The sequence below is a fragment of the Phalacrocorax carbo genome, chromosome 14 (genome assembly GCF_963921805.1).
Source record: "Phalacrocorax carbo chromosome 14, bPhaCar2.1, whole genome shotgun sequence".
NCBI classification, from domain to species: domain Eukaryota; kingdom Metazoa; phylum Chordata; class Aves; order Suliformes; family Phalacrocoracidae; genus Phalacrocorax; species Phalacrocorax carbo.
The window spans coordinates 3485415-3773772 of NC_087526.1; the positions used below are offsets into that span (position 1 = coordinate 3485415).

At 44.4% G+C, this 288358-nt stretch overlaps 5 protein-coding genes across 8 annotated transcripts in view; 3 read left to right on the top strand and 2 right to left on the bottom strand.

Moving 5' to 3' along the window:
* Positions 1 to 75606: 75606 nt before the first annotated feature.
* Positions 75607 to 124413, bottom strand: BMP7 (bone morphogenetic protein 7). Its single transcript, XM_064465285.1, has 7 exons — positions 123007 to 124413; positions 98483 to 98675; positions 87442 to 87590; positions 82428 to 82625; positions 80497 to 80573; positions 79770 to 79880; positions 75607 to 78464 (listed from the first exon to the last, which is right to left on the bottom strand). Exons 1-7 carry the CDS (start codon positions 123506 to 123508, stop codon positions 78315 to 78317), a joined length of 1380 nt encoding a protein of 459 aa, XP_064321355.1. The 5' UTR covers positions 123509 to 124413; the 3' UTR covers positions 75607 to 78314.
* Positions 124414 to 152440: 28027 nt separating this feature from the next.
* On the top strand, positions 152441 to 167172 carry SPO11 (SPO11 initiator of meiotic double strand breaks). Its single transcript, XM_064465132.1, has 13 exons — positions 152441 to 152546; positions 155060 to 155173; positions 158170 to 158258; positions 158866 to 158932; positions 159147 to 159255; positions 159864 to 159950; positions 161670 to 161706; positions 161929 to 162038; positions 162961 to 163060; positions 164354 to 164391; positions 165972 to 166048; positions 166240 to 166351; positions 167040 to 167172. The coding sequence occupies exons 1-13, from the start codon at positions 152449 to 152451 to the stop codon at positions 167157 to 167159; spliced, it is 1158 nt and encodes a 385-aa protein (XP_064321202.1). The 5' UTR covers positions 152441 to 152448; the 3' UTR covers positions 167160 to 167172.
* A 2567-nt stretch (positions 167173 to 169739) lies between these two features.
* Positions 169740 to 178987, top strand: RAE1 (ribonucleic acid export 1). Of its 3 annotated transcripts, XM_064465288.1 has the most exons (13): positions 169740 to 169846; positions 170414 to 170510; positions 170660 to 170764; positions 172086 to 172178; positions 172605 to 172691; positions 173661 to 173747; positions 174013 to 174084; positions 174656 to 174763; positions 175106 to 175212; positions 175304 to 175379; positions 175890 to 176084; positions 177640 to 177725; positions 178185 to 178987. In XM_064465288.1, coding segments are annotated over exons 2-13 (1107 nt in total). In that variant the 5' UTR covers positions 169740 to 169846; positions 170414 to 170420; the 3' UTR covers positions 178186 to 178987. The 3 variants fall into 3 exon arrangements, with proteins under 3 accessions (XP_064321358.1, XP_064321356.1, XP_064321357.1); XM_064465286.1 differs by having other exon boundaries at positions 177640 to 178987; XM_064465287.1 differs by having other exon boundaries at positions 169783 to 169868; positions 177640 to 178987.
* A 15475-nt stretch (positions 178988 to 194462) lies between these two features.
* Positions 194463 to 211919, top strand: RBM38 (RNA binding motif protein 38). 2 transcript variants are annotated; one of them, XR_010375193.1, is made up of 5 exons: positions 194463 to 194846; positions 195567 to 195690; positions 196294 to 196348; positions 210474 to 211013; positions 211093 to 211919. XR_010375193.1 is itself a non-coding variant. In XM_064465289.1 (4 exons), the coding sequence occupies exons 1-4, from the start codon at positions 194658 to 194660 to the stop codon at positions 210772 to 210774; spliced, it is 669 nt and encodes a 222-aa protein (XP_064321359.1). In that variant the 5' UTR covers positions 194463 to 194657; the 3' UTR covers positions 210775 to 211919. The 2 variants fall into 2 exon arrangements, 1 of the variants encoding a protein (XP_064321359.1); XM_064465289.1 differs by having other exon boundaries at positions 210474 to 211919.
* A 60599-nt stretch (positions 211920 to 272518) lies between these two features.
* Positions 272519 to 288358, bottom strand: part of CTCFL (CCCTC-binding factor like) — a 16489-nt gene continuing 649 nt past the window's right edge. The window contains exons 2-7 of the mRNA XM_064465290.1: positions 287296 to 287548; positions 285422 to 285592; positions 284808 to 284941; positions 282754 to 282874; positions 281315 to 281464; positions 272519 to 275378 (exon numbers count right to left, since the gene is read on the bottom strand). Of these exons, the coding sequence (XP_064321360.1) occupies positions 275335 to 275378; positions 281315 to 281464; positions 282754 to 282874; positions 284808 to 284941; positions 285422 to 285592; positions 287296 to 287548 (873 nt within the window). The 3' untranslated portion in view covers positions 272519 to 275334. The remainder of the gene's footprint in view (positions 275379 to 281314; positions 281465 to 282753; positions 282875 to 284807; positions 284942 to 285421; positions 285593 to 287295; positions 287549 to 288358) is intronic.

The window sequence follows — 288358 nt, forward strand, 5'->3', positions numbered from 1 at the left end:
AACAATGTCAAGGGAAGGATTTTGTGTTTCAATCTAAGTGAATCCATTTGTTTTCTTTTTAACGGGAACAGCACTGTGACTCTGCAAGAGTTAGAAATGAGCTCAGCAACTGGAAACTAAAAAGCAGAAATCCTATTGCTCCTCGGGCTGAGGTTGGTGCGTCGCTGGTGTAATGGTGGTTTTGGTGATCCGAGGGATGGCTCCGATTAGCCCTGCCTTGGCTTCACTGTATCTCTGCAGATCACTTTAAATCCATCATCTGTACATTGTCTATCCCTAAAGAAGGGCGTAATACTGCTTGCCTTCATGTTTGAGATTTCTTGAAAAAATAGGGCGTATAAAAATCTACACGTATTATTACTCAGAATGCAACGTAGAGACACTTCCATGCTACGTACGATAAACTTTCTAAAGGTGGCAACGTGAAGTAAGCTGAGAGGCAAGTGCCGAGAGAGCTGGAGGGAGGCACATCTTTGCTTAGTGCTCCCGTCACGGCCCCTGCAGCCAGCCAAAGCTGCGCTGGTTCATAGCTCTTACACCTCCCCTGGCAGGTGTTTGCAGGTTTGGTACCAACCGGAGCGTTAACAGCTACTCATTTCCACCTCCAAACTTTACAGCCGAACCTCACGGACGAAGGGGTCTCCACTGACGAAGGGGTCTCCAAAGCCCCAGGTTTAATCTGGAGGAATTCAAGGAGCCCTGATTTCACACGGTACTTTATACGCTATGATTATATTTTCCTCTTTTCCTCTGTACAAATTTCTGGAGTTTTGCATTTTAGAAAGAGTGATGCTCTTTTTATTCCAAGACATATACAGTTTCATTGTTTTCCTGTTCAGTCTCTGTATCCTGTGGTGGCAAAACTTGGAGAGCCAGCTCACCAAGCTGGGAGAGTTTTCCAGAGTACTGTCGAGTAGATTATTTATGTCCATTACAAAAATAACTGGTTTTCTAAGTATTCATCTTGTGGGGCACTCTGAGCTCAGTGTAACATTTTCATCATGAATAACCAATTAAAAAAACTCATCTTGCAAAGCTGTGTTAAAATGCCCGTTTGGGGAAACTGCAGGCACTAGCGCTGTAGCGGATCTGCTGGCAAAATACACCCAAAAAAGAACTTTACAGTACGTTTCAGAACGTCATATATTTTTACACATTCTGAAAGTTATATCATTTATTATCTGGACCCGTTTCAATGTTTGATTTGACTCCAGATTCCTAGCAGAGGTGCAAGTGCAAATGCTATTTCACGTTTGTCCTGGCTGTCTCAAAATAAAGCCGTCTGGAGTCGGGTCCGGGGCCCAGATCCGTCCGCACCGCTGCAGCTCTCCGACCACGTGAGGACGGAGGGAACGTGACCTTTCTCAAGTGCTTTGATGCGAATCTGTGGGACAGGAAAGTCCCTCCCTGTATAAGTGAAGGGATTGGATTCGACACCTGCCCACTGAAGTACAGGCTTTTGTGAACCGGCAGAGAGCATTTCCAGTTTGCTTTGAAGAGGCTAATGTACTTCAGCTGCTCAACGCCTGTAGAAGTCAGGATATTTGTTTCGGTGCTTGAATAGATGTAGGTTTTTAAGGTCAAAAACCAGCGTGGATTTCAGTAAGGAAGATTTTCCTTAAATACTATACGTCTATGAATGTATGATTTAATTCAAAACTTAAAGACTAGAAGTCCAAGACATTGGACCAGTTTCTCTTTTGACAGATGCTTGGCCTTTACTGATCCTTCTGGCCATCCTACCCGTGCTTTGGAGGCAAGAGGTGTACCGGCAGGAATTTTGGAAGCCTAGCACCGATCCCCCCGTGACAGCACGTGGGCTGGGGCTGTGGGGCAGGTTGGCCCCTTGCCCCAGCGCCTCGCTGGGACTCGCTCATGTGCCTCTCCGCACAGAGTCCTCTGGGCAAATTCCTGCTTCCAAAAAGCCCTGAAAAGCCTCTTTTCTACTTAAATGTTTAATTCCAGTTACTGAGAGACTCAGGAGTTTAAATAAAGTCCAGAATCACATGGAGTGTTCCAGTCAACACATTTTTGGTTTTCCCTTTTAAAACATTCTTAAAAACATTCTGCAGTCAGCTGCGTGGCAGCCAACAGCCATCGCTTCCTTCCACATCAGAACTTGTAGGAGCATCTATTTTAGTTAGGAGAAAACAAAAAATCACACTAACTTGATTTTCCCTTTGATCCCTCATATTTCCTACATGCTTTCCTCTCTGTTTATAGCATCTGACATAATTCCTTTGGTCAGATTTTATGCCTGAAGTCATTTAGGCCAATTTTAGCTTCTTCTTTCTTTCAGGGCTTTGACGTCTCAAGCAACTTAATCTAGGTCAGTAAAGTACCTGCTGTTGAAAGGAATTTTCTTGAGTAATGTTTTGATGTCAGAAGGGCCTTCCTCGGCATGTGCAGGTCAGAGGTCACCAAATGTGTACAGTACGGAAAGGGCAAGCCACTACTTGCTAAATATTGGTCAAAAAGCAGTCTGCAATGAGATATAGATATATATTTTTTAAATCCTTTTAAATGAAGGGCTTTGTGATTTTTAAATGGCTGAAGTGATGGAGTGTAAAAATTCCAGCAATGTTTTCTTTGGGGAAGAATGTGCATGTGAAACGCTTGGGTTCGGGATCACACCGCAGAAGCAGCAATTACAGCGGTTTCAAATAATTCCCAGACCAAATCTAAGCGCCGAGTTTACGACTGTGTGAGCCCAGTGAGCTCATCTGGGAGAACAACCGCAGGATTTGGCCCGTGGATTACAACGAACCATCGGTAGCTCATAGCAGGAACAAAAGTGATGTACTTAATACTGACACTGCTGACTTTTGCATTGAGTTCATAGTTTCCAGTTTCTACCCTTCTACGATGTGAAGGTGCTTTTCTGAGGACCTTTATCATAGCCCTCAAAAGCTAGGCTGCTCCTGGCCAGCAAGGGCTGCAGAGCCGTCCTCCGTCCTGGCTTTTCATGGCTGTGTCTCTTGCAAATGCGCAACGAAGGCACTGGGGTCGGGCAATTAGCTCCGTAGCTGAGGCAGAAATACCAGTTGCTGTGACTGGGAGAAAAACGCAAGAAAAATAGATGTTGCATGAGCATCAGAACTGACAGAGGTTTATTTTCTGGGTTCGTATTTCATGACTGATTTAATTTTGCATCTGAAAAGAGGAAGCTCCAGATGAAGCTTTTCCTGTTGTTGGGTTCAGGCATTCGCAGGGACCTCTCTCCTGGACCTACCCACCTATTTTCACAGAAACTGAAGGAATTTAAATGATTGTTTATCTGACCTTCTGTCAGATTCAATTAAGAAGGGTTCAAACATAACTGAGGTGGGCCACAGGTATAAGGCAAAAACTCAGCAAAAGGTATAATTGCTCTTTATTTCCAAATGACAAAAAAAAAGGGGGGGGGGGTGCCCAGACTTTCCCCTAAATTTTTAGAAACGATATTGTGAATTACATTTATCTGTTTCTTCAGTCATTTCAAAACAAGAAGTACAAGCCAATATTTCAGCACCGGTTTAGAACATCCCCTGAAAAATCTAATTTGAATGACATTACTGGAAACTAAAGTGATTGTGTGTGTGCTTATTTAGCTCATCACTGAGTAGTCCATCAGTAGTACACTAACAAGTAGTGATATTTTTGCCCTTTTAGATTGACTTGCCTTAATTTGTTACATTTGGTTAGCTGGTTTCTAGTGGATTAAAGTATGACACAATGGTTCTCAAATTATGCTCTGCAGAGCATTTTTTGGTGGGCTTGATCGAACCCATGGTCATAAGATGCTGTTTTCCCTCATTTCCAGTTGAGAAGTTGTATTATGAGACTCTAAAAATATATTCACATGTTTTCATTAAATTGCTTCTCCATGGTAGCAATTGTTATAGTTGCTGTGTTCATGTCTTTGATCGCTATTGGGTGGAATGGTGGCTTTTGTGATTGGAAATGGATGAAGAATGGAGCCAATCCAAATATGTGTTTGCATGAGGGATGTATTTTTTTGTGGGGGAGAGAGAAATCTGTTTGCATGGGTATTAAGGGTAACGTGCCTCACAAATTGTTTTTGCCTTTTCTTCCTGCTGTGAATTTTTAAAGTAGAAAGATTTACGTAATTCATTTATTTTTAAACTTATGAAAATGAAAGGTGTGGGATTTATCCCTGGGAAGGTCTTACACGTATGCATAAAATGTTTTGGCAGGCAAAGAATAACTTAAATTGTGACCATTGCATTTTAGTAAAGATCTCTTTTATTCAAACATTTCTTCAGGCATCTGAGTTATAAAGGAGGTTGCCAAAACAAAGCTTTGAACAACCAGAGTAAAACACCTTTCCTTCTGCTTGCTCAGCTTTCCTCTTTTGAGAAATGAGATTATGAAAGGTCACCGTTCAATGAGTTTCTCAGTTACCGTTGTCTTTCAAGCTAGACAGGATCAAAAATCTAATAAAAGAAACTAAGGAAAATGTACATTAAATAAATATATACATATATAAATACAGAAATGTTTGTATCACAATTTAAATAAATGAAAAAATTAATAAATGAAAAAGAATAAAATAGGTGATTTTTTTCTTCCCACTGCCTCTTTCAGGGTCCAATTTTAAGACATAAATTCGATCCTGAAGATGTCTCAGAAGTGCCTCTTTAACTAGGACTAGTCAAAAACTGATTTCCCTACCCTGAATGTTTTCTGAAGTATGTTAAAAAAATCCCACTCCAAATAGCCTGAAAAAGTTCAAGCTCTGTCCCCCAGAATGATTTATCTGAGAACAGAACATAAACTCATAAAATGGAAGTAAATTGAAATATCTTCATACATAAATAGTTTAAATCGAGTAATTTTTCATAGTAGAGTTCAATTAAATACATAGATGAGCAAGAATTTAATTTCAAATTTGAAAGAGATTTTTCATTTTACACTAAGTGCAAGAACTCCCCACTTATGGCATCACGGTGTATTTTTAATGTTAGTTGGTATTTCCTGGAGATGGTCACCTGAGCTGAACTCATTGCCAATCAAGGAAAAAGCAGGAATAGGAACTATTTCGTAGCCTTGTTCTTCTCTGGGGGTTAAAAGTGAACCTCCTTCCTCCTTACAGCTCTAAACATTATAGTCCACATGAAGAGAAATCTTTTGAAAGTGGCTGAATAAAGTCAAGAAGGTAAATTAGAATCATCTGCTTTCCAAAGCCTTTCTTGTCTCTGTAAAACAATGCCCTCTCCTGCCTCCCAGGCTGTGACTAATTCTCTAGCAGTCCTTTCGTTCCAAGTAAAATTCTCATGTAGGCTGACCATATTTTAATGAACAAATGCAGTGAAGATTGACTTTACAGGACTTTTTTCCCCTCTTTACTTCGGTGGCGGTTAAGCGCACAAGGGGCACAAAGTGGAGAATACTAGCCTCAGTGTAGATGTTGAAGGATGGACAGAGGTTTTGTTTTTTTACTGCCGTGTGATTTTGACATAACTGTGGGTCATGGCATGTGTACAGTTAATTGGGGTTCATAATGAGGAATGTTTAGTACCAGCGTATACGTCAGGGGCCTCTGTGAGGAAGGATATGCTGAGGGCTAAGGACGTTCCTTAGAAAACCATCATGTTCCTACTTTGGGGAGAAGCAAGATGATGGGATTAGCTCCAGAAGGCTGTAAATGAAGGGCTGAAGGTCTGTCACAGCCCTCCCTTTGGAGGCCACAGGGCCAGCAGTGCCCCAGATGGCTGCCCATCTGCCCTGGGAGGGACATAGAAAAGCAATAGTTTTTCTGAACTGCCTGCAGCTCAAAATCAGACGGATTTCTACCTGGTTGGAACATCCCAGTCAGAGGAAAGGGTTAAAAGGAGGACAGTGTGGTCAAACCTGCAAAGACCCTGTGTCATTTAAATTCTTGTCATGAAAAGTTTGATATCTTTGCCTAGTTTAACAGTGAGCTCCACTTTGATGTTTCGAAGCGCTAATCTCCCTTTGGAAGCGCACATCAGGCACTGTCAGACCTTCTCCCGGACAGTTTTTAGAGGGAAACCGGCTCTTATGACACTAGAACCGGTTGGTGAAAGGGAAGTAATGTTTATTTAAAAGAATTGAGGCATGTTGGCCACCTCAAATTCTCACAGATTTGACACCTTTTAAGAATGATTTAGCCCAGGGTAACTGAACCTGTTTTTCTAGTGACTCCACTTGCAGCCCCGAGACCTGTTCTTCCAATTTGCCTTTCTGAAAACTAGGGAATCCCTTGAATCATCGGTGGTCATGAAGACTGTGTCTTCCATATGACATCCTTTACCATTAAAGATCACAAGCCAATTGTAAATTGAGCTACAGGAATAAATCCAGAATAGCTGTTTTGATTTCAGCAGGTACCTAAAATTGTGTCAGAATGAGAAGGTCCAAAAAAGGCCACCTCCATCCGTCGGTCTTTTTTTTTAAACCTTCTTTTTGTTGATAGGAGATCTTGTTAATTTGAGACCCCTTTGGCCAAGCCAAGTGGCAGAGGGTCATGCAGTGCCTGGTAGCTTGATGGCAGGGGCATTTTACAAGGAACTAGAAGGAAAACCCTAGTTCTTTTCTTTTTTTTGGATGCCAGTGGCTGGTGCAAAAATGAGCAGACATAGTAAGGAATCTGTATTTGGCCAAGGTTTTGCTGGTTCCCTTGCTGCAGGGAGAGCTGGCTGGGGATCCACCATCCCAACCACTGCTGCAAGCAACAAACCCATCTGCATGGAGGTTGTCATGGCGAAGGATGGGGCTGGGAGGCTGTGCGCCGCCTGCCGGGTGACTAGGGGTGCGTGTGGCATGCTCCCTGCGCTCACAGCCTTTCAGCAATGGCGTGAAACAGTGGGAATCTGCTGACCTGATGTGTCAGTAATGCGAAATTCGTGTTGCTAAATGCTGCCTAATAGCTGGGGTAATAAAAACCAAAGTGCAGATCGCATGGGGAGTTCCCTGCCGACAGGCGCCTCTTGGAGCCGGCAGTGCCTCGAAGCGGGCGAAGCGAGCAGCCAGGCTGGGCGTTTGGTTTCCTCTCAGAGTTGGTTGTTTCCTGCTGTTGCTTGACCAGCAATCCTCTGACCAATATGTGAAGCTGTGTCCGCGTGCGTGGAGTCACTGTGGCAGGCCCAGACTTCCTTCTCCCACACCCTTTAAAAAAATCTGTGACTTTAACTGGTGGTTCCTGGGCTGTGAGACTCCACACACTTTCTTAAGGACAAAGAGCTGCTTCTGCAGCCACATCTGGTCTCTGAAACCAGGGCTCCTTCGCAGTGACTCCTGCATTGTTTCCCTGCTGGCCGCTGGGGACAGAGCTGGGAATAATGGGTGTGACGGAGCCGCATTTCAGGAAAACATAGGTCCTGTTTATGCGGGCAAAAAGGACAATGTTTCTGCCTGAAAAACTTAGGCGGTTGAAGCTGCAACCTGAATTCAAGTTATTTTAAAATATTATGGAAATTTAAAAGGGATTTGAATCAACTCGGGCTAATTCCTCTGATCTTCAATTGAAAGTGCCTAGTTTAGTTCCTGTGAACAGGATCCAAGATGTCTTTTATGAAGACAGGGTCTTGGGGGGGATGAAAGGGAAGCAACATCTGAAATTTTCATATCATCTTCTATCATTAGAAATCCCCGTGAGGACAATTATTCCAGTAGTAATGACATTTGCATGTAAGCAATGATCCTACAGTACTTTTTTCTCATAGTTGCTTCTTGGTTCTGCTTGGGCTGATTCTTGTTTGTTAGCTCAGGAATATTGAAGATGAGAGAAGAAACCTGCTTGTGTCTTCCACTCCCCAGACACATTGTTTTCTTGTTCGCTAGCAAACCTATCAAGCTTTGTTTTCATTTGTTTATTTTCATTAGCTATTTGTTCTTGTGTCTCTTAGTGCCTTAAAACTATGCAGGCTAAAGGTCTAAACACTCAGAATGGTTTAAGCATCCTTAATTTGCCGGTTGTTTCATTGCAGCTTCAGTTGTGAGAGCGTTACAGGAGTAAACATGTTGGCAGCCCATCGAACCTGTGAGGCAGTACCTTGTAATGTCAGTGCTGCTGTTGGCTGTGCAAACCCAAACAGCTTCTTCAATAACATTTCTGACAAGAAAAATCACTGGCACAAATGTAGTTGATACGCTTCGACTTTAACATCTTGTCCCTTGGACATAGTGCCTGAGGCTCAAATCACAAACAAATCAGCCCTTCATAAGGAGATGCTTATGTGCTAAATCCTTCTTTTCCTTGGCTTTGACAAACATCAACAAACATCTTGGCAATAAAGTGCAAGAGATTGCATGTTATATATGGGCGGCAAGCATATAATGCAGCGGAGGGAGGGACCATATCTGCTCCTGATGAAAGCAGAACGCTAAATATTATGCCATTAGTCATGCGAAATGCAACCAGCACCAGCCTAAGGGTCAAAACTAATGCTGATGCTCAGGAGTGTCTTGTCAGGGCTTGGAAAGCACAAACCTCAGTGGGTGCGTAAATTGGTGGGCAGATGTCATACCTTGACTGGGCCTTCTTCCAAGAGATGATCTGCTCATTTCAGTACTCCTCTGCTGCCCCCTTCCCTTGTTCACAGCCGTTCATGACTCAGGCAGATAAAATATTGGTTGAAAAGGGCAAACACTTAACTGAAAAATAATAGTTAATTGAAAATACTATAATATTTTTACATTCTGCAGTTGGCTCTGCAGGGACAGTGCTCTTTATTTTAGTGGCTGCTGTATAGGTTTAGAGTGATTTTTATTTTTTTTCCACATCACAAGTAGGACATCACTTACACATAAGTTGCTTGTCTTACTTTTCAGACCAATGAAACTCCCACAGATGAAAGCTTGTCTCATGTAAAAGGACTGTTAAAAAAGTGTTTCTGTGGACATAAAATCTGACACGATGATAATCTGAAACTGCTTACTCCCCAAGGATGACAAAACTCCAGCAACTTCAAAGCAAAGAAAGAATTGCCAGAGGGGAAATTGTAATTAAAATTAGATAACCTTTATGAAAAGCATCCAATTTGTAGTCTATAAAAGCGTTTTAGAACCACAGTTCTTCAGCCCCAGGACCGTAGCTGTAATAATTATCTCAAGACTTTCACAGTGGAATCAAAACATGTTAATTCTTAAATGAGTCAGTATGTAGCAGTAAGGAAAAGACCCTAATAAGGGAATACAAACATAAAGACTCTATTTCTATTTTCAAGCAAATGCACTGTTTAAGTCAAATAGAAGCTTTGGTTCCTGTGAAAGTGCCCTGTCCTTTCCTAAGAAGGTGGGTTCGAACCGAATGAATCGGCCTCTTCCACACTTGATCTTGGCCAAAAGGCCAAGAGGGTGTCACTGAGCCTTTCAGATGGCGTGGTTTCATCCCAAGCCATTTCTGCAGGAATAGGGGGCTTCTGTAGTACCTGTGCCTGGCTGGGAGCAGGGATCGCCCCACACCCCTCCCCTCCCAACTGGGACCCCTTGAGCCACCTCTGCGCCCCACCACCGCACAACTCGCAAGTGATAGAGTATGTGAAATGAGCAAAGTGACCTCTTTTGGCAGTTCTCCGAGGTGAGTAATGGCCTTGCTTGACTTAACTACCTGCCCAGGGTGGGGAGGCAGTCGCTGGACTAAGGATTATATTGAGCACTTCTGGCCTGAGAATCTGTGAGATCTCAAGAAGCAAAAGCAACCTTGAACCCAGCTGAGAAGGTAGATTTATTCTTGTTTGCCTACTTTTTCATCCACCCTCTGGTTTGCAGCAGCTAATCCATAAATCTGGCGCTTCTCCAAAGCGACTGCACTACTAGTGGCTGCTCTCCCAGCAGGGCAGAGATAGAGGCTTCCCTGTTACTGTGCCAGCACAGAGCAGGAAAAATATTATTTCCAGCTACTTATTGTATGCCTCCGATTAGGAGAGGATTAAGGACTTCTTTCAGAGTTTGGGTTGTTGGGGTTGGAGGGCAGAAGTGCAGTGGGGAGACATAGATAATGGAAGGAAAAGCTTGAAGAGAAATATGAAAAGGAAAGAGAAAGGGGGCAAGACAGATGGGAAGATGAAGAGGTGGAAGCGAGGAAAGGAAAAACTGCATATGAGGACGAAAAGTAAGGTAGTGGAGAAGCCAGAAAACCCATTGTACTTACATGGATTAGGACTTCTTAATACAAAAGAACTTCAGCCTCAGGTCAAATACATCTTATCTCTTTTTTCTTTATTGCACTACAGCAGTCACACCATGTGAGAAGAGTTTAAGGCCTGATGATATCAATGCTATCAAGTAGTGCAGAACTCAGGGAAATTTTTAAGGCCAAAATAGCCCTTTCCATCACTTGGCCATCAAGCGTACCATCGCTATATCCGGGAGAACCCTGCTAGAATTTCCAGAAGGAGAATGTCTCTTCAGCTGTCGTGTTACCTACAGCACCGGTAGCTCTAAGGAAACCCTGCAGTGTGATGCAGGATGGTGTGCCTGGAAAACAGGGAGTCTGGGAGAAGAAATTGATCTATCAATGCCCAAAAGCATCTCAGTCCCTTTCATACTATTTGTTGCCAAATCCTTTCTCTTTTCTATGGTGAGTCAAATTTGGGATCCAGAGGTGCACCCAAAACTACCTGCATCTCACTCATCTTTGCTCTTTCCAGGTCCATCCTTTAGATCAAATCCTGTTTGCTGCTCTGTCCTCATTCAGCAGCTTGTAATTTTGGTTTCTGAATGAGCCGCCGAGAAAAATATATACAGTGTTCGCACACAAAATGGTGCACTACATCATTGCAGGCGAAAGCAGTATAGATGCCTACCACAATCTCCTCCCTTCACTAAAGAGCTGACAGAGCAGAGAGGTTAAGAGAAGAAGGGCTGGAGGGAAAAGTAAGAATAGCGAGGGGTAAGTAGTGATCTTCTGGGTCTGAATCTCATAACTAGCCAGGGCAGAGTTCTCTTTGTCCTAGGATTATTAAAAAAAAAAAGCTAATGTACTAGGTTACTTCCAAAGTGAGCCGTTTTCATTACCTTCGGTAACTTCACAATATGATAACAATCAGGAGGATGAGATTTGATCTTTTCCAGTTAAGAAAACAGGGAGGAGATAAGCGTTTTGTCTGCCTTCCTCCACATGACAGGGTAATACAATGTGTTGTACCTGACAGCAGGGAAAAGCTGCACATCCTCCTAAACGCTCTTACGCATGGCCTATGCTTGCAAGCGTTTATAATGATAAAATATTCATTATATCATTTTTGCTTAAGGCAAAAATATTCTGGTGATCTGATTTAAATGCATGAAGTTATCTCACGCCGGTCTCTATATATGGGAGCAGTGACTCCAGGTGCTGCTATTATTAGCGCTGTTATGAATGCTATTTGTGCTTTGTTGCAACACTTTTCATTTAATTTAACATCCCAAGGCACTTTATGAAAAAATGTTCTTCCACATCAGTAGTGCCAGATGTAAGTAAATATTCTTCCAGCCAGGGATTTACCTTTACCTGGGAACTGCAGGCTGCTGGCTACTGCACGGGCCCAGATTTCAGCCAATCTGGATCTCATTTTTAGTTTTTGTAAAGGATTTTTGTCTTGGAAGAAAGGTTGTCCAAGGGTTAAACCTCTGGGAGAATAGAGAGGTGGTGAAGCAAAGGAGTCAGCTGCCCGGCTCTTCACCTTTCTGAATCTTTTTACTTAGGGAAGGCACTTCGTGCCTTCATGAGCTCCCCTCCATGTTGTCAGGCTGTGAGTGATTCAGGGGGCTCGGGTGGAGCAGAAGAGCTTTTTGAACCCACTGCTGGATACCCAGCCCCAGCACAGCGGCCGCTGGTTGTCAGGCGGCCCAAAGCAGGTCAGGAGAACTGCTGGAGGCCCGTGAGTCATTGGCATGGCATGGCGAGTTCCTCTCCTCTCTGGTCCACCGGGGACGCCCTGGGTGGCTGGATCCCAGCTCCACACCTGACCCGGACCTGAATGTCCGTGCATCCTGCTTTCCAAATAAAGGAAATACAGGCATTCCTCTAGATGGGAGGTCAGGGTGGGGGACCCGGCTCATTTTAAAAGGAAACAACAGAATCATATCTGTCTGCCTAGCTGTTATGGTTTTACTCGCACCGCAGGGTGGGAGACAGAAATAGGGACTTTTCACGTATTCTGCCTTCTGGAAGATTTTCATCTACCAAGTCTCATCTCAATGGCACACGGCAGCTGGCATGACTTTGATGCACAAGGAAAAGGCCACGCAGCACCACTGCCAGTGCAGAAATTGCTGAGGAACTATGAGAACAGAGGCCATCAAGCAAGTCTCCCACGCAGTAAATGCCATGGATAAATATCATCAATTATAACAGCGTGTGCCAGAAACGTAAATATCCTGGCAAAGACTTTCATTCATACCTGCTTGAAGAGGGTAATTTTAATTTTGCCTAACCAGGGACAAATATGTCTCCCCCATTTACTCTTTGTCGTTCCACTCTGGCCTGAAAAGAGGTATTCCACTGGGCTTTATTATCAGCCTTCCTGCTGCTCCACATAAAATGTGGAGGGTCGTACCAATCCCCTGAATCATTCACTCAGCAGCATTGTTTGGGTTTGGTTTAGGATGTTTCTCAAATTCAAGTTGAGGCTGGTTTGATGTTTCACTCTTCAAAGTTATTCACCACCCAGCCCTTTTGTGGCTCCATTAAGTTCAGAAGTTGGCGCTGGAGCCATGTGCTGTATCTGAGCTTTCACAATAGCAGCCAAACAAATTAATCTTTTCCAAAGATGCAACATGGAAGACTATTGCGCCTTCTATTTTTATGGCAGTGTTTTTGCTTTATTTCGCACTCAGACTTTATGCTGCATTCTGTGCCATTTCCTTGCCTTGAATACTGAATAACTCCTCACATGCTGAAGCTACGATACCTCCTAACTGTAGTCCTATAGATCAGGGCAATATGCCAGTCTAGGATTTTCTGTGAACAAATCTAAACTGACCTGCAGCCTTACTAGCATTCTCGTTTCATGGTACCTTTCGTTTGAAGGTCAGATTGTAGTTTCCTAACCTTTTAATTAAAAGAACAGAAACATGGAGCTGTCTTGTGTCCCAGACCACTGGTGTCAGCTGATCTGAGTTACACAGCATAAATGATAGGACTGTTGGAATTAGAGAGCAGCGATAAATAGCATTGAGGTCTTTTATGGTGTCCGTTTGAGAATGTTCATTAACCACATAAACTTTCCCAGATGAACAAAGAGGTAAAGGTATTTGTATACCTTCTTGACACCTAGTTATATAGCTGTACGACCTGCAAATACAAGGAATGCTTCCCCTGGGCTCTCCCCACTAAAATTGTAGCTGATGCTCCCTGTTATATCTAAGCACAAAACACAGACCCAGAGTTCATTCCTGCCTGACAGTAATGTTTTTTCCGTCACAAGCTGGAGTTAGCTCTGGCCCCAGACGATTGCTGCGCAAGTATTTACACAAGTACTTACATTTGTATTTGCAGTGGGTGAGCAAGAAAACTCGAGCGTTGGGTGAACCTCTCTCGTTCCTCTAAGCAAGAACAAAAATCTTTTCCCCTTTCCTTAGCCACGGCAGGAATCCAATTTAAAATTAGATGTTAGCCATATTTTGTAACTAACACACGATGCAGCTCAAGTCGGCTGCCAGCGGAAGGCAAGATACTGCTGCAGTGGACTCCAAAGACTCTTGCATTGCCTGTGAGCCACAGCGTTACCTCGGGAGGAGCTAAAATAAGAAAGTCACTTTAACAGTGAGTTTGCTTGTGGCCTGGACAGTGTGGAGCACCACCGGTGGGAAGTTTGGCTCCCTGCTCCACAGCGGGTCATCCCTGCAACAGGGATGTGAAAAAGGAGGCGGCAGCGCAATGCCAGAAAAAGTCTAGCGAGTACCAAGGGCTGCCGGCAGTCCTCGCAGCTCTCCGGGTGGGCATCCCCCCCAGGCAGCACCAGAGGCTACCTGAGCCCTTCCTCTCCAGCCCCGCCACCTCCCGACGGTCTCAAGGGGCAGCTGGAGTCACTCTTCCTGATGACTCGATCAGTACAAACAGCGAGGGAATCTCTCCCCTTGTGAATCACCGAAAATGGAAAATAATCGTCTTAAATTAAAGATATAATCAGTCTGCAACCAGCAAAACTTTGTCAGCACAAGAATAAGACATTCTCCTTAATCCTGTCCTTGCTGAAAGAAGTTTATTCAAGTATTTATCTAACCTTGTATTTAACCAGGAAATCCAGCTGAGCTAATCACTTTCTGCCAAAGAAATATTTGGGCGCTTATCTGCCACGACATTTTTGAGTGATTCTGTACACTGTGGCCATTCTTTTAATGGTTTAATCACACGCAGAAAGAGCCACACATTTTTCAATGATGTTTCCTTCAGAAAATCAAAGAACACTGTCATCAGAGAAGGCATAAGAAAACGTTGTGCATTATTTGTAGAGGTGACGCCTCAAAATGAGAAGCCAAGGGGTTCTGCCTCACGTGCTTTGTATGGACCTTTTGTTCTCCTGTCCGAGTTTTTGCACTTTACATCTTCAACCTGTGCTAATTTGCTCTTCTACTGAGATTTCAAACAAGAGGCTCCTTTTTTTGCCATAACACCTAAGAGTTTGATGGCTTGGTTGCCTCCAGCAATATCGCACCTCAGAAATAATACAGCAATGCGTTTTGCTGCAAATCCTCTCATAAACAGCAAGATATTCCCTGTACACAGACACACACACGCTTCCACACTCAGTTTGTGATGAGCTTATGGTTAGAGGTGCATAAGAGAGAATGAAGAAGTTATACTTTCCACAGAGAGGAAATTATATGGATAACAGCATTCCTGGGAACACTATGTTTGCGGTTATTCTGGGTAGAGTTGCACACAAAAAGCCTCAAGGACAGTTCCTTAGGGAACTGCCGCCCCCAGGTCTGCAACACCGGAGAGGGCATCGTGTGCCTCAGTTTCCCTGCAGATAAAACGGTGGTGACTGAACTAGTCCTGTGGATGAACAGTGCTATGTATGTCTGCTCCTGATGCTGGCGCACTCTCCTACCACAGCAGTTGTAATGGAAACGAAACCAACCCCAAGTGGCCCCTGGATTTCCCCACCTCATCCCACCTCCTTCGATGCAAGACTCACACGTCAAGATCATCAAAAAAGAGAGAAAAAGAAAAAGGCAGACAGCTGAGACTCATCCCCATCCCTGGCCCTTGGAAGGATTATTCAACAATAATAATTGTCAAATAATTAGCTGCCACCACCCCCTCCATTGTCCCCTTCAAATCACCGCCATGCTGAGTCACGCTGTGGCGAGGGCCTTGCGAGCTCCGGGCGTCCCCGGCATCCCAAGGCACCCTGCGGGCGGCCTCCGAGCGGCTCCGCGTGGAGCTCCCCGACCCACCCCGGAGCCACCCGCGCCCGCCCGCCCGCCCTGAGCGGCACGGAGCTGCCTCCGCCTGCCCTTGGACATCAGCGGGAACGGGCAGGTTGGCAGCGAGCCCTCTGCGCTCTCAGCACCTTGCGGGATCAGGCCTCGAGGTAGAAAGTCCTGCGGACGTGGCCGCAGTCAAATACGAAACAGCTGAATATGCTGCAACTGGGCACATTGTCTTCAGATCAGGCCCTGGAAGAATTAAAACCAAGTGTGTGATCCGAGCATGCTGAAATGAACTCCAAATGAAATTAGAGTTAGCTCTCTCCTTAGCAGGGAGCAGAGGATCAGATTGTTAGGTTTTAATAAAGTGTGGCCAGTATTTTAATAAAGTGTGGCTAGTATATTATCCAACATGCTTTTACAATTACTGCAGAAACAAGGACAGGAACTTCATTAACACTTTACAGGGGAAAGAAAGCTGTGCTACAGGCAAATGATATATTGCTATTGTGACTGTAGGTGTCCTGCATTTAAGAAAACAAGGAAAAATCCTGGGGAAGGGAGTAATTACACTGTCAGCAAACGTGTTTGTGTTAGCAATGAACTATTCCCGTCCAAGTCCCACAGCCGCCGGGAGCCTGCATCGCAACACGGCAAATTTCTAGGACAGAAGGTGACTCCATAAACACAGCAAGAGCTCTCTGTAAGAGAAAAACTCCCGAAGGGGGGGAAAAAAAAAAACCAAAACCCATGCAGAATCGTTTACAAAATGTGTTTTCCAGGCGGCTGTAACAACTATTGGCAGGATTACACTTACCGCTTTTAAAGCGGAGGTTAACTGCTTTGATAAAGCACAGGTGAGGTATATCTTGCCAGTTGCATGTCAGGCAGGATTAGCTCCTTGGCAAATTATCAAAGCCAACTGATAGCAAAACAAGTTGGGACTCTCCTACAGTGGCAGTTTAAAAACTAGGTGTAACTTCACCTAAAACAAATGAATACAGCGGGGGTGTGAGGGGACTACCTAACTAATTAACCCCTTCGTTAACTCCCAGGCAGATTACAGTGTTTTGTAGAAATCAAGGAGGTCTTGAGCCACTGAAGAAGGTGTTGGGTAAGTTAGAGTGAAATTCAGTTGCTGGGAGAATTCTTTCTGTGTAGTTTGGGGCTTCAGTTCAGGGTGCGAGGAGAAAGGGAGGAGGAGGAGGCCATGAAGCAAAATGCTTCGCTGGGTCTTGTGGCCGCGGCTGCGCAGCTCTGCACAGAGTCCCGCGTTGCAGGAGCAAGCTCCGTAAAGCACACACCGCGCTCCTCGGAGCAGGGAAAGGCTGCTCTGCGGGTTGGGAAGAGCAGTTCTAAGTATCTGCTGAGAATGTAAAACCACCTTTTGAATCACCGCACAGAGTTTTGAGACAGATTTTTACCCTGCTTTGAATCAGAACAGGAGAAATCCACATACAAGGAATTATTAATTCCTCTAAACAGTCACTACAGTAGATACCTATAATGCCTGCAATAGCATAGAGAATCACGCACAGGCTCAGAAATGCCGCCCTTTTGTGTTCTCTAAGAATTTTCTACTTTTGCGTTTTTGTCTCGCTGTAGCAGGGAATACAAACAACTGTATGCGCTCGCAGCGAGCACGTGTCTTCACCTGGCGTCCCCGCTGCCCCGGCAAGATCACGCAGTTTGTGGAAACTCGGAGAATAACCAGTTTTGTAGCACTGCATATGGAAAAACCAGGCATGCAAATCTGGATGTTGGGCTGAAAATGTGGCTTGTCAGGGATAATGAAAGAGACGGGAGGCAATTAAAAAGGAGAAAAGTGACAATCTGACAACATGCTCAATTAACGTAATCAGATTTCCCATTCACTTCATGGGTAGTAAATCAAAGCATAAGTAGGAACGATATGAACTTTTTAATATTAAAAACTATTCCCATAATATGCAAAGTCAGGGAATACTAGTAAATTCCTCTCCGTCTGTTGCCGATCATTAACTGATTTAGGATAGACCTTGTTGAGTAATTACAGTTAATAAGAGCTTGTCCATGCAAGCTGCTATCAGATGTCATTTTATACCGTTTCAAGCCAGATATAATGGGTTAGATGCTCATATTAATTTTCCGTAATACTGCACTGGCTTTTTATGGGAGAGGGGTGGGAAAATTCAAAACTGGTTATTGTGTGGCTTCCTTTCAGACAGTTGTATTTGATCTAATTTGATTTATTGCTGCACATTTTGAATGAGCAGAAATGTCTCAAGGGGAAAAAAGAGGCTTGTTACAGTAAATGTTCTCATTAATGTATTTTCACCTGCTTGCTTGGTGGGCTCCGCAGTTGGCTGTATTCATTGCTGTTTGGGAGTCTTCTGCATTAGAAAAGCTACTCTTTATCTTTTTGCTCTCCCTTGTAGGGATGTAACGAGCTTCCCACACCCTCTACGAGAGGTGATTGTGTAACTAATCCATTCTGGCATAACAGCGTCTTCACCTAGATTACTAATATTGCTAAACATAAATGCAGGACAAAGGCAGATGTCTGTTATTTTGAGTAAAGCACAGCTGTTAGTCATAGGCAATTTTTTCCAGGTGGTCCTAGAGGATAAATGTCTTGAACCTCAAAGAGGAGTATGGAGGTTAGAAGTTCCACCTGTTTTCTTTTTTTTTTTTTTGGAGAAGCGTATAAAAGTTTGGGTGCTGATATTACTTGGAGGCACAAAACCACAAGCAGTTTTCCTGATTGCTCAAGGGGTTCTGGGTCCCCGGTGTAACTCAGGGTCGTCTTTAATGTACTGACGCCGTTTTTATTCAACAGTGAGACATGGGCAGATGGACCAGGGCCTTTCCTATCCCACTCTAGGAAAGACATACATGCTTATAAAGGCATAAGAAAATGCGTAAACATCCATGAATCTGAACCACCTGCCCTGCAGTGTGAGGACTTAAGGTTCTTCTGCAGTTTAAGCACAGAATTGAAAAATTAGTATTATTTGGGCTGACTTTTGTCGCTGACTTTCTGCACGATGGTTGGAGAGGGGCCATGTCTTTGCAGTGAATTGTTACATAAATCCTTGCTCTGGGAACAGTTTCTTTTAGGAATTTTTTTAGCATCTGCACTTCACAGACTGCTGCATCCCGGAGGCCCGGCTAATATAGAGCAGCACCGCACTTTCAGGTGACTTGTCTCTGCAGCTGTGTGTTATGTGGCTGTAAGGCCATGTAATTTTTCTGATACCAGTTGGACAGTGGGTTGTGTGCACTAGCCCTCAAGTGATTCACACCATTTATTATGTTGGGTATTGATTGGCTCCTGCCCAATCTCCCCTTTAAGCAGCATTGCTGGTGGGCACTGGGGAGTCTCTGCACTGCCTGGGAAACAGGGCAAGTCACCTGAATTCCCCTGAAAGCATGGAGAGGGACAGGAGATAAATCACTGCGCCTGAAAACAGTAATCAAATACTTGGTACAAATCCATGCCCTTCTTAGGTGGGTTTTAAGTTCAAACGGAGGTTTTCCCACCTTATCTAACAAAGGTCAGTCTTATTCACTAGCATTGCAAAAACTTGTCATGGTTTTATTTGGCACTGTCTCCTCAGGCGTTTCTGTACGTGTGCTCTCTCACCGGTGCTGTGTGAGTGCAGTGGCATGTGTTTGCCTTGCTGAGGGAGATCTCGGCCATGAACGCTTCTGCTTTGTACTATGAATTTATCTTTGTCTACTAACGATTTCTGGGTTTGTTTTGACACTGACTGTCATCGGGTCAGCCCTGCTTTTGCTCCGGAGGTTACACGCGTGGGGCCGCTTCTCTCAAACAATGCTGCTGCGTCTGCGCGTACAACACGCAAATAACTCTGCTGTGTTCGGTGCTGATAGCCTGAAGAAATACCTCCTAAATTAGGTCTTGACATGGTAGGTGTTGGTCAGGGAGGTAATTTGTCCTGCTGATACTGGTTTGGATATTTTAGTTGTGTTTGCTATTGGCTATGAAATTTTTGAGGGGGAAAAAAGCGCAGAATTTATGTAAAACTAGAGGAATATTTTGACATAAAAGGAGGGGGGCTGAGTAAAGAAGATAATTCTCATATTGTCTTGACCTGTTTGGTAGGGTTTCTGTTGAAATTTCTCCTGTTACAGCACAAGTTCATGGTGTGTGTCAGTATAGCTTGGGTATGTCTCTAGAATCATCTAAATGAGAACACCTCTAAATCTGTGGGAACTTCAGATTTCAATCTCCATCTAGATGTGAAGTTTAATTTTCTCAACCATATTTGCATCCTGAGAGATACAGAATACAGAAAAAACAAACATTTGGTAGTCAGAGGAGTATAAATCGTTTGCATTCGCATCTCCAACGTCGGTGTGCCGCTGCCGTTGCGCACGCGGGCTCAGCTGCCCGCGTCGTTAGGGTGACAGCGCTCCCAAATCAAATATCCTGCAGAGCAACTGCCTTTTCTCACATGCATACTCGTTAGGGAATTTCTCTTATTACCTGGGCTATAATCCCTCCCGGGGGGGGGGATGCCTTGTGCACAAAATTAATTTCATTTGGCCACAGAAACTCCCTGTGCCGTTGGCATGTAAGTCTTTATACATAGAGGAAAAACCATCTAAGGCAAAGCTACTTCATTTATAAGACCTGGTAGAAAATATCTCGCACCAGGCTGGATTGGAGGTCATTTTTGAGCTAAACTCAGTCAACACTTGTTTTAGAAGAAAATTACTTTTGGTTTTTTCCCTCTCCTTTGAAAAGCCATTTGAGGCTTGATCTGCCTTTATTGACTGAGCCAACTATTGTGCAGGAGGGACGAGCTGAGTCTGCTCGGGTTTGGAGATGGACTAAAGGCAAGTCTAGACCTGGCATCTCCTCTGCAACATATTTTACAGCTCAAATGGGGTGAAAATTTCCCACATTTCCAATTTTTTTTTTTAAGTCTTTCTTTCCTTTTTTCTTCTTCCCTTTCCTTTTGGATGAGTAATTATATCTGTCATTTTCAGAGGTAAATGATGTTTCAGAAATGAAAATAATACTGCAGAAAGTGCCTGCTTTTTCAAAAAGTATTGGTTTTCATGGTAAAAGTGAAAATAAAAACAATTAAGCTGAAAATAAAAATAAAATCCAGTCCAAAAGCCTCTGAGCTTTCAGTGTAACTTAAAATGTTTAATGGTTGAAATTCCTGCAGAGGATGGAGGGGGGGAAAAAACAAACATGTTTTCACCATTTTTAGTGATTCCAGTATTTCACCTCAAGGGTAAGTTGGGTTTGATGAAGTTGGTTTTTCCACAGCAGTTGCTGTTTGAGTCCTCTCATTCCCTCTTTCTCTTTTTATTGCTTTTCCCACAGTTTAAACCAGATTCTAGTATTTCTTTTCTTCCTCCCCTCTTTCTCTCTCTGAAACACCCAAATCTTCCTGTCATTTTGCTATTCGTGAAAGGAAAGGTGGAGGGGAAAGGAGGCAGCTGAAAATGATCATTTTTATCAATGATAACAGAAGTTAAAAACATTATATTGATTTTTTTTTTTTATAACACTTTTTAAAATTTGTTTCCTTCTCTTCCAAAGCTTAATAGGCTCTACTTGAGCATTTCTTAGACGGCGTGTGGATTCAAGGGCTTCACATTTCATCATCATCCCTTGATGATAGGTGCCTCTATTAAATCTCAGCCCTTTTAATGAATTCTTTATAGCTCTTAACTGCTTCAGATAGAGATTAACGAGTGTAACCGGTAGCACAAAATCTTGGCATGCAATAAGACGAACAGCCCCATCCTTTCCCTCTGGCATCCCATCTGAATTTCTGCAGAGGAGATAACCAAGAATCTGTCACTGCTATGAAGTTTGTGAAATTTAATTAGGAAACTAATAAAACAGTTCTCAGAGAGTACTACAGTTACCTAGGAGATATTATTTATTTATTGTTTAAGAGCTTCTACCAATGGAACAGGCTTGCATGTGTTAGAGAGCTGTTATTTGAGCGAAGAGAGGTTGAGATTGACCACTTATCTTTTGTAAACCATTTTCTAATAGGGTTAATACTTTACTAAAAAGACACCTTTGCACTCCTTGAATGAGCCATTTATACACCATCGAGAAGCAGAGGCTGGGATATTAGATTTAAATGACGACTTTGGAGATTGTTTTGGGCCTTTTATTTTTTTCTTTTTTCTAATTTCCATTCTTGGTCACATTCTCAATCAACAAGGGCCCATTTCCAGTTCTAACTCCAATGTTCTGGAAATCATCCTAGCTTTTCTCTTTGGACTCATCAGAGCCAAAGGCTGGGACAGTTTGTCTCAGCTGTAGTGGAGGAGCCGTAGATTACTGTAAGAGTAGAATCAGATCAGATTCGTCATGGTGGAGCCCTCTACAAGACCTGCTCCTGAGCAAATGCAGGGCGTGGTATGTCCAGCCCTACTCTTTTAAACTAATGTTTTGGCACTAATTTCAATCAAGGAGTTTCACTTTTACGCAGTTACTTTCAGTACAACTCATAGTTAGTAGACCAGTTTTTATTCTGGTGGTATACTCTATAAAACATAGTCCTATCAGCTAACCTCTAAGTACATACAGTATACAGCTGGTCTTAAAAATCACCAGAAAATGGGTTAATAGTACCTTGAGAGCTTTTACTATTTCAATCTTTTTCCCATACCACATCAGAAAACCACTCATCTTTGTATTTGTGTTTAGAATTTTTTTTTGGTAATAAATCACCTTTTAATTGAAAATTAAAAGCTGCTTCAGATAAATAACATTTTTTTTTTTCAGTTCTGAAAACACCAGAGAAAGCTCCTTTGCCCATTTCAGAACCACTGTTTTTAGAAGTATAATTGAAATGAAAAAAAAAACATCTACTGAAGCTGTCCTGCCCCTCCTAACTATATCTGTTTGGGCAAAGCAACAAATTCCAGCAATAAAAAGAAACCACATTAAAAAGTATTGACCAAGTCTACTTAATATTTATTGCTCTTTGATAACTGAAGGGAATAGGAAAATATTCTGAGCAAGGCACCATGAGAAGGATTTTCTTGGAAATCTTGGAGATTTACTGAGAAAATCATGGCTCCATTATGACTTTCTCAACTGAAGACCTGGCCTTTTGGCCCCTCAGTAAATGAACATCGAGGACTTTTTTGCACTTCCTGGAAGCTCATGGTAAGGGGATTTTATTGTTCAAGGCTGTAGGTAGCATGCGAAGCTAAAAGGGAGGCAGTTTTTTCCCCAAAACCCTTGGATTGCAGTAGGCTGCTGAGAGGGTTGTATATGTGTTTGTGCAATAGCATGATTGTTGGAGCCTTTCAGTGGCAGATGTTGTTAAACTGATTTATTATCAACATAAAGGGTGTTCAATAATAAAACAATGATGAATCCTCACTTTCTGCTGAAAGGCAGCAGCTCATGGCCTGTGGCAGGCAGATGACTAAACTTGTAAGATGAATTCTACAGACTTCAGCTCAACAAAGTCAAAATGTTTGTCCTTTAAAAATAATGAGAGACCTTTAGCATACTTCCGGTCCTCCAGAATAAAATACTCCAAAAAGGACTGTATTCTCACAACAGCTCATGGCATTCTCCTAATGACTGCTAAGAGGTTTCTCAGCTGTGGTGTGTCTGTGGTGCAGAAAGTATTATCTGGTTGCGACGAGGGAGTCAGGAGTCAACTCTATTGTTAGATCTCTTGTCTTGCAGAAGTGTCAAGTGAGGCATTTTACCTTGATGAACAATAGTGACCTCATTAAGGTGCTGCGAGCAGCAACTGACTAATGAACTGAGCTCCTCCTGCGAGGTAGCGAGTACCCTTGAGCCACGAAGTTTATGAAATTATATCCGTGAGCATTTGACCTATCAGGCGAACCTTGTGATGAACCGATGAGGGTGTTTGACCAACACATCATTAAGATGTTCTCATGGTTAGGAAGGAATTGCATGGAATTAAATTATTTTCCTGCAGGCTGAAAGGCTCTTGGGAAGGTTATTTGATTATGGAGCTTCCTGCCTCTCAGTTATGGGTTCAAATCCAGCCTTATTAACCCTTACTGAAAAATTACTTCCCTGAGTTATACCTTGTCCCTGCTGAAGGGGCTCTGCTCCAAAGGGGATGTCCATAACACGACTTAAAGTCACATCTGTTGTAAGGAATATTGGGTGCTGCTGTAAAGAACCAAGAATGAATACAAATGTGCCACAGGCACATCGCCTACAAGTGGAACATCTCCGAGTACGGAGGGAGTTAAACTTCCGCCTCCATCGTGTAATTATGAGTGAAATGGGCTCTGTGTAATTATGGTGATATTAAACCTGATAAAATTTTTGAGCCAGATTCTCTCCTCATTTATACTAGTATGAATTAGGAGACTGTGAGAGGAGGTCTTGGCCAAAGAGAGTTCTTTAGATAAACCTCAGGCTAAACAAGATTGAAATCTTCCACGCCCATGACACCCCTCCAGACACCTCTTCTGTTTTTCTGTTAAAGGCCAGGTCTATTTACGGTGCAGACCATATTAAGATGATTCCTATTAATTAACTATGTTCTGAAGTTTTTAATCTCATCCTCTTCAGGAGCACTAAAATAATTTACATAACCAAACAACAGCGTTGAAAAAGTTCCCATCCGTTTTCCATCTTTTCCAAGAAATTTTTAGACATTGGCCTGTTTCCCAGGAGGCCATGTCCCTAAGGAAGCATATCCTGACCAGCATGCCTTTGAAACTACACTAATTAAGGTGTTTCTGTGTGAGTCACAGGGACTTTCCTCTTCTTTCCTAAGATATGGGTGATGCTCTTTGGAAAAAAAGATAAAATCCAGTGTTGTTAATGGGGAAGGAGTGTGATAGCCTATAAATTCACCTGGATTTAGCCGATACAGACAGAACCGTATAAGGGCTAGACTGTCAGATGATGTAAATAACTTGATTTGCTGACAAGCTGTCCTTATACATTGAATGTATAAAGCAAATATATGACATCAGTAAATCTGGTGCAGTAACGTGGCTCTGGATGCAAACTGCTTCAATCACTAAACAGATTCAAAAGTGAAATGAAAAGGTATTTGTGAAAAAAAACACCAGAAAAAAATCTAAATAAACAAAACCTTATTTATTTGCAATGCGTAATTTCAGCAGTTTTATTTATAACAAAGCCTCCGTTCTTTTAGAGAGAAAAGCTGTTATACAACGTTTTCTCAGTGACTATCTAGCAATCAGTCTTAATTTTATTTACTTAAACACTTGCAACTTTTCTTGGCACACACAAAGTGATGAGAAAATCCTGCTTGCTAAGTGTAATTTCTCCAAATCACTGCTCTCATAACAGGAGTTCTAAAGAAGAAATGAAAATAGGAAGCCCTCCTACAGCAGGCCTCTCCACTCCTAAACTCTTAACTAAAAATATGATGAATTCCCACTTTTGTACATTCTGTACACTTTGCACATGACCAGCAATGTTGCAAAAAGTTAGCAATGAAATTAGTGGTGTTGAAGCCGTAACAAAAACACAATGATGAAAAATTGGTCCGTGCCAAATCGAACGAAGTTTCTAAAAGTTGTCTATTACAAAGAAAGGGGAAAAAGCTGCTTGCGAAGAAAAGGGTATACTCTTTTGTGAAGAAGGCAATAGAAGGTGATATCGTAGCAAGAGATTATCAGAACTCCTATACCAACTCAAAGTTTCTGTGGTTTTCCCCAATTCAACTTGCCCATACAGCTGTGGTTCCAGTTCAGGTCAAAACTGGAAAGGAACTGTCTCCAAAGTCAAGCTTGGCGCCTGAGGGCACAGGAATATCACCAAAGTAGCTGATATTGCAATTTTTTAGTTATTTGAGACTACAAAAAGGCCCAGAAGCATGGGATTTTGCTATTCCTGCTGCAAACTCCACTGGTGGTGTTTTCATGCAGCCTCAAGGTAGAAAGCCCTCACTGCCTCGGAGGTACGGGCAGCAACTCTTCAGTCATTAAATATTTTTTTAATAAATGCTTTACCTATTCTCCAACCCCCTGAAGAATTACCTTATTGCTCCTTATCTCTAGACACTGCCGTTTTGAATCCTTTATTTTTTGTTTCCCAGGCTTGGCTAAGAAATGGATTGCGTTGTAGAGTCAGTGCATCAGCCTGAGGCACCAAGGTAGTTTGGAAGTTGTTTCATAAGTCTCGTTTGGACCCAAGTATGTGCTCATGCCAGGCGCAGACCCTGTGGGGAAGAGAAACAGGGCTGGGGGTGATGTGTCCCATGCCGTGGGATGCAGTCCCCCCTGCCCAAACCAAAGCTGCCCGTGCTCCGGCTCCAGCCTGGCGGGACAGCCCAGCTTTGTCCCTGGCAAGGTGCAGCTGAGGCCTTTCAGCGCCGTCACCACAAACTGCTAGCGAAAGGTTTCTCGGCAATTAGGAAGCAATTCCTGCCTGGGAAGCACCGCTAGTGCAGGAATGGCAGGAACAGGAGGGTCCTGAATGCACTTCAGACAGATTTCAGCCGAAACAGAATTGGGCGTGACAAGGCAGGAATTGGTTCTGCCAAGCGTAAGGATGGTTTGATTTTGTTTATTTTGGTGCCATCCAGGTTTATCTCTGGACTGTGCTAGACCAGGACACGATCTGAACCGGCCCTCTGGGCTAAAGAGGGAAAGCATGAGCAAAGCAGCGGCCAAACCTGCAGCTAAACCCCCTTGTCCTCCCTCCCCATCCCCAGCCCGGAGCTGAGGAGCGCAGGCTGAAAACCAGCACCTGTCTCCAACCCCAAGGGGAGCCCTTGGCCGAGGACAAAATTGCAGGCAGCGGGCACGGACGCCCTGGGAAGTGGGAATTTCTCCTTCCTCCACCTGAGCAGTTACATGACCCAGACGCAGACGAGGGCAGCGGCAGGAGGGAAAGGGCTTTGTTCCTCGCCTCCCTTTGAACGGCCAATTCGCATCGCCCTTCTATTTTCACACAAAAGCGTATTTGGTAATTTTGTAGTCTATAACAATGAGCCTGGAATTTCCGTAGTGATGCATATTGTTATAATCTCTCTCTGCTTTGTTTCCTCGACATATTTTTTTATTAAAAAGTCTTCCCAGCCTTAAATAAGTACAGAATAAGTGTGGTCATTCTGGGAACATGAGAGGCCTGATTATCTGACCATCAAAGCCTATGCTGTAAACAGGATACTAGTAAACAGGAACTGAACCCCATATGGAGAGTTTGTGGTTTTCTTCAGCCTCTGTTTGTTATGTCTTACATCCTGTTAATTATAGAAAAAGAGCTGGAAAGTTGGAAATAATCTTTTCTCTAGATTATTTCCAGCTTCCCTCAGATAGAAGAAAATGCAGTGTAGTACTGTCTTACCTTGCTTCCTTCAGATGCAAAGCATTAAGACAATTCATTCCAAGGGGATCGTTTTTCAAGAGGATTATAAGTAGACTTTATTTTTAATTACAAAATGAAAATTAAGATCTTAGCATCTCATTCAAGGAATCCTTTTTAATTTTAGCACAGCTTTTCACTGTATTTGGAGTTTGTTTGGGAAATTTTTGTAACTTTTTTAAGACCGTTTGTATGACTGGTGTAATTCACATCTCAGTGGGTGGGTTCTTAAAATGAAGATTTTGTTGCACAAAAAGAAATGACAGAATTTACTTTAGAGTCAGAGTTTTCAAGTTACCTATGTTTTTAGGAGGTCTTGCTAATAGTGTGTCTTTCCTAGCCTACTAGTGTCGCTTGCTTAGCCGCAGCAGATTGTCCATGCATCCACAGAGGTTTCTCCAGAGCTGGCCAAAGCAGTGGGCAGAGCAGACAGCTAAGCCTGCATTCCCACTGCTTGTTCTTCACCTTTCATTTCTATGAATGATTGCCCATCCTTCCGGCACGGTTCAGTCCAAGCTTCCAGTATCAGCAAATTGATTCAGAAGCAAAATACTGGAAAGTTTTACCTCTGAAGTTTTGCATTTTGAGGTACGTTCCCCCTTTTTCTTAAGAACCTGCTTTGGAGTTTTGGTGCCTGATGGAGCTACATCAGAGGAACGGTGTAAGGAGGTCTTGCTTTGTTTAGACCTACTCTTATCAGATTAAGCTTTGGTTTTGCAAATCAAAAAGCCAAAATCTATTTGGTTCGAGGTTCCATCTTATCTGGGACGAACTGAGAGTACCAACCACTGCTTATGTTTCTTAGGCTGCCCTGGACAAGAGACCACAAATAAATCTCCCGTTATATTATTTTTCAGCTTTCTACTCTCAACACTGTTTCTTTAAACAGTCCTCTGATGCTAACCATCTGCTCCAAATTGCTACATTACTCTGGAGCTCTGGAAGGCCAAGTCTCGTGCACTCTACCCCCAGCAGCAAGCTCAGCATCCAGGGCCAAGTCCTCCCTCCGCGATGCAGAGCCTCAGCTGCAATCGGGTCTCACCCCCCTGCGGGGGAAGACGGGAAGAGCTCTCCTGCCCCGTATCCCCCGGGCTCAAGGCCTTGCAGCACCTCCAGTCCTGGGACTGCCACCAGGACGGGAAAATAGTTTCAGGATTATGGGATCACCAGAAAGAACTAAAGAAATGTTAAGAGAATTGGCTGTTTATGAACAATAAGGTTTGGATGTTATAAAAAAAGGCTCAGTCTGCTCCTATTAAACTCAAGGAAAAAAATTCCTACCAACTTTACCAGGAGCAGAGTGTGGCTGGTGCTGAGAGCTTTTGAACATCCATCCCACTGTATAGCTGCACCCACTTTATGTATCCATTTTAATGACATGATTAATAAAATACCAATGGAGCTCCAAACAGTTCTGTGTTCATTTTCCAAAGCAGTTTGACTCACCCGTAATCATAACCAGACTTCCAATTACACTGGATTTTAATTGTTCTCCTTTAAGGATAATTACTAGCACTCTGAAAAAAATTACTATGAGTAGCTGGTGATGAGTAGGAAGAGGCATCCTAGCTTCTCTCAGCCTGTTCTGTCATTTGAGTTACGAGGAATGTAATCGGATATGCGACACCCAGACAGAGAGTGGTTTCCAGGATCTGAGAGTGCTCTGTTTCAGTTAATGTGTTAATTTGGGTTCCATCTTCTCATTTGTTCTGCTTTGATCTATCATTTCATAAAGCCAAAGCACCAGATTATTAAGAGTGTGTACTTGATTTATGTGCAAGACTGCATTTGCATACACATTAATATTTTTAAAGTTTTGGTCCAAATTTCTGCAAGCCATGGTATGGAGTAATACAAGCTGTTATTTCACACTGCGTGGCAGCAACCGGTGGGAATAAAATTGCGCTGCAATTTGGCCATATTCACAGACTAGAAGCTATTTTCCATTTGGAAATTTTGAATATTACCAACTGAAATCTATCTGTAAGCAAGCTGTAAAGTGAGGCATTACATGAGCTAAAGGGCACGGAGCAGTAGGCTGAATCTCATGCTCAGCATATCTAGATTTTCAAGAGCACGACATTAAAATCTCAGCAAGTGAGATGAATCCTTCTTTTTGCCTGAGAATAAACTTCACCTCCCGACTGGGAGATAAGTTAGGACTGAATTTTCTGAAGCGCTGCCTGAGAGGTTTGGTTTGCAATTGTTCGCAGCACAGGGATGGTTTTTGGCGCGGTTGCGTTTATACTCACCTAGTTAAAATGCCAGTGCCAGGATTCTGCTGCCATTTATCCGTAAGCGTGGGTTATACAAGGGTAAGGAGGGTGTCATTCTGACAGACTGGGTATTTAAACTTTCAGGGCTCCACAAAGTGAAGGATTTTTTTTTCCCTGACACCTAGCCCAAAGGGGTTAGCAGAGCTGCTAAGATCCGAAATGATTGTACGTCTGTAGTACTTTCTTTTTATAATTCATGTAGGATCCTCTGAGACATGAAGTAATACAACAATGCAAATATAATAGTATAATCCTTTAAGTTTTATTACAGTAATTATTTGTATTAGACAAGTATTGTTTTAATAATACTGTTTTTCTTCAAAGTACTCCACAAACTCCATGTTATAATTAATTTTATTTTTGAAAAGGTTTCCACTGGGAAATGCTGACCCTTAGAAATGTGTAGCTTTGCTGGTAAAATATCTGTTCGGGTGATACTTCCACCCATCATAGTGTAACTTAGGAACATTTCAGGAAAAAAAGTTTGGCATACGAGCCTCCAGCTCTGCCAAAGAGAGCCCAGCCAGCACGGCTGAGGGGTGGGGGTCTCTGGTTCAACCCCTGCGCCGCAGCCTTCAGCTGAGGAACTCTGTTGCCCCCTGAGCTGTCAGATAAGCTGGATCTCCGCGACTCTGGTTGGAAATGTTTGACTTTGTCCTTTGCTAGAATTAAAAGCTCTGCTTGGGTTAGTTTGATTTCTGGTTGACTGGTTGGCTTCAGAGATGCTGGTCTGTATTTTCGATGAAGTTTATCTGCCCCGTCACCACTGTGGCTTTGCATGTTATGGGGGAGAGATTGGTGGAGTTTGGTGACTTTGGCGTTTCCTAGAAGCGGTCAATGACTGGGTTTGCCTTCCAATGTCTAAGATCTTCTTCAGTGGAAAGACCATCTTAAACATGAACATGATGTCCCCTGCCCTCTAATGGTTAAAGATTTGAATCTGTGCGGAGGGATATGGCTGTCCTGCTGGGTCATGGCCTGGCTCACAGCTGACTCTGAAATTGTCAAGGTCCGCGGCTTGCTCAGAGCTACCAGCCATTACCAGGTCTGGATTCAAATCCACAAGGAGCTGGGTTTGAGAGCTACCCTCTCAGTTTGAAGATGTTGCTTTCCTTCCATTTCATTTCTGCTTCATAAATGTGTACCAAAATTTTGCCTCCTTTCAGCTTGTCAGAATAATCTAATCCAGACTTTCCTGATTTAAATTATAGCCTTTTCCAACTAAAAAACTTTCAGAACTGGCTTTTCTTTTAATCCCTTTTTATTTATTTATTTTTATATATCTTGTCTTAACAAATTATGTTGCTTCATGTCATCTTAAACGATGTGGTGTAAAATTAAAAGAAAAGCCACTTTGTAATGTACCAAACTGTTATTTAGAAAACCCCCAAAATGTTTGTCATTTATTTTGCTCACAAGTAATCCCAAGAGGCAGCGCGCTGTGAGGTTTTCTGTGAATGCATTTACAATAGGAGCCAACCACACATTTCACTGAATCAACAGGCTTGTCTCGAGATATTTATGACATGAATGTTGAGACTTCTGTTCAGTCAGCCGTCCCCAGGGAAGACAGCATTTTTGATAGCACCTAAAGAAATTAGGCACCTATTGTCAAAAGGGTCTTTGAAACACCCGAAAAAATCACTGAAGATACAACTTTGACAGCTAAATCGTTTAGCGTCTTGCAAATACTGTGCTGAATACTTAATTCCCACCGCTAAGAGAATGGAAAACGAATGTGCAACACTCCCGACAGCTGGAGCCAGCGGCAGCACAGCTATCTTCACCGTCACCAGCAGAGACAGAGCAGCAACAAAACCATTTTGTTGCAGGAACTGAGAAACTACCATTAGCTCTGGATGTGTCACCTATAAAGAAAAAAATAATAATCATTGTCCGTCTGCACCGCGTCCAGGCTGACTTTCTGGCACTCCCAGGGAGGGTGCTGCCCTTCGGTTCACCCAGGGAAGGCTGGTCGCCTCTGGGCTGGGACCCTGGCCCACTTCTGGTGGAGGACTGGGTGCTAGTTAACAAGTTTTTCGTTACATGTAATGTTTGCAGTGTGTCAGTTAACCCCAGAACAAATAGCAGGTTTTTTTCCTGTATCCGGGGCTCCATCCACAAGACCCCTAAGAAGCGTTAGCAGCAGACCCCATACCCTGGGGACGGAATCGGAGGCGTATTCTGTAGCAGCTGCATGGGTGCGAGGGCAAAGCTCGCTCGGAGCACGGCAGGGGAGGCCGATCCGCGAGGCTGGTGCCAACCTTGGTCCCAGTTCCCCAGCCGCCTCTCTTACCACAACGCCTTTGAGTGTCATCTGAACTATTTTTCCAACTAGAGCCAGACTACTTCATCATGTCCTCGGTATGAACAAACTTGCGAAGGGGGCAACCTTTGATCCCTAAAAGCTTTCAGAAGTGTTAATTCCATGTCTGGAATATTGTCACGAAGCGGCTGAATTCCAGCGCCTAGAAGAGCACAGGCGGCACCCGGGGGGTGAATGCAGCCTGCTCAAAGCTGTGCCATGTGGAGAAGGGCATTTCTTGCTAGGCTTTGTGTTCAGGCTTTTATAATGCTTTTAATATGAGAGACTCTTATCATGGTTCATTTACTTCCATGCTTGTGGTTTTGCCACTTGGGAGCAATTATAGGATCCTCTGATTCATGCTAAGGGAAGAGCTAACGTTTAGATGGTGAATTATGTGGCTACTTTTTGGTGGACTTTTGTTGGTATTGAGCTAGAAGATGTTAAAACGCTTTGGTCCAATTAAGCTGGCGATTATCTTGTGCGTGGCCACACAGGGTATTTTGTTAGCTACCCTCCTTGACTCTTTGAAAAGGAAATCTTGATAGAAGTTTGAACACAAGCTGTTAATGATTTGCTTTTGCTATAATAAAGGCAGGCTCTTAATTAAGATGCACTATGTTTTTTTTCCAGTGCGTTTTTTATTTATTTGCTTTGATTTTCCAGAACGTCTATGCTCTAACCATTTCATTTTGTTTCTTCTTTTGTCCCACCAGTATTGATGTCACTTGGAGATCTGATCGTCAACATCATAAAAACAGTGCTAGGAAAAGCCACAAAATATTGCATAAAGTCCAGAAGGACTGAAAGTTGAAGGATTGCTTTCGGGAGATACTTTTTTTTCACGGGTGAGTAGGTTGGAGCCATTTTGTTTTTCTTGATTACAGTCTAGAAAAACTCCAGTTGCCACGGCGGGTATTTTGATGCCACTGGTCATCTTGCCGAAACAATTTGACAGCAGCAGTGTTTCTCCCCAGTGCCCTTGTTGTACATTATATATATTTCATATTCCATTATTAATTAAAAACAGCTTTCTTCCATTTAAACAATGTAATTTCTTGAGGTGGGAAAAGGATTTCTTTGACTGATGATCCTTCATTAAATTGGGAGTAGAAATAGTTTGCATCTTCTGAAGCTGAATGTAAATGTGGCAAGATATTTATTGCAAAGTCTGCAATTGGGCAAAACTCTTCAGAGCCCTGAGGCTCAGATGAAGTCTCGAGTGGTGGTCAGAAGAGCCCTAAAACGAGCCAAAGGCAGGAATTTGAAGGAGAAAAAAAACCATATGCGACTGTTTGTTCTCCTCTCAAGCATTTGAGGGGATTAAAAATTGCACCCGAAGTGGAACGTTAAATTCAACCTCAATTATGGAGACTTCAGGCCAGAATTTGTAATCCCTTTGTAGTATTTCAGCGGTGGAAAGAGCGCGGAGAAGTCCTGCAGCTGGCCCTTGCAGGAGCAGATCACCCGCTGGGGTAGGTTGGTGTGCAGCTCCACTGCTGCAAAGGGCAAGGCGGCTGCGAAGCAGCGCTGGAGCGGCAAATCTGAGCCGTTGTCCTGGCTGCAACTGGCTCTGAAGATCAGGGAGTAAGAGTTACTTTCTCTGCGCTCCTTCCTCTTTCTCACCAATTTTCCAAGATTAAACACTGATCAGGTGTAGAACAGCTTCAACACGAGTTTTCTTTCCCCTGTCAATTATCTTTCTGTGAAAAAATAGGCTACCGACAGCCGGTCTACCTCTGTCCAGCATATTTACTGATTTCAGGTCATTAGCACTCCTGGAATCATTAATTCAATTAATTGAAAACCATATTTTCATCTGATATATTCAGATTTCCTAATGGAGCTTTTTGGGTTGTTAACCTTCTGCCATCTTGACCTCTTTAAAACATGAGAGAGCTGGACAGGGTGAAATACGTGCTCAAAAAAAGGGGGATTTTGTACCTGCTGGACATATGGTTGCAAACCATCACACAGGCAAGAGCATCTGTCTGTCAGTCAGTGATGGGTTTTGGACAGGACAGATTAACCCAAAACTAAGTTGTCCGTTCTGAATGGTGTACGTATTATGACTTACCCACTGTGTCTCCCTTTGATAATATTCTTCCCCAAAATTTACATGATTCTGGGAGAAAAGAAAACGAGGGCTGTTCCTCTTTTGGGTTTTCCAGAGCTGAAAAGCGGTCTGTCTCTTTTCCAAGAAATTCAACCTTACCCTTACACCTGCTCTAACTATATGCCACACAGTCATTGGTTTGAAATGCTACTCCTTGAAACAGCTCTGAAAGCTTACAAATAACAGGGAAATCTCCCTCTCACTTGGAAGACTGTTTCCAAAGCTCCCCCAGGACCGGACAGGCTGGGTGGCTGTGGTGTTCCTACAGTGTTGACCCGAACCGGGAAGCTGCAGGCCACGGGTGCGATTGGCAGCCCTGCCTCCTCGAGGTGTAAGCCCCCGGAGAAGCAGTGCGCCACGTTCTGGGGATGCGAAACAGGTACGGCATATGATGCCCTCAAACCCATTCTTCTGTTGGACTGTCCTTGCTTCATGGCCTATCTAAACGCACAGGAGATTAGAGGGCATGGGAGGCTGATCTGGCTCCTGTTTCTGTTTAATATAAATAACAGAATTAAAGGATAAACTGACCACAGCAAAACATGTTACAGAAATCCAGGCTTTAAGTAATGAAAAGCATGGAAAACTAGTTGAAGACTGGGGATGGGAGAGGAGCAGAAGGCAGTGTAGTGTTATCCCTTGGATAATAAAGGCCATCTTAAGACTGCACACTTTCTAAAGGACAAAGTGGAGTCCACCTTGGCTGCCTGATGTCCTACCACCAAAGCAGGGACATTTGATTTCCACCAAAGGAGCTCAGAAGTATTAGGAGGATTTCAGTCACTGTTTAAAAGCAAGAAGCTGGACTCATGCCCTGGCATCCTGAGGGGCAGAAGCAGGGAGGCTGGGCTCCTGGAGGGGCCAACCTGAGGTGGACCTTCGCCTCCTCCAGGCTCTCCCTCTCTTCACCAGCCTCGGCTTAGTCTTTCCCAGACTTAGCTTCATCCAGCTGTTTATGTCAGACAAGCTTTAAAAGAGCAAAGCAGAAAGTCTGTCGTTTCCCTTTAATACAGAAGAACCGTTTCACCAGGTATCATCTTTGCGCTTATCCTAAAACTGCATAAACCATTCTGTCAGTTACAGAATATATACGGATAACATACACTCATGGGGTTTCAGAGGATCCAGATGGAAGGCTGTTTCCTCGAGAGAACACATGGGCCAAACCCTGATGCGCTGCAGGCTGGCACGGCTGCCCGAGGACTGTGCCAGTTTGCTGTAGGAGAGCCCAGACGCATTTCCCTGCACAGGCTTCGCTCCTGCTGCCTGAGCTGCACCCACAACACACACCTCCTCTACAACTGCCGGCCACGGCTGCAGCGAGCCTGTAGAGTGATTTTTCATTCACCTGAGTGTGATTCCGGGGATGGGAGTTGGGGCAGCAGCATGAACATAACTTGTGTTTATCCCCTGGGCTGTGAGGCCAGCAGCTGCTCCTCTTAGGACGATTTGCATATGGCCTTGGCACAGTTTTAAGTGAATCGACTGTTCTTCATGGGTGGGGACAGCAAATCTGTCTCCTTTGGATTTGCAGCCATTGCTGTAACACTAAACTTGCATTTGAGGTGCAAGGTGAAAAGGGATTAAAGGAATAATGATCTTTTAAAATTAGAGTTTTTAAAGTAATTAAAAACAAAAAATAAGCGGTGTGAGAAGATGAGCAAAGAGTACCTGTGTATATTCATAGTCATCTAACTATAAACCTCTTTTATTTCTTAATGCTAATCTCTGCCTCTCCCCATCCTTCCATGTCACCTGCCAAGAGGACAGGGTAAACCAGGAGAAGCAACGTGTCCAGCAGTTGGTGTCAGTTGCATTAATTCACATCACACAGCCTGAACAGCTCCTTGCTTTGCTGTATAATACCTTATTTCTGTGCAGGTGTCTGTTGGTTGAAGCAGGAAGGGGGAGCCGGAACAAGTGCATTGCAGCATTGCGGGTGCTGGATTTTGGTTTCAGTGGTGGTTTGGCACCTATACAGCAATCGGGTATTTAAACGCCACCGTGTGCCTGGTCCTTCGGTTTTGAGAAGAAAGGATGGAAAAAGGATAGGTGTCTCCAAAGCCTGGGCAGCATAGGGAAGGTGAGCAGGGAATGTCTCTTCCAAGAAAGCAGCAAAGGGGTATCCAGTGAAATGAGCACGGCAGATTCTGGGTAAGAAAAAGGAGATTCTTCTTAACACGCTCTATATTTAAACTAGAATATTCACTGCTGGGAGACATAGTGAATGCTGAAAGTTTAGGTGGGCTCAAAATTCAGCAAAGAAAAATCCAGCCAGACCTGTTCCATCCCCTAATAGTAGCTGTGAGTGCCCTTACAGCACGCATCACGGGCGGCTGCGCGTCCTCCGGGGAAGCGCTGTGCGGCAGCGGCTGCACCCCGCACTCCCCACCGGGCAGGGCAGCCGTTACTGCCCGCCGCCGGCTCTGCTTCGGACAGACCTCAGGTCGGGATCGCTACCGCCCCTCCTAATGCTCTTAAGGAGCCTAAACAGATATTTCACAAGGCGGCTTTGAAACTTGATTAATGTGGACAAATCACTTTGAAATTTTTGGATGAAAGGGGCTGCATAAGTGCTAAGTTTAGTCCAAAACTTGCTTTGTGCGATGTGAAAATGATAAGCGAGTTGACAAAACTCATTAAATGCCGCACCTTTATCGTACGATATAATCTGTAAAATGTCGCAACTCAAAGTGTTGGAAAGTTACCAGCACATCATCATCCTATTTCAGTTACAGAACAGTGACATGGTGATAAGCTCCTACTTGTTCAGCATCGAGCCCTCCTGGGATGACGTATTGGGAAATTCCCCACCTGGTACCTAATGTCTTACTTCTGCCCCGATGAATCTGTGCCGGACCAGAGAGATGAGGGGCTGCCCCTACCAGTGACTGCGGCTGCCGTCGGCTCGGGGGGCAAAGGCTCCAGCAGCGCTCCAACAAAGAGCGTGGACGTGGGCAGCAGTTACAGAAAGCTGCTTTGACAAACGCTGTACAGATTTCACAATTAGGACACATGTCAGTCTTCTGAGGATTAAGACGAGCCTGGTCCTTCTCATCCAGCTGATCTCCCCTTGAAGGACATAAGAGCTGTTTTTCTGGTTTTGTTGTCACAAGCAGAGATGATTAAGGTTTGGATCATGAACATTTTGTCAGGGGGGAAGAGATTGAAGAGGCTTTTGGAGCGGTGATAGCATTTTGGAAACGCTTTGTGAGAATCCAGATTTCTTGCTGCCATCTGGAGCAGAGGAAAACTAGCTAGGTACCATGGGGGTGTTTTTCTAGATTTTCTTACAGTAAAATAAGTTTTAAGTAGAATAAACCCAGTGTTTTAGCAAAAGGGTCCGCATAGTCTATTATTGAGTTCGTAGGGAAATGTAACAAACAGTATTTTCAAGTGGTTTTGTATTCCAGTGAGACTATTTCACAAGCTTGTTCTTAGCACTTATGGAACCCTTTATATTTTCAGAGCTCCTGAAAACAACAAGCTTGCTAAAAAAATTACAAGCGCTATTTTTAGTGCTGTAATGTCTAAAATAATAGCACATTGACAGGAACTTCATCAATTCCAATAGGATGCCAGAGTGCTTGGTGGTTTACGGTCCCCCTCCAGTTCCCAACTGGCTCAGCTCAGACAGACGAGCTCACAGCGGCGGAGCCTGGGTGGGCACATCGTTCGGGCTGGCCAGCCCCTGCCGCCGAGCCGTAGCGATCTCTTCCCCCACCGCTGAAATGCAGCCACCTCTGAGATAAAACCTGGCCTCTTTTGAACAGCACCAGAACATCTTCGGCTCCAGCTTTCTAGTGTGAACCCCGAACTTGGGAAAAGTGGGTCTTCAACTGGAGCTCTTCTCCCTTCTTACTGATTTTTGACCCTCTCCTTGATTTCCCAGTGAAATCTCTCAGCCGTTATTTCTCCCATTCCTGAATTCCTTTTCCAGCACTTCATGCCAGATAGCAGAGGCTCCCTCCGAGCACTGAGCACCGACTTTGGCATAAAGACCTCTGCACGGGGAGCAGGGCCGACATGCTGTTCCGATCCCGTGGCTCTCGGAGCCGGCCATCCCAGCCGCCTCTGAGCAGCGTATCCATTCTCACTGTAACCCTGTTTTTTCTCCCAAAATGTAATATGAATCCAGGAGCAGCTTTGTTGAACTATAATCTGGGTCAACAGTGTTTGGTAGGTTGAAAGGTCACGCTGAAACCCCATCTGTTTTAGCTCTCCATTGGAACCATGAAAGTACTTTAAACTTGAGATGTTCTGTAGCATTCCTAAATTATCAGTAATGTGTAGTGACACCAAGAACTGTGGTCTAGAAATGCCATGTTTCTCTCTTTTTTCTTTTTTTTTTTTGATCTGACTGGGTGAAGCATCAGATTTAGGAAGTAAATTCAAATCAGCTGGACATAGGTCAGTGGCTCTATGTGGAAAGGGACGGTATGGTAGGTGCCTCTGGCCCATAAAAAGCCTGTCCTACTGAGATCTGGCTCCGGGGCTTATTAAATACCAGCCATTTTTTACTAGTAAAAGACCAAACAAAATGTGCTTTTTCTCCTTTGATGATTAAATTCAGCCTTGAAGTGAGGGGTATCATTTATATAAACACTTGCTTTTATGTGTGTGCTGTCCTAAGAGATTAGCACATTTGCATGCCTACTTTTAAGGCTTTTTTTTGCTTTCAGGTGATAGCAAATGTAACCTATAGGCTGAGGGAAGGGCCAAGGTGTCAGGGAGGGCAGAGCACATCTGCCTTTCTTCTGTCGCTTGGGATCCAGCCAAGTCTCTTCAGAATCTGCCCTGGAAGTGCTCAGCGCCGCTGGTTCCCACTGCTCCTCGGCCCAGGTCCAGAGCTCTCCTGACTCGTTTCCAATGTCATTCATTTCTGTGTACACCAGGGACCCCCTTTTCAGCACAGTTAATTCTGAAAAGTAAAGGAACAAATTCACATGGGAGGAAGGTCAGGAGTAGCGACACTTTTATTTCACTCTAGGGGCAAGTGCGGATTAGGTCTAAGTATCTCTGATCAGCTGATTTGTTTTATCCATTTTATTTCATGACGTTAGAGCAAGACGGGCTGATTGATGCAGGGCTGTGCTCGGTCGGTCTGTGCTCTGAAATATTAACAGGGGAGTGGCCGAGACTGCAGCTGCAGGAATTGGTTTTGCTGTTAACATGAGGGAATCAACAAGATTTAACTTCAGCAGCGTTTCATAGCTCTCTTAATGTCTCTGTTGTGCTGCGCAAGGCACAACTGAACCGAGGGCGATGGTGAAACGCGCCATGAGAGTGACTCTGGCCGTGCTCGAGGGAGAAGAGTGCGTCCCCCGGCTGCCTCCCGGTCAGAGAGCGCATCTTTCTAAGGGTGTTCAGACTGCCCCAACCGTGCCATCCAAAATCAGCCAAGGTACCTTGGAAGTACGTCTTTGCACACTCAGCTGGGTAGGGAAGGAGCAATGCGTGGCTGGCAGGGGGCTGGGACGGTACCTCCTGGCACAGGAGAGGACGCTGCAATTGCAAGACCGTCAATAAATTACTGTGATTTTTCCCACAGGGCTCTTTTCCTCCATTAGAGACCAAAAGACACTGACTGGCACTGGGAGCGCTTCAGGACCAGAAAGCCGGGGCAGCTTCGTCTTACTGCAACGTCCTTGAGATGTTTTCTCCTAAACCAGTAGCCCCTGTGCCGTTTGGGGCGGGTGCAGACCTGCCTTGGTGCAGGGCAGCTCTCTGCACACATATTCCCAGCACCTCACTGACAGCCCCCGATACTGCGGGGGCTTATAGCCGGACTCTAAATCAAAGACCACACTGGTTCCTATTATTTATGGCTAACACAGGGATGGTGACACCCTTGGCGACCTCCTCCTGCCACCTTTAACCTTTCGGCTCTGTCTGCCGTCTCCCCATCCCCAAGTAACACAAAGATGAGAACCAAACTCCTTGCTCTGGACTACAGTGTGATAATTGAGCGGAGTCACGCTAGCTACACAGAGACAAATCTGCAACTGATTATGAGGTTTTCTTCTCAATTAATTGTCAGAAGCAAAGGGACGTTTGATGTTTAATGTCTTTTTCTTCTTGTTAAATGCATTCCCTTTGCCACCCGTCCTCAGACACTGGGACTAGGCAGAATTGTATAATCCAGAGGCTGCAGAGCTGTCAGTGTATTCATGCGTAACCCGTCTCAAGCGTTCGTCTGCTGTTTTGATATTACACGCAGATCTGTAGGGGACTTTGGTTTTAGATCTGTTGACAAAGTGACATTTGGAGGCACCAAACGAATCCTAAAACTGAGTTCAGGGTGTGAGATTAGTTGCTGTGCCTATTCTCTGGGCCAGGAGAGGGAGGATGTGTCTCTTCTGTGCTCTGTGGACGTGGTATCTGATTGTGAATGTAAAAGTGTGCCTGGGCCGTCCTCCCAGGACAGTCTTTGGACAGAGGAAGACAATTCCTGTCTTTGAAAATCTTTGGAGCTGATGTTTCTTCATGTGGTCTGAGCCCAGGAACAGCCCTTTGGCTGTCAGGAGTATTTGCGGGGGGAGGGGGGGGGGAAATTGGGGAAAGAGCAATGGGAAGGAGGTTAGTGAGAGTTTTAGAAAAGAGAGGAAAGAAGATGTGCCCTGGGTGACTGAAAGGCAGAGCCTTCACTTAAAATGACAATTTGGGACCAAAAGAACAATTAGTTTGTAAAACCTTCTGCTTTTGTGCTTAATTATTTTTTATTGTAAAAAACGGTGAACATCAAGAGTTTGTGGATGTTTTGCATCTTCAGAAATGACAAACTCCTCCAGTATTTTCTAAATTCAGAGGCTTTGCAAAGGTTCAGGGGACTAGCCGTTCATTTTTGAGACAGAAAGATGAAGGTCAGCATCCCAGGGTATCTCAGTGCTGGTGAAGTCATTGCAGGGGCTGGCGGAGAGCATCCTTATTGTTCATAAAGCAGAACATCTCCGAGTTAGACCTGTGGGTGAAACCCTGATCCCAGTGAGGCCAGTGGCAAACTTTGTGCTTGTTCCTACGGGACTTGGTTTCAGCCTCAGCATCTTCCATAAGGCTCCTCAGTACCGTTGGGACTCAAAATGAAGCACAACTTGAAAGATTTGAACTAATTGTAATTCAGCAAATTACTGGCAGAGCTCTGATTAAGACCTTAAGAATTCCTGGCTCCCAGTCCTCTGCTCCAGCCACAGGCAGGGTTGAACCGATTACAGAAAATCTTTGGGAGGCTGAGTATTTTACATGTAATATTTTGAACTTTTAGGAAGATCTAACGTAGATCAGAAAGTAATAAATAGCTGTATGAAAAGCTAAAATAGTGACCGGGCTCTTGGAACTTGGAAATTGCCAGAGAAAACAAGCAAACCATTCTGCACTATACTAGAAGTTACCAATTGCACCAATTACTTAAGATAAACCTCTTAATTTGTTCTGTTCTAGAAACAACAGGGATGCCATATTTCACTCAAAAAAATATAATAAAAACCATATTTGAGGAACTATACATCCTTTTTCAGGTTTTTTTAGGAAATCTCATGCTATGTTAATGATGGCTTACATTCTGATTAACCACTTTATTACAGCTAGAGGGGAGGTTTATATATGTATGTTCATACATATATATGTATATAAAATGAATAATTGGCGAAGTTTGGCCATTTTTGTTGTGCTGAACGACTGATGTGCTGAATGGGATGCAGAGCAGGACAGATTCAGAGGAAAACTCAGCTCTGCCTATGAATCTGCCTCACTGATTTTTCTAGCGCAGTTAATAATTTCCCTCGAATGCGCTGCAGAAGCCGAGTCGATAATTATCTGTTCGGCCTAGATGCACAGCACACAGTCTGGCTGGCATTTCTCCGGACCGGTCTGTGCTTTTCAGGCATAGAGGTGCAGAGATCCCTGGCTATTAGAGGTGAAGGTCTGACTATCGTACAGCTAAACTTCAGCTCTCCCTGCTTTGGTCAGAGGTTTTGATTCTCCCTCAAGTTTCGGGAAAAGATGAGAATAATGTGGACTCTATTTTTGCCTTTTTTTTCCCCTTATAAATTAACTAAACGTTTAAACATGCTGTCAGCTTTGATTTCAGTTGCAATGAAAGTTCAAGTCACTTCTTGTCTTATCCAAAACAGCTCATCCTGTCTTTACCTTATGCACACACAGCCTCTTTCAGATGTGTCAGACTGAGCAGCCAAATTCATGAGTGACTTTTGAAAAAAAACAAAATGGGCAGCATGAAAGTCCCCTGCCCCATTCGGGTAACCTCCCTCTGCTTTGCTGAAATATCTCCCTGTATTTCAAGCAAGGAAAATGCCAGGCAGCAGCGGCAAAAAGCAGAGAAGCACTTCACATTAAAAAAAAATACCACTTCAAGAAGTATGTAGGCTGCTTCCCCCCAAAATGCTGGCTGAAATTATCTGTTCTTCTTCCAGGTTTATCAAAGAGACCCTCACTTTTCCGGATCCAAAGGGATATAAGGACAAGTTCAACTTGCATCGCCCTTCTCAGTTTCCTTAGCCGACATGTAAACTTCCAGTTGGGTGCCTCATGTAAGTAGGCACAAGACCTTGCAAGAGGCTTTGTACAAAGCCCTTTCTATGAGTTCCTGTGGGCATTATAATATATATGGCAATATTGCCCCCTGTTTGCAGGGCAGCCCTGGCTGCAGCAGGAGCCCTGCCCTCCTACGACATGGATCTCACATCTGAATATGCTACAAAAATTGGTGCATTTGAGGCAAAGGTCGCTGCGGTCAAGGGCAGAGGCAGCACTTTGCATGAAGCACACACAGAAAGGTTCCTTCTGTGATACATCAGCTAGGCTTTGTAACTCATTTTATTAAGGTTACGAGCAGCAATGAAAAACTGTGGGGAAAGGAGGGAGAAAGGAGGGAGAAAGGAGGGCTTTTCAGGTAAAACCAGAGTGAATAAGTTTATTTTCTCACTGGAACCAGAAAGTCAGTATTTCTGTTCTTGCTGAAAGTCGTTACCTGTTTGAGACAAGATTTTTCATGCAAAATCGTCTACAAGAAAAGAAATAACAAAAATACAGGCCTGGCATTGAGAACCACTGACCCGCAGGTGGAGGTGCCAATGTGTTCTTGTCTGCTCCGAAGTTCAAGGTAAGAGAGATGCAGGGAATCTGCGTTCAGTTCCTGTCTTTGCTGTTCTATTTTGAAAACAAATGGAAAAACAAACAAACAAACCCCCTGGACCTCAGAAATCATCTCTCTCAGAGGTATATTTGTGCCTTTTCCAGGAGTTCCAACAGGTCCTGTTGGAAATATTCCGCTAAATCACACCCTAAATGGTCACTGAATCTGGGGGAGATGATAAAAATGGGTTTCAACACCTCCTCCGGTACGCAGAGGCTGGATCTCCCCCATGCCACGTACCTGCTCTGACCACCGACCTACAGGGCAGGGGAAGCATCTCTCTGGATGTGGGATGCTCACCTTGGAATGGCTTCTTTTGTTTGAAATTGCAGGAACGGCATTTTTAGTGAATAAAAAGGTTTTGCCTGGATCCAGTTCTTAGTACACCAGATCAGCTGCCAGGCTTGATGTTGGGGTTGAAGTGAGGTCCTACCGTGTCTCCTGCATTGCACGTCGTGAAGAGTCCCGCCACCGCCAACAAGAGATGGTGAGGGTGGGACACGGTCTGCACACCTTCTCTGCTCAGGCAGTCCAGATGAACTGCCAGGACGTGGTTCTGGGTTCGGTTTTGGTCTTTGCCCTGCGTGCTGGCCCAGCGCTGGCTGGGGACGGGCACAGTGTAGCCGGGATCCTGACTCACGCGGGTGTAAGGGAGGCCGGCGTGTGGTTTGTTGGGGTCACTGTGATATCTCTCAGGCTGTGCAGGGGGGCCTGTAGGCTAGATGCTGAGGGTCTTCCAAAACTAAGCCTCAAATCAAACACAGGAAATTAAGCTACAGCATATGCAACACATCATTTCAGTATTTATGTTTGCAGCCTCCAGCTCTGGTATCAAAAAACCCCAGAGATGAGTGCAATAAATAGCCAGTTCACAGAGGAGTTGGCAAGATTTATGATGTTTATGATTCTGCACAAATAGTGTTGACAGATTTCTTTTGATACAGAGATAGCTTCTGCACTCAAATCACTGAGGAGAGCTAGACTTGGGAGGATTCGTCCCCAGCTGAATTCTATATCATTTGGTGCCTATAATTCCTTGCACACTGTGCTTTAAACACTACCATATAAAGGGGCTTTACACAGACGGTGATTTTGTGCTGTCCTCCTGAGATGGTACTCCCAGCGTTATCTCTGACTGGTGTTATATCATTACAAATAAGTGATAATCGTTATTGGCTATTTCGGTAGGGTCCTAAACACGTGCGACGTGCTGCAGTAATTGAAACATGCGGAAAGCATCCCATTAAATTTACAGTCTGAGGCTTTGGTACAAGTGCCATGGAATCAATGGGAAATTTTTCCTTGATTTCACTAGGAGCTGGATCTTGCCCAAATAGCGCAAAGCAGCCTCCCACGCTCCAGAACAAATACAGAGAGGCATATGGTTACTGTCAAGGCAACAGGTGGATATTCATATGGTTTCTAAAGAAGCTGGAGACAGCTTGTTGCATTTTGATAAGGAGGTTATTCCAGGCAACTGGAATAGTGTGAAAATAGAGAGAAGTACAGCAGGCATGGGTGAGACCGGTGTATGAGGGAGAGGGGAAGCCTGGCGCAAACTTATGCAGAGCTTTGGAAATGAGGAGGAAAAGCTCAGCTAAATATGTGAAAGAAGTGGAAGGAAAACTCAGTATGTTTGAAAGCAAAGGGCTTTGTGGTGGCTTTTGCCAGGGCTGGAGGTATTTGCGGGGGATGGAGGGAAGAGGCCAGTCCGCAGGTGGGTGCGGTGGGGTCAGGGCAGGGTCCTTCTCGGTGCAGAGGGCTGCTCCACGGCTGCTGCTGAGATTTGCCCCCTTTCTCTCCCCTGCCAAGCAGGCAGTTACAGAGTAAAGCATCCAGGATGGCCCCCCTGCCCAAGGCACGATGCTGAGCAGCGGCAGGGGTAGCTGGGTTGTCACACCCAACGGCGGCAGCCTTATGCGGCCCAGGCTTCGTGTCGCTGACACCTCTGGAAAGCAGTAAGTTAGTGGACACGGGCAACCGCCTCGCTCATGCTGGGGTTGAAAACCTTTCAGCCCCTGTCATTCAGTACAGCAGGATACCAAGAGCTTCTGCTAGCAGAGGTGAGATACAGCTTCGGTGGGGCAGGACTGGGCGCAGGGACTCGCTCCGGTGCGCTTGTCCCCACCACGAAGCTGGTGTTGTGGTCCTGTGGGCAACAGAGCAAGGTCAGTACGGCTCACACTGAGCACACGCAGCTCTTTCTTCTGCCCCAGGCACGGAATAATCTTTGTGTGTGTGCTGGGACTGGGTGGGGTGGGTTTGGACCAGCTCAGGCTGGGTAACTGAGATAATCTCGAGAAATGAGCAAGTGATGACATTTTTGTGCAGCAAACCTGACTATGGGTTAGCCCGTTGTGTTGAGGAGATAACTGCAAGTGCTCAAAACAGAGCAAAGATTTATAAAGTGTTGTCATGCAGTAGATCAGAGATCTGCTAGAGGTCTCATAAAGACTATCGCAAAATGTTCCGTGCAGTCAGCTACGGTGTATAGCTTTATAATGGGAGCCATTTTATCTTTGCCATTTGCAAAATGAAGGCAATAAAATGTAATTAAAAAAATGAAGAAGAATCCTGTGTGTATGAGAGAATTTTGTAACTGGAACTCCTTGTTTATACTTGCTCAGCAATTAAGCTCCTGTGATGCTAAAATAGGAATGTTAATAATTTGGAAATGCTAGATCAGCACCGTAGCAGTTATTCTTCTAAAGGATGTGTTTGGAGAGGTATTGAGAGAGATAACTGATCCTTGTTATTATTTTATTAACTCAGGAGTAGCTCGTAAGAGCCCTCTCATGTATTTATCTGATGTATCTGCCAACCCCAAGGAACTATTTCTGAGCGAACAAGGCCACGTTTCTCCCAGAGAATCACAGAAAGTGCCAACCAGCCACCCTTGTTAAAAGGGGTGAAGAGAAAACCTAGCAAAGAATCCTTTTGTAATCGTGCTGAGATGGCGTGGAGGCATGTTATATTTTGCGCTCAAAGTCAGGTTCGAGTTTCTTGCCTTTGAAACTGAATTTTCATTTTATTCTGAAACTTGAAGCTAAGAGCGAACTCTAAAAGCCGGTCATCCAGCGGAGTTTCAGCTTGTAGGAAGCCCTGACCTCCCTGTGTGAGAAAGACAGTTGTGGCAAAGCGAGCTGGCGAGTCCTGCGGCCGAGAGCCGGCCGCCAGCACACCCGTGCCGGGCGCCTGTCACCGGGCACTGCTTGTCACGGGTTTCGGTGGGCACACCAGAAGGGACCTCGGGCTCAGCGAGGCCAGCCGCTCTTCCCAAAATAACATTAATTAACAATATGGGGCACGAGATGACCTGGCACGTACCTGCGTTAGGCTGTTTGCTTGTCGCGCTTACTCAGGCTTTTGTAGTTTCTGCGAGTAGCTGGGCAGTGCTACACAATAGATTGCATTGCTTTTATTGGAAAAACATGCAAAAGGCCAAGAAGCAAGTAGCTGTGGTTGGAGGAAGCAGGCGTTAACAGTGCAGCGTGAGCTCCCCCTGCACGCAGCCGCCGGGAAGTCCTGCCTGTCCTCAACCCTCCTGCCCTCTTCCCCCTCCTTCGTGTCACACGTTACATATAGCCAGTGAAAAAAAAAATGCACGTCAGTTATTGAAGCCTTTTTTATGTCCAATAAACACAGAGCACTCGAAGGAGATGTCAAGTGGGTGAGCGCTGTCCTTGCAAAGCGCTCGGGGCAGGAGGTTTGTTACCTCCCCAGCCCACCCTGGCCTCCCCGGGCTCTGCGCGAGAGATGCTGCAGCCCAGGGGTACAGCGATGACCTCCCAAAGCAAGTCCTCCTTGCCCTCCTGCTCGCTGCCTTACCAGCAGCAATACAACCAGAAAGTAGAATTGGTATCTCGAGTATCTTGCACAATAAGCACAGCAAAATATTTACCCAGGTACTGCGTTTCGATGAGGTGAAAGGTTTGTGGGTTCCCATTTGAAGGTGAATGATGCCAGAGGGCAAAGCCACAGATCAGGAGTGGCTCAGTGATCCCCTCGCCTGGGAGGAGAGGAGGGCTGACAGCATGTTCTCAACAGAAAAATCCTATAGATGTATAAATGAAAACATAAGGTAGATGGAGGGACAAGCAGCCTAAAGGAGAGGACCTGTGGCCCAGATTGGTGCCCTGAATGATGTGAGATGTTGTGTGAGGTTAGAAAAAGGAATACTGCATCCATATAAAAGGTGAATAGTTAAATATATTTTTTTAAATCAAAGCAGGACCATTTACGGTGTGGCTAGCTGAGCTATTGGTTCCATGACTGGTTCTGGCTACCCTCTGTTAATGCAGGACACCTGCTATATGCCAAACTGAATATGGCATTTGTGTGCGATATAATTGGCACATGCAGCTCCCATCCAGTTTAGAAGCACAGAAATAGTTTCCACTCCAGTGCTTGCAGTATAGAAATGTCACAAAAGTTAACTCAGGCTGCCGAAGTGGAGCAGTTGGAAAATGTTCTTATAAGAAAAGTAACAAACACACTTGCCTAAAACCTGCCGGTCTGGCAGTGCTTGTACACATTCTTCCCTGGCAGTCCGGGTACGTTATTAGAAAAATTGTTGCTTTGGCCTTGTGCACCCACCCAGAGAGCAGCTATCCCACGCGCAGGCCTGACGCAGGGGGCGTGCAGAGGCCGTGGTCAGTGTCTGCACCTTGTATGTTTGCGGAGTTTTGCTTTCCAAGAGCGGGGCTGACCCCGGACAGCTTGTTCACGCTCAGCCGCCCAGCGCTGCGGTCGGCACCCGCCTCCTGCCAGCGGCCTCGCTCCACACCACAGAGCACATGGTTTGGGGCGGCTTTATACTTGTAGGATAACGTACAGAAACCTGCTAGTGCAAACGGACCCCGCTAAGGAGCTTAGTGAGCATTTTTTAAAAAAATCCAGACTGTGTTTTTTAAAAAGCATTGCTGAGAGCAGCTCAGGTACGCTGAGTCGGAGGGGCTGGGAGGACAGGGGAGGCGGCTGTGCAGCAGGAGAGGTTGGTACCACAGGGGCAACGGAGTGGTGCCTTGATTTGTCGGTATTTCTAAGCTCTGCCATTCTCCTTTCTTCCCCCACCTCCTAAGAGCTCTTCTTGCTACCTCTTGTTTTCTCTGTTTTTTCCCCAAAAGGTCTTGGCTTTCCACCTGCTCCTGCAAAGCAAGAACATGGAGCCTAAGCAAACCCCTCTTGGTGCTGGTCTCTTTCTGAGCCATCTCCCACTTAGCATCTGTCGTGGTTTAACCCCAGCTGGCAACTGCGCCCCACGCAGCTACTCACTCCCCCCCGGTGCGATGGGGGAGAGGATTGGAAGGGTGAAAGTGAGAAAGCTCATGGGTTGAGACAAAGACAGTCTAACAGGGAAAGCAAAAGCCGCGCACACAGGCAAAGCAAACCAAGGAATCCCTTCCCTCCTCCCCACGGGCAGGCGGGTGCTCCGCCATCCCCAGGGCAGCAGGGCTCCATCATGCCCAACGGGGACTGGGGAAGGCAAACCCATCGCTCCCAACGTGCCCCCTTCCCCCTCCTCCCCCAGCTCCATGTGCTGAGCATGGCGCCGTGTGGTGTGGGACAGCCCTGGGGTCAGCTGGGGTCACTGTCCCGGCCGTGTCCCCTCCCAGCCCCTTGTGCCCCCGGCAGAGCACGGGAAGCTGAGAAGTCCCTGACTGGTGTAAGCACTGCTCAGCACCAACTAAAACATCAGTGTGTTACCAGCATTATTCTGATTCTAAATCCAAAGCACAGCGCTGTACCGGCTGCTAGGGAGAAAATGAACTCTATCCCAGCCGAAACCAGCACACCATGACATCGTATCTTAGTTATAATATGTTTTTTCCTCAGCGATGCTGCGGAGTTGCACTAGTTTCACACGCCTCTCTGCCGGCAGGGGTCAGCAGCCCCATCTCCAAGGGCGCTGAAGGCAGCGCAGGACCGGGGCACCCCCAGCCCGGGACACCCCGGCCAGGGCTGAGCTGCCTTAGGGAATGAATGAGGTGCCCTGTGAAACTGGGTTTGCTTTGCCAAAAAGGAAAAGAAAAAGAAAAAGAAAAAGAAAAAAAAGAAAAAGAAAGAAGGTGTTCCAAGTAAATCCGAGGAAGAAACTCTTTAGTTAATCGGTGTGTCCGGGGCGTCGTTGAGGAGGGGGTTTCCAGCGCAAAGCTCCCCAGGTTTGCTGCTCTTCTCAGGGTTTCTTAGGGAAGAAAGAGGGTGTTGGGAACACTCCTCGCTCTGGCAGAGGAGCTCACTTCCCTCCTGCCTTCTCGCAGGTGCGCAGAGATCTCGGTGAGAGGTGACAGATGCTGGCCAGAGGGACTGTGTGTGGGGTGGCGGAGGGTCCGGCGGGTAGCATCCCCCAGGACGAGGCTCACTGAATTCAAAGAGCCTTAAGGGACCGTTTCTGTTGCAGCAACGCTTTTGATGGCAGCAAGTAAAATAACTGATGCTCTTGCAACCTCGCTTTGTGAACGGGGTGAAATCATTCCGTTTCAGTAATATCTCCAGGAGGTAAGAAAGGTAAGAACTGTGTGCTCAATTCCTTAAGACAGTCAAAAAAATACTGAAGCCTAACGGGTGAAATGATTTTACCTAAGCAAAACAGTATCCACTGATATTAGTGACAGTGAGATGGTGCCCGTGAGTTGCAGAAATAACAGCTTTTTGCTTCTTTCACCCACAGTGATTCCTTAGTGAACAGTGAAACGTTCATTCTGGCGCCCCAAGCATGCCGTGTCTAACATTTAGGTCTAGCTCTGGCATTCAGAAGAAACAATTTTGGTTTTGAAAAGTTCAAGGGAGCTGAAGACTTGCGCCATGGGCAAGTTATTTAGATCACAGCAGCGGGAGAGCAAACCATTTATTCCTGCTTGATTTTCTGAAATAAAAGGCGAGGTAAGGAGGAACACCAGTGGGAGCTGTGTGAGGCAGGGTGACCCTCCCCTTCTTACTCAGCCCTCTGGAGCACTGCTTACCAGTCATTCTGCTGGTAATAACAAATAACCGCATCACTTGATTCTCCTCCAAGAATTCTGAAGTGATTGCACTGGGATTACACATTGTCCCGGGGTTGCAAACATCCCCACAGAAAAACAGGATTATGTGGTCCTCTCAGTTTAAACCATTGGGAAGGGCTGGCCTATAAGATGAAAGAGACTTTTATTCCTGGAAATCGGGGTTTCCTGAGGCCAGGGCTTCGCGGACTCGAGCAGTGGCGCTGGTGTAAGCTGTCCCCAGCCTGCACCCCGGTGCGGGGGCTCGCTGTGCAGCACGCAGGCTCTGCCAGGCCACTGCCACGTGCGTAGGGCCACGAGGGCACCCCACAACTGGTGCTCCCCATTCCCAGTCATAGCTGATGTCCATGCGAGCCCTTCCCTAATATGCAGCGCCAGGGCTTTGCACCAGCCTGCTCAGGTGAGTAAAGCTGCAGAAAAAACAGGGTTAGGCAATGCATTTTGCTTCTCTTTCCTCTGGTGTGGCTGGGGCCTCCGGCCAGGGCTTTGCGGGGTTTGTGGCATTGCTGGGCAATTTCTGCAGTGCTTTCCCAGCTGCCCCCAGCACCTCCCTGCCCCTGTGTTAGTGCAAACAGGAGCCATGAGAGGAGGGGCTGCTCGTCCCACAGGGTGCACACTCGGTCTGGACACCTGCAGGTACCAAAAGTCCTGGTCTCAGCAAGATCCTTCCCTGCTTCGCTTTAAACACCACAAAATCCTTCCTTGGCACTTTTCCACCAGAGACACTTCTTTTTAATTGTCTCATGAAAATGCATCTGACATCAACTACTCATCTGGGAAGGAGGAAGTTCTCTAGGGATGCCCACAATTGTCACCAAGCCCCACTGTCCCATCAATCCCCCTGACTGGGTTCCCATCATAGACATGGGCCACCAGCAGCCAGATGGGACCCTAATTCCTACCTAGGTGCTTCAGCACTTGCTACTCGGGACTCTCCCACCCATCAGCTTCCTTCCCCACTCCTGCACTAGCCCACAGCACCTGCAGTCTCCACAGCTGAGAGCGGGGCTTTATTAGGATTTAATTAGCCGTGACCTGGTCCTCACCAGAGGCAGCCTGTGTTGTGAGCTGCTCAGAGCCATGGAAAGCCATCCCATGGGGTTAGAGATCATCTGCGGCCCTCTCAGGTCTTACCTGGGCAAGGATGTGTGTGAGGTGCATAAAACTGTGTATGCTGGTGTTTGTGTGGAGGTAAGGGTGACTCCTTTGGAGAAGTTAAAACTACGCTAATGTATTAATGTTTCTTCTCAAGTCACACGTGCTGCTGCTGCGTCTCTCCTGGCCCCAGGGCAGCGGGTAGTGTTGCCTAACGCCAGGCAAAGTTATGCTGAGGAAACATGGTGTGATGGATAAATCACAAAAACATCATTTAACATCTTTTCCTGTTTCCTTTATGTTGTTTAACATTGACCAAGTGTTTCAATCAATGCAGATTCTCAGGGGATATACGTGATCATGGCTCAGCTGGCTCCTGGGTAAGGTATTTGTTTCCTGGGAGTCTGGTACTGTGTCTTAACTCCTTGTCTTCAGCACGTCGCTGCTAAACTTTTTTTGTTGAAGGATGTTGAAATGTGCGATTGCTGTTATTGATTTAACATTATACAATTTGCAGATTCTGCCTCGGAGATCAGATTTGCCTATTACTTTGACACATTTAGAAAAATATTGTAAGCATTCTGTCTCTTATAATTAGGTTAATTGGACGTGCTTTGTATGACCAGAAAGAGGTCTGTGTTGTGTATTTTTATTTCTGTGCTAAAAGAATTTGTTATAACTAAAAGCAGGGAATATATTTTTCATTTGTAATTTGGATTCTTTTCGTTGCAAGGTACCAATAAGGCAGAGCGTATCAAAAATAACATGGACAAAAGCAGTTTGACTACTTGAAAAACGCCATGAGAGATTAGCAAAGCATACACAGACACAAACCATACGCAGACAAGAAAGAAACAGGACAAATCAAAACAGTTTTAGCAGGTAAGCACCCACACAGCAGCATGTGTCATATATCAAAGAGGCACAGACTGTAAAACAGCGTCCTGCAGTTTGCAGCAAGTAGAAAGGCTCCCAATAAAAGCTTGATCGTCCTTCTTTGGTTTCACAAGCCGTCCTGGATAGTGATTGCAAAATTGAGTTGTAAGCATCAAAAGGAGACTGCAGTCATCCTAAACCGTGCCTTATAGTTTCTCTGGGATCCAGGAGGCTGAGAGTACTGAGTGCTTGGCACATGAGGGATTCCTGCTCTGTTGGAAAGCCTCTCTGCTTCGTACACAGAGCTCATATACACACTACGAGGTACAAGCAGATAGTCCAAGGGCCGTTCTGCTTTCCTCTCAGTATCCCTAATATGGGTGACATTCCTAACTCCCATTAAAAATACTAAATAATACTAAAAAACAAGCCAATTGCCAACTGATTAAAACCTGACGGGAAAAGCTATAGAACCCATTTTTCTGTATGTACACAGACTGTAGTGTATATAATAGGAGAGAAAAGCACTATTTATGTATTTATCTAGCTTCCAACTCTTTTGACTTGGTTTTGAGGTCTTTCACATTTTAATTTCCGGGTGTAGGTGGGCAGCGGGGCCAGGAGGCAATTCTGTGTAGCCACGAGGAATATGCAGTGCGCTCTTCTATGGAAATATTCCTTGTTTGATGGGTTTCCCAACCTGAAATGAAGGTCACTGACTTCACGCGTGCAGGGTGGTCTCCGTTCAGGGAATGCATGGCTTTTGTTACTGTGTGAAATGCAGAGGTGGTTACAGAATTGCTTTTTAAGGTTAAAATTATCCCTCTACCTCCTGTCTCCCAATATCTGTGGGAATACACTGGTGTCTCAGGGCGGCATTTTGCTGTTTAGCAAAGGCACAGCGGGGAAAAATAGCAAGTGTCTTTCAAGATGTCCCAGTACCCAGTGTCTCTCAGCTGAGCCTAGTGGAAAGACCTGATGTACCTTAGGGCACGTCAGTCTGAGAAAGGGTTGGATCAGAGCCTGTATAAATCAAGGTCAATGCAGCTGGTAATTCTGCAGAATGCTGAGCCGCTTGGGTTTACATTGCTCCAGCTCCGAGGCACGGCTCGGCAGGAGCGGGTCCCCAGTGCACGGGAGGTCTGGGACAGTTGGGGCTGCTCAGCTTACCAAGGCATACCCAAACCAAGCACCTCCCTGGGTGCAAGAACAACTCTTGAAATGCAATTAGGACTTGGGTTACAGGCTGGTTTTGCTGTGTAATTATTAGCATTACTGCAGCATTATCAAACCTGGATTTCACTGCTGATCTGGTGGCTAATCCTTACATGTGTGAAACGAAAGCCTGCTGCTCCGCCCCGACCTCAGCCGCCCGCCTCCCACACCTGCGCCCGCAGCGGGTGAAGCACAGGACTTTCCACCCCAGCTTGTGTTTGCAATATCTATTGTTTGCTGAATTACCTCCTCTGGTGAATACGTGGTGTGGGAATGGGCCAGGACAAAGGAGGAGGTGTTTAGATCAGCCTTTAAACAGGGTTGAAGAATACTAGCAAAAAATAGCCAAAAATACTTCTGTTTCTTGCCAACCCCTCTCGGTGATTTCTTTCTTTTTCTTTCTTTTTTCCCTCCAAGTTTCACACAAAGCTCCATCTTTAGGATTAGCTGTCTACAGGCAGCTCTTTGTATTCAGCTGAATTTAAGATTATGGCTGAGCCATAAAAGGGGAGAAAGGTGACACTGGAGGGTTTCTGCAGCAGTAAATCCTGAAATATTCAGGCCCGTGACATTTTTGTAGCTGGCAAATGCTGAGCGAGGCACAACTGGCCGACACCGAGGCCCAAACCTGGTTAGATTTCACGGAAGAACCTGCTGTGAGTCTCGGGTTTGGGTGGCATCATGTATGTTTCAAGAGGTCTTTCCGGTCAGATGCTGAAATGCTTCTTTCATTTGCTGCTCTTTGCAGTGAAAATGCTGTTTGATGAAATCGCTCCTGTCGCTCAGCCTCGCGGGCTGGAGAGCAGCCGAGCAGCGGAGGAAACGCAGGAGGGAGCATCACGCCAGTAAGGGCCAGAGGGACAAACGTCGCGCTGTCGTAGGATCAGGAGCTGCTTATCACACGCTCGTAGGCTTCTTGAATTCGCTGTGAGGGAGTGGGAAGGGGATGTTCCCGCCTGTTCTCCTCTCTGGCCTAGGGGAAGGTAAAGGCCAGCCCTCTCTTACCCCTGCTGAGGATGGGGAAGTATTTGCCCAAGTCACCTCATGCTCTGCAGTGGATTCACGGCTCAGTGCAAGAAATTTGTGTTGCACAGGAATAAACTGATGCGCTTTCTGCTCTGGTCTTGCCCCACGCACTCCCCTTTGAGGATGGGAGAGGTGTAAATGCAGCTTTCCTCTGGTGCAAAACCCAGTCTCCGATGTCGGGATGTAACTGTCAGCTCATGTGTACAGAGACATGTTTAAATTAGGTTAACAGCGCTCTCTTGTGTGATGCAGTGGCCACTAGTGCTATTTAGAGAAGGAATGGAAATGTTAAGCTACCTTGTGTGCAGCGTGTAGTGGTTATCAAGGGAAAGCGGCTATGGTGGTGTGGAAGCTCACGGTGTTCCCAGAGCTGTGCAGCTGCAGTTGGCACAGGTGAAGGTCTGTCACTCAGAGAGCAGGGCTAGAGTGCAGGGTGCTTCTTCCTGCTGGTTTCTGAACATTTACTTCTAGGGCTTTGTCGTGGTTCGGCCCCAACTGGCAACTAAACACCCCACAGCCGCTCGCTCACTCCCCCCACCCCTGTGGGATGGGGAGAGAATCGGAAGAGCAAAAGCAAAAGAAAAAAACTTGTGGGTTGAGATAAGAACAGCTTAATAATTGAAATAATAATAATAGTGATTTGATAATAATAACAATGATAGTATAATAAAAGGAAATAAAAGCCAAAACACAAACAATGCAGCCGCTCACCACCCGCCGACTGACGCGGCCGGTCCCCAAGCCGCGATTGCTGCCTGCCTCTCCCTGGCCAGCTCCTCCCAGATAACATACAGGGCATGGTGTTACATGATATGGAATATTCCTTTGGCCAGTTTGAATCTGCTGTCTTAGCTGTGCCCCCTCCCCTCCCAGCTTCTTGTGCACCCAGCAGAGCATGGGAAGCTGGAAAACTCCTTGACTAGTACATGCACTACCCAGCAACAACTAGAACATTGGTGTGTTATCAACAGTGTTTTCATACTAATTCCAAAGCACAGCACTGTGCCAGCTGCAGTGAAGAAAATTAACCCTATCCCAGCTAAAACCATGACAGGCTTCAATGTCAAGGCCTTTCTGTGGAGGCTCCTACCCAGAGGGCTGCATGGAGGGATAAATAACTTGTAGGAGGATGAATCATAGAATCATAGAATCGTTAAGGTTGGAAAAGACCCTTATGATCATCCTGAGCTTGTGATAGCTATGGAGTACTGGGATGCTCTTTGAGGTGTAAGTCTGTGTGCGTAGAGGTGTATATATACATCAGTTAACTCAGTCTAAAAAGGTTACTGGCTTAAGGCTATGCAAACCCAAGCAGCCTATTCAAGTTCCAGTTCATCACTGGAACAGTATTAAATCAACCACTAGTTACAGACACATGTCTAAGTCAGCGAGTTTGGATTCACAGACCTTGAGACAGATGGGATCTTGGGGATTATTGAATAATTAATGTGCTTACCACAGGTTTCCCCAGTGGAATTCTTGCGCTAGAAATCACACTTATGCCGGTAAGGCTCATACAGGCAATGAATTTTAACTCCAAAATTCTTGTCTTTAGTGTTCAGAGGCAGGAAGGCAGCTTGAGATGTGGTTTCTCCCCATATCTAATGAGTGTTATTATGAGGAAAACTTCTACTTGATCAGATGTGTCCGATGATTCTTTAAAAGTCTTTGGATGTATTTAACAAGGTACCAGAGCTTGCCACAGATGGGAAGAGGGGAAAAAAAAATTAAGTCTGAGGCTTTGTCACCATGGTGACATCTATTTAAGTTTGGAAGTTGCATTAGTTTGAGCTCACAAATTTTTCTTTTCCTGTCGTTAAAGTCACACCTCTTATCCTCTCAGCTGCCGCCTCCTCCTCTTCCTACCTCACAATAACTGCATTTAAAAACTAAATTTCCTTTCAGGGATCAAATACACGGGATAAATGACCTCCAGCAAGCTGCCACTGGTGCGGTCCATATCTAAGCAGACCTTACGAATAAATACACAGAGAAAAAAATAGTTGCTCTTCTCCTGTGCCAAACAATTTAACAGCTGTGGTCAGATATGTCCAAACATGAGAGGTCTTTATCCATCCTTTAATAATCACAGAGCTGACCACACTCACCCCTCCAATGACTCCACTCGATTAGGTGGAGTTCACAGCGATTAATTTGACCTAGTAAGTGCATCAGTGGTCTTTTGGGTTTGCTTTACATAGCACGCAAAGAAGCTCTTCAAAAGTTTGTGGTACAACATAACCTTGACTTCAACTCTAGTTTTAATGGCTACTTGGAAGATGACAAAGACCACACTCTTTGGGAGACTGCCGTAGGGTGCGAAGCCTCAAAACCACATGGCCAAATCTAAGCATTAGTGAAGTCTATGCAGCCCACACAACTGCAGTGGCAGCTGTCAGAAGTATGCCAGAGAAAGCCATGCTCCTGGCTGACAACTGGAGGGTAGAGAGGCTGAAGCACAACTTAAAGGAAAAAAGTTCCTTTGATGGATATCCAAAATGGGTGACTGCTTCCTTTCAGGATGAGCATGCTGTGCCTAGGGAGATGCTGATCGTCCCTTGAAACAGCACTGCAGTCGGCGTGGGTTGATGGTTTGACAGGAACCGTGATCCATAAGCGACAGCACTTAAAGTACTTGGTTTTGATGAATTTGGGTGTTTGTTTAACTTGTCAGAGGGAGAAGCCAAGCTGTGGATGATGGGTAGAGCTGGGACCAGATTTAGCCATTCACTAGTGGTTTTCTGGCTACTGAGAAGCTTGCTCTTAATCAGCAGAAACTCTGTCCTAGCACCTGATTTTAGAAGGAATTTTCTCCCCTGCACTGACCAGCATCACACATCATCCTTCCCTGCCTCAGCCTGTGCTCACAATCAAGTTCACTCTCAGTAGCACGTGTTTTATTAAATTTGGCTGTGAGAACGTCCCCAATTAAGAAGAGAAAAGCAAGAGTGAAGGTTAGGGGGGAAAGGTGAAGGTTAAATTCAGACATTCATGAGTTTATGGGGCAGTTTGTCCTCAAATCAAAGCCAGGCATTCACGGTGAGCTACGTAAACAGGAATAAACGCTCATGTGAAACCGACTTAAGAAGCAAAAACCCATAAGAATGTTTTCCACAAAATATGTGCTTTCTTCTCCCTTCCCCCCCTCTCGGCCCCAGGAAAGGAGATTGCTCAGAGCATGTTGCTGTCCTGGATGATACGATACCTCTAAAGATAAAGACAAAGTAAAAAAATCCCTGCCGACAGGGATTAGAAGGGGTTAGAAGGATGCATCCTGGTCCTTCTTGAAGTGTCCAGTGATGTTTTTCCTCAACATCACACTCTGTAAAAAGTTTAATTCAAGGTAAAATTTTGGGAAGGAATAGGAAAACTGGCGAGAACACTTTTTTTTAAGAAGCAAATTAACCTCAGATTCCCAGGTACCTTTTATTTACCAAACAGATGAAGTTTCCCCATGTGATACATTTCTTAAATTATAGGTTTCCCATTTCCTGGCATCCTAATAAAGTCTAGATGAATGATGAGAAAGTCTGCTGGGAGAATGAGTAAACATCTCCTACTGTCTGGAATGTAAGATGACTACTGTCTTATCCTTTGTTACAGGTTGTTAAGATAAAATTACCCTATATATCAACAGCACTGTCAATGAAATTAGAAAGGGCATTCTACCTCCAAGCTGCCTGGAGGGTTTGAGGAGGGAAGGCAGTTGATTCTCTGTTTATTTTGGTTTTCCATGTGCTATGAAAAAAAGAAAAGGGTTTTGTCTGGGGTTGTTTTGGCTTTGTTTTGTTTTTTAATGCAAATTAAAAAGAGAAGAAAAGCCAAGGAGGATGTGCAAGGCAGGTTCTGGATATTTCACCCGCTGTGCAAGCAGGAGAGGAAAGAAATTGTGGCTTGGCGGAAATCCTGAGAGAGTTCATGCCTGAACTGCAGTGGCAGCAAAGCTTGGGTGCAAAGAGACAAGGCAGCTGGAGATGTGGCCCCCACGTAGGGCAGAGGCTGTGAGCCCCTGAGCTCAGGGCACCTCGGCTCTCCTGGCATGAGGCCCGAGCAATGCCTGCCTGGCATGCGGTGTCCTTAAGGGTGCGCTCCCACAGGGAACGCTGGTGACCAGCAAGCAAGGAGCACCCCAGGGTGCTTCACCAACAGCACCTCTCTCATTCGGTGCTTGAAAATCCCCGCTGTTGAGTGTGGTTAAACATAACCAGTGGGTTGAGAAGTTAAGAGGTCTTGGGAAGACAGAGGCATATGTGCATGGCATATTCCCTGGAGCCTCATTCACATAGGAAGCAACGCTGACAAGGAACGCTTTCCAGACAAGTGTCGTCTTTTCAATTATTTTCAATTCCCTTCAAATAGTAAAGGCTCCTGGGGTAATGTGTGCAGGCTCTGCTTGCTCTAATGAGTATTAGCTTGCGCAGTAGGTCCTGCTGGTGGTGAGCCAAGGGCACACAGCACCGTCCTTCCCATTGTCTGTGTGTGACTGCTCGGGAAGGCAACACGAATCCTGGCACCCACCCGTTCACACAACAGCTATCCTCGCTCTGAGGACGGCCCCTCTGGTCCCAGGGACACTGGCTAGAGAGTAGGGAAGGCTACAGATCAGCATCGAGCTGAAACAATGGGAGGTGAGGGCTGGCATCCTGAGAAAATAATTTGCATTTCTGAGGAGACCCAATCTAATCTGATTTCTCATTCAGCTCTGGGAAATGCCTACAGATTTGGTGTTTACTCAGGATTTCCTCAAGATATCTCTTAACCTCAAGTTTTCTCCTGTGGTTTGCCCCATTTCTGTTTCCACCACTATCTGCTGCTGCACATTTGTCAGCTGCAGTTTTAGGAGCACCTTCTTGCACATTCACTAACGTGTTTCTCTGGTGTCTTGATGCTGTTGTAGTTTTACTGGTCTTTAGAAAGAAACCATGGGAGAAGATCTACGTCTCCCAGAAAGTATTTTCGGGAAATGTGAATCTCATGAGTGTGCACTTGATTGTCAAAATACTGGAAAACAGTCTATATTATCAGCCTGTCCTCAGGAAAAATCCAACATTGACCTATTTTCCTTGAAATTAGGCTGTATTGCCAAAGTAATTACCTGGTCTAGACTTGTTGTATTAATTGTGTCTTCAGCTGTCACTACTCATGAATCCTATAGCGATGAGAGTGGGATCCAAACTTACTTCCCATTGCCTCTATTCCACACAAAATTAATTCCCTGCTCCAAATGCCTCCCCCAGATGATCCCTATGGTCCAGGAGGTGATGGGCTGTGGCAGACCTCAAGGGTTTCTTGTGGAGGGACAGGACTCTCATGCAAGTCAAAGACCGCCTCATGGCTTACATGTCCTCTCTTGTATCCATGTCAGCTTCTGTTACAATCTCACTCCTTTGCCTTTTCTTTCTCTGTTTTTACCAAGCACTTTGTTTTCCTTCTTTCTTTAAAAAAAAAAAACAAACCACAAAAAAAACCCCAAAAAAACCAAACCAAAAGCTGTTTTCCCATTTTTGAAACTCAGACATTTCACACTTAGAATATTTTTGTTTTGAAATCGGAAAAAAAAACCTAACTGAAGACAATACTGGAGAAAAGCTTGAAATAAAAAGCTGGACTTGGGTGAGAAACGCTCTCAGATTCACAAAGCATTCCTCAGTTTCTGCCATTTCATCTTGTAGTGTGTCAGAACATTTACATGCCACTCTCTCCTGCACTTATGTGTGTGCGTACACACATATGAGAATTTTCTCTGACAAGCTGTAAAGCTTTGCTATGGATTTTCCATCCCTAACCATGTCAAGAAGAAAATATCTTAAAGCTCTATTCACAAAATGCTTTTGGCCTGTTTCCATTTGAATGTTACGCTTGTTTGCATAGGCAATTCATAGGGGAGTTCATAAAACCTCTTTCTGCCTGAATTTGTGAATGCCTGCCCACTGCATGGGCTTAAAATTACATTGGGAAAGGGAGTGTTTGGGATGCATGCATTCTGCACACATCCTTTAGGTAACTCAGATAGGTTTTCAAAGGAGGATGTTTTCCCTATGGATTTGAAGGACACATTTGTAGCACCTACTAATTTCCTCAGCTCCAAACCAGCGCTAAGTAAATAGTTGAGGTTTTTGCCAGCTCAGTCTTCCAGCACCTGTATCTTCCCCTTGGAGAGATCCCTCATTAAAAGACAACCTCTTACTTTAATTCTCACTGCTTAGTTCCAGCAGGAAACCCTTCTCCCACCTCCGTTCCCAGCCTAATACTCTGATAATGGGGACAAAACTGCTGTTCGCAGTCCTGCTGCCCAGCCCCGCGCTGTGGTGCCAATAGCGGCCGGCACAAAACGGGTGTTTGTCTTTATTAATCATGCACACACAATCTGCAACCTGAACTGTGTACAGAAATGAATGGAAAAAGTGCAACCTGACCGCAAAAGTATTATTTTATAAATAAGGTCCTTTAGTAGTAGTTAATTGGATACACATTTTGCTAGATTCATGGAACATTAAAAACTATCATATCCGAGTTGACTGACTGAGTTCATGTTACGTCTCCAAATTGCCAATGACCATTTTGCCTTGCAACATCAGACCTTGGGTTCAGAAATCTAGCTCGAGGGCCTTTTTTAAGTACATGGCGCTTTTTTTTTTTTCTAATAGAGATTGATTTAGTGTATGTTTAATGGCCCCATAAATCACTCGACATGCCCAACTCGCATACAAATTCTGCCAAAAAAAAAAAGTTTTCAAGGAAGCAGATGCCTCGTTCTTGGAACCAATTTGCCTTGCTCTCTGCGTGTGCGTGAACCCACCGTTTCAAGATCCTCCTTATAAAAATGTTCTGCTCTCCTAGGTCTGAACATTGGTCATTTTCTCTGGGACTGCTTTCTTACTATGCCAAGTTAAACTCGGGCGATTCCCCTGCTGTGCCCAATCTGTTCTAGTGCCTTTTAGATCAGCAATAAATAAATTCATTGTGCATTTCAACAAGAAGAAAAAGAAAAAGCCGGAGTCTTATTGTGCTTGCTTTTGTGAAGATCTATTGTGTGCAAAGTAGTGCGCTATCGAATGGCGTAGGTCATTTTTCATTACCCCGCTGAGGATGCAGCTCAAAGCAGAGGATTATAGAAACTCATTTCCTTTGGTTAAGGAAAAAAAAAGAGTTAACATTCAATAAACTCAAGGGCTATGACGCAATGTGGCCCTCAGAACCTTCCGAGCGGAGCTGTTAATAGCTTCCTTTCCCAGGACGCGGGTTTGCCCCATTCACTTATCGACTTTGATGCATTAGTAAAAGAAAATATCAACCCCTCATAACTCTCAGAAATGATACAATACATCACTTGAAAGTAAGCTAGGATCAACACATTGTTAACTGTTTGATCTCTCAAGTCAAAATTAATGATAGGTGTTTTGCACACAAAAAAATGAATGTTAAAAGCCTATTTAAGCTAACTAAAGACATCCATACAACATCAGGGTTGAATTGGAGGTGATTTCCTGCAATGCAGCTGTTATAAGTTTATCAGTCTGCGGGTGGCAGTAACCAGTAATCATAACCAGATTGCAGAAGGGTGGGATGGAACTTATCTTTAAATAGAAGATCTATCTAACTAACTAAATAAAGCAAGCTGGTTGAGAACTAAGTTCACGGTATAATTCACTAGAACACCCAAGGGTCTGGGAGAAGCCAGTTTTCTGTATATTTTAAAGAACTGAAATGATTCTGAAGGTTTAACTGCTAGGCAGGGAGAAACCAAGGTTCGTAATGATTAACAGCAGACCTCCTGCGCTCTTGTACTCGCAACATTTACACAATAATGATAGCTAATAAGAAATGGCATTAAGAAATGACTTCAACTTTCTCTGCTGAGATGTTGCCATAGGCTGTTGATGAACTTTTACCTCTTTCTCTGGTGACATGGAAAGGAAAGATCTGAAACGTAGCATATATTTCAAGCAGAAGAGCGATTGAAAAAATTCCAAGAAATCTCTCTGAAGAGCCAAAGAGAAGTGTTGCACTCTGAGACAATGCCTCTGGACAATTACAGCCTGTTAGTTTTAATGCATCTTGAATTGCTTCCGTCTGCAGCTAATCTGACCACTGGAAACAGTCACTTTTGCAATGCCCTTTAATTTTTCTGATTTGCGTGTGGGCGGTATCTGTTGGTATTAATATGAATGCTTTCCGGATTGAATTAGAGAAAACAAGACAAGCTTTCAAAGTAGCATCAACTTTCTTTGAGAAATGTGAACTCAGGAGCATGTACGAGGCAGCGGGAAACCATGCAGATGATTTGGGTCCGTCCCAGATTGCTGTCACGTGAACACGAAAAGGAGCGACGGAGAAGTCCCGCTGGATCCTCAGATCTCCCCAGCACCACTCGACAGTCCCTTTAGCCCTCTGTGTTCTTAATTTTGCCAAATACTCGGCTCTTCCTTGGTGCTGCTTCAGGCTCTCTAGCTCAAGCCGTTAGAGCTGAGCTTGTGACCGGCCTTGCTGCCCGCAGCCGGCAGGGAAACCCCTGTTTCCTAACTCACTGACCCATGCAGACCTGCTATTTTCTATGAATGAATGAATCCCTTAAACAGTTAAGGAGTGAGCCAAAATCTTCATCCATCCCCAAAGTCGGCTGAACATGCGCTTTGTTTTTAAACTGACACAAGTTTAAAACAGCTGCTGTGTTAGACCTTCCCATCAACAGAGCCGGCTCCTGCCGCCTCACCCAGCTCCCCCAGCAAACAGCCACCTCGGTCCTGGCTTGGGGGAATTGTCTCATGCCTACGTGTAAAGCCTATTTCTGGAAAGTGCAGGTCCAGGGACGTTCAAATTTGCTTTTTTAGGGAGAACAGATTGAAAAATGGCAACTACATTTTAAAATAAACTTCTGATAAAAATTAGTGTGTTTTCAAAAATTCATCACACCGCTTTCCTTCAAATTCTGCTGAAAGTTTAAACCTAAAATAATTCTTCCCCAGGTCTGACTTCTGTACCTCATTTACACACCTTTTTTCATAGAATTTTGTTTTAATTTCAGAGGTGTTTTTCAGTGGAGAAAACGGAAAGTGTTGATAAAACTGAAAATCTGAAATATATATCAATTAAGACACTCAGCTGTTCCCAGTTTTTTGTTTTCTGAATCTTACTCAACAGAATCTCTTAATTATTTCTCCATAGCCATGGGATCAGCTCACTCCCTTCTTCTCCCTAATGGGACTATAAAATCCTCAGCTGGCAGACCCGCCTGTACGCCGGGCTGTGAGATGTGACACGTCACAAATATCTGGAGAGGGTAAATTTTCCATCCAACAAAGTAGCAGAGAGAAAGCAATTTCATTGCCTATGTGAGCACAGGTGGATGGTGGCCAAACGCTTTCCAGGTTTTGTCTTCCTATATATTTTCCCAGTTGTTATTGCTTTGGAAGTGACCCATCCCAGGCAGTCCTGTTACTGGTCTGGGACAGCTGGACTGGGCAGGACCTACAGCCACTCGGTGCTTGCCCTCATGCCTATCCGCTCACCCGGTGTGATTACTCCTGGCCAAGCTCCTTGGCACAAACTGTGCCCTCCTGCATGCAGTGCCAGGGCTCTGCGTGCTTTACAGCCCGTCTCATCATATCAGTTCCTTTAAAAATTCTGCCGCACCTGCAAAATACAAATTTTACAGACAGGAAAACTGAGGCGCTGACGGGTGATATCTCCTGCCCAAAGTTATGCAGTGCATGATGAGAAACCGAGATCAAGGCTCCAGATCCAACTCCTTCCATATCATACTGAGTTATGTCTTGTTTAAGGTACAGAAGTGAGCGTAGCAATTATCAGAGTTCAATATAGGAACTTTCTCTGCAGTAGGCTCTGATATTCTCTGTTGTGTTAATCATTGAAGATATAGTAAGGGTTGTGTTAAGACATTGTGTGGTTTAACGCAGTCCTTAGAAATTCACCGTTAAAACATAGCCTTGCGAGAGTGGGGGAAGCACTGCCTCTCCATTTCAACTGGAGGAAAATCTGCATGCAGAAAACAGGGGAACTGGTAAACAACCAGTTAAGCGGGTCACCCGCTGTCACTCTATCCCCACTGCATGGCAAAGTGCTAAATTCCTAAATGTGGAACCCAGATGCAAAAATAACAAAGACCACATTAAAGTGACGCTAATCGTACAAGCTACGGCTCTAGAGGAAGATGCGGAAGTGCTTGGGCGGCTGATATAGGACTGGGGGAAAGATAGCACAGCCTACAATTCCTTTTTCAAATAACATGTGAGGGGAAAAAGGTTTCTGTGGCTCTACCAAACCTCCTTGTGTGCGGCCTTGGGCATCTGAGCCCGTGCGCATACGCCCACACGCGCAGGCAGGCAGGGCTCGCAGCCCCTCTGCAGATGCGGGGTTGCCCCCAGTCCTCTAGACAAGCTTGGGGGAAGGACTGTCTTGGGAGCAATCCTTATTACAAAACAGCCATGGGATGTGAAAAATCTACCTATTTTTACAGCGGGCTTTCCAGGGAACCAGTGATTTCACTAGAAACGCCCCAGCTGGCCACGTGAAAGCAGGCCCAAGCCCCGGCTCAGGGGCATACCTGCCTCTCCTTGCTGGTGACAGGACAGGCCTGGCTGCCAGAGTCCCCAGGGAGAGGAAGGCAGGACAGACGCAGGCCCCCCCAGTGGGGTCAGGCATGTGGGTGGCTTCTTGTGGTGGCAAAGGAGTCTGTGAAAGACTGTGTAACAAGGTATTAGGTGAATGTGAACACCAGTGTGCATTTAGTAAATGGATGGTTGCTTCATTAGCGAGCTCTTTAGGGTTGGAGCCTGTGAGAAGGGCAGATATAGGCTCTCCATACTTAAGCTATACCACCTGGGGGAGATAAAATGGTGCCTTGTGATTGAGAAAACCTGATGGGTAAATTATCACCAAGTAAGGTAAAAATCAGAAACTCCCAGAAAGGACTGAGTTACAGGACTTTAGTCACTGAGAAGCTGAGCTAAGAGCTTGGTGCTGGAGGCCTGGTTGGAGGGCGTAGGGTTTGTCCTGAAGAGGTGAAAAGTCCTATGGCCTCTGGTGCTTTGGTGACCTCGGGAGGGGGTGAGCTCTCCGCTCCCTGGAAAGACAAAGCGATGGTGCTACCTTGAGGTTGCAGCCTGCTTCTCTTGAGAAGACTCTGTGCATGGGGAAGATAAAAAGGTGACATCTGGTACTGGAGAGGTAAGCTTTATCTTTTGTAGTCCTAAATAAAATGCTATAGTAGTTTGGAATGGCTGAAACATGTAGCAGTGTGGTTGATGCGGGGGTATAGCTGGAGTGGCCAGAAGAGGGTCTGGATGAGCCCAGTCATGGGCAGAGCTGCCACCCTGTGTGGGACACAGCAGATGAACAGCTTCTTCCACCTTTATCTGTTGGTCTTCACCCAGCTTGGTTATAAGCCTGGAAGCAGAGGAATTGGGATGTTGGGGCTGATCACTGAACAGACTGCAGCTTAAAATACTGTGTGAATCCTGTGAGAGGAGTTCCTGTGCGTTGTTTTCAGAGTAATGTTATTTTAATTATTACTGAAGTGTTCTGGCTTCACCACCTTCTTGGCCATGACCAGGATTGGGGCTGGTTATGTACAGAAGCAAGTTAGGCAGTTGCCTCGCTTGCTGTGGCTAGCAAAATGTGCCTGCTGGCTGTGTGTTTTGTGCCTCTTTCTGCTGCTCCCCTCTCTGCTCTACTCATGGCCAGGGTTGAGTACAACACAGAGGAGGGGGAAGGTTCCTGCAAGCTCTTCCCACCCTGCAGACAAAATAATCCTGAATGTTTCAGTTTAGCCGCTGTAGCCTGAGCTTGTTCTCTAAGGAAGAGCAAGCATTGTTTACCCATGTAGGGGACCAAAAGCATTGCTTGGAACAGGGGGTGCAGACCCAAGAGTAGGAAGTGATGTTCTGCCTTTGAAAGCTGATTTGCTCTTGTCCTCGGGACAGCAGAGCTCAGCCTGCAGTCCTGGCTGGAGCGATACTCCTGGTCTGCACCCCAACCCTGGGCGGGACATGGCAAGCTTTATCCCAGAGTGAGCTGATTCCAGCCTTCTGAGTAATGCTGGCTTACTGGAATAAGCTTTCCTTTGATCTTGTAGACAGAAGTCCACAACAGCTGCTTTGCAATAGATAAGGACAGCCACTCTCCAGGATGATCCTGTCTGGAGATTAGTCCTCAGGACGTTGCGCAACAAAGGAGCGCAACCCGTCAAGGCGAGAGAGTCCTGTTGGTGCGCGTACCCGCAACTGGGGCAGCGGGGTTGGGGCAGGGAGCTGGCCGCTTGTGTGTCAGGGCTGTAGCACACTAGGTGTGATGTTAATGGGTGAACTTCTCCTTTGTGTCTCCCTGCTGTGTACTCACAACTGTCTCCTCCTGCGCAGGCTGGGGAGAAATGCTAGTCTTGCCTGTTAAAGCTGGGGCATGAGCGATGAATCTGGAAGCTGCTGTAAAGAATTTTTTTTACCTTTTTAGTGGAAATTACTTTATTTCAAACTCTTAAAGTTTTTTACTAAATGTTCTTAAAACTTGTTGTTCTGGATATACTCACTAAAATGCTTCTTTGTGCATTATTGACATCAGTGTTGCTTTGATCTTGCAAGAGAATAACAGCACTCACTTGAGATGGGTGTTTTTGGCAACGGGGATTTTGGGCTTCCTGTAGGGAACCTATCAGATGTATGTATTTTCAGTAGGAAAATAACTCTGCATTGTCTTCAAAGATTTGGGAGGGGATGAAAAATATTGCGTATGGATGATCTCATGGTGACCCACACTCAGCAGAGTCCAAGCATTGGTCCCTACCAGGAATCTCTGGGCAAGCTATCCAACAGAGTGAAGGGTGCCTACTTAAAGCCTGGAGCAGGGCTGATGATGTGGCTTGTGTTGCCCCTTGGTCTCTGCATGTCCCACCTTTCTTGCCAGTCGGGGATGTTGTGAAGGGAGATTTCCCTGACAGCGACGCCAGCTCTCCCTGAAAGGAGCAGGACTTGGATTTGGAGGCTGCCAGAAGTGTGGGTGAGACTGTGGAAATAACCTTTGCCTGTAGTTGAAGGTAGTCAGGAGTGGTGGTGGACATGACTTCACCGTGCCCACTGCTCAGCATGAGTAAACAGTTCCATGCATTTCCATGCCAACCATTAATTTCCAGATGCAATGACTAGCATGGTATTTTCCATTTCCAGATCTTGTTTGTGCTGGCATGATTTAAAATACTTTGTAATTGCAGTGGTTCCTATAGTCAAACTGCTAGAGCGATGCATAGTGCTTGGAAGTTTCTTCTTTAGCTAGCAATTTCCATAATGACAGTAATTCAGATAATCTGTCTTCCTTGTGGCTTTCAGAAATATAGGGCTTTTTTTTTTTTCTCTTTTAGAGATGTATCCCTTTCTCTATATATAGCTCGGTGAACATCTAATATTCTAGATGTGTTAAAATAAACTCAACTGTGAAATTCCAGTCCCATCGCCACAAACCTTCTGATGTTGTACTTCATATTAATGCAATCAAGTAAAGGGGGGAAGAAAATGGAGGGGGTGGAGGGGTGAGCTTAGCAGGATGCTGTGGGCACCGGCTGGTTATATTGCCAGGCAGCTTTGGGGGTTTGGGTGCGCGCCAGCAGCGTCCCCTCCTTAAATTGTTGGGTGATTGTGAATACGCTGGACTTTTCCTCTGAGCTAAGCAGACTGGATAGAGGTAGAAGAAGCCGGGGCACAGTGAGAAACCGAGGGTGTTGGCACTGAGGTGTGCAGCCCTGGGTGGGCTCTCTCCAGAAGGACACACTGGTGATGCCTGGACAAGCTCTGCGTTGCTTGAGCCTTCTCCCTGCAAGTCGAGATGGGATATGGCAGCTTCCCCTCAAAGGTGAGGTGGCCTCAATGAGTACAACTTCAGGCAGCAGTTGAGCTTTGTTTTGGCCCACATCTCACAGCACAATAAACAGTTTTGGCAGCCAAATGTGACAACATCCTACTGAACAGGGAAAATCCTTCAGTTTTGGGAAGATGGCCGAATCCCAAAGCTGCTCTCATTTGCTGGTTAAGTCTACTACCAACAGAGACGCTCCTAAATTACTTCTGGGAGAAACTGGTCAGGCAGATCAGAGGCAGACATCTCCCTTAGTGTGCAATTATGTGTGCTGCTTGCTTTGAGAAGAGGCCAAAGCAAACGGGAAGCAGTAATTAAGGTAGGCACCAGCAATGAAGACCTAAAGTATAGGGCACGGTGTTTGTCAGTCGCCCCTGCATAAAAAGGTCTCTCCTTAATTTGACCGAAGAGGGGAGAGCTGTAGCTCAACGTTTTTGTGTATTGATCAAGTAACTGTTATTTTTTTTTGCAGAAGATCCTCATACCTAGAGGAGGGTGGGAGGGGCAGATGTTGATTAAGTGTAAGCTCTTCTGCAAATGTGTGTGTGACCTCTGGCAAGTCGCTCATCCCTACCCTCCCTTCAGAGGCAGGGAACAGAGGTGGAAAGGTTTGCCATGCCTCTGTTCAATTAACCTGTACATTTTCAACTAGAGGCTGACAAAGCTGGGCGATCTTGAGCCTAGAACAAGCCCTTGGGGTCACTACTGTCATACCAACAATAAATCAACCAAAATAACTTTTTTTTAAGTTTTAAGCAGTAGGAGCAGTACATGCAGTCTCTAATGCTCTGTGACCACGTAGGACATTGAAGATTGCAGGAAAGAGCTGCTGAACGCGCAGCACGTCATGTCCAGGATGTGTTTGTGTCTGTAGCATGTATGGGAAGTCATGTGTTTTCCTGTAAAACAATAAAATCTCATTGAAATGTAGCTGAATTGAGGATCTGGATGTAAATAGAGACTTGGGTATCAACAGTTTTCTTTGTGGTCGCCTATGTATAGGGTTGTTTCTGCCACTTTCCAGAGATCTGAAAGCTAAAGCTAAATCAAATGAAATATTGTTGTCACCTGGTTGAGAACCAGAGAGCCTTAACAGACACGTCGAAGCCCAGGTGGCAGTAGGCCCAGTGAGGACCAAATTACTTCTGTTTGTGGTACCTGTATGTATATGCAAGGATGTGCTGTGGAAAGTGTTTTGGAGACGTAAGAAAAGAGATGTTGGGTATGTCCCACCCTTTTCTATGAGTGTGTAGCTTGCGGTTAGCTCCATCAGCAGAAATACTCAATTTGATCCACAGAAATCTGTGGTCTGGCAAAAGGACAGCGTGCTTACTCTTCCTTTCCCCCCTCCCCTGCTCCTCCTCTCCCCCTTCCCTCTGCTACTTTCTAGGCTTTGCTTGAAGCTACTGTAGGTTTTGAAGCCCTCTTCCAAACCTAGATGGGGCTTCACCTCCCCAGTTCTTAGGGCAGTAGTCAAGTTACCTTTTCTTAATTGTGTTTACACACACATACCTATTAGAAACATGTAAACACATAGGTATATGGCTGCAAGGGTACCGAAGCACAGCAGTGGTGAGGACTTGCCAACGCAGGCTAAGGGCTGGAAAAAGGCAGTTCAGGAAGATGGCTTGAAATTAGTGCTGGAAAATAAACATCAGAAGGGTTGGAACTAGCTTATTTGCAAGTGCTAATGAACTGTCTGTGCCTGCCTACCCGGTGTTCAGTCCTCTCTGTAACCACCTGGTACAATCTGTGGCTCCCCATCAACCTGTCTTCAATGTCTCCTTCCTTGCTTGTGTCCAGCAGGCTTCCACGCCATTTGAAGTCCCTTCTCTTCTAAATGCGCATTGCAAGGCTAATTCTCTAGCAGTGTCATCCTTGATGCCATCACAGTTTTATTAAGGGCCTTAGACGCTTGATAGCCTGTGGCCAAGTTTACTGCTTCCCCCACCAATCAGGGAACTATACCCTGCTGCCATCAAGGAGCGGTGGGAACAGCAAAGCTCATCAATGCTTGCTTTGTTAATGAGACATAGCAAGTATTCCCTTCAGCAAAAAACAGCTGCCATCATAATACAGGGGGTCTGCTCTGCCACCAGATGCAGGGTGCTGTGCTCATGTTTTACCTAGTAAGTGCTCCTGCTGTAGGGACATCAGCATCCCAGGTCTCTTCTTGAAAGCCTGTAGCTTGCACAGCCCTTTGGTAGCTTGCAGTAAGGGTTTTTAACTTGTCCCAACGTATCTGCAGAATAGGGATGTTGTCTTGCTTGCAGTGTGGCAAGGGGCCGCAGAACGTCTGTGCCACGCTCTTACAAACTGAATATCGATCCTGTGTTTGATCAGTGAGGGACTGACCTAGATGATGACAATCCTCATGATCTGTTCCAGCTCTCTATTTGCTGAGCATCTTTCAAGAGGAGGTAGGTAATCATGGACTTGACACTTCCCTGGTTTTCTACCCCTTTTCATAAGGGGAAGGAGGACACATCTGAGGAGACATCAGAGTATGTCTGACACATGGTCTGGAAATGAAGCAAAAGCAACGCCTGTACCCTGCAGTGTCAGTGGAGATGTTTTTCTTTTCATTTTCTGAGAGGTGCTGCAGCAGAAAACCAGATCTGCTTCCTCAAAGACTGTCACTCCCATCTGGAGAACATAATATTTGACCTGTGGGCTTAATTTGCTGTCAGTCTCCCACATCTCCAGGAAGGAGTCTCCATCTCTTTTAACTTGAGCCTCTTGCCCAAACAACAGGTTTCCCAGTGCTTGTTCTTGAGCCAGATGAGAAATATGAAATAAATGAATGCAAATTACAATCTTCCTTTTTAACTAATACCAATAAAAATGCTTTGAAGAGAGAGTGCTTTGCAAGTGCTAATTAATAGGACTGTCATTGCGACTCCACATTGCCACTGCCGAGGAATCAGGCTGCGAAGTGCAGTGTGTCACTGAAGACACATGTCTCCCTGGTTGTGATTCTTTTTTTTTTTTTTATTGAGCATCTTGTTCTCAGCTGCTACTAGAAGCAGGAAATGTCTTAAAGCTGGGAAGAGCTGATACAGTTTGTGCCTTGAACTGGTTATGCTCTTCCACCTACTCCTGTGAAGCTGGGCTATTGCTTCTGAGCAGAAATCCCTCCAGCAGCTCTCGGAGGGAGCTGGCTGCCTTTCCTGACTAAAGGCTGAAATGGTTGCAAGATCAGCCTCCACCACCTCAGTCATGGGGTGGGGAATACCTCAACCTCATGAAAGCCCTTTACTGCCTTGTCTCATCCTTTTCTGTGGACCCAGTGGAAGAAATTGCAGTACTTCAGGACCCCACTGTACTGTCTCTACCAAGTGTGGTCTAAGGACATCCCCACTAGTATGGACTAGGAAGAGCTTCGGTTTTTCCTGCAAACCAAAAATACAAACTTTAAAAAAATCTGGGAATAAACCGTTACATGATACACTGAAATTCATAACAAAGGACAAATTGAATCCTTCATGCTGTGTAACAGCCATAAATAAAGGCTTTATGGCTGAGAAGTTGTAGGCAGTGTTCCAGCAAAATCGTATTTATTCCCTTCCCACCCCCTGCAGTATAAATCTCTGGAAATAGGGGTTCCAAGGGCTGTTCTGACACAACGTTAACTGCAGCTTCTTAAACCAGACTCCCTGCCAGTATTTATAGTTCACGTTCTGTGCATGGTATGTGTGTATATAACTGCACCAGCTTTTACAGTTGATTTCTCAGTAGTCATGTGAAACCAAAACAACTGATGGGCTGCACTTGGAATCACTTGTGCATTTCTCTAATTTAAAAAGGAAGGGAAAAAAAAGTCTGCCTTGCTGTTAGGAAAAAGATCTCTTGATTAAAGTTGCTCCAAGTCAATGGTGGCCCAACCTCTGTGAATGCCCTGTTCCTTCTCCCCAAAACCACCGCTGAGTTTTCAAGTTTCCAGGGGAACACTGCAAGATGGATTTCAACACCTGGCTGTACAGTTGCAAAATGAGTAGCTGCATGCTTTCTTCTCACAAATGCCTGGCCCTACCTCTTCTTGCTGTCCACTCCAAAATTTAGCCCTGAAGTTTCATGAAATAAATCCTTGGAATAATTAACCAAGTCCTAAAACTGCAGTCCAGCCAGGTCATTCCCTGTTAAGAACAATTCAGTGGATTTAAGAGCTAGAGTCTAGCTTCAGGAGCTGAATATAGGTCAGTAGTGGTAGCAGATACTGTGAGAAATTAATAAAGAAATCAGAAGCAAAAATCTTCATATGTCAGTTTTGGATCAGCTGAGTGCATTGGTTTTGTGCACCCTTCTTGTATGCTTAGTGTATAGTCAAAGATAGGAGCTAAAATGAGGAATTTGTTCTCATTAAGCAATTGCCCAAATATCATCTTTTCTCTTTAAAGAGGCTGACTAGTACTTCTGCCCAAGGCAGACAGATGTAGAGCCATCGACCTCTCTGCTCTTGTCTACAGCTTGTTATAAACGCTGAACAAAATGGCTTAAATTGTTGGGACCTGAGAAATGATATCTTTGAGCTCTGACCCTTCATAACCAAATCCAGACACTGAATGTCTCTGCTGCTACATATTTTATATGAAGCACCTGACACAGCAGCAACAAATAACATGGGAATAAATCCAGCAGCCTGCAACAGTTTGCCTTCATTAGCCAAGGCAAAGGTCACCTTGCTGGTGTCACCATGAGTGTCTGGCCACTACCAGGGCCGTTGCCTGCTCTAGACCTCTGCAGAGAGATCACGCAGTGGAGGGGAAGGTGGGGAGCCAGGTCGAAAGGCTCCCAGTGCTTCTTTGGGCTTTTTGTACCTCTCAACCACAGCAACAGTGACCCTCTCCCAAGTCACTAGTGATAGAATGAGAGGAAATGGCTTCAAGCTGCATCAGGGGAGGTTTAGATTGGATATCAGGAAGAACTTCTTCACTGACAGAGTGGTCAGGCACTGGCACAGGCTGCCCAGAGAGGTGGGGGAGTCACCGTCCCTGGAGGTATCTAAAAGACATGTAGACGTGGCACTTCAGGGCATGGTTTAGGAGGCCTGGGGGTGTTGGGTTGACAGTTGGACTTTTGATGATCCTAGGGGTCTTTTCCAACCTTATTGATTCTGTGGCATCCCAAACGTGTATGTGCTGCTTTGGAAATTTAGTATAAACCTCAAGTCCTGGGCTTGAGCTACAGGTGCTGACATGCTAAAGCACAACAGATCTGCTGAGATCCTGGTATCCTCCCCCTCTCTTTTTTTTTTTTTCTTAAGAGCTGCTTAAAATAAGACCATTAGCCCAAAGTTATCAGCAGCACAGAGCTGCTAACTCAAGAGTCGCTTCAGCTTCCCATTCAGAAAGGGTAAGTGCATGCTTTTAATTATGGGCAAGCCCATGGACACTGCAGTGAATACAGCCACTCGCCCCCTCCCAATTCCAGACACAAATGCTCCGTTCCCCAAATGACTGCTGACTGGCCTGGGATTGGGTTTTATTGCAGAGAAGCAAGCCAGTTCTTTGAGGGTGAGGTTAATTCAAGCAGCCCCATGTAGAGCCTTATGCTGCAAATGGTTAAATGCTTAACCATGCCTGCAAAAATCAGTCAAGTGCAAAGCTAGCTTTCCAAGGGTTTGTGGGGGTGCAGCTGTAGCCCCCTTTCTCCCCTAATGTCTCCATTACTTTTCCCTGATGGAAGGGGAAAAAAAAAAGTGAAGTTGATGAATCTGTGCCTGTTTTCCTTTTAAATATAAAACCAAACTCAAGCTGTCTAAAGATTGTGCTGTCTTCATTTATGGAATTAATTCAAACATCAGGATTCAATTAATTGGAGAAAACAGCGGATTTTTCCCAAAGTGGCAAACCTCACCAAATAACTCTCAAAACATTAAAATTAAAAAGTCTGCTCCTATTGCCTGGTCAGCAAACAAACCGTAGGAAAATCAGAGTGCCTGCTAGGAAACAAATCAGTGCGTTAAATGTGTGTTATCCAAAACTTCTGATCTTTCTTAGCTGCTGGTTTAGGAATACAAATTCCACTGCATTAAGCAGAAAAAAGGAATAGATATTTTTATTTAAAACAGAGTAACTCAAAGTGGCCATAATAACCCATTTGTGTTGCTTTTGTACTTGGGTAATGAATGACTGTAGTATAAAGTGCTCCTAGTTTTTGCCTCGAGGTCTTGTCAATCATTACCTGATAAATAAAAACTTCAAACAGGCTCCTTTTAGCTTAATTGGGCAGAATTTCTCTCCAAAGGAACGGCTGCATACAGAGAATAGTGTGTTTGTGGCAGCAATGGAAGTCAGGAGGCAGGGTATTTGGATAGAAACACACAGAGGATGCAAATTCTGAACTCAAAAGATGAGTCTTTTTGGTTTTACTTATCCAGAAAGCATCTGTTCCCACTGCAGGCAGAGCTGAAAGGACTGAATAGAGCAACAGAGGAAATCCCGCGGTCCTTGGCAACGCTGCTGAGCTGTGCTTGTGCGAGCCCTGCTCTCCCTCTCTGGTTTTAGCCTTTACAGCCGACACTTCCATAAAAATCAGAAATCTTAAAATGACGCTAAGGCTTACTTAAATCATTATCTTATTATATGAACGTTGGCAGCAACAGAGGCAGTTTCCTGCGTAGGGACAAAAGGATCCTGTTGTCAGTACTGGAACAGACCTAAAACAGCTCAATTAAGCAAACATAACATCCTCAAAGTTTGGCCTGAAAGGAAGTTAAAATAACTGATCTATAAAATGTTTTAAATGTGCTTTAAAATGTCATTACTCAGATAAATCTAGCCATTTTGAAGCTGGTTCACTAGAGTTTTATGGCCCTGCCAGTTTATGGCAGCGTACGTATTCATGTCAAGAATTCCTCTTCCAGAACAGTAGATGAGGAGACAAAGCCACAGTAGCGCTGCGGACCGAGGGGAGGCTGCAACCAGCTCGGAAACGGAGTTTTGGCTCCCAGGCTGGGAACGCTGCTATGAAGCATATCCAGCAAGTTGTGTGTGTTTGTGGCAGAGCTGGAAACCAACTGGTGTTTCACGATATAAGGCTGGATGTGTTGAAGTTAGTGGAAAAGCTTCTGCTGGCTGCAAGACTGGCACTGTAAAGCAGGATAGTTATTATTTTATTTTTAATTTTTCCTCCCCTTGCTGGAACCGCCTCTGATTTATGCTGGGTCTAAATGCAGAGAATCGGGACCACGCTGAGAAATACCAGAGGATCCTCTGAAAATCAGTCAAGGCATACAAAAGCCAAGTAGGCATCAGTTTATGTCAGCAAAGGTCTTCCCACTGATGCTCTGCTGGGCTTCAGATCGGTCATGAAGCAAATTTACTTACGAATTTGTAATCGCTTGTGAAAGATGGTAGTTTGACTCCAAAATGCTGATGATTTAAGCCTCTGGATCAGCAAATCCATCTACATAAATTGGCACAACTCTGCTCAGAGTTCAAAGTAAACAAGAACCCCAAAATTGCTGTTATGCCCTGAAGATATAATGTTTAGTTAATACAGGGATTTAGACCATTATTTTTTTTCAGCTGCCTCCATAGCAATGCGGTGTGGTATCCACAGTAGGAAACCTCATGCCAGCAGCATCTCTGAAATATGCTAAAACAATCTAAATTAGAAAATGTCAGCTTCTTGGCTGATGCTCCTTTGGAGTTTCTTTTTTTCCTTTCTTGTGCCTCTATAATTTTATTGGGATGACTAAATCTCTGAACTATGTTAGCAGTAAACAGAACTAATTTACCCCCTGCTTCTTTGAAACAGCTGCTGACAGCTGCACTATAATTCAATCATGGATCTTTGCAATGCAGTCTGCAAAACATATTCATATTTTTTTTGTATTCTTCCCTCTCTGTTGTATTTGGACTGAAGAAGTCACACCAGATAGCGACATGTGCCGATTTTGCCTGCATATAGAGATTGCGCTGCATGAAAACACAGGCTCGAGATGAAATATACCACCTAGCCAAAAAGGTTCTCTGAATGTAGGGAGAATAACCACACAGATACACGACATTGTTGGGATATCTTTTGTAAAGTTGCAATGATTTATTTTAGTAGTTTGTACAAAAGGCTTCTGACAACTGCTCTATGAGAAGAACCAGAAAAGCATACGCATTTTTGCCAACTGTTAATAAATATCTTCTTAAATAAGGAAACAAATGTGTTTAGGAACCGAGAATCATTTTTCCTGGATGTGATTGAAAAGGAATTCAGAGATGGAAATAAATAATTCTTCTTCCGCTTGTGACAACTATTTACATAAAAATGTACAAACAGTGAAGCTGATGTCAAGCCTAGCAACAGAAATCCTGTTTAATAAAAAAACAAAACAAAACCCAAACCAGAAACAATCCCCACATAATATTTAATATATGAATCCTATACAGCAAGATACTGTGGTCCAAGTTACAAATGCAATACACCACCGCAGTGACCACCAACACTGAAACACCCGCAAGAAAAAACTAACCCTCGACTACTAAATAGTGGAAGTTTAGGCACGATTAGCTTTAACTTTCTAGGCAGCACCTTAACTTCCTTTAGGAGGTTTACAGAAGCACTGGTGTATATACGTACACAATGTCGAAAGATGCTTCCAATCCGTGTGATTTCAGTACCTCACTCTAATTTAAAGAGATGCACTGAGGGCAGTCTTGGCTGCCTGTCGCAGACAGCCTTGGCTGCAGGCTCCAGGGAGAGACGGTCTTTTGGCTTCAGCTGTTGTCCCGTCCTTTGGGGGTCTGTAACTCTTTGGCCAAAGCCTCACCTTGGGGCGCTTAAGAAGTTTGCTGGAGCCGCGCTTGCGGAGCATGGTCCTGCAGATGTTTGTCGCCTGCATTGGAAGCAGTGTGGCAACTGCTCGCCGTGGCCCCAGTCCAAAACCTACCGATGCCACGGACAGAATTCCGCTTTCCCATGAGCCTAATCCTGCTGCTGAGAAAACTGCTGGGAAAACACCAATTGACTTGAATGAGATTAGAATTAGACCATCAGAAACAAGTTTCCAATTTATTTTGTAGTAATTTCTTTTTCTTCCTTATTCTTTTTAACATGAGGCATCTGGTCTGGATTTGATCTGTGACTTAAAGGAAGAAGAGCTGTGAGTGGCTTTCAGAATCGGGCGATTGCATTCATTTATCTTCTTTCTCCTAACTCTCCTCTAAGGCAAGATATGGAGCCAAGGTCCCACAGCGGCTGTATCACCCCGTCTCTCTCTCTGGAGCAGACAGAACCGCCTCCAGGGGTTTATTATGTTCCGGACCTCTGCTGGAGGTTTAGGGTTTTGAAGTTTGGAGATTTAGAGCTGGGTGTGCTGCGGACCTGGTGTTGTGTTCGACGGGATTTTCTATCTCCCTGGTGAAATTTATGACAACCCTACTTTTGTAACTGCGACGTACGCCGAAGTGTTGAATTGGGTTGTGATTGGTTACTGCTACTTTGTATTCTTATTCCCAACAACTTTAATTGAGTTTTAATTACATAAGTGTGATGTTTGTGTAACCTGTGACTTTAAAAGAAGGAAAAAGAAAAGCCTTGAGGGGACATTTTCTTGCTTCTGGTTCCAGCTTGTTGGTGTGGCTCTTGAAAGGGGGATTTTTTGGGTTTGGAGTTTTTGATTTGGATTTTTTGGGTTGCTTTGGGAAGTTTTGGCTTTTTTCTTTTTAAGGTGAATCTAATAATAGAGCAGACTTTTATCGTAAACACGGACCCTGGGAAGTAAGGCTTCCTGGCTTGTTTCTAGCTGAGTCTGCGAGGTGCTGGGTGTACGTCCCAGCTTACAGCACCTTCTGTACGTGAGCCTCCACGTGTTTAAAAAAGCGTTGGAACTTGTTCTGTCAGTGAAGTCAATTGACATTTTCCAAACAGGCGCAGGATCTTTAGCTGGCTTTCACAACTCCATAACTGCTCAGGCTACCCTAGCTAAACATTAGGTTTAATCCCTGTTTCTTAACATTTTGCTGCTTTCCTGTTTCACGTTCATAGCAAATTCAATTTCTTTCTGGTTGCTACAGGAAATTTCCTTCCCTGTTGACAGAAAAAAAAGTATACCCAAAAAGTCTTGCCCTTTTGAACTATTTTCTTCAGGTTTTTTGCTTGTCAATTAGAAAATTCTTTTTTCTTTCCTTAAACTGATCTGTCCTTTGAATTTGCGTCGATCCAGATATAGCTTTTGCTACTATAGTTTAAAACTGGAAGTTGCATGTAATTAATCTTTAGTTTTGCTTATGAAATTGAAGCAAACAGAGGGGTGGAAGTAATAACTCTCTAACAAAATACCTGTTCACTCCAGGTATATTTTGTTCACTTATTTTATTGCAAACTGTATTACAGGAACTGCACATGCTTATTAGTCACAGCACATTCTCACCTTGGACAGATTATTATTTTTCTGACTCGCAATCAACACTGGTGAGTTTGCAATCTTCAGAAAAGACTCATTTGCAAAAGTATGTGTTGCAGGAGCCAATTTTGTAGGCAGATTTGGTTTTAAATGGTTTCTCTGGCTTGTTTCAGTTTACAAGCTCATTGTCTGTAATAAACTAAAACAAAATGTGTTCAAATGCCACTTCGATCCAGAAACTGTTCCATTGTCTGAACTTTCAGAAGCCCCATCCTAAAAACTGTTTGGGATTTTTTTAAACCCGTTGCTGGAGTGCTAACCTTTTCCCCTCCCCCACGTAGCCATACAAAAACACTCTTTACAAATAACCTTTTTTTCCCCCTACAAATCTAATGACAGCCACATGCTCGTACCACCATGTTCCTGTATTTTTTTAAGATAACGTTGGAGCTGTCATCAAAGTAGAGCACTGAGATGGCATTGAGTTGTGTAGGAGCACAGCAGGGTTTCGGCACAGTCTCTGGGTTTATAAAGTGAACCTGGGGAACGAAAGTAGAGGCATGTTAAGATTTACTTTTCCCCTCTCCTCTGTATTTTTCTTTCCCAGGCAAGCTTCTGTCTGTCCCATACGCTCACTCAGACATGTTTTGAACACCTGGCTTTGTGTACAAATGTCTTGAGATGTCCCCTGCATGTACGGAGGCTGACGCACGCACCCCAAGTCAGATCTAGTTGGAAATCTTTCAGTGAGGCAGGCTTTCATTAGAAAATTCCCGTTTGTCAGAGCAGTCAGCGTTCTGCAGAAGTGTACCCAGTTACGATAAACTCTGCAGGACGTGCAGGCAAGGTTTTGTGAGAAATCCCATCAGCCCTGGGTGGGGACCCCTGTCCCTGCGGCTGGCAGCACCAAGACCCAGCTGGGGCCAAGGGCTCCGGGTCCCCTGCACCCCCTGCTGTGGGACCTCCACGGAGAGGGGAAAAAGGCAAATAAAAAGCAATCTACTGGGAGAAAAACGTGAAGACATGTTCTTCCCTTGGAGAAACGCAGACTATTCTAGTTTCCCTAATATTTTTTACAGTGGTGTCCTTAGATGCGCAGAGGACGTGGGATGCAGATAAAAGGGTGGAGGGGGCCTCTGCGTGCCCTGCTGATGAGTGCAGGGGGTCTGGGCTGCTAAGGTGCACCCGAGCTGGGTAGGGGAGGGCACCCAGGCAGGTCAGCCGGGGTACTCGGGGCCGGCATGTCTTCTGGCCCATGCCAAGAGCTCTGGTGCACTGGCTTTCGTGACACAGCTGAGGCTGGGTGGCCCCCAGCCAACAGTCCCCCTGAGCACAGGCTCTGCGTGACAAGGACACGCCAGCTCGGGGCTCCCATCTGGACATCTTTGCACAATTTCATAACGCAAATACACCCACAGAGCAGCTGGGCTGTGTAATTTTGAGATTCGCTGACCCCTTCCTCGGTCTGTCCCCCCAGATCTGCTTTTGGCAGCAGCCTATAGCGGGTCCTGGCAGAGTTTTTGCAAGAGATGCTGATAGTGGGTCTCATCCCGCTCTTCCCTTCCCGTGCAGTGGGACCATACCACCATTAAGATGTCTATCATAGGGCCCTTTGAAACTAGAGAGAGCATGTCAATGCTTGCAGCAAAGACAGGGTAATTCCTAGCCAACTATTAATTCAGGCCACTTGGCTAGACATGTTTAGCCAGATGCTGCAGGCATCTTAATGAGTTAATGCAGACCTTCCTTCTCTTGTTAGCTTAAAGAGCTTTTTTGTGTATGAATTAGTCCTGAGTAGCACCTATCAGAAATACCTCTTGTGCTAGGAGCTACAGTGCACCTACCAGTGTCTGTACAATGGCATGATTTGTAGCATTCATGTATGAATTCAACGGGAAAGCACATTCTCCTTCACAGTAATACGCAGCGTAGCCCTCCGGAGCGATGATCCAGTCCTTGATTAAATTGAAGATGTTAAATTGTGGAGAAAGACAGAAATATGGTGCCGTGAAACAAGAAGCAGAACAGCACATAATCTAACAATTCATACATCTACATGCAGTTACAGTAGCCTGCAAAAATCTGGTACTCTGGGTTTTCTAATGCTATCCTAGACACCTCTCAAGCAGCTGCTTTTCCCGGAGGGGCATATCCCGCTTTGCAAACATGCCCATAAGGTAGCTGGGTTTAGTTTATCCATTCAGCAGTGTCCTCCTGGCTGTCCACAAGGATCACTTCACCCATTGCAGGTACAAGCTATCAGAAATGGAAATCTTTAACCAGGTCTAAAAGAACTGGCAGATGAAAACGCCGTATGTGCGTTCAGCACTGCTGGAGGAATTTCGGGGGGCCACGTTTTCTCGAAAGGACTTAAGTGTGTTTTGTTTCTAGCCAGTCTCACACTAAATATTTGTATAACCTAACTTTGCAGAAGCACTTCTTAAGCATGCTAAAGGCAATATTCAATTTCCCCCCACCCCGGGATAACAAAAATATCCAGTTATTGGCTTGTTCTCACTAGTATAGCTCAGTAAGTGACATGCAGACACCACGGTCACTCACAGCCCTTACCTGCCACCCCAGGTCCCTGAAGCTGACGTAGAGCTCGTGCTTCTTGCAGGCTTGTCGCTGGTCACTGCTGCTGTTCTCTGCGTGGGGGGAAAGGGGGTCTGTAAGGCTGGGTTGTCCCAGCACCTGCAGCCCTCCGCAATGCCCCAACAGGGAGTGAGGCATCACTGCTCATCTGTTGCACTTGTGGCTTTATTTTTTTAAAAAACATTTTCAGTTTTAGTCATAAAATAATGGTTGGGTTCAATACATGCGAAATGCACCTCCAGCTTTTTGTGCAAAGCCAAAGAAGGCCTGGGAAAATAGCTTTTTCTTTTTTCCTGGGCTTCCTCTGACCTTATATTAGCAAAAAGCAGATCTCTCTGATTATTGCTTACTATATAAAATGAGAACCTGTGAAAGGAGTGATAGGGAAAGGCACCATTTACCTATTTCCTAAATTTCTAACTGTCTTTGAATCACCTGCGTTACTGTTGATAGTTGCACCTTCAAGCCTACAAGGCAACACATGACATTACGGCAATGTGAAATCTGTTCTGTCCAGTGCACCTGGATCCGGATTACAGACTTCTTGCATTGGGTGACAGTGCTGAAGCCAAAGAATAAAACATGGGTCTGAATCATGATCTCAAAAACTACAGCTACCAGTGCAGTTTTAAAGTTGTGTCTATCCTGGACATAAGAGCCTGAGCTGGAGACCCAGGTAGAAGTACTGGAATATAGTTTTTTTTTAAAACTCCTGTTGTTGGAAACTAACTCAACATGGGGTCCCCAAGGTGGAAGCAGAACGTTGGTTACAGGGACGTTTCTAGCCTACTCGCAGTAGTAAGAAATTCTTTTGTCCATTATCCATCCTTTAAAAATTGAATTGATATAGCAAATAGATGATAAAAACGCACACTTAAACTGCAGACCGTCTATGTTGGGGAACTGCAAACCCCAGAGCTCGGAAACAGAAGCCATGGAAAACCATTTCAAGGGACACTAGGATTTCGTGTGAGAGGTACAGGAATACATATGCGTGGGCATGTCAGAGAAGCCACACCTATAACCAGGGCAGCAGAAAAACATCATTAGTTCTGGGGCAGGAATAAGCCGATTAAAGATTAGGAAGCTCCAACAAGACTGATGGGAGAGAGTTCTCCCATAGCCTTGCAGGTAACCCCAAGCAACCCAAGGCGAACGTGGTCACGCAAGATGATATTCTTCCCTATGTTGCTCTCTTCCTTCCACCTCTTGCAAGCTCTCCTTCCATTTAGTGAAGCGCTTGCAAAAATAGAGCTGGAATTTGCCACTGCCCTCAGCAGAGCTGGCTCTGCACTGTGGTTCCTGCTGGGACAGTCACCAAGGGCCCGTTACTCTGAGGTATCTCGTAATTAAGCCACGTTTCTATTTCAAATGGCTGATGGAGTTTTCTTCCATATTAGGAAGCACAGCTCCCCCCAGAATAGCTGCAGTTACCCTGAGCAACAAGTGGGTTTTCCATGCAAAACTTTTGGGACTACTAAGCTTTTTGGGGGTTAAACTTAAAATTGCCAACTCTGAAAATCTACAGCATTTTGATTCAAATCCACTGAAATATATTATTGTTTTGATCACCTACTCATTGGTTGAATGTAATTGCCTTATATTTCAAAATTATAATTTATTTCATGTGGGAGGAAAGGAGAGCTTTCTGGTTAGATGGTCTTTTTTTTTAATATTGGATTAAGAAATCCCTCAGTTTAACATTGTTTCAAAGGATCATTATTTTTCTAATTTTCTTTGAACAATCCCTAACCCCAAGCAGCTTCAAACCAGTAAGAGAATACTAGTGGTAGACCAGAGAGACAACAAACAGGCTGAGTATGGGAGAAACCATTCCCATCCAGCATCAAATCCAGCAGAGCATTATCCCAGACCCAGAACCACGGACCCGGCAACCCGCGCTGTACCTGCGATGTTCGACACCCGGAAAGCTTCCTGGTTCTTTGGCGTTTTTGATCGATTCTGGCTCCTTTGCTTCCCTCCCGTGGAGCGAATACTGCGGAGGTGGACCTCGGTGGCTTTGAAGAAGGCAACCGTGAACGGCTGCTTGTTCTGCGGGCCGTGCCTTCCTATTAGACCCGCCAGTTTGGGGTTGATGCTTTGCCCTTAATAACAGAATGGACTGGTAAGAGGGGCTGCAGTAACTTTTCATTTTCAGCAGATGCAGTAAGGGTAACAGGGCGGAGAGCTGCTGCCTGGTGGTGAGGGTGATTCCCAGGCACGTCTGTATGCGTCGATCCACCAAGGGCCTGGACTTAATCGGCAGAGCTGCTTCTGACAAGAGCAGCTCAGCACAGCTAACTTCATTTTATATCTGCGTGTAAAAGTTACATAAAATACTCCTACATATAATTATTTTACCCTAAATCCGCTTAGCATTAACTTTTCCTGCATTCTTTAGAGGGGTTTCTTTAAGTTCACCAACCTATAATTTGAAGAGATCCTATAAAAGAAGCCATAAAACTCAGCCCATAGGAACACTAAATTCCCACTGAAGGTTATTAGCTTAAAATAAAAATGCCTTGTATGAAATGTTGACAGAGTTCCAGATATGCTGTAGCTGAGAGAAACAAATAGTTCAGATGTTTAGAGACATTTTGCTTATTGCTGTATCTGAGCACTACCGTACCCGATAACTTTGCTCTAAAACTGTTGATTACTGTTCATGCTGCCTGGCTTTTAAAAGTAGTTTTATTTTTGGTAGAAGACAATTAGGTGGTTTCTCTGTAGAATGAGTCCAATTGTTCAGAAAAGACGCAAGGAACGGGTGGCAGCAGGAAATCTACCGTTCCTCCCTGTTGCCTCCAAAGGGTGTCTGGGCCCTGTTGTGAAAAGCAGGGGTGATATCCAGTTTTATTCTGCTCTGAGCTACTGAGTCAAAGTTATGTTAATGGATTTTGTGATCCTTTTGCTAAGGACAGAGCTGGGACAGCTGATACTTTCCTAGCGAAGACCTGAAAGGCAGCCTGGCCCGGGAGAGCAGGCGAGCGGCTCTACAGCCCGCTGGCAAATATTTCCTTATCTTACTAGTTTCTGACTAATGTGTGGGATGAAGCTGGTAACCTGAAGTATTCCTAGGTAATACTCTCAAACTGCTGTTTTTAAGATGACTAAAGTAAATGCCAAGGCTTATAAATTATTGTCGTTCTGGAATTGTTTCCATCTCTGCTCTTGCACGTGCCCAAAAGAGTGGTAAGGGTGACAGGCCCAGAAAAGGGGGCTGTGGTCAAACCTCAGGGCCAAGAAACGGACAGGCCTCGGCTGAAGTGCCTTCTTTATTTTTTTAAGCGTGCAGCCCAGCGAGCTGCAATATATGGGATTTGTGGAGAGGACTGGCTCAGGAGGTGTTTTAATGGCAGCTTGGCAGCACGACAGCTGCCCGGCATGGCCGGGCCCCACGTCACGCCGCCCGCAGAGGAGCGGGGCCAGGCCTCGTAAACTAGGTAAAGCAAAACTGATCTCAGACAGGGCAGCAGGAAAGCTTGGGTGAAAACAGCAGATGCAAAAAACTCATGTATGTAGATTTCTATGTGGACACACGTCAACAACTTCTTCACCTTCTGCTTAAGCTCCTTTCTGGAAACTTGTCCAAACAGCTCTCATTTTAAACGTTTGAGGCTGAGCCCACAAAGTGCTTAAGCAAGTAGCTAATGCTAAATATATAAGTAGTTCCACTTGTGCTCAGGCTTTGCCAGATTGAAGCCTTATTTCCTGAAAACAAGCTCAGCTGCAGGAGTTCGAGCTCACTGAACACCGCTCTTACGGCTTTTCCTGCCCCTTCAAAGAAGCCTTTCTGCTTCCCAAAGCTGTTTAAACTAGCAAGTACATCTATGGCTGTGGTTTGTCCAGTGTAAATTATTTTACCTTTACCATGTCTCTAGAGAGTAGGTCAGCGGTATGCAGGGAGGGGACCCAGCCTCGCACTGACATGTTTAATGGATTTGCATTAGCGCAGCAATAAGTAGCATTTGACCAATGAATTCCTCACGTAACACCAACATGTCATGTTCGAGACCATTATGGTGGCAATTTTTCCTTAGGGGAAAAAAGGCATGTAATGCTCTGTATGCGAAGTAGCATATTTCTTTTTAATAAAGATGGGAAAAATCCACTTTCTAACTTTCCTATACATCCAGAAAGCAAGGTTAAACACAAGGACGCACGTGTAGTCCCCATCAGACTGATAAACCTCTCCCAAAAGAACTAAAGTTGTGCTCTTGAACCAGAGGGCACGGCTTTATCAGCTTTTACGGAGCTGCTTTTTTTAGTACTGTCAAAAATGGGATCTTAAGTAATAAATGAAGTAACCCTAATTGGGCAGCTGCTGTTCCCACATGCCGCTGCCGAGCAAGGCGTATCAGGTGCTGGGCTGAGAGCTTGCTGAAGGCTACTGAGTCACTCCAACATCTCTTTTGCTTGCTGCTTGAGCTGATCCCCATTTTCTAAGAGTAAACAAATATCCTTTGATTCCACCCTTAGTTATACATGTTGATAGACTTATCTGGCAAGATTATAAAGACATACAAAGATCAGTTTAATTTCTTTTGTGTAATCTCATCTGGATAGTGCTTGTGATGTCAGAATTTTTTTTACATAGACTATATTGGCTTCGTGGTTAGAGAGCTCTATATGTAATGACAGATGCAAAGAAAAAAAAATTATTTTTTCTAATTCTCTTAAAGCTTTGGGGGTTGCCCAAGCATATAGTGTTGCATCAAAATCCTGCAGTGTTTGCAGCATATGATTTTCATGTGAAGTCTAAGTGTAAAAGCAGTTTCTTGTTAGCGCACACAGTTGGTCTAAATCCAAAACGAAACCTGGGGCGCAAGGAAGGACATGTCCTTGCCATTCAAAATAGGAAGAAAAATTCACTTGTATGGTGGAGAAATGGCAGTGCAAAGGTGTGCTGCCAGGGGACTTCATTTCAGAAGACAAGAGAATCAGCTCCTGTATCTCTGTGTTTACTTTTTAAACACTGCAGTTGGCTTTTCTAACTTTAGTGATAGGCTGATTAAAGTATTTTGTCCATCTGTTCTGAGAAAGCAGCAAGTCACTTTGTGTATGATTTCAACCCTTTACAAACTCAGCTAGATTTTTTAGGAGTGTAAAAAGAAATCAGACTCCTAATTTTCACTGAGTTAAATAACAGATGAGAATGCACTTATCACTGAACCTGGGAATTTCTGTCTTCGAAAGCGCTCTCTGGGATAGATCTGGCCGTATGCTTTTAAGGGCCTGCTTCCGATTGCTCCAGTAGAGCAGAGTTACTTAAGTGTGCGCAAAGTTGCAGCATTTCCCTGGATGTAGGACCCTGAAAAGTCTCCACTGAAATCTGCAACGTATTCAGAAATCAGCTGCCTTCCTCCTTTGTGCTGAAAAAAGGGATTGACTTTTGCTGCAAAATCACTAGGTGAGGATGGGGAGGGCCAGAGACATAAGATGACTTTTTTGGTAGAAGAGTGTAAGTGTGATACTGTATCATCCACAGCATTTAGAGGCAGCAAGCCTGCTTCCAGCTATCGCTTTTCTATGGACTCTGGGCTGGGTCTTGATGGTTTTCCAGTATGTGAACCACAATTGAATGAATATGCCATGTTTGTGGACACAACTTCTGTGCTTCCAAGAACTTCCTTCACGAGGCAAACGGGAAACTAAAACAAGGACAGATGTTTGAAAATGGGTTATGCTTGTCTTGGCTGTTAATTTGCCTCACTGTTTGAGCTTTAAGAGTTAAGATTAACTTGTAAATCAGGTTGAATTTGAATCTTTACACGAAGATGGCAAAAGTCATCTGTCATTGAGATGGGGACTAGTTACTTCCACGGTGAAGCTCCTGCTTTGTATCTGTGTTTGGGTTTCTGCATTCGCTGATCACTCGGGAAGGGCGGGTTAAAACAACCCCTGTGCACCCCTCTGTGCGCAGGTCTCACGTGAGGAATATCACCCTTTCACATAAGTGACTCTCCATAGGGTGCCCCATTCAAAACTGCTTTGTACAGTCTTTATGCAAAATATTACTTACTGGAAACATTCGGTGTTGCATAAAAACCAATAGCAATTGATGACTTAGATGCATATCTGGAGAATGAACACGTCCTTAGATAACCACATTCAGAGTATTTATAATAGTCATAAGCTGGGTTTTGCTTAGCCTCTCCTGCGGGGCAGCCAGGCAGTTCCAGATGGTCCCAGGTCCTGGGAACCCCCCAGAAGATCCAGGATACTTTGGTTTCCTTGCACAAATCTCCAGGTGAACATCAGGAATCTTGACTTTAAGAGAAAGCAGCGTGACTTTCTAGTTAAGACCTGGTTAGGAAAATTCCCTGCCTGATTCTAAATACAGCTTTTCTGGAGATGTTTCAGAGCCAGGTCCTCCTACCCATTCCCAAACCTCCCATCAGCACACTGCAGACCTTGATGTCCAGACCGGGCATGGTTCTATGCAATCTAAATGGTTACTAGACATTTCTACTGCCACAAAGGAAACTAAAATGGTTTCTAGCTGTCTTCTGAACTTGACAGAACTTTTGTGCCAATTAACACCAGCCTCCTGAAGCAGTCCGTTGTGTCTTTTCGCACATAGCAAAGTTTCTTCCTGCCTCCTCGACCAGACCGCACTACCTGCAAATCAGCCAGCAGCGTATGCCTGCCTCGATGGGGATGTGTACAAAGCTAACACTGAAATGACTGCAGACACGTTACCAATCTGTTAAAGCATTTCAGTGCATCCTTAACCTGAAATATGTTGATGGATTAATTTTTTATTATTACCATTCTTTGCAAGTTAGGCAAATTCAGGAAAAACATGCCTAAGAAATCCTATTCAAAGGAAAGAGGACTAAATGCTTAAGGCTTCCCCTGGCTGGGAATCATAAACCTGAAACGGAGACTCACTGATTGGTGTTGGTATCTGAAACTCACCATCGATGCCTTCCACGGATAGCTGCAGGCCAAGATTGTGTTGGGGATTCACCACCCAGTGATTACTGGTTGCAGTAATGTCAAACACCAGCCACCCTTCTTCTGCGGCCCAGATTGTTCGAGAGTCGAGCAGGAACAAATCTGAATCCCTGAAAAAAAGAAGCGTAATTCCCAGTTATCCAGCTCTCCACTGGAATCTTTATAGACGTTCACATACGTGCTTTAAGCAACACCCTTGGTCGGCCTTGCAGCAATCGGCAGATTGTGCCAGAGCTGGGCTGGCATGCGTTCCCATCTAATCACCTTCAGATGAAGTGCTTTTCTTCCCTTTAAAAAAGGGCGGATGGGTTGAAGCAGAGTTGAGGTGGTTTTGGGTTACTTTGCTGTTACAGTTAACCTTAGAGCTGCTGATGCAACTTCAGGAAAAAACGCTCGCCAGGCACAGATTTGCAAAATTATTGTTTGCATACGCAAACTTGGTAATTGGGCAGACAATGCTGCTCATTATCCTTTCCACACATAATTTCCTGACTCTTACGCATAATTGTAGCCTTGGTGCAAGCCAGCTGGAACACTGGTGTGCATATATTAGCATATGTAATGGTTTTTAAAATTTGTTCGTCTGAGGTTACAGATAATTGATTGAGGCAATAATGGCAATTTTCTTTCAATTCATTGCTTGAATTTTTTAAAGGCCACTGCTGAGTTATTTTGGTTGAAGAACTAATACCAGAAAATGAGAAAGATCAGAAATAGAGAGGATTTGAAAAGGGTGAAATCATTCTGGATTTACAAAATGTTTCCTGACAAGTTTCTGTAAAAATGAAAATTTGAGAAAACACAGGTTCTATAAAGGAAAGAATCTTCTCTTATCAGAAGTTGAGAGATAAAACGTCGATGAAAAAATGGGATAGTGGTGCAGCTCCTTTATAAAAAACAACCTAACAAGAAGAACAAAGAAACACGATGGAAGTGTCAAGACAAGACCCGTAAGAGGTGCTTTTGTACTTGCAACGCACAAACACGATAACTTGTTTAAGTGTAATTATATCCTTTTGAATGAAGAAACATCCTTGGAAAATCCTTTAATTGTGCTCAAAGCTTAAAGAAGGCCTTATTAATTTTGTCACTGTTGATTGGTCAGTGCAAATAAATATATATAACTTAGTTTGCACAAAATATCAAGTGATCAAAAATCAACCTGAGAAGTGCCATCGGCATAGAGGCATTTGTCTCGAAGCTTTTAGTGATTCTTTTCCCTGTGAGATACCAAGAAATTAGAGGCTTTTGTCCCACACAGCTGACTCAAAGCAGAAATGGAGTTTTATTGCAATGTTTTTACTATCTAGCTTTCCTTTCAACCTTTGTGGGCCAGGGTGTATGAGAGATGATAGCTTTCCTCCGTGAGCTAATGGATGTCACCGCCTCTGGCTCTGTGCTGGCTTACATGAAATTAAACTTCTGAAATTAGTTCCCGCGGAGCATGTGAGCACGTTGCTCAGCGTGTGTAAAAGGAGGGTTCTGTCGTTTCCTCACCAGTGCATGATGCTGTTAACCTTTGGATACGATGGGGCTGAATATGTAAATACAGCCAACGCTGCTGAGGGTGCAATTAGTGCTGCGTGTGGCAGCCTGAGGGAAAGCAGTGGCTTTCTGCGTCAGCTCCATTCAGAAAGAGGAGGCAAAGGTCTGATGCTTGCAAGAGATGTTTTGCAGGTGTGGGACTGTAACAGCTGCAATTCCTCCCTTCGCCCAGCACATCCCTGCCATGCAGGAAGGCATGGACGAGGGAGTTTTGCTTTCTTTTAAATAAAGTTTTCGTTTGTGGAAGAAGCCCTACATCAGAATTTAACTTCCTGCAGCGCTTTCTTGCTGACATGTAGGCGGTCCTGTGGGGGAGTATTTTGGTGATGTTTGGGCAGCCAAACCGGGACGCTCGGGATGGGGCAGTGGTGCAGTGATGGAGGCCTCAACTCAGGTTTTGGGAGCTGCTCTCTGAAGCTCAGTCACTTTTGCTGGGTGCACCTAGGACAGCTGAAGAGAAACAGTACAGATAACGTCTTCCTTCCACATACACGAGTTAAAGGAATGCAAGATGCTTGAACTCTAACCGGGGGACAAATTTCCTGGGGTTTCATCCCCACCCAGAAGCAATGGCTCTGTTCCCACTGTGCATGACGCAGCCGCACGGACACCTCCCGCCCTTCCCTGTTTACAACACGCGGAACAAAACGCATCCCAGAGGAGCCGGGGATGAGGGAGTAGTACGGATTGGCCCGTTCCAATGGCTGAGTCCAAGTTTCCAGAAGTAAAGGGTTTTTATATTCACATACTGCATCATTTAAGCATGGCCCCTGACTGGAACTCATGATTCACCAAGGTTTAGTTAATAGGGACTTGGCTTGCTTGGTTTTTCTCCCTTGTACTTTGCAGGTTGAAGATAATAGCAATAATGATAACTTTTTTTTTTTGTTTTTAGCTACTGCTCAACTGCAGTATTACTCAGAAAAACCAGCCTTTAAGCTTCCCATGCTGACATGATGCAATCAAGGGTAACCAGACAACATGAGGCACCAAGTACCAGGGTGAGTCAGTCTGGGAAATTGTATAATGCGTTTGTTTTCCTGTAGTTACAGCAATGTGCAAACAATAGGCCTGGAGGGGAAGCCTGAAGTGAGAGAGATCAAAGGGACCCACTAAAGGGGAAACGTCCTTCACACACACACACTTGGAACATTTGGACCCAAAAAGGCCCCGTGTCGGATGCTCTCTGGAGAAGTTCAAGCACTCCTGGATTAGTACTTTCTGCTCTGGCCCACCAGCAGCGGCCAGGGGTGGGATGCAAAACCTGACTGGTGTTGCAAGCAGAGGCTCCTGCTTCATCTCCGCCTGAGACTGGGGCACCTGTTCCAATGAAAAGAAACCTCTTGTTCTTTTAAAAAGGATGACCTCCCGTTAAGTGAAATGCCCTGCTCTCCAAAGATGGCAAACAGTGTTAAATCACTAGCTAATAGACAACAAGCCCTTTAGACTTATTTGTTGGCCAAGAAATGTTATTCTGCTTAGGCTTAAACAAAATTTGCTCTGAGGGCTTCAGTCTAACTAGTTGTCATATGAGATGGTGCTAGTTAAGTCTAACTAATGTGGCTAGTTTGGGTTTTAAGTTTGAGATAAAGATCTAAGCACAAAGGGGAAACGTTTTTAGTGCACACCTCACCCCCTGGTACCTTACCTACCAACTGTACGCATATTTAGGTCATTCTTGGAGCAATGTGAATAATGGCTCTGCAACCGAGAGGCAGAAAAGCACTTTGGTTCCTTGGCCCTGAATTCAATCCCTTCATTTGAGAAACTTCAGAGCATGTGAGAAACTGTACTGAAGCTCCTACCAGACCAAGAGATAGGGAGAGGCACGTGATCCTCATTTTACAGAAAATTAAGCCAAGACATGGAAATGTTAATGTCTAGATTAGAGTTACATAAATGGCGAAGTCTGGATCCAGACCACAAGTATGTTTTGTTGCGACCACATCAAAATGGCTCAGCGTTCAAGGCACTTACATCAGCTGCAGTGTCAAAGCTTTTAGCAATGATAAAACTCAGGGCTTTCAGCTCACATTTTTTCAAGCATCGGGCTGTTGATGGAGCCTAAGATGAGGACAGGAGGTCGGCACTTGTCTACTGATCGCTTCGGTAGTGCCTGGCGCTGGATGCCAGAACGGAGAGGCACCTCCCATTAGCCCTCCCAAAAATTTTTCTACGGGTCACCTAACTTCTGTGTGGTCTGTGAATTTTCCTTAGTGAACTTGGGTGTTTTCTGGACTTAAGGGTGAATAACAAGTATTGCAAAGTGAGGGTGGCTGAGGAGGATGCGTGTGAGATCGTGTCTGGAAAGCAGCTGGCGTTATTGAGGTGAAGGGGCTGAAGCTGCCAAAGGGCTGTGTGTGCCCAGGGATATGCAGGGCAGGTGGCATGAGTGGGGTAAGAAAGGGAATCACAGGGGATTAGTGGAAGAGAAAAGGACTGGAAGAAGTGAGGTTTGTGGGGGTGAGTGGAGAAATAAGAGGAGACAAAATACAGAAAAGGCAAGTAGGAGTATCCTGAAAGGAAACAGTGAGGAAGAGAACTGCCACACTGCAATGCGGTAATTCTAAGGTAAGAAAAAGGAGTAACAACCAAGAAGCTTCATGAAAATAGTACGTGTGGGCTCTTTGCCTTCTGCTGGGGTATTTTTTCAGCCTCTAGGATGCACTTTGGTTTGTAGCCATAATAACTAGAAATGTATCTAAAACTCAGAAGCGCAGCATCTCTCTTAATCACCTGCCTTGATGAGCTGGGGCATGAGAAAGAGCATGGACTTACAAGCAGAGACTCATACGAGAGTTGGCAATTCTGCAGCAGCAAGGGAGAACAGGAGACGAAACTCTGCATTTACAGGCTCTATTGCTATGAGGTCTACAATGCTCTAGGGAAGCCCTCTAACCAAGCAGCACCTGGTTTTGCGTCTGTTTTCTCCACTCTCTTTCCCCATCCGCCTCATCAGCTCTGTTATTTGAAGCTGCTGGTTGACAAGTGATAGTAAACACTAACGAGCACTTCCAAATGGGATAAAAATAAACAGGAAGGACAGGCAGCGGAAGCAAAGGTGACTCTCAGCAACTTCCATTACATCGCAAGCCAAGCTGATTTCTGTGATGTGCTGGCGCTGGGGGCTGGGGGCAGCCTTGGAGCCCTGGCTCACCGGGGCCATGTCCTGGCGGCAGCCGGCCCAGGGCCACTGCCAGCAGGTCCTGCAGTCCCCTGCCTGTGCTCGGGTAATCTGCCAGCCCAAAGAGCACACCGAGGCTGGCCGGCAGCTGCACCACGCTAATCCCTACCTGCTAGTTTTGAGGAATTACAGATCTCGCAGTGTTTTAAACGATAACCATACTGTGACACCTTACCACAGACTTCAAATTGCTTTATAAATACGGGTCAACCCTCCCGCTTCCGTTTTAAAGTGGGAAGCACTTGAGGCACAGATATGTTAAATGTCTTACTGACTCGGCACGTAAACCATAGCCACTAAGCCAGGAGCATAATCCTGTCCTCTTGACTGGTGTTCTAAACCTAGAGGGGCTGTTTGGGTCACAGGCACGGTGCAAGATAGCAGGTTTACTAACAGGCAGCCCAAGGACAGAGCTGGCGTGGGGGGATAGGGGCAATTCGTGTCCAGGTTTGAGCAGGTGGAGGGAGGAGAAGGCAGAAAGAGCACCCTGGGAGGGTGAGAGGAGATCTGGGGTTAGAAGACATCTGTTTGGATTAAAAAAACGGCAGTATCCAGATTCCAGTTTGCTTGGTGTCATTGCTTAAAGTCGGCTGCAGCTGTCCAAAGACAAGCTTAGGAAAATATTTTTCAGACTTTCCTACTTTGAGAGGGCCCCAGGATCTCCCTGGGCCTCTCCCTGGCACGTTTGCAACACCCTCTGTACACAGACCTGATGCAGCCCTCCTCCCACACCTTCCCTTCCCTGCATGCCTGGGATCCCCTGCTTATCCTTCCCTCTCCCTCCCTGCTGATAAACGCCCCCCATGCCCCTGGGGAGCAGCCGCCAGCCAAGCACAGCCCGGGGGCTCCTCCAGGTGAAGGGATGGCCACGGCAGGAATACAGCTTGCTCAATGTGGTTTCCAAGGACTGGTCTGAAAACTGGCTGTACTGGTAGTGAAACAGAACCGTGTAAATTTTGTTGAATCTTAGGCGAAATTAAATTCACTTTAAAGTTCCAGCAGATTCTAGTTCTGTTTTGTGTGTTCCTAGTAGCCGAGTTCCCTTTCCTATGTAGTGTTTGACAAGCATTAAGATCTAGGTTTCAAAGACTGATTAAAAGTGGAATTGAGGGTTTGTTACAGAGATGCAACATGTCTCCTAAATATGAAGCCTCTTGTAAAAGCAGTGCTGAGAGAAATGAGGTTATATACATATCTCTGACACTTTATATACATCTGTTTCTATTCAGCATTGAATCGCTGTTCATTAGTGCATCACTTAGCTGAGCAAGAGCCCACTGGGGTATGCAAAATGCCTCCTGCAGCTACTCAAGTGCCTGTGAAGAGTTGTGCCTTGCTAAGCGAGTTCAAGACTTGTCAGAGGTTTTGCAGGCTGCAGTGGCTTTTAGGAATGGTCTGAAAGAGATAACTGCATGCAGCTCTGTTCCTGGAGAGCTACAGGGTTTCCATGCTAAAGCTCCCTTGCTACTTGCTAAGAGATGAGTACAGTTATCAACTGACTTGCAGATAAATCACACAAAAAAACACATCAAAGCTATTGTCAGCACCTTTCTAGATGCTGTTAGCACTTGCAGATACCATCATGGTGCTGGGGCACAATGTTAAAACAAACTATACCCTTCTTTGCTGCACCATCCCTAGAATGGTCACGCTGGTGCTTAAAAAAGCTCCAAAAAGAAGGCACATCTGCTTCGCGGGTTGGGTGGGCCTAAGCCTTTCTTAGTTACTAGAATTACATGTTTCAGCCCACAACATGGAAACAGACTCCAATGAACGGGAAGAAGGGGTCTGGAGAGGGGCTCAGGTTTGATCTGGGTGCAGAAGTGGTGTAGTCTGAAGCACAAACTAAAGTGTTCCAGCTGCAAGTCAAACCCAGGAATGCATCCTGCAAGATCTGATTTTTCTGTAGGGCTGGTAACATGAGCATTCAAATCATTCACTGCCTTTGAAGCCTGTGAAATCCATAATGGCCACAAAGTGAACGTGTAGCAACTACATTTCAGTTACCAAAGGCTGGTCAAGTACCTGGCTTTATTCTCTCCAGTAACAAAACTCCCATTGACTTCAAAGGGGTTGGGATTTACTCCCCAGTGCAACCGCTGGGTCCGATGAAATCAGAGATGTAACCCTGGGACGAGGTGTTTTAGCTTCTGAAGGTGCAGACAGATGGGCAGGATCGAGCTGTGATGTTGAGGGGAGCTACGCAGTCTGCATTTTTTCTGCAGCTTCAGGTTATTAATAAATCGAGGACGACGCCCTGACTGACAATCTGCCCCACGGGTACCTTTTGAAAATACACAAGTTCCTATCGGTTGCAACAGGAGTTAGGTATCCAACCTGCTTAGCTGCTGTTAGAAATGTCACTGCATAGCTGCGTGTCTTTTCAGCACTTAAGTTCCTTTGAAATTCTTGCTTTGGCCATTGCTTACAACACGAATGGAGAGTCTGAGGGTAATGGATATTTCTTTTGCTAAGTAGTTCACAAACTATTTCATGATTCCACTGTAGAAGTATCAAACTTCATTTTTCCCAGGCTCATATCAATAAGCTTTATTTTGACATGTTCTCTGCATCAGTGCCCGAGATAAATAACCTTCAACACCTTGTAGCAAGCCTTGTGCCCCGTGACGTGTGCTCCCTAGCATCGGAATCTGCTTTGCTTTCCCCCAGCGCCCAGAAGGGAGGAGACGGAAACTTGAGCAGCACCCAGCTCCCTGATGGCAACCTTCAGTTCCTGCTAGCAGGGTTTGTGACCACAAGCAGGGACTTGATGTCCTGCCGCTCAGCAACCTTCTCAAGCCAGTCACTGGCTTTGTAAAACTCTTTCCCAGGCTTTTGGGTGAGTGAACCATGAAGCCCAAACAGAAGTTGGACATGAGTCACTGGACTTTGTTATGCACAGGAAAGCTTTGAGACATATTAGTCAAAACATCAACTGTTTTCACAGTGTTTATGATATTAGGAACATTTTTGTTCATGAATGTACTTGTTTGCTTAAAGTAAATAGCTGTTGCTTTGTGCCTAAAGAATGCTGCACATGCCTTTTTATAAAGAAGATGTTGCCAGTTTGAAAAGCTTGCCTTGCAATGAATTCATGGATTCAAAAGGCCCAAAAGAATATTTGATCATTTAGTTTGGTTACCTGTAATAATATCTTCAGTTGACAGAGATATAATTTCTGTTAGTCAAAGTCCAGAGTGGCATCCCATCCGCCACAATGGACAGAGCTGGGCTCTCATTTTTACTGCCAGGGTGGTTGGGTGTCTATCTGCCCGTGACTGAGCCGGCGGACGGATGAGAGCTTCCACCCTGTGTTCAGATGCCGATACTATTGAGGGGCAGGATTTCAGAAACAGCCTGCTGTGGGTGCAGCTGTTTGTCTGGAAAGACCTCTGCCTGTATTTTTCACCGACAATAAATTGCAGACAAGAGATGTTGCTGGTTAGATACCTGCCAACCTGTCTGAACTCGTAAAGCAAGTCATTAACTGTGGAACGGCTCGTACTTATGGTTTATTTGAACTGAGGGCACACCATCACACCCTCCAAACTGGAGGCTCATCTGAGGTTTAGCTGAAAATTAAGCCTTCAGCATATCCATATGAAGGTGTCTCTTCACCCTCAAAGGAAAAAATCTCCAGTCAGCCTCAGCTTGGGCTTTTCAGCTGCATCCCGTGCTGGTTTTGTGGCCCTCAAAGCTGCCCCAACCTCTGCTGTGTGTTGCTGTGTTACGAAGGCGAGGCGATGCCGCAGCTGCCTCCGGGGAGCCTGGCACTGAGCTTCTGTGCCTGGGCTGCACTTAAACAGGAGGTGCACGTTGCAGGGGGGGCACAGGCCAGGAGAACACCTGGTGTTTCAGATCCCAAAAGGCAATTCCAGCAGTCTCCCCGGAGATCCCACTGCTCTTGTATCATCATAAGAGCACAGGGAGAGGGAAACCCGTTTGGGTTTTACTTGGCCATCGTACCTGCCATGGTCTAGGGAGAGGAATCTACAAAGCCAAACACGAGTAAAGGTTTTCTTGCCTGCGTGGGGGGGGAGAGTTTGGCTTTGTTTTGCTCTTGTTGCTAACAACGTCAGATGGGTCTGACTTTCCAGCCTGTTCAGGATGAGACAAACAGCCAAGGAGGCATCAAAGCGAATGGGTGTTTTTTGATCAACGTTGGAGAGAGCTTGTTTTCTTTCTCCACTTGCCCAATGACACACTGACTTGGATGACTGGTCTGTGACAGAGCCGGTTGGAAAATGTCAGTGGAAAAATGCAGAAAGAGAGCAAATATTTTGACAAATGTTAGGGACAATATTGTTACCTTTGGTCAATCCAAACCAACGGGAATATTTTTTCAGGACAAACTGTTCAAAACTCACCGTTGCCTGTGCCAAAATGTATGCAAAGGGTGAAAATGGATGAACACTCCTTAAAAAAAGTGTTCCTGTGGTGAATATGACGCAGTAAAATTGCATCTAATCTTGTAGCTGGAAGATCTGTGTAATTAGCACGATTCCGCACATCTTCCAGCCAGTGGTTCATGTGTATGCCTGCCCTTTGCATATATTTTTTCCTTTAAGAATAAGAATTTGTGATGGAGACAGTCTGCAGAAACACTTGATGCTCCGAGCAGCTGTATATCCATAACTATCCCCAGTGGGTACCTCACAGCCCTCTCTAAACATAGTTTTAACAAACCTATGGATATATCATCTTAAAATTAAGGTAATAAATGTCATCCTAACTCTGTCAGTAGGTTTCCTAGCGGGCACCTACCTCACTGCTCAGGATCTGAAGGAGAACTTCCCTGGCATCTGATGAGGAAGGACATTTACTCCAAGAACAGGTTTCTGGCAATTCCCTACTGCCCTGGCACGCTGGTGAGGCCCTCTTCATCTGCCAACACACATCTTGATTCTGCTTTTCCCAAGAGTGCAAAGTCATCCCTGCAGGCTTGTAACTGTATAACCCACTCGGGAAATACAGCAAGGGCAGGCTTCTGTGTCTGGGAGGGCCTAAGATGGAATAAACTTAAGTGCTTGTAGTGAGCAGGACATCTAAGGGGTCCTATGCATATTTGTGGCTTGTTGCCTTCTCCTTTAAGGGAGCCTGGTTAAAATGTGCAGTTCAAATTATCACTGATAAAAATAGATTAATATTAGCATAGTCCCCAAACCCTGCAAATAACTGTGTCAATAGAAATGCCACGAGAACTATGAGTTTTGACCCATAAAACTGGAATTTCAGCTATGGGAGAAAACACACCTCTCTTTAAGTACTTTTACCATACAGCAAAGCCGGTAGAAATTCTCACCATTTAAAAACATTGGTACGGTTTCCTGTCATATTTCAATGGATCAAAAAATGCAGAACACTTTTTCTGCATTTTTATTAGCTCTTATAAAAATATAAAGCCCGCTTTTTAAATCCCTAGTGTTTCTCTTTTCATAAACCTAAATTAGGGCTGTAGTATTATTACCCCATATTTAGTAGTCCTAGAGAGTAACTTCTGACTAGCATGTGACTGTAAATACTTTACATGTAAATAAATGCAGTCTCACTTTTGGTAGGATTTGTACGTAAAATAAATATGTGCAAATGAAACTAAGTGCCTTTGATAAATGGTTTGGGATTGCTGATTAATTGGAACTAAAAACAGATGAGAAAATTGGACATATGTTCTTACTCAAGTTCCCTGGAGGATTTGTCAGGGAGCTTGGCATACATTAATAATTGCTTGGAATGGATTTAATAGCTCATCTTGTAGTTTTGCACATGCAAAACAATCAGTCAATATAAAAAGCATGGTGTCATCTGTCTTTGTTAATTAGGGATCTCGAACGCCTTCGGTAATAAAGGCTAGTAATTAAGCTACAATTAGGAAGGAAGCATTCGGATGTGGGTTTGCCACCTCAGGATCCATAACCGGCAGGAGGAAGAGGGTAGGTCTTCCAGAAATCTTGAAATACTCTGAGTTTATGATCTTGTGTACTAGCACGTGGCCAGGCTTGTTCGCTCCTCAGCTACCGGCTGCCCCCAGGGACAGTCCCCAGGGGATGCTCCCAGGGCACCCCTTCCCCATGCCCTCGGTGGCTGACCAGGCATGGCACCTCCGTGCCCACCGCATCAGCGCTGACTGAGATGTCACTGTGCAACCCTGATGCCTCAGCCCAGCTCTTCAGACACATTTGGTGGCACCGGTATTTCTAAAAATATTGGATGTAACTTTTTGGAGGAACATACCGTGCTTGCGCTTTCATTGGGATTTGCCTGTGGGTCACTCACCTTCCCGGGTGCTCCTGGAGTACCTGGTAGACACTAATCTGGAACGTTTCGTTGTCGAAGCGTTCGCGGATGTAATCCTTGTATATCCTGAACTCGGCAGCCGTCACCGCTTCTCCCTCTGGGATTCTGGAGAGATCAAACCTGAACTCTCGGTAGTGGCAGCGCTGATGGTGAAACTCTCTGTCATGCTCCACTGAAACAGAAAAACAGCCCATTAGCCACCTGCTTTGTTCCCTTTCCCCTCGCCTTCAAACAAGCTTGCGAGTTGCCACAACAGAAAAGGGCAAGAATATCTGATTGCAGCATCTCATGCTGTTGTTCGGTTCATTAAAGCACGTAGGAAATATGTGACTCTATGTGGGCTATTAAAAGCATATATGTGTTTATCAGACTCTCTTTGAAACAGTTTTACAGCTGGCTGGTACAGGGTGTGGGTGACCGTTGTGTTTTAATGATTTTTGGCAGCTTTGTGCTTGACAAGTGACTCTGGACATTTGCCACCGATAACGACCAAGCTGCTGCGGGAAGGAGCTGAAAGAAACAGATGGGGCTTTTCAGGAGGGCTGGTTCTTGGCCTGACTCTGCTTCTGAAAATCACACACGCATACCCACACAAATATATACACGAATTCCAGTCCTTGAGGCTTTTCATGCCAGTGGCCCACATTTATCACAAACTCAGTCCCGCTCCAAAGGGTCAAAGCTTTCACTTTAAAGCATCTTTAGTGATCGGGGCTGTGAAGCAAATGTTCAAAACAAGGAACTTCTTCCAATTCCCAACCCTGACCGTGGAATAACAAGAAGTGCCAGAGTCCTCCCAAGACAGGGTTAGGACGGTGCGTCATCCCACCAAGTGACAGGTCTGCCTGTCTTCTGATGGACAGCTGATGGTCCCGTGTGACGCTGCTTGCGGACACTGAAGCTGAGGGTCAGCAGTGTGAGGAAACAAAGAGTTCGAAACTGCCCTCCAGCACAGGCAGGGAGAGGTGCCAGTGCCCCAGCCCAGCCCATGAAGTGAAGCACCCTTTTTCGAACAAATTCCATATTAAACAGACAAGTTGGATGAAGGAAAACAGGGAAATGGAGGTATAAGGGATGAACTGACTGGCCAGAGGTCCCACCGCACGACAGTTTAAGAGCTGAGGTTTGAACCAGGGACTTCCTGTATGTCCCAGTCCCATCGTCTGTCCACTTGACCTCCCTGCAGCTCAACTGCACAATTCAAGTAGTTAGCTCTGAGATTTTCTTGGCAAACAACGTGTGTCTTTCTACAGGCCTGATTCTCGTCTGGCAGCACTAAATCCATTGTGTAAATCCATTGACTTACATGGAATTACTCCTGAAAAAGAGGAGTTTCAAGCCTGAGTTTGAGAAGCGCTTATTTAAATTTCCGGCACTGCGTGGTACAAACTTGTATCAGCGGTCGTGAGGGCCTCCCATGCGAGGGATGGAGCGTGGGGAGCCTCCGGGAACCGGGCCGTGTCCAAGCGCTTACACGGAGCAGGTTCAGCAATGCTCTGCTGGCTGAGATTCAGCAGCTGGCCACGGGCTCTTCCTCCTCTCGCACATTACTTCTGCAAGGAGTCCAGGGCTCACAGTTTGCCACTGTATGATTGCTGTTCAGGGAAATACTTCAGAGCTCTCAGTAAGAGCTGGGATTCATCTTAGAGGAGTTTTTTAGGTAGGAAACTCCTAAACTTTCGCAGACAAAGGCAATTAAGTCAGGCAGATGGTTTTATATGTTGAGCAGTCTTAGCGTGCACTGAATGAACAAAGTCATAGTGGCACCTCTAGCTATAACATCTCGTGCGGCCTCAGGAAGGTCACTCGGTCTCTCATAACCTGAAGTGGGGGAATACTGTGAATATCCACCAGTGTTTGTAAAAGCCTGGGCAGGCTAAAACTGCCCTATTAGTGCTGGCAACGCTATTAAATGTTGCTTCCAACAAAGTATTCTCAGCAGAATAAGATACAAAGAGTATGATTTCAGTCTCAAAGGAATTTGTCTGCACCTAAATTATAGAGGGGAGGAAAAAATATTTTAATATGGAATAGCTCCTTTAACCACAACTATAGAAGAATGAATATAATGTTGTGTGGTTTTAGTTATATTATGGATAACATCCCCAGCAGGGTGTATTATAGAGGTCTAGCAGTAGGATGTACCGATATGATTTGCTTCCAAAGACATGGGAAGGCTGAATTTTCAAAGGAAGGTGGGTGCACCTTTTCAGCCTACATATGTGATGACAACTGCATCGGCCAACACTGGTCTTTAGCTGCACTTCATACACAAACTCTGACAACGAACACATGAAGATGAAACTTTTTCAGGTGCTGCTAGAGTTCACAGTGATTCCCACTGCAGAGCCCTAGAAAAAATCTGTCATATTAGTATGAAAAATTAACGGCCAGGGTCATGAAATAAAGAGCCCCAAAGTTTGAACTTTCCCATGCTTTGCAGATGTTTGGATATAGGGTTTTGGCCTGAGCCATCTTTAGTGTTAAAGCAAACATTCCTGTGGCTATAGTCATTAAGACCATGAAAATATGTGGATATGTAACTGAAGAAAGAATCCCAAGAAACCCTTCAACTCAGTGTTTATTGTTTTTCCCTTTTTTCTTTGCACTCTGGACCTATCTGCTGACCCAGAAGTAACAAATCCTTTCAGAACTAATTTATGAGAAACACTGACCCTGAATCAACATCTGTTAGATGACTGCAGTAAATCTTATTACATAATTAAACACCAAAATCTATGTTAAAATAACGTTAAGGGTCTGACTTGAACTCATAAAAGCAAGACTCTTCATTATGAAGGCTGAAATCCTATCCTTAATTCATTCTGCTGCGCATTGGTATTTGTGAACATATGGTACAGTATATATGACCGTGCACTTTTTGTAGACCCCAGTAATACCGTTAGCACAACAGCACGAGGTAAGCAGGGGAGCACTCAAGAAGTCTGAGTTTCCTGGGTTTGATGGGTGTTAGTCAGACCTTTGACAATACCGCAACTGCGTCGTTTCCAATTAATTACCTGGGGAGTTTGAATGGGCGGGGGAAGGGGGGATGTTTATAAAAAAAAGAAACGGGGGGGGGGGGGGGGAAGTGGTATTTTAAGTGTTGACTGAAACAGTCAAGAGAATTGCTACAGCTCTCTGAATACGACTGTAGTTTTTCAGATCTATAAAATCCATGTTCCCTATTGACACAATGTACTATAGGGAGAACCTTTTCGTCATTCTTGACGGACTAAACCTCAGCTACCTGTCAGCCATTGTGTGTTACACTTTGTTTTTATTGTTCTAAAAATGCATGTTAATATTCATATTAATATTTATATGATAATCAATTTTATATACATATGAATAAAAATTCATATCATATTCATATATGAATATTACATTCATATGTTATGATGCCTTACAAGTCATCAAGCAGTATGAATATTTGCTGGGTATACTTGATAGCCCTTCTGCCCAAAGAAAGTGAATTCATGTTTGTCCCGGGTTCATAGTTCTTACAAGTCACTACTACCCAGAGGCTTTTGGTGAATGGTTTTAGCCCAGTTCCTAATTTCAAACATTGGAAATTCCAGCTCAGAAACTGCGATAATTCAAATGCCTTGGCAAGGCAGCTGCCTGGAGAGGAAGCCAAAGCTCTGGATGTGCGATCAAAGGTTGTAAAATATGAAAAGGAAGAACACCCTTGAAAAATGATTCCACTTTGAAACAGACTGTGGGCCTTAGCTGTGGGAAAACAGTGGATTTTCTCTCCTAAAGAAACAATCCAAAGTCACTCACAGGTGACGCGTGTGTAAATGTGTGCCCCTCCTCATTTCTAGAAGCGGTATTGCATTTTGGAGGCACAACCACCGCAGACAAATTATGACCCAGTTTAACACATGGCTCAAAATCTGCTGGTGCAAAATAACTCTTGGGCATGGTGAGGTGGCAGTTAATCATAGCTATGGTAGATGGGAATCATCAGACTCTCCCTTTGGCATAGTCCTTTGGGAAAGCAAAGGTTGAGATGATGGGACTTGGGAGCTGTAGGATGGAGGCAGACATCAGATTCATGAGAAAATAAAGACGACACCAAAAAGTGTGTAGGACAATCAAGGTGATCCAGCCAAAACAAGCAGGTATCTTAGGTTAGTGGTTATGAGTAAATTTGCCACACCTCTGTTGCAAGTATGCAAGTAAGTTCAGCATCTTTAAAAGTCTGGCCTTGACTATCTGTCCACGATCTGAATGCTGCACAGACTGTGCTCCTCTATCTGATACAGATAGGGCTCTGATCTCTCTGAAGCCTTTTGTCTCTCCAAACCGACTCTGTTGTGGCATTACAGTGATGCAAGAGGAGGCAGGACGGCAGGTAGGATGGCATAGTTGTGCAACAACAGGGATGGTTAAAAGAAAACAGGACGGATACATGTGCCCAGGTGTGAAGTAGCCAGGTATCAGATCCAAAAATATGGGAAAGATGGAGATAAAATGTCAACAAATACTTGGTACTTGTTTTGACATGTCCTAAAGCGTGTGTACTCTTCAGAGCACACAAAACTTGAAAACACTAAGATGCAGGGATGAAAAAGTGTATTTGGTGACATGTGGAACTCAGAGCAACACAATTGAAACCAGCACTAAAAAAGTAACGTTGGACAGAAAAGCTTGTGATCCTGGTGTCACACCGCAGGGTACCCAGACTTCTAAAGCAAATGAGACATCAGCATAAAGCTGGGCAACTTGAACTGGTCCCATGTTTGGTCATTTTCACAGCAAAATATGTCGAGACTAGAAATAAGAGCCCCAACTATTTTCAGCTTCTTTGTAAATCACTACTGGTAAGTGAAAAGCCAACCCGAGCTGGTTCTGTAAACACTGGTTGGACCACTGGTTTTGTAAGACGGACTGATGGTAGGCAAGGCATGCCACATGACAGCAAAGATTATGTTGAGACACAGCTTGCAGTAGTTATTAGCTCTCTCTACACATACCAAAGAAACCATACCGTTTTAGCCTCCGTACCGGGCGCAGCAGCACAATGTCAATCACTAACTCCATGTGTCAAGCAAAGAAAAGTGAATCAGAGCAATAATTTTCCAAGAATGACTGTGTTAAAAAAATAATTATTACCGATGTGTTAAAGAGCTCATCCAAACCCCAGGGAAGTCAACAGAAATGCTTCCACTAATTTCAGTGGTTTCAGGGGAGGCCTTGCTTTTGCCAATCTACCTACCCAAGTATTTTTACGCTCTTGTTTTCTGAAGATGTAAAAAGATCTCTTTTTCACAAGTAAAGTAAACACCAGATGAATAGATTCTGTGCTCAGGCTGCCAAACCGGGAAAGCTTTGGTAATTCCAAACCTCCTCCTCCCTGGCACGTTTGGGTGATGCACTTGGAATATATTTTTAATATTTAAACAAGTATAGACTTGAATTTTTCTGTTAACACTTTCACCTGATAATACGTTAATTGTTTTTATAAGGCACTTTAAGAGTAGTCGTCTCAGTTATTGTAGTGCTCACAATTACAGTGCTACTTGTTTCTCATTTACAATGAAAAAAAAGCCCCAAAAGGAATGTGCAGTAGGGTGTCTGTAACTTCTTTACTCCCAAAAAAGGCCAGAAGGGATTTGTAAAGGACTTTAATCTCAAGTAGATTAAAGGTCCTGAATTCCTGAGACTGAAAGATAAGTCAAAGGAAAATAGATTCCAAAAGACAACACCCCCTCGCCTCAGCCTCTCAGCCAGGCGGGAGGCTTGGCTGCAGAGCCATCGGCAGCTGCCCGAGAAACCCCTCCGACATCCAGGTGCCAAAAAACAATCTGCCACACTCCGGCATCAAGGTCTAACAGGTTTTCAGAGTCTACCTGCGCCTGCCTGGCCCCAGGGACTGAAGAAGTCATGTAGGTGACTTTAGTGGGTAGGAAAGTCTTTATCTGCTTTGCCTCCGATAGCTGCAGAGCTGCAGGAAACTGAGCGCTCTTTCTTCAGAGATGGCTGAGGGCCGGCTGGCTTGTCCAGTGAGCCAGTGCATTGATTTTAGCCTTAAACCTTAACCTTTCACGTCTTCATGAAAGGGCAAACTTTCACTTACACCGTTCTCATCCAGCAGCGCAAAATCTTGTTTCAATTTTCCAACCTTTAATTCCCTCCATCACCACCCCTTGACATCGAAGCCAAAACTTCAGAAACTCTCTTGCATCATTCCAGTGTAGAGCACGAGATTCCTAAAAACTGGCTGCCCTGGGACCACCAGCTCCACCTGGGGTCCGCAAGCATTTTTAGGCTAGGTACATTACTGCTTTCAAAGGGAAGGTCCACTCCTATCTTCTGCTTCACCCTTCTGTCTCCCTTGGGAAATGGATGCAGCCGGAAAATAGTTTTCCCTCTCCCAGATGAGTTTTCAGGTGGATCCCATCCTCCCCGGCTCATCGCGGTGCCCCAAGAGCAGCGGTGGCAGGAGAAGGACCAGGGACCTCCCGGTACGGCAGGCGGGAGGAAGGGCAGGGCCACCCCTTCGACTCTGGGCTCGCAGCAGTTGTGAAACTGCGCTGTAAATTTTCAGGATGCCAAATTTGAGACCTCTTGATGGGATTCTAATTAACAGGCATTAAATGTTCCCTCTATAAATTGCACTTCTTTGTCTCTAAATTGGTGGATAAACCCATGTCACTTATGAAATATAGGCCTTTTCTCCTTATGTTAGGGAGGTTCAAGAAGGAGGAAACCAATTAGGAGAAGGATCCAGCGGTCTCCGCAGCTGAAGAGCCTACTGGGCTCAGCGGGATTCCCAATTGAGCACAAAGTGCAAGGTCAGTCCTTATATTTTTCTGAGGAAAAGGGGGAGTATAATAGAGATTGCAATAATGTCATGCCAAGCCACGGTCTGCTAAGGCACATGTTTCCCTCCTCATTGTGCTTGACAGCAAGAGTTACAAGGGCAGTGGCAGTAAATTTATAATGGCAAGAATTTGGGAATGCAGAGTTCTGTGATTGGTTTTCATTTGCTTCATCCTCTCGGCTACAAGATTTACATGCTGACATTAGGCAGCTAAAGCAGCAGTTAAAGAAATATTTGAAGAAATAGTTAAAAGAATATAAATTGGGAGTCCTATAAATGGAGTACAGCAAATGTCCTGGGTTGTGTGATGGGATTTTTTTTTTTTTTTAAAGACTGATAAAACCAGTATTTGGAAGGCTTTTTTTGCCTTGAATTGTTGCAGCTCTCCAACTCATCTAAAAGCTACTGCAGGTTTTTGGAGCAACCTAAGGAAAAACAAATACACCCTTGATTTTGGTCTGTGAGATAAGCTTACTAGAAAAATAGTCTGTGGTTTTTCTGTAACTCATTAATGCATCCCATCGCCAGGGTCTGCCGCCATCCTGCCACTTCTAAAAACGCAGTCTGTCCTTCAGCCGCAGAGGCCCAGGACCCCCAGGCATCCGGGGGCGGTCTGGGCTCATCTGCTGAAGCCCTGTGCTGATGGTCATGTCCCCATCTGCCATGTGCAGAGGGGGCTGCTCTGAGCCAAGGCAGCGCTCACCTCAGGGAACCTGCACCCAGATGCTCGGTTCTCATGTACCCATTTTACAGCCAGGTAAATAGAGGTGAAGGTGATAAGCTATTTCTCACATGGTAAATTCAGTGTGTGGCAGGGCAAAGTCCTGCCCAGTCCACGGGTGGAAAGCAGGACTAATGCATTAATTTCAGATGAGATGAAAACCAGGCTCCATAAATCCTGATTCCCAACCCCAGAGGTTAGAAACAGGGGGGGTTGAAATTCTTTAGTGCTCACTCTGCAAAGCGATCTGGGGTAAGCATTTTTGCTTGGAAAAGGGGAAAAAAAAAAGCTCTCTGGAGTTAATATTCTTCCTTTAGCCATCACTTCATTTTTTCAGCTTTCAGCATGAAGGTGGTGTTGCCAGCGAGACCACCTAGCCACAAACCCAGCAGGGAGCTTCCAAAATTCTTCTAAACACTGACTCCTTGTTATAAATTGAAAAGTGGTAATAGCAACAGTGCATATCACATCTGTGCCAGGCTTCAGGCCTGGGAAGGAGCACTCTCCCTGCTGCTGAACACAACTTAGAAAGATCCTTTCAGTCCACACATGTATCAGCATTAGCCATTTCTTTGTCAACAAATCCCTTAATACGTACCCTTTCTATCATGTACAGATGTCCAAAAAATAATGGAATACTGTACTACAAGATTAAACACTTTAATGTCAGCATATGTGTTGCATGACTGAACAATGGTATCATTGTGTGTGTACAAACAGCGGGTTGAGGGAAGATGGGTTTAATTATCTCCGAAGCAGCAGCAAGTTCTTCCTGACTGAACTGAACTTCAGCTAGCAAGGACTGCTCAGGGCAGAAATTGGTATTTCTCGAACAAAATGCCCGGGCCCTTTCTGATGTTCTTCCAGTGTTAGGGTTGGTGTGGTACCCGCCTCGGGCAGGGCGTCGGAGAGCGATGCGGAGCCACCTGCTTCCCTGGGAGCCGTGCCGCCGAGGGCGAGGGCCGGGGGAGGAGAGGATGCTGCGAGTCACCGCATCCTCTCGCCCCATGTGTCACCCAGGAGACTTTTAAGTTAAAATTCCTTAGGATGGTAGATGGCGAAGGGGAAACATAATTATTGGTAGGGAAAGGACAGAGAGAAGCGTGCGTGCTGCCTTCTGCGCCGGGGTTTCATCACAGGCACTTTAAGGCGATGCTGGATGGTAAACCTATTTCTCCTTAAAGACCATCCATGAAATATCTGGCCAGGTTTCGCACAGGTAATCCATTTTCTTTTTCGAGTGTGCCCTGATCAGTACCCACTTACACTGTGGTTTCTCTGCTGAGATCAGAGCCAGACTAGATGAAAAGTATTTGAAAAGTATTGTGAAAAATTTACGCGTGGGACTGCTCTGTGAACACGAAACTCCCCTAATAGTAAACAGACTGACCGTGGTGCAAATCCTGACGTTTGCAGTGTCTGTATGTGTATCTGGGGAAAGCAAAGTTAAATAAGCAGGGAAGAGTTGTGTTTCTTCAGAATACCTTATTCACAGCCTCAGCATGTGAAACACGGCAGCACATAGTGCCGCAATCCATCTGCAGCTGCTGTAACGCGCTTAGGATTGCTGTGGGATTTGGGGTGTGGGAGGGAATGGAGAAATGGGGGAGTGACAAGGGAAGGAAATAAATGGGAGTAAAGTTGCTCCTTAAGACAGACTCCCTCTCTTTCCACCTTCATCCTCCAGGAATCCAATATAAGGAAATCTCCTGCAGGGCCTCCCTCATCAGCCTCTCAAATCTTGTTTCTCTTCCCTCCTTTCGCTAGGAAGGGGGGACCAGGACAGTGCTGACCTGGGGATCTGCCCCCAGCAGCCTCCCCCTTCCCAGCACCTTGGGGGCGGCATTTTTCCGGAGAGACAGAGAGGCAAGGGGGGACTCTGGCGATGCTGCAAAACGTGGCTCCTCCTCTGTCCTCCCAGCTGGCCAGCACGGTGCCCGTCACAAAACATCTCACACTCTCCCGCGGTCACGGGGAGCGGCGTTAACCAAGGCTGGTATTTATCCTCGACAGCCCACACCGGCAGATTGGGACTGGCTTCTCTCTGTGTATCTGAAAGATGGGGATGCACCCGGGCAGCAGCTCGGAGCCAGGGACTCCTGCAGCTCCCAAAGGCAGTCCTAGCTCTGCTCTGCACCCTCCTCTAGAAACGTCGCTGTAGTCAAACTGAGCAGTGAGAAAAGTGACAGGCAGAAGCTCATCATTACTGCTGCTTTCTTTTCTTTGCACCATAACGCATAGCATGGAATAACACAGCCTAAGAGCAGAGGTGCGCTGCTGCCTAATACCTCCCCTAAACCCTCAATCCTCTGGATGCAGCTGTGGGAGGTATGTGAAGATGCAGGAATACCTTTTTCTTTTCCCTCTTTGAGCAGAGACGACTGCTGCATTACACTGCTCGCTCACTCTTTGTAATTCGGGGGACAGCAAGGCTGCTTTCCTGGTGCTGTGATATCGGAGAGTTGTATCTGGTGAGGCTAACTTCACGGGGAAGCTGTGCCAGCGTTAGGTGTGAACTCCAAGTCACACGTTTTGCTGGTGCATCCAAGGGTCAAGGAGATAGCGGCAGCCTGGGGAGGAGGGGAAGGAATCACAGATGAAGGTCAGGGTGGCGGAGGCTGAGGTGGCAGCCATGGCACAGGAAAGGATAGCAGTGATCTAGGGGAGAAAGCAGGGCGATGGGTGTCTCAAGAGGGAGGAGGCTGCAGAGCACAGAGAGGGAGAAAAGTTAGTGGCAATATGGTTCACTGAGAAAAATAATCCCTCGGTCCAACCGGCAGACAAATGGGGCTCAAGGTGCTTCCTGCAACCTGTGCTGAGGCTGGAGGCCTCTCAGAAAATCACTGATGCAAAAACCAGCCGTCTGCCCTGTCTGCTTGTACACACAGCATTGAGCAAATGGAAACAAATCCCCAGGCCCAAGGAAGGAGAGACAAGTGGCTGAACAGATCTGGTCAGAAATAATGTGCGTTCAGCCAGGGAAGATAAGAGGCAGCATGAGAGACTACTACAGGGAAGCCTAAAACAGGCTATTTGGGATGAAATGCAAATTTTGGAATAAAAAGATCCAGGTACATTCTTGAGAGATTTCAAGTGTGAAACAGTTTTTCATCTTGGACCAAACTTCAGATCGGGGGAAGGCAAGAAAGTTTCCCTTTTTAGGGAAAGTTTCCCTAGAACGTTTTTGGCCAGCTCTAACCTAACCTCTGTTAAATGAAGAGAGCCCGCTAGCGACTGGGAGCCCGGAAGGGTGCTCATCCTCGGAGGGTGAGGGCAGCAGCACCGCAAGCTCCCTGGCTCCTCCGAGGGTGTCTGCTCACACCCTGATATCTGTACGAGGGAAGGAAGCTGGGAGCCTGCAGCACAGGCACCTTGACCCGCAAGAAGGCACGCGCAGAGGACACGCGAATTAAAAACAAATCGCGATATAGTAACTCTTCGATGCAATGATTTGATCACGCAAAGATGTGACAGCATCAAGTTATGCTCTTGCGCTCCAGTAACTACACTGGGGCAAACTAAGAAGGCTCAAATGTATTTGATAAATTAGATACTGTTCATAATAAACAGCCTGAGTCAGTAATCTTGGGAAGGTCACTGCCCAAGTGTCTCTGATGTGTTTACACAAAACAGACCGAAATGGCTAAACGCACCACTAGTGCCCTGGAGAGCGCGATCATCCGCGTTTGCAAGGCTGGACTCCTCTGCCTTTCTCGGGGCCACTGACAGAGGATATTGCCTGCTAACTCAGTTTCAGTTTTTTCCCAATCTTGCTTCCAGAGCATGGAGAACTTTATAAAAGTTGTGCTCGTAAACTGATGCTTTTCAAGCTTATATGCTGCTAATTATCTTCCACTACATGACTTTTTTCAAGTTGCCTTGCCTTCTGTTCCTTATTACTATCGGCGTATTATTATGCAGCATAAAGTTACTTAATACAGCGAAAGATTCAACAACATTTGTAAAACTGATATAGAAAGAAGGACTGGATTCTGGACTGGTACAGCTGGTTTAAGGTATTTTAGAAGTAAATGAAATCAAATGAGAATTTATAATCCTTCCTGAGGTCTGGATTCCATCAGACTAAACTCATTAGGCATTAAGGTGCAGGTGCAGCTAAATAAAGGATTGTTCTGCTTTCCTTAATACCATAGATTCACATCTTGAGTTCAAAATAAAAGTCTTTTAAAAGTACATGTATATATTGTGCATCTACTGGCAACACTTGAAAGAGAAAGTTCAGCTGACGGAAGCTTCAAATGCCTCATTTTTGTCAAAGGAACGTGCCCATTTCTGCACCGGCCGTGCTAAGGGACACGAGTGGAGAAGTGATGGCACAGTGGCCAACTAAGGTTATTCACTTCATTTGCATTAGACTTCCTTTCATCTCCTGAACAGCTGCCCAAATAAATAACCTAAATCCAATTAAGCTTTCTTTACCTCTGTATTGCCACAACAATACCAGCATCCCCCCAAATATTCCAGAGTGTGGTTCTACACCTGCATAGGCTCTCCGGGAGCAACACGGCGGGAGTCGCAGGCACGGGGAATCCAGCCTTTTTTGTGGTTTACTGCGACAATAAGAAATAATTCAAAAACCAGTTTTCCAGGTTTTAAACCATATGACTCGCTGGATCTCTTAGCTGAAGTCCCAGAGCCTGGTTTTGCTGAGAAAGTAGTTTGTGGGATATTACAAAATAACCAGTCGATATCAGACACGCGACCATCAGATAAGAATCTTGGCCTTCGATTGTAATCAGCAAAATTTCGACTTGGAATGTACGCACTCCGAGCTGTGCCATCAGACCACAGTTGGCTGGATCTTTTGAGTTTGTCTACGCAATAACAACCATCTGCGCCTCTCCTGGTCGGGCAAGCGGCTGCGAGATTAGGGGGCCACAAACTATTCAGGGGAAAGGCCCATCTGCCCTGGAGGGGAAATCCCTGCAAGAGCAGAGCTCTCCTCTTGCATCCATACTGTTACGTTTATCGCGTGTTTTTCAGGTGTTCTGTATGTGGGAGGTCCACCGATACTAACAGTTTATAAACCAGGATTATTAGATGCAAATAAGGTGTTTGGAGGGATGGGAGGAAACACTGTGGAAAATAATTATGAGACACCTCCATTACTGCTTAAAAAGATACTCCAGAGCACCCTTCCTCATGAAAGTGGGGCTTTGTGAGCTATTTCACATTTTTCTTTGGGATCATCGTGTTTTCTCGAGCACACAGGATGCTCAAGGTTCAAGACATGGGAACCGGAGAGGAGGTCACGGCCCGACAGACCCCCGTGCGTCCACTCGCTGTCTTTTTGCCTCCGTGTTTATGCCCGTGATCTTCCTGCTTTCTAGGAACGTTTGCTGTGCAGCACACTTATTTTTGTGGAGAAACAGGGAGAGGACTGTTCTTTTAATAATTTGATATATGGGCATGAGAACTGTGAATGTGAAGGATCCGTAAGTCGATGACATCCACATACATTTCTGTTGGTAGATGTAAAACGCTGCTGTCTTAAAGTGATGGCAAGTTTAAACTATTATTTCAGAAATGTTCTCAGGAAGATGTATGTGTGCGTGTGCACGTATACACGTACGTATCCAGAGCGTGCATGTGTGTGCATGTGTCCCCTTTACACTTTAAAGGTTGGTGACCAACGCCCCAGGCGCAGCAGCATCGGGAGGTTAGGAGAAGATTTGTTTTCACTTTAATTCCCACCCACGATCCCTATGAAACAAAAGGAATTCTTTTTTTTTGTGGTACAAGATAAGCCCATCAGTGACAGCAGCAGCACCTAGCCCTGCATACCACACTGCGGATCGCAGGGCTGGATTCCTGACACTGAGCCTCTCGCTAGGGTTGGGCCATCCAGGCCTCCTGAGTCAGCCCCTAACAACAGCATTTTCTGTTTTGTTTTGGTTTTTGTGTGCCTTCAAACGCAATTTTGCAATTGCAGTTCTGGGGTAAAAGATCAGCTGTTGTAATACACCCTCGTGTCCTCCCATCGGTTTGGTATGAATGAAGGGAACGCAGTTCACGTCCTGTTGCGTGCAGCTATTAAAAATAGCACAGAAATGAGAGTATGGCATTTACGAAAGCGTCCCTCAAGGAGCAGGAACACAGATCATTCTTCTCCAGCTCGGTCGCGTACCTACCAGCCGCTACGCTCAGTCGCAGGACTACGGCTGCCAGTACGGGAGGAAAGACGTATTGGACACACTGACTTAGGTTTTCCCCCTCCGCTGTAATATTTTCAGTGAAACAGCTCTTGTGGGTGTGGACTAATGAGCAAAATGACAGTGTTTTCTGAAAAAAAATATTTGGGGTTTTCTTGGGCGCGTTTCTGCATCATTCTGGGTTCTTTCATGTATTTCTGTATTCCCTGTGTCCGGTTTTAATGTAGCGTGACGGTCAGGGATTTCTGTGGAGATGGAAGCTGATATTCTTGTCATTTGATTATAACGCACGCCACTGAGATGCAGGAACTGTCATATTCAGAGGTCAAAGTCGTGTTCACACCAATGAGGGAAGTTTTACACCACTTGCCCGATTAGCTGCTCCTTTTCACCTGTCTCGGGAGACAAGTGATTCATCACATAGTGCTGAAATATCTTCATCTTCTGACTTGGGCCAAGATTTAAAAGAGTGGTTACTGAAAAGCTTCTTTTGAGTTGAAGAGAAAGATCTGTGCTGAATGATTGTTTTTCAGCTCTTCTCTTCTGCAGCTTATTACAAGTATATTTGTGTAATTAGCGGGCCCAGTAGTAATGCTGTTAAAATACAAGCGGGCACATTTATTGTTTCCTCCAAAAGGAAACAACCAATCTCCAGCAGTTCTGGTTTTTCCCTGTCTCAGCTGACCATTTACTGCTTTATGTAGCTAGCACATTGTGAGGCTAAAGTTACTTCTGGGTGTTTTTTTTTTTTTTTGTCTTTCTATTTCTTTTCCTTAAAAAATAAGAAAATATATCCCCTCCTTTCTCTTTAACAAACGCTGGATTTTTAAAGGACATGGTCAGAAAGGGGAACTTAAACTCAGCATGATGTTTATAGTGCCACACAAGCTCCGGGAAAAGTGATGTGCAGCACTCTTTATTAACATCTGAAAAGTCCCTGTGGGATTATAATTACTGCGCAGTAATAAACAAATAAAAGTAGCAAGATTAAAATGTTCAGAGTATTTTGAGCGATAGAAGCAGTAAGTTTGAACCTTGAGAACCAGGGGAGGAGCCGCTTGCTAGCATCAAGCACGTGGGTAGCACTGATACGATTAGGAATTGATTTCTGACGGTGGTGAACGATTATCGTTCGTGGCTTTTATAGACGCTTGGCTGATGTAAAGAAATTGTTGTTAAAATACTGATAGAAAGGTATTTGAACACTAGCAACTCGTCAGCACCAGAATTCAGAATTTCTAAATTACATTAGTTTTTAATCTTCCATTTAAATGATAAACCTGAACTTGCTTTCCCTCGGGGTGCCGGAGGACTCGTTAAAGCCAAAGGGCGTTTCAGGTACACAAGCAGTGAAACGCTGCCAGCCCTGCTCCTAATCCTGACTCAGTAAGAACCTTGTCTCTCCATTGGAATTGTAACTCCCAACTGCTGATGCTGTATTATTTTATGAGCATTTTTTAGTAGCTCTCCCAGGGTTCTTCTGGTCTCTTTTAAAAAGTTTTACTGCCACTGTGCTGTGGGAAGAACAATTGGTAAAATCAGAGGACCGAGGCAGCCCCAGCGGTGCCAACGAAACGAGGTGGCTGCAGGCAGGATTTGGCCCAGTGGCTCTAGTCAGAGTCAAAGCTCGACCTGATTTACAGCCCCCGAAACGTGGTACAGACACCGTGCCAGCTCCTCAGATGGTGTCAATTGTGGTGACTTCACTGCTGGGGTGGCCTCGTGCCAGGTTGCTCCAGCTGAGGATATTGCCTGGTGACATCAGCGGGTTTGCGTGGAGGTGTAACTCAGCCCAGCATCGCGCGTTGGGAGGTTGCAGCCTAATGAGGGGAAACTTTTTGCTCATTTGAAAGGCAGTCGCGCACAACAGGCAACACTTTTAAAAAAAAATGATGCGCTGCGAGATTATTGGCCTCATCAGCGCCGATAGCGTTCCCTCGTCACAAAGAGCCTAAGAAAGCACTTGCTCGTTTTAATTATTATTTAGAGGGAAGCGGTGCCTTCCCTCTCCCCCTCCCCGCCCCTTTCTTTTTTTAAGAGGAAGGTAGCTTTTAAGAGCTTGCCATGAAGATCTAAGTTAAAGGATTTTCTCCACCACAAAGCCTGCATAGTTTCCCAGGCCAGGTGGACCCGATAGCACTGACTGCATGCTGAAAAATCTCATCCCCACCCTTCAGGCACTTTAATTGTAAGCCTTTCCAGATACACTGGATAAACACTGTCAAAATGAACCTGAAAGGGTTGTTGTTGTTGGTTTAGCCCTTAAATAATTATGAGTTTGTCTGTCTAATTACAACGTAATCCTGTTTAAACTTGGATGGCTATTTGCAGTATCTTTTAAATGAGGCGGAATCAGAAACAGTGAAAAACTGAAAATTTACAATTCTACTTCAAGGCAAGGAAAAAAGAATTTTTCCTCCTGTAAAACTGAATTCAGTCTGACAACAAAAGAGTCTAACTCGGAAGCTACCGCGGTGAGATAAAGATGAAGAAGAGTAGCGTGGGACCTCCGAGATGCAACAGAAACTTAATACTCTATGGGTAAAACTTTGCAAACAGTTTAGAACTAGTTTAAGGTAATTTACGGGAAGACTTGAATGACAAAGCTCATTACTTGAAGTGCCTTTCCTTCACTAGGCACTTTCTAAATTCTTTCTCTTTCATTTCTTTACTCTCAGGAGACTTTTAAATCCAGTGAACCAAAACAACGCTTTGTTTGTTGGTATAGCGCAGGGCTGGCACAGATGGCAGACATTGCACCTGTTCCAATAAAGGGGGAAAACTGAGAGATAAACCATAGCACTCATTAAGATGAATCTACTGAAACATGAACAATTTGTATTTTGAATATCCTCCAGGAATAAAAGGAGAAATACATAAACAGACCTTGTTTTCACCATCATCAGTTTAAAACGCATTTGTTTAACGGGAACTTCACAGTTGTTTCATGTACAAAGCAGCGCATACCACTAAAGAAACTATGATTATGCTTCACTTTAAGAAAGCAAATGATTTTATCTAGCTACTCCTATTCTTTCAAAGAAAAATTATCTGTTGGCAGTTTAATCAGAATCAGTCAAGCCCCCCACTCCTTAGCTGTGGCAGCTTTTTTTACTTTACATTTTCTCATGCTGAGTAATATCCCATTCTTGCAATCTAGTCCATACTGACCAGAATAACAACATATACAAAAGCCCTTCTGCTCATCTATTAATAAATAACTCAAAGTATCAGGTGGGGGAACTGGCTGGATAGCTAGCAGCAAGATTCACTGCAAAATATATTTTTTTCTAGGCAGGAGGAATATGCTATACAATATCTGATAGATTATTTAAAAATGTTAAATGAGAAGAAACATTAAGTGACAGCTACTCAAAGGGTAATTTTCTTCAAACGTTTGCCTTGATCACCAGCGGCTGTGCTGTCCGATACCCGTAGATCTCTCTCTGTTTCTCTCACACATACACACACAAGCATTAAATACAAAATGTCATGAAAATTCCTAAGTATCATTTAATGTTGGCAGCCCTGCACTGTAAAGCCATTTATATAAAACTGTGGTTGGCAGCTCTCACTCTTCCATGGGAACAAATTAACATTGGCATTCCAAACACAGGAAAGTAAGGAAATTAGAAACACAGTTTATATTTGGCCAGTGCTTTGAAATGCTGTACCATGCTACTGATGTCAATTAATGAAAAGCAGAATTTTGCGGAGAGGGTCTGGTTTGGAAACACATTAACACACGTTAAACATGTTTGCACAGGAACTGGATTGTAAGCGTCTCGGTTCCAAAACAATAAAGCAATTACACTAAAACTCGTAGCCTCAAAGTTGCCATTAATTCAATCCACTCGATCTGGATCACTAAAGGATTTTCATTGACTTCAAGATGTAGATGACACAAATGCTTAAAAGAACATGCAAGGCACGGTATGGTGGGGCTTGCACACATGAGCTCGCACACGAGAAGGCTTTTACGTTACCTGCTGTAAATCAGGTAAGTTTATGTGTAGATGACGGAACTATCGAACGTACACCCAGATAAAGGGGGTGTCAGCAAACTTTGTAGCTTTCATCAACAAAATAGGGATTTCCAAAAGAGACACCGCAATTAGAAGTGGTTCAAACTTTGTTACCTGCAACCTTTTTCATAGCAAAGATGTTTACCGACAAAATCTTAAACACTTCTGGTTTTCACAAGTACACCAAAAAAAAAAAAAATCTGGATGGCAGTTTATCTCCTGGCACAACTCCACCGACTGCAGTGGAATTACTCCAGCACGGAATTTGGCCCCGCAGTCTTTACAACACACTGTTTATTTGTACTGTGATTCAAATATTTTGATACCAGGAATCTTTCATCACTGAAGTTTCTCCGTATGAAATACGTCCTGCATTAAGAAATATCAGTTTCACTTTTTTGTCAACGTTATTTGTTAAATTCTGTTTGTTGCAAGGATGGGAATTCAGCTGTAGTTCAATAACACGGCTCGGGCTAACAGTGATAAGCAGTGACTAATAGGAGCTAGTTCACCTTTTGATTATTTGCAGCAAGGGAAGCTTCTCTCAAAAACCATTTCAAGATTAGGAGACAAAACCGTTTGAAGCTCTAGCAGAAACTACCGCGTGCTCATTATTTCAACACGGGGGCAATTCTTTGGCCCAGTTCTGTTCTCATTTGTGCTAGTGTAAATCAAGAGGGAATTTATGGGAATTACTTTGGACGTACAGTTGGATAAATGAGACCATAGGGCCAGCTTCAGTAGAAATTTGACAATTTACACCAATGAAGACCTAGCCAAGAATTTTCTCTTGGGTTTCCATTTTCCAAACATATGCGTGTGCAGAATTTTATCCATGTGATTAGTCCTCGTGATTAGTCCCCATTTACTTCAAACAGCTGTAGAATGAAAATCTTCATCCCGAAACTAATTTAAACAGCTCACTCGTTTCTTTAGAAGTTCCTTCCCTTTAGAAAAGAAATATATACATAAAATGGCATGTTTTATTTTTAGAAATATATATATATATAAAAAAATACGCGTAGTTAATTCACATGAGTGTTTTGATGCAGGCCCCAGCGAGGACGACGGTACCACTGGAAAGGGCTTAAAACGTCGTGGTCTCTGAATGCTATATATCAACAGGTAGTCTCTTTATCTGGCATGCTATCAAAATTTGCTTACTTGTGCTCTTGCTCAGACGACTTCATCCATCACTGCAACTTCTCACTGGTATTCATCCAGTTAGAACAATTCAGAGGCATAAAACTAAATGTGTTATCATTTTAACCACAAATTAACAGTTTCCATATAAATATTAGCATTTCCTCACTTGGTTCAAGGATAGAAGCCATAATGGCACTAACAGTATATTTGATTTAAACTAATTAAAAACAGAGGCTCTTGCAATTTAATATATTGATTTTACCAGTGGGACTTAAATCTTTTATAATAAGTGTACACAGCTGCACCGCTCACCCACCGCCACTTTTAAACCTAATCCCCGCATTCCTCCTGACAATAACATGACAGGATCCACACATCCCAGTATTAGCCTTAACCCCGGTGACACTGCCAGAATGTATTAAACTAAAATATCGCAGTGTCCTATTTAAAAGGAGCCTGTCAACAGCTCTGACTAGGCTTTAATAGTTATAATCTTTTTTTTTAATTAATGTTTCCAACCACTTGTGTAACCGTCTCTCACACATCCTTCCCTCCCTACCCGAAAATGTGTTTCAAGCTTATTTGCAGACCAAAACGTAACGCCTGCTTTCATGCCGCCTGCCCAGAGGCCGTTAAAGCTCCTTTGCAAAAGGAGGGGGATGCACATGCAGGCACACAAGCAAAGCCGACGGCAAGCAGCGCCCGGGCGGGCGCAGGTCCTGCACGCTTCACTTGCGCCTAACTCCTGTTACGAGCATCACAAGATCTGGCCATCAAGGCTTGTCTCCTTCAAAGCACTTTACAAGCCGTTGTGTTTTGGCTTTTAAACTACAGTTCCCGGAGGGGGCTTCACCTCCCCAGGACAGCCTGTGTGGGAACGGAGGAAAGACCCTGCCTCTGGGATAAATCCGCTGCAGGAGCGTGCGAGCGGACGGGGACAATTTCCATCCCTTCCCCTTGCGTGAGGACATCCGTCCTCGGCTGCTCCGTTCTCTGCTACCACCGCACCCGTGCGGCGGAGGTAAATAGCTCCTGTTCTGTTCTGCCATTTTGCACCTGAAAATTAGAAAATGAATCAATTCCTCCCTAGAACAGGTCTGTACATTCGCAGAATACCCGCCGCACGGTCAGCGTGCTTCACACCTTTAGTTCACTGCAACCTTTCTACCTTAGCTAATCTCATACCACCAAGGGTTGCACACATCCATACCGTCCAAAACGATCACAGGATGTACCTGTTCAGGCTTGAGAGCTTATAACAGCGCTAGGTGGAGGAGAAAAAGGAAAAAAAAAAAGCCAAGGGCTTGGCCTAATGTATGGACAAACCATGTGATCATGACCAGGCATCCAGGGCTAACATTTAATCTGCTTTGTTTCAAGTGGGAAATATGTGAAGATCAAATAAGTTCAAATCCAGGTCAAATATCCTTGAAAATCTTTGATTTATATAAGCAGGAAAATGAGGTTTAAAAGAAGTGATTATGAAAGGGTTACTAAAAACACAGCTGTACGCGTACTCTTATATCTGAGGCTCTCCAAAGAAAAACTGTGTGACATCTATATTAACCTTTGGCTGTACACCAATGAAGGCCTGTAGTGAGCTGGAATGCAAGGCAGCCCCTTCCAAATTTTAACACAAGCCAGGTTACAGCTGCAAATGCCTGCAGCCCGTGCTCACTTTATAAAGTATTCCCCGAAGGAAATTTTTTAACTGTTATAGAATCTTTTTCTAATACCCTACAGTGTTAAAGCCTGTTATTAAAGGGCAAAGAGATGGTTCTCCATGCCAAACACTTGTCAACAAAAAGGATGGCCAGATGGTATGAAATAAAAGGAAACTTGGGGGCTCTTCAGCTTCTTGATTTACATTAACAAAAGCCACTTTCATGTGCTCCTTCCAAGAATGACTAATTCCCCCCCCCCCCCCCTTATTTTTTGCCAGGATTAAACAATGTTGTTCATTTTATAATCAACCACGAGACAAATTAGCAAATTGCATATCACTTGTGCCGACTCTTAAAAAAATATCCTAAGTGAGCCTGTTTACCACGGCAAGATTACCCACATAAGGACAACTCAATTATTTTTAGAAGACAGGGTCTAAGTAATCTGGAGGATGTTTACTCCTTAGTTGCTGTTTATAAACTTGAAACTAAACTTGTGCAAAAAATGCTTTGCGTTCTTTCAGTTCCTAAAATGGATCAGTTTGTAAACTGTGCTTGGACAGGATCTGAAACTAAGTTCCAAACACTGAAATTACAGTAATAAATTTTACAAAATTAGCCAGTAATTAACTGGCTAACTTAGACCACTGTGGCTAAACTCTCTTTTCATTTACGTGTAACTTCATTCTTGACACAAATCCATTCCCCATCCGTCTTAGCACAGGTGTAAGCTAAGACAAACGTAGCCTGTGAATTAGCTGGTTGTAAATCTAAATCTAATTAATTGTCAAGATTTTACAGTAACATTACATGCTTAGTACGAAGCTCCCTGCACCATAACCCTGAAAAGGAGCACCTGTACTCTGGTTCCTCCCTACCAATACCCAGTATAAATTCTCTGGAATAAATATACACTCCATAGAAATCATTGTGGGGGTGGGTTGTGGTTGGTTTTTTTACTGTGTAGCCCAGTTATTCTTGCAATGTAAATCCTTCTTTTTTTTTTTAAATATTTTTTTCCTCTGAAGTTGTACGACTAGATAGATGAAGAATAAGAATAAAGCAAAGAAAAAAGTGTATTTGTAGATTAGCGCTTGGAAGCCTGGAATAGCATGGTTTATTTATGGAAATTGAAAAGTATTATTTCTTTACTCACTTTTACTTCCTCCATTCTAAGACGAGACTCTATTATGCTGCGACACTTCCTCATTGTGATGGCTCTAGTACAGTAATAAAAGCCTACCTGTGAAATGCAATGCTCACAGAGGATCTCTTACACAACTAGAACACAGTTTACTGCAGCCTGCATTTAGCAATTCAGCTCTGCTTTAAAAGGGATCATTGTCGAAAGTCTCCAAAAAAATATCAGTTCTACAATAGATCTTCTAATTTTCCCTGAACATCATAGAAAACTGTACCTATCGGAGCAGGTGTTGTATTTGACTATATACGGGAGTGAGTGGCTGGTCTAATTCATTAAAACGTCCATAAACAAGCCTGTCTTTGTCCTATAAAGATGAAAGACCGATGACTATAATGGGATGAAAGGTGTGCACAGGGATGAAGAAAGCTATTATAGATCTATGTCCTTTTTAAACTCGTCCTGGCACGCACTGTTGACAAGGGAACAAAAACAGTGCAGATAAACCTCCAAAACGTGCCTTGCTGGTAATAATTCCACCTGTCCTTCTGAAAACTGTTGGATTTTGCCTGCACTCTGCTCGCTGGCCAGGCTGACGGCAATTAATTAAAACAGCAATTAAGTATTTTGCGTAAAGAACACCTTTGGATTTCTAAGCAGACTACAAAACCCAGCAGGGTGGAAGGGATGAATAAAGCCAGTGTAGCCATCGCATCGCATCGGATGTCAATTATTGATTACGTGCAGTTTATGCAGGTAAAGCCTCCTCTATAACAAGTTCTCAGGTCAAAACAGACCTAGCCAAACTGTAACTTTTATTTCACAGTTTATGGACAGATTCCACTCCTTTGTATTCAGAATAATCAGGGACGTGAACGTTAATTCCTTTCATGTAAAACTTCCCTGGGCTGCAACGGTGACTCTTCCTAACGTCGGGAGCACAGGACGGGAGCGCTGCAGTTTCACTGATGAAAGTTATGCAGTAAATAACTACACCCGAGGGGCAGAGCTGCTTCCCCAGGGCTAAACTCCCATCCATAGGTACTTCCATGTTTCACAAAGGTTCTCTCCTCTCTACCGAAATGGAAACAGAAGCGTGAGTTTCGCTATCGTTATTTCAACACCCATTGCCTTCTGTTCGGGACTCTCCCTGCGCTCTGGTTGTACATGGTGTAGGGCCCAAGAACCACAGAGAACAACGTTAGCGAGATCACTCTTATCTCTGAAGTCAAATATTTGACCGCCATCAGTACCTTTGGCTGCTCAAATATTTGATTTTAAATGTATCATTGTTGAGCGGCTTAAGTATCTAGCAGCAATTAGACAAACACTGTAATTCCAAATGGAAAGCGCCAGCGCTCTCGAAGAGCGCAGCCCCCCAGGCCAGATGTAATTCAGAGCTTCCCACTGTGAAGCTTATGGTTGTCAATACGGAGGCGCAGCTCATGCAAACTAGAGCTCTCCCACAGTGTCCCATGTCTCCCTCTCATGCAAGAATCGTGCCGGGACAGCTACCGTGTCTAATAATTATTAACGTGTGTCACGGCACCTCTACAGCTACTGATCTTTTTCGGTTAGTTAAAGCGCTGGGATTAGAGAGGGGGTGATTTCGGCGGTGATTTAAGCCTTTGTTGCCTCTGAAGTTCCAGACAGTGGAAGTGCCCAGAACAGGGACACCCATAAAGGTGTTAATGTATTTACTGGCGATGGGGCTGTCTGTAATCCCTAGCGGGTTACGTGCCAGAGGTGGGCTCCTCTTGCTCTTTGCGTGTCCCTTTGTTTGGGACAAAGTTTGGGTTGATCTTGTTTTGCAAATACTATTCAGATTCTGTCTTGAACTTGCAGGCACCCAATCTGTACGCGTGGTGGTTTCAGAGCTGCACATGATGAGGTCTAAAAATGGATAGAGGGAACCAGGTCTATAATTACATATTTAAAATAGAACGCTCATCCCGACAACGTTTTACTCAAATCCGGCCAAGTCAGTCTACACGGCTGTGCAATCTACAGCGAGCAAACAGAAATCAGATTGGGCCGTGGCATCCAATTAGAGGCCTAGCGAGCCGCATACAAAGCATGCCAACTTTCATATCATTTGCATAAACCCATCCACATGTGCTTGTGAAAAAGAGGCGAGTTAGCTGCATAAACCGGGGTCAACAGAAAAAGCTGCAGGAGTAAACAAGGATTTACTGTGGAATCCCTCTCGAGCCCTTAGGAAAACACGTGCGAGCAGCTCAGCCCCTTTGGCTGGGGGAGCGCGGCGCTGGGATGCCGCAGGGAACCGTCCGTCGGGGCAGCCCCGATGGCTCTGCATCCCGCACGAGCGCCGGCCCAGCGCTGGGAGCTCCTGCCTGGGTTTCACGCCTTCCTTGGCGGCACAGGATGCAGAACAGACCCGCTAATCGTCCTGTTGGACTCCCACCTGCAAATCCAATTTCTGAGGTGCGGCAAGTAACTATCAAAGGGAGAAGACGACAAAGAACGTAGTGTGTCGGCGTGTGGGGTGGAGCGTGGCGAGAGCTTGTGGCCGTCCAAGTGCTGTGATGGAAAGTCAGAGCCCTCTCCGAGTCGCTGCCATTTAATTACCGCCTCGCAAAGTGGCCGCTTTTCCACGGGCCGCTACCTGCCCTTCCTCGCCCAAGTGGGCTGCCACCCATCCCACCCGCCGCGGAAAGAGCTCCATAGCGGGGCCACCTGCCCCAGCGGCCCCAGCCCTGCGGCCAGTGGCCAGGGCCCCGCTCCAGCCCCGCGCCCCCCGCCCGGCCACCCCGGAGCCAGCCCCGGGGACAGGCACTCACCCAAGTTGACGAAGCTCATGACCATGTCAGCCTCGGTGAGGAAGTTGCTGTCCTGCAGGCTGGCCAGCGGCGGCCCCTGGGTGCTGAAGATGGGCTTGTAGGGGTAGGAGAAGCCCTCGCCCTCCTCCGCCGCGGCCCCCGCCGCCCCCTCCTCCACGGACATGGCATTGTAGAGGTCCAGCATGAACATGGGGGCCGAGTTGTGCTTGCCGTGGAGGTGGGGCCGCGGGCGGTGCGGCAGGCCGAGGATGGAGAGGATCTCCCGCTGCATCTCGCGGCGCTCGGGGCCGCGCAGCCGCCGGTGGATGAAGCTGGAGTGCACCTCGTTGTCCACCGTGAAGTCGGCGAGGACGCAGCGCAGCCAGAGGGCGGGGGCGGCGGCGCCCAGCACCAGGAGCCAGGAGGCGGGCTGCCCTCGCCCCGCCGCCGGCATCGCGGCCCGGCGGCGGCGGAGGGCGGGGGGCGCGGGGCTGCCCCGCCGCGGGACGCGCCCCGCCGGCATGCGCGGAGCGGCGGCCGAGGAAGAGGAGGAGGAGGAGGGACGGACGGCGCGGCCCCCCGCTCACTGCGGCGGCCGGCAGCCCCCGCGGAGGCACCGCAGCCCGCTCATGGCCCGGTGTTGGGGCGGGGGGGTGGGGGGGGGAGCGGCGCGGTGTGGGGGGGGGGCGCCGCTTAGCGCCCCCGGCCCATGGACGGAGCGGCGGCCCCGGCGCTTCCCCCGGGAGCGGCGCGCTGTGCCCGCGTCCCGCACGGCGCGGCGGAGCCGTGTGCGCAGCGCGGCTCGGCGGAGAGGCAGCGGGAGGTTGTCTCTGGTGGGAGGAGCAGGCTGGAAAACCCAAGCGCTCTCGCTCGCCCGCTCCAAACCGCTTGGGAGAGAAAAATCCGTGTAACTGCCTAGAGGAGGAACATCTGATCAGGTTGCTTTGCAGGATGTTTGTGGAGGCTGCTGGCTTGGGGGAGAGGGCGAGCCCGTCCCGAGTGCTTAAATTAACGTGAACGTAATTAAGGAGAAGACACCCCAGGAGGGAGGGTGGTTTATGCGTAAGGAAGGGGCCCAAACTCCCACAGAGTTTATAGGTGCAAGAAGATCGTCTGTCTGCACAAACACGGGCGTGCTTTTTGCTTCCACCCTGGTTTTTTTTTTTTTCTTCTTCTTTTTAAAGAGCTACAGATGGGGAGAGACTGGCCGGAGCAAAACCAACAGCACTACATTAGTTAAAATGTGGTGATTATATATTCATACACGTATGTAGGCATGTTAAGTCCGTGTCCGTAGAGCCCCAGGTCACTCTTTCCAGCTGGCAGTGGGAGAGTTAAAGGAGAAGCGTTAGGCGTCGAGGGGGGAATTATCATGTAAGAGTTGTAAAACCAGCGACGTTTACTTAGGTTGGAGCCGTCAACCTGTGCTCACGGGTGGCTTATGCCATTACGTTATCCCGCGCTCTCGCCTTCCCCTTTCCTTCTGCTCGCCGGTACATGCCGGTGTGGAATACTGGCGTGAGATGGATTGTCAACTTTTTAAAGCCGTGACTTCTTTTATTTAGCTCAGTGGGTGTAACATCTACAGTTAATGGAGCCCCAGCCCTGCTTAGTCCAGGTCGATGTCTACTGTACCAGTAAATACTAAAAATAATCTCAGATAACAAATGTAGACCACTGCTTCCCAAATCTTACTTGGAAGGCAGGATGGAAGGGTTTATCTGTTTATCTGGGTCACTGAATCCAGCCCGAGGTAATTTCAGAAACCATATATATATATACACACGCGCTCTAAGCTTATGCTGACATTAGGATTCATTCCTTAGGCAAAGGAGGAGGAAGAGGGGCAGGGGATAAAGGAAGTCAGCGTTGGTTTTTTTTTTGATAGATTGTTCATCTGATGTTCTTGGACGAGCAATACCCGGTAGTATCCAGAACCAGATCCTACATCTGTTCTGGAGACTAATATTCCACGCTCTCTTTTAGCTCTTTATGTTTAAAATCCTTGTGTGAACAGCAGGTAACCAGTCAAAAAAGCTGCATGGGAAACACGTTGAGTGATTTAGTGTGTTTGTATGCAGGCATGTGCGCCTCTTAATAACAGGGAAACTGAGGCATGACATCGAAGTGACTCACGCAGCTATTGAAATAGTGGCGGAACCAGCATTTAGCTCCCAGCTCAGTCCTAACACATGTTTAGGAATGGCTCAAGCTCTGGGAGGATGGTGGGGGGAGAAAGACTGCGAAGCCACATCCACCGCAGATAACACGAGAGCACTTGCTAAACTCACTGGTGCCAATGGGGGTGCCCAAACGCCACCCCTGGGGCTGCCTTCCCATTGCTCCTGCTAATGAAAGCGCCAGTACCTAAGCAGGTGCAGTTTGGATGCCTAGTTAAGATCAAACTCTCCAGCATCTTTTGTACTTCCCGAGGAGCAGCACTAACCTGCTCTTCACCAGGCAGGTATTTGCCTAAATTTCTCTCTTGCCAAGGGTGTGGTTTCTAGATCCATTTAAGCTGATCTAAAGCCAGGCTCCTCCTGAGAAAGATTTTTTTTTTTTTCCCTCATCCCACCCCAGCCTGGACCTTCAGCTGTGCAACTCCACCCCTCTCCAGTGTTGGTACTGACACTTACATCCACACACGGGTCAGGAAGCGGATTCTGTTTTTAAAAGTAGAAGTTTTTTTAACCATTTATGTATTTGGTTTTGCTGAATTCATTTTCTGCTGGATCAGCTCCTTGGTCTGACCAACTACATATTGCACTGGAACTAGGGAGGCCACAGGAATGCACAGCTGGGGGCAAGGAGAGGGTGTCTGGGCTGGGCTGCCTTAGGTTGGCTTAAACTGGTGGTGGACGGGCAGACAGATGATTCAGAATCCCTCTGCTCTCCCTTTCAGCTGCAGATAACCAGGATTTCACTTTCTTTTTTGTTCCTGGTGGCAGTTTGTTTTTCCCGGAGTTTTGAGAGTTGGCCTTTCATCAAGCAGCAGCAGGGCAAGGAGACTTGCCTTTGTCGTGGATGATGAGATTAAAAACAGCTGTAAGGATGGAACAGTGGAATGGAGAGCAGGTGTCTCTGCTGCCTGAACTACTTACACCTGGATTGCTTGTAGCTCACATTTAAAAACTGACTACATTTCAGGTCAGCGTCATGCGTTGGAATTACATTGCTCTGAGAGAAAGAAAAGGAAAAGATCATTGGGGAGGTTTACTTGTTACCTGACCAACTCGCTAACACCTTAGGTAACTACTCTTGAAGCTGTATGTGTCATTGAAGAAACAGCAGAGGAAGGAAAAGTAAACCTTGAAACCTCTTGATTTGACAAATTTCTTGAAAAAGTGATGTTCAAATCGATTTCCTTCTTGTTTTGTCTGTTTAAGTGGTCTGGGTTTGGCCAAGTTTAGATACATCCTCGTTTAACGCAGGATATGCTCTTTAAAGAGGGGGCAACGCCGCAACTGTATCCTGTGCTTTCACAGGAATAGTTGCGAGAGTTTAATATTCTATAGCAGTATTTTCTATGATCCTGTTGCACCAGGTACAGCGTTAAATAAATGCATGATAGTTTGCAACGGGGGTGCTTGCTTGCACGTATTCATAAAACAGCATAACAAAAACTCTGTGATGAGGAAGGGAATCTGTTCAACTACAATTTTTTTGGATGTGAGGTCCTCTGCTCTTGACTTCAGCTTGCTTTGGGACACAACAAAGAGCAGCATTTATTCTGCTGCTCACAATGAAGGATGAGGCAGCTCAGACTGCAATGGTTCAGTCCTCAGATCTGAGCTTGAATTTCAAATGCCTTTCAAACGGAAGAGGTACAAACTGGATTGCCTTTCTCATGGGCGTCTTTCTCTTCCCTCCTTTCTTGCCTGCTGCATAAACCCTATCCTGCTTCCTGCAGGATCAGTTCCACACAGGTTGCTGAAATATTGGCACCCTCATGTCATTGTCTTTTTCCTCCTCCTTCCTGGATCAATTAAGAAACCAGTTTTTCCTCTTACTCTTCTCTGCTTCTCTTGTCTGTCCTCTTCTTTTTGAGAAGGAAAACTAAATGCTTATGATGAAGTAATCCCTGTTTGTTGGCACTTGCAGCTTCAGATAATTTCTATAAAAACAAACTCCCAATGTTTCTGAGGTTCCGCGCAAGCCGTGTTACCAATTGAGTAACTTTTTGATCTCTTTGAGCTTTGCATGTTCGCTCTTATCTGATTTTTGTACCAACTACTGCCATTGGTTTTGTTTGTGTGGGACTCGGTATAGTTAGTTGGAAGCATGTATTTAGAAGATTAAGGGTCTGGTTTTAAAACATGGAATGGACAGAGCTGTGCAGGTTTGTGCTCGATGAATTTGTATGTGCCGCTGTCGTCATCGGGGCGTATGCCACGTGGCAGAATTTGGCCATTTGCATTCAGTTTTACCAAACGGGCAGTAAAAAGCGTGGGTTCTGCTCTCAAACTTGTTTCTTGACTTTAAAAATCAGACACACAGCATTTTTCCCCTCTTTTCTGCTGAATCAGTTTCAAGCTCCTTGCCTTCCGACTTTGATGTCCTCTTTTTAACTTTAACCATGTTTCTTTTCCATTCTGTTTTGCATCTTCTCTCATTTGTCTTGAACAAAGTGCAAGTCCTAAATTATAGCAAACTTTTTTCTTCTTCCAAATATTCCCACTGAAATTGCATGCGTTCGGGGAATTTTGAACTGTTCCTCTGGGCCCTGTGCATGCAAAGCTCTTGCATAACAAAAATAATAGCGTTATTATTTGTATAAGAATGCATAATTAGCTTGCGTATTTAATTATGCTATATTGGATCATTCTTATCAAAAGTTTCTATTCACCTCTTCAGCATTAGTCCTGAGAACACATTCGCCAACAAGAAAGTAATCGCATTATGGGTAAGCCATTATATTAGCTCTAATCCAGGAATTTGAACCGATCTGGGTTGAACTGCGCTGGGTTGGACTGTACCGCTTGTGTTGTAAGCGTTGATTCTCATCGCTGCTGGTCAGCGGAGAGTCGGAAGTGGAATCTGTGTTTTGGGGTATGAAAGGGCATTATTACTTCTGGTGGTGCAAGTGATAACTAAAATACAAAATGATCTTTGGATTTACGAAGTGGGACTCTAGTGCTGAATCTAACGTTCACCAACTGAGTAAGGCGGACAACGGTCAGTCCTTCCCGGTTCAGCACTTCGAAGGAGTTCCCTTCATAAAACTGGATCTCCGTGGGGATTCTTTTATTGTTTTTTACTCCAGAGAACGTTAGAAATGAGGTCATATCATTGAAACATTTGTAGTACTGTATTTATCATCCATCTATATACAGCTTGAGTATAGGCCTATGCTATATTTTATATGTTTGTATGTAACTGCTTGTATATTGGTATGAGCGTGCGTGCGTGTGCATTCGCCAGTACACCTCAATAATATCTTTAAACTTTATGTAATATATTTCTGTAGCACAGATGCATACATATAGATCTTGTTTAACGTAAGACCACTTTTAGGTCCATATATTGCCAAAGCAGCCCAAACAACACTGAGTTTCATTTTGTGCTATTAAATTATTCTGTGCACACTTGATTTGGTTGAAGCTTTTGGCATAAACCCAGGCAGTTCCTTCATTGGCAACATTGTAAGCTGAACATCTGAAACCTTAGGCTTATATTTGTGAAAAATTATGCTGAGAACACACTCGCATGTCACCGTTAGCAGTGGACTTCAGCCACACTGCAGCCCCTTGGAAACGTGCCTCGGAAAGTCTGCTCAGTTGTAACCTTTTCTTATAATAAATGGTGACCTTTGCTTCTACAGTCCATCATCAGACATTCAGGATCCTTCTTAACAACATATACTTACGTCTTCTAGGGTATTTTTTTTGTTTTCTGCTGTTTGTAATCACTAAAGGTAGAGGAGTTTGGTGGGTTTACACTCAGCTATTTACAAAAAGCATGTAAAACCTATTAATTGTTTTCAAAGAGCACGACAATAACTGATCCTGACCTGTAAAATGCAATGGGACAAATACAGATGGCTTTACTTTTTCTCTTCGGGCAGGTGCAGAGTGACACCTCAAAAGAACCATTATTTTGTGCCTTTATTCCAACGTGTACATAAATGCTTGCATAAGCCTTGCACAGCTGCTTTACAAACTGCTCATGCCACAAGTATTAGTAATCCTGACAGGGGAGGTTGCATGGAAAACTGGGGTGTGTATGCTAAACCATATGTACCGTGCCCCTGAATCATAAAACTTCTGTTGCTGGAGCAGAGGGATCTTTGGAGACTGTGGGTTTTACAGGTCTGTAGGAAGCAGGATTATATACAACAGCTGCACCCCACAGTTCCTCTCCTGTTGAGGCTTATCTTGTGCATTCAAATAAGCAGGAAACAGAATTTGGTCCAACATTATCTTAACATGGTCTCAGCTTCTACTTTTATTTATATTTCATTTCCATAGGAACAGTTATTTTAACAGTTTATTTTGAATACATATTAGAGCCACTCAAACTGGAAGTCCTCAGCTGCCACTTTCGAGCTGCGTGGGGCTGCAGAGACACAACGTGCATTTTTTTTAATTTTTTTTTTTGCGTCTCTGGTTCTGCCCCTAAAATCACTTTCTTTATATCTGCAATGATTTATAGCAGTGTTTCTGAACTGGTCTGAAACAAGATGGAAGCTGGAGATTCACTTGATTCTCTAAAGCCCTGCCCACAAAACCCCCTTCGCGAGCTGCACAGGGTAGCACGGTTTGGCCCCAGTTCTCTCCATGGTTGGAGGCACGTTCCAGCTCCCGGTCGGACCGAGGGAGGAGGTTTGCCACATTGCAAGTGGCTGCATGAAGCAATCTCGCAGCGCTTTAGCAGCAGAAAAATCATTAATCGGAAGTTTATGCTGGAGGATTTAAAAATAATATGAAGGGACTGTTTCCTCTGCTGGTGTAAACTGGCATAGCACCATGTGAGTAGATGGAAATGCGCTTATTTACACCAGCCGAGGAACGAACCTGGGCCTCTCCCGTGACTGTACGCGGAGCGGTTGGTAGTGCCGCTGCTCTTTTCGTGGAGGATGCTTTGGTTGTAAATGCAACGCTGTAAGAGTTTATCTTTTTGAGACTGGGACGTCTAAGTTTTCAGTCGGAAAATTTTTGCTTCCTAAATAGTGCTTCGAGCGCGCCGAGTTTGCTTTGTAAAATGCATCTTTTCAGCATTCATCCAGAGCCTTTTCTGCAGTTGTCTGCGCCCCATAGGCAAATATATACTGTTAGACTATTAAGATAATTTTTCAGTTAAGACATCGTCAAACTGCAAGCGGGACAATAGAAACAAAACCCCTTTTGTTCTGACTAAACGGTTCCTAATGACCCCCTCTATAAACAGTGGCACCAGCGGAGGTCTCAACAAGGCTCTTCATTGAGACCCCTTTCAAAAGGACAAGCAGAGCAGAACATGGGGCAGAAACTCTCAGAGTTACTGCACTTTGCTCCGCTTTGGTGGTCTGACCACAAGAGAGAATCTGTTGGTTTTGTTGTTCAGGGCGCCCAAAAAGAATAATTTAAAAGCACGAATTTCCACAATTAGCGTCCTATAAAAAGTTCTAAATATTTGCATTGTCGGGAAGAGAGCAGAAGGAAGCAGCTTGCTTGTTTGTTTGTTTGCTTAAAATAAGGGGCTATAACATAGACTCTTAGGAGTTCCAAATAAAAGTGTAATTTTTTTTTTGAGGGGATTAGTTGCTATCTGTTAGGCTAATATGAAAATAAAAATGTGAAGTCCAAAGAAGTTAAGATTTTTACATTCCGATAAGGTCCTCGCGTTTGTTTTGGGGGTAAAAAGCAACTTTGTGAATGATGTGTGTTTATCGTGAGCGGGTTTCAGTTGTTTAGTTTCTAGAGAAATTGGAGATACGGTGACAAGCTGAAACCACTAAGACTGTTGTTCTTTCCGATGAGTTACTGTAGGACACTCTGTATGGCTACGAGTAGCATAGACAGCGTGCCTTCACGCCGTTGAGGGCTATGGAGATTATGAATCACTTCCTGATTATTTCTGTCCTTATTTCTGTGTCCTGAATACAACGGAAGAACAGCACAGAGGACCTTCCACTTAAACAAAAAGCTATTTACAGAGCATCTTCATCGTGTGTAATTGGGCAATGACGATAGGTCGGGCAGCAAAAGTCCGTAATTTGGATGATTTGGGAATTACACTGATGACATGTGCAAGCAGAAATGACAGTTTCTTCTGAAAGAAGCTAGAGTTTGTGGTCTAGTGTCTGATTTACTAGGGGTATTTCTAACTCACAGCATGGGCACTGCTTCATTTGGGAGCAGGTAGGAAGAGGTCATGGAAGGAGAAGAGAGAGGAACATCCATTAGGACAGGAACACGTATGCTGAGTAAAGGCTAAATCATGGGGAAAAGTAACTCCAACAAGATTCAAAACCCCTTCAGGCCTCCACGGTGCGACGGGGGTCTGAGGGCACTCTGCCTTTCGTGGGAAGTGCTCAGCAGTTCGCAGCTTTGGGCTTTTGGTTTTTGATTATGGCTAGTGTCCACACTCTTCCTTCGCAGGAGAGCGGGATGGAAGGTTTCAGTGTGTCCTGGAAAAAGGAAGGATTTGGGTAAGCGCAGGATGAAGGTCTAGTGCTCTGTGACAGGATACTGAGAGAAAGAGAAATGTCAAATCTTTAAGAGATTTCCAGTAGAAACAAAAGAACCTTTGTGAAAGATACTGTTAACAAGTCTAATGGAAGCAACGGGGACTTAAAATGCATTGAGAGGATTTGCAAGTTGTTTCTAAGCCTTGAGGCAAGAACCAAAAGCTGAGCATTTACTGTTTACTATATTTGGTATGTATGGAGAGGAGTTTGGACATCAAGGGAGCTAATAAAATGCAGAGCCTAATTCGTCTCTTTACTGCAAGTTGTGTTGTTGCGCTAGGGACAGAGCAAATGCTTCTGTTAAAGGACATTTCTGAGGAAGAGCAGCTGAGACTCGACCTGGCCTTTTGTGAAAACGCCTGGTTTCGTGGCAGGGTAACCAAGGTCCGTGAGCGGGCACCAGCGTTTTCCATGAATGCAATTTTATTTTTCCTATTCGTGTGCACGTAGGCATTGTAAAGTGCTGTAGATCTAGTTTTCAAGACCAGATACGGTAACTGTAATGTGATAGCGTGAAGGTACAGTATTCATTTTGTCACATCTTTCCTCCAAAATACACATTTGAGGATTGTTTTTACTGAAAATTTCAGGGCGGGGGGGGAAGGACTAACTGTATCTGTCTAAAATTTGCTGCCTCAGAGACTTTCTGGTTGAGAAGTCCAGGTGGATAGGCTGAAAAAACACCTTGTTTTCTGAATCAGTCTGCAGATGTGTATGGGAATTAATTTATCAGAATAAATGAACGAATGGATTTCTAACTGTGTTTAAAGCCATGTAAACCAGATTTTAGTTAACGGTTTGACTAGAAACTCTCATGTTTAGGGGTCATATTAGAGATGCGATTAGTGTCGATCATGAAGAACAACAGTGTCAAAGAGATCTCTTTTTTTCTACTTTTCATATGATTACGTTAGGATAAAGATGAGGAAAAAGTAACAACATGAACTCTATTTTTTTGGCTGGTGTAAATTTGCTTTCTCTAGAAAGTGATGAATGTGGTTATACAGGAATCTCCTGAGCCAAAGTATTCTATTTACTGTCTTTCAAACAATCTTGTGATTCTCTTTGATTTTAATACTGTTAGTTGTTATTTATCCCAGTGCAAATAAAAGCTTATTGCAAGCTTTCAACCTATGCTAACAACAGCAGGACACAGGTATATTGGTATAAGCCAGTCATCTTCAAAATTTTCTGATTTGCAGACTTCGGTGGCAGCCAAACCTTTATGTCATACCAGGGCAATCTGTTGTCTTTACCTTTCTGGATCCCAGTCAGAGCTCATGGGCCCCACAGGCTTGTGAAGCTCACTTTAAAACTCAGTGGTATAGGACAATACAGAATGCACAAATCAAATTTAATTTTCCCTGTGCAAGAGCTAAATGTCTCTCACTCTTCTAAAGGCCAACAACTTGGATCAAGTTAAAGAGAAAAAAAGAATTGAAGAGTTAAGGGTGGTGCACTGAGAATTAGAGTTGTCCAGAAACAAAAAAAAAACCTAGTATATAAAAAAAATTAACGGTTTTGACATTTGTTTTAGATTTGTCACAGAATGATTTAAAAAACAAAACATGAATAGAAAGAATGAGACATCCCAGAATAGCCAACATCCAGTGGCTAGGGTATTTACTTGGGCCATGTCCAAGTAGTGCTTTATGGGATTTGGAGCAGACATTTGACATAATGTTTTCAACATTATTTTTGTCAGACTCAAATTTGGGCTCTGAAGTGGGTTGAAAAAGAGCTGTACTTCATAGGTGAGACTTAGTCACCAGGCTGTTTCATCACTCAGTCTCTCTTTGGCCTAGGGCATTTTATTTTTATTTTTTTTAAACAAAGTAGAGTAGCTGTATAGAGAATAGGGAGGCAATTATTCTGTTGCATTTGCTAAGGCGCTATCAGATATTTGGGTATTTTTCTGACTTTGGGAGTGAATAAAGTAACAACCGCATTTCTACTTCATTCTCATTCAGAACGGATTTATCTCATGGAAAGATCTGGATGTGCCTAACTATATTTCCATGGAAATCAATATATTGCTTTTAAAATTTTTATTTTTTGCAAGTTGGCATTTTCTGATGGCAAAAAGCATTTTTGTCCAAAAATTCCCAACCAGCTTTTCTGAGCTGAGACCTACTTCTGTGTTGGACAAATGTGAGGCATTTATCTTCAGTGTTTTTGTAGGTTTAAGAAAAGATCACAAGCGAAGCGTGGTCTGGGATGATAAAATATGCGTGTGTGTAAGTCTGTGGGAACTGCGTAAGAAATATGTAGAGTAAAATATAAAAAGCTGTTGATGACTCTCTCAGCTAATACTGAAATTAAGTTAAAATCAGTAGGTAGGGGAAAAAAATCAGAAAATGTATTGGGTTGAAATTTCAGCTCTTCTCCTCTGCTTTGCAGCCACGGATTTTTCAATCCAATCCTTTTATCCTTGTTCCCAATCCCACTCTGAATCTCATCAAGCTCCACTGGACACACATGTTCAGCTTCTCTTTCTGGTTTAGCCTGTGCTCCTGCCAACCTCCTACTAACTATTTTGTATTCCTTCCTCCCTGCTGTGGGTCTTACACCCAGGCCTGATCCTACCACAAATGCACTTCCCTAGCGCTCTGCACCCTTGGGCTTTATTGACTAAGAACTGGGACTTGCAAGTGTCCCGGGGGAATCTAAAGGCGTATGTGGAGGTGGAGAGCATGCATTTCAACAGCACACTCTCTCCGTGCCTCAGCACTCTCAGTTCATTAATCAGCATAGTTAAAGATGTTTGCCATTTCTGCAACTGGTTATTGGAAAGCTGATTACTGGGTTAATGGCCCTACTTGAAAACAGTTGTCCCATTACTGTAGATGAAGTCGATCCAGTTCAGCATGCCTTGTAATAAAGCGTTGTTACAGATTAGGTATGCAGTCAACGCCTTGTTTTCCTAGAAGAACAAAATGGAAATGCATTTTGCATCAGCTATTAAATGTGCCTTGCCCAATTCCCCAAGCAGTTAAATGATATTGAACAATATTGGGGGCAGCTGTGTTTGATGTCACGCGTGCCTCTCGGCTCCATTCCCTCGTACAGATTCAGTGTCTGTAATGTTTCACTGTTAACAGTCACTTCTGAACAACTGAAGTCTCTGGGAGTGAAAACCAACGCCATGCAGGGACAGCAGAACTATCTAAGCCACCTCCAGCCCAGGATTTGGTATAGTCATGCTAATTCACCTACTGAGAAATAAAATAGTCTGATCACCTACTGAGAGGCAGAATTTATTAGCTCTGTTGCAAGTTTCTTGTTCTGCTCCTAGAACCTGGTCTAGCTTGTTTCGAGCGAACACAGGTAGTCTGAAGAGGTGCTGTACACACTTCCTGTAATTTAGGAAGCGTTGGGTGATGCTCTACTTTAGATGAAATATATAAACAAGATTCTACTGACTTCTGGTCAGTGAAGATCCTATCGTGCCTCGTAGGCTGGTTCCCTAGGGAAACTACTTACACAATCTTAATATTTGCCTGACCCAGTTTCCAATTTGCTGACACATTTGTGACAGGTTTTGAGATATGCTGTGTCCTTCCCAGTTTTGCAAGAATTAGCACCTAAGTAGAGGAAGGAATCCTTATTAACGCTCCCATTGAGGAATAAGGGAGAATTTAGCAATTATTCATTGCGTTCGACAACAGCAAGCGATTCGGCCGATTTGCACATTGCTCTGATATTCCTTGGCGAAAGCACTGCTTTATTCAGCCACCAAATAAAAAAAAAAAGTCAGAGGATGGCTAGGGGAAAGATGCCAAGGCATGCCTGGGTCGTCCCCAGAGAATGAGAGATGCGGCGTGTTCTTGGTGGGGGGCAGAGTCTGGAAGGATGGAGGGGGCTGAGGCGCTGCAGCGTGATGCCCTGGAGGACAGCTGGGGTTATTCCAGTAGGGAGGCGTAAGAGATGTAACACAAATCCATAAAGAATCCAGCTTCATTAGTTCCACTTTTCAGGGAATAATTTGTCTGGAAAATATTGAGGTCTTAATTTTGGTATTTTGGGTACATTTACACGCTGATTTAACCCTTCTACAGATCTGCGTATGGGTTGTAGACGGTGTACCTCCTTGCTGTTACACAGCAGGAATCTGCTGTTATTTGACCTGAAAAGATCATTATACTAGCTTTATTTGATGTGCATTTAATAAAGTTGTAGCTGTTGTGACTATAACTCATGGCTGCCGTGTCATTCTGCAGTGGTGTAACCAGCGCTTCGGCATTCCAGTAACATCAGTTCAAAGGGAGGTATGAGGGACTCAAATGTATGCCAGAGCATTGAGACTTTTATTACTCCTCTCCTCCCGCGCTCCGCTGTTAGGAAGATACATTCTCTAGCTGGAGAACCGAGAAGTACAAAGCATCCTTAGACCTTGTAGTGCAAAATGTAAAAAGTGATGTTATCTGCAGAAAGTGGACTTTTAGATTCTATCAGCGCCCGTTTAGCATAAAGCATTTCCTATGGTAATGCCTCTCACTTTCCCAGACTTTTACGGGCTCCAAGTGGCACACAGGCTGCAGACCTCTTTGTAATGTTAATGAATCATCTTAATGGACTGTTTTAGCAGAAACATTCATCACCTTTTGTACCACAATGATTTTTTTTGTTATACTTAAATGGTTAAGTAGGCAATAAATGCCTATCAGACCAACCACTACGGTCTAGTAATCCACCGCGCTATAAATCACCAGTGGATTATTATTGTCCTGTTTAATTAACACTCTTAAGGGATTCTATCGCTGGACAGACTTTCACCTTGCGCTAAGCAGGCATTACCATTTCAAATAAGAAAAAGCGTGTTTATGTGAAAAGTGTTAATCGGCGTGACCTGGAACTGGTAGTGGTGGGTCGGATGAAATATGTGCATGTGGGTCCCTGGGTGGTGGGTCCTTACACCAGTTTGCGCTGGAAGCTAAAATCAGACCTGTGGAACACTTCTATCAGTCATAGCGACCGAGAGGTTCAGTATCATTTGTCTTAAAGTTATTTGCCTCTATTTGGTTGTAAACAGCAGCTTTTGAAGATTCGAATTCCGGGCGTTAGGAAGGTGATGTTTCTCCTGAGCGTACATTTTGTGTGTAATATGGGTTGCTTTGTGGTCTGACGCAGCCTGAAGTGTTTGCAGGGGACTGGATCAAATCCTTTTTCTGCAACAAAAGATGAGAGGGGAAGCCTGATCCGGTTGCTCCTCTGTGAACTCTTTTCAGACTTTCACAGCCAGAAAGCGTAAGCTAAGCAGCAAGAGTTCCTGGGAAAGGCAGGGGGGGCCGACGGCTTATATGCTCCTTGCAGAACAATCCCTGCAGTTCTTTTGCAGACAAAATTCCCACAGTGGGACACAAGCTCGATACAGCATCACTCTCTATATGCAAGCATTTTTGTACCTAGTAAAGCTCAATGCTGGTTTTCTCCTCTTGGCAGAATATAAAGATGGCAGCTTTTTTTCCTCCTGCAATACAATTTAATGCATTTGCTAGCAATTTCCTCACCTTTTGTCAGGAGAGAAAGACATTTGAAAAAGGCTCTTGTTAAGGCAGCGTTTCCCATCCATGAAATCTTATCCTGCTTTCTTTGATTTTGTTACATTCGTAATACTAGTAGCCCACTTACCAACCCCACGTTCTGCGGATGCCAACACCAACAGCGGTTATGTGAGATAACAGAGTGCGCCATTTCCATTTTACAGACGGAGCAGCTAACACATAAAAGTCCAGAGATTTTCTGAGGTCTTTAAGAGTCACAACTAGTAGCATCGCTCCAGAGACCCTGGTTCTTGTCTGCACACAAACCTGGTATGCACATCCCTTTCCTCTTGGCATTTGTGTTAAATTATTTCCTAGTATGGACTTCTGCAAATTAACGAACAAATAAAACTGCTGAGTGGAACGCAAACACACTAAATCTTTTTAATTAAGGGACTGAATCTCTTAGCATAAATTCATTTCCTGAAACAAAACTCCAGTTATGTAAGATTAATTCTTTCCTCTGAGATTGCTTGGATTTATTGACTAACAAAATCTTCTGTTGCATAAATGGAAATGTGCTGTTTAGTGTAGCCTGCTGATCAGAGGCAAACCCATTGCGCTAGCATTTTCACCGGGTATCTGTGTTTCAGTTGTACACTGATCTGCCAGGTTTTACTCTATTTTGCAACTGAAAAGGTGTGAAATGGTTCACTACTGAACATGTGGGCAATAGCACAAACAGTACAGGAGTTTGAACAAGATGAGAAATTAAACTAAGCTCATAAAGAGCATGTTGTTACTGCATGAAGAACTGCAGGGGCAGAAAATAAGCACATCTTATGTGCGGGGCAGTGTTGTGAGGAGGTATGTGTGCCTTGGTCATACAATAGTTTTTTCAAATCATTTAACAGAGATGCACAAAACCCACACAGTTTCAAGTATAGGCATGTCCTGGGAAGAATCTCCTTCATTCCCTCTAGACACACCCTGCTAATTAAATCCATCATGCCTAGCAGAAAGCCCCAGGGTTCAATCTTTTCTAGAGCACTGATACTATCCAACATTTTAGCTCATACAGTGGGCAGCCAAGATTTCATGTCTATGCATATAGTAGGATTCCCAGCCAATATTTCTTACAGTCTCCTCCTCTCCATCCCAATCTGGATATATAATGGTTTGGGTTTGGTTTGTTGGTTTGGGGTTTTTTTTGTGTTGGTTTTTTTTTTTGGGGGGGGTGGTAGGTAAAACTTCAGTGTTCCTTTCAGGTTACTTTCTTATACTCTAATGCAATAACCTGTATAAGGGTGGCAAGTTAAAGTCTAATAAAACCAGGAATCTGTGCTCCATGTAGCTAGCCGGCCATGAGAAACTGCAGCAAGGGTGGATATTGAATGACTCCGATAGTCCAGCCGGGTTTTATCAGCCCAGGTCATCAACCTGTGGGCTGCCCAAACCTGTTCCACTGCTTCCCCATTGATTAAATATCTGGAGACATTTACATGTATATCAAATTCTCCATAATCTATTTTATCTTAATCACACTCAAGTTCTTTTTCAAGCTAGGGCAAAAAGGTTCCCTCCATTGGTGAGAAAAGGTGATATATCTCCTTAATGTACTCCTGTACACTGAATTTCCTTGGAGCCAAACTATAATCTCAGATTACCATGGACTGAAATCAGTGGGACTGTAGGGAGTATAAGGGAGGTAAAACCTGCCTTTGAATGCCCAAATGTTAAGGAATTTAAAACCTGATTTTTTCTCATTTGATTGCAGAGCTGACATGTACGGGGGGAAGAAGGAATAGAGGGAGTGTGTAGCTTCCAGCCAAGTTCCGATGGCCAAAATTCCTTCTGAATCCCGATACTTGTATCATCCTAAACAAGACAGAAGGTCTTGCCTGGAATTGTCACCCCGTTCCTGGCATTTAGGGATTTCCACTCTCTTTCCTGTGTGTTTGTTCCCAGACTATTTTCCTGCTCTTACCCTCTGCCCCAGGTATCATCCTGCAAACACCCTGAGCACTGTGTTCCCTTCTCCTCGGTTCAGGCTCCTAAGTGGTTCTGTCTTTGCTTTTTCTCATTCTCCTCTGTGCCTCTTTTCTTTTCCTTTTTTTTTTCTTTTTTTGTCCGTGACAATAGGAGTTGGGGGAAGCATTGTGGGAATATGTGAAAAAACGAAAAAGCACCCCAACTGAGCGGCATGGGAAAGGTAGACACAGGCTGATTGTTCACCGCCTTGTTCAACACCACGGTAAGGGGCCCCATAACTGAATAGCAGGTGGCAAGTGCCGGGGGACGCATCTTCGGCAGTGGGTAGGTAATCTGTGGAAGTCCCTATCACAGGACATTTTGTGTGTTAAAAAAGTGCGTGTGCAAATCCATAGAAGAAAAATGCAATGAATACAAAGACACCACCTCTGCTTCCAGAAGTCCTTGAGTCATAAACAGGAGACCGCGAGAGTATGCTGGGAAAGCATCACTAGACGCTTTACCTACACTCTTCTCTCCATGTCCAGCATTGCTTTCTGTCAGAAGCAGAGAATTAAGTAGGTGGACTTTGGATTAACAAGTATAATATGTCTTATGCTTTTTATTAAGACTAGAAGGCAGGAGGCAATTTAGCCCTTAGTTGTCAAACAGGACTACAAAGTGTTGTGGTGTCTGCTCTCCTCCTACTTTTCCATCTCTCAGACCAAGCATGGTAGATGTTTCTTATATTTTGTTGCCAGCTGCTTTAAAAAGTTCATACAAAAGCTTCTCTCATTGAGAAAATTTATGTGGCGATTCATGAGTCCTTTCAGCAGTATGTTGAAGCACAGAGACATTATTAAACCAGATTCGAACTGATGAATTCAGTATAATGGGGGTGAACTCTCAGGGATGACTTGCAAAAAAAAAAAAGATAGTTTCGAACACTAGTTTATCTGATAAAGCGTAAGTCAATGACTGGAGGTGTAAAAATGTTATCTTTAGCATTGCAAAACTTCCTTAGAGACAGAAATCAAATGGCCAGAAAGCCTGGTTTTGCCTGTTGGTGAGTCCCTGCCTCAGGTTTTAACATTGTAGAGATAATTGTGTCACCCACGTTGTAAACATTTTATGTTTCTTGAATAGAGAGTCTGTACTGAAAATATCAACCGCTGGTCTGTGGAAACTGAAAAGATGCAAAGGAAAGGAAACCAATTTTCTCACTGGGAACTGAAAAGCTGGGTGGTTGGAATTGGGTTTGGGAAGTGCTAAAATTAGTATAAGCTGTCTGGAAAGTGCTAGTAGATGAAAACTCCTAAGGGAAAGGTGAAAACTTGGTGTCACAAAGTACCTTAAAGAGAATATCTGCAGTTTAAATGCTCGGAATTAACCCCTTTACTCTAGCACACGTGTTCCAATGTGGTGTTCTAAAAAGATGATTAGATAAACATCACAGCTGATGTAATAAATACCTGAAAGCGACTGTAATAAATACAAGAAATAACCTGTCTCGATTATTCAAGGAACTGCTACTCGCTGATTAGCATGCTCACATTGTTTGGGCCAATGGATTTTTGCAGTTTCCTTTCAAAAGTTTTTCTTTTCTTTCCAACTTTTTTTCTTTATCCCAATAGATGAAGTGATGCAATGGTGCCCACACAATTCAAGGAATTCATTACCGAAAGCTAGTGTTTGATTCAAGGAGATGAGAGTCAATATTACATTGCAAGTTAAGCATTCTGGTTTTCGCTTGTACAAAAAGAGCTCATTCCTCACCAAAAGATGGCATTCTGTCAACTAATAATTGCATACAAAGAATTTGAAACAAAAACGCAGCATAGGGGTAAATTATGTATGTAATGTACATGTGTAATAAAACATGTGTAATAGGGTAACGTGTAATATCGAAGCTAAGAGGTGTCTGAAACAGTAAGACCCCAGAGGGTGGCAGTTTTTTATTTTATAGTAGGTTCTTCGATTGTAGTCATACTGGGGTGTTGGTTTAGTAGTTGTTGAGGCAATTTTTGGTTTTGTTTTTCAAAGAATGCCTGAAAAATGAGTAACGTTTTTTCCCGATTTTCAACCTCCCACGCTGCCATTTATGGCCGTTGCTCCTTGTTCTGGCGTATGACACTACTTACCAAGGACTTGGCTGTCCTTTCTGTAACTACCATTCGGGCAGAGATCAGCCCTCGGCCTCTTTTCCGCCAGGATAAGCAAGCCCAGCACCTTCAGTCTCTCCATTTAGGCATGTGCTCTTGGCCCTGAGCACCTCAGTAACACTCTGCTGAACCTCCTTTAGCTTCTCCACGCTGCTCTGGAAGTGGGGGAGCCAAACCTGGGCACAGTATAACCAGCCCCATCTACTTGGCTATGTCTGACTTCACTCCAGAGTCCCCGCATTGCTCCACCACCGCTGACCACCCTTTTCCTTGCCAAAGTGTGCTGGTACACGCGGAAGTCTGGGAGCACGTTGTGCCTGTGCAAATCAGTGCAAGAACAGGTTTAAGAACGTCAGCCTTTTGCTCATTGTCATATTTAGGTCACCTTCCCCAACCATTAGCAACACCATATTTTTCCATTATGCTTGGCTTTAGAGAAGTTGACTTCTGTGCAGGATACTCCAGTGACGGAACCGCCATCTCCTATTACCACAGACAGGGGCATGACTAGAAAAAAGGAGCGTTTGAGAGGTTTTTCTGTGGCCAAATAACTTCTGCATCGGTGCCCTGGGGACTGTAAATAGCTGGTACAAATCAATGCAAATACATTGTTACTAATCTTGCCGGTAAGGATATGAGAATGAATGGAGTACAAAGATGAACTTGACATGTCATTAGCACTGGTCTGCCTCATCGCATTTATAGACAAGGCTCTTACCTAGGAATTCAATTTGCAAAACTTACAGAACTGTTTTTTCCTTTCTAAATTTATGATAAAAATATGCTTTTGTGCTGCAGAGATACGCTTCTCAAATATCAAGTCCATTTTGGGATTCTACAATTCTGAAAACCTGAAAAGAGTTATTGATAATCATTTGTCGAACATTCAGCACGTCTGTCTGTTACAGTGTTTCGGCATGACTGACCTCAGTATATTGTTTAATATATTTATTACAAGTGTGTAATATAAAACACTGAAACAAATGTATCATTTCATAGTAAAAGTTTTCTCTCAGTTTAACTCTCCAGCAAAAGACTGGATGACCTATAACACAGAAAAAAAATCAAGGATGTGTTATTGTTACCCCATAAGAGTAGAAAAGAAGTATGAGTGAGAAGGATGATGATATATTCTGCAAGGACACATCTTGTGAAACAGGCAATATGTAGCTTATGGAATTAGAAGTTTTCCGCTAGGAGTGGAAATTGGTTTGAGTCTCTGTAAATATTGGCTTTTGCATCATGTAAATGATTGATTTTGGGTTTGGGTTTTTAAAAATTATTATTTTATTTTATTTTACTTTATTTTACTTTATTTTACTTTATTTTACTTTATTTTATTTTACTTTATTTTATTTTATTTTATTTTATTTTATTTTATTTTATTTTATTTTATTTTATTTTATTTTATTTTATTTTATTTTATTTTATTTTATTTTATTTTATTTTATTTTATTTTATTTTATTTTAATTCTATGTGATGAATGACTAAATCCATCTGATACGAGCGCAGTGACCCCTCTGGTTTGTGTTGTGTTGTTTTTCCCTCCGCACAAGGAGAACAAGTACAATATGAATGCGAGTTCCTGAGAGATGCACGCTGCTGAAACCAGGATATGACCACAGAGCGTTAGGAAAACCTTTCGGTCCCTCATCTTTCAGACCTCCATTCCCTGAGTTTCAATGCTATGCCTGTGTTTTTCAAAATACATTCCAACAGAAAAAAAGATATTTTCTTCCAGAATTCTGCCCGTTCGTTTAACTGATTTATCCTATTTTGGCCTGTCTTTGCCCTGTTTCTTCCAGTTCAGGCCTGGGAGATGTCTGGTTCGGCTTTCCAACTCCTATTTGTCATTTTCTTCCTACCAGCTGCTCTTTTGGTTCTTTCCAGTGCAAGAGTGACATGAAAGGGTTTAGGTAATAATCTTGTAATGGATTGCTGCACCAGAATGAAACCTCATTTCTGTTTTCCCAGGACTCCCTGGGAATCCTCTTGCCACAGCCGCCTTCTCCCCACAGAGATTATACAAAGTTGTTCTTGTGGCCGTTCATTCTGTCGGTATGAGTGGACAATGTGATTCCCATCAGTTTCCCAGGGGCAGAGCCACGATTCCCAGAAAACGAACCAGCAGCACAGCAGCACTTCTTAGAACTGTTAGAATTACTTCCAAATGCCAGAAGCGCCTATATTCCAGGAGCGTATCAGTAATCCCAGTACATATACAAAGCTGTAGCGATCTGGACCGTTCCAGACAACTGATGTGGTGTAATTGTATTCCTCCTATTAATTATTCCAATTATCATTTTATTGCTAATATGTTGTGTGAATCTGAGTATTTATTTCCCTGTGGCAACTATTTTTTTTGTTTGTTGGTTGGCAAAAATGGTTTTATATAAAGTTTTGCCTCTCTCTGCAGAATATATATGTGTATATATATGAATATTTAGACTGTAAATCTTTATAATCAGGAGTCTTTGAGAAACTATAGAAAGACAAAAATATTTTAAAAGTACCCAAGAGGCAACATTTTGTTTTTCTTACTACTCTCATTATATGTCACGATATAACCTGTTTGGTGAATCCAATTTTCTGGAAGTAAATCTATATTTCAGCAAATGTAGTCTCTATGGGATAAGCGTGTTCTACAGGAATTAACTAATTTTAATGGAATAATTCTTTAAACTATTTTAAGTCAAAAATGAAGGTTTTGATATATTGGCCATCAAAATATGGCTGAAATACCTAGAGAATCAGTTTACTTACCGCTTAAAGGAACAGTTCTTCCTGCTTGTATCTTTAAGACAGAAGAGCCAATATAGTGTAAGAGCAGCTGTTCAGCAACACCTATTATTTGCTTACATTACGTCACTAATATGAGGCGCCCCGTCGTTAAAATGAGCGTTAGGAATTGGCTCTCCGGATTCGCTTTTTAGCATTCTGTAATTTTGCTGAGGATATGATCTCATCCAGCTCTCCACACCAAATAAGAATCTGGATTGGTTGATGAGCATGTTAGTTTTCCTTCTGATGAAGTATCAAACTTTACTAAGTGGCCAAAAGAAAACCTTCAGCTTAATTTAGAGAGAAAGCTTTAAATATTGTTTTCTTAGAACTAATGGATGGACAATAGTATCTTCAGCAATGCCATTTCTACACCAGTTATTTTTTATTTCTTCTCCTTGACATGGTAGGGTCCCAATCTTGCATTCCTGGCACTCAAAACTCCTAGTGAGTGGATCCAAACGTGGCTGCCTTCCAGCACAATGCATGAGAGACCCTTTAATGTTACAGAGTAGAGGGCATGCAGAAAAATATTGAAATAATAAATTAACACTACATCAGATCATTAGAAAGGAACTCTCTCTGGTGACAGGTGCTAGAGCCACCAGTCGTCCACCTGTGCCTAAGACACAAACGGGAATTCTTAACCTCAAAGAGGTACTGCGGACAGCAAGTGGCTATTTATTGTTTATTAAAATTAATGAGCTGACAGCAAAGAGCTTGGCTTTTGCAGAGGCTTGGAACTGTTGTCTATTTCTTTCTAGCAACGTGTATGATGTTATCAGGAGGCTGATGAGTGAGATGTGAGATCCGTCAATCAGAGACTACAGCAAATAATTCCATTAATACTTTTGCACTGACTTAATTAGGTATGGGGTTTTTAAAAATTGATTTCATTAAGGCAATGCAACATCCTGTAATGGACATTGCCTTGCAGATCTAGAGATGGTCTTAGCATGTAAGTAATCAGAGTAAATAATTATATCATATTAGTAAATTCAGTAAAGGATCTTAATCAATTGCATCAGGATCTGATTGAAAGTTCCCTGTCTACTTTGCCATCTTGCCATATGTTATATATCAGAAAAAAGTATTCTTCCTTAAAAAAAACCCAGCTTTTTCCTTACCATACCTATGCATGGACACTGCACATTTATCTGTGTGGGAAAAGTGACCGCAATAGCTGTTTCTGAATCAACTGTCCATAACAGCTCCCTGTGTGGATATTGTAGTCTGGAAAAGTCACGGGTCAGACAGTAAGTTGTTGCAGAATAGCTTATTCTGCAATAGCAATTCCGATCAGTTTTCCAGGGTAGAAAAGCCCTGAGTTCCAGCTCCAAACTCCTGTTTGTGCCAGAAGATTCTGTCTTTAGAGAATAGTATAAATTTGTTCTATTTAATTCTTTAAGGCCCAAATTCAGCACTGAACTCCCTCTGGGATCAATACATGAGATCAGCCAGGGAGAGCTTTATATTGTAGAAGTCTGTATTTATGTGCACAGACTCCATAGTTTTATTAACCAAACATTTACTTCTTGTAGCTGTGAGCTGTATACATTTTTGGCTGTGGGACATCCTTGTGATTCCTCTGGTCCAGTACCCTCGAGAGGCCAGTCCTAAACCGGAGGACAGAAGGTTGCCTGGAACAAGATCTATCAAGCCAGACTCAAGGCGGTTGGTAGCTTTTGTCGCCAACAGCAGCGAAACAAGGCAAAACAGAGCAAAATGCCATACCGTGCCCCATGCCCAAATACAGAAGATGGTTTACAGCAAGCAGTGACATCCAGCTGACACACTTGAGTTGGCTCCGAGTACAGAGAAAAGGGTGGTCTATAAATATACAGAAAGACTTTGCAAAATGTTTGCATGGACTAAAAATGTGTCCTGGAGAGACAGTGCAGAGAAGTCTTCCCTGAAGGCCAGTTAACAATCTCACCGGATCCAGAACTACTTATACAGCAACTCGGTAAGACACGTTTTGGGCTAGATTCATGTTTATATTGGAATCAGGGTTTTTCTCTTCTCCTCCAGTAAAAAAAAAACCCAGCAAACCAAGATAAGCCATCTATGCGGGTTTTGTATTTGATACGCTTTTTACTGAGCCTTAGGACCCTCAAAAGCAAAGGTTGCCACTTATCCAAAATTAGATCACGGTGCCCCTGGCATTTTTGTGGTGTGGACCAATTAACATTAGTAGCTTAATTAAAATCACCAAATGCATTTTCAAGGATGACATAAAGTTGATTTGAATCTAGCCTTCCTATATGGAAGTAGAAGTCTGTTAATCAACTGCCCCACCCTTTTTGTTATTTATATGGCCCACAGTACTTGGTGTCAGAACAGCCTCCTACGTCACCCGCTTACTTCACTCTCCCCAGGCATTATTAAATAGTTAATAACAAAGGTCTAAAGTCCATCCTGAGTTTTACCTGTTGGCATAAATCTGGGGCCATGACAGCACTGGTGTAGCATTCATATAAATGAAGGAACAGATTTTGGCTCCAGTATTTTTAATGTACGGCAGCTGGCATTTTTGGGTTTAAAGAGCAAAATCACACCTGAGTTTTCATGCTTTCTAGGATTTTGCCAACAAAAGGAAAACAGAAAATAAACAAGTCGTTTTACCATTTGAAAGCCAGAAGAAATGGCACAGCTGTTTCCACGACTGCTATGTTCAAGATGTCAAATGAACATGGAAGAGAAGACGTTCTTGCTTTCCAGTTACGTTTTAGCACAAATGTCTTCCATTTGTTTGTTTCAACGTATTTTCCCTTTAACACATTTTTTTAATCAGAATTTTTCCTAATAACAGGTTTGTTCAATGTTCAGTTAAAACCAGATTTGGATTTTTACAAGTATATAGAAGTTTGCAAACCAATTCATCAGATGCTATTACTGCTTCTGTGGTATGACATGTAGCTACCTGAGAACTCGCCACTGGTGACGAGTGGGTTTGTCAGATTTTTACCATATGGACAGTAAGAGCAGCAGATTTCTGGGTGGTGCCAGAGAGAGTGGAGGGAATTGGCTGTAACTCACCCATAGTCCCCTAGCCTTATTATTTATTTAGCTGCTATAGAAGCACTTCAGTCCAGATTTTAATTTGTTTCCCATTCCTAGCAATGAAAAATGGGGTAACAGGTAAATGAGAGGTGTTTGTCCCTTAGAAATAGATGGGCATTTGGTACAGAGAGTGGCACCATGTATTTGCCTGATCTCTTTAATTATTCAGCTGTCATGGGATTTTGATATAGAAGGCAGCAGAGAAAGAGTTTAACATTTTGTCCATAATATAGATAATCATATTTATTATGTGTATGTGAAAGACCTGTAGGTTCTCACAGCAAGGCAATCTCTTTGTTCTATTCTCAGCAGTCACTTACACTCAGTGCAGAAAGACATGGACCTGTTGGAGCAGGTCCAGAGGAGGGCCACGAAGATGATGAGGGTCTGGAGCCCCTCTGCTGTGAGGGCAGGCTGAAATAGTTGGGATTGTTCAGCCTGGAGGAGAGAAGGCTCTGGGGAGACCTTATTGCAGCCTTTCAATACTTAAAGGGGGCTTGTAAGAAAGATGGGGACAAACTTTTCAGCAGTGCCTGTCGGGACAGGACAAGGGGTGATGGTTGTAAACTGAAAGAGGTAGATTTACAGTACATATGAGGAAGACATTTTTTACAGTGAGGGTGGTAAAACACTGGCTCAGGTTGCCCACAGAGGTGGTCGATGCCCCATCCCTGGAAACAGTCAAGGTCAGGCTGGACGGGGCTCTGAGCAGCCTGATCTAGTTGACGATGTCCCTGCTCACTGCAGGGGGTTGGACTGGGTGGGCTCTAAAGGCCCCTTCCAACCCAAACCGTTCTGTGATTCTATGATACATGGAGGCTTGGATTTTTCAAAATATTTTCTCTATATTCCTCCACAAAATGCTCTTAAAACAATAATATAATTTCTTACTTTTTGATAGAGCTGCTACAATTGATTTTTCTTCTTTTTTTTTTTTTTTTTCAGGCAGGATATGTGCCTACACCTGCAGCTCCTGTTTTACAACTGCGGCAAGTATGAGAAGTTGATACGGTAACTGGGGCTACACAGGAAGAATTGGGCTGAAGGAGTGTCCTGTCTTAGTGTGAGAGGAGAGAGGACCTCAGGCTAGGAATGAGATAGTACTCATTCTGAGTACTATCTGATAGTACTGGGCAAGCTCAAACTTCTCAGCACATAAAAATTATGTCTTCAAATGTTCAGTTGTATAATGCTGCCTGTTTGCAGCTTCAATGTTGTCAAGGAACCAGAGTGCACGTGGCATTTATGCTAAATTGGGAGAAAGAATTCTTTTATTTAATTTACTTTGTGTTTCTTTGTCTCAAATACCCATCTCGCCCTGCCACCCAAATTACATCACTGCCCCTAAAAGCATTAGAAAATGTTGGAACTGAAAATCCATGTGACAGAGGTTAGATGAAAGTTACTTTTCCTTTTAAGTAAGGCCTGTTAGACTTTATTTCTGGCTGAAAGATAAAACACAAAAAGAAGGGATGGTAACAAAAAACGACTTCCTCTTATGGTGATTTGGCTCACCGCAGAATAAATATTTTACAGGTGTCTCTCACTCCGGAGCTAGGTAAACTGAAAACATGTATTAGTTCTGGGGTGGTTTTAACCAGCCGTGTTAGCTGGAAGGAGGTACCCCATCTGAGGTCGTTGGCTGTTAGCAGTGAGTGACTTTGCATCTCCTGTTTCTCTGGGCTTTGCTCATTAGAGAAAGATCAGCAGCTTTTCATGTAACCGGCAGGTGACAGATCTGGCTCCTGTTTCGTCCTGACTTACTCACAGTAAAATCTGTTGGCTCGCAAAATGTCTGTCCTTCCAAGGATTGCCGGATCACAACAAAGGAAGCCGGAAAGAAATTGAAGCTTGCTGGAGCACAACAGCCGTGTTCCCAAGAAGCTCATAAATGGCTGGTGGAGATTTTTTTTCCTGTTCTTACTGTAGTTTTTGAGCCTTCATCTATCTCCTTAACACTCCTACCTGGCCCAAATACTTCCACTTGTACTGAATCACTACCTTTTGCAGACATCTCCCCTTTTTTTTAGGCTTGAGCGAAAGACTGGATTTCGCATGGTATTTGACATTAATTGAAGATAAGCATAGGAGGTCCACTGGTGTGCCTACCAGCCTATTAAAAGAATTGAGGACAGACCATTTGGAAAGAAATACTGACCACAGCAATCATGAAAACTTAATGTAGGAGACTGACTACACGTGAAAAGAGGAACAATCTTTTCATAAGGTTTTCAGTGAAGAAAAGGAAAAAGCATGCATATGCTTTTGCATGTTTTATATATTATTTATTCCACTGATGCAGTTATTTATATATGAGAAATCAGTAACAAGCAACTTAAAATCTTGGGACTAAGCTAAATGCACGTTTTTGTTCCGTATGGGTGTTTCGTTGTGTGGTATGTAGAGATAGCAACAGTTTTTGATCCAGACAGGTTCTTCTTCAGCGGTTACAGACAGACTTTGAAACTGGCATCAGACAGCTCATACAGACTGTTTCATAGCAAAACTTCCTCCAAAAGTATACTGATAAGAGCATATGTTTATAACAGGAGGCAATCTTAAGGGAACTTTTTGGTGACAGGCTATCTTTTAAAGCAAACAAATCTCAAAGTGTTTCATTACCTATCATACTGGTTTTATCAAGGATTAGTGAAATTAGTGTTAAATTTAAGAGCTTCAAAGTAGGAATCTTCTTTTCTCTGCCATCTGTGGTGCCCTCTACTGCACAGCTTTGTAGAAGCAAGACAAACACTGAGATAACTGCATCAGTTACACAGCTTTTTTCACATTTTTATTTCCAACTTAACATTTAATAATGATTCCTTATCTGTTTTCCTAATAATTTTCTTTCTTATATAAAAAAATGCAGTCAGTATTTGCAATTGAAATGCCTTTTCTTTTTTATTGCGAGCAGAGTTTAAAAAAGGGGAAATAAATACAGAAGGACAGAGGGCTTTAGGAAATGAACCTGCTAGTTCTTTTATTGATTGTAGTTCAGTTACTGGTCATATTCTGGATATTAATTTATGTGGTTATATATGCACGTATCTGGATTTACATACGTGTGTGCAATATTCAGGTTGAAGCACGGAAATTTTTGTTGTTGTTGCTTGGTTTTCGATCTCTGTTTTGTTAACTCAGGTATAAGCATAGAGTATTTTGGTTGTGCTTTTTTATGGTTGCTGTTTGCTGCTATGAAGAAGAGAGCAGTCATTAAATTAGCCTCTCACAAGTTGATGTATATAGTTTTGTTTGCAATCTGTTGCTAGGGGCATGATATAATTTTGTCAGTTCCATATCAAACAAAAATCTGTTAATTTTGATGTTGAATTGTTGGAAGGAGCTACAGAGATTTTACATAAATATTTCCGGAGTGATCTCAAGGTACCCAAAGGCCAAAGACTTCAGATGAAAGATCTGAAAATTTCAATTTATTAATTCCCCTTTCCTTTGCTCCCCCTCTTTTATTGAAGCACCTTGTGTTTATATCATCATAGCCTGAGGTTTTCCTTGAATAAATCAATGTATGAATTTTTTAATTACCCACCCAAGCTGGATTTGGACTGCTTACTCTTACGAGTACCGAAGAAGAAAGGTTCAGGGGTAGCAGCTAATGGAACAGCAGGAGAAACCAGCTGCCTCCGACATTGTAAGCGCTATGTCATCTAATTTGCTAACAAGTCTGAGCATCGCATTTGAAATGCTGTTGGCAGCGAGCTAGATACAGCACAGCTTCCAATACTACTGACTGCTGTGCGTAAAAGTGATGTTATCAACAGCGGGCTTTAAAAAAATTTCTCTAGAAAGGACAAGCCTTTAAGATATTTATCTCCTAAGTAACTGCTAACACTCTCAGAACGACCACTATCAGGCAGTCAATTACTAGGAGGTAGTTAGGAGTTGAAAATACACTTTGGCATATATCATAAGTGCAAAGGTAAGAGTGGTTTAAATTCCCAGGATTTGCTTTTTTTTTTTTTTTTACCGTGGAGCTGCCAGTGAAGGAGCCCTGATCTCTGTACTCAAACCCACTGAAGAAACCGAGCATGCGGCTCCTCCCGGGAGTACCCGGGGCTGCAGCGCGGCCGTTCTGGCAGTGAACGGGAACGGGCCGCGCACTGGTGCGCTCTCCAGGCCTTCACGAGCTCTCCCAGAAGTACCGCGTTTTCTTTTTAAAATGACAAAGAGTTTAAACTTTCTGACGTGAAAGAGAAGACTGGAATGTTTGTAGGAAAAGGTGAACACCTAAAGACAACAGGTGCAAAATGCACCAAGATGATAATCGCATGTGGGGTTTCTTTTCAAATTCGCAGTCTGCCTCTGGCCATGTATCGTCCATTTTGAAGTGATGCCCTCTGGCTGAGGATTGCACGTGAATCATGAAAGTCTTGGTTCAGCCTTAAGCCTGACAAAATTTAGTGTTTTTTCCTTAAATCTTGGATTCCTTGGAAGCCAGTGATTCACAACTCTTAGAATCGGGGGTTTATTGTTTCTTCAGAACACAAGTTTTTAACTGTGTATTGAGGAAGATTTGAAAACATGTCCCAAGTCTATTCTAAAACTTCTGAATACTGAAGGCAAATTATAAAAATAGTATTTAATATTTAATCTCAGTAGAAGTGGAATTCCATTTTTGGGGAATGAAGCTGATTTTTCAACACTTGGAGTTGCATTGGAGCTTTCAGCTTTTTCGGCTTTCTTCCAGCTGCTGAGAACTGTTAGGAAAAGACATTTGATATTGAGGGAAGAAAATAATTGCTGGTCATTCAGAAAGGATTAGAAAAGTATTGACGAGCCATTTGGCCACTTTGGCCAGATTGATTCCAGTGACCCTGAGATATGGGTGCTGTGAAGTTTGTGCTTAAATATCTGCTCACGCTGTTCTGAGGTTCAGCTCCCAGCGGAGGATGTGGTCAGTCAGGAAGGGCGGGAGAAGGTCCCTGTCAGGGTGGGCAGGGCCATCTCCTGTCTGTTAGCAAGAGTGGGAAAAGCCATTGGTCAGTCAGGGAGAGCGGGAAAAGCCATTGGTCAGTCAGGAAGAGCGGGAAAAGCCCTCGGTCAGTCAGGAAGGGCAGGGCCCTCTCCTGTCCTTTAGAAAGGGCAGGAAAAGCCCTTGGTCGGTCGGTCAGTCAGTCAGGGCAAGGAAATCTTGACTTTGGTTTCCACAAAAATTTTCTGCTTTTTCTCTCTGACCCTATGGTTTGACCTCAGATCATGAGTTTTAAGTCCAGCATGCAGAATAGCCTTTTCTAATTTCTTTGGTAGTCTCTTTTGCCTCTCTTTAACATGGCTTCATCCCTTCCAGAGAAGTGGGATTGGACTGCACCACCCGTCATGGAGGACCGCAGTGTGCGTTCCACTGAAGTGGGAACTCGGAACATGGCCAGCTTCAGGGAAACAAGTCTGTCTGGTCATGAGAGCCACGTCCCTAGGTAAAAGATGTGAAATATAGCACCCATACTCTCTTTCCATGGTAATGCCTAAGTAGGTAGCGCAAAAGTGAAAAACATACTTCCCTACAAAAACACAGGGGAGATGGGGCTCTCATACTGCAAACCACATCTCCTTCCCTCAGACCTCTCCAAAAAGTCTGTAGGTACAGACAGAAATACCGAAAACCGTGACAAAACAAACATACTGAATTTCACTAACAAAAAACTCTTGTCATTTTTTTAAAGACACTTTCCATACACAGTGTATCAGCCTCAGAGGCTAGAACAGACTGGAAGCATCTTAGAAGTTTTTTAAAAGGAAAAGAATAATAATAATAATGACGACTTGGAGAGTTCTTAGTCTTTGTGGCAGGGTATGGGAGCCTCATGGGTTTGGAGTGTGTTGGTCTATTACATTGCAGATTTTTATTTGTAACTGTTTCTCTTGTGTATTTATATTGTTTTCTTGCAAAAAGGTGCTATAATATTAACCTTTTATGCTACTAATGTTGAAGATCATTTCTTGTGCTATACAGAAACAAGTATCTACTCATGCTGCAACATGTTAGAAATGATCAGGCAAACCCTGTGAGATACACAGTGCCTACCCCTTCTCTGCTCAGATTTCACTGTTAACTAAACCAGAGTGAATTTTAAGTAGGCATACTTGGCCAGTATCGTATGTTTGCTTATTAATATTCAGTTAATCTCTGCAAAAGGAGACAGAATATCAGCAGGGGATACACAGAGAATTGCTGTCCTTTTCCTCCTATTTTGCCACATTTACAATTTCTGTTGGCCAGTAAATCAGGAAACTGGGATTGGAACAGAAACCTGGACTTTGAAATTCTGCAGCAAGCTTTGAAGTACATCTGGAATATTAGACAGTTACAGTGGAGAGAACCAAATGAATAAGTAAAATGAATATCAAAGCAATGACATGGTTTAGATTTCCTATCTACCTATCTGTTCTTTCATCCATCTGCCCATACATATTTTTATTGTCTTCAACACTCTAATTTTTGTTATGTTGGAGGTATGCACCATGGTCGGCTTTGCTTACCTCTTTCACCATTTGCTGCATTAGACATTTAGCTCACCAGCTAACCATTTCCTCTCTGCTTACTAGAATTTCTGTTTTGGATATGGCAGTGAGATGTAGGATTTTTAATTAGGAGGAAGAGACTATGAGTCAGAAAGTTAGGGAATCTTGGACTTGATTATGAAGCCATTATACAGTAGAAAATTAATTTACATACTGGCTGCATGACCAGGCCTTCTTGTGTTACCAGCACTGCAAATGCTGCACTGTTTCACCTTTGGAAAGCCATTAGTCCCTTTGTGTCCAAATTTATTCATCTGAACAACAACAAAAAATCTTGCATCATTGAATGGTTTAATATTATTGGACAAAAATGTTAGTAATACTAGTAGGGGTTTTTTATACAGACACTACTACAACTAACATTTTAAAATAAAAGGTTAATACTTTCCAGAAATTGTTTTCAAAATCTAGTAATCTAGTTTTAGGAGAATGAGGAGTAAGTAGAAGCTGAGCTACAAAACAAAAGCAGCATATTCAGCTGATAGGAGAGTGCTTTAATGTCACTTTGTTATTGTTTGAGGAGACTCATAGCGAGGTTTTAGAAACCATTCTTGCTGATTTTGTAACAGTGGGTTAATTCTTTTTGTGTGGTGTGCCCTGGTATTGACTCATCTTTTCTTAGCGTATTACTTAATGACAAAATTGGACTTTGCTGAGAAAACTTTGAGCTAAAATAAGTTTTGTCTATTCGTTTCATTCCTACCTAAACTTATGATGGTATGTAGTACACTTGTAATTTTAAGGACAGCTGAAATGTTGGAGTCAGTTTGCTTATGAAAATAAAAAGCATCTGTCATAACACTCAAACCAGCCTACAGTTTTGCTGTAAGGGATCTGCTGCAAGGTTACTTTGTCTTTTTATGTGAAAGATACAGATTTTATTCTTTTCATAGCGCATCTGTTGAGACTAAGCCTTCGATATAATTAAAAACCTTAACAGTTTGTTCAGGGCAGCAGATCAAAAGGTTAACATGCAATGGTACAACAGGAAGTATTTGTACTCTTGAACATTTTTTAAATTTACAGCACTTAGAAACAATTTAGCCCAAATCATAGCCAAAGCCAATATTACATCATTTATAGTAAAACATTAATCATTAGTCACAAACCAGCCAGTTGGTCTAAAAGTTCAGCTGGTGAAAAAATTTGATGGTTTCAGGATTGAATAGAAATGTACTTTTAATTGTGTCCTCAGTTATGCATCTGGAATGGAAAGTCAAAGATTTTAGGGAAACAGAACAAAACAAAATGAAAAAACAAAAGAATTCCTCCACATTTCTGAAACAAATATATCCTTGAAGCAGTTTTGGATTACATGATTTTTGTAGGAGTGGGGATAGATGATCAAAACTCAAAGTACAGTTAGATTTTATCACATGAACTGTATCATTATTTTTCTTTGTTTCAGTTCTGAAGTTCTTGAAGCAATAGAAAATGTTATTCAAGGTGTATTTGAAAGCTTAGCCCAAAAAAAAGCACCTGTTCTCACAGTGGTTAACAGATCAGATTGGAGGAATATAGAGTAAGTATTACATATTTTAAAGTCCTGCCTTATATTAATATAAATGCCACAAATATAAACTTGATTATGAAACTTCCAGAAAAGTTAATGTTACATAATTCTATAAGTATTAGAATCAATAAATAATTTGACTTCTTAAAAAGTAATGGAGAAATACTTAGTAACCGCTCTGCATGAACAGGCATCATGCATTAAGTAACAGCACACCATAGCATAAAGGGGAATGTAAAACTACTGTAATGGGGGTTAGAAGGAAAAGGGAGGTCCTATAAACAGTCATTTTCTGGAAGCAGTAGAAACTAGAAATGATAAGCTGTGTGAGAGTGGAAAAAGTCTGCTTTTGGCTGGAAAGAGTTACCAGCAATTTCATCCTCCAATGCCTTTTCTGTGCTTCCTCTTTTCCTTTTCTCTGCTTTTCTCCATGGTATCTTATTTCTTAAAATGATAGTAATAAACTTATCTTTTTGCTCTTCAGAGAAGATGCATTTTGCCTCTTCCTGATGTATTTCTTGCCTCAGTTCATTACCAGCCAAATAAAGCAAACCAAGTTTCTAGTATGTTACCTACATTCCAGATCTCATGCCAGCTTATCTAGACAGGATCAGAGAAAAAGCAACCTGTCCTCCTTTATAACACGCTTTGTGATTTGTAGAAGTTGCTTGTGCAACAGTATTTTCCCAGGGAGCCCATTTAAACTGAAAATACCTGAAACTGAGAGATTAATTGCTTTCTATAATCCAGACGCAAAAGGGTGAAGGAAGACACAAATCCATTTTTTGCCCTGTAATAGCTTTGGACGTCGGGGGTTAAAGGATATTCAGGTTGATAAGATTGCAGGGGTGCTTGTAAGCAGACACATTACAAACATTTGAGGTTGAGAAAGCACAGCAAACCTTCCACGCGTAACACTTTGGTGGGATACTTGTTTAATGAGAACAATAAATTTCTGTCAGTCAAAAAACCTGAGGGGCCTGAAGGTAATCAGTTAACTGACAGCCTTGTATGTTCCAGGGAATTTAATGGTTTGTGCCTTGATAGTTTGACAAAAATGTTTCACTCGTATGTCTGTAAAATTAAAATACTGTAACAAGGTTTTGCAATTTTTGGCAATCTTTGCGGAAATGGCATTCCAGGCTAGAAAAACAAATGTGAGATGTTATTTGCCATCAGAGCACATTGGGGGGGAAGAACGTTCAAATTAAAACAAGTTAACATCACAGTATGTTAAAAATAAGACTCATCAATCACATTTTAAAAAGCTGAACTATTATTTATGGTGGAGAAATGTAAATCTCAGATAGGCATTTCCGTTGAATAGTGACCTACAACCCACTTTAATACAGCAGTTTAAGAAAACTAAAATGAAAATAAATGGACAAATAAGAATAAAAACAGAATGCCAAAATGTAATAAGAATGGAAGAAAATATTGTCAGTGGGGCATTTCTTTTCCTTTTTTAGGTGGCCTTTTCATACCTAACCTACACAGCTGGAATCTGCTGGGCAGGAACTAGTAGGACAAAAGAATGATTCCATGTTTGAAATGTTCCTTGTAAACATTTGTAGATGCCCAGAGCGGTATTTACCTGAGAATGATGTTGAGCAGTGAGAATGCCAGCCTTAAAGCTGTACAACCAGTTTCCATTGTCCAGCTGTAGCTTTCAAAAAAAACCCCCAAACACAAAGAAAAAAACCCCAAGACTAAATTTCCCATTAGTGAAAAGATGATTTTATAGAAAACTGCTCTGCTGGGGCAAAGGCAGTCCTAGGAAGAATTGCTGGTGTCCGACCTAATGCCAGTTTGCAGTTGCCTTTATGACGTATCTGTGGGAGCCCCATGGATCAGGCCCTTCAGCACACTGGTTCCCGAAAGGAGCGTCCCGTCTTTAACCCTATCCCAGCAAAGCTTTGATTACTGGTTTCCTCCCGTGCAGTTACAATGTAGGGAGCATGGAAAAGAAACCCACAAATATCTTTTACATGTTGCAGCACAAAGGCAAGGAAGTTCCTGTAAAGCTGGCAGGCAGATGCTGCGCTGTTCCTCATTGCTGTCACTGTGCATGCGTGCAGCGTGGTGTGTTCTGCCACCCAAAGGATGCCTGGAGCAAAACCTCTGACAAAGAAATTTAGAAACATTACGTGGTTTTAGATAATATTATGCCCATTTTGCCGCCAATAATTTTTAAAAGCGCATAAAAAACTCTGAAATGAAAAAGGATGCTTTAAAGACAGGACTGGCATATCATAAGGCACTAAAATAATTTTAACTAAAATAATGAAGTGTCATTAAGAAAATAACCGGTTCTTTTGGTGAGTTGTGCACCTTCAGACATGAAATGGTGAAACACGAAATGGTGGAGCTCGTTTAGATTAAACAATTGTTTAGGAAATAGGATGGACCACATTTTTGTTTCCAAAAGTTAACAATGGAATATAATTGGGTTGATCTGATAATAATTTAAGGGCGTAAATCAGATAATATTATTGTAATATGAAATAATAACACTTTTTCATACACTCCATGTCAGTAAGTCACTGTGTCAGACTTGATTTGTATTCCAATAATGATTCACATTTTTTCCTGTGTTGGTTATTCCTTTGTTTTTGTGCTAAATAATAATAGATGCTGACATATTAACAGTTACAAATGCATATACGATATTTTGTCTCTACTTTTGCTGGAAACGTATTTTAGGCTTAAATTTACTCTTGAAGTATCTTCTTGAGAAACTTTCATGTTGTGAAGCCAACGATCAGATCAGGGGCAGCTCAGTAAGGTTTTGAACGGGTCGTTCTGGCAGGTGATGACTGCTGCCTGCCTTTTTCCTTCAGCCACTCCAGCTCCACCCCAGCTGATGGTTTCTCTTTGGAGCCTGAAAATAGCCCTCGCATATTTGATTATATGAAAGGGGTCTGAGTCTGAATTACCTTGCAGAGAGCAATTTACATATATTCAATAAGTTTACAGTTTTATTGTGTTTGTTTGCAATATATCAGGTTTAAAGATTCTGTGGGCCTGCAGATGATACCACGTTGTACTACAAAACGAATAAGAAGTGACTGCCCTAGGTCAGCTCCAAAATTTGGTAAGTTAAAAAAGTCTAAAAGCAGAATTATTGGGTTTTCTTGTATTTTAGTTCAAAGCTTTGTTAAAAAAAAAAAAAAAGAAAAAAGAAAAGAAAAATGACGCACTGTGATTTAGAAGTGTATGGCTAATATAACCTGATACTCTGACCAGCCTTTTGGCTTTTCTTTATTAAATTATAGTGAGTGACAGTGAAATTAATACAGCTGTCTTAGAGTTTCTACCCTCCCTGAATGAATATCAGCTGAAGGCATATTCAGAAGGTCTTCATGTAAAAACATCACCCTTCTTCTCAAAGCTAGGTAGTAAAGGAATCTTGGAATATGGACAATATGCTAATTTGTTTTTCTAACTCAGTCATTTAATTTCTTGGCCTGGACGCAAGGGCATACATTCCCTCACTTAACTCTATCATATTTTTTTCTAATTATGCTAGAAATCATTGAGTCTATTGATTAGTACAGTCTCTCTGTATTTTCACAGCACATTAAAGCATATGTCTCAGAGTTCTATTTTATGAGAAAAAAATATGGGTCAATATAAAGACAAATTATTGTATGTGCATTTCTGGAAATGGATAAATTATTTTTTAAAATGTATCTTTTCAGCTCTGATACTCAAAATATTATCTATGATCTATAAGATGGTGCAGAGCAATACTTATGCAACTAAAAGGTAACACACTACATTTCTGTAATTTCACAAAAAAGTTGTATTTTAAGAATGTTATTGTGAAAAACAGCTGGTAGGGTGCAAACATTTAGGATAATGGTTTCCTACACGTAAAATGCTTTAGGTTGAGCTGATTATCCATGCCCTCTACAAAATTCTCACTAGCCTACAGTTGTTTCAGTATTATAATTACAAATACAATATTTTGTCTTGATAGAGATATCTATTATTCAGATACACAACTGTTTGGTAGCCAAAGTGTTGTGGACAATATAATCAATGACATTTCTTGCATGCTTAAGATACCACGGAGAAGTCTACACATAGTAAGTGCTTATTATGAATGTCTTTCATCATTATTTCCGAATCACATAGATTGAACTGAAAGCTGAAATACAAAGAAAAGTTATCAGTAGGAAAGGAGTAGTTAAAATAGTGAGTGTCATGTGTGCAAATGAAACCTAATTATGGTTTATCACAGCTCTCCAAAGATGTCTTTCTTCAGCGAAAATTCAGTTTTCTTGCTCCAAAGAGTTTGGGACGAGCTGCCAGGTAAAATCACAGGGCCTTTTGCTATTACCTAAACTTCAGAGTGCCAGGCATCTGTTCAGCAGTTCGTACCCAAATGATTTGCTGACTTGGGGCCCAATGAAAATTTAAAGGTCAGAGATGTAACAGCCTTTTGAAGGTACTTTGTCTCATGCCTTACAAGAATTCCTTTGTATCTATAAACACAGTTAACATTATTTATTGTTAGTGTGCCTTTATATCCATGATGACAACACTGCTTAGTGTTTAAAGGTTGATGGCAGTCAATAATTGCTTATTACCAGCCAGAATTCTTTTCAGAAGTTTCTTGCTTTGCTTGTGCAATATAGTAACATAACAGCATGTATTTCCAATTTACTGCCTGCAACTTATTATGTTTTTTCAGCTGTCTTCAACTAAAGGTTTTGTTGCTGGTAATTTAAGTTACACTGAGGAAGATGGTACAAAAGTGAATTGTACCTGTGGTGCAACGGTAGGTGTTATAAAGTAGTAATTCATAGCATCTACCTTCGCATGGCATCCTTGCACTTGTAGCTCGGGTTACTGTATACATTTATTATACAGACCTGTGCTTGTGACAAATTGAGACATTACAACTTGGATGAAAAAAGAGGGAGAAAAAGCACTGCTCAACTGTATTGCAATGCTGAAGCTCAGCTATATACTCACCAGGAATATATCCTTTGGATATGGTTTTTAGCACTACCTTCTACCACAGGAGCCTTGCAGAGGAAGGCGTATACCTTACACTTTATATTGCTACGTTCTGTCAATAAGTGCTCTGAACCAAAGAATCCCGAGCACTCTAAGCACACTTTGTTTCTGTCACAATAGATTAATTTCTGGCAGAGTAAGAAAACAAGTCTTACAGCATGAGTTAACATAGTCCTGTGGTCCTCAGTGAGCTGCTTCTACCACACTGGGCAGACTCCTCCAGTAGCAGCAGCACAGATGAGAGACTGAATTGAGCCTCTAGAACTAGAAAGCTCTTTCTGCACCCAAGTTATGTTCTCATTTACAGAAGTTTAATGACGATACCCCATAGGAATGGAGATTGTCTTCATGTGCCCAACCAAAGGTATATAATATCAGGCTGTTTGGTCTCAGGATTATCACTTATACAGGAATCACAGACATTTTGTGATTCAGAGTCTGATCGGGGCGTTGGACAAGATGATCTCCAGAGTTCCCTTCCAACCACTAACATTCTGTGATGAGAAGGGCTTGTATTGTCAACTAATTTTATCAAAGGCGGCACTGAACTGGATAGATGCTTCATAAGAGTGAAGAGCCAAAAGTGATTTGAGGAGATGAGCTTCAACTAATCTAGTCCCAAAAGATTTCCTCTAGCCATGCAGAATATGAACGCAGGAACAGAACTCAGACTTGATGACTGTTGTCATGATTTCCTGGAAAATGTGTTCATTGTAAGCCTAAGTCAGTAATTTCAAAATGGAAAGATAACCTTAGCTGCCTACTATGCTTTGTTTTTAAGCAGAGCGTAAAGACCCCAGTTATTAATGCTCTTCTACAGCTCCTCATATTTTTATTTGTTGAGTTGTTCCACCCTGGCACTGGAGGTGATTTAGCAGTCAGATGTAAAAACAGACCACACACTTCAATATATACACACTCTTTTGCCAAGATGTTCCTCCAGTTCCTGTTTTCTCATCCATATGCTTGCCAGATTGAGCCAATCCTAATATGAGATGTAAAGTAAACGTTACTATGTCTTAAACTTGTTGCTCCAAAATAGTTATCAAATCAGGTTATAGGTTAGTAAAAGAAAGGATTTAATGGACTTCCAAAAAGGATGTTTTAAGCCTGTATTCAATTTGCAATCTTCACACTAAGTTGACTTTTTTTCTGGCTAAGACAGATAAAAAAATTAATCAGGACACTGTTATCTCTGTAATGCCCATCTGATGAACAATCTTCTGTGACAGTAGCAGAAACATTTTTGAAAAGCATCTTGTTATGACAGGAGGACTCCTGCACAACTATATAGGAGGGCAGGATATGAATGGTTGAATACCCTTACGGAGAGATGAAAATGTCATGATTGATCTTGTATATAGAAGATGAATGGCTGTTTCAGGATGTAATTGTGTCCTTCATTACCTAATGTTGTTATTTTAAAATGTATCATTTTCTCTATTTAAAATGATTCATCTCATTTCTGTTGTTTTAGGCAGTCACTGTGCCATCTAATGTTCAAGGAATTAGAAGTATCCTTTGAGCAAGAAGTCTCATTGTGGACTGAAAAAATAAAGTAAAAACAAAGAATATTCCAAGTTAAACAATGTTCTGGTAATTTTTTCTTTGCTTGTTGGCTCTGAAATTGAGTCATGAACACTGCTTTTGGCTCCAGAACAGGTATTTTAGAGCATTTAGTTTTAATTGATTGGTGTGATGGGTCATTTTACATGCAGCAAGCCTTAACAGAAAAGATTTAATCTCACATGCCAAATTCATGTTAATTGTAGAAAAAGATGCAACTTTTCAGAGACTCCTGGATGACGATTTCTGCAATAAATTGTCCCCCTGTATAATGATCACGGTACGCATCTTACACTTCATATCACCTAGCTGGATGTAAGAATTTAAATGGTACCTTAGCATTGTAGTAGTGCTCAAACTGGGTCAAAAGACAATAACAAAATTAAAACGAAACATGTCTAATTTTTTTTTTTAATTTTATTACCCTGGTAGAAATACAAAACACACAATCTAAAGACTTATTTCCTCCAAACATCTCCTTAGAGCTTGGTAAATTATCAGCTTCATGTGCTGCTGCAAAGTAGCTGCCCCACTTGCTCTCAGAAAGGCTTAACTGCTGAGTAACCTTTTGTCCTTCAGGATCCTAGGTTTAGCAAACCCAGATGAAACAGAATTGGTTGATTTTGGATTGTACTGAAAGAGCTGTGGAGCCTGGAGAATTAATAGGAATGCTGAAACAGAATATGCGTACCTACTTGTTCTGGGACAAATTTGGCCCACAAAGAGGAAAACCCATTCCCCATACCGAAGAGAGAGACGCCTTTATGCTCCGCAGCATGCTGTCCTGTTATAGTCAGTCAGCGCAAGAGCTTGTCTTATATTGTTTCATTAGTGCCACAAATATTTTTCAGAAGAAAAAAGTGCCCTTTTCGCACCAGCTGATACCGATACCAGGGTACATCTATACATCGACACCCAGGCTTTACAAATGAACTCCTTAAATAGAGGAATGTACGATATGTCTGCAGTGTCTGTGATCCTGGTCGTCTGCTGTGCTGCTCCCCAGCCTGGTCCTCCTTCCCTCCTTACAGAGCCAAAATAGGAGCATACGTACAACCTGCCCTGCAAAATAGCTGCTGGAGAAATATTTCTGCCAGCATCTTGTTTGTTTGCTTGCTTTTAAATGACAAATGTAAACACATAAGGAGCCAGATGTTGTTTTAATTAATTTAAAACTATCTGCTTTTATTTTATTTCCTTAGGGAAGAGGCGTACCGGATCTTAATACACGACTTCTGGTCAGAAAGCTGTGGGATACTTTTCAAATTCCTATTTTCACCCTTATGGATGCAGATCCACATGGTAAATCTGTAGCAGTTCAGTGACATAAAAGGAAAGCAAAATTTATTTAGAATGTCTTTTCTCACTCTTATGGGAAGGTACTCGGAGCTTAGATCCAACGCAATCAGAAGGTTCCTGATTTATGCAGAATATATCCAGGAGTATGGAAGGAGTTTAACTGAAACATCAGCACTGGCTTTACATCCCCATTGAATGTTCTCTTACCCTCTGTGATGATTTGTTGTGCTTTGACGTACTGATAAGAATCTTACTTGTACCTGAAAAACATTTTTTTACAGAATTCGTAGCTTAGAATAGAGCTAGATATGGAAAGTACCTGTAGGCCTAAAAAGCAGGACAAGGATAATGGAATTTTATGATCCATTGCATGATTCCCCTGATTTTAATGGCAGTTAGGCACCTGACTGCTTCTGAGAGTCTCAGGAGGTCCTAGCTGTAGCTTTACAGAGTTCAATACCGTTGAAGATGTTGCTCTGTCAAGAATCCCAGCTGTTGGCTCTACCGTTCCTTTTGTAAAATAAAAGGAAATAACAGGAACTTTTGTAAATGTTGCTCAGTTTGGTATAAAGCAAGATTTCTAACTATGTTACAAACCTTAGGCCAGACAGACATGACAAAAATAGTACATCTGAGCAAGATGAGTCTTTTATTCTTTTTAAAGTAGTTCACATACACTTATACTAAAAATTCATCCCTCATGTCAATAGCTTACAGTAGTGAAAGTTAGAACTTACAAGTCTGATGCCAGCAGGAATGAAGCTAATCCTAAAACGAGGCCGTCGCTTTCTGGACGTGCTGTTCTGTTACATCAGTGGCAGGTCTGAAATTTCCCTCATTTCATGTGAGTGTGTTATGCCTTTGAATTCAGAATCTCAATTCACATACACAAAATGTAGGAAATCTCTTATGTATCTATGCTGATACCACCTGAAATTAGGGAGATTACTGCAAAATGAGAAGCAGCCTCTCAAAGCAATGAAGAGATACAGACTGCACAGGATAAAGACAGACACTTTTTGTGGCAGATGTTGGATGAGGTGTGAAAGCTGATTATCCTTGGTTTTGAAATGACTATGTGCAGACAGCATGAAACATTTTAGATAAAGGTGACATATTGTGCTTAAATTCTGATTATTTTGACGTACTCTAAAAATAACTGTAAACCATAAAGAGCCTCACTAATCCCAAAGCCATAACTGTTATGCCATAAAATTGAATTCTTAATGCAGCCTTCTTAAACATGTCCAGTGTGCAGACAAACAGACACTTGACATTTGCTATTCTGCAACCTAGGTGTAGAAATAATGTGCATCTACAAATACGGATCTCTGGTGAGTACAATTTTTCCACTTCAAATATACTCTTTTGTAGACAAGCCCTGAAGCTGGAATGTTACAGCTGAAGTGTTACAGCCTGTGTTAGAATCGTTACTGCCTTTCCTTTGTGCTGTTGTTTCAGCACAGAGACACAGTGTTTAGGCCTTGGGTATCTGCAGAAATGGCTCCTCCCTGCAACAAAAAGAAACTGGATAACAATGACAGGTGTTTCATTTACCTGTATTTCAGTTTTTCCCTACTGCACAGGCAGTTTTCAGGACGTCCAAACAGGAGAGTGTTCTCCATTTTGCTTTGTCTCTGCCTTAGAAGAGAAACGAAGGCTGGAGGGACCTTGGGAGGAGGAGGAGGAGAAAACTTGTGAGATGGGTGACTCTCCTCAAAATCGTGTTATGTTGGTAAAGATTTTGTTTTGGTGTGAGAATTCGCTTATGGATACATGCGTTAGCGTGGAACACATGTAGTGGAAGAGGCAAGGGGAACAAGGAGGCATTATTATATTACACTGCTAGAAGTTGAGGTACAGGACAATCTGGAAGGCAGGTAGACTAAGGCGAAGGCAGAGGGCAGGAGCCGGTGGGCGAGCAGTTCAGTAAAGCAATGGAGAAAGTTAAATGGAGAAAGTTCAAAACAAAACAAAACAAAACCAAACTTCAGAAAACTGTCAGACATCGATGATGTCAGAGTTCAAATATATGCCATAACGTACGCCTCAAGGACATCCAGGGAGACAGAACTCCCCAGGTTTTCAGGTGAGCTGTCATGCTTTCAGCTCTCCTACGCAGGTGTGTAAACTGATAAAACACCGTCATCCAGGATTAAATTAAACTGGCAGGTGCCTTTGAAAGTTTATTTTGTTCCATTACAGAGTGACAGGTGTATGAAATGAAACTAGAACATGTCAAGCTCCTTACAAACAGTGGAAGTATTCCTGTATACAACATGTAACTTAACTGTGATACTTTGCTGTAGGGTGCTGTAGATGACAAAAGCTTTCGTTGATTCTAAAAGCAACCTGACAAAAGCAAGTATTACACCATCGCTGCTTCTGGCTCAGAAAGTTGGAGTCACAAACCACTGGGAGTATGGGGAGTGTTTGGAGAAGCAGCACTAATTGCTTAATTGGTTTGATACTTTTCCCTGAAATATTCACTGTAGCCACGGTACTGAGCCAGGTGAACCTTTGTTTGGGCTCTTTTTATACGATGTGGTACTTTCCAGCAGAAAAAATCAGAAATTTCCAGACTTTATTGTCATTGCTCATCCTGGCTTAATGTTCTTTTTTTGGCAATCAGACTCATATTGGCTATGAAAAACAAAACAAAATGATCCAGACTAGGCCAGCCTGAATTGGACAAGCCTAGAATCTGTCACAGTCTGAAGGGTGCAAGTCTTTGGGAAGGAGCGGTTTCCAGCAGGGGGACGTGGCAAGCTTCAGTTGCACTATTTTCTCCTACACCATCCTCATAGTGAAAATACCTCTGTAATAAAATCCGACCATGGCCTTGGAAGGCATACGTCTCAAATAATTTAAACTAAAAGTCACTGAATGTTATAGTTGACCTTTCTTGTTTTAGTCAATGTCTTTTGAGGCCCATCATCTCACCGTTCCATCTATAAAGTGGCTTGGTCTCCTTCCATCTGATCTCAAGAGGTTAGTTATTTCCCCGAAAGGAATGGAAGTATTCTTCTGTTTCATAGACAGGAAATGCAATCTGATTAATGCACAAAACGACAACTGATCCAGTATTCTTTTCATATATCATTTTGGCTTAGTATAAAGAAATAAGTTGGAATAAATATTTAAGTATATGAGAAAATTTAACAACTTCATTTTCTTTTCAGATTAAATATACGCAAAGATGCCCTGATTCCATTTACAAAGCAAGATCAAAATAAGTTAGCAAGTATACAAAAGAGGCCTTACATTGCTTGTCAGCCACTGTGGAAAAAAGAAGTATGTATAAACCCGTTGCTTCCTATTTCTCGCTCCCCACAGGCCAAATCCTACCCCTGCAATCCTGTTCCTCTTTACAATGACAAACCCTTTTTACAGCACAAACAGGAAGGTTTTGCAGCCCTAAAAGGCAAGATTAGGAGAGCCTGTGCCCCCCCATCTCTCTGAATCAGAGGGCCTCCGTGGCTCACAGGCCAGAACCGGTAGCAATTTAAGCTTTCCTGCCATTAGTCATCTGATGGTCGTACGCTGTACGTGGGATTTTACTGCTTTCCAAAATACTACAGCATATGTTACGCCTTTACAAGCAGGGGAACGCTCACAGCAGTTAGCTACTCAGTACTAGACCTCCAATCTCACCTGTAGTTTTTAAACCATCTCTCTCAATTCAGGTGTACATGGTGTGAAACGGTTTGAAAGGAAGGAGAGGTATGTGTGTACCTTCTCCTTCCTGTTCATGCTTATCTCATAAATGGTTTGTGTTACCGTGAGGTACACACCAGGGAACACACAAACATAGAGTAAAACGGGTCTCAGCTCAGTGACGGGGACTTTGCAGCACCATTTCCGATAATACTAACTTCACAGTTCTCCACGTGCATCCAACCAGTGTAATTCTTACGTAAATAACTACCTGACCCCGGATCAGGCTGCTCCACCATCACACACTAATTTGTTCTTCTTTTAGCTGGAAATCATGGCGGCATCTAAACTGAAGGCTGAAATTCAAGTTTTAACTTCTCTTTCATCAGATTACCTTTCCAGAGTGTATCTACCAAACAAACTGCAGTTTGGGGGATGGCTATGAATGCTTGTTTGCAAATGGCTTGTTTTTCTTGGTATTATTTTGTTGGCTGCTCTCAGAAAAAATGCAGAGACAGAGGAGTATGCTTCAGCTTCTTGTTAGGTTTCTTTACCACAGTATCTAGATTATCATTACCTCTTTTTCCTCTTTCAAACCGTATGAGAAATTACTATTCTTTTACAGAATAGTGTTGCTTCCATTCTGTGCCTTCTGCACTGTGGCAATGCCAAATGCACCGGTACGTACATAAAAAGAAAATGAGATACGTTTTTTTCTGGCCAGAAAATGTTAAGTTCAAAAATGTATCAAGGAATTGCTTTGCCTTCTGTCTTAAAGCACAAGATGATGCATTACCCGCTTTTTTGTTGTTGAAGAGAGCGAAAGGCTCTGTTAACAGTTGATGGCACGTGCCTCCTTTTGGAAATTGTTTTATGCACAGCATTGTGGCATTTTGTGCTCGCTGTAAATTCAGACCGAAAAGCCAGAGATAACTCTGCACTCCTGCCTATCTCAAGCAGCTATACGTGTCCCAGCAGCCACGCTCCTAGCTGGCGTCAATGAACGAGCAAGCAGATGTGACTGAGAATTTAATAAACAATCCTGTTAGCGATGCACATCATAACAGAATCCCGTGTTTGTTTTCTTTATTTAGTCAACACGAAAACAGTAAAAAGGAGCAGGAAACTGTGGTTATTAAAGCATGAAATAAATTTTATGTCAGGAAACCAAACTGACTGCATAGAAAATACTTCCAAAATTGTTCTATACTGTCATCACCATGGAATTTGCAGATACTATTTTCAGTAGAGTTGTCCCATTGTGGTTTTGTTTTTTTTTTTTTTTAACTACTGTTCTACCTGTATTGAATTCAAGGAATTAAATTAAAATTCCTTTTTTTTTACTGCACAGTAGCAGTGTGACTACCTACTAGTAATTTCTAGTGTCCCAGTGCACAAGCAATCTGGATCCAGGAGGAGCACGAGGCCGTTCCATCAGCAGGTGTCAGGGCGGTGGGGTAGGTGTTACCGCAGGAGGGTCAGATTGACACACAGCCTGCCTGGAGTTCACAGGCAGAGAACGTGGCTGTGTCTGGCCTTAAGGGAGGCTTTATTTTCCTGAGTTTCTGAAATACTTGGGAGTAGCGTTAAGACCATTTGAATTTAAACAGGGGAAGTTTCCCCAGGCTGCAGGAATTGTATTTAGTGCCACTGCAACACCCACAGGGAGCCGAATGTTGTTTGACCCCTCTGACCACTTCATCTCCTCAGCCATCGTTCAAAAACCCACCTTATTTGCAATGTCTACTATGGTGCTACAAACATCATGGAGTAGAAACGTAGAATCATAGAATCATTATGGTTGGAGAAGACCTCTAGGATCATCAAGTCTAACCATCAACGCAACACCCCCAGGCCTCCTAAACCATGTCCCCAAGTGTCACGTCTACACAGTTTTTGAACACCCCAGGGATGGTGATTCCCCCATCTCTCCGGGCAGCCTGTGCCAGGGCCTGACCACTCTTGCAGTGAACACATTTTTCCTAATCTCCAATCTAAACCTCCCCTGATGCAGCTTGAGGCCATTTCCTCTTGTCCTATCGCTCATTACTTGGGAGCAGAGACCGACCCCCCCCTCACTCCAGCCCCTCTCAGGCAGTTGCAGAGAGCGAGAAGGGCTCCCCTCAGCCTCCCCTTCTCCAGGCTAAACCCCCCCAGCTCCCCCAGCCGCCCCCCAGCACACTTGTGCTCCAGACCCTGCCCCAGCCCCGCTGCCCTTCTCTGGACACGCTCCAGCCCCTCAAGGCCCTTCTTGTCCCGAGGGGCCCAAACCTGAGCCCAGCATTCGAGGTGGGGCCTCCCCAGTGCCGAGCACAGGGGCCCCATCCCTGCCCAGCTCCTGCTGGCCACACCAGTGCTGACACAAGCCCGGGGGCTGGTGGCCTCCTTGGCCACCCGGGCACTGCTGGCTCATGCCCAGCCGGCTGTCAGCCAGCACCCCCAGGGCCTTCTCCGCCGGGCACTTCCCAGCCCCTCTGCCCCAGGCCTGGAGCGTTGCCTGGGGTTGGTGTGACCCAAATGCAGGACCCGGCACTTGGCCTTGTTAAACCTCACACAACTGGCCTTGTCTCATCCATCCAGTCTGTCCAGGTCCCTCTGCAGAGCCTTCCTACCCTTGAGCAGATCAACGCTCCTGCCCAGCTTGGTGTCATCTGCAAACTGAGGGTGCACTTGATCCCCTCATCCACATCACTGATAAAGGTATTAAACTATACTGAGCCCTCAGGAACCCCGCTTATGACCAGCTGCCAACTGGATTTAGATCCGTTTGCCACAACTCTGGGCTCGGCCAGCAGCCAGTGTTTTACCCAGCGAAGAGTACACCTGCCCAAGCCATGACCCGCCAGCTTCTCTAGGAGGATGCCGTGCTTCTCACGGCGCAGGGAAACAAAACGAATTGCTTCTCCCTTCCCTTAGCGGCAGCGCCAGGGCGCACCCCAGCGGGGCCCCCCCCCAGCACCCCGCGACCGCGCCTGCCCCTCCCCGCCCTGCCCGGCCATGGCGCAGGCGCTGCCACCGCCCCGCCGGCCGCGGCGCCTGCGCAGAGGGACGTGGCCTGCCCCGCGCCGCCGCCGCCTCAGCCGCAGGGCCGCGTCGTTGGAGGCCGCGGGCCGGAGCGGGCCCGCCACACGGGTGAGGGAGCGAGGGAGGGCGGGTAAGCGCCGGCCCCTGCCCCGCGTTCCCCTAGCGGCCACCCTCGGCCCCGCTCCAACGTCCCCCGCCTCCCGAACGGCCGCTCCCCGCGGCGGTTCTGCCGGCGGGGAAGGGGTACCCCCGCGAAATGGCGCGTCGTCGCCTGCCCGGCGTCCCGGCCGCCCCGCCGGGCGGGATGTAGGCAGAGTGGGGAGGCTGGGCTGTGTGCCGGGGCGGGGGGACACCTCCGGGCGCCGTGCCTGCCTCCCCGGGGTGCCGTGCCTCCCCGCCGTCCGGGTGGAGGATGAAGGGGCTGGGGGGGTCATCTGTCTCCGGGTGGCGACCAGAGAGGGGTCCCTGACGGCGGTGGCGGGGTGGCCGAGGGGGAAACGTCAGAGATCCCACTGCAACGAGAAATGTGACTTCTTTTTCAATTTCGTATCTTTTTATACGCCTGGGTGCCTCCCAGGCGGGGTGAGGGGTGCGTAGGCGCAGCGGCTGCGGTGAGACACACTAGGGATGCCCGAGCGCCTTGCAGGTCTCAGTAAGCCTTTTCCTCCTTTGCAGGGCAAGGATGAGTCTGTTCGGGTCAACATCGGGGTTCGGTACTGGAGGTACCAGCATGTTTGGCAGTACGACTGCAGATAACCATAATCCAATGAAGGTACGTGTCCCGTGGGAGCCACTGTTCGTCTGCTGTGTTTTAATGTGTCGCAGCAGGACCTCCTGACCCACCAGATAGAAGTAATAGGGTCTCTGTGCACGGCGCTCAAATGTGGCATCTGATGTTGTTTTGTCTTCTGTCCTTTATAGGATATTGAAGTAACATCTCCACCTGACGACAGCATATCTTGTTTAGCATTTAGTCCGCCAACATTGCCGGGTAATTTCCTCATTGCAGGGTCATGGGCAAATGATGTAAGTACTTATGACCAGACCTACAGATGAATAAAGTGGGAGTGTTGGTGCCTAAGCTGCCAAATGCAGTCCTAAGAACTTGTGCCAGTGCACCTGAAAATATTCCTCTTTGCAGAACTGCAGAATTTGTGTCTGGTGCTGTTGTGGTTTTAGCTGGGATAGAGTTAGTTTTCTTCACTGCAGCTGGCGTAGTGCTGTGCTTTGGAATTAGTATGAAAACATTGTTGATAACACACCAATGTTTTAGTTGTTGTTGGATAGTGCATGTACTAGTCAAGGACTTTTCGAGCTTCCCATACTCTGCCAGGGGCACAAGAAGCCGGGAGGGGAGGAGGCACAGCCAAGAGAGCAGATTCAAACCGGCCAAAGGGATATTCCATATCATGTAACATCATGCCCAGTATGTTAACTGGGAGGAGCTGGCCAGGGGAGGCAGGCAGCAATTATCATTATTGTTGTTATTATCATTACCGTAATCATTATTATTGTTATTTTATTTCAATTATTAAACTGTTCTTATCTCAACCCACAAGTTTTCTTGCTTTTGCTCTTCTGATTCTCTCCCCCATCCCGCGGAGGGGGTAGTGAGCGAGCGGCTGCGGGGTGTTTAGTTGCTGACTGGGGCTGAACCACGACAGGTGCCAAGGCACTAAGTTTGACATAGCTGCGCTGCTTCAACCGGGAAGCTCAGTTGTAATCTTCAGATAAGTCATTCCTCTGCCTGCGTGTTTTAAGCTTCAGCTCAGAATGTGCAGACGGTGCTTTCACTGTTAGATTTTTATTACTTTGATTTTTCTTCTTCCGCCTTGTTTGGTTTTTAGCTTAATTTTCATATACAGTTAGGCTGACATCGTTCTGCTTTGCCCAGTGAAAGTGCCACGAGCACCATGGTGAGTCATCCAGTTTGACAGTGTAGTCTCCAAAAAGATTACCTTCCTACAAACTTACTGACGTTTGTTTGGATGGGAAGGTGAGATCCCAACTGACACAAACAGTGAGGGGAAGACAAACGTGAGCACGTTTTTTTGACTGTTCTGTAGCCTGCAGCAGGCAGCTTCTTCCTAGCTGGCCGTTAAGGGTTCTCCAGGAGAGCAGTGAGTGATTGCAAGGTACCTTTGAGGTGGGGTTGAACTTGTGGGGCTGAGTTGTGGCTGTACAGATAAAAACAGCATAATAAGATAAAATACGGTTTCATTAGTTCTGAAAAAAGCTTAGTGTTTACAATTGTACTTTTTGTTGGAATAAACTAAGGCTGAGATCTTCAGGAAGAGAAGTCTTCTAAGGTCCTAACTGCTACTGTGTTTACACGCTTCTGTTGCAGGTTCGCTGCTGGGAAGTTCAAGATAACGGACAGACAATTCCGAAGGCTCAGCAGATGCACACAGGGCCCGTACTGGATGGCTGCTGGAGTGATGTATGTTCCTATTTAAAAATAAACAAAGAATTTTTACCAAGATCCTAAATAAATTTGCATGAGGTTTCCAGACAGACACAAATGCTACATGTACATACAGCCTGTGATTATTGGATAGATTTCTGTTACTGTGAATATGTGCTAAGCATGTCCTAATAGGTAAGACTAACATGGGCATAAGAAGGGTATAAGTGAGTTTAAAAGTAGGAATGTATTTAAACCTAGATGATAGCTAGTACAGCTTTCTCTTTTAAGGCATGCAGTCATAAATAAGTTTCCTTTTTATGTTTCTTCTTTGTCTCGCAGTCCCTGCATATGTTACATTTATGTTACGCTATTACTGCAAGAGAATAAGACTTATCTGTTAGAAAACTGTCACTGCATAATAGAGCTATTTAATTTCTTAGCCTTATTCTTGTTTTTTAGGATGGGAGTAAAGTATTTACTGCTTCCTGTGATAAAACTGCCAAAATGTGGGATCTCAACAGTAATCAAGCTATACAGATTGCACAAGTAAGTAAGCAAGCCCCAAGCTGTTAGGTGGTTTTTTTTTTTTCCTGTTCCATTTTTTATTAGCAAATTAAGCTAATGTTTAGTGCTTCTGAAGTAGATGCTGCTAGGTGAAGAAGACGTTCTAGGCTGCCTTTCATATTTTTGTGATAATGAAGTGCACGTGAATAGGGAGACCTGCAATCAAAGTGATTGGAATGACCTGTGCAGCTGTTTCCTCTGTTTTTGAGAGCGCCCTTTCCCTTGCTGCTGTGATCTCACTAAGTTGCCCTGCTGCCTTTAGGGGGGGTGGGGGTAAGAAATCATTGAATTCACTTTCCCAAATGCCAGCTTTCTGCTGCAGCAGTAACAGGGATTATAACTTACATTCTCAGTTTAGAAGTGGATGTTTATTCATAGAATATGTGGTTATGGTGACCAAAATGAGTTACTGGTAGTATAACTTAAGAAGAGAGCTAGTCCTTTTAGTGGTGGCTTCTTGTATCTTATTTGAGGTGATAAAATTCAGATTCTCAGTGTTGATTTGAAAATCTTGTTGTTGTAATTAACATAGGCCTTTCTTCTGTAGCTCTTGTTAGAAACTGGTTTTTATCTTAGTTTATAATAAATAATATACTATATTAAAGTGTTGATTTTTAGCATGATGGATAATGTCCTTTATAAATAAGTAGAACGTCCTGCTGTTCATAACTTGTGTTTCTGTTGTGACCATCTTCCTATACAGGGTCACTTGATTGTAGTTCTTTGTGTCAGGAACTCTTTTTTTTTTTTTTTCTTATGTGGGTGATTTTACGGCACTAAACAACTCAATAAGGTCATGACCAACCTTTATTCTACCTGCTTGACTGCAATAGTCACTTTTCTTCAATGGATAAAAAGTATAAATGCATACAAAATTATGAAAAGCTTAATCAAGAAATGTGAACTGTTAATCTTAGTAAATGTATGTGTGTTTGTCCTTCTTTTCTTCAGCATGATGCTCCTGTGAAGACCATCCATTGGATTAAAGCACCAAATTATAGCTGTGTGATGACAGGAAGCTGGGATAAAACTTTGAAGGTATGATTTTTACCTGAGCAAATGGACAGCAGGCGTGCTGGAAATCTGCGTATGAAAATATTTTATTAAACACTAATACAAAAAGCCCTTTTGTTTGTAAAAAACAAAGATTAACGGAATAGCCTCAGTTCAGGGAGTTGCAGTATTCTGACTGTAGGCAAGAATGAAACAACTTGGTACCGATTGTATTCTCTTCACTGAAGCAATTTAAATGGTGTCTCCTCAACTCCAAGCGTAAGTTTGTTCATTTCTCTGTTTCCACCAGTTCTGGGATACCCGTTCACCAACACCTATGATGACACTGCAGCTCCCTGAAAGATGTTACTGTGCAGATGTGGTAAGCCATGATAGACGGCAAAGTAGCGTCGGGTAGATGACTGGGAGTGTCAATAAACTGGCAGTCTTTGAGGCTTCTGTAGGTTAGCGCTAAATACTGACTTAGTGTAGAATCATAGAATAGTATCTCTGTGATTTTAGCAATAAAACATAAATTGATCTTCTTAATCAGGCTCTGGAAGACAGGTATTTGTGTCATTCAAAACTTGCTTAGTATCCTTGGAACATCACAAAACCAAATCAGCACTAGGACTGACCTGCCCTTGTTTCTGGATGAGTTTGCATTACCGCTATTGCAGTTCACATAGGGAAGGGTCAGCTAATAATTGGAAGGTTTTGGTATGTTTAATTTCTCAATGGCAGGGAAGAACTGATTTGTTTTGCCTGAAGATGTGTCTACACATCGACTTTGTTCTTCTTCCCTTTCCCCTCCTTCTCCCCCCACCCCCACCCCGAAAACAGTCCAATTCCTTTAACTTCTTCAGGGATTTCTGCGAAATAATAAATAAAATTCTCTGCCACGCTATTAACACCAGTGTCTCTTTTCCAACCTATTTTACAACCTTATCCAGGTTCATCCTATGGCTGCTGTGGCCACTGCAGAAAGGGGTTTGATAGTTTATCAGTTAGAGAATCAGCCTTCTGAATTTAGAAGAATAGAATCTCCTCTTAAACACCAGGTAAATGATTATATTTATTATAAGTGTATTTATACAGGTAATTGAAATTCTGGGCTTGCCATTTCTTGGTAAAAACAAGAGTGTTTCAAAACCCAAGTACTTGATCTTGGTATGGCACATGTCCTGGTTTGCCATTGACCTATTGTTGATCTTCATAAGGATTTAGAAGTGGCCCCAGCTCTCAATAGAAGAAGAGACTTCTCTCTTGACCTTGTTTGGGGTTTTGCTTTTCTTTGCATGGATGTACGTGATGTTTTGTGTTCCCGTGGAAAACAGAAAGCATTCACAGAATCTGGCCCTCAGGCCTCTGTCTAAAATCCTCTGTATCTTTCTCAAATTTAGCATCGCTGTGTTGCTATTTTTAAAGACAAAGTGAACAAACCTACTGGATTTGCCCTTGGAAGTATTGAAGGAAGAGTAGCTATTCATTATATCAACCCCCCAAATCCGTAAGTATCATTTAATAAAGCATCCTTTATTTATTGCTCAGTTTACAATGAGGAAAGTGAAAAGAGTTTTTTGGTTTTTCTCCCCCCCCAGTGCAAAAGATAATTTCACTTTTAAATGTCATCGCTCCAATGGAACAAACACATCAGCACCTCAGGATATCTATGCTGTAAGTATTCAGCATATACCACTAGATCATTTATACAGGGCATTATACACGCCTGATGTAGAACTGGCTTTGAATTGTTTGTTCCTCTCAACATTTTATCTTGCCTAAAGTTATAGAAGATGTATGTTTAAAGACCACTCATAGTCATACGTTAAGAGGAAAGACAAATTTTTGTACTTCTCTTATAACAAGCACCAGATCAAGCATTCATTAAATCATCTTGGTGGAGATGAGGCTTGTTAAGTTTGCTGATATTGAGCAATACTTAATATATTTAGGTAATGGGATTATGCATTGAATTTGTAGGTACTACAAAAAAGATGATGCTTCAGTGGGGGTTTTTTTGGGTTTTTTGGTTTTTCCAGAGAACATACCTGGAAACATTTTAAAAAAAGAACTAGATCTAGTTGAAAAAAATCTTTCCTGTGTATTTACTCTCTCAGGATTCAGCGTGTGTGTTGCGGGTTCCCATGTGTGGTGTTTTACACAGTGTATTTTATGATGCTGCAGGTGAATGGGATAGCGTTCCACCCTGTCCATGGTACCCTTGCAACAGTAGGATCTGATGGTAGATTTAGCTTTTGGGATAAAGACGCACGAACGAAGCTAAAAACATCAGAGCAACTTGACCAGCCGATATCTGCTTGTTGTTTCAACCATAATGGCAATATATTTGCATATGCTTCCAGTTACGATTGGTCAAAGGTAAGAAAGGTTTAGACTTGTACTCATGCTTGCAGTTGACAACCAAGACTATCCAAGGCTTCCACTGTTCTTTGTCTGAGTCCTCCTGATTTCACAGGCATGCAAGAGAACTCACAATGGTCGTTTTAGACATCTGATGAAATTGAACGCTGAAGTAGTGTGTTCTTTGGGTTTCAATATAAGATTGCTGAACAATGCTATTTGGCCGGTGTGGGTGAGCAAAATGTAAATTACGTGACTCAGAAGTTACTCTGGTTGCTCACGCGCATCCTGCTGTGCGGAGTGCCACGGGCCAGTGTGGCACCCTAACAGGTTCCCGCATTTCCCTTTGAAATACACATCTCCGCTTCTTCTGCAGATTCACTTCAAAAAAAGCTGTGACTGTGGTTATAAGCGCTTAAACCAGTCTTCGAATGCCCTGTGCTAAATCTCCAGTACCATTCAGTGCAGCTTGCTGGTGGCGCTTGTTTATGTATTTCTCTTCCAAACTTGACTCAACAGTAAATCCTGTAGATGCAAGAGAATCGCAGACGAGCTGTAGCGCATGGAGAATCGGTGCTTCTTAATAGTTTAAGAAGGGGGTAGCAAGGTTGGAATGGAGCTGATTTTAATGGAATGGCAACTTCCATTAAAACTATTACTTTCCTTTTATAACTAACACTTTCAAATTTGAGGATAACATTCCATGTGGTTTTGACTGAAACGCAGAAATCACACAGATGAACTTGACTGCATGCCACAAAGCAAGCAAAATCTTAATTTACTGCATGGTGTCTAGTCTCCTGGATGCTGCCCAAAGTAAGATAACTTTGTTCGATGCAAGGGCAGATGAATTCTTCCGTTCTCAATGCTTGGGTGGGCTGCAGCGGTAGGTATGTGCCGAGGTGTCCTTCAAATCTGTAAACCAATATTAAGTAGTAAAACCAGTAGATGCTGAATTTCCTTTCCTGAACCATTTCTCGCAAGCGGAGCTGGTAACCTTCAAGTTGTGCGTTGGCCTTTAATAGCTTTATTAGCATTTACTCTCCTTGATTTGAATACTTGCGTATTGCGTTGGTGATGTGTATGCAGATAAAGTCAATATGCAAAATAGGATGTTTGCATCTGCAGTTGGGGAGCAGGTATTTTTGCAGTTGCCTGTAGAACTTGGGCTTCACTTTGGAAGCAAGGGAACCTTTGGAACCTTATTTCGTTCGAAAGATAGAAAATATAAGTGAAACTGGGTGGCCATTAAAGTCTTAGTTTCTTCTCTGCCTAGAACGACACCTTTACAAATATATAAAGTAGAGCTTAAAGATATGTGGGGTTTTTTATGACTAAGTTATTTATACCTTAGAAATGGATGAATGTCCCTTAAATTTTACTTTATACGCACCGTTCTTGTCTGTACTTGTTAGAGTAAGCTGTTTCCAATCCACCAGCGTCGTCCAATATCTGGTCTTAAAGCTTCAATCGTAATAAATCAAACTAATGGAAAATTCATATTGTTACGTTTTAAGGTAGTGCCGATATTTCTTCTTCGAAGAGAGTAAATGCAGCTGATTTTTCATTTTAGGGTCATGAATTTTATAATCCACAAAAGAAAAACTACATTTTTCTGCGAAATGCAGCAGAAGAGTTAAAGCCTAGGAATAAGAAGTAGTGAGTATGAGCCTGACTTGCGTTACTCTACTATTTCCTGCCATTCCTGCCTCTACTCCACTGCTCTCCTGCCATCTGTGCCCTATCGCACCACGGTTCGGTCAACTTTGGATCGCTAACATTTAGCAGGAACTGTAAAAATTACATTAAATGTGTTCTGATTTGCTGGAGAACGTTATTTCCTATGTGTATAAGAAAGAGAGGCTAGTATTCATGTGACTTAACCACTGTCTGTTCCGCAGCAATAATGAAATTGCAGCAAAACCTTAATCTGGGTTAGAAATTCCTGCTTAGAAGTGCAACCATTTGTACCCATGGGTTTATTTTATTAGTACTACATTAAAATATGTTCACTATAGTAGTTCTGGAGAAGTTGTATAAATACTGTATTTTTTGTAAATACTTGAAGAATTGCAAGTAATTCTTCTCAAAGGAGGCTTGTTATTACTTATTTTTCAGGGGTTCTTTCATTGCTTTCTGGTTTTTAAAATGGAAATATTATCTACTGTATGCCAGGAAGAAAAGCCTTGCAAATTGTTTTCCCTCATTCTTTGGATGAACTTGGTAGGTAAGTCAGTGGCCAACAGCAGTGACAGGAACTGGAGACAGAAGATGGGCACAGTGCAAGTTGTACTCTAGTTTTTTCTCTTTGCGCTCCAGCAATGGACACGACTTTTGAGCCAACGATACTCACGCTTATTCTAGTCCAAAGGAGAAATTGTCAGTTGTGCCAAGCGATATATAGTTCAGTCACACGAGCAAACCGTTACAGGCTTTCTTTCTTTTGTTCTTGACCAAACGAATGTGTGCAAAGTACTCGTGGCCTAAACTGCTTTAAAACTGACACCTTCTAGAGTTAAAAGTTGGTTCGTTTGCATCTCTCTTAACATGGTTTTTGTCCCTTAACGGGTTTCTGGACTGAAAAAAAAGTACTCATTTTTGTATTAACTAGAAAATAGTGCTGGTGAGTTTCATCCTGATCAAAAATGCTGTGAAGCAAAACAAGTGGGTCTCTTTCTGACTTGAATCTACCACTGTTTACTTTTCACTAGCCAGTTGTATTCATGCCAAAGTTTTCTTTTTAGAAGTTGAGGCTTATTCCTTTTAACTATTGTTTGTTTGATAATGACTAAATAAAATCGGGAGGTCGCATGTATAGAAATGCCTGTCATATTGTACAAAGTCTCTGTAAAACTGTATGTTGTAACACTTATGGTTATGGATTCATGCAATGTTTCAAATAAAATTTTTACTAAATGCTTTTTTATATTTGTGCTGGTTTTAGCTGGGATAGAGTTAATTTTCTTCACAGTAGCTCATACAGGGCTGTTGTTTGGATTAGTGCTGGAAACAGTGCTGCTGACCCAGAGCCAAGGCCTTTCCTGCCCCTCACCCCACCCCACCAGCGAGGGGCTGGGGGGGCACAAGGGGCTGGGAGGGGACATGGCCAGGACAGTGACCCCAGCTGGCCCCAGGGCTGTCCCACACCACACGGCGCCATGCTCAGCACATGGAGCTGGGGGAGGAGGGGGAAGGGGGCATGTTGGGAGCGATGGCGTTTGCCTTCCCCAGTCCCCGTTGGGCGTGATGGAGCCCTGCTGTCCTCGGGATGGCTGAGCACCCGCCTGCCCGTGGGGAGGAGGGAAGGGATTCCTTGGCTTGCTCTGCTTGTGTGCGCGGCTTTTGCTTTCCCTGTTAGACTGTCTTTGTCTCAACCCATGAGCTTTCTCACTTTTACCCCTCCGATTCTCTCCCCCATCGCAGTGGGGGGAGCGAGCGAGGGGCTGCGTGGGGCTGAGCTGCGGGCTGGGGTTAAACCATAACAATATTCAAAAGTTCTGTTACAATAACACAGGCAAGCGAAGCACACCCCTTCTAAAAGCAGCTTTTTGTCATTTCACTGTAATTCAGATACATTTTTGAAAGCAAAGTACTTTTCCTCCAGCTACTTGAGCTGGAAATCTAATGCTTTTTCCAGTTCCTATTCCATGATGAACGATTCCTGTGGTTTTGTGTCAAAGAATTAAGAGGACTAGTGTGAAAGGCCTTTTGTTTTGTGAGAACGAATCAAGTTCCTCGCTAGCCCAACAGCCAAACACCTGACAGTTTGTCTCTAGTACAAATGAATCGTGCTATCTTCAGACTCTCTATAGCCTGCCGGTCTTGTAACTTCAGCCTCTTCACCGCGTTCATCAGTTTTCGCTGGGTGTGTTTGTGGTTCGGTATAGTTGGATCGTTGGGGAAAGTCCATGAAATACACTCTGTTCTTTAGAGATGCTCGTTTCTGGGTTTTATTTCTCGAGTTCGTTGGGGTTTTTTCTGCTACTTCTATGTTTTACATGGATTTCGATTTACCATTCAAGGACTATTTGTTTTCTTTAAGACAGGAAAGGCTTCCCAGCTGTCACATCAGTAGCTGGTCGTTCGCTCAAACATGTCTTTTGGTCTTGCTTGAATTCTGTTTTTAAAAGTTGTGATTGTTACGCTGTAATCTTTGGTTGTTAGCACATTTTTCCAGTCTTCCCAGTCCAATGAATGCCACCAAGCGACTGCAAGCTAAAGGTTAAGTGTATGTGATCGTTGATGGCAAGAATGATGATAAAAAAACCTCTAACCTGTTGTGTGCAGAACTCCCACTGCTGTAAGCAGGGAAGAATGGAACGTGTCATCTGTTTCTTGTCTAAAAAAAATATGTTTCTTTGTTGAAATAAAAATCTGTTTCTTTGTTTAAATGCTTAACAATGTGGATAAGTGACGAGAAGATAGATCCAGCCTAGTTCAGCCTGTACGTTTCTACCGGATCCAATGGAGTTGCACCTACTTAAGCGGATACTAGGTTTGGCCAAGATATATTTTCATCGTGAAGCCAGCCCTGGTAAGTCTCTCGTTTGGTAATACAGTCCTGTATTAATTAATATGCTGAGCCCTTACCCTCCTGTTGCAATCTATTTCTTTTTACCTGTCAGCGAGGCTTCAGAATTATTTAGCCACCACGATAATTGCTCAGACTGATTTTAGAAGGCCGTATTTCCCATGGCGTTGCACGTTAGGTACATTCAGCTGGGGGGACAGAGTCAAACTTTGAACTGATTTGTTTTCCATTACCCGAGTTAAGAGAATGCACTGGCAACTTACTCCTCCCTGGAATTACTGCGAGGTTCTCTCGTGAAGGACACACAGCTGTATCCCTTCAAGCATCAAACATGTAGGGAGAGCTTATTCACACACAAACAAGTGGTAGCGCGTGTTCTGGAACCGTGTTAACTTGCTCTTCGATGGCAGTTACCTGTCCAAGAGACCCGAAGGGAGTGGAACCTAAGATAGCGATGTGTGTACGCAAAGCTAACCGTAGGGATGCTAGATGTATAAAATTACTCATTTTCATTAATTTTTTGAAAGTTTGCTGTCAATGTTTGTCTTTTACTGCAGAAAAATCTTCGCTGTAAAGAGCAACTCAACTGTTAACCCCCCAAAATGGGGGTGTTCTATAAACGTTTCATATAAGCTTCCTCCTGCTAGTCTCGCCTGTCAGCCATCTTGCGTGTTGGTTTAATGAAGTGTATTTTGGAAAACGAAGCAATTGACAAAAAGTTTGTCTGCTAAAGCCTTTCACAAACGAAAGCAAAGACGTGTTTGCACAACGGCAAGCAGTCAGGCAGAGTATCTTAATTTACCATCTGTCAGATGAAATGCAATCGCTGAAGTGGTGAGTATTCCAGCCTGGCTCCTAGGCCAGGAAAACAGGTTCGTTTGAGTCATTCTCCAGAGAAGTATGGATTTGGGATAGAGGCGGGGGTTACGTGCAGGTGGGAAACGTCAATAAAACTATTGCTTAAGCCCGGTTCAATTTAACTGCGATGAGGTGCTGTTTGCAGACGAGGCGTTTGGGCAACCGTCCACTCTAAGGAGCTGTGTCAAACCAGCCTAGGTTTGCCCTGTCTGGCCTCTGAAATGAGAGAAGCCGCTTATTTCTCATTTGCTTTTCTGCTGTTGCTGTTTGTAGAGATGAACCAGGGCAAAATGAAATGTTGCTGTTTATGCTGTTACATTCTTACGTCACCAGATTTGTAAAATGGGGTAAGACTAATTTACCTCCTTCCGAACATTTTTGATGGAGGTTCACTACGTGTGACGTTTCCCCTAGTAGTTCAGCTCACCAGCCAGGTGAGAATCAGCGTCTAGTGCTGCAACGCAAAACAACGAATGGAACAAATTCAGAATAAAACCAATTCCCTAACAAAACTCCCTACTCTAGCAGTCACCAGTGCGTGCAAAACACTCTAAACGTGCAGTTTAAAGCTGTTGCTGTCAATGTTGGGTTATGTCAGGAGATGGCAGCATTGATGGCTTCTCCACGAATGATCTCCCGGCGGCAGGGACGGCTGCACACTTGGCTGGGCTGAAGCTCTCCGTGGAGCCGCAGTGCCGTGCAGCGCTACTGCACGTGTGCTCTAACAGACGCAGTTATTTCTAGTATCAGGCTACCCCGAAATAGTCAGAGAATGGATGGCGATACATACAAGGCGGAAATACTTTTTGAGTTCTACAGGAATGTACATGAGCTCTATCCATAAATGTAAACAGCAACCACCTTAGAACAAACTATGAGATGCTCTTTTAGCCGCTCAGAGAGACGCCTGCGTGGCTGCCCGAGTCCTGAGGGCCGAGGCACTGATAAAGGCGTTGGAAGGGTGTTTGGGGACCAGACGTTTTGAGAGTTTAGATGAGGTGCGGGTGGAGCTGAGTCAGTCAGCGTATGAGCTATGAGCTACTAGCGTTCTAATTAACCTCCCTTTCTAAGACAAATCTTAGTAACTTAGACTAGTTTTCATACTGCTCCCACAGGAGACCGTAGGTTTAAAACTGGTAAGCAACTCTAGGGTTTTTTTTTTTCTAAACTGGATTTCTTGAAGGACGAAAGAAAAAAGCCAATAAAAATACTTCACTAACAACCAAGCAGGTAAGCTCAGTGATAAGCCCTTTTTTTCTGAAAATTTGAAATGCGATGTCTTGTCTTTTTATTTTCATTTTCAAAGCTGGGATATGCACCAGATAATGAAAGAGAGAAATAGTCTTGAATGAGAAGATTTCAATATGGTTTTAGGTTGCTTATTTACCCCATGTAGCTATTTCATCCCTGGGGTGTGTGTGACCGGTGGCCCCTACTCCCACCCTCCCCACCCCCCCATAATGTGCTTAGCATAACTAAGGCCATTTTATAAGGCGAGCAGCCGTTCTGTGTGACCAAGCAGGTCATGTATTTCTTCCCTTTCCCTCATTATCAGGCCCTTGTGAACCAAGCAGACAAACCAGACAGATTTCTTCTTTCCCTCCCTGCTGGCCTCAAGGGTCCTGGCCCCCAGGCCAATTACTCCCTTCCTTGCTGGCCTTGGAGACCGCAGGCACCCGGCAGCCAGGTGCTGTTGGTGCCCCCATCACAGAACAGCACACAGAGCACTGGGTATAAAATCAAGCACTTAGAAGCCCTAAGTGGGGAACTTGGACCCAAACTGGTGCTGGACGGTGAGACCCATGACCTCCTGGTGGCCAGGGATGCCTCCATGCTCGTCTGCTTCCTCCGAGGGCTGAGTGAGTGACTCCTGTTCTTTAACGTGCTTTTCAAGTCTAGGTTATGGTTGTATATTGGTGCAGCAAAATATGTATGAAGATCCAACCCGATCTGCAGAGGGTCCAGGTGATTGGAAATAATAAATTATGCCGTATTATAAATTCTGCATTATTCTGCTTATGGATTGTACTACACTGATTCTGCTTGTAGAAATCCTGTGCCATTTGAATTGTAAATTCTCTGCTACACTAATCATAATATCCTGTTAAGAAAATAAAGCTTTAACTGTAACTACAATTTAGGGCTGTCATCATTCTGCCAAGGATCCCTAGAAGAACATGTCTGTCCCCTTAGTGTTGGGTGACAGGCATAGTTTAAAAGAAAAAAAGCCAGTAATATCTGCATTGATAGAACGTTGTCTTCGTACACCTCGGGCTGTGAGTCAGAGTTGTGGATTTCATCCTACCGCTCGTGTTCTAACAGCTGAAAGCCATTTGTTCTTATTTCCAGGTAAGCTTCTGTTTCTATACAGGCAGTACAGCGACCGTCCTGCTGCTCTCAGCAACAGGACAGCCATTTTAAGTGTGGAAACTGCTACTGTTCTTCCCTTGCCAGGTCAGAATGAACGACGTACCACCAGCTGCCTGCCTGATGGTTTCAGCAGACAGATGTTAGCACTTCCCCTGCGCGGTACGTTCCCTGGACGCACACATAGGGAGCAGCCTGTGTTCCCAAGGATTTGCCGCCCCTGGAGCGGCACGCCGGGATATCGCAGCTACAAGCGTTAAGAATTAAAAGCGGCGGGGATGTGTCTGCGCTGCCCCGGGTAGGTCCCGCTCGACGCAGCGGCAGAGGCTAGCGCAGCTCAGGGCTGGAGTCAGGCTGCCAGCTGGCTGCTTCGGTTTGAGCCGACTCGTCCCTCAAATGCAAAGCAAGCCTCCGTTTATTTGTCCTGTTTATCTGCTTCTGAAAAGGGGATAGTGCTGCACTAGGTTAAAAGACATGCACACTGTTGAGGGCTTGCTTGTAAGGTGATATGAGACCGAGGCAGTATCAGAAAGGGGGCCGTGAGCCTGGGGAACACTTGGGCATTGACAGAGCAATTCCAAATGTTTGTGTTGCATCAGTTCTGCAAATACTTTCTGTTACAGTACATGCAAGATACAATATCTGTCAACATTAGCTTTGTAAAGAGAGACCGTTTTCTTCTGTTGACTAATTATCCAGTGAATATATTCAGTTTGAAGAGACACTTCAATAATTTAGCAGGCATGTGCCAGGTAATATAGGAGCTTTTGTCTTACTAGCGGCATAGATCTTCAATCATGTGTAACTCAATCTCTGGCTTTACGTATTCAAGGAAGTGTTTCGTATAGCTCCTGTATCAAATGCCACTGAAAAGCAGGCCTAGATAAAAGATTAAGGTAATGCTCTTAACTGTGAATAGGGAAAGTTTACCCTTTACTGTCCAGTATATCTTTCGCAGGCAATAACTGCTTTATACATGTGAAGTATGTATATGCTGAGATCCAGTCATGAGTTTGCTGTAGTAACAGAAGAAAGCTGGAAACTGCCTGTTAAATACCCCGGTCAGTTAAGCCGCTCCTTCGTACTTTAAGGTGTAGTAACAAATGCCTTTTACTTTGATCCCGAATGCTTTCTGTCATTAATATTTCTTCAGTGCAAATCATTGGTAGTCCTGCATTCTTTGGTTTGCTGGACCGGATAAGGAAAACAATGATGTTCGGTTCCTGGGAACACTATGAAGCAACACTCAAGTAATCGATTTTCTTCAAACCCTCCCAAGGTATTTCATCACAGTTGTGCCATCCCCCAGAAAGGTTTAAGTTCAAATGTCCTTTTCTGAGCTGGTTCAGTCACCTTCCTCTGCTAGCCTCCAACACAACAACTAATCCACAACAAAGGGAGATGCGTTTTGGTTAGAATAGCCCATGATCATTGCAGTCGGTAAAGGGACAAAATAATGCCGTAGCTCAAACTATTCTCAAATGACCAAAACCTGAGTTAAAATACAATCTTTTTTTCTTTGGAAGGGCAGCTGACTGCCCTGCTCCTGCTGTAACAGAGAGTGGGATTTATACGGACTCAAAAGGACAGATATCGCTTACTGACAGGTAATTGCTTTCTGCAGACATCTGACCCTTTTCCATAGAGATCTTCTCTTTCTACATAATGTTGATTCATGGTCTAAAGCAGCAGGGTTGCAGACAGTAATTGGTTGTTTATGCAGTAATGTTTAATTTATGGCACAGTACCTATGTATTTGTAAAGAACAACTTTTACATCTGTTGAATGTTGTCACATTTCAAGCACCAGTAGCATTTCAGAAACACATTCACTGAATCAGCTTTTCACAAAAACACAGAAAGATGGGAAATGTCTGTTAAAAGAGAACAGCTTAGCAAAACCATTTTCATTGAACCCTTCTCCTATCGAGCTTTTGTTCAACCGTAGGCTGTGTGATGCAGTTCGAGTCATTCTGTAATGCTGACCTATGTCTTTCACAATGGCTTAGGTCATCCAGTTCATCATCTGAGCACCTTTCTTTGGTGGTCCTGCCAGCAGCAGGGAGGAAATGAAAGAGAAGGTGATTGAACTCTCCAAACTATTCTGAACATGGCTTGGGCCAGGGAAAAGTTCCCCAAGAGTAGCTTTCTTACCATGGAGTTATCTGAAAACCTGCTTGCTACTACCTTGCTCTTACTAGGCCTCCTTATCGTCATGCTGTCAAAGTTGCCCTTCTGGTAGGGAAACAGAAGAGTTGTTTTTTTTCTTCTTGTAGACTGATGAAAACATCCTTTGAGGTAGGACTGGCCTTGGCACCCCCAGGCTGGCTAAAGGAAAACAAGACCCCATGAAGCACAATGGATTTCCTGATTTAGTACCAATCCATATGCTTCATCTACGAGCTTGACTTTACTTCAGAAATACAGATCAACTGATCTAGCAACCTTTTTCTGTCTTTCTGAGAATGCATGTAATGCATACCCTCTTTATTTTCTTATGCTTTTCTCTGTGTGCTGATCCACTAATTAAAAGCATCATGTAGTAACTGGTTCGTGTGGTTTGGCAGGAAACGGCCTGCCTACGTTTCAGTTGTCATGTTCAGCTGATGTCATTCTCCTGCTGCAATGTGGGGCACATCATGTTGCTGGCAATTGCCTGTTGAGCTATTGACGGCGTTACCTCATCAGCAATGACTGCGAGGCTCCAGCCGATTGGAGGTGGGTAAGGAATTGGATGGCATCACCTGAGCGAGCTTTGACCCCTGCTGTCTGTGACTGTGTGGCAGTGCGGTAACTCAGTTCTTTGTAAAAGGCACATTTTAGGCCTTTTGAGCTCATGTAGAAGCTGGAATCACTCTGCCCTGATTTCAGTCCAGGTAACTGTGCTTTTCTTTCTAAATACCTTTCCAGGCTCCGTGGAGATAGCTTTTGTATCCAGTGCTGGTATGTTGTTTGATGTCTTGACGGTTCAGTTGTGTTCATATCCCGTTCAGAGCCACTGCAATGAATCTTTGCTGCCTTGTGTTTGAATAGAGTAGACATGGTAACTCGAAGGCCCTAAGAGTTTCTAATTGAACCTTTAAAGAAAGTTAACTACCTACAATGCTGGTCACCTATTTTTTTTTGTGTGTATGGTATTCTGCTCTTGGCCAGGGTCATGTGGGCATTAAATACTTTCTAAAAGTATCAGAAATTGGAAAGATGATACCAGCGTAGATGGATCATTTATCTCATTGGGCGTGATAAGACAGAAGGGTCTGTATTAGTAAGGTCTAAAATACAGCAACCTGCAGAAGAGGACACCACCAGATTACAGAGGCGACCCAGATGGGTGAGACCTGGGTGTGCTCACCTGTGGGACACTGGGGGTCCGGCCCAGTGCTATCGACTGTTCCTGCTCTGGTTTCACTTTTCTTTGGCTGTTAAGAGTGTGTCTCTTGCCCACACGACTGTGCGGTATGTCCCGGAGCTGAGTTGTCTTGTTTAATGTTCTTCCGTGTCCTGACCATTCCGTCGTCGGAGCGGGTGGACAGTTCCTGCTCAGTTTGTGCCACCGGTGTCACCTGCAATCCCATGGAGAGGTCATGGGATGTGGCCCTGGTAGCTCAGGCAGAGGCTGTTTGGAGCCTTATGGCGCTTTCTTTTCTTAAATCAGCAGGTACCACTTAGTTGTAACATGAGAGCTCAACAAAAATTTGGGAAAAGAAATTATCAATGCCGTTTCAAAATGCCAGAATTTTTCTGCATCCTTCCTTTAAAGAGCATTAAATTATTTCTTGCTCATTTTAAAATGTAGTTTATGGTTTTCAAAATCCTAACAAAAGTATGACGTTACAGTTACTATTTTCCCAAAGTACGACGTAAAATTGAAATAGTGAAAACATTTCTGGAACTATTTTGAAATGTAAAATTTGCAGTTTGACTCAAATGGAATGTTTTTTTCTAAAAAACTTTTACGGGGAGGAAAACCTTTTTGTTCGAGAACTAAACCCCAGCCTGAGAGAGCTGGGACAATATTTCCATTAAAAAGAGTCAGAATTTCTGTGCAGAAATCCAGGAGGAACATCATCTTTATTGGACATTGTGTTTAGCAGATGACGACTAGTGGGTTTGTCCCTTGTCTTTCTCTCCCTTCTCCCCATACCCTGCCCTTCATGTTTGAGGATTCCTGATCCTGAAGAGAGTCTTCCTCCATGCCGTAACGAAAGGTGATGAAGGAATGAGGAAATGAGAAGTATTTTGGCCTCCATAATACATGATGTCCTCTCAGATCACCTAATTCTGTCAATAGCAGGAAAATGGACTGCTCTGTATTAGAGCTTCTGTTCACAATTACTTACTATCAATTGTGGAGTTGCAGTAGAAAATCTGGATAGAAACTTCTGGTCCAGAAACAGACACGAGTTGTTTGCTTTGTCCTGTTCCTTTTCTGTTTCTAACCTTTATTACCCCTTTCCTGGTTTTTCCTACAAAGTAAAGAAGAAACTGAAATCAGCTAGTGAAGGATTTCATGGATTTATTGCATAATTTATTTGCAACATGATCATCACAGCACTTGTCATTAGTTTATTCACTAACAGGCCAAAGAGCAATCATCCCAAAGGTCACATGAAAGGCAAGGGTTACCGTTGCTCTAGGCCAAGCCATTACAGTACGATGACAAAACTACTTGGTATAGATACCAACAGTGCCAGAAAACAAGTCACCCTCCTAATCAAGGGCAGTATTTTCATGGCTCAGAAAGCCAGCCCAGCTCCCTGCTGTCAGACTGTGACAATCCCCAGTTGGCAGGCCCAACCAGGTCTACGGCATCCTCGGTGCGTTGTCATTCCAGCTCCCCAGCGTGCTCTGCCAAGACTGGGTATAGTCTGGTTGACTGGGACATTTACACACACAGCTCCCAGGAGGCTACCCAAGATAAACACCACACCGTAATCATGGAAGAGAAATTCCCCAAGAGCAGAGTAACCAGCACCAGTTTGCTGATACCAGCACCGACAAATGTAGGTATGACCACTCAAGGTGTGCTGCAGCACATGTTCACCATTAGTCCACTGAAGCACCTTTCCTTGCTGACCCAGTCCTTCCTGGTCCCAAGCAGGTGGTTCATTCTTCCCCTGTGACATGATGTGACATGCATGCTCAGCACAAGAGCACATGTAAGAAAAAGTGCCAAGCTCCTGTGCTGCAGCTGAGCCTAGTCTCTGAGAAACTCATAGGAGCCGGTGATGGTGGCGGTGTGACCTGCAGGGAGTCTTACTGCCACAAGGCATCTTCTGGTGACAGGAGCAAAGGAAGCTCTGACAGTGGCAGCACCCAGCAGTAGCGACTGGAAGAGGTTTACTCTCCAGTAGACTTTGATTGCTAACGTTGTCCATTGGTCCTGGGAAGGGCAGAACCAGAGGAGCAGGGGAAAGAAATAGCAAGCCCCGGACATAAACCAACACTAAAGAACAAAGTACAACGTTCCTGAATATAGAAGGTGTTCTTGCTAGTGGTTGCAGGTGTATGAACAATGTGATGGCACAGCCTCTTAGTTTCATTGGCCATTATTCCTCTTATGCCTGTATTTTAATCCAGATTTATATCGGAGGCTTGCATTGCAGCTCTGCCTTCCTGGGCAAGATCCTCCAGAGCAGTTATGAGCTCTGCAATTTCTCTCCCTAGCCTCTGTTTTTATTTTTAGGGAATCTTGTTAGCCATTTTCATCGTTCAGTTTGACTTTAGTCTTGGCACAGATACACAACTTTCATTTTGAGATGGGATATCAAGTGGGAGGGCAGGAAAGTTTGGAGAAGAAGAATTAGTCTTTTCATGACCTTTCCTTTCTCCACTCTCTTTCCAAAATGTGTTTGTGGTCCAGTCGGGTGTCCCATTTGTCGCTTCTCTCAAGCCCAATGTTACCAGTCTCTATCCCAGAGTTACCAAAGTCCATATCCATGTGGTGTCCTAGTACGTTCATTTACTGCAGGTTACTTGCATCATTAAAACAGACCATTCTGTGACCCCTAGAGCTGATGGTCTGCTTCTGTGTAACTAGCATAGCCAGCAAAGGAAATAAAGCTTACTCAGCACCCCAAGTTCTGAGATATTTCAGAAGAGCAAATAGTTCTGTTGGAAGACATGGTAGTGTTGGATTGACGGTTGGAGTTGAGGAGCCTAGAGGTCTTTTCCAACCTTAATGATTCTAAGATTCCCACTGAAGCAAAAGCCTGTTCAGGAAGGAGTCCTGATTAGGATCATCCTCTACTCAAATATTTTTGTTACAAGCGGCCCAAAGAGGAGTAATTTTTATTTTTTAATTCTCGTTGCAGCAGCAGCTCTAAGTTAAGCAATGGTCATGGTGTGTTCAGGGCATCAAAGCTGAAAATGTGAGACAAAGGGCCCAGATGCAGAATTTCCTGCTATAACCTAAACCAAAGGCCACTGGGTGCAGCTTCCCTCAAGGTCTCCCAGCTACGCTACTGTTTGCAGCTACTGGTGGCCAGCATCCAGACTGAGCATTAGTAAAACTAACAAACCAAACAGTTCCCATAGCAAGTCCCTTGCTCTCCAGCTAACTTAAACTGCGGAGCTTCTAAGAGGGATGTTTCATCTTCTGCTGTTGCAATACCCGGTAAGCGGGTATCCATGGCAAAACCCAAGGGCACTGCCCTACAGCGATGAATTCTTGGCTAAGCAGCAGCAGAAACCAAAAAAGGTCAGAGCTCCGCAGTAGCCCTGCTTCATTTTAAAAATAAAGCCCATCGGTTTCATAAGAAATGAGGGAGGTTCTTCAATGGCTTTCAGAGCAGACCTGGGATGTCTCAACACAATTCTCCCAAAGACAGCAGGGGAAGAAAGGGAAATGCTCAGGCAAGTAGGCAAGGACAGCGCCACAGAGCTTCACCGGCATTCATCCTACCCAACCCTGCCAAGGGAGGGACAGGAACAGAAAAGACTTTGCGGCTTTGCAGAGGGCAAGGAACAGGCCTAGCTTTTCCCCTGCAATGAATTTGCTACTCTGTCCCCTTCTCTCTCTCCTGTTCTTGTGCTCCCAGAGGTACAACTCTCTTTGCCATAATTTGTTTTTCTTCCTTTAGACAGGGAGCAGTTCTACGCGGTTCTGCACCCGGCTGGTCTTGCAGTGCCACCATCTCTAAGATTTTTCAGTGGAATCAGGATGCTTGGTTTGGTGATCCGCAGCTGCTCCGCGTCATGTGTTGGAAATTGCTGCTGAAGTCCACCAGAAGGAGCCTTTGTGTATCAGTTTTGCACAAGCCTTGAGGAATATATTAACGTGTATGTAAAAAGCCAGTGAGTTCTCTTAACCATGTTGAATTGCCATAAAATTAACCTTCCCAATCTGTATGAGAAAAGGATGCTCTGGATTTGCAATACAAATCCTATACGTTAAGAATGTGGATGGTTGTACACCGCTGCTAAAGATGACTCTTCTCCAAGCCTCGTCATTCATCGGCCACTGTAGTTTTATTTCTTAATGAATACGAAGAACTGAATACAGCCCTACGAGAGCACGTATCAGATCTGTGTTCCCCTTTTTGCTTGCAGTCTGCTCTCGGATTTGTGCTAAGCATTGTCCAGCGTTCCCCAAGGCAGCTTCACGCTTTGAGATACGCCTGTCTCTGCAGGAGCTCTCTTTGACCAGAGAAACTGGAAACGTACTCTTCTCGGGTATTCTTATCATTGTAGTAAAAGCACAGGAAGGTGTCAGCAAACTAGCTCCGCCAAGCTCCTGCAGTTTTGCTCTCGTAGCTGCATTTAGCCTGTTGGTGTTCTGGGGAGGACGACTGCTCGTCCTGAGAATGAGGGGGGAAAAAGAAAAAAAAAAGTTAATTCACATATAGTTGCCCTTACTCGCTTTCTCTTCTCCTTCCCGTTGTGTTTGCGGTAACAGCTCATTAGACCCTGTGCTTATAATAGCTGTACCATGAGACAGGAGATTTCCTTTCCCGTCCTGCTTTCCAGGGTGTGGCAAAACAAAAGCACGCTCCCCCCGGCCACCCCAGCGGTGCTGTGGGGCTTGCAGTGTTCGCTAAGCACAGGTTTAGCCTTCGTTTCTTTCGTGTTCTCTTCTGCCCCTAAAAGTACTTCAGTTCCTGCCTCTAGGAAAGAAGAGGAACTGGGATTCCTCCTTTGAGAGATGTGGGGCTCATGTTTGAAGAGGAAAAAAGTATGTGATGTTTTTTCTCCCCCGACCACTGTAAGCATCGAGAACTGAGATACTTCTGGTAGCCCTGGGGAGCTCGGTGAGCCTTGCCTTCCCTGCAGAGGAGCCGGATTCTGTTTGGATGATTTGAATCTTTGCCATCATTTGGAGCAGAATAAAGCTCTGTAAAAGGACGGTGACTGAATGCCAACTGGGTTGTCGTTAGCTCAGGCTGCCCAGGAAGCAGCTGATGTGCAGTTTGCGGTGGAAGTCATGCAGACAGAAGGGGTATGACTCAGTGGTGGAGGGGCCCCGGCCTCTGGCCGTATGCCAACCCCAAAGGTGTGTTCTGGGCTTGCTGTTGGGATGGGCCAGGGACAGCTAGCGGCTGCACACACGCACATCACGGCATCAACCAACACAGAACCTCCCGGGACTCCCACGTGACAGTCCCTTTTGCAGGAGGCTGTTAGTGTTGCAGTGATGTTGGGTGCTGCTGGCCCGGCTCCATCTTTATTCTACAATAATCAATGGAAATGTCTCCTAGTCTTGAAGTCTGGTGCTTTAGGAGTGAAAAGCTTAATGGCTTTCCTTGGCTTTTTCTTTTCTCTTTCTTTTATGAATCATAGGATGTTTAGAACTATGGAAGCGCAAGAAAAATATTAATGAATAACTATGGAGTGCAGACATTAACGCATTCCTTTCTCTTGAAATAACTGACTTTTCTCTGTGGGCTCCGTAAAAGAAAAATGTCTGCAGAGGCTGAACCTGCTGTATAGAAGCCAAAGTCAATGGTGATTTACAACTTTGCTGGCTTTTTTGCTAAAATATTGCCTCTGCATTTATCATGTGGCAAAAAAAATCTCTCTTCCTCTGTAAAATGATGATCCTGTAGAGGCAAGATAAACCTAAAGCACAGGGGCAGTTCTTCAGGTTCTGGCTGATGTATATGTGGGTGATGGAAATTGTGAATGAAAAATGATTTCTAGGACCCCCTCCCACACGCCGGACTGTAACCGACGTTGGAGGGGAGGAATTAAAGCATTGCAAGCACTCCACCACTGGAGCGCTCTCCAAGGGTGGATTTTTGGGCAACCAAGTAGCTTCTCAGCTTTAGTTTTCCTGCAGTTATCAACGGAGGAGAACATGAATCGAGACAGGGCTGCAGAGCAGTAACTATATCCCCAGCATGAATCACACCTTTCCCAGGTCAGGCCTGAAAACTGCAGGTCCGATCGAAGGCAGGGGTGTTTCACGGCCTCCCTTGTGTAAGCTGTGCGTCCTTAGAGGGAACTTTGGATGCTCTTCAAGGTTCGGCTGGACAGGGTGCTGGGCCGTCTTGCCTAGACTGTGCTTTTGCCAAGAAAGTTTGGACCAGATGATCCTTGAGGTCCCTTCTGACCTGGTGTCCTATAATTTTATGAAAATGCAACAGTGGGTCAGTGGAGAGGAACCCCCTCACTGCCCACCGGTGGAAACAGGAATAACGCATCCCTGTCCCACAGAGGCAGGTTGCAGAGACAGGTGTTGTCGGTGTGTCCAGTGGAGAAGCAGGGAGCTTAGGAACCTGCTTAAGAACTTCCAGGTTACTTAGTAAATTATAGGTTTATGTATAATAAAGTTACATTAGTAATATTATGTATTATTTAACGTAGTTATAAGAAACTTGTTTTAAGATACAGATATGTTTTAAGATACAGATATGTTTTAAGATACAGATACGTTTTAACATGCAGATATGTAGTAAGACGCCAGATATGTATTAAGATGCAGACATATATAATATATATTCTACAATTTAGCTCACTCAAGATACTTTAGGACTGCTGTCCAGTGTTTAAACCCCTGGCTCTTCCTTCTTGTTGGCTCAAAATGATCCCTTCCTCCTCCCTCCGCTTCCCAACGTGCCTTTGCCACCCGGCGAGCCACAAAGGCTGGCAAGAGGCTCGGTGGCTTTGTCCCTGCGTCCGAACCTGCCCCGGATTAAACCCTTGCAGTTGAGATTATTATGCAATTGAATAGAGGGAAGGAGGGATGAAAAAAGAAAAAACCCAAACCCAAACAAACCCCTCTTTGGAGGCGGTTTTCTTTGGCGGGCTTCTGCAGGAGCTGCCCCTTCGCCGCCCCCCCCACCCCCGGGCCCGTGGGGGGGGTTGTTGCTGCCCCCCGGGAGCCGCCGGGACTTGTAGTCTGGGCTAGGCTCAGCCTGGGGGGGGGCCGCAGGGGGGGACCCCCGTCCCCAAGGTGCGGGGGGCGGGCGGGGCTCTGCAGGGCGCAGCGCGGGGGTCCCGCTGCCCGCAGGGGCCGCTCCGCCGTCGGAGGGGTGGGAGGGCGCGGGGCGGGGGGGGTGCTGCCCCCCACCCCGGGCCGCGGCGGGGCGCGGTGCGGTGCGGTGCGGGACTACGCGCCCCGGTGGCCCCTGCGCGGCGGCGGGGCGGGGCGGGGCGGGGCGGGCGCGGCCCTACAAAGGCGGCGGCGGCGGCGGGCGGCCGCTACTCACCGGCACCGGCGGGAGGGCGCGGTGCCGCCCGCGCTGCCGGCACAAAGCGCGGCCATGAGCCGGCTGTAGGCCCCCGGCACCCAGCCGCTCCCTTCGGCCGCCGCGGGGGGCTCGGACCGGGAACGGGAACGGGAACGGGACCGGGGCGGGGGGGGGGTTTCTTGTCGTCGCCGGCGGCGCGGGGCGGATGCCGGCCGCGCCCGGCACCATGCACACCGTGCAGAAGGACACCACCTTCACCAAGATCTTCGTCGGGGGGCTGCCCTACCACACCACCGACTCCTCCCTCAGGAAGTACTTCGAGGTCTTCGGGGATATCGAGGAGGCGGTGGTGATCACCGACCGGCAGACCGGCAAATCCCGGGGATACGGATTTGTAAGTGCCGCTCCCTGCGTCCGTGTGTCCGTCCGCGTCCCGTGTGTCCCCCTCCCCCGCGACGGGCCGGGTGACGGGCGGCGGGGCTCCCCCCCCAGCCCCGGGGAAGGCGGCTGCCAGCGGTGCCCCCGGGCCGGTGGCCGGGCTCGGCCCCGCCGCGGAAGGGCTCGGTGCTGCCGCCCGTCCCGTCGCTGCTGCTGCTTCCCGGGGAGGCTGTGCCGGGGGGGCGGGGGGGGGGCTCGGCCAGGACAAAGGCTGGGGAACCCAGGGAGGACCCCCCGCTCTCCCTGTGCCGGCCGAGGTCGAGCCGTACATTTCGGTGCTCCCCCCGACCCGTTCCTTTGCGGGTTCCAGCGAGGCGCTGCCCTCGATGTTCATCACGCGTGTTTCGGGGCGCGGGTCCCGGCCCCCCCCCCGGAGCTCCCCCTGCTGCGGGCAGCTTTGGGAGCGGTTCCACCGAGTGCTTAACAAAAAAAAAAAGCCCGGAGGAGGTGGAAAGGCAAGGGAAAACAGCTGGCGAAAGCCCAACGGAGCAGCCTGGCGAGGGGGGAGCCCCCTTTTCTGTCGAGTCCCCAGGAGCCGTTCCCATCTTCGAGCCCGCGCGAAGCGGAGTTTAGCTCCCGAATCAAAATAGAACAATAAATAAACTCCACTTTGTGCCCGTTGCTGGAGTGTTTACAAAGTGCTGTTGCTACAAACAAGGCTGTGCTTTAATTCCAGGTGACCATGGCAGACAGAGCCGCAGCTGAAAGAGCGTGCAAAGACCCAAACCCCATCATCGATGGCAGGAAAGCAAACGTGAACCTGGCATATTTGGGAGCAAAACCAAGGAGCATTCAAACTGGTGAGGCATCCAGGAGATCCCGTCTCTCTCTATTAGAATAACTTGTAAGACAAGGAAGCAAGTTACTCAGGCTGGATTCATCCGATCTGATGCTGCTGCTTACCCCTCGCAGCTCTGACTGTGGGCACTGCGTCGTCCAGTTACCTCTCTTCCATATCTCCTTACTGGTACCTGTTACACCAGTGTTAAGCGCCCAAGTTCGTGCAACTGAGTGAAAGCCGTGCTCTTCCATGGCTGATCTGCTTTCCTGTTATCCTCTTCATTACATCGGTATTAACAGGATGATCCAGTTCATCGTTCTGCCCGCTGCTTTAATAACCACAGTACCCAGTGTGTAAAATACAGCATTATACCCCATTGTCTGTTCGATAACAGTGCTTTCACACTGTTCTTTAATCTGAATTCCCATCTGGTCCTCGTGCATATCACATACGCGTATTAAAATGAACTTGCTTCTAAATGGGGCTCTGAATTTACTCGCATGTGTAGCAGATGAAATGCATGTATGTGAGGTCTGAGGTGTAATTATGCGCGTATATTACGAGTCAAATGCTACAATGAGTGCCACTCATTAATATTTCTTTTTTCTGAATGCTTTTTTAGGTTTTACCATAGGTGTGCAGCAGCTACATCCAGCCTTCATTCAGAGACCCTTTGGGTAAGTGGAAATGTTTCTTAACAGTCTGTTTGAAATCAAATTCATGAATCAACTTCCTCATTATTCAAAATGCGTGAAAAAAGCCTTAGCCGTCAAGAGTGGACAGTTACAACAGCTGTTGTTAATGTTCGGGGTTCTTTATTTCTGGTGAAGATTTCAGAAGTTTTGTGCATTTGTCAGCTTTAATGTAATTCCCGAAGATCCTCCTTCACCCTCAGTAAATCTTAGTCATAATCAACCCGATGCATTGCTTGCTGCTTTGCCAGCTTCAAGAATTCACAGGAATTCAAATAAATGGAAAATAGTTTCTCTATTACAGTACTTAAGGTGTCAAAACAATTAAGCAAATTCTGTTCTCATGTTTCTCAAATAAGATCTTCTGCTTCGTCCGTGCTGTTTCCCACGTAATAACGCTTAGGATACAGTTTTATCCTAGGAAACAAATTGCATTGGAAACAAAGTCTGTTACTTAATGAAAGTAACATTAGGTCAAAAATTGATTTTGGACAGATGTTATACAAGGCTTGAATAGTCTGCAAAAGTGGGCTTTTGTCTGCTGTTTTCAATAGCTTATACCATCCCTGCTCGGTTAGAAAAGTCCTCTTTTTATACATCTAATAGGATCTGGCAGCTGCTCTGCAAAAGACAAGTGTGCTTCACGAGAACAATAGTGACTGTCATACTGCCTTCATTTAACTGTTTAATGATTGATGCAGTTCTTTTTTTACACCATTTCAGAAAGTGAATATTGATAGGGTTTTTTTATTACTATTTTCTAAGAGCATTAAGAAAGTAGGTGCATTTTTTAAAGCTTTTGAGCACTGCTCTGTTGTGGTTTTTGTGTGACTCTAATATAAATAGATGGGATTTTGGCCTTTGTCAACAGAAATACTTCATCCCTTTCCTCCTCTCTGCTCATGTTTTTTTGGGGGGGAAGGGGGGGTGTGGTTGTCTCTTTTTTGTTTTTTTTAAAGAAAAATATCTGCTAACAACAAAACAGAAACTTTCACTCCTCTGCCCTCATGGCTGCAGTTGCCAACTGCCTGGGTAATCTCATTCCAATGAGTTTATGGATGTGAGAGACCGTGTTGCCACAATAGTGCACACCCAGTGTATGTGTGGTGTGTACGGTTCAAACATGCGAGTTTTCCTAAGCGGTTATGGCTCTGTTGGAAAGACTCGAAGAACATCTGTCATGAAATGAAGAGGCTCTTTTTTTTTTTGGTGCAAGAGCCACAGTAGTCTACGTAGACGAGATGCTGCTTTTTAATAGCTCTCCTTGCACGGGAGCTACAATAGCTTTCTTAGCCCCCACAGTAGGCAGCAGTGGTGCCTTTGAGATGTGAACCCCAGAGGCTTTCCAAATTTCACAGGAGTGTGCAAGAGACGTTGACGATAAAGCCAGCCTGTTGGGAGTTTTTCCATGCATGTTAACAGCAAAGAGCAAAATGGTGAAGCACGTTAAACTCCTCGTGCTGGCAGGAGTGCCGGCGCACGCCTGTTCCTCTGGCAGATAATCTGCTGTTCCTGTGGGTACCGCTCCTACCCAGCCGCCGCAGCCCTGGAAAACATAGTCTGTCTTTTTGAACAGTTTGCTTTTTAGTTTCAGATACAGAGGAGTGTGGGATCAACTGACTATATGTGTTCCTAGAGGTCTAGGCAGTTACTGTTCCAGTTGTTAGGCATTGGTTTCATCATTAAACCAGCAGAGCTGCAGTTAGCACATACAGCAGAGAGCACTATAAATTATTTATCGGTTGCCAAGAGACAGGAACCAGGAGACTGGAGGGTTGGAGGAAGGGGATTATATATCATTATTTGCAAGCATCAGTAAACAAGAATTTCATTGCATTCAGTCATTGCCAGAGCAGAATCACTGAAAATGTGGGTTTGGCAAAAGGTGGAGCCGTTTACCTGAGCACCGCAACTGGGGCTGCTCTGTGGCTTCTGAGCAGAGCATCAGGTGCTTAGTCAAGCAGCGGAGCTTGGCTGCCGGTTCCCTCTTTGTCTCGTCAGTAGACGAACAAAACTAAAAGCCTGCCAGGCTCCACTCTTGCATTCCCTTGAACCCACAATTTCCTTGGCTCTTTGTGGGATTTGAGGATGGATGAGGAGTTTATTAGGGTCTGGCTGTCTTTGGAAGCTCCATCAAGTTGCTGTTGCCCATGTGCTCTGTGCCGTGTGGAGTGGGTTCTGGCCTTCCCCAAATGAAGCTCAGTGGCTCGTCTGCTTTGCCCACGGTGTAAGATGTTGCCCGGTTCTCCTTCCTGCAGTTCCTGTCTCTGCAAAGTGTTTGTGCCCCCAGGGGTTTATATGCGGTTTCCAAAGGGCGATTGTTAGGGGTCACGGGGTACTAGGTGTGCAAGCTGGGCTAGGCCAGGGAGGCATGAATGAACAACCCATTGACTGCTAGGCAGCTAAATAAGAGAAAGTCAGCCAGTCACGTTCTGGCTATCAAGCCACAAAATGCAGGTTTTGGTGAAACCTGAAATGAATGGAAACTATGAAAATTACCCAAACATCAGTGAGGATTATTTATAAACTGAAGGCTCCCCCCTGCCATGTCCCAGGCACCCAAATGCAGCTGTAAATATTGCCTGGGGTATGCGGAACAGAAAGAGAAACTGTGAAGAGCGTCTCTCCTTCCTCCTGCTGTCCTGGCAGGGGAGGCACTTGCGCAGCAGACAGCACGGAGTCGGTAGTAAATCCCGTTTTAAGAAGTAGTCTCTAGACTGTCGTAACCAGAGATCCTAACAGTAATGCAAGGCAAAGGATCTGTCTGTGTTAGGGTGACTCGGAGATCTGGCTTCTGAGTTTAGGGAAGCAGCATTAGGCCTGGGGGCTTAGCCCGGAGCTTACAGCCTGTCCTTTGCTTGGAGGCAGCTGGCAATGGCACAGCGTGTCCCTGCAGCTACCGGCCAGCCTGGGGCTGTGCTTATGTGATCGGAGCAGGGGGAGACCCTCTCCCTGCAAATGGAGCTTCTCTTACTGCAAGTGTCCCTTTTAAGAAATTTTGAGGAACACGAAACTTCTTGGAAGCTGCTAGGAGCAACGCTGCAGGCTGCTTGATCAGGCGTACATGGCGATGTGGCAGAGCTGCGGGTGCCCCTCTCTTGGTCCTCTTCTCAAGGACTGCGGTGCCCAAGACAGGCTTGAGCCTGTGCAGGGAACGGGGATTCCCTGGTTCTCGCCTTTGCAGCCGTGCTTGCCGCGCTGGACGCGAGCAGCGTATGGCAGATGCATTCCTGTGGCTGTGCCTCAGCGAAGGAGCTATCTGTGTGGGAGACGTACCAGGGACTGAGTAAGTGACTGAGCTCTTGGAAGCATATAGCAGTCTCTTGCAGCAGGAGCCAGCTCTCTCCATATCTGCACGTTGGAAGTTGCTTCTCCAAAGACCCCCACTGCCCATCCTTGTGTAGTTGCTTATTTTGGTGGCCCCCTGACTCTGGCCCGTGTTTGGTCTCAGGCAGCATCGGAAGAGTTAAACCTCTTCTGAGTTTGAAATTTCATGCATTGATGCTGCTGCAGTTAGGAAGTGAAGAAAGTCCCTCTTTGTGGCAGCCCACCCTCCCTCGCAGCTGTTTATCCTTAAAACTTTGCTATTGGGTTAAAAATAAAAGGAAACAAACTTTCATCTCTTCTGTGGTTATGCTTATAAAACGGCACACGCTGGCCTTGCTCTGCTCAGCCCCGTCAGCTGGCATCCCCCGTGCTCCGGCTTCCTTTTGCACCGCTTACCAAAAAGCTGGCCCGCTGCGGGACCCCAGCCTGCTCTGCCGGTCACAAGCGGCTCCCATGGGGCTGGCGCAGCCGGCACCTGTTGTTTATCGTGTGCCAACAACATGAAAGCTTTAGGGGGGGGGAATTTCCTAAGAAACATTCAAATCCACTTTCCAAATGGCTTCAGCTGCTAGTTCTTGGGCCTGGTTACTGTTATTCAGACCAAATGCTTGCCAGTCAGAAAGAGCTATCTTTCCCCTCCCCCCCTTTCTATATTTTTTTTAAGAGTAGACCTGTATGTGTAAGCAGGTCAGTTGCCTTTGTGAATTTTCGTCAACATCTACTTCAACGTGGCAAATGCTGGTACCAGACCCAAGGGCTTGGTATACAATTTCTTTTGGTTTTGGGCACGATTTGCTTGTGCCCTGCATCTAGTATAGGCCCGTAGCACAATACAAAAGGAGAGCGTGGTCTCCTATACTGACCTCGTGCTTGGCTACATAAACACTGTGCCAAGCCCAAGGCAGCAGTAGACCTTCTGCAGGCGACAGGCTGCGGGTGAAGGATGCCATGTGCCGTTCCGGTGCAGCCGGGGCGCCGGCCTGCGTGTGATGGAGAGCCAGGCTGAGCTGGCTCTAGCTTTGTCTTCACAACTCAAGTTGTGCCGTCTTCTCTGCACAATTCCATTGCCTTCGGTGTATTTGCTCTTCATCCTCACCAGCGTGACAGCAGCTGCCTTAGCAGCAGTCTTTTTCCCCAGCAGAAGTTGGGGAGCAACAGATGCAAAATTCTCCTATTCTGGTCTGGCCGGTGCCACTTAAGTCCCAATGGGGTGGATTCATGCACACATCTGAATTTTTAGAGCAGTCCAGCTTGTACTTGATCTCGTCTTTCCTTTGCGCAGCTGTTGACATACTGGTCCCTAACTCTAGCATTAAACACATGCCCAGTAGTTGGAATGATAAATGCCGCTCTGACCGGCCTGCCTCTCGGCTCAGGACACCAGCGAGAGAACTAGACAGTTGTTGTGCTGATAATTTGGTAGCAAGGACACGGGGTCACTTCTAAATATGACTTATGTGAAGAGCTTGTTCCCCACACATGGGAGCAAGCTACATACCAGAGCTAAATATACTCTATGATCACAAAAGATGAAAAGTCGTGGACCTCAGAGTTAAAACTGCTTCTCCTGTTTCTTGGTCTCTAAACCCTGTAAACAGGATTGTGCTGTCCCCTGCAATTTCCCTGTCACCAGCGTCGAGCATTTCGGCTCTCCTGTGTCGTGGCTGAGCTGCTGCTGGCTCTGCTCCGGCCGAAGCAGCCGCGGGCAGGCTCACAGCCCCCCGCCGTGGTCCTGGCCTGCGGGAAGGTGTGGAGGGAGAGAGGGAGATGTCTTAGATGCTCTAGAACAGTGAAGGTACCACTGGCAGCAGAGATCACGGAAGCTTTTAAAATAGAATTTCTTTCTTGGCTGAGAAATTACTTATCGCTGTAGATTTTCTTTTATCAAAAATAGATATTTCATTGCTTCTCCTATAGCTAAAGCATTCTGCTTCAAAATACTTCATCTAGCTAAGAAAGAATTTTTGATAAATGAAATGTGTGGATGGTTTTAATTAAAAGTCAGTGGAAGGGATTATGTGTAAAGCAAGAAAGTCTGTTAAAAAATGGAACCAGTCAAAAGTACTCGATTTAATATGTATTATGCCAAAACTTGTCAGGTACTTGAGAAGACTTCAGAGATGTTTCTGCAGCCTTTGTTTTTTTCCAAATTGCAGAAGAAAATTGGAAGGCTTAGTTAAAGGCAGAATTCCTGGGGCTGCCTGGGTTAATCTGTCGGAGCCTCTGGGTTTCCTCCTGTGCGGAGAGGATGGATCCAGCATCCTCCTGGGTTTCTCACACGGATTCTGAGGGACTCAGGCTCCTTTAATACACTGATGTGAAGCGTTTTCTGTTTCTTCTGTCAGTTCATTTCTGTTTTGCCTGTGCTGGCAACTTGGGAGGGGTTTTTCCTTCTCTGGATAGCTGACTAGTTGTGGGTAAACTTCCATGTGGCTTTTTCCTTGGTGCCAGATGGCTCTTGTTTCAGGCAGATGTTATCTCCTGCTACCTGAGTGTTTTTCAGCCTGCTTCTCCAAAACTATTTTTGGTCTGGCCCAATATGCCTTTGTTTGGGATAACTTTTTTTCCTTTTTCCTTTGGGTGTGGGGGAAGCAAGATGCAGAGGATAAAGCTGTAAATTGTTAAGCCTGGCTAACTCGTGGTGGAGCTCAGCATGTTGATCTCAGACTCTTGGTTAAGCTGAGAAAAAGGATTAGACCTTTGTGAGAAGATGTACTCTCATCTTTAGTCTGCAAACTTTTTTTAAATTTTATTTCTTTTGGTTTTTTTCCCGCCACACCTCTGCACCGGCTCTGGGGGAAGGCGTAGATGGCATTTCTCTTTACTTTTTTTTTTGTGGGATCTCCTTTCCTCCGCTATGGGCCATTAGTTTGTTGCGTCGGGAAGTCAAGATGTGCTAACACTGTAAAATGAGGGCACTGCTGGGCTATGATAGGTTCTCAGCTACTGCGGTGCCTCCTCTTCCTTAAACTTTCTCTCTCCTGCCAAAATGAAATAAATTGACATCATGGATTGCTCTTGTACTCTTGTCATTTGTCTCGAGCCATGTTTTTTGGTAGGCTCAGCAACCAGCAGAAGTTATCACTGAATCCTGCAATATAATAAAATATAATCCACTTTTTCTCCTATACTGATTCCAGCCTGGGACAGTCTGTCGTGGCAGGTTTTTCCTTGGTGATTGCCACCAGTGTGGTGATGTCTGCTCCCAACAGGGAAGCAAGAAACCCAGTTGTGTACCTGTTTGCACAGGCTGCTGTGTAAATCTTCCCAGAGGGCCAGAGGATGAGTAGAAGACGGACAGGCAAATTATTTGCAAGATGAGCAGAAATTGGATTGGTTGGTTTGCTATTTTGTGTCAGAGAGGATAAGTACTGGACCAAGGAGCTGCAGAGTTCATCCTTGCCTTGCTTTGAGCTGGCTGAGATAGCTGGCTGACGCCATTGGCATTTCAATGCATGTTTGAATCAGCTTTAGCAGGGACATCTTAGGATTTGGAGGTTTGTCATGTCAGTGGTTGAAGCCCAGCCCGTGTCAGTGAAAGCTGATGGATGGTGGAGCGGTCAGGGCACAACAAATGATCTGCACCCACGTGTTAGTGGATGAGCTCTATGTGGTTTCCTCCTGGGAGCAAGAGTCCTTTTTGGCAGGCAGGGACTGCCCTGGCCATGCCTCAGCCTGGAGGCACTCCTCATCGTACCTGGATTTGAGAACAGGACCTGAATGTTTCCATGGCCTGTTGTCGTGGCTGAGGCCCATGAGATACGTGTTGCCAAGCCTGCCACTGCTCCATGCAGGTTTGCTTAAAGTGGCTCCTCGTGGTGAGTGTTTGCTGGCTTGGGAGTGTCCTTCAGGAATGATGTTCTTGGGGCATGAGTTAGGTCAGGATGTGTCTGTGCATCACCAACACTGAGGTGATGTTGCAGCACTGCTAATGCAAGCGTAGAGCTCCTGGACTGCTGCTGCTTTCCTTGGCGGTGCTGGGGTGTGCTTCCCAGAGCAGCTCCTGGCTGGTGCTCTTATGCTCATGAACCCACTTCAAAATACATCTTCAAATGCATCCGTGGGTGCTGAGGGAACTGGTGGGTGAAGTTGTTAAACCACTATTTATCACGTTTGAGTAATCGTGGCAGTCTGGTGAAACTCCCACTGACTGGAAAAGAGGGAACGTAAGCCCCATTTTTAAAAAGGGAAAAAAGGAAGACATGGGGAACTACAGACCAGTCAGCCTCACCTCTGTGCCCAGCAAGATCATGGAGCAGATCCTCCCGGAAACTATGCCAAGGCACATGGAAAATGAGGAGATGATTGGTGACAGCCAGCGTGGCTTCACTAAGGGCAAATCATGCCTGACGAATTTGGTGGCCTCCTGCAACAGGGTTACAGTGTTGGTGGATAAGGGAAGAGCAACGGACATCATCTACCCGGACTTGTGCAAAGCATTTGACGTTGTCCCGCATGAGATCCTTGTCTCTAAATTGGAGAGACTTGGATTTGATGGATGGGTCACTCGGTGGGTAAGGAATTGGCTGGATGCTCGCACTCAGAGTTGCGGCCAACAGCTCGATGTCCAGGTGGAGACCAGTGATAAGTGGCGTTCCTCTGGGGTCGGGATTGGGACCGGCGCTGTTTAACATCTCTGTCGGTGACGTGGCCAGTGGGACTGAATGCACCCTCAGCAAGTTTGCCCGTGACACGCTGGAGCGAAGGGATGCCATCCAGAGGGATGCTGACAGGCTTGAGAGGTGGGTCCCTGTGAACCTCATGAAGTTCAACAAGGCCAAGTACAAGGTCCTGCGCATGCGTTGAGGCAATCCCAGGCACAAACACAGGCTGGGCAGAGAATGGACTGAGAACAATCCTGAGGAAAGGACTTGCGGGTGTTGGTTGATGAGAAGCTCAACGTGATCTACCAATGTGCGCTCACAGCCCAGAAAGCCAACTGTATCCCAGGCTGCATCAAAAGCAGCGTGACCAGCAGGTCGAGGGAGATGATTCTGCCCCCCTACTCCGCTCTGGTGAGACCCCACCTGGAGTACTGTGTCCAGCTCTGGGGCCCCCAACGTAAGAAGGGCACGGACCTGTCGGAGTGAGTCCAGAGGAGGGCCATGAAGATGATCCGAGGGCTGAAGCCCCTCTGCTGTGAGGGCAGGCTGAAAGAGTTGGGGCTGTTCAGCCTGGAGAAGGCTGTGGGGAGACCTTACAGCAGCCTTCCAGACCCGAAGGGGACCTGTAAGGAAGCTGGAGAGGGACTTTTTACAAGGGCATGTGGTGACAGGACAAGGGGTGATGGCTTTAAACTGCCAGAGGGTAGATTTAGATTAGCTATAAGGAAGAAACTCTTCACTATGAGGGTGGTGAGGCACTGGGACAGGTTGCCCAGAGAAGCTGTAGATGCCCCATCCCTGGAAAGTGTTCAAGGCCAGGTTGGATGGAGTTTTGAGCAACCTAGAGGAAGGTGTCCCTGCCCATGGCAGGAGGTTGGAACTGGGTGATCTTCCAACCCAAACAATTCTATGATTCAAATCTATCATCCGGGCTGTGGCTGGAAGTGTTATGTCACTGGAGATGGTTTTCATCTTGCTGTCAGGGACAGCTGTGGCTATGCTCAGCTTGTTCTGCAGTACCACCTACCAGCTGAAGCCTGGCACCACCTGCCATCACATGTTGTGGCAGTGTGGGTGTCGCTGTAGCAGCTAACGGTTCAACTGTAGTGGAAATGGAAGCCAAATTCCTGGGGTCAAATGCCAGAATTTGTGCCTTCACTGGCAGACACAAAGGGCTCTGTTTCTTTTATTCTTCAAGAAATAAAAGGCTGGTCGTGGCGGTGGCATTTGTGTGCTGATCTCTGTGAGCCTGCCAAAAGCCCTGTGCCCCTCCTCGTTTCCCAAGTGTCTGTGTGATGCTGTGTCCCTCTTGTCAGAGGGTTGCAGTTGTCTCCCACCTCTCCAGAAGCAGCAAAACCATCTCCCAGCGTGGCTGGCAGAGATCAAGGGGGGTCAGGAACCCCTTGCTTGCTGCTCTCCCAGACCTGTGCAGCTTGTAGGAGCTGCTCATGGCTCATGCATAGGAAGTCCTGCAGGATGCAGGAGAGCTGAGAAGGTGCAGCTAAAACACATTTTAGGTGTAAAACTGACCTAAAATAATCAACTATATAAAATGCCTCTGAAATGAGCTCTGCGAGATAGAGTTGCTGATAGACTGACTCGTTAGCTTGTGCCTCTTCCTTGCCGTTTGGGATGGGGTGTGGGACACCTGGCCGTTTGTCTGGTCCCTTCTTCCTGGCTGCCCTCGGAGCTGCCGCTGCCCGCCAGCCACCCCTGCCCTGCTGCCCGCCCCCGGCAGCCCTGCCGGTGCGGTGGGGACAACTGGGTGATGGCAGGTTTTAAAAAGTCCGTTCTTTCACCTCCCAGGAGCCGAGGGTGCCGGTAGCTGCAAACCTTACCTGATGCGTTTGATCATCTCTACCCAGGACTGCACCGAAAACGGGCTGCTTTTGTCCTGGCTTTTGTATTTTGCCCAGCGGAAGCCGAGTCTGCGTCTCCCCTGCCAATGGCTCTGTAACCGTCTCTTTTGTTCTGTGTCTTTCAATTCTGGCTGCTGGGGTAGCGTGGCGTCGTGCCACGTAGTTAGGAACGTGGGCTAGCGTGGCGGTCCCGGCTGCCCTCCTGCACCGCGGCGGCCCTCCCGAGTCCCTTCTGCAGCCGCTGACGGCTCTAGACTTAGGTTTGACCGTGCTTGTTACGTTTTGTGGCCTTTGCCTGGGATTAATTGTAATGCCACAAGCATCTTTTACCTCTGCTGTTCACGGGATGACTTTGGTGTGTGGTGGAGATGGCTGATCACTTGGTTGATGTTTTATAATCCCGCTGTGTGTATTATAAATGAAGTCCTCTTCTGGCTGCCAGGGCCTGTCGTGGGGGAGGGAGGAAAACTGCAGGGAGGAAGGGAAAGGCATCTTAAAACACAGATGTGACTCATTCTGTAGAAATTCCGATTAGAGTTTGCTGAATTTTAGAAAAAGAACTCTAAAAGAGCTTTTACTTTTTTCCCCCCTGAAAGATCTTCAGAAATAATGGAAGCGGGGAAATATTTTAAGACCTTCTGTGGATGCTAAACGTAGCCAGCAGAGAACTTTGTTGTCCTGCACTGGTTTGGTTTTGTTTGTAGCTGCAAGTCATCAAAGTGACCTGACCTTGGGTTGTGTGTTTTGTTTTGATCGATGAGTTGCTGTCTGTCCACCTAAATCAGAAGTCCAACCTGCATATCATGATTGAAATTTCTAGCTAAATTATTAAGACCCCACAGACTAAAAGAACCTTCCTTTTTACACAGAAACAAATTAGGGAGTTGCTGAGTGTGATTTTTTTCTAGTGCAGTAAACTCTGGTGCGTGATGTGCGCTTGTGTATGCATTGGGCTGGGATGTAGTTCTGGAAACGGAGTGCAGGAATACTTATTGTCGTCTTAGCTAATGGTGCTTTTCATTCAAAGTAGCATTGAAGAACTGGAATTTTTCCTTGCTGAGCAAAAAAGTAGTGCAGGATGTCACGGATTTGCTGTCTCTCTGGAGCATACCGTGGGAACTGCGATGGAGGAGCTGTGTATGTGAAAGCAAAGCCGATACGTAGAGTTTCTTGGGGATGAGTTGGGAGCGTGCGCTCAACCCGACGGCCCTGCATGTAGCCACATCCTCTGCATGGGGCTCTGAAGAGCAGTTGGGTGGCAGCAAGGGACATTGGGGGGTGACCTGCAGAGCTGCTCAAACAGGATGGTGCTCAGGCTGAATTGCTCAGAGGCTCTTAGACTGTTTTCCTGGTCACTTTGCAGGTGCAGGCTGAATGCCTGTGTGCAGGAAAAGCACGGGCCCCTCCTCTGCTCCTGCTGTTGGGTGTTTTTTAGTGATCCCTGAGCGTGAGGATTGTGCATTTGGGGTTTTTTGTTGTGTTTGTGGAGTCATTTTAACTTTTTCAGCCCAGCAGTGAGGCACATGTAGGGAGAAACAACAGGCAGCCAGAGCATCCGTCACCAATCTGGGATGCAGGCTGTTGTCCAAGCAGCTGGTTTGCAAGGGGGTAGAGCAAGAGGCGTGCGTGGGGTCTGCTCGTCTCACCCCAAAACGGCTGCATGGGCCAATGCCTGGGGGTGCCTCTGCGGACCCTGGCAGGCCAAGAAAGCAGTATTCCACCTCTGTGTTACTTAAAACAAAATGAAACAAAGCAGCCCCCCAGTGACCAAGCATGAGGAACCTCTGGGCTGGGACTGGGCCCAGCTCCTCGGAAGAGGTGCGTGACATTAAGAGCTCTTGGTCTGAACTGGCACATAAGCCCTAGCTCTGATTCAGCTGTGCCGGCCTGAGTTTAGATCAGAGATAAACAAAAGTGATTCAGTGAATTTCTGCTGCCTCATCTCATTCTTGTTAGTCACAGGGTGATACTGGGTATGGTTCATTTATGGACTGGAGGACCGTGAGGTCCTTCTCTCTGCACTACGCTGGGGATGGCTCTGGGACCTGAAAATGGTCTTGCACTTAATCAGCCAAAGGTTGAGGTGCTGCTCTCCATCCATCCTCCTCCCCAGTGCCGCCCCTCTGGGGGCAGCCGCATTATAGAATCATAGAATGGCTGAGTTGGAAGGGACCCACAAGGATCATCAAGTCCAACTGCTGTCCCTGCACAGGACAACCCCAGATTTACACCATAAGGTCATATCTAAGGACTCTGATTTCAGAGGCAGTGTTGCTGTGCGGGGGGAGGAGAACAATCATTCTCTCATCATGCAAATTGCCTCAAGAAAAACTAAAGTGCATATGTGAGTGGGAAAACAAGAGAAAACCCGGTTCAGATGAGCACTTGTTTGCAAGAAGCCTTTCTCCTGCCTGAAGATTGGGTCAAACCATCCGGTGCTGGTTGTAAAGCAAATGGGAACAGCCCCATAATAGCTCTAGGTGGGCCCCAGTATGTTGTAGGTGGTGGCTGAGACCAGGGACGGACACTTGGGTGGAAGGAGGGCAGCCAGTGACCCATCCAGCAGAAGTTTCCAGTCCCTGGCTGCAAGTGGCCGTGGTTTCGCGCTGGGCGGCGTGGCGAGTCGTCTGGGGTTTCCGACCCCGGAGATCAGATGGATGAGTGGGCAAGATATCCTCTCCCTGCGCAGCTGAGCTCGGCTTTAGAGAACAGTTTAGGCACTTACAAGCCCGCATGTTGTGAAAAGCCTGTGGGAGGCTTTTAAAAGTGGTTGTGTTTGAAAATGTGCTGTCACACACATCCACACAAAAATCCCCAGAATATTTGAATCTGCATAAGCTCTTTGCAAAGTTTTACCTTGGGGTTTTTTTTTTTAGCCAAAATGAGTTGGGTTTGGGGACAGGGTGGAATGAGCTCGCTGGAGGATGGCTTTTGGTTCATGTTGCTGCCCTTGCACGATTCAGCAAGCAGCCGGCCCAAGGGACCTTTTCCACAGCGTATGCTTTTTGGTGCACGTGGCTCTGATCTTTCAGGGGTCACGTGCCGTTTGCTGGTGACAGTCTGCACACCCCTATCTCTTAAACAAGCTCCAAATCTGTCAAGCCTGTGCACACTGGGGCTCTGCTGCCCAAGGGCTGTGCAGGCAGATACTGTTTGCACTTGGCAGTTGCACGTGCAAGTGCCCATTTTTGTCCTGGCCCGTGGCATTTTGTGTGGATGGACCTAAACCTTCAGGTTTGCACAGTTTTTGCTCTTGTTTGAGGCCTAACTTGTGGGTCCTTGGGAAATATAGCTCATTCATTTGGCTGCTTTTTTTTTTTCCTTTCCTCCTCATTAGCAATTTCTAGCAAATTAGTGGGCAACTGCATTAATCATCTCCAGGATCTTTCAGGCTATGGACTTTAATTGACTGTGGCGTTGTTAAATTCCTCCCAGCAGCACGGCTTCCTTGGGGCAGGGGCAAACCAGCTAGTGAAAAACATCACTTTAGAACCTGCATCGAAAGGGCAGAGGAAATGCTGGTGGCTGGCTGCCCCCGGAGCTTCGATGTAAAAGCTCATGGGCACGTGAGCATCGCTGCTGAGCTGGGGGTGGCTGGCACGGTTGCACCTGAGGAGTGCTACTGAAGGGGAAAAAAACCAGAATTAATATCTCATGTTTTACAACAAACACCCTGTAGCATTGCCCTAAACATCCAGTGTTATGGAAACACAGGCTTAAATGTGTAGTAACAGATAACAGCTGGCAAGCTGGAGGGCCCTCGGATGTGCCCGGGGCAGTGGTTGTCCCTGGTGGGATGAACCCTGATGGGATGAATGGAGGAGAGACCCGGGGTCCCTGGTGCTGGGAGGTGCCCTGCAGGGGCTGGTGTCCTCAAGAGCCTCCCCCAGGATTTGGGCAGTGTGGGTGGAAGCGCGGACCTGGAGGGTACAGGAGGTGGTGAGGCTGCCAGCGCTGGCCGGGACAGGCACAGCACGTCGGGGCGAGGGAGATATGGCGAGCCAGTCAGGCAGGGGCTGTGTTGCAGCTGGCCAGGGAGGTTATTTTGGGGACCAGCAGCCTGGATAGTGAGAGATACAAGGCATGATGGAGACCAGGGTGTGTGTTCGTTCTTGCAGTCCTACTTCACCTTCCACTACTTCCACCCTTGGGGTCTGGGAGTGCTTTGCTTTTCATTCCCTCCACCCTGAGCAGCACCCCAGACCCAAGGGCAGCACTGTTTCTGTGGCTGATGCACGTGAATTTGGGGAGGGAAGAAGGGGGACACTCGGGCTGGAGGGAGCCCAGCCCCTTGTTGACTCTCTCCCTTTGCCTCCACAGACTCACGCCTCACTATGTTTACCCCCAAGCTATCATCCAGCCCAGCGTGGTGATCCCTACCCCTGTGCAGTCCATCACGTCTCCCTACATTGACTACACCGCCGCCAGCCAAGCCTATTCCCAGTACACCACAGCTGCCTACGACCAGTACCCCTACGCTGCCTCTCCCGCTGCCGGGTTTGTGGGATACGGCTACACGGGCGCGGTCCAGCCCCCCATCACCGCCAGCAACCCAGCAGCGCCCGCCACCGCTTTCGTGCAGTACCAGCCCCAGCAGCTGCAGCCCGACCGCATGCAGTGAGGGCTCGGCCCGCACCTTCGCCACCTAGGACAATCTTTTACAGTGGAAGGATACGACTAGGACAACAAAAGCAACAAAAAAAACCCAATAAAAGAAACAAAAAAAAAAAAGAGAAAAAAAAATCACCCCACCCTTTTATCCCCTTTATGTAGGTGCATATCAATACCTAAGCTATTTATAGTGTTAAGGGCAAACCCAAACCCTTGCAGTCTGACTGTGCTCATGAAAATGGACTTCTGGTAAGTTGTGGGGTTTTCTTTTCAATCTGGACAGATTTTGTCTTGAAGATGTTCTAAAAGTGACTGAAATGTTTCACAGGAAAACTGCAGATTCTTGCACACATCGCGGTCTGCTTCCATCACCCGTGGTCGTCTTTCCGGCCCTACCCTGTCAGCCTTCCCCTCCTCATCAAACCTGCAATCCTCTTAATTACTGTCGAGGTACGGAGGTACTCGGAGAACGTGGAAAAAAAGCAATCTTATTTTTTGGTTGTACAAAAACTTTGTAATACTCAGAGATGCCTTACAGAAAAAAGAAAAACAAAAGAAAAAGGAAAAACTATTTTTTAATATTTATTGCGATTTTATTCGCATGAGCTGTGAATTGCAGACAGAAGAATAGTAGTAAGTATCTGCCTTGTTTAATTCTCATTTTACTAAATTATTGTATGTAGGTAAAAATTCTTAAGTAATTGCTGAATCACTTCAACATGCAAAAGGGAATATTGGCTTGAAGGAGAGCAGAATATTCCTTTAGTCAACGCACTGTACTATTTTCTTATTGTAATTGTTACTCTGTTAAGATTATCTCAAATTTAGGTATATTTTTAAATGCAAAAAAGCGACGAAGAATACCGAACATTTTGTCTACTTTGGTAGATTTTTTTTTTTTGTTACAATGCTGCAACCTATGGAGACATTTACAGTATTTATGTAAAAGAGATTTGGGGCTGTTGGCCAGCAAAGCTTAGGAGAGTAGCATGAGTGAAGCAAAAGAGGAAAAGGTGTTATGTCATTGAACAAATGGGTAACCGTAACCTTTTTATGCCTATTATCCAACAGCCAAATAAAGGAAGAGAACAGACAGTGTAAGTTAAGTGCATTTCTACAAAGAACAGCAATAAACTATTTTAACTTTTAAAATGATTTGATACTGTATGGTACCGTGTTTGCTCGGCTGGAGTCTGTCCGGGAGTGCTTCCGTTTGACATGATAGGGCCATGCTGGGCCTTTGCCCGCGAGCACGCCGGCGCGGCACGGCCCGCGGCGCCCGGCACGAGCCCCTGCTCGCGCCCTGACCCAGCGCGGCATCGCACAGGTGCTGCGCGGCCGCGGCCGTCCCTCGCAGCGCGCCCCGTGCCCTGGCGGGCGCTCTCGCGTCCCGCATCGCCTGTGACTCTTGGCACCGCGGGGGGTTTGAGCTCCCGGAGCACCGTGCGGAGCAGAGGGTGTAAAGCGCTGCCATCCGGGTGCAGCTCCGGTGGAAACTGGGGCAGCTGAGATCAGATCTTACCCCAGAGTCCTCAGGATTTCACTTCCCGTCCGTTATTTGCTTAGAATAAGGTTGGGTTTGTTTTTTTTTTTCCTAAATTGAATCCATCAAAAAGTGAGTGGTCTGCTAAAGCCCTGTCCCAGCTAAGGGCTGTCTGCTCCTGCGGGACACGGGCAGGCTGTGGGCAGCAGTGAGGCTCTGAATCCTGCCAGCGCAGAGATTCCCTTGTTCAGGGAGAAAAAAAGGAGGGGGGAAAAAAAAGAAAAACTTAAGCCTGGGATTAAAAACTATCACTAAAATAGTTTGAATAACAAAGTCAACTGACTCGCCGGGAGCCCAGTGAATGCCTGTCACGTATTGCCCTTCGGCCGGGGGCACGGTCATGTGTTTCACTAGATAGTTCCTGGAAAAGCTTCTGCTCAGCCCGATAGGACTGCGGCTGCTGATACCGCTGCGCCCGCGCCGCGCCGGCCCTGCTGTGCCGGAGGGCTGCGGAAAACTTCCTGAACTTATGGAAGGGGGTGGGAAATAAGTAAATATTCCTTGGGTACCAGAGACATCAGCTCTTCTTGTGACCTGAATAATAACCAGCTGTTGATGATGACTTCGCCAGCCCCGGTGGTCCCAGTACCAGCCCCCTGGGCCTGCAGCCCCCTCTGCCCTTATTGATGGCTTTTGCAATGGGATTTATGGGGCCACTAATTTTTGCATAGTTTTTAGCTACATAAATCAAAAAAGCGGGACCTTTCATGAGATAAAAATGGAGGGTTTGTAAATCCTGCCCCAGGCAGAGCTGCCGTGCCACGTCAGACACATCGTGTGGGACCACACAACCAAGAACGTGTCACTGGGGGGATTTGTGCCTAAAAACCAAAGCCAAATACATCGTTTTTATCCTTTTGCTGACACCAGCAGCACAAACCTGGAAACACAGAGGTGTGACAGGGCACAGTGAGAGGGACGATGGCTCAGATAAGCCACGCTGTGTGGGAGGGCGGTTAAAAGCTCAGATTTATTAGCTGTGTGCTTGTGCTTGGGAGGCTGATGGTGGTGTTGGAGATGGAGAGGTCAGGGATGGAGATATCAGAGGTGGAGAAGTCAGAGATTGTTCTAAGTGCTGCAATGTTTTAGGAAGAAACTGGGCACTAAAGAACCCTAAGTATATGTGCACGAGTATATTTATTTGTGTGTATAGATATTTAAACATATATAATTTGAATATATATTTATATACAGATATGTTTAAACACACATATATAGTTTCTATATAAAAATACATATGTATATACACAAAGTAAGTATTTTTTCCTTCTCCCTGCAGGCACCTTTGAGCTGCAGCCTCTGCAGCAACCCCTGGGCTGCTGCATTCACATGCCGCGAGCTGCACGTTTACCGGCGGCGCGGCGGTGCCCCGTTATCCAGGTTGTGGCCCGTGTTACTGCCCTGTGCGGGGGGCTGGCTCCTGCGGCCGCCTGCCCAGTGTCAGGCAGCACTGGGGGGGCGCGGGGGGGGCTGCACCACCATCACACACCCCGACAACCCAACTAGTGCGGTATGGGAGAGAGGCAAGCAGTGTTAAGAATTGCACCGGGACACCATTAGTATTAGTGGCCCCTTATTAAAGGATGTTTTGCATGTTCTTTCAAAAGCCACCATACTCAGCTTTAAATAGAAATGCGATAAAGAAGCGTAAAGTGAAATAATCTGCAGGACTGACATGAGAGAGGAGCTCAACTCCCGCTTTCGGAAACGGCTCGGGCAGCCTGGTTATTAAGCCCTATTGAATCGATGAGACGCAACGTCCCAAGAGCCAATTTTAAAAAGCATTTACCCATGTAAACCTGGAGAGCATGGCCTTTTGTAACTCAGCCAGGAACACGTCTTGGTTTGAAAATAGCACTAAGCATCTTATTACCTGTTTAAGACTCAAAAAAAGATCTTTTAAGATCAGACTAAGCATGCTTGAGTGGTTCCCGTTTAATCTCCACCTCCAGATAAACACCGGGGGGGTCAGCGTGTGCACGCAGATACCGGGAGCCGTTCGCTTTCTCCAGTGGCATCAGCTGGCTGTGTTTACATGAACCGCTTACATGCTAGCACATTAAGCAAAGCTTGAGCTTTGCAAAATGAAAGCGAAATAAAATAAATAAAGCATACCAATAGTTTTCTGTGAGCTGGCTTTAAAATCAGCAGGTTTTAGTTATTAACATGGTAGAATGAGCCCTGAGGGGAATGAAAAAAAAAAAAGAAACCTCCAAAATCCACAGCCAATCCTTTTTCAACAGTGTACACTACGCTTTTATCTCATGCCATTTTGTTAAGGTAGGCTAATTTGGTTTCCTTTTTCCAAAGGATTTTATATGCATAAAAATATTTATACTATATCATATAAAAATCAGATTAGAAACATACGGATTAATAAACATATTTTCCATCAATATCTGTGTGTATTCACGTGCGTGTGAAAGAATACAAATACATATGAATGCATTACTTACTTAAACTGATATTTTCACTTTTTAACTGCTGAAGATGCCAGATGAAGTTTAGGTTAGAAGTTAATTTAAAATGAGAAGCATAACACAGCAGCAATCCAGTATAACCAAGCTAACGGCGGTAGGACCTGTTTATGGGTGCTCAGACATTCCAGACTGGGAGGTCCATGACCCGTGCTGGGCACAGCTCTCACCTGCCCAGCTCCTGCCCAGGTGTGCTGCGGCTTTTGCCCTTCCCAGGTTCCCCATTTGCTGATCCCACCCTAGAGCACCCCAAGAGCTGACCAAGGCTTTGCGGGAGCCCCACTGCTTACTGCCAGCCCAGCCCTGGCCTGCAGGCTAACGCTGGGACCCTGTTGCCAATTTACTTAGGGCTGGAAATGCCATCTCTGTCCCAGTAAGACGCAGCCAGCACTGGCGGGGATGCAGCCAGTGGGAAGGGTTTGCTGTGGGGCTGGGCAAAGTTGGGCAGGACCCAGACCTAGAGCTGTGCCCCAGAGTCACTGGGATGACCATGAGCTGCTCTGGGTCAAAACCATGTCCTGGACTGTCCTCACATTTCAGCAGGCTGGAAAAAAATAATTATAAAAAAAAAATAAATCACACGCTGGAGCAAGAGCCGTGGCACAGTCCGGGGTCCTCCTTGGCTCCTGCTGGAGGGAGCCCTGGGCTGAGCAGCGCCCTGTGGCGGTCCCCATCCTCTTGCCTGCTGCTGCCGTACGTGCTGAGGCACTTTGCTGGTGGGTGTCTGTCTGTCTTTCTGCATTCCCGTATGCTCTCTGCAATCAGCCGACCGCGAGCATTTCTTCAGTCTCAGTCTGCTCAGTCCAGAATACAGATATTTTGGGCATCTGCAAGCTGGACGAAAGCTCCAGTCCTGCCAGCAGCTCTGTAGGGGCTTGAATGGAAAAAAAAATAAAAATATCCCATTGAGTTGGGTAAATGCTGCCAGCCTGCCCTGGGCGGGCACTGCCAGCTGCCTGCCCTGGCCCCTCTCCCCACGGGCAGGGGAGCAGCCCCAGCCCCAGAGCCACTCTGCAGCCGCCCAGCCGAGATAGAGCCTGCAGAAAAAAAATAATAACTTGAATCCAAATGTTTATACCATTGGCACTGTCTGGGTCATGTGCCTAGTAACACTGAAGAGTGCATGAATATTTTCTTGTAGCTGCCGTCTTAAACGGCCAGAAATGGTCGCTGTGCAGAGCATCCCGGTGTGGTGTGGGAGGAGGCTGGAGAGGCTGAGCCCTGCTCAGACAGATGGATGCACACAGCAGTTGGGTCCACGTTCAGCGGCTGGACCAAGAGCTTTGTGTACAGGCAATGGGTCTGGGGGCAGGTATGGGGGGGGTCTCTGCAAGTGAGGCGCTGCCAGGTTGTCGGTGCAGTGAGAACCCGGGATTTCCCTCGCTCCCTCTTGCACAAATAAACACACACACGCAGCATTTCCTTTCCCAGCCCCATCAAACCCAGTGGGCTCCGTACGTGCAAAAGACACTGAGCCCCAGCACACGCTGTCTGCACAGCCCTGGCTCCTGTGGGTGTCTGTAACGCGTCCTGCGTTGCTACAGGTTTCTGTGATGAGCTGTTTAAAAAAAAAACCAACCCTACCCTGACCCAAGCAAGTGCAGCCCGAGCCTGCTGCCCGAGAGCATCACAGCGCGACGGTTACAACAGGCTTACTCATTTCTCCAGTGAGTAAGACTGAAAGAGGAGCGCCGCGGGTGCGGAGCCGGGTGCGGGTCCCGCGGCTGATAAGGAGCAGCTCCCTAATCTCCAGCCCCAGCAGCCGAGAGGCCGAGGGTGATAACTCAGAAGAACCCCAGGCTCGCAGCAAGGGGGGGATGGTGCTGCTGGGTTGACTGGTTGCAGAGTTGCCCTCACCTCGAGGAGGGAGGGGGCAGGGAGTTCCTCACCAGCGTCCCCCCCCCAGCCCAGCACCCCTTTGCCCTCCCCTGGGAGCCAGCGGGAGCTGGTGGTGGCAGCAACCACAGGGCACGCACCCTGGCCCGCTTGTCTTGCCTCTGCCCTCAATGCCCTGTGCTCCCCGAGGCACAACCATTAGGAAAAGTGGCTACAGTAGGCAGCATCTTTCATCTGAGAAATCACCCTGTTTAGGACAATCCAAAGTTTAGAAACTGGAGGTAGGGAAGTGCCCAGCCAAGGTCTGTGCTCGGCTGCCCGTGGGCTGGGTGACGCTGGGAAGCCAGGAGCCGAGCGAACCCTGGCGCTCCCCTGATTCAGACCTGGGCTTGGATTTTTGGCTCAGATACCTGTTGGTTTTTTTTTTTTTTAAATCTGCCCCCTTGGAGAGCTGCCAGACAGGCTGGCTGGGTCAGGCCTGTGCCTGTTCATGCCCATCTCCCATGGCACGCGCCCACGGCTGCACCGGCAGCACCCACCGCTGCTGCACCGCCAGCCCCCGGCTCACGGGGATAAACTCGGTTGCCCCCTCCCTGGCCCCCCCGCGTGCCAAACTGCACACGCTCAGCTCTGCTCCAAAGCACATTTTTGTCAGAGGGCAGCAAGATAAAAAAAATCTTAAAATAGCTCAGCGTGACATCTGCCAGGGTCTGTGGCACCGCTCTTCCCACACACCGCGGTCCCTCGTCTTCCCTCCCTGGCTTCGGGCATGAACGTCCCCGGGGGACGGTTTGGTTCCTAACAGTCGAAGCAGGGCATGTGCAGAGCTGCTCCCCCGGGCAGCACAGCATGCTGCGGTACGGCCAGCGCCGCAGAGCAAGGCTCTGCCTCTGCTTTCGGGGTGCCCCTGCTCCCGCCGCAGGGCCCCCCAACCCCGGCTAGCTGCGGGGAGCACGGCGCGCTCTTGGCCCTCTTTCCCTTGGCTCGAACGCCGCTTGGCCAAGTCCCCGGCAAGGGAACAAAAGCGGAGAGCCCCAGCGACGGTCCAGGGAGCTGGGGGAGGGTGCAGCTCCCTGCACGGCTCCTCTCCAACGCTGGAAACCAATGGGGCATAAAAGCTAAGTATCCCCCTCGCCGCCTTCGCTGCCCGGGGACGCGGTGGGCTGGGCTGCCGAGCGCCTCGCCAGGGCGCACCGGCAGCTTTCTGAGGCTGGGTGCCATGGGGAAGACTGAGGGGGCTGATGCCAGCATCCTCTTCTCCTGGAAAGGCCAGCTCCAGCTCCCTCCTCACAGGGCGATCCCACTTCTTTAACCCCTCTGGTGCCGGCTGCCGGTGCAGTGCCTGGCCTTGGTCCCTGGGCTGTCAGCAGTGCTGCCAAACGAGTGTCATAAAAGGCTTCAGCTTTTCACGGATTTTAGGCACATACTCCAGCTCTCCCTAATTTTGTGTTTAGTTTTGTGCAGCTATTAGCACGCTGTATTTAAAGGCACAGTTTCAGTTCATATCTAGCTTAATCTTTTTTTTTTTTTAAATGGAAAACAAGATTAAAAATAGCCATCAGAGAAAACAAACATTGTAATGCCCACACAGATTTTTTCTAACAATTTCAAAAATGCCCATGAGAGCAACTGCTTTTAAGCAGTGAAGAATCGCAGCGGAGAATTCACAGCGCAGACATGGCACTGAGGAAATTAAGACTGTCCCAGCGTCACCTTCAGCCTCGGCCGGTCGCAGTTCGGCTCCGAGGATGGGCTGTTGTGGCACACCGCATTTATTCTTTTATTCATTATACTAATTCTCTCATTCATGATATGACTAGTAAAAGCAGCTGAGCTCACTCCAGCTAGCTCGAGGCCCTGGAACGAGCCTTTTTGCTCTCATCCCGTGGTGCAGACGATGGTGAGGGGCTTTGCCCGGACCTCCCCATGGGGAGGCATGTGCCCGCTCTTCCCCCATGCCCACGGGCTCCCGCAAGACGAGGCGGTGGCGGGAGGGTACCACGTGCGCTGACAGGCTGCCAGGATGCGAGCTCGCGCTGGGCTGAGGAGCTGGCAGAGCTCACGCTGGCTTGAGCTTAGCTCTGCGAGGCCGGTGGGGGTTTTAGGGGGTTGTTTAGGTTTGTCAAGGGTTTTCCCCAGCCTCCTTGGTCTGTGGGAAAACCCAGAGCCCCTCCTCATCCGCATGGCTCCGGGCAGGGGAAAAGGCAAGCAGACATCACTGCAGGGGGAGAATTTCCCCTGCTTCCCAGGCAGTGACCTGCATGACCAGTGACAGGCCCTAAAAGGCTCACATTAATTAAGCCTTGCATCCTCCCGGCATCTTCCGCTGTGCTGGTCTCCCCAAAACACGGGTCTGCCTGTGGGCCCAGCCTCACGGTTACCCTGGCTGGGGAGCAGCCAGCGGCTGCCTAAGTGCCAGTGCAGGCCAAAGACCCTTCTGAAGCCCCTTCTAAAAAGCTGATTTATCCCCATTTAACCAGCCCTCTGCATGCTCTGGACACCAGCGCTCAGCCTCCCACCCGGCTTTCGCACACTGTTGGGGCACAGGGATGCTGAGGCCAGTGGAGAACTCGGCCTAGAGGAAAACTACTCTGGAGAGGTGCAAAATGTCTGGAAAACAGGTTTTTGCTGTGTGTCCCGGTGGGCAGAGTACGGGCTGTGCGGCAACCTTGTGTGGCCGCTGCTCCAGGAGCACAGGGCACAGGTTCGGTCGCAATCCCTATGGGAACAGCGTCCCGCAACCCGCATGGGAAGGGCTCGGTGGCCCTCAGCGCTATGTAAATACTGACAGGATTTTCTTAGCAGCCGTGAAATGCACATCTGCTGATGCAAAGCTGTGGCCGGTGCCGCGGGCAGGAGCGGGCAGCCGGGAAAGCCGAGGCACCAGCCAGTGCAGGAAGCTCGCTGCCACGCACGGGTGGCTTTTCTGCATGAGCCAGGCTGCCAGCTTGAACTTTTGGCCTGCAAGTTCTTCGTGCATCCAAAATAGCCAGCCCTGCTCCCCTCCTCACCTGGAGAGCCTGGGCTGAGCCACAGCCTGTCCTCACCCCCAGGTAGGCAGTGGGGAAGCATCTCTGCCGGTCACCCAGGGACAGCCCCCGCAGCGTGCCTGTTCCCTGCACGCTCACGGAGATAAGGCTGGAGGATGATTAGTTCATGCTGTCATCAAGGCAAAATAAAGCCCGGCTGCTTCCAATACAGATTTTTTCTTAATTGTTCTCTTTCCATGCGCCCATGTACGCCCACCCACCCCTCTCTTGCCAGGAAAGCCGAGTGCTGATCATTGTCAGATGGTTCACACAGAGGTTTCTGTTTTGTTTTGTTTTTACAAGGATCCAAGATGATAGGGGGAGGGAAAGAACTTTTGTCCTCTGCTTAAAATAATTCAAGAGCTTTCCACTGTCTACGCCAGGCTCAAGCAGACATTTGCATAACAAATGAGCTTCTCCCCACTCTTCAGCCCTGGGTGACCCCTGCAGCTCCTGCAGGAAGAGGCTCCATCTCCATCTCCACCATCTCCAGCTCCACCATCTCCATGTCCATCTCCCATCCCAGCCCTAGGCCTGGGTTGCCTCTAGGGAGGGGAGGGCATGTGGAGGGTTATAAGTTTTCGGCACTTTTGTCAATCAAGACTTTATAAACGGCCTCTGGAACATTTCAGCATTAAAACATTCGCTTGGTGACCAACAAATAATTCCAGGCATCTTTTATTTTGCCGTAAAAATGCTACAAAGCAAGCTGACTAGCGAAGGTTTCTCTCCAAGCTAAAGCCCCTTGACAGCAGGACCAAACACCGCCTTCCCGTTGTCAGCAGACGTGGCCGCTCTGTGCCAGGGCTTCTCCTCCACGCAGCGATGCACAAGCCCAAGGTGCGGGCCCAAGAGCCTGTTCAGGTGCAGGAAAACCAAGCAAAGCCCCTAGATGTTTCACATTTATTTTTTTTTTTTGCCCCTGAGACAGATCAACATCTTTGCTAGTTCAGATGTATAAATTATTCCAACAGTTCTGCTATTGCTATTTAAACAGATTTCATTGCAGAGTGCTTCCAGAGAGCATCTGCTGCAATGGCTGAGGTCACGATTTTCAGCCCAGCAAGCAAATAAAACTGCTGTGAGAGCCCATTGCCAGAGATGTTTTGTGCAGAGCCCTGTTGCCTCAACCCCTTTAATGAGGAACTGGAGGAATTTTCCAGTTCCCGTCCTCCTTCTGGGAAGGAGAAAGTGGGGGAGTAAAGCTTACATCCCTTCATGTAGCTCTGTGAGGCAGCAGGAGGGTTTTTATCAGAAACTGGGTGGAAGCAAATGTTATCAGGGTCCAAATGCCCCATCAATTATATCAGAATATTGTATTCTGGTGAAGAGAAGTGGGGAAGAAGGAAAGTCCCAGCAATATTGAAACATCCCTTTTAGACAATGACTGAAAAAATGTTGCAGTTATTCATTTTGAAATGAGTTTTTTTGAAGGTGTTGGATTTTTTTTTTGCATGACATCACATTACGGGTACACAATTAAAAAATGAACCCTTAATCAGTCAGAAACTATCATTCTCCCCCTCCCCGCTTTCTTTTAGAGCAAACTCTGAATTCAGGCATTTTTACGTAATGAGAATTATAGACCAAACCTCCAGAAACCTTTGCAACATTAAACATCCATCCTCTGCACCAGGTCCTTGCCCTTTCTGGCCAGTACCCTGAGATCAGTGAGTTACTCTGGCCTCCCCATAGCTCCAGGCAGGGGGACACACATCCCTCCTCCAGCCTGCTGTGTCCCAGCAGCGGGAGGTGCTGCTCACAGCCACACAGTCCTACCAGCGGCAGGTCTGAGGGCTGAGCCTGGCCGACAGCGTAGGAAGATGCCTCTTCCCTGGAGACCAGACAGTAACTGCCTAATATAAGGTTTGAGGTACAACAGACCCGGGCTGCTTGTTTTTCCATAGCAGACTTGAAGCATCGCAAAGTACTGCAGTGAAGTGCGAGGTAAAACCCAAGAGAAATCCTCCTGGGTGATTATTTTTTTTTGCCTCTGTGGATCTGGGGCTTGTTTTTGTGGACACCAGCAGGTTAGACGCGAGTCCACTTCTCCTTCTGATGTGCTCCAGGACTGTTTATCCCCACCTGAAAGAGCAGAGCTCAGGTCAGGGCTCTCCTGTAATTCATGATGGCTTGGCAGAGCCAGCCTTGGTCCTGAGCACAGGTTTGAATCGTGGCTTTTATGGCCCAGGTTTATGGCAAACACTGCATATCCCCAAGCTCCCCTAACCCACCTTCTGTCTGCTGGCCGTTTCAAACCTCAGCCTGAGATGCTGTGCCCTTCACTTGTATCACTTGACCACAAAACCATCCTCCTGTACATGCAAACCTCCCAATCCACCCAGCACCTCCACTGGGCACTGGCAGGAGACACTAAGGTCCTTTGTTAATGCCCGGGCTGGCAGCCTGCGCACCCCGAGCAGGGTAGGAGAGGCCCGCTCTGGGCTCGCTGCAGCTCACAGTACAACCTGCCGGGCTGCTCTGGGTTTTGTTCAATCTGATCAAAGCCTCAGAGATGCCATATGGCTCCCGAGGATGTTTCGCTGCAGGGGGTTTTGGTTTGCAGCATGGTGGTTATGGCTGGTGGAGGCAGGGGAGCAGCGCCCACCCCTGCTCCTGAGCGCCCAGGGGTGACAAATGGCTCTGATGGTACCGGGGTGTCCCCAGCCCACGTAGGTGCCCAAAGCGTGGGGACACATGGGAGGAAAGCACTGCTGTGGAGCTGCAAGAGGGTGCTTTGACACTGTGCGGTCACTTGGAGGGCTCGGTTTTTGCTCCAGAGCTGAACAAATCTAAACACTGACACACCTGAGAAGGGCAGCAGTGCAGAACTGCCCTCCCGGACCATTCCCATGATGGACAGTGAAAGTGGGAATCCTCACGGGACTGCAAAATGTTCCCTAGAATAGCCTGGAGAGGAGAGAGGAGGCTGCCGTGCTGCTGCAGACCCCACCTGGGAGCCGCTCTGCTGGGACAGGAGCACCGGCGGCGAGCCCGGCGCATGGGTCCCCCCGCCGGGGCACGCCACCAGGGAGCGGGCAGGCAGCCCCTGCCCCGCCGTCCCGAGGGCGGGCGCCCGGGCGAGCGCTCCAGCGTGGCCGTTTGCGAGTCACGCCTGGCTTCCCCCCAGCACTTCTTCATTTTTGTGGTCTGTTGAAATAATGGCTTCTAGAGGACGTCAGCTCAGGGTGATTTATTCTCTTTGCCAGTTAGCCATCGCCTCTGTGGCGTTAGAGAAGGACTCCCATTTCAGACATACCCAAGATACCCAGCTGTGATTACGGCAGAGGTATGCCATGAAGAAAACACAATGGTAGGAACAGCAGCTACAGTTACCTGGTAGATTTTCTTCTGCTTCAAGGCCCAAGACTGAGAAATCAAAGCCTATTAAAAAAACAAAACAAAACAAAACACACTATATGGGGTGCTCACAGCAAAGCAGGTCACAGGCAGTATTTTTCTACAGCACATAAATTAGGACTTGCTGGGCCATTTTTCAAAAATAATTTAAAAGCCTACATGTCACTTGAAAAATGCATACCTGTTCCTCGCAGCTGCCGCCCTGGGGACTGCTGTGTAATGGGGCAGGGGAGGCTCTGCCCTGGCTTTCGGAGCTCCCTTTTGTGGGCTGTAGCTGGAGGGGCAGGCAGGGATGGGAACAGGAGCTGGGGCACTTCTCCTGGTGTCTGCCAGGAAAAGACCACTCTGGGAGCCGCCCTCGCTGCCTGCATGGCTGCTGCACATGGATGGAGAGGCCAGTAAAAGTTTGCCCTTGAGCTAGAAGAGTCTCCAGCTTCCTTATCTCCCTCCCCTCTCTTCCTGCCTTCCCTCTCCCAGGTATTTTGCGCTGGCTCATTTGCAAGGACTGGTCTCCTCCTGGCTCAACTGGGTGCAAGCGTCACTAGACGTCTTGTCTTGGGGCACCATCTCAAAACAGTGCGCTGAGAACTGGGGAAACTGAGGCACATACAATGACCAGGAAAGTCCTGCAGGCTATTTTCACCTTTCCCAGGAGGGACAGTAGGGACTGCTATGCCCCGGACCTCTGGTCTGATCTCGTACTGCCCACATGCTGTTCCCTGGCCTCCTCGCTGCCTCCTCTGTGACTGCCCAGTGCCATCTGGTAACAAACCCTAGAACACCAGTATGTGCTGCACCACAGGTACCAGTAGCCATTTAACTGGTCACCAGCTAAAAAAGAAGAAAAAAAAAACAACAACAAAAGACCAACAAATCGTTGACTCTGTTCCCAGGCAAATACAAAGAATGGTTTAGAGTCGTCACTGCTGTCCCTTTGTTTACTGAATGCAGTAACAGAAAAGGCAAGGAAAGGAAAAAATAACCCCTGATAACGACAACTTATTGTGGGCGAAGCAGGCTGGGGCATGCCCAAGAAAAGGAGGGTCAGGCTCAGTGCGTATCTGCTGGCGACGGGAAATAAATGTGCCCAAAAGCACTTAAAAAATAAAAAGGACCAGACCTGATTGCAGCAGTTAGAAGTGATATATTCTTGGCATGGAAACAAAAAGCAAATTCATAGCAGGTTTGGAGCTGATCTTACTGGCTTACATGGGATTTTATACTTAGGTAATTCTATTGTTGGCTGGAGCTACCTGATTTATGCCTGAATAAAGTCCTGATCCTGCAAACATTTACTTATGTACTTCAGTTTTACCTTTGCCCCTGGACACCCTATTAATTTCACTGCAGCAAGGACAGTGATTGTCTCAGGGCTGGGGCCTTTGCAAGAAGAAAATCTGTGCTGTAATGCCTGAAATGAAGAGGAAATATTGCAGTGAGACATGAATTCCCCCATGCTGTGGTCATCCTGCCCACTGAGACACTGCCACCCCCAGGGATGCACACCCAGAAGCCGAATGACTGCTGGTGTAGCTCCCTCTAACCTATAACCTTTAGGAAGCAGCAGGGGAACAGCCTTAGCACAAGGCTGCAGCTGCGTCGAGCTCTGAGTCAGTCTCCGCAACAAGTTGAATGTAAGACAGCAGTGTAACACCAGATTCAGTCTGGTGATACCCTCTCCCCTGGGCAGGCCGTCCCGATGGGCTGCTAAGCACAGCAGAAGATGTTTGAATTGGTTGCTTCTGTTCAAGAAAGTGGTGTTTATTACTAAAAACACATCACAAACAGCAGGTTTGCCCTGTACCCTGCCCATCAGGCAAGGTAAAAGAAAGGGATTCATCCATCAAACACCATCCTTTGACAATGAAACCTCGGGGTTTGCTTCAAAGAAAGCATGAGAATAAAAACCCATCAGAGTTGAGAGGAGGAGGACCAGCAGAGAGAAGATGTGTGCTCACACAAGGACAGGGAAGACTAGCTTCAGCTGTCTGGCGAACGAGATGCCCTGGTGGCTGCGTGTCCGGCAGCGCCGCCGCTCACGTGCCCATCACATGCTGCTAAAACCAGGCAAATGAAATAAAAAGGAGCTGTGAGTCTGGGAGCAGCTGCTTTCCTCACTGCTGCTGCCAAACCTACCCGAGAGCATGGCTATTCCTCGGTGCAGGGGAGAATTAATTTGCTTTACAATGGAGCCGCGGGGCTTGGCGGGCAGTTGGGTGTCTGCCACAGCGGGTGCAGAGCTGCTGCAGCCCAGGGGCTGTGCAGGGAGCCAGGAGCACCACCTGGAGCCGGCCCCAAGGGTGCTTGAGGAGGCTGGAGGAGGGCCCAGAGCAAAACCCCTCCGGTACAAATCCCTGCTGCTTCCCGTCTGAGACGCTCAGCCAAGGTGCATCAGTCCTCAGCCCCAAAACCCAGCGGTCTCCATCTGGCAAAGCTCGGATGCTGCTTGTGGAGCAGCGAGCGGCCGTGGACTGCAGGGCGCTGCGCACAAGCTGTGGGACCTACCCCTCTGGGCACGCCTGGCAAAGGGTGCTTGCAGCACACCCGAGCTGCATAGCCTTCCACTTCAGCATCTCTACAGGCTAACGGCAGCCTTTGGCCCGGCCGCCCAGCTGCGCCCTGCCGCAATGCGTGGCACTGCCTGCACCTCGGGGCCAGAGCCGTGCCAGCCCGGCTCCTTTGGGCGGCTGCAGCCAGGGCTAGGAGGGTGGGTCAGAGCACACGGGGTCCTAAGCCTGCCTTCACCCCACGCTAACCAAACCCGCGGAGGATGGGGGGCAGGCAGGGCCCTGGCCCAGCACAGGCGGAGAGGGAGGGCTTGCAGCCACATCCCCCAGTGCTGGCGCGTACCCAGGAGTGCTGGTGCTTACGGTACAGCGAGCTCCAGGACACTGTCATGATCACACAGCGTGGCTGCTCCAGATTTTTGCACCATGTAGGATGAGGCTGCAGGATGGGGCTGGAGACCATTCCTGAGAGCACCAGTGTGTTTCCAGAGCAACTCCTCTGAACTGGGCTTTGCTTATGCTGTAGCAGCCTGGAGAACTGAATATTACCTCCCTAGGAAGATTTAATTATACATAAAATTAGAAGGAGGAAGTGTTAGTTAAAATTTCATACTTCTGGAAGGCAGCCGGTTCGTTAGCATTACTTTAATGAGGCACTAACCTCACTGTAATGCTTTTATTAATGCTTGTTGCTTATTGAGTGCCAACTGCTTGGCTCCTCTCCGACAGGCCGGCTGGTCCACAAAGCGAATGGTTTAGGGGTCCTTTGATGCAAAATGTGAGCACATTTACACCACAGCCAGGACAAACGACAGTTGGTAAGAGGAGACAGACCAAAATTCACCAGATGGTGCCCAGAGCAGGCAAGGCAGCAAGACAGAGCGATCAAGGCACACAGGAGGGGACACAGGAGAAGTGAAGGGAGGAGGTGCGGGTTCCACCGCCACCATTCCTGTTGACTGTGGTAGGGGTCAGGATGAGGGCCAGGACAATGAGCAATGACAGTACGTCAAGACATGACACCAAGACACCATAGACCCTCTTTGGTCAAAGATGAGTCCTTAATTCAACCAACTCCCAAGCCCCTAAGGCACCCCTACCCCAAAAGCCTCTGCCTGTGTGACTGTTGTGCCTTTGAGGTGCCTCTGAGCACCACTGTGGTGATGGTCTGCCTGAAGGAGACCCAGGAGAGGATGGATTCCCTCCTCCAGTCCCTCTGCACTGCATATGCCCTTGCCCATGATCCTGTTGGGCCACAGAGGGGAGGAAGGGACTTTACCCCCCCAGCCCTGCCTAGTTGATGGAGCCCACCTGTTTGTGGGGTGATACCCAGGCACTCTGAGCCCACCTTTCAGATGAGGTCACGGACAGAAGGACAAGGATTACCCCAGCAGCTGCTGGGAACCACTCCCCCACACCTCCTGGGAGCTGAGGTGAGCATATGCCATATGTTTCTCCTCCTGTTCCTCAAAACACTCTGAATAGAGGGATTAAAAATTACCCATTGCAGCCTGAAACAACAGAGCCAAGGCGCCAGCGCCGGCTGATATTCCAGCACAGCGGAGAGCAGGTGGGCTGCTGCATCCACGGTGAGCAGGAATGGGAACAGCTTGTCGGACAGCCTCGCCGTGGTTCTGCCTGCAGGGCCACCCCTCCAGGAGCTCCCACTCAATAGGAGTCGAGGCATCAAAGGCAGCTTTGCCACCTCCCTGCTTCGGGCTGGCCGAAGTCCAAGGCTATTTCCCAGCAGCGTATACCAACCCATGGTTAGGCACTTCCCCCTTCCAAGCGCACAAAGGTAGATCTCACCCAGGTTAAGCCAAGGTTTTTCTCCACATGCGAGGTGGGCAAAGCAGCAAGGAGCTGAACTGGTGCTGAGTCAGCATGGGCCCACCAGAAAGCCCTCCTCACCACGCAGAGGGTGCCTTTGCACCTAGGACTGTGCCATACGTGACCCCGTGCCAGTCCCGGGCACAAGTGCGGCAGCAGCACGGTGCCTCGTTTGGCATCACATCACCGAGTGAAGTTCAACCATGGGTTGAGTTTGGTGTCCCGCCACCATCCACGAACAGCTTCAGAGGTAACCAGTGAGCCACAGAACCACAGAATCCCAGATTGGAAGGGACCTCAGGGATCATCTAGTCCAACCTTTCTAGGAAGAGCACACCCTAGACAAGATGGCCCAGCACCCTGTCCAGACGACTCTTGAAGGTGTCCAACGTGGCCGAGCCAACCCCTTCCCTGGGGAGATTATTCCAGTGGTGACTGTTCTCGCAAAGAAAGGTTCAGCGCCCACCACACTCTTGGTATTTCCTGCAGCTGAAACGGAGTGTTTTGTGTCATTGTAGTCAACAAAATAGGGAGGAAGATTACCCAGAGAAAAGGGGAGGAAGCCAGATGACTGCCTGGGCACAGAGCGATGGGCTGGGACCAGCTGGACGAAACACAGGGCAGAGCAGGAGCGATCAGGGAGAAAAGTTCCTGCCCTCCGGCATATTCTGCCCAAACTGCAAGGCAAGAGCACCAAGCTACCGAGTCACCGAACTGGAAAATTCACAACTTTTTTTTTTTTCTCCACATAACCTGATTCAAAGCCAAACATGGAAATTTCATAAGGTGCTGATGTGCGTTTTTCCTGTTAAAGTTTCTCTGAAAAACAGCCTAGTTCTTGTGAAGGAAAGAAAAAAAAAAAGAGAAAAAAGAAACAGGATATTTTTAAGTGAAACTAGTTAGACGCAGCCATTTTTAAAGTGGCTGCTATAGACAACCGGGAAATTGGTAAAAGAAAATGTTTTGTCAAGTTGGGTTTTTTTTTTCCAAAATGTGGTATTTAGGTTTTATTTTTTCTTTTAAAAATATGACTTTGATCCAATGATCTAAATTTATCAGAATTAGGAATGAAGCAGAATCTAGCAATGAGAGGGAAACACACAAAATAAAATAGGGCAAATAAAATAGAGCAAAATAAAATAGGGCCCTTATCGAACGTTTTCCTGCACTGAGGCCCAGGCATAACTTCGCACATAGGAGTGATGCTGCCCCGGCTTTCTAGTTTCTAGGGCTCTATTGCAAAATATTAGGAACTTGGTATTTTAAATGGTGTTTTATGCAGGGCATAAAGCGGAAGCGTGTTCTCCTAGCCAGAAACAGGAAAACACATTAAAAACTCAGCACAGCTGTAAACAAGATACCCATTGGCAGGGTTCATCACCCTGGCAAGGGTAATCGCTCTCAAGTTTAATCAAGGTAGAGGGGTGTTTGGAAGCATCACATCCATGGCACACTTCCCTGCTTTGTCACATCACACGAGACATTTGATAAAAGCTCCCTTTGAAGGGGAGCCAGGTCCTTCCTTGCTTGGCCATAGTGATATTGGACTGGATTTGCTGAGCTGGGTTTCCAGTTGTGCAAAGAATTTGTAAGAGGTAGAAAAAGAGCAAGAGTGAACAGAAGGTGTTGCAGCTCAAAGAAAACTACAAAAGACAGAGCAGTAATTAATTATTGGGCTTTACTTCTTTTTTTTGTTGGCAGTGGGAAAAAGAGACTAGTGTGTTGGTAAAATGTATTATGAGGAGGCCTGCCTCCTCTGTAGATTTGGATATATGTCATTAAATATTCAAAAATCACTTGCCATCTCCCCAAAATCATGAGATTGGTAAGCAAATAATGAGATTAAAAAACCTAATAGTAACACAGGGTTGCCTTTTGTCTCTTAGCTTCGGAGTTGTTAGCCTGCCAAGCTAATTTCAATAGAAACTTGGTTAAAGGAAAATAAAAAAGGGAAGGTGAGACTTTCCCATGATTACATTAGAAGTTTAGTTTCCCAGGAAAGTGAATCGGTAACGTGATGAGATTGTTTCCACCCGACAAATCTGAAGTTTTTTTTAGAAGTCTAAAAGCAAGCAAGCAAGCAAGCAAACAAAAAAAAAACCAAAAAAAGAGAAAAAACGCCAGCACCCAAACGCAGATCACTTGGACATCGTGAATGTGGGCTGTGCTTATGCCCAGCCAGAGCATGAGAAGAACATACTGTCTCCCCTGCTTCCCAGTTAGGGCAAAGTGACGCTGGTTTCCTTAGCAGAAGTCATGCTCGGGTAGAGGCGTGAGCGGTGAATGATCGGCCTGCTCTGCCAGATAAGGGACTGTCCACCTTTTTTCTCCCCTGTGACAACCCTGCGATTTGCCCTCTGGTGTGACCCACACGCCAGCCAAGAGCAGGACCTGCTCGGGGGCAGCTGCGCTCCAGAGGCTTTGCTCCTGGCAGGCGCGGAGGGGCCGCCACCGCTCACCAGCCAGGGCACAGGGAGGCAGGCTGCTCACCCATTCTGCCCCTTGCAGTAGCATGGCAGTGGCATGGGCTGATGGAGATAGCATCTTCCTCCGGCTTCTGCCAGCAGCCCCACCCTGGAGACCAACGGCTGTACAAACAGCCTCTGCCCACCAGCCTCCGCTCCCTTTCCAGCCCGTGCCCACTTCCTCACGGGCAGGTGTTGTTTGCTTTCCCGTCACAGCTCTTGTTCGTAGAGAAGCTGACTACAAAAGCTCGGCAGTTGTTGCTATTTATTCTCAGCCCTGGCTCAGTTTTGTTGAGATGACCAGGTGAGTAGGCAGGCAGTTCGTTCTTCTACTTGTTTTCTAGTGTATGGGGACATCAAATATTTGCTTTCAGAAATACTTGCAGCAGCTCCACTACAACTGAAAACATTAACCAAAATGTTCAAAACGGGTGGGGGGCTGCTCCTGTGCTTTCGCTCTCTCCTGAGCTTTGCTAAGATGACGCAGAAACTCTTGGACTTTGTTGCTTTGCCGTTGAGTGTATCTCATGGGCAACACATCAAAATATCTGATGAGCCTCCCTTTGGTTTCACTGGAAGGTGCCCACAGGAGTGGATCTGAGACCTCCTGGTTCCTATTCCACACCAGAGAGCTTTGCAGCGCTTAGGGACCAGCTTTCAGCAGCACTAGCACAAATGCAGAGCAGCTAATGGACTCACCTTAAGCCAATACTATTGAAGCAGAACCCAATTTAGTCCTTGCATTTCAGGCACAACAAAACTCCCGATGTTATGTGCTAATTATAGACTGCTTGTCTCCTCTTTCTAGTTTACATTGCAAGACACCATCCAATCATCCAACCTAGGGAAGAGCGTCTTATGTGAGGAAGCTCCAGCTGTGATCGAGTACAGATGCTGCATTCGAGGTGAATTCAGGGAAGGGCTTCACTTTCCACAGGCTGAGCCGAGACCCTCTCTGTTGAATAACTGGTGTCAGAGTCAGCAAGTGAGGTGTCCTCATCTGAGACCTCCAGAAGTAGACTGAATCACAGATAAGTTTTCCCTCCTTTAAAACACACTCACGTAATGGCCATATTTCAAGAGCAGACTAGGAATTTTGGAGACAAAATTCTCCATTGCTGAGATGTGTAAAGGCCTTTGTGCTCCAAGCGACTCACAATGTCTCCAGACGTGGCACAGGCAGTGGGAGATGGGTTTTATTCTGGGCACGGATCGTTGCTCACTGCTGCAACAGGTATCCAAAGCGACAACTCAGCATAAGCTTTGCAAAAAAAGGGACACCTACTCAAACCACAGGATCGCTTGGTACTGAGTGTTGCACACAAAGATCTGCTAGTGAAACGTCTTGCTCTGCAGGGTGAAATGCTGCAGAGCAGCATCGGGACAGCAGAGGACGGGTCCATCCAACCAGGAAAGTCTGTGATAGAGGCGCTGGTCAGTGGGTTCAAGCCAAAGCAGTCTCTTCCTCAGGTCTCACTACTTCTTCATCACTCCTCCGGAATGATTGACAACAGGCGATCATTTAGGAGCGGACTTTTAACTCGGTGCCATCAATCACTAATAGGATCAGACCCACACAGCATGCAGGGTATGACTTGGTGCTAAGTGCCTTTTATTCTACATTCCTCCTAGACAGAGAGTACGCTTTCGGCTTCATGTACTCTGCAGTTTCTCTCTTTTCCTTCTCTCTCTTTTTTTTTTTTTTTTTTGCCTCTTGTAAAGACTTTGCTATGTCAGAATCTGTCAAACAACTCCTCATGCCATGTTTTTGCAAGAATCCTACTTGCTGGTCGGTGCCAAGCACCCTTTTAAACAATACTCAGTGAAGTATTGCGTTGCCTGTGCTCTGCTCTTGCATGCCATATTTAGACAAAAGCTAGGGAATTCCCTGCCCTGCATGAGGGCTTGAATGAGTGCATTCTTTTCCCACCTCAACTAAAAATGTATGTGTTCACATCAGCCAGGCCTTCTACCCAGCTCTATTTTTAATTGATTCCACACTTTGATTTATCTACCTAGAAATCAAAAGGGAAAAACATAAAAGAAAAAAGAAAAAGAAAAGGAAACAAAACAAGTGAATGTGACCACAGACACATGCTCAGTCCTGCTGGGTGCATTCCTAAAGAGACGAAAACCCCAGGCAGCCGTGGAAACGAAACACCCAAAGCCCGCACTGACACACGTGGAACCAGAACACCCAAACCCCACACCGACACACGACCCAAATGCACAGCTAACAACACCCAGATCACAGCCGAAGGTGGCTTTTAGTGCTTTGGCTGCAGCCTAACGTTGATGAAGATTGTCAAGGGGGTTTCTGGCAATGCACAAGGACCTTGTCAGGCATCTGAGTCATTGGGGCATCAGATTTCCCTGGAGCGAAGGGGAACACCCCAGTCAGCAGGCATGTGGGGCATGGTGCACAGTGCCCTGTGAGCAGCCAGAGCAGGGAGCTCTGTGATGGCTGCACGTATCGCCCTGCACATTCACCCATTCAAATTAGCAAAAGCCAGAGTGCAAGGGCTCTTTCCTGACGCTGCAGAAGTCAATGGGGCTGCAGATCCTTCTGGAGCAGCTATTGAAACGCCACATTCCAGAGCGCTATGCTAATCGCTTTTAGCCAGGCCTCCAACATCACTCCCATCGCTAATGTTTAAATTCTTTGCCATACTTTTGTCCACAGCGCGTGGGCCCCCAGATTTTCTGACATGTGGTTCTTCCACTCACTGCCAAGTCTGCTGGGAGAGGATGTCAGCCTTGCAGGACCAAAACAGATGCCTTCCATGCACTAACTCTGTTGGAAAAGCTTCAGATAAAGGCTTGTCTTCCCTCCTCCTCTGCCTCACAAGCACTAAAAAATAGTCTTTATATCTGCCCCGAGAATCTAATTAGGAGAAAATCTGAATCCTGAAATTAAGAATCAGAGCATTGTCAAGTACAACGTACATAGCCTGAACCACAGGATGAAATACTCTGAAAAAGAAGGCAGAGTTTGCACTAGATTTTTGTTTTCACATATGTACATACATAGATATAAAATCATTACAGCCATTTCAATAGTATCTCTGCTGCTGGTAGCGATGATGGGGACCCTGCTGCAGACAGGTGGCAGGCAGGCACCTGCCTTTTAACCGCTCTCGTTTAATTCTGTTTGGTGTTGCTTGAGCTGACATAATAACTGAGATATCACTCAAGCCTTGACTAGCTTGGTGCTCCTAGTGATACTGCCACTGCTGGGGGCATTCTGGGGACAGTAAGAGAGGAAAGAAATTGTATGGACAGAGCTGTAGTGTTATAAATGCACCCTTGGGATCATATGTTCAAAAGGATTCAGTTCCCATTTAGGAGTCTAAATGAAGTTGGCAGGATTTCAGAAGTGCTTAACATCTATCAGCTCCTACCGAGAACATGCTGAGCTCTTCTTAAAATTGTTAGCGAAAAACAATTCAAAGATAAGAGCCAGCTTGTGGCTTACAATTAACATCATTGTATGGGTCTTTGGAGCAGTTTGGCAAGAGCAAGAATAGCTGCTTTCAGAGAAGATATTGTATACGAATTCACATCTCAAAGTATGGGGCCAGGTCTAGAAGGAGTCACCCCCACTGACTGCCTCCTGTAAGAGCTGTGCACCCCAAGGAGAATTTTCCACTTTGTGTCAGAGCGATGCCTTTTATAGCACTTAGTAAGCGGGAGCCTGCACCTGATTATGCTAGGAGCAACCGCATCAGTGGAGATGAGAAAGACCAGTATGAGTACCTCACAGCTCAGAACACAACCCATCGTGCTGCAGTCAGGGCAACTGTGAAAACATCTGGAGAAATGCACTAATTTAGTCCTAACCTATATCAGTTTTTGACATATAATTAGTAGCGATATTAAGTGTCAGTTGGTACCTTTTGTCTTTGATCCCCAAAGTGCTCTTTCTCTGTGAATGAGATCACTTCTCCCAGCAGTGACAGAAACAATAGTCTGCTCATGCAGCCACGGCTGGGCTAACACCAATGTGCACCTTCAAGAGACAGCAAGATCTGTCAAACGTCTCTAAACACTTCCAGAGGCACGCATCCAGCAAAGAACTTGAACATTGCAGCAGTCCCACTCTCTCTCCTGGAACCACTGACTTATTTAAAAGAAAAGCTGTGAATTCAAAGCCTCCTACTGTTGAGAGCTCACAGCTCCTCCAACCCTGAACCAGCTGAACCTGGGTGCCACATCAAAAAACCCCAAAGAGAGCACAACAGCTTTTGTCAGGCTTCAGCTCACCCAGAGGCACATTATGATTCTTGAAGGGGTCTAAGAACAAATTCTCTTTATCAGGATCCTCTTTTTCACAGTGCCCTTCAGCTCACCTTGAGATTCCAGAAGCTATCTTCCAGGTAGAACTAGCTTGTTTATCCTTACTTCCCAGGTATTTCAAGAGTTACAACATCTGTCTACCCCTTAGCTTGTTATTTTGCTAGGTCTAATTCAACAGAAATACTCCAGACATTCTGGGGACAGAAGGAGCTTGAAGGATCCGATGAGTCTTGCTACCAATAGGTCCCTTGACTCATCTTGGTATGGGAGGTGAATCTATCATTTAAGCTACTTCAGTACTTTCCTAGATGAGGGTGCCACGCCTCAGTCAGAACGGCCATGTAACACTGCCACACATAGTTTTAGGACAACACAACATTTTTTTCTCTTTTAGCTTAGGAGAAGTTTTGTGTTTTCTCAGTAACAGGTCAAAATCACATTTGTTGAAGGGGTGGTGGGGGTGGTAAATGTAAGGCTTCCAGAAGAGCTGCTGCTCCTAGAAGACCAGCTCAAGAACTCAGGAGAGAGATTAAACATTGTGCAATCAAGCATCGCAAGACCTTACAAAACTCAGGCCATGTTGATAAACTTCCCGATATCTAGAAATGAAAGCAGAACAACAGAAAAATGCATAGCACTAATTTCCATTCTGACTAAAACAAGTCCAAAACATGCATGAATTTAGCTTGTCACTCCTCAGATATAACAATTCATTATGATTCATTACCCCCAAGTATTCTAGCTCATTTTCTACAGCTAATTAACCTTGTGAGCAACAATTCACCCAACAGACACCAACCGTACAAGGGAACACTCCATTCCCAGGAGGAAGGCAACACTCTCTGCCGCCTTCTCTATGAGAATGTAACTGCTTACCATCATTTGGCCAGGGAGCACTGCTGCCCTTTCGCTCCTAAATTTGCTTTTTACAGAACAGGGACAGCCTGAGAAGACTCGTTTAGCCAAGAAATGGAGAATTCTCCATGCCGGTGAGCAACGTGTGCCCAATTCAAACACAGTGTCCGCAGGAGCAGAGAAGACCTGGTTGATCATTGCCACAGCCACTGAAAGTCAACAAATACTCATCCTTCTCACAGCTGAGCTGAGCTCCACTAGGTAGGAGAGAGGGGGCTAAGAAGAAAGATAAAGACAGTAATGCTCATCCTGGAGCAGTGGGAGAGGACTGGTGGCTAGTGCAGCTCCCTGGAATCATGTCCTAGCCTAGGGAAGCCAGTGGCTCACAAAATTGTGCAATAGTGTGGAGTTTGGACACAGTCTTTGAGTCTTTCTCTTGGTCATTTTTATCCCTTGCTCAGGTTTACACATCCTCTCAACTTCTCATGTATATTTAGACCAAAGAAAACACCATTAAGATGCCAAGGAGGCTTTCAAGCCAATTGTTTTGTTATATTAAACCAGCTTCAATACTAAACTCTGCTTCTGGGAAATTACTCATTGGAGTCAAACCTGACTTACTAATTAAGCACTGCTGTCACTGTCAGACGATTGCTATTTTCACAGGTCAACCGCAGCAAGGGAGACAATTTTAACAAAACACTGCCTGGCCTCAGGGATTTAAGGGCAGCCCCTCCTACATCGGGCACACATCCTTCACTGCAAAAGTCTTCTTCATAAAGTACCAGTGTTGAGATCTGAGTATTGCTGCTGCTTTTGGAACGCTAAATGCCATTTCACTGGCACGCACTTGCGCCGCTCCCATGGACGCTTCACAGGAGACTTGGTGCGAGCGCCGCAGCCTGAGAGTCACCCAGTGAAACCCAAGACCTGCATCCATTTTTAGAACCAGCCTGCCTAAAGATATGTTGCATTATCTGAGCAACACGTAAGGGAACAAAATGAACTGCAGCTCCCCCTGCCACTTATTTACCTTCTGTTTAAACAGTGTCTCTTCAGCCCGCTCCATTCCCCTCCTGTGCACCCACTTACTTGGCACCTCTCACAGGGCTGCCCGGTCTATTTTTAAAAGCATGCTGCTGGCTTTTATCTTAAGCTGCCTGATATTTTTTTTTTTTTAGCTCTTGTACTCTTTAAACTTATTTAAAACATGTTGGCAGATAAAAGTAGTGAGGGGAGATACAGCAAATGCATCATGGTTGGCATTGCAAGTTGAGAAGTAAGGCAAGAGATAAAACCCAAACAGATTAAAAATGAATGCTTAAACTCTACAATTAGGGCCAAACAGCAGTGGTCCTCACTTAGGGGAGTATCTCCCATGTACTCAAAGAGGGGTTTGTTTGAATTAAGACTTTAGGACTTTGTATGGGGTTTGCTGGCAAGGTTTTGGTAGCAGGAGGGCTACAGGGGTGGCTTCTGTGAGAGGCTGCCAGAAGCTTCCCCCATGTCCGACAGAGCCAGTGCCAGCCAGCTCCAAGACAGACCCACCGCTGGCCAAGGCTGAGCCCATCAGCGATGGCGGTAGCAACTCTGGGATAACGTATTTAAGAAGGGGAGTAGAAAAACAGCTGGAGAGAGGAGTGAGAATATGTGAAACAACCCTGCAGACACGGAGGTCAGTGAAGGAGGAGGGGAGGAGGTGCTCCAGGCACAGGAGCAGAGGTTCCCCTGCAGCCCATGGTGAAGACCATGGTGAGGCAGGCTGTGCCCCTGCAGCCCAGGGAGGCCAGCGGTGGAGCAGAGATCCGCCTGCAGCCGCTGGAGGTTAGTAGTGGAACAGATATCCACCTGCAGCCCAGGGAGGACCCCACACCCGGGCAGGTGGATGCCCGAAGGAGGCTGTGACCCCGTGGGAAGCCCGTGCTGGAGCAGGCTCCTGGCAGGACTTGTGACCCCATGGGGGACCCATGCTGGAGCAGTCTGTTCCTGAGGGACAGGGTCCCATGGGATGGAGCCCACGCTGGAGCAGGGGGGGAGTGTGAGGAGTCCTCCCCTGAGGACGAAGGAGCGGCAGAAATGCCGTGTGATGGACTGACCGCAACCCCGATTCCCCATCCCCCTGAGCCACTGGCGGGGAGGAAGTAGAGAAATTGGGAATGAAGTTGAGCCCAGGAACAAGGGAGGGGTGGGAGGTGTTTTTAAGATTTGGTTTTATTTCTCATTACCGTACTATGATTTGATCAGTAATAAATTAAACTAATTTCCCCAAGTTGAGTCTGTTTTGCCCATGACAGCACCTGGTGAGTGATCTCTCCCTGACCTTATCTCGGCCTGTGAGCCTTTCGTTGTATGTTCTCTCCCCTCCTCAGCTGAACAGGGGAACGATAGAGTGGCTTTGGTGGGCACCTGGTGTCCAGCCAGGGTCAACCCACCACAGACGTGGTCTCATCCAGCTCCTGGCAGCAAACACGCTCATAGCAGGGAAGAACAGCAGCCTGGCAGCTGCGAGGAGTCCTGTAAATGGACGTGGTCCCTCAGCTCTAAGCCGTTTTGAAATTGTCTGGGGTTTGCCAGGTGAAAGGCTCTGCTGGTTCCAGTTCTGAGCAGCCATTAGCAGCACTGACGTCAGTGGACTTGCATGGTCACACAGGTGGAGGAGATATCGGTAGGAGGGTCTCCAGCACTGTTCTCAGCTGTGGGAAGGTGGGAGGGTGCCAGAAACACGTGGCTTGAAAATCCAGTGTCCTCACCCATAGGTGCAGCTGTGACCCCAAACTAGGATGCACTTAGCACCCTTGAACAGGGAGGCCAGTTTCAACTTTGAGCCTAAAACCCTCAGCAACCCTAAGCAGTAACTAGAATTAGAGACTCCTGAGGCCATGAACACCGGTGTGCCACTAGATGCTGTAAATAGGGACGATGTGTTGAATGCACCAATACACCACCTAACAATATGAGAAACCACTTCCAGAACTTCACATTTTGATAGCTTGGAGACTTTTCTCACCTAACATTCAGGCGCCAGGCTCTGGCACCACTACAGAGCTGTCCTGAGCATCCAGCTGATGTTCCTGTAGTGACCGGACATGTACAGCTGCCTCTGTTGGACTGTGCATGTCCCAGGCTGAGCTCAGCTCCATCTCAGATTGAGGACATCGCTGAGAACTGGTTGAAATGAGGACTCGCTAATGCTTCCATCAGATGCTGACGGGTCTTTTTGTGCCAGGAAAACGGATGTGTGCAACAGCAAAAGTGCCTGGAAGCATCCCAAAGCCTGAGTGAAATGAGGGAATTTTGAGTGGCACCAAACAAAAGGAGCAGTGATTTAATCTCCACAGATGGGGAGGGGGGAGCAGTGTCAGGAAAAGCAGGAGGATGAGATTAGCTAGGCAATAAAATGAAAATGAGCAAGAGGTGGAGTGAACTGTGCTAAGATAAGAGGAGGTGGATTACAGGGCTGGCAGATGGAGGAGGTGCAGGCGGCCAAACAGTGAACAAAAAAACAGGTAATAAATCTGGAAAAAGCAAAATCAACAATGTTAAATACAGTTTTCAGCCCATTTCCTCCAAGGAGGTAGGTGATTATGGCAGATGGACGTACAGTGAACACCCTGTGCTATCCCCTCAGGGTGCAGTGGCACTGCCCCGTGCTGCTGTGGTGGCCTTCAGCCCAGGCCACTGCCAACGGCCAGCAAGGTGTGTTGGCTCGGACTCTAAACTCTTGCAAGGCAGCCAGAATCCTTTCTAACACATGGATAAAGCAGTCCTTTAACACCAAAAGATGAAAGAAACTGCTTCTTTCTGGAGAGCCCGACTGACCATTTGACTCAGCCTCATTTAGGAAAGCGACACATCGTCTCCTTTGCTGCTGAAAGGAGCATTTCCTCAAGCCTTGCAGGAGCACATTAGACCACGTATCTCAGTTCCGGATGATAAGGCAGCTGTTATCAAGAAACTTTCATTAATGCAGTTCAACTGGCAATAGTTGATTGATAATAAGCAGGCATTTGACCGCTATTTAAGAGTCATTAAGCCCTTGACCACTGAGTTTTTGGAGGATAATCTCTAGAATATCTTTGCATGTGTCATTTCAGAAAAGCCATGCTGCAGCTTTCCAGATCATTCCCCCACCAAATCCCCCAGCCTTCCATTACCCCAGGCACGGCACCACGTCTATCTCAGCTCTCCCTATCTCAAGAGGTTACATGAAATCATTTATTTGTCACTGTATTTTGAGTCTGGGAGAGAAATTATATTATCTGGATAATGCAAAAAAAAAAACCCCAAACCCAGAAAAGGGAATTAATGGATGAAGATAAGTAATTACCTGGTGAGTCTGAGGCCTCTTTGAGGAAGGGACAGCTTTTTGCTCTGCACGGGTGAAGTGCTCAGCCCAACAGGGTTTGTGTCGCAGCGCTGTTGCAAGGCAAAGGAACAGGAGTGATGGCTCATACATCGTTGCAAACGCCTGTGTGGAATAACAGACACATGTTTTGAGTTGACAGTTTCCCATCCAAATGGATGGCAAGGTCAGATTAACCCCACTGCTGCTTTCAGCCTGCCCCTTCCTTATTCCTAAAATAGATACCTCTTCCCTCTCTGCCCCTTTAGCTTATTTAATGTCTCTCCAACCTCCAGCACGACCAGGAGAGGAGTCAGCAGCAGGCAGAGTGGGTTGGGGGAGGATGATGGGGTCATGGGGAAGGCAGGGAGAGCCTTGATCAGGATATCTTTGAGAGCCTTCTTGAAAATCTACGACTCTTAGCTATTGCCATGTTATTAGGAATAAGAAATCATTTCTACCATGCCGAAATGACTGCATTTAAGAGCATTTATTTTTTCTTAGGAAAGCACTGTGGTCAGCCAGCTCTTGGGAGTTAAGTACATGAAATTCAATGCTCTATGTTATATACCAGAGGTCAGGTTAAGGGTCCCTTCAGATGAAAAACATAAATTTAGCAAACTCTTACCAAAAAAGCACTTCTAAAACCCCCTAAAGTCTTCCATTCAGCTCCTAGAAAACTCTTAAAGAGCAAGACCTGCTTGAAGAAAGTTAGCAAAGTGGCCAAAACCATTGGGACGCTACATCTGACTTCAGGTTTTACAGCACTCACGCTCCCTGCCAGCCGCAGCCAGTCGGGGAGGCTCAGTAAACAGCATCGCCCTGACGAAGCCCAGGACTGGAGCCGGAGAGCTCGGGGCTCCCAGCTCTGCAGGCACTTGCTCCTCATTTGACCCCAGAAGCTGCTGTATTTCACATGCTGTTCCTCCCTCGCCCAAGCTGTGATGTGAGATAACTCATCCTGCTGGAAACTATAACTAAAAACATTGTCTAAAAACAAATCCTCTTTCTGTGTGCCCAGAGGGGAGGAGCAGTCCCGAACGAGCATAGAAAAACAGAGCTTGAATAAATAGCTGAGCTGAAAGCGACCCAGGAGGGCAGCCCAGAACGGTGGCTTCACAGGAGCTGTTTTACACAAGGAAGCAAGAGAATCTCAGCACACAGCACCAGTCAGAGAAAGTGCCCGGCATTGACTTACTGGAGCTGGGATATGCCCAAATCCAGCCCACGAGGCTGCATACGCCGTAGCTGAGATCAGTTGTGTCAGGTTCAGGCAAACGGTTGTGTCTTGGCACCAGGTGTTAAGAGGAGCCGATTTCCACCACAGGATTAGCAGCAGGATATACAGCACAAACTCACTGCAAAACTGTGATAATATCAAAGCTCCATCTGTACTCAGGCTGGAACTCAGAGCTATTAATGACTACCGTGGGAGAGCTAGCATTTTTTTCTTATTACCAGTCAAATAAGCTTTCCTACACCTTGAAAACCAATCATTTTTCCTTTAAAGATATATGTATATATACATACAACTTTTTCTTTTTTATATAGATGATATACATACATATAGGGAGAAGGAGAGTCTCATATATTTTAAAAAACCAAAACCCCAGGATCTTTAAAATGCCGTGTTTACTCTTTTCTTTAGAGGAGCTCAACTGTTCTCTGCTTGGATGCAAAGGCAGCACATACTTCCAACTCCAGGTATTTTTGGTCAGAAGGAAAAGATAGATGGTGTATTTCAAACGTCACACTTTCAGCAAGCTTTATCTAACTTTGGTCAAGAATTTAAACCTTTGCACTAGACACTAGCGCATTTCAAGCTTGAACTGTAATTCTCGTCTCTTGACAAGAATTTGCTGCTAACCGAGCCTATCTGTGACATGGGAACCAACGAGCTAAAGCTGAAACCAGGGCTGTCAAACTCATTTCACTTATTAGTTATGAAATGGGAAAAAAAAGTGAGCTTCAGTGTCACATGGAAACATGAGCGCAGCGGTGACACAGCCTTTCATACACAGTGTCAGCACTAAAAACAGTGCATAGATTATTTGGAAAGTAATAAACACCGATCTCGTGATTCTATTCTGGGCTGGTCCTATGACAAAAAAGGAAAAAAAAAAAAAAAGCACAAACCCCATCATCAAAACAAAACCAGAAGCTGAAAGCCCAAAGCAATTCGCAGTTGTGCCCCTAACAAGCGGCGAGGGCAGTGCGGCGGCTCTGCTGGTTCAGCGGAGCTCGCCCGGCCGTCGGCAGGGACCCCCTGCTCCCCCGGTGCGAACCACGTGAGCCTTCTGATCCAGGGACGGGATGATTTACACGGGGACAAGTGCTGAAGTTACCAGCCCCAGCTGCCTGCTGCACGAGAGCCTGGCTGCTCCCAGCCCCCCAAGACAACAGCTTAGAGCTGTTTTTTTTTTTCTTCTTTATTGTTTTTCTTTTAAGGCCAACAGCCAGTGCCAGGTTACCCTGCTGGTTTGCCCTCACGGTTCAAAGATGGCTTTGCAAAGAGGTGAGCTGTCTGTGCAGGACGCAGCAGCAGGACGTGTCCTTCCAGCCGTCTCAGGAGAGGGCATCCCAGCCCCGGGACGCGCATGGCTCCGTTGAGCCTCCCACGTCCGAGGTCAGGGCAGATGTTTGCAATGGCTCTTTCTAATCTTCAGCACGTCAAACCTTATTAGTTGATTTTATTAAGTCTCGCTCCAAACATCTCTACAGTAATGCTCGGTGTTGCTTTATCCCAAAATAGCCACTCAGTATGAGCTCTTGGCAGCCAGCACAGAGGCTGGATGAGACTTCGGAGAGCCGGGTTAAGAAGGAAAGCCACAGCCCAACCTGCTCATCCTTTCGACTTGCACAGCTCCTTCCCAGCCCCATACAGCCTCAAAACTTCCTTTCCCTTAGGGACTCTGCAAGCATCCCTGCTTCTCCGGCTACCTCGAGCTCAGAACTGGGCCCAGGACAAAATTCTGCTTACAAACAGCTTCAACCAGTGGGGAAGGTCTGCATTTGGACCCAGACTGTACCACTGCGGGTACCTTCCACCAGCATACAGCCCTCATGACTCTTCCAGTTACGTTAGGCCTTTTTTCTGCTGTCAGAGAGATGAGATATCTATCAGGCAGAGGTACAGAGCCCCTGCAACTGTTAATTATTAAAAGCATTTATCAGTAAATCTGGGACTGAAACTATAGCGATGGGTGGGTGGCAATTCTTTTGTGAGCCATAAAATTTCCATGAGAGAGCTTTTCAGGGGAAAGAGCTGGAGGAAATCATAGTATATTTTAAAAGCAATATAAATTCTTATCAGTGATTGTTTTGACACAGTTTTAACCTCTGGCTACAGAGGTTTACAATTTAAAAGACATCTGGTAACTGATGATTTTGCAAGGTAGACAATTTAAAAGACATCTGGTAACTGATGATTTTGCAAAGATAGAAGTCCATTGCATACATTCAAATGAGCTTGAAAAAAGCACAGGCACATCTGGTTTCATGAATCAGAGCTCAGAAAAACCCCATTCTCTGTTGCAGCGTTGCTGTTGGTACTGGTTTTACCAACAGTGGAGGGTGAGTAAAAAGCAGAGCAGACCTAACCTCTGAGGCTGGAGGGACGGGATGTGCACACCCGCCTGGGCTGAGCAGCCTGGAGCTGGACTGCAGGGAACTTTTGCCTGGTCTTCACGCGAGTCCCAGGTCCGTGACGCCTTCCCAGGAGAGACCCTGTATTTCTTACTGCCATGCCAATGGTTTTGGGGTGCAGCCACTGTGCAGCGGCCACTGGCTTGGCAAACCTGGGGACACAGTATTGCTCCCTGCTGAAAAGACCATGATCAACAGACAGAAGCCCAGAGTATCACAAAATGCCCATTGCCTGCAGCGTGTTAGTGCTGCTGCAGAACTGAGCACAGAGGCAGCCGTGTTGCTTTCAGTTATCGCTTACTTTCAGTTAGATAAGAGTAATACACGATAACACAAACGAGTTGCTCTTCATCCACCAGTGCAGCCCCAACCTGCTGCAGCCTCCCTCCAGGTCTGGTGGTCCTTCCTCCACTTCCCATCGGATCTAACAAGCAATGGTGGTCCTGTGATGCAGCAGGTCTGTGGCTTGGTCCTCAACCCATCCTCCCTCTAAACGCCAGGCCAGCAGCCTGGGCCACCTTTCCGCATCCTGAGCATCACCTTTCTCCACCTGCCCATAGAATTATTTACACCTTTTCCATACAAACAAAGGGTCAGATTCAGCCCTGAGTGAAAAGATCCACATTTGGCCTTGGATGTGTTGAGAACGAGGGTCACACACAAGAGCAGGAGCACAGAAAGTCCTGGCTGTATAAGTAACAGGGAATTCTGCCAAAAAGGCCAGGGATTTTTTCAGTAGCTGGCCTTTGGAGAATGCTTTCTTTGACAAAAAAAAGAAAAAAAAGTGTATTTAAAAAAAAATCCATCCCTTGCAAGTTTATGAAAGCATGGGCATTTGCAATGGAGCCTAATGGGCTTTCTGGCTCCCCAGTAATGTCCCCCATCAAAATTCAAATGGCAGGAAAATACTCCAAGAAGTCTTCACTCCCTCTTATCTTTTTGTTTGTTTGTTTGTTTGTTTTAAATAAAGCCATTAGATCCTCGAAAAAGCAGCCAGTACAAACTGTGGAAAGAGTTTTCCAAAGAGCTGCTGGAGGTACTGAGCAGCCTCACACACAACCAGAAGTTAAGTTTTCCACAGAGCCGATGTTCTGCCCTACACAGAAGAAAGACTGGGAGGGAAAAACTCTGCCTTTGATACCATGGGAAAAAGGTCTCTTCCAGTCTCAGCTGAGCAAGGTATGAGTTTCCTCTTCCCTCCCATTCCTCCCGAAGGAGATAAACTGTCCTCTTTTTCAGGCAGATTCAGCTTCCCTCAAACTGCTCTTAAGGACCCAAAGTTTTGCACGTCTCTCTTTTAACCACCATGCCAATGCTGATGGAGATGCCACCAGAGATCTGCCATTTCAGAGAGCTGCTGTGCTGTGAGCACACTTAATCACAAATGCAACCTTCATCTTCCCTTCTTCATGGGGACAAATCTTTCAGCTAGAAAATCATGTTTCCCTCTAAAAGTCCATTCCACCACCTGACCAAAAACTTCACTGAATTAAAGAAACTGTGACTTGAGTCCTGACCAGGCCTTGCCAGGAGAATTTCCTGAAGCTCTATTCATCAGGGTCCAATTTTCTTCTGTTGAATTTGGTGGGAATTCCCTCCAGCCACTGACTCCAGCAAGGGGAGGCTCAGCCCTCAGTTTCTAAGCTGTCACTGTTTTCCAGGGTTTGTGCTATCTGGAGTTTTTCCTGCAGCCAGGCTGGCTTTGTTCCAACGGCTGGGAATAAGTTTTCTGAGCCATCCCCTCTCTTATCACTCACTGCCTTAAACAAGTTCGACCTTTTGATTGATTTGAACTTCGGCGAGCATTAAAACACTTGGTCTAGCAGATGAGGTCAGTCACTCAGCTTCCTGTTTTGTGTAATGGGGTAGTTAATGCTATGGTGGTTTTAAATCATGGCATATTCCCAACCGTGAAGACAGGGGAAGAAACAAAACTCACCAGAGGTTGTCCCTTGACATTGGGCTAGGCCAGGCTTAAGTGTTGCGCAGTTTCAGCTTTCAACTCCTGCCTTGTGGTTACTTCTGGCTCTACATATTTTAAAGAAAAAGAAACCTTTCAAATCATCTCCTCAATCTTCCTCTCTTCTCCATCACCACCTCATGACTTCCCAAAGCCATTCCTTGACTGTGGAAGGCACCTCCTGCAAACGATAGTTGGGTCACTGCTGACCTTGAGCATAGGTTTTTAATAACAATGACAAGCAAAACCTCAGGACTAAGAGAACATTTCCATGGCATTTAAAATAGACTTGGAAGGAAAGAGATTTTGTCTAAACAAACATAGTCCTCAAGCTGTCACAGGCCAGAATTTGTATCACCATGCTATATGTCAGACTTGGAAAGAAAAAGCCCAACTGCAAATGGATTGCAAAGAGCAAGCTGAAAGAAATGCAAAAAACCAGCCACACAGGGAAAACTACACTGGAGTGAACCCAAATCTTTTCATCACTGAATAGGTATTTTATGTTAACGTGAAGAGGAATTTATTATTTTGTTAATGCAGGATTTTTTTCTCTGCCACCTCTGCAGGATTAAATATAGACAAATAAAAGTGCTGCCGGTGTCTTCATTGCTCTTAATTTTATATAAAATGGTTGGGAACCAATGGGCACTTCTCTGAGTCGTGACAAACAGAAGTAACGATGGGCCTTTTTTTTTCCTTGCTTGCAGAAGAATGTTCACGAGTTTAAAAGATCTGATAACATTTGCTTATTTACAGTTATGGTTGGAAAGGTTACAAAAGGAAATCTTAGTTGTAGAAGGGAAATTTATATATAAACCTAGGCATTGAGAAACAGTTTTTCCTCAGGGGTTTCCACATTGTGAAGCTATGCACTCACGAGCCTCCTCCTTGTTGGTCATCGTGTCATTGCTAGAAGAGGTCATGGGTATGAATGTGAAGTGATATCTCAGATTGTTAGGACATAACCAACAAGGAAAGCATCTGGATACAATTACTTCTAAGGATAGTGTGATCACCACCTAGGCAGATGTGTTGATGTATCCTCTGTCAGGTGAAACTTTTTTCCTGGTCTGTAAATTGATCCTTAAGTGCAATGAATTCCAGCTAAAGTCCATGGAAATCTGGAATAAACTCATCACAGCAGTTCACTTTTGAAGTACAGTCTCGTGGCTAATTTCCTACGGGAACATTTTGCTGCTGTTGCCACTTGGATTTCCCATAATGTTTGGGAAAAAGAAAGCACTGGAGCATTAGAAAGGACCTCCTAGAAGCATAGCATTCACAGATCGACATCTCCAGCATCAGCTAGCTCATCTCCAGCCAGAGGCTGGCGCTCCTGCCACAAAAGCAGCTTTCTGTGTCAAAAGCAGCCTTGGGTAGGCACGGTGGAGGGAAGCTTGCCATCGCCCAGCCGATGACTGGCATCACTGGATGCTCGGGCCTCGCTGCCCGCTGGCCGTGTGGCCCTGCTGGCTGGAAGGAAGGTCAGGGACAGCCACCTCCACAGCGTCCTCTCCAGCAAGATGGGCTGCCCAGAGCCTCCCAAGGATGGGGCTAAAGTGCAGCCGGGCGGGGTGCATAGCTTGCAGAGGCTGAGCAGGGGGGAAACCCGCTCTGTCCCTGCAGTGACTCATGAAACCAAATTAAGCCTGTGCCGCTTTACTGCTCCCTGGGGGCTGATGTAAGAAGTACTAGCGCCTACCAAAGCCGCTTCAACCCAGTGAATAACATCAGTCGTTTCCAGACTGCAAACCCTACAAGATTTTTCATGTATTTACAAAACCAGTTATAGCCCGTGCCAGAAGGCTTGCTAATCTTGGTTAACCTTTGCTGTTTCTTTAGAAGAGATCCACAGAGCCCCAGACTTCTGCAACCACCATGCTCCTTTATTTCCTGCCAACTCCAGTAAAGAATTTGGTGTTACTTGCCCAAAACGTGTCGTTTCTTCAGGGGAAAATTGCTAAACCTTGAGTTTGAAGGGTCTGGTGGTTGGGGTACCTCCGTGCGTGCCTACAGCAGAGAGAGGGATGCCGTGCACCTCCCACGGGGGCTGTGCCACAGCAGGGTGCTCCCTGCGCAAGGTATCCTAAAGCACTTTCAGGAATAGCACGGCCCTGCCATGCTGACTGCATTTGAATGCAAAGGGAGGGAGGAAGGGAGGAGAGCAAGAACGCCACTTTTTGGAGCTCATCATTACACACACACACACACACACACAAAAATATCCACAGGAGCCACTTGCAGGGCCTTGAACCCCTGCCAGCAGAGAGAGGAGAAAAAAATTATTGTTTTTTAAATTCATTTTAAAAACAAGAACACAAACATGAGTGCCTATAAATTTTATGTAGCAACATTCTGTCCTTTGGATCCTCTTCCCATATCCACTCACATTTGGAAAGTTAAACAAAGCCAGCATCTTGTAAAATATTAATTAAAAATAAGCATTGTACTGGGTCCCATGAATCATTTCATGTGTGTTCAATATTTGCAAGTGTCACCATGGTGAGGAGTTGCACCTAGCTACAGTGCATTAGTTATAAAGACTAGTGAGCAATTGCTCAGCCATTGCTACTGGCTTCCCAAACTATAAACTTGTCATCTGGACTATGACGGCTCAGAGATCATAAAATAAGGCTTATAAATCAACATCGCTGTTTGAAGTTAATCTACGGCTTATGTCAGCTGCAAAAGTGAATGTTACAAATACAAAAATATCTACAATAGGAAGGTATTGACTGCTAAACAGACACATTGACCGAGATAAAATAGAAGTGAAGATAAGGCCTTTCCCAGAAACCCAAAGCAATAAATTAACGGGCAACTGATTAGGATATAATATGAGGTGTGAAAGCTTTAATGATCGCAAGAACAGAAAAAGAAAATCCTTTGAAAGCTCACTAACGTGCCCTCTCGAGAGTCTGTACACCCCAGTGTCCAGGCATATCTCTAGATCACTAGGGAAAGTGTCTAACAGATTATATTTATTGGAAAGAGATTTGCAGAATGTACTCCTACATTCAGAGAGATCTAGTGGCCACATACAAATATTCAATGTCCTATGAAAAAGCAGTGTCTCATGTCTAGCAAAAATGGCATTAGTTGTACTTTTAACAAATTTGATCACAAGTACAAGATAATAGCCTTCTTTAACTTTCCAAATGGGAACGAGTATGGGGAGATGATCCATTTACCACACAGTCGCTGCCACCTGGTAGCCAAAGCATTTTGTACAAAGTACCTGATGTGTCCACTCGGACACTTATCTGAGTCTTTCTATATTAAATCAGTCACAAAAAGAACAATTTAAAATTGTTGAGCACAACATCTGGATCAGACTCTGCCAAACGCTATTATTTTATCAGGTTGGCTTCTCCGTGCCCTGTGTTGCGAGGAGGTTTTCGATACTCCCCCATGCTCTGTCGGGGCTGCAGTAATGAGATCAAGCCATTCCCCAGCGCAAAGCATCTGACCAGCTGAACCACCCGGGCAAAGAGAACCTCACACACCCCTCCTCATCCCCTGCTCTCGGCCCACTGATTATCTCAGATCATCAGTGTTTTGGATGACCAAATAAACAGGATTATCCTCTCCCAGTGCCTGTTAAGTCAAAACTGTACAGCGATCCTATTAGTGGATCGCAATAGTGTGAGTATATCCAAGCAGGAGATTATCTTTTGCTTGCTCTGTGGAGCTGAAAGCAGTACCGGGAAATTTTTAATCTCCATGAAGGGGACACTAGAGCTCACAGAAAGAAAACCAAATTCATTTTTGTTATCCTTCTCAATCAGATGCCTAGCTCAAAAAAATTATCCCGATTGACAAAGTCACAACCTTCTTTCATTGGTATAGTACCGGATTTGGGATGCCAATGAAAAACATCTTACATGCGTAGCCTTTTTCATCCAGACTGATCCCAGAATGCTTTACAAGTGTTGCATGCAAATGGCACGTGGGATTAGCAGCACTTTAGAGTGGTCTGTCTCTGTTCCCACTGAGGTTAGCGAGAACAGAAGTGGGACTTGCCGTTGAGTAAAATGTGAACCAGGCTGGAACGCAGCCAGGAGGCTGAGATCAAGACTCGCATTCATTTGGGAACTGCTGGCACAATGGGCCTGTTGATCGAGACTTTGGGTTTACGTCTTGTCCAAAACAATGTAGCAAGCTGCAATGGGCCCTAAAATGATGCCATTTTAAACATGATGGTAATCCATCATTATTTATTTTTCAAGCACTCAAAGAGAAAAATATTGAAAGAACAAGCAAAGGAAGAAATACGCATATCTAAGTTAAAATCTTCTTAAATAAACTATCTAGATTTTAACAGAGTAGCATGCAAACAAAGCCAGCTAGCTCCAAACCCTTTTATATACATGCGTGCAGAAAAATAAATTCCTTCAAAAGAAGCTTTGAAGAGCATAATTAAGCATGAAAGTTACCATATATTAAATTATACATCTAGCAAAAAAGAGTCATTAGCCCAACAAATGGGCTGTTAATGATTTCAGGTTTGCCTAAGGCCATAAACTAACAAACCAGTGATTAACCAGTACTTCTGGGATGCTGCTGTGGAAGGCTGGCAGCCTGGTGTCACAGCGCTCGCCCACAGCTTAGGAACTGCAGAAAAAATAAAACCAATGAAAAAACCGCACCATATTTGGGCTATAGAAACAACCAAAGTTTCAGGCGGGTGAAACCCCTGCTCTGAGGCACCGTGAACATCATTTATCAAGACACCTGGTTTCCACTCTGTGCACCGCAACTGCAAAAGGCACAACTTCCCAAGTCCAAGCGGAACCAAGTTGAGTAGCCAGGAGAGCCCCTTCCAAGGCAAGAGAAACTCTGCACGGATGTGTCCTGGCACAGGCCATGCCCAGGAGAGCCCGCGTCACGAGTGCCATCCCGTCTGTTTGAACGCCGCCGCCGGTACCCGCTTGGCACCCCTCCCTGCTGTTCCTGAGCTTGGGATCAGCCACCTCTCTCCTCTGAGGCCACGCTTTGGTGACCCTAGAAGCCATTTACATGGAAAGTAACACCACAGAAGTGTGCTTGACAGCTTCCTTCAGACATTTCTTAGCAACTGGTAATAAAAGGGAAAAAACAACGGGCCATTTGGTCAGCCACCTCTCTCCAAAGCACCCGTACTTATTTTCCTTGCGACAGTTTGAAAAGCTGAGGACGTGGGAAAAAAAATCTTGCACAAAACAGTCCTCTCCAAGGCTGGAAATGGCAGAAGCAGGGAGGATGGTGCCCCCCACCTGTTGTCAGGTCTGCAGGACGCACGAGAGCTTACATAGGTATTACGGTTACTTGGGCAGGACAAACTTTTTGAAATGAAACCACAAGCATGTGCACAAACCTCACCTCAGTGCAACACAATTTCAGACAGTAAAACCCTTCTCCACTGAGAGGAACGCAGTGCACTGGGTAACGTTATTGGTCCAATGATTTTGATAAATGAAGCAAAGTTTTTCAAAGGATGTGATTACTCAGTAGTTCAAAAGAAAGAAGGGAAGCAACCTGGTAAATTGAATAAAAGAGTTGTTCATCCCTCAACCAAACCAGCACCTTCACCAGCAGGCCCAGCAAAGCCCCTCAGGTTGGCTTTACCACGGGCATAGGAGCGCCCACGAGCTCCCAAAACTTTGAAAGAAGAAATGCTCGCCCATGTACAAATTGCAATTCACAGAATAGTCCAGAACCGGAGAGGGACCCCAGGGCGTGCAGCCACCCCGGCCTGCTGGGTGCATGATTCACATCACACATCATCTGCCAAAGCTCAGTCGCAAGGCTTGGCGGGGGATGCCCAGAGAGCCCTGCCTGCCTTCCCCAGCGGCTGCTGAACAGCCACCCTGAGAGGGCTCAGCTGCTCCCTTCATTGCCAAATTATCTGCCTCTCTCGGGCCGAGTTCTCCTCGTCGCTTCCTGTGGCGAAATGTGAAAGTGTAGAAACTGTGTTTCGTCACAGCGGCCCCGAGCCCTGCCGGGCGCTTTGCTGCTTGCTCCCCGGAGAGCTGCTAATGGTTTGATCTGACATCAAGTTCTCACAGTTAAAATAAATGGTATAAACACAGCACTCTCCAGGAAGGTCTAAAAGCAAAAATGAGAGATTTGTTTGATTTAAGGAAGCTTTTCCTCGAGCATTTTTTAATGCTTTTAACTAACCAGTAGTGCCGATGCCTTCTTTTTCAATAAAAAGACAGTCTTTTCCTCCTTAAGTGTTTTTGTGATTAAGGTCCAAGATTTATATTTCCACATAAGAAGAAAAGAAAAAATAAATCAGATGTCGTTTCGGTAGAGACAACGGCAAAAACTCCCACTGACTGCAGTCACCAATAGAACAAGTTTTTCTGGAAACTATTTACCAAATACTACAGAGAGTTCACAATTTTTTTCTTCTCTCCTATTTTCCCATCAGTAACATTTAAAGCACAACCACAGACAGTTTTGTTGAACCGTTTTTTTAAAATCACATAACTCTATGTCAGGTAAGTTGTATGTATGGTGCCTGGCTCTTCACCTAAATGCTGGGTTTTGAACATGGCTTGATTTCGGCAGCAGTTGCATAGACTTCAGATTAAATATAGCCATCATTGACTTTCCCTGAGACTCAGACACTTCTGAAAATAAGTTTTTTGGCACCCACTAAGGAACACACTGAACATCTCCTTTAGTTACAAGCCCTCAAAATAAAAAGAACTTATGAAGTTCTTACATGTATCTGTAAGAATTTGATCTAAGATCTTATTTAACCCTCATAAATATTCAGGGCTGGTCCTGCTCCCACTGAAGTCAGAATAACTTTGGTGTAATCAGTGGTGGCATCGCAGTGCACAAGTGGACAACTAAGATAACAATTAAATGTAAGAATCAAATTATTCCCTTTGAACAGCCTCACCTGTATTAGTATGCTGGTAGGACAGAGGTCATTTAAAGGGCACTGGAGATACAACCTGCACTAGATCCTGAGGACCAGAAGCTCAAAACCTCTCCAGCGCACACAGCTCTGCCCTTCAGTAACAGTTCTTAATATTTAAAATGACCTTTCCAAATTTGTTTTGTTTTTAATATGTTCAAAAATCTTTCCCACTGAAGAGCAGATTTCCCAGTGAACTCCAGCACTTAACCCTGCAGCATTTTGCTATTTCGAGATTAGAGCATGAGTTTCAAAATTTATCCTGAAGCACAAATATCTGCATGAAGTTATGATGACGTTGTACCGGGCCTAGGAGTCATCCTGGAATAGAAAACAATCCAAGCAACAATATTTGGCTCTGGATACAAATTTTCCCAGAAGTTCGGGAGTAGTTGCCCCCCTTCCACTAAGGCTGCAAGTCATTCTCATCCTGCGCATCTGTGCATGGCTCCTGAGGCTGACATACTGCACAGTCTTTCAAAATCGAATATTCTGTCATTAACAGTTTATATTATACCTCTTCCAATTCTGCTTTGTCCCAGAGATGACTTTCTGAAGGGGGCTAGTCCTGAAACATTTTCTTCCTAATAGGTAGACACGCCAAGTACAAAAACAAGCAGACTTTGTGACATTTACCTTCACAAGGAACTACAATGGATTTGCTTTATTTCTTATTAAAAGCATTTTGTTTTGCCATTAAAAAAAAAAACCAGCAGGAGTGCTTTATTACCACAGCTGACCACAAGATGGAAATCCTTTTCCATAAGACGTCTTTTGATTAGGAAAAATACCAATTAAAAAAAAAATACAGCCTTTTTCCAGGAAAGTGTTTTAGAAGAAGCAAAGCAGGGTTTCTCATCTGATCAGCAGCTTGTTTGGGAGGCTTCATCCATTTCATGTTCTTTCTCCACACCCAGGGAAAAAACCTAGACGGGACTTCAGTAAAGATGGGGAAGCTGCCGGGGCTCCCCCTTCGCAGCGGGTTGTGCGTGGCAGCGGGAGCTGACGGGAAGGTGGGGGGCTGCGCCACCCCCACTCTCCTCCCTGCCCCAGGACGCAGCTCCCCGGACACAGACACAAGAGGGGTTTTCCCAGCAGACGCCTTACAGAAATTAATAAGATCCTTTTACCCAGGTGGATAGCCAAGCTGTCATCAATTTCATTTATCTAACAGAAGTTTAAGCTTAGTTTGATCAAACCCCAAAAGACCAAAGTCTTTTCCTGAGAAGTTTTCCCTTCTCCAAGAGGGGCAGTCTCCCTCAGAAATCATTCTGATGGGAATCCCTAGCCCGCTCTAGCTCTTACACCAGCAGCTCGGATGCGCCAAGCAGAGAAAAGCACCATCGGCATGTGCTCATTGTTTAATTTGGAAATGCAAAGGATAAATGGAAATGCAAAGGATAAAGTAAACTCTTTCTTCATACCATCACAGGGTTTTTTTTTTTTTAGAGTTAAAAAGCCCTCTGAGGAACGGTTCCAGCCACCCAAAGCCTGGGATGGCAGAGCTCAGGGAGTGGGGTGGGATTTTATCTAACCTGCCACACTGTACTCTGGATGAACAAAGCCACTGCTCTGGGACCTAAACGCTAAATGTCATTTATTTTTGCTATTGCTTACTTACAAAAATGTGCAGAGACTTGCACTGGGATGCCGCCGGGCATAAGCAGAACTAAAAGGCCATTCCTGTCCCCAGGGGCAGGAGAAGGGTTAGTGAACAGGGCGGCGGGCAAGAGAATCGTCCCTTTCTCGCCTCCAAAGCCGCGCAGGCTGCGGCGTCTTCTGCAGCCCAGGAGGGAAGGGCTGGCTGCGACGTGGCAGGGACCCTCACTCACGCTGCGTCTGGCCGAGCTCGCTGCAACTTGCTTTTGAACAAACTATGAAAGAGATGAAAGAATAGCTTCTATGTTTTTAATTATCTGATCGAGTTTTCCGCTCTAAATCTGAGAGAGCAAGTAGGGAGCTACATTTAAAGACAGACAAGACATTTGCATCTGTTTTGCTGATTATAGTAGTTACACGTTTTACTTTAAACATCAATGGGTTGCAACTGCTATTCAAATGATATGGAAATTGCTACTTTATACCGAAATTTCCCTTAAGAAACAAAGGAAAGGATTAGCATATGGCTCTGCTTTTTTTTCTTTTCTCCTCTTCTTTTTTTTTTTTTAATAAAACACAGTGGCAGTGGAAAACTCTTTGATAGTTCACAAGCAACACCTGTATCTTTTAATATTTTATTCATACCAAGTCAGAGAATATCTGAATCCTTTCGTGTAACTATTACAACAACAATTTCTAACTTAAATATCTTTATCTGAAACACTGAATCAACTTCATTTTCACAAGACCTCTTTGCCATAAAAATATACCTTCACAGGCTCTATGGGTAATTATGCAAGGGGATTAAGGTACCAGCAACGATTCATAATTGTTTTCAGATTTAGGTGAAGCTGATCAACTGGATGCCTTCATAGACTCTGTCTTGTTCACACGTACCCAAGGAACATCTATCACGTGGTCAGTCCCACTCAGGACCGAATCCCACCCGTTCCTAGCAGTATACAGCAGAGTCAGTGCAAAGAAACTCAGACCCCAGCCCAGTCGCAGTGTCAACTTTTCCCACTGAAGTGCTCATAAGTAAAACTGGTTGCATTCCAACAGTTTGCATGATTGAGCCTTTAATCCCAGTCCTGCTCTGCGTCTTTTTACGCAATCCTAAAGACGGCAGCTTTTTAGTGAATTGTAACCTTCACTCTGGGCAGCAGAGGTAAAAGATGTAAGGGATATATAAAGACAGCTTTACTAGTCTCCCCAGAATGGATTACTTTTACAGAAAGCTGATTAAGAACAGTTTCCAGATTTTGAGTGTTACTGCAGGTTACCGTTAGGGTAGAGAGACATGAGCAAATGCGTACCGCTGGCTCCTTACGTACCTTATAGGGACCTACCAAGGAAGGGTTTCAGAGGACCATCCAATTCTATTGACTCTGTTGTTACAGCATCTTCACCATCCCGTCGGGTACTCGAACATCCCCTCTCAGCACGGCTATCCAGAATCTGCTGAGGAATGTAAAAGCACGTTACAAACAAAATATTTTTAAAATAATCCCATGCAGACAAATTGACAGAATTAATTTGTAAAACAGTCTGTCTAAAGAGACTGACTCACAACGTATCTATTTTTATGCCAAAGCTTTGAGGCTTCAGGGTGATAGAACTGTGGGAAATTATGAAGTCTTGACCAAATCGGATACTTTCTTGTTCTTGAAATTAGTTAATTAATTTAAAAACTAAACCAGTGCACTCGATCACTGGGTTCTTGTGTTCCTTAAGCATCTAGCACAGATCTGGTGAGAAACTTTCAATTCTTCATACACAAGTTCAGAAGAGACATGCAAACAGTGATTAAACACAGCAGCTGCTTTCTCTCAATAATAAGTTTCAGGGCATCACCCACGATCGACAGCGATGCCGATCTAGAACTGCCTATATAACGATGCAGGGGCACAAACCCTGCTCTTACTCACGCGCCCCTGCAAGCCCGCTATCTTCGGTGGATTTTTTTTCTCACAAACTAAAAAAAGGACAACATTACTGCAACACATTTGCCCCATGTTCATCATGCTAAAACCAAGACAACGGGGCCGGCTACAATATATTAATGCAGGAGCTCTGATAACCGTACTTGCACTTTTGGTTTTGTTAGTCCCACATGAATATTTATACACATTTCCATGATATGTCCGCTGGTTTGCATAGGGCACAGGTTGTCAGCAGCTGAAAGCCATTAGCATCTGACAGCTGCTAAAATAGCTTGTTTGAAACAAATAGGTGGTCCCGGCCCTTGTCTAGCAGGCAGGTGATTAAGGCATCATTACAAGCTGCATCTTCTTTGGCAGCTGCACGGACAAGGAGGGCCCTTCTTGCACCGCTCAGACCTGCCTGGTGGAGGGGCGATGTAGTTATTATCACTACATAATAGGTAGTTTGTAAGCAATGAAGACCTGACAGAAACAGATAGTGGGCAAATACAGGACAGAGATCGCAGCCAATGAAGTAACTACAATCCAAATAAGAGTGCCTGAGCTGGCTGGGAGCAGCAGATGTTGCTGTCCATCAGCATCTCCATATAAAACAAATGTTCAAGTGCTACTTGGAAAAAAGACAGCAGATCGTTATTTGCATTATTTCCAGAGCTACAGGATGCTGGCGGGGGGGGGGAGATGCTCAGCGAGGAGACTGGGATTCTTGCAGGGAAAATCCAGGGAATCTCTTGGGAGCAAAGAGGATATCCAACACATGGGGCCAGGACTGCATGGATGGATACTGAGGGGGATCAGGGAGGAAGATACTCCTTGGCCTTCAACCTACCAATGTCCTCCCCTCCCAAGCCTGCTTCATGGATCTGATTCCCAGGTAGGGAGAGCGGGAATGAACCAATGAGTTGTAATTATGCTTGGAGGAAGCAAGAGGTGAAACCTGTGTCCTGGGCTGATGACCTTCCATGTCAAGCGGGCAGCCATGGGAAGGTGGTCAAAGTCCCTCTTACATTTAACCTCTCTGGGTGGAAAAGGTTGCATGCACAGGAAGGAAAAGATGGTGCTCAATTTCTGTTCAAGTCACAGCATCTTGCTGTCTCAAAACCCAAATAAAAGCATATTTTGGGCAGAGATGAAATGAGGTGGTCAAACAAAGCAGATGAGGGGTACAATGCAAGACAGCCCTTCTGAGACGCTGGAAGTGCTTGTCTTCGTACCACACTAATAAACACAGTTATTCTACTCAAGGTTATTTCATAAGTTATTCAAAATATTATGTAAAAGCAGGAAATGTCAACATGTGCACATTACTTCCTTTCGAACTATTTTCTTGACAACCACCCCATCTGTTTTACCTCAATCTTTCTTCCAAAAGAGAATTAGTATTTATCATAAGCTTAACACTTGAAGAATTTCTGAAATGACTTTACCTACACAGCATCACCTTCCGGACTTGTGACACTGTCACTTTCAGCACACTTCCTTCTTTTTTTTTTTTTCAAAAATCTTTGTGAATGATTACCTTTGTAAACACATTTATGCACCCGTTTTCAAAAAAAGTCATACTCGATAGCAGCATGAATTTGGTTTGTAAGTTGCCGTGCAGCACTCTGTCACACTATAAACTCCGGTGTACATGTACTGCTTCGCTGCCTTTGATACAAAGCCAGAATCAGACTTTTTCAATGTTTTCTTATTAAGGACAGATCATGAAACAAACCAAACATGCTGAAGTGAGATGGACAGGAATGGTGTCCAGGTGTTAGGGTTTCTTTGTTTAATATTGATATAGTCTTTCAATTACTGCGGCCTTTTCTCTGGAGACATATAAAAGTCTCAGAATTAGTCTTTTCTTAGTAAAAACATCATTCTTAGATAACATCCAGCTGAAGAGAGAATTCACAGAATCACAGATTCATTGTGTCTTTTGATTTTGTCTGGGCTCACAAGAAGGGACGTCAGAAAAGCTGAATGTATGTGTGTATTACATTTTGGGAGCTGGTTTTCAATTTCACTTCGCCCTTTCCCAGTCATACCAGCCCTGTAAGAAAGCAGATAAGCCCTGGGGACAACCCCGCTGGACCCTAGCGCCAGCGCCCGGAGCCGCCTCTGCCTTTTGCGACATCCGAGGGAGCAGGGGTGGCCGGGAGCGCGGCTGCAGCAACAAGCCCCGGGAGCGCTGAGCCCTCCGGGCAGGTGCATCCTTGGGCCGGTGGTTATCAGGGCATGCAGAGAGGAGCAGGAGGCTGTCGATGCATGAAGTCTGCCTCCTCACAGCAGCTCAACTTCTCCTAAGCACATCGGCAACCTGGCCTTGATCTCCCAGCAGATTTTTTTCCATGTTCTGTGTATGTAGCTACTATTATAAGCACAATCGTGGTGAATGTTTGTGCAAATGAATGCTCTGAATCTTCTTGGTACTTTATACATCTTTGTTACTATTTTTATTTCACTTGTATCTTCGGATATGGTGACCGTAGAAATACACCCCACTTTCCTGGAAGCATATGCTCAATATGGCTCTAATTCACAAACCTTGAAGTTAATAAGAATAGCAAACATTTATGCCTAAAACCATCAGTGAAGAACTGACCTCCGTTATCCAGTCCCAGGGCTTACAAATGTTCATCGCTGCATGTTTGAGCAGTTTATTTTTAAAACATGCACTGTTTAAAATATACGCAATTAATATTAACAAAGACCTGCAGTTCTCAGATCAAGTGGCTGGAACAAGCACTGCTTTCTGTCTGATGTGCAATGACCTTTTGCAATATTTTTAGGCACTGTCCTATAAGCAATACGTCTTGCACAAATTACTTCTGCCCAGATGTAAAGCAACATTAACCATGAGAAGGAGGGAGCAACATGGGATGAATTTGTATCTTCTAAAATTGAGGGGAAAAGAAAATTACTGGGGTTTATAAGAGGATTTATCAACTGTGTAATTTTCTCTCTCCTTTAAACCTAACACATAGAGCATCGTGTGCCACGGAGAAGGACATTCACAACAGACTGAAGTGTTATGTGATTCTCCCATTTTTGAGTAAAGGAAGAAGACTACAATAATAAATTCCTTGTAAGAAACAGAATTAATAGAATCCATTATGTATTTAATTAGAAATGTTTGTGTTTTCCAGGGAGACGAAAGATTAATTTAGGTAACTACTAAAAGTTTCATTAGCTTTAAGCTAAAAACTAAAGTTAGAAGAAACCTGTGTGGAGAAATACTTACCAGTCTGTGTGTTGGAAGTGATTGCCTCTCCTAGCCACGGGAGAAGCCAAACTGCACTGTATGCCGTGGTATACAATTGGTTCGTACAGTTACTATCTATATATATCAATAATAAAAAAGTCTATGAAATTATATGAGGATTAGGAAAATCTCAGTGAAACAAATAAAACAGAAAGTATAAATTCATACATTTTCACACTTCAGAATTTTTGTCCAAGTCAGAAAACATATTCTGATTCAGGAAACTTAGCAACTGCGAAACAGATGCAACAACATGCATCCAAACCACTCTCTGTAATCTATTTCTGTGAAAAAGTGCACAGAAAAAAAACCCATTTAACTACCAACTTCTGCAATTCATCAGCTGGAGGAGGAGCCATCAGACACTCTCACCTGCTCCTGGCAGTGGCCAACAGGAGATCTGCAGGGAGGAGTATTGCAAACAGGCAAAGACAGCGCGGCTCTACCTGCAACACCCCCTCCGTGCTACAGTCAGCACTGCCGGCACTTCCTGAGCCACAGGATGACTTAAACCTGCACTGACATTAACAACAGGACAACTGCAGCAATCAATATCGTCCTTAAAAATTAAACTTCAGGTAGCAGAAAGATTTGGTACAGCCATAAAATATACATATGTGCAGCTACTATGCAGAGAATGGCTATAACCTGTATTTAAAGATTCTGAATGTACAGTGCTTATTGTATGAAAAACAAACCAAAGCCTGCACCTCTCTGCACATGCAAACACAACATGTATGTTTCAAAAATGAGTTGTTTTTTTTTTAATCCATGGATTTTTCACACAAGTGAAGCAAACAGAATCATCTGTATTAGCTGCCAACAAAAACAAATGGTTGCAGTTGCCCCACAGACGAAAGCTAACGTACCTGTGTTTAGCCATTCTGTAGCCAACAAAGGGCTACCAGGAAGCTTTTTATCAATAGATCATACCACAAACCAAACCCTTGTCAAAATTTAGAGAGGAGATATAAGATTAAGGGCCTTGTTCCTACCCACTTACAATTAGAAAAGCCAGGTGTCAGAGAATAATCATCAGCATCCAAAACCAAGATCCAAATTGGTTGGTTTATTTATTTATGTAGCCGAGATTCCAGAAAGAAAAGCGAAAAAAAAAGGAAATAAAACTCAATGTAGAAATACTTCTGATGCAGGAAAAAACCAGGGTAAGGTTGCATAAAGGATCACCCACTCTAGATGACACTGCCAGACAATTTCCTTCCCTGTTACATCACTGTTAGGTTCCTTATTAAGCTAATTTCTTTAAAAGTCACCCACAAAGGCCCCATGGCATCAAAAAGCCATATTCACAGGAGGCTTTGTTAGCAAGGAGAGTGTCCAGGCTCTGCTGTTGACTAAAGGGTGCGCTGAGCAGCTCGGAAGGTCGGGGATGGGAGTGAGGGGTGCTTTCAGAGGTAACAGCTCTTGAAGCTCTAAGACGAACAATTTTAACATGAGCAGAGGTAGTCAAAGCCTTGCCAGCTGCTGGGGTCCGTCTCTCCATCTGCCTTGCATGTGGACCTTTTTTTGATAGAGGTCTGCAGGTCTTTGTCTGACCTGGTCCTCTCTGAAGCTCTCTAGTGTAGGCTATGGTCACCCTGAAACTCTGCTGGATCTGAGAAAGTGAGTCCTGTCCTGACAGGAGAGGCAGAATCTCAAGGCTCTTACCAGGTTTCAGCAATATCACATGCACTTCATGTAAAAATCTCACTATCTATCTACAGCTCCCCAAGTGTTTGTGCTTCCTTTCCCTATTAACCGTTTGAGCCATGTTGGCATGCTCAGTCCAAAATCTGCTGCAATCACCTGTTTTAACAACATCTGCTGTTGAGAAGGACAGATGACAAGCTAAATAGTCTAACTGACATCAAACCATGAAGAAATTAAAAAATACATTTTTTCAATTAAATCAGATTGAAAGGTATAATCTGTGGCATTTTTTCTGTTTGACATAGATATTAAATACTTTGGTGTAATGGTGCCACCAGCAGATAACAGTTAGAACTGGTTTTAGCTGAAAAACCTATAGACAAGAATACAAATTTCTTTATGTAGGTTATTTAAGCTTCCAAAAATTTATCCTTTGATTTTTTAAAAGAATATTTTTATAAGAAAACGGAAGCTAAAATTTGGTTCTAATCACAATCTGTCAGTAGATGAAACTTCAGGTTCACAATTCTCTGTGTAAGTTCCTACGTGTTCCTCTATGATGAATAAAGACAGGGAAGTGTTTGGGAGAGTATGTGGGTTTTTTCCACAGTAGAAGCTGGTGATTTTTCATGCCTGAACAACTGACAAACACTGGAGCAGTAACAACAACATTAAACTCTGAGAACTGAATGACTGGAACTCTTCAGTTTTATTTATGTGACTATTGATCTGACCAACACTGGATATCCGAGTGGAGCAACTCCTTTTCTCCAGAGAAACCCAGGACTCTTGTCACTTCTGTCGCAGAGGGAGAACTGAGAGTACACATTTCTCCAGCCACTGGAGTATCGACATTCCCAACGTTACTGTCACCTTTTTATCTCTAGCACCTTTATTTCATTTAAAATTGGTCACTTTTCATTCCTATTTACTTAGAGGTTTTAGGAATTTGGAATATAACCCAACACAGCCTCAGATAGGTTTGCAAGCATAAAGGACTCCCAAGAAAAAAGTGGAAAATTGGACACTAAGAGGTGTCGCTCCTCAATTTGTTAGAGAGCAAACCAAACACGAATACAGAACCTTGCCACAGTTCACCAGTGCTTTTTAATTCCGTGATCAAATTTCCATACCTCTTGGGATCTACCAGCTCAGGCACTGCCTGGTCCATCCTGGGTGAAGTCAGCTCAGCTGCTCTCTGACAGCCAGGACAGTCAGGGTTGGTACGCTCTGCTTCCTCCCTGTTAGAAGATTGGTCCTAAAAAGTCACCTCCTTCAGCTCCAACCCTCCAGTCTGGCCCAGCAAGATCTCTCAATGGGGAAATAAGGCAAAACAAGATGTCTGAAGAAAACTCCTCAAATACATTTGCAGGAACCAGCTGCTTGCAAGGCTTCCCGTATGTAATTTGTAGAGTTCTTTCAGGAATGGTTACATTAAAAGCCTTCATAAAGAAAAAAAGAGATAGAACATGTAAAAACCCTTCGCTCTTGCTTCTTTTACTATTAAGGAGTTAAAATAGGTCATAAATAAAACTTCCAAAAATGCTTCCCAAGCCACCTTTAAAACAAGGATACATTAAAAATGCATTATTTCTGCTCATCCTGCTGAAATGCTGGAAAGCCTTAGTGTATTAATTCTAACAATGTAAAATACAGCTATTTGCCCTCTCTTTTAAAGGACTGGGCTTAAATCCTACTTTACTCATAAGTATAAGCAAATAATTTTAGGAACTGTAACCAATTAATGATATATTCTTATCTGTTACATAAATTATGAAATTGCTACTTCATTTAAGTGACTAGAACATGGCCCTAAAATGTGTATGTATGTAACAACAGCTTATCTGAGAATATTTTTTCCTCTTAGACATAAATCATTTAGAATCAAGCAACTAATGTTTCTTTAAGGTACAGAATGTAACAATACAAGCTACACAATAAATGTGTTTAGTTTAGTATAGTTTAATCTTTAAAACTTGTCTTGGGAAAAAAAACCAACATGATATGCTTCACATAAAGAAAAAGACACAGCTGACAATTTAGGATGGGCCAAACAACACTGATGCTACAAAGCAAAAATTGCACAAAACTCACCCCCCGTGCAGAAAGAATCTCATGTGAAACTTTAAGAAGAACAAGGAAACATCAGAATAACAGCTAGCCCCTTTTGTAGCTCAAAAATATCCCTATTATTTTGCTTGCCATGACAAAGATTTAATGAGAAAAACTGCTGCTGCGTCAGCCTACAGTTTGGCCTGGCTTTTTCTCCCATAAACTTCTCTAGATAGTAAACCAGTCTTCCACTGCATCAGCTCCAAACACACACAAAAAAGGGCAATAATCCTTCCCCAGTTTCACAGGGGTTTGTTTTTTGTTTGTTTGTTTGTTTGTTTGTTTTTTTAATGAAAAGCACATAAAAGCTTACAAGCTGCTCAGATACGTACTGCGGTAAAAAGAGTTTTAAAATGTCTTAGTATAAATTTGTCCTGGTTTTCTTCAAATACAGTTACACTGAAAAGTCGTCTATACCATGCAGGTGTGGATTTCCTTTCACGCAAGGAACTGGGAGTTAGATCTCGGTTGCAGCAATGGAACCGAGCTAAACAAAACTGCCCTGAGAAGAGTTAATCCAGACTGAAACATTAACAGGGCACGATGAGAATCAGATCAGTTATCAGCAAGATAATTTAAAACAAGTCTTCCATCGGCTGATTTACGGGTTTTGAACACAAGAACATATGTAGGAAGCACATATATTCTGCAATCCTTTACAGGCAGAGCCTCTCACTGTGGTTATCTCAGATTTAACGGGGCTAATCTGGAGCACCCCTGGCAGCCCTGTGGGGCCCTCAGCGCACAAACCCACAGCTGAAAGTCACTGTCACCCGTTGTGCATTCACACTATTGCACCTGCATATTTTATTTCTCACACAAAAGGTCAAAAGCTTGCCAGCAGGCTGCCTGCCTTCTCAGACACACAATGCACAGAGAAAAATAACTCCAAGGAGCTGCTTGCTGTAATTTCCTGCAATTTAAGACTATTTATTTTTAAAACTTTTGCTGCCAACCTCCCCATCTGACTGTCACACTCTTGCTGAATTTTATCATCAGAACATAGTAATTTATTAGAGATCAAATCCAACCAGTTATTTGACTGTCTTGGTTTTAAATACTACTCAGCCTTTTTAGCTGCTCTGAAGCCTTAGGGCTCTCTATAATTAATGTTTCTTTAGCAGAGGCAGTAAGGGGACTGGCTGTGCACAGCCCGTGTTAACCCTTTGCTGAGACCAACGTAAAACCACAGCGAGGGCTGCAATTGCAAATGATCCACAGAATTTTCTACTTTTGGCATTTGAAAATTACTCTTTTATACAAGAGGGCCGAACATAGCTACCATCTACCCACGTGATTAGAAACTGGTCTGTGCCTGCAAATGTTAATTAACAGATGGGGGTTGCACCCATACGTATGGCATTTTGGGAGAGGCTGGAACTCCTGTAAAGCTCTTGTGGCAGCTGAAGGATTTTGAGATAAGTGAACGGGCATGATCAAGAGAAAGGCTGAATATTCACAGTGTCAGGTACATACACGTTGGCTGTAATAGCGGAAATATGTACGTGAGAACGAGGGGCAAGCTAGAACGGAATATTTGAGCCAGAAGGTGGGGTGGTAAGTGATCATTTCACCTGAGAGAGCACCAGAAGAGAAGCATAAGGATGCCCACCATCAGGCACACTGATTTTCCCTTCCAAATTTCACCCAAAATGCTGAAGCCTAATGGCAGCCAGCAGGCCAAAATGAAGTGCTACATTTGAGGGGTGAAAAACAGGGGTCAGCCCTTTGCAGCCTGCCAGCACCTACCTATCTCAAGCCCAACCTACCGGAATTCCCTGGCAACAGAAGGGTTTGCCCAACCTCACTTACATTGGCCACCTCTAATCAGCTGTCAGAAGCTTCTGAGTACTGATAAGCTTTTACTTGTAACACCAAGCAGCACATCAAAAAACGCTACACTGCCCTTGAAAAGCAAAAATGAACCATAGAATCATAGAGCAGCCCAGGTTGGAGGGACCTCGAACCATCATCTTGTCCAGCCTTTGTTGGGAAAGGGAGCCTAGACGAGATTATCTAGTGCCCTGTCCAATTGCATCTTGAAAACGTCTAGGTTGCTGCTATCCTCTAGAAATGCTCTGTTGTCTGTAGCACAGGTGAAAGTTCAAGCCAACTTCTGTGGCCTCCTGAACAAGCTTGAAGTGATTTAATGAGAGAGGACCGATCTCCACGGCAGCTTCAACACTTTCTTGTTCTGCAACTTGCACTGCAACCTCACCCCTCCCTGTTTCCCTCACAAGCAAACAAGAACAAATACAAAAATATTTATGAGTAAATATTGAGTTTTATCCCTACATCAGAAGATAATCTCTTGTGCTCTTTAGGTCAATATTATCATACCCAGCGAAGGACAAATAGCAGGTATTTGGCAAGAAGTAAAAACCATTGCACGGTAAAAGAAGCCCAATAATGCACACATTTTCCTTTAAAAATTAGAGTCTTGTTATTATTTTTTTTCCAGCTATGTGACCTATTACCACGAATAAAAAAAAAAAACAACAAACCCAACCTAGCCTAGGAAAACAACGATATTAATCAAGGTCTACTCTCAGCTATATATTTTTGCATTGGTGAGTTTTTCATAGTTAGGAGGGCTGCATTTGACCTCAGAACGTTCCAACAATCTGTTGTAAAACAAAACCACAGAAAAATTACTATATTTGAAATTTACTTATTAAAAATTGTTACTGCAATTGGAATTTTGAAGGGGCCGCCCTAAGAAATCTTTGTCCTTTTCAGGGCGAACTATTTAAGGCAGTATCCTTGACTGAACTTCCAGCATTCTAGCTAATTTGACCATGTTTGTCTTCTACCCAAAGCACTCCCAGCAAAAATAGCTGCCAGAGCTCCTGTGCAGCAGTTGTCTCAAGAAGACAGCCTCTGATTTTTGCAGTTCTCTTATACTGTATTTGAAGATTTCTTTCCAAGTCTCTCATCAAATAGTTTTTCGTAGGGGCAGATATGTTTGGTGCAAGCCTGTTAGTTTCCCACAAGCAAGAGCTTTGGGGAGACTTTCAAGAGTATATTTGCATGAATTATAATTCAATATCAAGATCTGTGGTGGGCATGAAGTACTATGACACATTTTGCTGACTAAGTGGCAAAAGGCATAAACTAAATGACCAAAATATCAGACTAATGTTCTGCTATAAAAATAATATAAAAAATGGAAAATCCTAGTCTGAACTATACATTCATCGTTTTGAAGGAATTCTACCAACGCAAGCAGGGAGTCATTGAATTTTACAGATTGCGCACATATTCTACTGTACTAATTGGAGTCTGAAACTTATAAACAAATTGTACTAATCTAATTCTAAATGTGATAATCTATGTTGGCACAATTTTTCTTATGACTGTTACTACCTACTTCTTTCATAATAATAAAGACAAGTTTAAATTAGTACTTGCATAAGAGTTATATGCTGTTAACCACTAAGTCCCTATCACACTTTCTTGGAGTTTGAGCAGAAAAAGCTATGAAGGGGGAAATAACAGCAGATGAAAAAACAAAACTAAAGTGTTTCCCAGAAAAGGGTATTCTCCCTATTCTCCCCCTGCCTTTGTGTAAGTGTCAATAGGGAAGGAACATGCCTTGACATGCAAGCCAGGGTGCATCGGAGAGGAACAAGTCTGTGTTTAAAGCAGAACAAGGTTACCCCTGCACTTCTTTATTCTGTCAGCTTCTGGTAACCATAGAAAACTAATATATGGAACACACAGCCTGAACGGCGAATGTAAATGGCTGTTAATAAACAAGGGCATACGTAATGTTGGATGCTTACTTACCTTCCTCACCCATGGTTGGCTAATCAGGATTCTTTATGTAGTTTCATTAGAAAATGAACACTAGAACTTCTTTCCAAAACAAACATTTTGCTTCCAATCCCTTGGACCTCTGGTAGCAAAAAAAAAAAAAAAAGAAAGAGAGAGAGAAGAAAAATTCCCCTACGGGCAAATAAATAGTCTATTAAAATAGGAAGCATTCTGCAGTATACACTACGTTCAAACATAAACTGTCATCTGAGGTAAAAAACACAACCTAATTTTTGTATTTGAGTTAGCTCCTGCCATTTTAACCCCTTCTTAGTGAGCACAACGTCTGTTGAGGGTTTCTTATTGTTCATGTAATTAAAGCCTAAGTGCCAAGGGCTGGACTGAGATAATGGTGTTACTTATTTCCTTAATTTCAGCGTTGCAACCACAAAGCTTTTGGATTTTAGTCCTACCCAGTGAGAAGCATGAGGCTGGCTTTGTTTTGTAACACTACAAAGTCGCATAAAATGATGTCATTTTTTTTGTATCTCTTGTAAGGCACGAATGTAAGCTCGGAACAGACAGTTAATCTGAAAAGTCTACACCGCAATGAACAGACCGCTGTCAGCGATCAATACTATTTACAATTTCTTTCTAAGTGCATAGTCAAAAAATATTGAGTCATAGTCAAAAGGAAAAGACATTCCTAACAGCTGAGCATTATGGTAAATGTAAATAAATATACTTATGTGCCCAGTTTGTGCTGGTTCCCAGGCTAGCTGCATATCCCAGGGAGCGTGGGCTAGAATAGAACAAATTTCCTCACTTCCTCACTTCCCTGCTAATGTTCTCTGTATCATGCAGTGCAAGGACTTATGTAAGTTATTTCTTTATTAAGCAAGAGTATGCATGTATTCAGGCAAGATATATTTTCTCAAGTCAGAGCACTTAAAAACCCCAAAATTTCCAGTTTCTAAAACCAAATTTTGATCATGAATCTCATTCTTTCAAAGTCTGGGAGGGACTTTTACTGGTTTCCTAAACAATCATGGAACAACAGAAATTAAAAACAAAAATCCATCTTTGATCAGTGATGTCAGTGGCCGTTACATCAAGCAGCTTTGTCTAAACCCATTAAACAGTGGCTTTTCTCAAATTCAGGCTTGCTTTCACGCCAAGCGCAGTCACAAACAGGCTGGAGCACACAAGATTTTGCTCACCTGGAAACACCATCAGGTACCAGAGCACTGCCTGCCACAGACCAAGCCGTTGGTGCTTCTGAAAGTTACCTGTATATTTTAATGAATTTTGAGACACATGAATTCCTTTAAAATTACTTGTGTGTTTTCTAGGGGATCCAAATGGTTTCGCCTTCCTCTCCTTCACAGGTTTAAGAAGGTAGGGCCACAATAGCTAAAATTGCTACCTAGCTGTTCTGAGACTCATGTTTGAGTTCTAGCTCGTAAGAGTTGAGCATTTTATTAACAGCAATTATTGATACACTTTTAAATATCAATATATTGATATTTGATATATGAGAATTCTGATGTGTTTTCCTTGCCTCCCATTTCCCGATATGAATTCTCATCCTAATGCTTTAGCATTGCTTATTCTGTGCCTTGTGAAGGGGTGGAATAAAGAGCTAATTTTGTGGCAGGGATGCTGCCTGTGTCCTGTCTGTAACTGTTCACTCTCCAAAGAAAAGCTTTTCATATTTAAATGTAAAGAAGTCACTGGACAACCTCAAGAAAAATGAACCAATAACTGTTAGAAAAAAATGCATTTTCAAATTAAATATTATGAATTATATATGTTCACTCATTCATGCTGTGTAATGGTATTTGTTGTGAAATAACAGCAGCAAGTGTATTCACCAAAGGGTTTAACATTAAAGTGTATTTTTATGTTTAAATCACAACTATTTCTGTGTTTCAGAATGGGATTATTTCCTATTCACCTGCCGACAAAAGAAAACATGGCTGGATTAAGAAAAAGTCAAAAGAGAACTTTCTCCCTTTATATCTCATGAAGGAACTTTCTTGATTTATGGCATAGGATGAAGTTCACTGTCAAGTATGTATTTACAGACAAAATCACTGCCGAATGCTTTGTGATAAGATCTGCATCCTCAGGGTGCAATTACAGCAGTTATCAGGATGGATCTTCTCATCAGTAACCTCCTACAAACTGTCAGTCTTCATCATCAAATGGGGAAAGCAACGTATTATTTCCACTCGGTCACCTGCTTCTGAGGAAGAGAAAGAAAACTCCAGTTCTCTGAGAAAGAATGAACTTCAGAGAAGTTCCCTCGGAACTTCTCAGTTTTCAGACTGAAAGAGAAAACTCCACTATTAGGACAGCCTGCCTGCCCATACATAGGACCTCCTGTAGCTAGCCCTCGTCTGCCGGACGGAGCGGCAAGCCCCAAAATGAACAGCAGTTCACTCCCATCCTCTTCTTCCGCCAAGACAAAGCCAGCAGGCACCCTCTCACACTTCTGCATTTCCCTTTGGAATTTCAAGAAAAGCAGAAAAAAATCATTTTGGATGCAAAATACAGATGCGTTGCTTAATCTTAAAAGGTGCTGAGTGTCTTGGAATTTGTTGGTTATGCATCAATTTTTGGAAGTTAGCCCCAAAAGGAAGAGACCAGCCTCAACTCCCATGTGACTGGAATGAATTCACTGAAGTAAATGGATTGACTATAAACTTAAAGCTATGCAAAGATGGAGCATAATATTACATTAACACTATTATGACATTCATTATCACACAGCTGTTATTAAAGTAAAACTCCTGCAAAAGTTCTGTCGGAGGGCATGGCCTGGAGGATGCAGCCCATTTAAAATTAAGCCATTTCAATTCACAGTCAGTAATGCTAAATGATGAAGGGGTAAATAATGCAGTTCAAGGAGTAGGACATTTAAAATAGGATGGGAAAATAACTGCTATAAACAGTTTTATAACTTTCACTTCACAGTGAAATAGCTGATGAGTTGCTATAATAAAATAACGAAAGATCACCTTTGCCTTAAAGGGAGGATGGCTTAGTTCTCTGAGCAGAGAGTGCTTCCAGAAAAAGGATGGCAGCTACCTACCATTTGATTAGTTGGTAATAAAAGCAAGGCTCTTCCTTATCAAAGCAAACAGCAACGTCACTCCTCCTTTGCAAGCCTCCCATTAGCTGGAATTGCTGTTATGTGGATGGGGCAGGGATAAAACCAGTAATGGACCGAATCTGGAAAAAACCCCAAAGCTAAAAATCAACAAAATTATTTATAGAGATAACTTAAACAGTGAACTACCAAAGAAGAAAGAAACAAAGTTCTTCATTGTCAAGTGCCAATTCAAAGTGAAAACAGATTGAAGCAAAAACTGTCAGAAAATTCTTTACCATTTTGTAAAGATCACGCACCCATAACGCCAGGCAGAGTCCAACTCTTTGGGTGACTAATTTCAAACAATAGCTGGGCTGTTTAAAAGCACAACAACAGGGAGTGACGTTTGCCTGAAGGCATACTGTATTAATGTAAATTGCTTTCAAATGCCCATTCAGTTTTTTAAACGAAACAAAAAATGGATATTAAGCTGTGCGAGTGGAAGTTGCTGTTAGAGCCCAGTATAGCGTTGCCAGGCATAATTCAGTCAACCATTAGTGAATGCACAGGGTGAGGCTTATGTTCAGTGGGAAAGACAACAAAAGGGGCCTCTACCTGTCAAAGGAAAACATTACACATTTTACTCTTCCAACTTAAGAAAGGTCTGAAGACTGTTGAGTCTGCACCTCCTTTATGAACCTTCCCAACTACCACCAGAAGAAACTCTCTCCATATTTCCTCTTTATGAGATGCTCTACCAGCACTCATGCCCATGGCTGTTAGTCATGCTGCCATAGTGCCTTTATACCATCTTAAGTGATGACCTTAAGAAGTTCTAAATGTTATTTCAGTTTTAATATTCTGAGTTTAATGTCTCTGGAAGTGATTAACAGCACTGGCTTAATGTCATTAGGTCCTTGCCCGTTTGCTCACCAGCTTCTGCTAATGTAACTTAATCGTTCCTTGCTGCAACACCCTGGTTTTCTATTTCTAGTTCACCGAGATTAAACTAGTAATAAGCAGCAGCACACTGGATCATCAGTCGTCTTCGTTGCTCCTGCAGGCAAAGGGATTAAATCAAAGATTAATTTCATTCTGTGTGTCATCTTCCTCAGCTGTACAATGGAGACAACATGGCTATGGCTGAGAGAGACAGCTTGGGCTTTCTCAGCACAACAACAAAAATTAAATTCTCACCTGTTCAATTTTTATCAGTTATATTTGCAGTAGAGTTGTGAGATTGTTAAATAACCAAACTCATTTTAACTAACAAAAAAGTAGTCATGGCAAAGATCTTCAGTAGATGTCCCAACAGACATATTTCCCTAATCCAGACTCAACAATCAGCAAAAATATTTGAAAGACAGGAATAAGATTAGTTTGGATAACAAGGAGGTGACGGCAGGAATTTAAGATTTGACAGTTCAAGAAAATTTCTTGGAACATTCACAAAAATGCATATCAGCTGGAAGTGCACTATTTCCATCATCTACTCTACCAGAATGATGCTTAGACGATGAGTAAAGATCATCCTATGGTAAAATCTCATATCACAGCATGTGGAGGAAAGACCTAGTCTTTGTGGCGACACTGATTGTGCACAATTTCCACACTGTTGTGTCAAAGCTTAACTTGGAGAAAAATGAAATCTGTAAGAGTTGAGAAGCTCTATTACGAAGGGTCTGTGCGCACGCTTCCCCTCACTTTAAAGGACTTTATAAATCTGCCTAACAAATCAGCTGCTTGTCAAAACCCTTAAAATCTCTTTAACTAAAGGCTTCTTAGATAAATGGCTTAAATTGTCATTAAGCAATAATTTTACATGATATATTAAAGTGATTTACAGCAACAGAAAAGAAATTAACGTGCTCCTAGTGCACACTCCATACACCTCCCTTGCACTGGTGGTGCTCACCTGACCTTTCACTGAGCCAACTCAGCCAACTAAACCAGAGCAGAAGAGAAACACAACAAGGGCACGTGGAGGGTTGAAGAGGCATCACAGTCAACGAACGTGAAGGGATGAAGAGGGATCGCAGTCAAGGAACGTGGAGGGCCAGGCCTCCATGAAAGCCCATTTCAGTAGGAACAGGGCAGCCTCATCCCAGCACAGCTGTGCTTCAGCAGAAGACAGACAGGTATGCACACCCCATGCTCTTTCCTCGCAGTGACTACTCTTTGTAGCGACACTAGGACTTATCAGCTTGCTAAGGAAAAAAAGCCACCAAGAATTCTTTTTGTATAGCCTTGACAGGCATAAAATCATCAGCAAGATCACCTTACTAAGTCAATACTAAAAGAAAAAAATCAAAGCACCTTTGACGTGCATCATTTGTTCCTCTGCCTGCTTAAATAGATGTGAACGTGTACTGCCATCTACAGGAAACTCCTCTAATTACCTCTGTCAGTCATCAACTCGCAGCCCAACGCTTAATTCCACGCCCTCACGCAAGCACACGCTCCAACTCCTGCTGACTCTAGCTACTTTGCTTCATTTCCTTGGCAAATTCTAGGATTTTGGGGGGGAACAGCTCTCCGAAGTTTCAGAAGACAAGTTATTCGAATCGATACACCAAAATGTACTTACTTCTGCAGCATCATATGCCACGTATTAGCATCGTTGAAGTTATTATGCTTCAAGGTCTTAGTTATATTATGGAGCTTAACTAGTAAAGATGTCTCCGAAGCAAGCACTGGTTTTACTCCTTCTCTCCTTTTATCTGCGGGGTATGATGTGTTACACATGCCTGTGCAGAAACTGCACTCTTCCTCACACATTAATTACTTAAAGCGTAGAGAATTTCTGCTTTCTGCAGAGGAAACTCAGAATGCATGCTTCCTTTTATGTAGAAATCTTACTTTCCAAATAAGTGAATTATCCGAGAACACTGTTAGAAAATATTATCGAATACTTCACTGTTACTTGTTCCATGACACGAATCATTCCTGTACATTTAACCACTCCTCCATTATTAGTAAGTTAAAATATTTTAAAATTGCCATTTGTTCAGAATATGTACTGGTTAAAAGATATTAATACGTATATACCAGTCTAAAATATATGAATAATAGCATTAGATTAAATTATCTTTGTAAAATAAACATCTGAAAGCCAGAGCGGTGCAAATTCTTAATCATGAAGAGCAATCCCTTGCAGTTAAAAAGCATGAGACCACTAGGAATGGCTCCTGAAGAGGTCAAAGCGTTCTTTCTTGATTTTCAAAAGGACACATTTCTAGCTTCTGATGACTTAAATAATAATTTTCCAAGTTCAGAGGTAACAAGATCTTTTATTATTACATTCATATTCCACTTTATGTAGTCTGATTTACAGATGTCAGCACAAAATGAGTCAGCTTTGTGATTAGTAATTCAAATGAACAGTATATATCCAGAAAATTGATCAAGTAATTTATACAACTTCCGAAAAGAATATTAACAATGAAATCTGTTGCTTAGAATTTATGACACAAATGGAAACAGCACAAGAAGGATAAAGTCAACAATATTATTTAAGCAATTTTCCTGGACAAAAGTATTCTTAAGTCCTGTGATTGACAAGGCAGCCAGAACAAATCGTTAACTTAGTAAAACTGGATAAATATTACCATCAAGAAAACAGACACAAAACAACAATCATGAATCGATATTAAACACTCAAAAACACCATTATAATAGGAGGACAAAGCCAACAAGTAATTTTGATAAATTCAAAGGCACTGACTTCTCTGTAATTGCTAAAAACATGGGCTACAAACCTGAATGAGGTTTCTATTACCAAAGTGGTAATTCCTGTTCATATATTTAATTGAGCTGATTGATTAAGGTCTTGTTGAGGCCTTTTAGTGTAGGGTGCTCTGTATCTTCTAAACTGGATAACTTACTCCTGTAAGACAGCAAGTATCTTGCGCCAATACTGACATCCTTATCTCCTCACCATGTGCATGGAAATACTTAAAACATTGCATGACAGTTAAAGCTCCAAAGCACGCCATTGTTTTGGGTCTTATTACAGCAGAACAGTTGCCAAATATAAAAAGTAACTCTAGTAGAACAGTCATGTAGACATGTTATCAAGTATAGGATTTATAGGATAAAGCTGTTCGCTTAATACACTGACTGGAAAAAACTAAATTTTCATTTTTAACAGACTTTTCAAAGTAAGGAAAGTTAAAATTTCCAGTATTTAGATCTTGAAATGCAGTCCACCTGCAATGAACAGCGCGCACAGCAGAATTCACTACCCCTGACCGCATCAGCATAACCAGCAAACACAGCTAGCTCAACATGCAAAAACCAAACAATTTTATACTGGCTGAGTTCTGTATTATATACATAATGAAGTTGAACATAGATGCTAATCCTGAAATTAGGATAAGGGTTTGGCATTTTAATTAAAATTATGTACTTGGTACATGACTTGATATTATTAAAATTGGTTAGTAATGCTAGCGTTTATTTATAATGAAATGTAACGTAAGAGTAGCAGCATTAAAGATTAGTATTTTATAAGTATTTAAGATTTTATGAACACACTTCCAAGTATTAATTATAAACAACCAAAAAATGAGCGAACATTGCATAAATGGCAATTATCATTGTAACTAATCATAAAAATCAATAGTACTTACTGTAGCTACTCTAACTATATTAATCATTAATTAAGCAGTAAACCCAGTAATTCTTATAACCTAAAAAAAGCTAGAGAATTATATTTGACAGTTGAAATTCCTCTGATTCTTAAATGTACTACAAACATGAACTTTCCTAAATAATACAAGTGTGTTTTATTGAACATCTAATCAAAATCAAAGTCATGGGTGTGTTTTGGATCTAGTGCTAAATGTATGATCACAACCTGACATTGAAACACCTGGAAGAAGGCTGTTGAAAGGGGAAGGAGCAGGGAGGAAAACTGCTACCACCCACACTCCAGAAATAGCCAGCCTGAGGTGACAGAAAGCCATGCATCCCCAGAAAGGGGTGGTCCTGCACACTCTTCTGACACCAGCACACCCTGCAGCTGCTTCATCTCTGTCAGCTCTAATGATCACACAGCTCTATGCCTGCTCAGCTAACTGATCTGACCAAAACAAGGATGAGAGAAAAGGTTAGTTTCTAATTAGATCTACGTGCTGATCCAACTCACCCTACAGCCGTGTGCTTGCTAGACCTGAAACACAGCGAGGAAAGAAAATTATGCCTGGAGCATGGGGGAAAAGACAGGACAGGCAGCGTGATCCAGCTGTGAAACCGTACCCCAAAGCTTGCAGGTACTCTAACAACAAGCCAAGAAGTAAGGGATCTGCTTCTGCCGCTATTTTCCACGCTGATGTACAACTAAAGGAACTCTTCTGAAGAAAATGGCATCGTACCTATTGAAAACCACTGGGAAAAGAGAATTGAGCTAATAACATTAAATAATTACTAGAAGTATGGGGCATAAACCACCGCACTTTTTTAGCCCCAAACTGAATTTTAGCATTGTGAATTCTAGAAACTAAATTGTTTGCAGAAAGGAGATGTAGTAAATGCCCCTTGCATTAAAAATATCACTACCTCTCATGTGCTTGCCTCAGGAAAGTACAAACAGACTGAAGTTCATGCAGCGCTCTATAAAGCGAGCGAGGAATAAATTTGCTTCAGATCAGTATGCAATTCTGTGAGTATATCTGGAAGAAAAATGAAATGCAAGGTGAAACAAACCTATCTACTTTTTCATAAATTACTCTGAAATCAGTTAATTTTTTCTTCATTCTGTTATTACATGTATGTAATGAAACAGGTGAAGGTTCCCTATAACTTTCACACTTCGGCAATGTTATTTCTGTAACATAGTAGAAATGGCAACAGGAAGAAAAATGAGCACAAAAGGGCTTCAACAGCTTTCAACCAGTGTCTGTTCTAGCTTAGTAGATGGACATAGTTACACACTTTGAAGCGGTCAGTTACAACCCATGAAAACAAGGAAGACCAGAGTCCGTTCGTGCGTTATTTGTCCATCATGTTGAGAATCATTTCACGAGTCGTTTCTGTTTTCTGTTCTCTCGGAGTTGCTGTTTCTGTTCCATGTAAAACAGGAACAATCTCACTGGCACAATGTTAATTTTTCACAGCGGAGACATCTTGGAACGATTCCAGGTCAGCTTCACAAAAAAAAATAAAAATTAAATATTGTGGTGATTAACCAGAAAGACAAGTAAATATTTCAATAAATTTAACAAATGCTTAACTTAATTCAGTGGAGAAAATACTGCCAATATATAACAACAGCATTGTCTTTTATCTTATAGTTTATTTGGAGAATGAATATGTTTTATGTTGGATATTACATTACAAGCCATGTTAGTGAGTAGTACCCATGGCATTCTTATCAGAGGAAAACTAACAATTATTTAACTGGAAATTTAATTCTCATATACATGCATTTTATTTTTTAATTATTAGCAACAGCAAATAGCTGGCAGCACCAGTCACACAAGTAATGTTTTGTAAAGCCACATACGGGATCCCACCGGGCCCTGCAAGTTGTGCAAGAAGTGAACAGTGACATACACTCGCAAATGTCAACTTTGGGAATAAACCTTCTGGAACCAGCACAGACATTTCTAGTATTTGTGTGAGACAATTAATGGACTGAGTATTTGCATGAACAACCTCTAAGGACATGTTATCTCAGCTCTAGAAAATCAAGCTTTCATAGGAAGGGATCTGCAAGATACCAAAAAGAAATTGTTTGCACATAGCAAAACATAAATAAACAGCAAAATCTAATTATTGCACAAACATAAACACTGCAGCTGTAACATTTCTCTCTAACCATACCATTACAGTCTTACTGGTGAAAACAGAAGTGTCAATGCTAATGTAAACTCAGCTGCTGATATATATTCATTAGATTCAGAAAAGCTTCAACATTTCTTCTTCTCACTATGTCAAATTTTATCTCAGTGTCATTGGCCACAAATCAGTGTAGATATAATCTGATATACCAAAATTTATCATTTTAGGACACCTAGGCCTTAGATGTATCTCTACGCTTGTCTCTTACTCCATAAAAATCACCTGAAGAATCCTATCAGGAAGACTACCATGGCTTTCAAACAGCATGTGGGAAGCAGAGATGCAAAAAATGACACAATGTTCTGGTCAGGCAAAGCTATTTTTTTGGCCCCAAAGGCAACCTCAGAAACATATGGCCAGCTCTCACGCCGCAACAGAGCGGGGGAAGGCAGGATGCATGAGGATACAGGGCTCCTGCCCATGGCCTGGCCTAACTGAATGTCGTATATTGTGCTTTGTCTAATTCAACAGAAATGCACATAAATGAAATTATGAGCAGACATCTCCTTTGGGTCAAATTTAGACTGTAAGGTGAAACTGTTAGAATATTACTACATATGTGATGACAGGCTAGGGTTCATTTGAGAGAATAAAAAAATTACTTCATATGTTTTTAGAGCTGCATATAAGATAAAAGATAAATGACTGTATCAGGAATCTAGTCGCATCACCCAGATAGAAAAGGCACCTCACTTAATGCTGTGGTGTTCTCCCTGACAAGACATCAACTGACCAATTAGTCTACCATTTTGGTCTGCCAAAACTTGAACTTATTAACTTTCTGGGAAACCTAACCTAATAAGAAAAGATGAGGAAGCAAAAGAAAGAGAAGGAAAGATATTAACTATGGACCATCTTTTGGTTTATATTGAAGTTTACAGAACAAACACTCAGAGCTACCCACAATGAGTAACATTAAGTACAAGCGAGTTTCAGATTGCACAGACATGCTGAACCAAGAGCTCTATGAACTGGCCTCATCACCTCTACAGTGCGACAGAATAATGACTCTAGATATTCAAATCTGTAGCATTTTTATTATTATTTGATCGCTGTCTGGTCTGAGTGGGAGAGAAAGAAGATGAACAGTTTCTTTATTAAGCTGTGCTAGATCTTTTGTGATTAACATGCAATCTGAGCTCTGAAATTGGAAAGTTTTCAATCTGGGCTGTACTAAAGCAGTATATTGTAAATCATGAGCTCTTAAGAAAACTCACTATGGCTCAACTCAGTAATGATGTGTTTCATCCTCCTTTATAAAGGCAAAGGGAATTTGTAAAAGGGAAAAGAAAAATGCATTTGTAAGCGTTGCTAAGCAGGGAGTTTAGGAAGACATTTGCAGGAGCAGGGGAATAGAAGTCTCAGAATGGGTACCTTAGCAGTGACCCAACTCAGATGACAAGAATTTCTGACACACGGTAAAGACTATTCTGAAGTACTCTTCCATTATTAGCACTTAAATTAGCTTCATTGTGAAACAGTAATTAAACAGCAGGGGAGATTCACTGCCTTAGCCTTTTATTCTTGATTCTAATTTACATGATTAAATTCTAACTTATTCACTGATTACCTTCTTGCTTAACATGCTTTGCGTTCTCATGGGTTTTATTTTTGCCCTCGCTTCTTTTTCTGGGTGTAGCAGTTTTTGTCCTCACCAATCCATGATTTTCAGCATGCTTATGCATATTATTCTGTTAGCATAATGAAGCATAAATATATGAATCAAATATTCATGTATGTAAGCACTTTAACACACACACAAAAAACAAATATGGTTCTGACAGACAAATTTTGGAACACTAAGTGAAAGGCTGACTTAGCTAACAACCTCTATAAAACTCCTGAAGATTTTCCAGAATACATATTAAAAGTCTGCTTTAAAGGAACATTGCCATTTGGTGGGTATAAAAATCAGATTTATCATTTTCTGGTTCCTGGATAAGCAATAAAGTTTTACATGTAAAATCTGTATGTGGAAAAAAGGCTACATTTACTTTAGAAGTGTGCACCAGGGATATGTTCTCACTACATATGGTTTTGAAGATGTGAATAATAATTTCTTACTTTCCTTGCTGAACTGGTCCTAGCACTCTTATTTCAATTCTCTTTCCAAATTCTTCAATTTGTCTCAGAATTCATACTTCCACACTGCCTTTTTATTTGTTTTAAGACTACTATTGTATTAAACATTAGTAACTTTAATATTGGCTTGTACAAACCTGTACCAGCCCTGAAAATACGATGTGTCAGGTACATTCTACCTAAAGGGGAATACTATAAAGTCCTTTATTAATCCCCCAGTGTAAGGTTTGGGAAAGAAAACAAACACATTGTGTTGGCTTAGCATTAAGGAGTTAACTTTCCAGCCAGTACACTGCATCTTACTCTCAGTCCTTTGTGACAATTTCATCTGCAATACTTAGCTAAAGATAAATCCACGGAGATTCCTTAAAAGGAATTATCTTACCCAGCATGAATAGCTCTTACCACATTTAGGGCATTCATAAACAGTAGGTTTAATATTAGAATCATGGTGCTTCCTAAAGTGAAGAGTGAGAAGCTGCTTCTGTTGAAAGCTTTTGCTACATCACAAGCAAACGAAGGGCTTCTCACCAGTATGGGTTCGTTTATGTACAATTAAGTGTTGTTTCTGAAAGAATATATTATCTGTAATATAACTATCCATCTCTATAACCCATGTTCAAAAAACCAGACAGGCACACAGAAAAGTGCAAGGGTGTTATACAGTCTTCTTAATTATCCTCCCCTGAAAGCAGATGGTGAAAAACACATTGGGATACTGCCCACTGACTTGGAGAAGCTAGAAGCTCAGAGGTTTTTTCCTAACCTTATTAACGTTAGCAGAGAAGATAATGAGAATGGAGCAATAGTACACTCCAACAGATCAAGGCCAAAGCAATGCTAACCTAAATGTATTCCTTAAAATAAAATGTTCAGTTTGGACTGAATTATTCTGCATCACTTCTGAAAATCACATTAAAGGCGCAAATATTCTATTTTGTTCTCATCACAGTGTCACCAAAAGTGATTGCTCTTCCTTTATACTTCTAAGCAGCTCATGTACAAAAGATTTACCTAGAAGATAGCCTCAGATTTTCCAGCATTTCAATTTTCCTGTTTATTGGTGAGCCATTTGTCTTGCAATTAAATATAACTACACTATCTTAGTTAGACTGCAGTAACAAAAGTTTTTATCTGAAGGCAAATGTAACCCCAAAGCCAACCCTACCTTTCCAAACCATCAATTGAATAAGTGATAACTTTTCAGTGAATTTAAATACCTGCTTACACACGTAGCTGCACTGATCGCATTTGAATCTTTTTTCATTTCTATGAGTCTTCCTGTGCTGAATAAGAGCATAGCGTTCATGAAAAGGAGCTTCACAGTAACTGCATTTAACTGCCACTGCCAAGCAGGAATGCAGGTTTCGCAAGTGGACACCTGAACAGTTATTAAAAGCAATTAATTTTAATGGTAAATATTTTGTTTCCACAATTTTGAACAAGAGTTAGACTGTGCATGGCCTAAGTAATGCACACATTGTAGAGGAAAACACAAAAAAGAACTTTCTGTGTTCTCTGCAGTAGGGGTAAAATGGCCAAATAGGCAATTTTTCAAATTAAGTTGCAGCAAGATGTTGTAACCTTCCAGAGAAATTAAGCAGTTGTAAGCCAAAATCTTACTGATTTCATTGGAAATCATTTAACAAAACAAATCCTTTCAAAAACTCCGGTAACTGTCTGCTTTTATTAAACACAAAAATTCATTTGAAAATACTATCCAAAGTAGTATTTACAGTATTAAAATGAAAAGTGGAAAAATATATGAACAAAGAAATTGTGTGTATGTAAATAACAGTACCTCTTCTATCTTCAAATACTTCATAGACTTCAGTGGAATCTTTATTTGAAAATATAAATAGATGCTAAAAACATTGTTGTATGTCTAAATATTTTTTAATACAGCTTTTTCATACCTTTCTGGAAACCTAGAATTTTATATAGGTTTTCTCAGTATTGGTCAGCTATATTGCTTCAAATACAGTAAATATGCTATATTTCTAATACACTGATTTATTAGTAAAACTCTCAATCTTTATGAAAACATTTTATTTCTAGAAAAGAAGGTGAATTTACACATGAAACATATGGATAGGGAGAACTTTATTTGTACTCGAAGCAAGTACATTTCCAAATGAGAGTAGTTAAGAAATTTAGTATAAATTCCCAGAAAATCCTAATGGCTTGTATTTCAAGAACCGTGGTTTGTACAAGGAAATTTTAGCTTATATTTTCAGTATCAACCTGTGTATCAAAACTGTTTGATACTGATGGCAGAGGAAAAAATCCCATCATCTGCATATTGAATGAAGATGAATTTATGCAGTGGTTTATTTGTGCTCTGGGAAAAGTCTCCAACTAGCTAAGAGGCATTTGAGTTTATTTTATCATATTCAACGTTCCATCAGTGTTATATAGCCCCAAAAAAATATCTTTGATTGATCTAATTGATCTAACAGAATTTACAATTCTGAGAGTTTTGCATGCTTGAAGCATAGTAAAACCATTGTCTGCTGGACTGATGAAGGCAAACTTAAAAATTAACTTGCACTTTACTAACTAATGCAATCACATACATTTCTTTAAGTTTCAAGGACAATGTGCTCAGCAACTAAACACACAGTACAATTTTAGATTAAGAGGTAAAAGCTGATTTGGTATATGCAAAACCCCCATATATACTAAAACATCGGATCTATTTTAGTTTCTTATACAGCTGGACACATGTACACATTTTAACGAGAGCTGAGAAAGAAACAGAATGCAAGAACCGAAATGGCTTTATACAGATCTGACTATTTTCTGTGGCTTTGAGAAAAAACTTGACAATACAACCTGGACATAGATTTTTGTGAGGTACCGCCTTACTGAAAAACAGAAGGTCCCAATGCCACAGGTATTAAGCAGGGAAAAAAGCTACATGTTTGCTACTTTGCATTTTAAACGAATTAAAACATCAACCACAAGATGTCACCACATCGCCTTGCAGGAGGAACTTACCTGTAAAACAATAAATACATTTTCCATAGAAATATTCTGTAATTATATACGGTCATATAGAATGTATTTGGTATCACTGTAAGGAGTGAAAAGTAGATATCTCACCTCTAATTATTTCTACACTTTTCATTTTCAATTTTTTGTCCTTTAAACTCACCCAAGTCACTTTTTCGCGCAATAAAGGTGCTACAGTGTGGACACTGGTATTTTGGCACACTTTCTCCATGCTTCTGTAACATATGGGTTTTCATGGTACCACTTTGAGTGAATTTTGCCTGGCAAACATAACATTCATAGGGTTTTTCACCTATAAGAAACATATTAAAATGTCACACACTTAGAAACTCTCTCTACTTGATACAGATGCAAAATTCCCATGGATCTCAGCATCCATGTTCCAACAGCAACAGTCCCCAGACCAACCAAAATGTTACTATTAGTTGACAAAGCACATGAATAAGTTTACATAGCTGATTACAATGCAAAATCTTGGTTTCCAGAAGCTGCATGTCAAACTGATGAAGTGTGAAGCCATTACTATAATTCTAAACTGTTAATCAGGAATTATTTTAATTAACTTTTGTCTGCAATATTTCATGTACAAAAATGCAGAGTTATCAAACGTGCAAAGAGAGGAAGCGAACAGCTGTAACAACATAGTGATAAAAACAATTTACCACCAGCCATACGTAACAGCAGAAGAGAAAGCAGTAAATTCCTCTTTTGCCATTCTGCCCCAAAAAGTCACATCAGGTGTGTCATCAAAAATTACATGAACAGTGGCAATTAGTGCAGTCTGATAAGAGCAGAGAGGAACAGCTAGTGCTGTGGACCCAATGTACACAGAGATTTTGAACCAGCTCCAGTCTGTGGACTCTGTGGGTAACACTAGGTGCTCCGCTGGACTCTTCTGGTTGACTCCCATTAAAAAATGAACTGAGTTTAATTGCACCAAAATCCCTTGAGATGCGAACCGAAGCATGGTATGTGGGGTATTTGGAAGATCTGATTCAAACCACACTCTCACACTCTGATTCAAACTAAAACACTAATCATAACACACATTATGTATCATAACTGAGCTATGTTACACTCTGAACTATGTGACAGATACTGCCTTCTCAGAAGGCATGCACATTACAGAGCCATGGTCGGAATGCATTGCTTTCAATGTTAAAACAATTTAATTCTTTACTGACCAAATTAGTTACTAGCAATCTGGGGCCACAACGATGTCCATGTTTTGAACAGATGTTTTAAACTCTCCCATCAAATACTTCTCCATAAGAAATTAACTAATTGAGAAATAAAAGTGACAATTTGATCCACAGAAAACAAGACCACGTAAATGAAATATTTTTCTAAGATAAAAAAATGTTTAGGAAGAACAGCAAGACTGTAACCACTAGCACTGTACAGCTGGAATTCCAAGAGCCAAATCCAGAAAATTTAAAGAGAACACATTTTCCAGGCACATATTTACTCAAAATCACAAATGAAAACGTGTTAACTCTAGAGTCTGAAATTAGATCACTCTAACCCTATGAATGTTAAGGGCCTAAGGACATCGACGTGGTCATTACATCAGAGTCCTACCTGAATGAGTTATCATGTGCCTTTTCAGTTTAAATGCATCTTTGCTAGCATAACTGCAAAGGTCGCAGGCGTAAGGACGCTCTCCTGTATGTGAGCGAATGTGTCGTTTCATTTTGCTTGCCTAGTACAAAAATAAGACATTTTCTGCAGTAACATTTACATGAGATGCATAATAAATTAAAATATAAGCAATTTTACAAAATACATCTATTGCAATTTTAAATATTGCATCTATCCCAGAATTAGCGCTCTCCCACCCCTCTCCGCTGCCTCTATTTCCTATACAATCAGCCTGTTGTGGTTTTAGGTAACATTTCTGTACTCTTTCCCCAGACGATCTTACTTCCAATGTTTGGTGCCAACATAAACAAAAGGAGAGATTTTATAGTCAAAACAGAAAAGCTAGAATTTTCAGATCAGCTGAAGGGGATACCTACCACCGTCAGGGTACTTGGATATGCCAAACAAAATTATTTTAAAATCCTCAGGAAGATAAATGGAAGACTGAACTCATTAACCAAAGCCTTTATTCACCTTCAAATCCCAGTGAAGCACTTTCACTGCAAAAGTTTAATTCATTCTGCTTTTTTTATTCTGTTCTGGTGATATGTTCTCCATAAATATTGTAGGTATGCAAGCTAAGATTAGGAGTTACCTCATGCTCAATTCCTCCATTTACAAACATACTTAATGAATTCATTACTAGATCCATTCAGATCTACAATACTCAAATAAAATTGAACATGATTGCCAATCTTTGTTATACAGAAGTCAAATCATATGCAGGGTAGTACTAGGGGACTCCTTCCACTCTCCTTATTCAGATAGAGTTTACAGCAATATTAGCGAGAGTTCTGCAACAGCAATCAGAGCTGAATACTTCCTTATCAAAACAAGGGAAAGAGTAGGACACTTTGACATGAACTGGCAAGGCTTTTAAAGATGCAAGCTATCCCAAATCTAATTAAGAAGATAAGGTGTGTGGAATAAAGTTCAGGCCTTCTTACAGCTTTAGATCTGGACATAGCACATAAAAAATTCAGATACTGAATATTCACTAAGCTGCGACAGTGATTCAATCATAGGTGGCTGTGACTGTGATTCAATCATAGGTGCATGACTGAAAGCCTATTTTTTCCAACCGAACCCTTAGGCAGTCTCTAATTTTTTTATTTCCAGATTAAATGAATTTCAATCCTATAAAACCAAACATCACCAAGCATATAAACAGAATGTATGAGCACCATTTCAGACATCAGCCAGTCTTGTTCTACAATATGTGGAATGAAGTGTAAAGCAGGATCAGGTATGCTGTTGTAGGATCACATTCACACAAACACATTGTCTGGCAGCAATTTTAGTATAATAAAAAAGAAAATGCCCTTAAAATGTAACCAGTTTTAAAAAGCTAAATAACAATAGAAATATTAATTTGAAGCAACTAAATTATAAATATTACTACATGGACAAAGGGAGGATTCAAGGAATGAATATTACTTGTTCCTTTTTTGAGGGGTGACAGGGATGAAAAAACATGCAAACAAATGAAATGCAGGTGACCACAAAGTTTTAGTCATCAGCTGTCTTGCAGTAATACTGTGGTAACATAGCAGACAAATGAAACTCAACCCATCGTTGTGGTCCAAGGCCATTAGCAGAGGCTGGTTGTCTTTGCTTTGATGCTATTATACATAGGCCACTGATTCCTGGGATCCAGCAGGTCTCCCTACCTTTATCGTCTCTACAGTTCTCTTTCACAGTAGTACAGCAGCCACGAGGTTGACCATTCCTCCCAATTCAGAATGCATATATATATTTATAAAAATAAATAAAAACAACCCCTGTAATATATTGACTTGATCTCATATAGAAATCTGACAAGAACCAAGGATGATATAGACAGTATGACATACGCACGGGTAGGTACCAACTCGGCAGAAATTTCTCAAGGTTAAAAAATCAGTGCAAAAATGTTATAAATTTACAGTACGTTAAAATTTCAGTATGTAAAACCACATAAACACTCCCAAAAAATTCAATAAGGTTGTACTTACTTCTACACTAGAATATTTACACACTGAACACTTGAAAGGTTTTTCTAAAGTATGCTTGTAGCGCCTGTGTCGTGAAAGCTCACCACTGGTCACAAATGCCATATCACAGTCACTGCATTTATAGGGTCTGGTCCCTGTAAGAAGACACCGTTTGTCAGAATTTTATTTAACAATACAATGGTACGATTTGTCTGCCTTAAATTAACACGTGCAATTTTTAAATAGAACCTTTTCTGAGATTCTGAATTTTTATATACAGTAAATGTACACCATAGTTTACTGTAAACATGATTTATCAATTTGCTTCATATGGTTATATAGCAAAATGAAAACATCACAAAAATTCTATTATGCGCATAGGAATCAGACACAACTGAAGTCAATATTCAGTTGACAAAAATTTTTAGAAAGGTATTTAACAAAGTAAATTAAGACATACGCAGAGAGTTACTAACTACAGATCATTTGTTTTTCAGCATGAAACTCCAAATGAAATCAGAGAAACTTCTGAGCACAAAATGATCACAGAATACAGCCTTAAGACAAAGCCATCTGGCTGTTAATTGGATTTTGCAGACAACATGCAAAATGAAGTATTTTCACACATAAGATACCTGTATGTACATTCACATGGTTGTGCAGGAGAGTAGCTGTACGAAAAGCCTTAAGGCAGAGGTGACACACATGACGTTTCTCGTCAGAATGGGTTTTCACATGCCGATTAAGATTTGATATTTTGAGTGAGGTGAACATGCACAAACCACAGCTGAAAACTGCTTTTTCTCCTGTGGGAACAGACACATTTAGATCATAAGAGCCACAAAATTACTTTAAAAAAAAAAAAGTACCATTTTCAATATGGTACCTCTACTTTGGGTCAAACTACTTCATACTTCTCCATAAAACGACCTCAAAATACATTTTTCAAAAAAAAACAACAACAAGCTGCCAGACAGAAATTATTGTATCTAAGACCTAAGTGATTTGCCAAAAAAATAGTGCCATGTGTTAGTGATACAGTTCGGAACCTAATCCCAGGAAACCTAACTCCTACCCTAGCTCTCACCTCCAAGGCAGGATGAAGCTTCCTCTCTTGATAGCATCATTAAGATGTGGTTTATCAAGGCACTTACAACCTGTCCAACACACTCCTTAATGACAACTGTATAATTAGTACTAAGTAGGCTTGTTAAAAGATTGGGAAATGGCAGGTTAAGCTATTCTCAGCTTTCTGGTAGTCCTGAATTCATAAAGTGTATGTAAAAAACATCATGATGTAAAAACTTCTTTAAAATTATTATTTGAATTTAAGGAAAACAAGATCAATTCCTTGAAGAAGTCACAGAATAAAGTTATGCTTTCTGGATTACATAACATTTCCAAGTTCATGGCACAGCAGTAATGAATTTCTTTTGAGCTTGACGAGTTAAGAGTAAATGTGCAACACTTCCAGTTTTGAAGATTTGAAACTGTGAAATGGCAAATACGTCATATTTGAAGAGCCTTTGCAGAACAGTTGTCTCGGCTCCCAAGTGCACTCTCTGTAATGATTTTCATCCTGAGACCAAAATATATTTTATACAATGCTTTTATACCACACAGAGATGTGCAGCTAACACTGCAATAACAGCAGACAAAACCACTTTATTGTTATTTATTCATTGTGGATTCATGCCCACACAAAAGAACATTGTTAGCTTTGTTAAAGCTGCTCAGATGTGCTTCCTATAAACACAGAACTAAAACAAGGGACATTAACAATTGGTACAATACTTTAAACAACCTCAGCCAAGATACCTTAACATCCAGATACTATGACACACACGCTTACAGACTCTTCAACATTACTGATGTCATCCAACTTTTACAGTACAGACATACAGTTTCTAGGGAAACAGTTGCTTATCTATTCCTTTCTAAGTCAGTCCTCAACTTCTACAACATACTTTTATGTTCCTAAAATGTTAAATCAGCCATTTTCTGGTACTTTTACTTAGGCTCTGGGAGATACCTTGCTGACAGGCATTGATACTTGCCCACCACCCTCGGCCAGTAACCTGAAACCACTCTAAGCTCATCCAAAAATCCCCAAAACAAGCACATTTTGAAGCTGAATGAGGGAACTAAGAAAGACTAAGTAAATTACTAGGTTTATTCAAAGACATTTATACACAATATTAACTTTGAAATCTCCCTGGAGATTTCAAATACCACATACTGTTCAAAAGACTGTTAATTTCTAAATGCCATCCAAAATGTCTCTCCTGAACACAACACAGATGACATCAGCCTGAACAAGTATCTTTTATCACTTAAGGCTGAAGGGTATTATTTCTTTTTCCAAATTTCCACAGAATGTTAGATTTAACCTAATTTAAACTTAACAAGTAACACTCTGAATATTTAATATAAAATTTCAATGTCACTTCAAAATCTAACTTAACATATGTTATCTGAAAATTAACTACAAAGATTATTAACTTTTTACCTTTTTTCCGATGCGGAGCACAAACATGAAATTTTAGATTCTTGGGATTTCTTACAACTGTTTGTTCTGATGGAGTTACATATTCCTGCTCTTTACCTTCATTGCATGAGTCTGACAGATCATCACTGGCTTTGCAGCTCTGGCTCTTTGTTTCCCCCGGAGTGAAAAAAAGTTCCTTTCCTCCCCCCTCTTCACATGCGCTCAGTTGCTGGGCCTTATTTTCAAATGCAACGACATAATTGTCTCTGTCAATCTATTTAAAAAAGAAAACATTTTACAACTTCCCTAATCAAAGATAGTTGCTAGTGGCAAAGCAACTGAGCTATCAACAAGATGCAAGCTACTGATTCATTTTGATTTTCAGCCTTAAATGTGATGGACAAAACCACAACAAAAAAATTTGCATTTAACATACAGCAGCCTAACTGGGAGGTGAACAATTACTAAAATTAAGCCCAAGCTCTTCAAATTTTATATAAAATTCCAGAGCATCATTTTAAGACTATGGCACTGAGAACACAGAAATATGTATCCTTATTTTTTTTAAAACATTTTAAATTTAATTTCAGTACATTTACCTTTTAAAAGAAAACTACAAGAAAGTATGCTCTCAATATTTTACCAAATTAATACAGGACTTTTGCAGCCTAATTGTAATGATTATGTATTTTTCTTTGTCATATGGCAATTAACAAGGTTGCGTTACTTTTTGCATTAGATAAACTTAAATATGACCATACCTCAGAAATTATCTAGGATGGCACATGAGTTTGAAAAGAAAAGAAATTATTTTTATTACAAAAACAATAGCTGGCACAGGATAAACACCAATGCTTGCATGTCCTTCTCATAAAATGCATTGAATGGAAAACTTGTCTGAACTTCAACAGGTTAATCATCTAGAAAGGCTGAATTTTTAGTTTGCCTTTTTAAACATGGGATGAAATTATAAAAACCTGTACAAAGGATTAGACACTTAAGTCCAATAAATCTGAACACCTAGAAAAATTAATATTGAAATGAGAACCAAATCAGTGTGATAGTACAAGCTAACATCCAGACT

What these genes read in the sequence shown, in the direction of transcription:
- BMP7 (XM_064465285.1), bottom strand. Translation starts at nt 123,508, where the DNA reads ATGCCGGCGGGGCGCGTCCCGCGGCGGGGCAGCCCCGCGCCCCCCGCC. An exon ending in CTCCAGGAGCACCCGGGAAG is followed by an intron (nt 87,591 to 98,482) that starts GTGAGTGACCCA and finishes TCTTTTTTTCAG; the next exon opens with GGATTCAGATTTGTTCCTGC. An exon ending in ATCCGTGGAAGGCATCGATG is followed by an intron (nt 82,626 to 87,441) that starts GTGAGTTTCAGA and finishes TCTGTTATTAAG; the next exon opens with GGCAAAGCATCAACCCCAAA.
- SPO11 (XM_064465132.1), top strand. Translation starts at nt 152,449, where the DNA reads ATGGAGGACCGCAGTGTGCGTTCCACTGAAGTGGGAACTCGGAACATG. An exon ending in CCCCCTGTATAATGATCACG is followed by an intron (nt 162,039 to 162,960) that starts GTACGCATCTTA and finishes TTATTTCCTTAG; the next exon opens with GGAAGAGGCGTACCGGATCT. An exon ending in TATGGATGCAGATCCACATG is followed by an intron (nt 163,061 to 164,353) that starts GTAAATCTGTAG and finishes TCTGCAACCTAG; the next exon opens with GTGTAGAAATAATGTGCATC.
- RAE1 (XM_064465286.1), top strand. Translation starts at nt 170,421, where the DNA reads ATGAGTCTGTTCGGGTCAACATCGGGGTTCGGTACTGGAGGTACCAGC. An exon ending in ATAACCATAATCCAATGAAG is followed by an intron (nt 170,511 to 170,659) that starts GTACGTGTCCCG and finishes TGTCCTTTATAG; the next exon opens with GATATTGAAGTAACATCTCC. An exon ending in AAGCTATACAGATTGCACAA is followed by an intron (nt 172,692 to 173,660) that starts GTAAGTAAGCAA and finishes TCTTTTCTTCAG; the next exon opens with CATGATGCTCCTGTGAAGAC.
- RBM38 (XM_064465289.1), top strand. Translation starts at nt 194,658, where the DNA reads ATGCCGGCCGCGCCCGGCACCATGCACACCGTGCAGAAGGACACCACC. An exon ending in AATCCCGGGGATACGGATTT is followed by an intron (nt 194,847 to 195,566) that starts GTAAGTGCCGCT and finishes CTTTAATTCCAG; the next exon opens with GTGACCATGGCAGACAGAGC. An exon ending in ACCAAGGAGCATTCAAACTG is followed by an intron (nt 195,691 to 196,293) that starts GTGAGGCATCCA and finishes ATGCTTTTTTAG; the next exon opens with GTTTTACCATAGGTGTGCAG.